Source organism: Hyaena hyaena, unplaced genomic scaffold (assembly GCF_003009895.1).
Source record: "Hyaena hyaena isolate Hyena2069 unplaced genomic scaffold, ASM300989v1 scaffold_754, whole genome shotgun sequence".
NCBI classification, from domain to species: domain Eukaryota; kingdom Metazoa; phylum Chordata; class Mammalia; order Carnivora; family Hyaenidae; genus Hyaena; species Hyaena hyaena.
The window spans coordinates 527,208-805,297 of NW_024081381.1; the positions used below are offsets into that span (position 1 = coordinate 527,208).

A 278,090-nucleotide genomic window follows, 5' to 3' on the forward strand; every position below is an offset into this window, starting at 1 on the left:
AGAAACGCCCAAATGTCTATCAACAAATGAATGGTTAAACAAATCATGATATGTCCATTTCATGGAATACTACTCAGCCATAAAAGGAAATAAACTTATGAGGCCAGCACTAACCTAATACCAAAACCAGACAGAAACATAACAAGAAAACTATAGACCAGTATCTCTTATGAATATAAATGCAAAAATCATCAACAAAATACTAGTAAATAGAATTCAGCAACATATAAGAAGGATTATACACCACAAACAAGTGGGATTTATCCAAGAAATGCAGGATTTGTTCGACATAAGAAGACCAATGTAATATACCATATTAATAAAGGACAAAAACCACATGATCTTCTCAACAGATGCAGAAAAAGCATTTGACAAAATTCAATACCGTTTCATTATAAAAACACTCAACAGGGGCACCTGGGTGGCTCAGTCAGTTAAGCGTCTGACTTCAGCTCAGGTCATGATCTGACAGTTTGTGGGTTCAAGCCCCGCATCGGGCTCTGTGCTGACAGTTAGCTCAGAGCCTGGAGCCTGCTTTAGATTCTGTGTCTCCCTCTCTCTCTGACCCTCCCCTGCTCACGCTGTCTCTATCTCTCTCTCAAAAATAAATAAAACATAAAAAAAAAAAACACTCAACAAACTAGGAACAAATGAGAACTTCTTCAACCTGATAAAGTGAATCTACAAAATGGGGTGCCTGGCTGGCTTCGTAGAGCATGCAACTCTTGATCTCAGGGTCATGAGTTCAAGCCCCACATTGGGTATAGAGATTATATAAAAATAAAATTAAAAAAAAACCCTACAATGAAATTAAAAAAGAAGTGCATCTACAAAAAAACTTATAAGCTAATATCATACTTCATGATGAAAGACTAAAAACTTTGTCCTAAAGATCAGGAACAAGACAAAGATGTCCTCTCTCACCATTTCTATTCAACAATGTACTGAATAGAAGGGCAATTAGGCAATAAAAAGAAATTAAAAGCATCCAGACTGGAAAAAAAAAAAAAAGAAGTAAAACTAACAGTATTTGCAGATGACATGATCTGATCTTATACAGAGAAAAATCTTAAGGAACCCACAATAAAGCCATTACATATATATGAAGACTACATTTTATGTGTATATGAGCCCAGCATGGTTGCAGGGTACTAGATCATACAAGACTTAGTCATATTTCTATATAATAGCAATTAACAGCCCAAAAATGAAGTTAAAGGGAGAGGCAAGATGGCAGAGAAGTAGGGAGCTCCATACATTTTGCTCGCCTGCATCTCTCAGAGAAGGCCTGAAGCCATAGGACACTGAACCGCAGGAGTCTGGGAGGAAAAGAGACAAGAGTCCACTAAGAAGACAACCTTATAGGTGCGTGAGTGCGAACTGGGGAAGACAAAAATGAAGTTAAGAAAACAACTCCAGGGGCACCTGGGTGGCTCAGTCGGTTGGGCATCTAATTTCGGCTCAGGTCATGATCTCACGGTTCGTGGGTTCGAGCCCCGCGTCGGGCTCTGTGCTGACAGCTAGCTCAGAGCCTGGAGCCTGCTTCAGATTCTGTGTCTCTTTCTCTCTCTGACCCTCCCCTGCTCGTGCTGTCTCTCTCTCTCTCTCTCTGGAATAAATAAAAACATTAAAATTAAAAAAAAAAGAAAACAACTCCATTTACAATAGCATAAAAAAGAATAAACTACTTAGTAATAAATTTAACAAAAGATGGGTAAGACTTGTATACTTAAAACCATAAAACACTGTTGAAAGAAATTGAATAAGATCTGGGTGCCAGGGTGGCTCAATCAGTTAAGTGACCAGCTTTGGCTCAGGTCATGATCTCATGGTTCGTGGATTCAAGTCCTATGTCAGACTCTCTGCTGTCAGTGAGGAGCCTGATTCAGATCCTCTGTGCGCCCCTCTCCGCCCCTCCCTTACTTGCTCTCTCTCTCTCTCAAAATAAACATTAACAAAATTAAATAAGACCTGAAATAAATGAAAAGACATCATAAATTCATGGATTGGAGACTTTATAGTATTAAGAAGGCAATACTCACCAAACGGATCTATAGGTTTAATGCCATCCATATCAGAATCCAAGCTTGCTTCTTTGCAAAATTGACAAACTGATCCTAAAATTCATATGAAAATGCTAGGGACCCAGAATGGCTACAACAATCTTGTAAAAGAAAAACACAGTTGGAGGACTCATACTTTGTGATTTTATTTTATTTTTTTTTTTTAATTTTTTTTTAATGTTTTATTTATTTCTAGGAGAGAGAGAGAGACAGCGTGAGCAGGGGAGGGTCAGAGAGAGAGGGAGTCACAGACTGAAACAGGCTTCAGGCTCTGAGCTGGCAGTCAGCACAGAGCCCGACGCGGGGCTCGAACCCACGAACCGCGAGATCATGACCCAAGCGAAAGTCGGACGCTCAACCGACTAAGCCACCCAGGCGCCCCATGTGATTTTAAAATGTACTACATGGCTACAGTAATCAAGATTGTGTGGTACTGGCATAAAAATAGATAAATAAATGGGGCACCTGGGTAGCTCAGTTGGTTGAACATCCAACTCTTGGTTTTGACTCAGGTCATGATCTCATGGTTTTGTGGGTTCGAGCCCCATGTCAGGCTCTGTGCTGGCAGTGTGGATCCTACTTGGAATTTTCTCTCTCCTCTCCATCCCTCCCCTACTCGCACTGTCTCAGTCTCTTTCAAAATAAATAAACTGAAAAAAAAATAGATATATTAGTCCATGGAGTAGAATTGAGAGTCCAGAAATAAATATATACAGTATGGGCAACTGATTTCTGACAAGCATGCCTAGACAATTCAGTGGGGAAAAAGTCTTTTCCACAAATGGTGTTGGGACAACTGGATATCCACATGCAAAAGAATGAAACTGGACCTCTATTTCACACCATATACAAAAATTAACTAAGAAAAAAAAAAAGAAGACATGAATGTAAGAGCTAAACTATAAAACTTTTAGAAGAAAACATGCATAAATCTTTGTGGCCTTGGATTAAGCAATGGTTTCTTTTTTTGATTTTTTTAATGTTTTATTTATTTTTGAGAGAGAGAGAGAGAGAGACAGCATGAGCAGGGAAGGGTCAGAGAGAGAGGGAGACACAGAATCTGAAGACAGGCTCCAGGCTCTGAGCTAGCTGTCAGCACAGGGCCCGACGCAAGGCTCAAACCCACGGACCGCGAGATTATGACCCAAGCCGAAGTCAGACGCTTAACCGACTGAGCCACCCAGGCGCCCCATAGGCAATGGTTTCTTAGATATGACACCTAATGCATAAGCAACCAAAGAAAAACTAGATAAATTGGACTTCATAGAAACTAAAAGCTTTTGCCCTTCAAGGGACAAAAGAAGGTAAAAGAACAACCCAATAATTGGAGAAAATATTTTCGAATCACATATCTAAGAAGGGACTAACATCTAGAATATATAAAGAATTCGTACTACTCAATGATAAAAAGATAACCCATTTAAAAATGGGCAAAGGATCTAAATAGACATTTCTCTATGGAAGACATACAGATGGCCAACAAGTACATGAAAAGATGCTTGAAATCATTAGTCATTAGGGACATCAAACCAAAAACACAATTAGATGTCACATCACACCCACTGGGATGACCACAATCAAAAAGAGGAATAATATATGGGGCACTTGGGTGGCTCAGTTGGTTAAGTGTCAAAGTCTTGATTTTGGCTCAAGTCATGATCTTGCAGTTCTTAAGTTTGAGCCCCACAGCACAGAGCCCACTTGGAATTCTCTCTCTCTCAAAATAAATCAATAAACTTAAAAAAAAAAAAAAGAGGGGCACCTGGTTGGTTAAGCATTTGACTTTGGCTCAGGTCATGATTTCACGGTTCGTGAGTTCAAGTCCTGCACCAGGTGAGCTCGTGCCCCGCTTTGGGTGAGCATGAGCCCTGCTTCAGGTGAACTCAATCCCCGCTTCGGGTGAGCCCCGCTTCTCTTTCTTTCCCTCTTTCTGTCCATAATGAGATTTTCTCTCTCTCTGCTTCTCTTACACCCTCTTTCTCAAAAAAAAATTTTTTTTAATGTAAAAAAAGAGGAACAATGTCAAGTGTTGGAGAAGATGTGGGTAAATTGGAATCCTCATACAACTGCTATGGAGAATACTTCTGTGATTCCTCAAAAAGTTAATGGGGCGCCTGGGTGGCTTAGTCGGTTAAGCGTCCGACTTTCGCTTAGGTCATGATCTCGCGGTTCGTGGGTTCGAGCCCCGCGTCGGGCTCTGTGCTGTCAGCTCAGAGCCTGGAGCCTGTTTCAGAGTCTGTGTCTCCCTCTCTCTCTGACCCTCCCCTGTTCACGCTGTCTCTCTCTATCCTAGAAATAAAAAATAAAAAAAAAAAAAAAGTTAAACACAGATTTGCCATATGGCCCCACAACTCCATTCCTAGATATATACCCAAAAGAAGTGAAAATATATGTCCACATAGAAACTTGAACATGGATGTTCATAGCAGAATTATTCATGATGCCCAAAAACATAAATTTATTGGATGAATGGACAAGCATAATGTAGAATGTTCATACAATGAAATATTATTCAGCCATAAAAAAGAATGAGGTTTTGATCTATGCTACAACATGAACTGAACCTTGGAAATTTTGTACAAAGTGAAAGAACCAGTCACAAAAAGCCACATATGATTCCATTCATATGAAAAGTCCAGAATAGGCAAATCTATGAGACGGAAATTAGATTAGTAGTTTCCAGGGACTGCAGGGAGATAGACAATATTATGGGGAATGCCTGCTAATAGGTACAGGATTCTTTTTCGGGTGATGAAAATGTCCTGGAATTAGACAGTAGTAGTAGTTGTATAACCTTGTGAATATACTAACCACTGAAATGTATCCTTTAAAGGGGTGAATTTTGGGGTACCTGGGTGGCTCAGTTGGTTGAGCGTCCAACTCTTGATTTCAGCTCAGGTCATGATCTCATGGTTTGTGGGATCGAGCCCCACGTAGGGCTGCATGCTGACAGCACCAAGCCTGTTTAGGATTTCTCTCTCTCCTCTCTGCTCCCCACTGCTCACCTCTGCACACGCACATGCACTCTGTCTCTCTCAAATACTTAAAAATAAGTACATAAATAAGTAAAAAGTTGAATTTTGTGGTATGTGAATATATCTCAATAAAAAAGAATTAAGTATTAATTTATATATTAATATTAATGTTATAATACATGTAACAATATGGATGAATGTCACAGATATTATGTCAATCAAAAGAAACATAAACTATATGACTCCATTTATATGAAGTTCAAAAACAAGCCGAAAACCTCAGTATTGTATGCTGTTTGTGGATATATACATATGTAGTAATAGAATAAAAATATTCATGAGGAAGATAAACGCCAAACTCGAGATAGTGGAAGGAGAGAGGAAAATGAAATTTGTGTAAGAACTTTAACTGTATCTGTGATATCATATTTCTTTTCAAAGTATCTAAGACAAATAAAGCAAAATACTAACGTCTGACAAGAGTGAATGGTTGTTAAAATATCCTTTATATTTTTCTCTTAAAGAAATGAAACAGGGGCATCTGGGTGGCTCAGTTGGTTGAGTGCCTGACTTCGGCTCAGGTCACGATCTCGCGAGTTTGTAAGTTCTAGCCCCACATCGGGCTCTCTGCCATCAGCACAGAGCCCGCTTCAGATCCCGTCTGTCTGTCTCCCTCTCTCCCTGTCACTTCCTGGCTTGCATGTGCTCTCTCAAAAATAAACATGTTTAAAATATGAAAAAAAAAAAAAGAAACAGTCCAGTTCTGAGACAAACATTTGACTCCTTAGCCAGGCTTCGATGTTTCCTCTCTGCACTACTGACACCAAGGGGAGTTAGGTTCTGTCCCTGCTCTGGTGGACTCCAGTCTGGAAAAGGCACAAATAGTCCACATGCTATGGGCTTAGAGAAAGCTCTAGAATCTCTGAAGATGCCAGGAAGAAGGGACTCAGTCAAGGAAGCCTTCCAGGAGAGAGGATGTTGGGGCTGAGTCTTAAATGGAGGCCTGACAGAGAGGACACTTGGCCCGGACACCCCACCCCCACCCCCACCCCTGTGGGTCTCTCCCAAAGCCTGGCCTGGCCCTGCCGATTCCCTTATCTGCCCACTCCCAGCTGCCTCCCTGCTGGCTGAACTGTCGCCGCAGACTTCTGGGCCTGCGCCCCCTCCATGAGGATGGGGGAGGGAATGGGGTGAGGCTTGGCCTCAGAGCCTCAGAGTTTCTGGCTCTTGATGGAGGCAGGGCCCCGAGGCCCCCACTTCCCACCCTTTACTTCCCTTCCTAAGCCCTTTCTCTGCTCCAGTTATGAAGAAATAAGCTGAGTCCAGTGGCCGAACCCTGTCTGAGACATGCCTCCAAGCCTGTCCTTCCTGAAGACAGATTTCCCTACCTTGCTCCCAATACTGCAACTGCTAATGAAAATAAAAATGAGAATTACTGTTACAGAGTTTGTCACTTATGGTGTGCCAGGCAGGACCTGTGCTGAGTGGCCCCTCAACAACATTCACTGTGGGTTTTATGATTGTACCCATTATCCAGGCAAAGAAACTGAGGCTCAGAGGGTGGCTTGCCCAGGAATCACGCAGCAAATCAGTGTCAGAGTTGAGACAAGAATAGAGGACCTCGGACATACATCTTCATTCTCTGAGCCTATTACCAATCTGGAAGATGCGGGCAATTATATGCACTTACACCACCGGGGGTAAAATTAGGCATGGAGAGCGCTTAGCACAATGCCTGGGGAGGCTTAGCCAACAATGCTGCTGTTATTACTGCATTAGTGTTAAGAGAAGTATTTGTATCAGAATTAGTATTACTACCACTATTAAGATTAGCATTAGTGCCAACATCAATATTAGAATTAGGATTAGTAAGTAAAATTGGTTGGTGTCGCATATTATCAGCATTATTACTAGACTTAGTAGTGCTAGTAAAAAAGGGTCAAGTACTATCCCTTGTATACAGTAGGTACTCAGTAAATAAATAAGAATACCTAACATTTATTGAGATTTCAGATTCAACTGAGTTAAAATCACTTAACGGATTAAATCTCATGTAGCTGTCCCAATCACCATATGGAGTAGCCACTATTATTACCCCATCTCTACAGATGAGGAACTGAAGTCCAGAGGGACTAGTAACTCGCCCGCAGCCACACGGCCAGTCGGTGATTAGGGCAGTCTATAAATGAGGGCAGGCTAGGGCAGTCTAGCTCCAGAGTGGAAGTCCTGAAAGCATTACCACTTGAGTCACAGGGGTCTTCATCCCCCTTCGTACTCACGAAGCCTCAGCACAGGACGTGGCACACAGTGGGAGCTCAATAAATGCAAAGTCATAGTCCTCCTTTGCTTTCCTCCTCTACCCTCCCATTTTGCTTATCAGGATAATGAAGCCCGCGGAGGCAAGATGAGGATGGCAAGCTCCTTCTGGGATACCAGTGGGTGAGCAGGCCCCGTGGGCCCAGGGCTCCATCACTGCCCTGTGCCCTTGGTAGGTCTGTCTCCGCATCTGTAGAATGGGTAGTCAGGAGAGTGCTCTGTCCTGTGGAGTCCTCGGGCCACGACTGGACCTGGGTAGTCTCACCCCTGCTCTATGGAGTAAGTTGGTTCACAATATACCTAAGTTGGACACCTACTGTGTGTGCATGCCGCCACTGATTTTACACAGAGAAGGTGCTCAGGACAGGCCTGGCCTGGGGTCTATGTCAGCATGAAACACTGGTTGTTGTCACTGTTGTTACTATTTGGGGGAGGGAGGACAGGACAGAAAGGTGGGGACTGAGGTGCAGAAGTTCCGGAGGTCCCTTTCAGCAGGTTGAGGGCAGAGCCATAGATCACAGGGTTCACATCAACCCTGTCACACTCACCCCAGCACCACCTGCCCAGGGCATACCCCAGCCTGACATCTGGGGTCTCATGGACTTCCTCTCAGACTCTGCGCATACCTCTCTGTCTCTCTCCCTTTCTACGTCATCTTTTTCTCCCTTCTCAGTCTCTCCACCTGTGCCCTTGGCCTCTGTTGCTTTCAGGCCATATATTCTGCCTTCCGTCCTTCTCGGTCTCTCCTTCTCTTTGCCTCTCCCTCACTGTTTTGCTCTCCTGGTGTCTCTCTCTCTCCTCTGTCTTGCCTTTCTTTCTGTGCCCCTCTCTGTCTCCTTGCAGCTGTGTCACTTTTTCTGTATCTTCCCATTTTCATCTCTCTCAGTCTCTTTCTGTCTCTTGCTCTCTGCTCCTCTCCCTTCTCTATACCTTCAGTTCTTCCCTTCCCCCACCCTATCCCATTCCTCAAGAACCCGCAGAAAAACCAACCCTGGGTCCCACCTGTTTCCCGCCTCCAAAGCAGCATGGCGGGCAATGAGTTGAGGCCGCTGTCCCTGGGTGGCCCCCCAGCCCCGCCCCCCATCCCAAGACAGCCTGTTACCACGGAGCCAACAGCCACAGTCTCCTCCATCTGATAAGACTTATCTACTGCCCCAGGGCAGGCCGGAGCTGGCGTAAGCCCTAGTGGGGCACTGAGTGAGTGTGCCCCTGCCTCCCGCCAGTCCTGGCCTGGGCTGGCCCTCAGGCTGAGCTTGGGTCGTCAAGATGTCCCATGGCTTCTGGTTCAAATCCCACCGAACCTCTGTGAGTCTCATTCTTCCTGCCTGCAAAATGGGTAGTCACATCCCTCCTCTACCTGTGGCCAGGAAGATTCATGTATATAAGGGCCAAGCCTGAACCTGACCCAGCACACAGTAGGAACTTTGGAACCATTCACTTGAAAGGGCTAGTGGAGTCATAAAACTGTATCTGGTATTTTCACTTTATCTTGTCTTCAGCATACTTTGTTTGACTGGACACTGAAGTCCATGGGAGTCCAAGTTGAACAGGGTCCAAGAATCCATGGGGTGGGCAAATGGGGCACAAGAATGCCTCCACCGCCCAAGAGGTGCCCCACCAGCAAGGAGCCCGCCCTCTCCCCTGGTCCGCTCCACCCACTGGGGCACCAGCCACTCCCTGGGGAGGAGGGAGGAGGGAGAGGGGAGGGAGGGAGGGAAGGAGGAAGGGAGCCTCAAAGGCCAAGGCCAGCCAGGACACCCCCTGGGATCACACTGAACTCGCCACATCCCCAAAGCGGCTGAACCCTCTGCACCAACCAGCCCAGGTCAGTCTCAGCCCCCCGAGGGTCCCCAGCAAGGCAAACCCCAGGCCTGCTGCCCCTCACCTCAAGGCTATTCCTCCAGCCTGCTCCAGGCTCCCCAACCTACCGCTGGTCCCCAAAGTGTCTACCACCCCTGAAACCCTTCACAGCTCCTCAAAACCACCTGTCTTTCTAACCCCCCATCCCCACCCCAAATCTACCCCCAAGCCCCACCTCTTTCTTCCCTGACTCTCATCCTCTTCTTCCAAGATACCTGTTCGCCTGATGCCTTAACTCTGCTCCCCACACCCCATCTCTGCTCCCTACAACTTGCCTTTATCCCCCAAGTCCTATCTCTGCCCTGAATCTGCTTTTCACTCACCTGGAGTTGTTTCTATCTCTGAGTTATCCCCAAAAGCTCCCTTGTGCTCCCCCATACCTGTCTCTGCTTCCCAAGCCCTAGTCTGCTCCCCATCCTGGTTTCTGCTCCAAATTCTCCAGTCCCCTGAACCCTAACTCCATCCTCTTATCCTCATCTGTGCCTCCCAAACCCCGTATTTGCTCCGTGTGACTTCTCTCTGATTCCCCCCAACCACTACTCTCTGCCAACCCCTGCCCTGCACACCAAAATGTCTGTCATTCCAAACACCAAGTCTACTCCTCTAAGTCTTTCCTGCCACATGAATCCTCATGCCTACCTTCCCTAAACCCCCATCTCAACCCCAAAATATGTCTCTGGCCGCCCAGATCTCCTCTGGCCCCAAATCTTTCTCCACTCCAATTCCATCCTGGTTCTCAAATTCCTCCTTTGTTTCCAGAACCCATCTCTATCAGACACATTCTGGCTGTCCAAGCCCATCTCTGACCCCTAAACTCTCTCTGTGCTCCAGCAAAACCCATGAAACTCCCAAACTTGTCCACAACCCTCAGAATCCATCTCTGACCCCCAAACAACATCCCCAACTTAACTTTATCTGACTCTCAAACTTCACCTGAGACCCCCAATCTTGTCTCTGCTTTTCCAACCGGTTTCTGATCCCACAATGTGACCTTTCCAATTTGTCTCTGCTCCTCAAACCCCACATCTGCTTTCCCTAAACTCTACAGCTATACCCCCAACCTCTCCCTGACGCAACTCCCTATCTGACCCTCAAATTCTACCTCAAAGCCTCCCAAGACTCATCTGCTCCCAGACCCCATCTCTGCTCCCTTCAGTCCCAAGAGACCCTCCCTTGAGGGCTCAGATAGGGATGTTACCTGGGGTGAGGGGCTGGGCCGAGGGAGAGTTGAGGGTGCCGGCCTGCTGCCTGCTGCCCGTTGGGGCAGCACTTACTCTAGTGGGGCAGCTGATAAGGAGCTTTCATATCCCCCAGCCTCGAGATAAACTTTATCTCTGTCCGGAGAGTGATAACTGGGGGTGGGAGGGCTGGGCCCCTGCCACAGGAGGGGTGGGCAGCCCTGGACCCGCCAAGGTGCTAGGTGCAGGGATGTGGGGCAGTGGGGCTCGAGGGAGATCATGGGGGTAGGGGGTGAGGATAAGGGGGGATAAAGGAACAGTGGTGACAGAAATGAAAAGAGCAAGAGACAGGCAGACAGAGAAGGAAGGGAGAAACAGAGAGAGAGAGAGATGGAGAGAAAAAGCAATGGAGAAAAAAAGCAAGAGATAGACATAAAGAAAAAAAAGGAAAAACGGAAAGAGAGATACTCAAAGGAAGAGAGATGGGAGGAAAGTGAAGGAGACGCAGGAAAAGAAAAAGAGCAAGACAGGAATGGAGAAGGAGATACTCACAGACAGAAAGAATCATGGAGAGTCAGAGAGAAAAGAGATGGAAACTGAGAAGAGGAGGCAGACACCTTCTTCAGGGACAGTGAGCAGGGACCTTGGCGCCTAGAAGTTGGTGGCAGACAGAGCCATAGGCTCATCTCTTTGCCAGCACAACCCCCAACACTGAACACAATCTTTAGCGTGTTCACACAGCAGGTCACGTAGGCTGGAGGTCTGAAGATGACCTTCCACTCTCTCTCCATCACTCCACACCACGGACAGGGAAACTGCCTTCAAAACCACGGGGCAAGTCAGGGGCAGGGGTAGGTTTTCTGACTCCTCACCTGGGCTGTGTGCAGTGCGGTATGGGCAAGGACGTGGGACAGACATGGAAATAAGGCCCTAGGGCTGAGAGAGCGAGAGCAAGAAAGGGAGAAAGAGAGTAAACAAGCAAGCAGAAAGGGACAGAGTGGGAGAGAAGCAAAGACATTCAGAGATGTGACTGGAGAGGGAAGGAGAAGAGAAACAGAAAGAGATAAAAGACACAGAGATAAAAATGGAGAGAGAGAACCAGAAACAGAGACATGGAAAGGCAGAGAGAGGGAGGGAAAACATCAGCTATTTGTAAAAGCACAGAAAGAGGGAGGGCAAGATACATCATGGTAGCCTAGAAAGATGGGAGAGAAATCTAGGAGGCCAGGCTGGACAAGAGAGAGTGTCACATAGATATACACACAGGGAAGGACAGAAACCAAGCCGCCATCTCACAGGTCTGAGCTGGGCCCCTGTCACCACCTCCTATCTGGCAGATGGGGAAACTGAGGGCTGGGGCTGGTGGGGACTGAAGGAACCCAAAAGCAGAACTATGGCAGACCTCCCCAGGGCAGAGAGTAAGAGTAGGGGGAACACCTCCCACCTGTCCCCCTCCTCAGAGGAAGCCAGTGGCCTTGGGGTGATTTCAAAAGTTGGGCGGGGATGGCAGAGATAAGCAGTGGGGGGTACTGACCCCCCCATGGAGCAGGGAGGAACTGAGGGGGCCCTCTGTCTGCAGACCCAACGGAGGTGGGGGAGGGAGGAGTCAAGCCGGAAACCATGGGTTTCTGAGAAAGTCAGAAGATGCAACAGATAGGGATGAAGTTGGGGAGCACAGAAGGGTGAACCCCAAGGTCCCAGGGGTGACAAGTTGTTCAAGGGACTCTGGTTCCGCACCCCGGTCCACCCCACCCAGAGTCCTCTAGAGGGGGAGGAGAGAGAGAGGATGGCAGCAGGGGGGAAAGAGGAGTAGGAGGGGAGAAGACAAGGCGAGGAGAAAGAGAGGAGCAGAAAGAAAGGAAGAAGAGAAGGATGAAGGAAAAGGAGGGGAGGAGAGAGGAGGAAGGGGACAGGCAGGAGGGAAGGAGAAAATGAGGAGGGGAGGAGAGGTAGAAAGGGGAAGAGGAGGCGGTGGGGGCTGAGGAAGGAGGAGGGAGAGGAGGAGGAGGCGGAAGAAATGGAGGTAGAGAAGAGAAGGGGGACCAGGGAGAGGGGATGAGGGGAAGGGAGAGGAGGGGGAGGCAGGAGCGGGAAGAGGAGGAAGACAGGGAAGAGGAGAAGAAAGGGAAGTTGTGGGAGAAGGGAAAAGAAGAGATGGGCCGAAGGAAAGAGAAGAAAGGGAAGAGGAAGGAGGGAAGAGGGAGGGGAAGAAGGAAGGAGGGGATGATAGAGGGGAGGACAGAGACATGTGGGCCAGGGAGGAAGACAGGAGGGCTGTGAAGACAGAGGGAATGGAGCAGGAGGGGAAGAAAGGAGGGAAGGAGTGGGAAGGGAGGGAGGATTTCAGAGTCTGAAGAGCCCCTCCTGTTCTCACAGATCACACCCGAGGCCCCATGGAGTTCCCTGGCCTAGGGGCCCTGGGGACCTCCGAGTCCCTGCCCCAATTTGTGGACCCTGCCTTGGTATCCTCGCCACCAGAGTCAGGGGTCTTCTTTCCCTCTGGGCCTGAGGGCTTGGATGCAGCGGCCTCCTCCACTGCCCCCAGCACCGCCACCGCTGCGGCCGCAGCACTGGCCTACTACAGGGACGCTGAGGCCTACCGGCACTCCCCAGGTAACTCCTTTGGGTGGCTGTCTTAGCACTGGCTCCATGCTCTCTGGGCTGCCATGGTGACCCTTAGCTGGGGCAGAATCCCACTAGGAGGTCATCTTGAAAATAGCCGGAAACCTTCACATGGCTGAGCTAACCACTTCCCCCAGCTAGGTCCAGACCTGGGAATGCCAATGCTCCCCAACTGCGGTCTTGGGGTAGCCACACTGGAAAGCAGTGCTAGAAGTAGGCGGTGGTGGCCCTCGTTGTCAAGTGATCCATGGGGCTCCAAATCCCAACAGTCACCCTCAAAGCCCATTTAGAAATGGGTGGAGGCTACTATAGCTTCCAAAGTGACCAGGGGGGCTTAGGACCCAGCAGTTACCCGATGGCCAGCAGTTGTTCTGGTTGCCTGTGGGAAGACTGGAAACCTGGCCACTATGTTGGGGTTCTTGGGCACCACTGCATCCTGAAAGCAGGATGGCTTCAGACTGATCCTTCCTTCCTTCCTATACCCACCCTCCACGATAAGTCTTTCAGGTGTACCCACTGCTCAACTGTATGGAGGGAATCCCAGGGGGCTCACCATACGCTGGCTGGACCTACGGCAAGTCGGGGCTCTACCCTGCCTCAACTGTGTGCCCCACCCGCGAGGACTCCCCTCCCCAGGCCACAGAAGACCCAGAAGGCAAAGGTGGCAGCAGCTTCCTGGAGACCTTAAAGACAGAGCGACTAAGTCCAGACCTCTTGACACTGGGGCCTGCACTGCCTTCATCCATCCCTGTCCCCAGCGGTGCCTATGGGGGTCCTGACTTTTCCAGTACCTTCTTCTCTCCCACCGGGAGCCCCCTCAATCCAGCGGCCTATTCCTCCCCCAAGCTTCGCGGAACGCTGCCCTTGCCCCCCTGTGGTGAGGTCCCCAAAAAGGGAGAGGGAGGATGAGGTGGGGGGGCATCCAAGGCAAAGTTGGGCTGAACCTGGGCTCCCCCATTCCCTCTGTTCACCCCATCAGAGGCCAGGGAGTGTGTGAACTGCGGAGCAACAGCTACTCCGCTGTGGCGGCGGGACAGGACGGGCCACTACCTATGCAATGCCTGTGGCCTCTATCACAAGATGAACGGGCAGAACAGGCCCCTCATCCGGCCTAAGAAGCGCCTGGTAAGACCCCAGGCCTCTCTGCCTCCACCCAGGAACTACTGTTCTCACTCTGTGCAGGGATCCCTGTTCTCATGCTCTATGAGAACCCATAGCCCCTATCCCTTCCCCATCCATACAGGAACCCAGCTTTGCACAGGGATGCCTATCCTCAACCAACCTTCATAGGCTACATGCAGGAACCCTGTCCTCTCCCTGCACAGCAGTGTTTTTGTCCTTGGCTTCACACTGGAATCACCTTAGGACGCTCCGAACCACAGGGGCCTGGGCACTCCCTTAGACGTGTTGATTTCATTGGTCTGGAGTATTGCCTAGACATCATGATTGCTTTCAACCCCGAGTGATTCCAATGTATGGCCAAAGTTGGCCATCACTGATGGAGTCTCACCCCCAACACCAAGATCACCCATTCTGGCCAGAAGGCCCTGTCCTGGCCCCATTCAGAACCCAGTCACAGCCCTGCAAGTACCTCTGTTCTTGCCCTGCACAGGAAGCCCGACCTTCAACCTGACCCTTACCTCTTGGATCCTCCACCTCGCAGTGGGCTGATCCTCATATTCTCTCTCCCCCAGATTGTCAGCAAACGGGCAGGTACCCAGTGCACCAACTGCCAGACAACCACCACGACACTGTGGCGAAGAAATGCCAGCGGGGACCCTGTGTGCAATGCTTGTGGCCTCTACTACAAGCTACACCAGGTTCGCCCTGCCCTGACCCTCAGAGCCTCCCCCCTCCCCTGCCCCTGTTCCACCTCCACCTATGCTTCCCCTCATAACCCTCTCTTCTCCTTTTCTCCCCCCTTCTTCCTTCTCTATTCCCCTCCTCCTTGGTCCTCTTCCTCCCTCCTCCATTCCTTCATCTCCTCACTCCTTTCCACTCCCTCCTTTCCCTCCTCCCTCCTCTATCTCCCTCTTCCTCCTCTCCAGCCATCAGCTAACTGCCACTCCTCTGCCCTGCAGCTCCATCAGTCCCAGATGCTTTCCCAAGCCCAGGCCTCACAACCTTGGGGTTTCTTAGGACAACACCTGCACCACACCAGGGTCACGCTCCCCTAGTCCTTGAACCAATTCTCTATCCTTAAAGAAGTGGGGTGGAAGGGTGGAGATGGCCTCCCTTGTCAAGACACAGAGGCAAAGATGTGGATTTGGGAAACATCCATGGTCTCCCTTTTGGCAGGTGAACCGACCACTGACCATGCGGAAGGATGGTATTCAGACTCGAAACCGCAAGGCATCTGGAAAAGGGAAAAAGAAACGAGGGTCAAGTCTGGGAGGTACAGGAGCAGCTGAAGGACCAGCTGGTGGCTTCATGGTCGTGGCTGGGGGCAGCGGTAGTGGGAATTGTGGGGAGGTGGCCTCAGGCTTGACACTGGGCCCATCCAGTACTGCCCATCTCTACCAGGGCCTGGGCCCCATGGTGCTGTCAGGGCCTGTCAGCCACCTCATGCCTTTCCCAGGACCACTGCTGGGTTCACCCACAGGCTCCTTCCCCACAGGCCCTGTCCCTCCCACCACCACCACCACTGTGGTGGCCCCACTCAGCTCGTGAGGGCACAGAGCATGGGCTTGAGGCAGGGGTGGGGTCCCTCTTCCATGTAGCCACCAGTCTGTACAACCCAACCCTCTGGGCCCCAGACATCCCCCGTCCTGGACCTTCAAAGCTTTTGTAAAATAAAACCACCAGAGTCCTGAAACTGGAGGTGTGAGTCTGTGTGAGACTGAATAAAGAGCAATGGTAGATAGGGTGTGTGGCAGTGTCTGGGAGTGATGACAGCACAGGGCTACAACGTACGGCCATGTGAGGCTGAGGCAGCATATGTGACTCTTCACGACTGTGCATTACGATGTGCAGGTGTAAACAGTGTATGTGAAATTGTGTGTGACAGCCTCTGGGTTGTGTGAGATGGCATGTGTGGCCACACACCACGGCGTGAGATGCAGTGTGTGACAGAGGAGGTGAGGCTTTGCAAGATGGTGTGCGTGACACCAGGTGACGGCGAGAGGCAGGGCACAGGTGACTGCATGAGAGGATATGGAAGTGCGTATGTGACGGCGAGTGCAGAAGAAACACGTGGCATTGTGTTGGTGTGACTGTGCACCACCGTGATCTCTGAGACAGAGTGATGGCATACGTAGGGGGCACAGAACTTGATGGAGGGGCGCCTGGGTGGCTCAGTCGGTTAAGCGTTTGACTCTAGATTTTGGCTCAGGTCATGATCTCATGGTTCATGAGTTCCAGCCCAGAATCGGGCTCTGCACTGACAGTGAGGGTTTCTCTCTCTCTCCTTCTCTCTTTGCCCCTCTCAAGCTTGTCCTCTCTTTCTCTCAAAAATAAATAAATAAACTTAAAAAAAAAGGAACTTGATTGATACACGTTTGGAATGCTGAACAAAGACTAGACTGTGGTGGGTGGGTGGTATGTGGCAGCATAACAATGTGACGCTGAAGGTCCGCACACCAGGGGTAGCTCTGTGGGGCTAGTAAGTATTCCTACGCAAGGCTGTGTGTGTATGTGAGCGCGTATCATGTGACATGTGCCATGTCACGGTGTCTCTGAGTGCCTGACGATGTGAGCAGCTCTGTGTATACTTGTTCATGGAAGTATCGACATGTATAGTTTCAGCTGGTCTGAATGACGGACCCCCTTCCAGAGGACAAAAGGCATGTGCAGGACAGGAAAGAGGGGAAGGGTGGGGCTGGAATGGTTGTCGGCAAGAAAGTCAGAAGGCCAGTGAAGGACCATGGGGTTGTCCGTGGGCCTTCCCTGTCATTCATCTCTTATCTCTCTCAGCCCAGCTCGGCCTGCAGCTCTGTGGGAAATGGTAGAGAAGGAGAAGGGAAGATTAGGAGAACAAAATAGCATCTGGGGGTGAATATTTAGACCTCATAGGTGGGGGAGCTCCCCATAGTGCCAACTCCCTCTCCAACACACCTACTCACCTGGGCAAATGGTTCTCCGCAGAGTGGAATCTGTTCTTCCAAAAGGGAGAACTCTTGCATAGGAGCATGCGCTGAGTAGGGTGGCATCCCAAGCCAGAGAGGTTAAGTGGCTCACTTGAGGCCACACAGCTGGTGACACGGGGCCGAGCCAGGCTGTGTGGCTTAGCGTCCATACTTCCCAGCAGCTCCTAACAGCAAGCAGCACCATTTGCTGAGTGTTCATGTGGGTTGGGCAATGGCTGGGAGGCTTCAGTTGCTTTAGTTCACGAACTCCTGCAAAAAAACACTCCAAAGAAAGGAAAGTACACTCATCTTACGTTTTCATTTTACTAATGAAAGAGTAAGGCTCGGAACTGGAGTAACTCCCCTTGACCACACTGAGTTTAAGGAATGGATTTTGGATGGGGTCACTTTCCCCCGATGTGAGTCTTGCTCACACTTAACCGGCCTCTCTCTCCCTCTCACCACTCACTCCTCAATCCACTTAAAGTTGAATTTGCTTTTGGGCTGCTTCTCTTTATGGCTTTCTCCTAGATCCCCAGAGAAGAGGACTGAGGGCCCACATGCCCTAAACACAGTAGGAGGTAAGCAGTTGTCCTTAGCACAGTGCTTATGTAGCTAGTCATCATTTCAGCCCACTGCGGAATCACAGCAGGCTATGCTCATTACAGGGACTGTCCAGAACTGCCCTGACCTTATTAAAGCCTCCTGCCTGCCTGGCTACTCCATAGAACCCCAGCCCTCTCACCTTGTAGGAACCTCTGTCCTTGTCTTGAATGGAAACCCCTCTCAGAACCTGTGCTGGAAACGTGCCTGGCCCCACCTTGTTCAGGGGCCCCAGTCCTCACCTCCTAGAAAAATGGCTGCCCTAGCCTGATACTCTAGGGGAACTCTTTCTCTATTTAGCAATGGGAAACCCTTCTGGGGTACCCTGGATAGGAGTATCAGCCCTCACCTTGCATAAGAGGAAGCCCCATCCTCCCATGGTACAGGAACCCCTGACATACCCTAGTTAGGAATCTGTGAACTCACACTGTAAGGAAGCCCTTTTACCATTTCTTTAGAAACACCTGTCCTGACCCTCTTCGGTAATCTCCATCTTTCTGTAGGAATCCTGCCTTGACCTTACACAGGACATCTCTGTCTTCACATTGTACTGGAGCTCAGCCCTCCAGATAACATTTTAGAAACACTTCAATCACCATAAAATCTAGTTCTAACCATTTTTTAATTTTTATTTTTGAGAGAGAAAGAGCATGAGCAGGGAAGGGGAACAGAGAGACAGGGACAGAGGATCTGAAACAGGATCCATGCTGACAGCAGACAGCCCAACGCCAGTCTCAAACTCAGGAACCATGAGATCATGACCTGAGCCGAAGTTGGACGTTTAACTGACTAAGCCACCCAGGAGCCCCAATAAAATCTAGTTCTGAACCCCTACTTGACTCTCTGCAGAAACTCCATCTTTAACCTCTCCAGGAACTGACTGAATATAGAATCTCTTGCCTTCACTGTTGACAATGCCTCCCCCCCCCCCATCGTCACTCTACACAATTCCTGGTCTCACAAGAACCCATGTTCCCACTCTTAACATGAACTTCAGTTTTGAACTTACATAGAAAGCCTTCCTTAAAAAAAAAAAAAAGAAAGAAAGAAAGAAAAGAAAATCCTTTCCTGACCCTCTACTTTAGGCCCAGACCTCATCTTCTACAGGTACCTATGGCCTCACCTGGCACAGGACCCACACACACTGGAAAGGGCTTCCTATCCTTACCATGTGTTCGCTCCACAACCTTGACCCTCTACAGGAAACCTTGCCCACAACTATACTGGAACCCTCTGACTGGACTCAGTAGAAAACTTTTCCTATCGATAGGAATCCATAACTTGCCTCACAGGAATCTCCAACCTGATCCTTTATAAGAACTTCTAACCCTGCTTTCTGGAAATATTCTCTTGACCCCAAACAGGAAGCCCTGATGTGACTCGGACAGCCCTGGCCCTGGCCTTGCCCTGGAAGCCCCACCCTCACCCAGTACAGGAACCACTATCCTTCTGTGGCTACCACACTGGACATCACAGCTCTTTGGGGTGTATAGAATCTTGTAGCAGGCACTGCTATTGGCTCATCAAACCTGTTTTCCTAAGCTTATTCACTTTTCTGACCTCCTTTACAGTTAGATGTGGACATGTGACAGAGTCCTGACCAATGGCATATGGGCAATGATATACACCTCTTCTGGGCCTGGCTCATAAAAACCTCTCGTGGAATCCTTCACTCTCTCTCCTTCCCCATCTACCAGCTGAATAGTGAGAACCCCAAGGACTCAAAGGAGAGAAAGCCACAAAATGGAAGCTGCCTGAGTCCCTGAACGACCAGTAATAAATATTCATATTGGACGTTGTATGATCAAGAAATAAACATTTGTTAATCCCCTAAAATTCTGGGTTTGTTACAGAAGCTAGCATAATTTAGCCCTATTTATAAGTTTCTTGATTGAATCTAGACATAAACACCTGTTCCTATGGTCTACATTAACATAGCTCTGAACCTGTACAGACACACCTGTGCTGACTCTGATCTGGACCACCTGGTCTCTTTGTAAGACCCTGTCATAATGCAGTCTAAGGAGCACCATTCTGAACTTACAGGGGTCTAGTCTGGAGCTCTCCAGAAACAACTGTCCTGTCCTGTATAGAAACCCCTGCTTGGGGACACCTGGGTGGCTCAGCCGGTGACCATCCTACTTCAGCTCAGGTCATGATCTCATGGTTTGTGACTTTGAGTCCCATGTCGGGCTCTGTCCTGACAGCTCAGAGCCTGGAGCCTGCTTCAGATTCTGTCTCTCCCTCTCTCTCTCTGCCCCTCCTCCACTTGCATACATGTGCGCGCTCTCTCTCAAAAATAGATAAACATTAAAAAATTTTTAGAAAGAAACCTCTGCTTGGTTCAGTAGAGGAACAAAACTATATAAACTACAGGAATCTCTGTCCTCACTCTGCCCAGGAACACAGGCTGACCCAGTAGAACACCAGAAGTGACCTGATCCTGTCCATGAATCCCAGTCTTCACACAAAAGGAATACCTCTCCACAGGATGCATGGAAACTCCTCACTCCTCCTGTAAAAGAATCCCAGCCAGATAAAGGAAATCAAAGACTGACACTCCACAGCAGTATCAGAAAACTATAGCCTTCAAGTCAAAGCCAGACTTCAGCCAATCTCTACATTTTTAAAGGGAAAGAAAGAAAAGGAAAGAAAATATGCCACAGACGCCATTATATGGCCTGAAAAGCCTAAAATATTTACTATGTGGCCCTTTACAAAAAAAGTTTACTGACCTCTACTCTTCAGGAACCTGTCTTCTGACCATACAGAAAAATGAACCATGGGTTTTATAGGGCTCCCTACTCCATTACTCTGCAGGCATCAAACCCCCAGAATGTTCCCCAGTGTATCTCTTTGGGGACATCTCATATGTTCTCTTTGGTGAATGTGGGGGTTTAAAGGTCTTAGGACTTGATCCTCTTCCACTGGGACAAAAAAAAAAAAAAAAAAAAAAACATGTTCTGGTAGGAAAGGAATGGAAAGAGAAGGGTGGGACTGGGGTTTTCAAAATGGTCATAGGGCCAGGCTACTGGGCGGTGGGGCTGTCAATCTGTTTGTTAGTCAGCGATGCTGAACCCCAGACCGCTTATCTCTTCTGCCCCAGCCTACAGCCCGGTAGGAAATGGTGAAGAATGAGAGTGGGAGATTAGGAGGGCAAACCGGCCTCCTGCGGGGTTGATATTTAGACATGTAGACAAGGGGTGTGAGGGAGCTGGAGGGGCACACTACCCCTACTTCCCAGGCACACGCTTTCTATTAGAGTTTGGGGGCAGAGGTTGCCCAGTGGAAGGAGCTGGAGGAAGAACTGCTGTCCAAGAACAACTCCCCTCCTTGAGTCCATTCCATCCCTAGGCACTATTATCACAATTTGCCAGATGAGGAAACTGAAGCACAGAGATGTTCAGTAACTTGCCCAAGGTCACATGGCTAAGTCGCGTAACCTCAGTTTCCTTATCTGCGAAGCAACCTGAATAATAGGAACAACCTCACAAAATTGTGGCTTACGACAACGCCTGTCACATAATACTTGCTATCATCACAATTACTTGCCCCCCACTAAGAATCCTTCCATCCTACACTCCATTTTCGTGGCAGAGTATCAATAGCTAACATTTATTGAGTGCTTCCTGTGGACCGCCTTATTAATATGAACTCAGAAAATCCTCACCACATTTAACATCATCACCACACCTATTTTGGCCGCCACCAGCCCTCGTCCAGTTTCAACTGCGCTCCGGGACCCTGCCGCCAGTCCGCCCGCGCTACGTCATCACAGCGCGCCGCGCGGGAGCCGCCGGGAGGAGAGGGGACGCCCCTTCCTAATTCTCTCGCTTGCTTCCTCACTTGAGTCCTCGTACGGCACAGTAGGCGCGGGTCCGGAGGACTCCTAAGGTGACTGGACAAGGACGGAGGGACAGCAGCCACGGCAGCCAGGACTATGACAGCGGTGGTGGCTGGGGGAGGCGCGAGCTTAAGCCCGAGGACCGCCTCGAACCGGAGGCGCGGGCTTACGCAGGCGCGGTATGCCCAGCGTCGGCGCTGTGACGCGCTGACAGCATTTGTGAGCTCGCGGGAGGTGTGGCCTGCAGGAGAGGCGCAGCCCCGCGCTCGGGGACGCAGTGTGGGAGGGATTGGGCGGGCAGTAGAGAAACCGGCCCAATGGAAAAGCGGGCCTCAAGCACCCGCCGCCCCGCTGGTCGCCAGGCGTTTCGCTGCGTGAGCCATGGGCGGAGTTTGAAAAAAGGGCCGCACCCAGTGAGTGGAGCTGAAGCGATTGGTCGGCGTCGACAACAGGGGGCAGAAAGGGGGAGGGGACTGGCGGGAGGCGGCCCGAAACTGGCTGAAGGGGTTTGGTGGATCTTGAGGGCTAGGGTTTGAGCTTGGGGCGGGATCTGGTGGAAGGAAAGGGGCAGTCCCCTGAGGAGCGGGGCTTGTGGAAACGTTAGGGGCGGGATCTGGCCAAGTGGAAGGTGTGGGTCCGGCCCGATAAGGGGTGGAGCTAAGTGGATCGTTAAGGGTGGAGTCCGGGCCGGAGCTGGGTCCGAGTCTGGCTGAGTGAAAGGGTGGGTGATTATCCTGGGAGATTAGCTGGAAGGGGCAGATTTGTGAAGGGGTGGGGTCTGGGCGGAGGAATGAGAGTCTGGAAATGGGGCTTGGGGGAGCGGAAGGGGTGGTGACTAGCTGAAAAGGGCCGGCCATAGGACAGACTGAGGCTAGCGGTTTATTGCTCGGCGTTGGGGCAAGACTTCTAGAAGGGAAAGAATAGTGTTAAAGGGGTGGAGCCTAGTCGGATGGGCGGGACCAGGAGGAAGGGACACCCCAGTGGAAGGAGAGGGCCTTGAAAGGGGCGGAGTTTAGAAGGCGGTGGGGAATCAGAAGGGATGGAGACTGCATAGGGGGCGGGGCCTGGGAAGGGGCTGGGGTGTGGGGTCCTCCGGGCACTCCAGCTGGTTCATGGTCACCATCATCCCACCGCCCAGAACCGCGTCAGGGGTGAAGTCTCCCCGACCATGACCTCCACGGGCCAAGATTCCACCACAACCAGGCAGCGAAGGAGTAGGCATAACCCTCATTCGCCCCCCCACGACTCCAGCGTCACCTCGGTGAGGCCCCAGACCTGCCCTGATCTGGGGGGAGGAGCAGTGGGCCGCGCACTGGAATCTGACCCTTCTCTCTGTTTGGCAGAAGCGAGGTGCTAAGAAGGGTGCCGTGCTTTCCTCCAGCCCTAGTCTAGCAGAGGTAAAGAAGAAAGGCAGAATGAAGAAGCTCAGCCAAGCAGCGGAGCAAGACCTAATCGTGAACATTCAAGGGCTGGTGAGAGTAGCCTGGCCTCAATGGATTTAGCCTCTTGTGACCATCAAAACCCTGTGGTTCTCCCTCCTGGACAGTATGGTGTGTTCCTTCTGACTCAGGCCCTGAATAGATTGGTGTCTCCCCTTTTTTTTTCCCCCCCTGCAGGATCTGAACCTTGAGGCCAAGACACTGTCTGGCACTGGTTTGGTGTTCGATGAGCAGCTAAATGAATTCCACTGCCTCTGGGATGACAGGTGAGGCGGGCTCCTCCAGGCTGTCCCCTGACCACACAAATAAACACACTTAGAGCCTATTAGCAAGAATGAATCCATTAATACGCTGGCCTAGAGACTGGAAGCCCACGATTTAGAGAGGTGAGGCTTAGGCTTGAAAAGATTCTTTCCATTTAGCCAACACTTACTGAGTATTCACTGTGTTCAGTAGTTGGTAACACAGATGTCAGACAAGACACACAAGGTCCCTTCTCATGGAGCTGAAAGCTGAGTAGGAGAGCCAGTCATCAAACAGCCAACAGCAGTGTGAGGTGTTTGATGAAAGATGACCTAAGACCAGGGGATTCAAGAATGTTTAGGACCCTAAACTAGCATCCAGGGGTCACAGAAGACTCCCTTGAAGAAAGGACACTCATGCTGAAATGGCAGAATTATGCCTCCCATTTGCTCACATGTAAATCCATCAGCGAACTCTCTTGGCTCTATGTTAGAAGGGTATTCAGTATCTGATCTCTCCTCACCGCCTCCCCTGCCACCATCACCATCACTCCCCTAGACTTTCCGAGGCCTCTTCACCGGCCCCCTTCTTCCAGCCTCAGCCCTCAGCCCTGCTGCCTGTTCTTCACAAAGAAGCCAAAAATATATATGTACGAGATGATGTTATCTTTCTTTTTTTTAATTTTTAAAAATGTTTTTATTTGGTTTTGATGGGGTGGGGGGGGTGAGAGAAAGAGGGAGGCAGAGGACCCAAAGCAGGCTCCGTGCTAACAACAGAGACTCTGATGCAGGACTCAAACTCACGAACCATGAGATCATGAATTAAGCCACCCAGGCACCCCCTTTTTCTTTCTTTTTTAATTACATTTTTAAATTGAAGTACAGTTGACATACAGTGTTATGTTAGTTTCAGTGATGTTCTCTTTCTTAAATTCCTTCAGGATTTTGCCGTTGCCCTCAAGGTAAAGTCCAAATTCTTCATTCTGGCCTCTAAGGTTCCACATGATCTGGCTCCACACCACTTTGGTGACCTCATTAGCCAATCTTCCCCCTCACTCGCTTTGCTTCAGTTCACCCACACTGGTCCCCTTGCTGGGCTTCCAAGATGCCAGGCCCTCTCAGCTTGGGTCTTTTCCCTGACCGGTCCCTTTTTTAGAGATTCGTTTCCACCTTCTCTTCTCCCCGTCAACATTCACCTCGCAAGGAGACTTCCTCACAGAGGGCTTTGCCTGGCCACCCACCTGATCATTGGGATAGTCCCAGCTGGTGTCACTGTTCATTCACTGTCATACTTCATGTGTTTAGCAGTTTTATATTGGTCTCTCTTATCCCAACAGAAGACTCATGATGGTAAAAAACTTCACTATTGAATACATACCTACCATCTCCTAAAGAGCTAGGGACACCACAGTAGACAAAACAAACAGAACCCCTGCTTTCATGGGGCTTGCATTCTGGAGGGAGAAGACAGTCAACCAGCCAAAGGAAAATGTTGAGTGTTAGAAAGAGGTGTTGCATAGAAACACTGATGCAGGAAGGAGAGTGGCAGAAAATGTGTTTGAGGGGATTCCGTTGTTTTTTTCTTCTTAATGTATGTTTATTTTTGAGAGAGAGAGCGTGAGCAGGGAGGGCAGAGAGGGAAGGAGACACAGAATCTGAAGCAGGATCCAGGCTCTGACACAGGGCTCAAATCCACAAACCATGAGATCATGACACGAGCCAAAGTCAGATACCCAGCCGACTGAGCCACTCAGGTGCCCCAAGGGGAATCCAGTTTTATTTAATTAATTAATTTATTTATTTAATGTTTTGTTTATTTCTGAGAGAGAGAGACACAGCATGAGCAGGGGAGGGTCAGAGAGAGAGAGACAGAATCCAAAACAGGCTTCAGGCTCTGAGCTAGCTGTCAGCACAGAGCCCGACGCGGGGCTTGAACCCATGAACCGTGAGATCATGACCTGAGCCAAAGTTGGACGTCTAACTGACTGAGCCACCCAGGCACCCCAGGGGAATCCAGTTTTAAATAGGACGGTCAGGGAAGGCCTCTCTGATCTTTGAGCAGGGATCTGAAGGAGGTGAGGGAGCGAGCCATGGAGACATCTGAGAGAAGAGTGGTTTGCTTTTTAGTTTATTTTTTGAGAGAGAGGGAGAGCAGGGGAGGGCAGAGATAGAATCCCAAGCAGGCTCTGAACTGTCAGCACAGAGCCTGATGCGGGCCGCAAACTCACAAACTGCAACATCATGCCCTGAGCAGAGATCAAGAGTTGGATGCTTAACTGACTGAGCCACCCAGATGCCCCTGGGAGGAGAGTGTTTTTAAAAATGCAGGGAGGGGTGCCTGGGTGGCTCAGTCGGTTGAGTGTCTGACTTTGGCTCAGGTCATGATCTCACAGTTTGTGGGTTCGAGCCCCGCGTCAGGCTCTGCTGACTGCCAGCTCAGAGCCTGGAGCCTGCTGGATTCTTTGTCTCGCTCTCTAACCCTCCCCTGTGCACGCTGCCCATCTCTTTCTCAGAAATAAATAAAACATTAAACTTTTTTTTTTTTTTTTTTTTAATTCAGGGATGGGGTGCCTGGATGGCTCAGTCGGTTAAGCATCAGACTTTGGCTCAGGTCATGATCTCATGGTTTGTGAGGCCAGGACCTGTTTTTAAAAACACAGGCATGGAAGAGAGCTGAAAAGTATTTTGGTTTGAGTGAGGAACAGGGAGGAGACCAGTACAGGAGAAGCAGAGTCAGTGAGGGGAGAGCCTAGGAGATGGTATCTAAGAGGCTAAGGGGCAAGTGTTTCCTGGCTTTCTGGGGCATGGAGAGGACTTCGGTTTTGACTCTGAATGAGAGAGGAGCCATGAGAAGGTGTTAAGTACAGGAGGAACATGACCTGATTTGGGTTTTAACCAATGTCTGGTTGCTGTGTGGAGGAAGGACTTTTGGGGGAGCGGGAGCAGAAGCAGGGAGACCAGTGAGGACCTGAGTGTAGCAGCACAGGTGGGAGGTTCTGGTGGCAGCAGTGGGGGCGACAAGGCGAGGGGCAGGTTCTGGATCTATCGCGAGAGCAGAACCATCAGGTGCCAGGGATGACTCCAGAATTCTGGCACGAGCAGCTGTGGAAAGGTGGATGGGAAAGATGTGCAGGAACAGATGTGATGCTCACCAGTGTCCGTGTGCGTGTGCGTGTCTCTTGTCAACCCAGCTTCCCTGAAGGCCCTGAACGGCTCCATGCCATCAAGGAACAGCTGATCCAGGAGGGCCTCCTGGACCGCTGTGTGTCCTTTCAGGTGAGTCGCCCCAGCGGAGACACTGGGTGGTGGGCAGAAGCTGGCGTAGCCTGGGTGTGGCTGGTGCCTCAGCACTTTATTCTCTGTGTCTCCCTAGGCTCGATTTGCTGAAAAGGACGAGCTGATGTTGGTGCACAGGTGAAGGAAGGCTTCGGAACTTTGTAGGGATGGGGAGGAGGCTGCCAGGGCACATTGAATTCCTTGGGAAGGAATGTCATGGGTCCTGTGGCCTTGGGCAAGTGGCTGAGCCTCTCCAAATCTCACAATCGCCTATCACATGGGAGCTAGTAAATAGAAGCTCTTGGGAAGGGCCTGCTAGGTCATCAGCCCATGATAGGCTATTGTTATTATAGTCTAGTGTGTAAACAGATGGTGGATGTGTACACAGGATGATCAGGGGTTTCCCCCATGAGGCTGCAGGAACCCAGAGTAAGGGCCCTGATGTGATGTGATTCAAGGAAAGCTAGCCTGTCAGAGGGGACATCTGAGCTGAGAAAGAGTGAGTCAGGTGAAGAGGGAAGCTGAGGGAAGGGAGGCCACAGTATGGCCAGTGGCCTGGGGGTAGGATTTATTGTGGCTAGAGCAGGGCAAGGGCTATTACTGGAATTAAGCAGTAGGGAAGAAGCAGGGAATGTGTCCCATATCCCAGCTGTTCCCTTTGATTGACATTTGAGGGCGCCTGACTTGACCACGGCTCATATGGGGAAGGGACAGGGCCCTGACTCAGACCCAGGAGGGAGGCAGGCCCTTAAATCTCATCCTGTCTCTGTCCCCAGCCTAGAATACATTGACCTGATGGAGACGACCCAGTACATGAATGAGGGAGAGCTCCGCATCCTAGCAGACACCTATGACTCAGTTTATCTACATCCGGTATGGATGAGAACTGGGAGAACAGAGGGTGGTGGCAGTCCTGGGATTTCCCATCCCCATGCCCATCCCGTCCTGAGGAGGAGCAGCTGAGTGGACAAGGCTGCCATCCCCCTTACTCCCTCTATGGCTCCCACTGTCTCTTCAGAACTCCTATACCTGTGCCTGCCTGGCTTCAGGCTCTGTGCTCAGGCTGGTGGATGCTGTCCTCGGGAAGGAGATACGGAATGGCATGGCCATCATCAGGTAGGACCCACCAGCATTTGGGTTTGTATATTTAAAGTAAATTCCTTCCCTCAAATGTAAAATGTATTGGTATGGGTAGTATATTCATATGGTTCAAGAGTCAAAAGGTACAAGAATAGGTACCAAAAAAGTCCCCAACCCCCATCCCCCAGACACCTGCTTCCTCTGCTGGAGGTAGTCATGGTAACCAGTGACTCATGTGTCCTCCCAGAAACATTCTGTGCCTGTTCATGGAGTAAATGCCATATTCCATCAATGCTAAGATCTAGATTTTATCATCTTAAAAATCCCAATTCATCTTAACAATGGTGTCTCAGAATTCAGTTAGCAGCATCTTGTTTTATCACTAGCATGTGAAATCACTGCATTTCTTGGCATCGTTGGCATCCCAGGATTGATGAAATGCAGAAAATACAGCCTTTCCCCTCCCTCCCCTTTTTTAGCCACAAATGGAGTGCATTTAGCCACAAATGCACTCAACACGCTTCTTCCATACCGTGCATTTTTCACTTCTACACCTTGGAAAGCGTTCCTCTAACAGTAGGTAGCTTACACCTGTGTAGAACTCCACTGTGCAAATGCACAGGAAGTTAACCAGCTCCCTAGAAATAGGCATTTTGGTTCTCTCCAATCACTTGCTGTTTCCAAAACATGTCACAGCAAATACCGTTATCCATTTATAAACATGTTATTTTACTTTTTTTTTTTTTTAATATTTAATATGGGCTACATCCCCAGGAGCAGAATGGGTGTAGAGGGTGTCTGCATTGATAATTTTTACTTTACTTTTTTTGAGGCTTTAATTCCAGTGTAGTTAACATAGAGCATTTTATTAGTTTCAGGTGTACAATATAGTGAAAAAACAAGCAGCACTTCACAAATTTGTGTCATCCTTGTGCAGGGACTGTGCTAATTTTCTCTGTATTGGTCCAATTTTAGTATATGTGCTGCTGACGTGAGCACTACGCATTGATAACTTTAATGAAATGTTATCAAATTTCCTTTGGGGGAGAGCAGTAGAGTGGGGGTGAGAGTCTGGGGGCCAATTACTCAGTTCCTGGCAGATTTGTAGGCATCGGCACTGGGGGAGTTGGTGGTCTAGAACTGGGGAGCAAGGGAAGAGTCCATCTCTGCAGAGGAGGGCCCCCTACCCCCAATCTGTGGCCTTCCCTGTCCTGCCCAGGCCTCCTGGACACCACGCCCAGCACAGTCTTATGGATGGGTATTGCATGTTCAACCACGTGGCCGTGGCTGCCCGCTACGCTCAACAGAAGCATGACATTCAGAGGTCAGCAGCAAGTAGCAGGGAGGGTATGATGGGGGTGGCATGGGGTATCCTGGTCTGGGCACCTCCCCAGATACGTCTTGATCCTCTTACACAGTGTCGTCCTCTGTCCTCCTCACAGGGTCCTTATCGTGGATTGGGATGTTCACCATGGTCAAGGAACCCAGTTCACCTTTGACCAGGATCCCAGGTAGGCCCTAAGTGACATCCTAGATGCTAGACTCCCAGCTAGACTCCCAGCCACCCCCCACCTTTACAGGCCCAGCCAAAAGGGGCCTGGGAAGGGAAGGGAAGGCATTCACATTCATTGGGCCCACCTTGGAATCAGGTTCTGTGCTACTCTCTACGTTGTCTGCTTTCTCTCGTCAGTCTGAGGCAGGATCTATTGGGTCCCCCATTTTACAGATGGGAGAACCGAGGCTTACAGGATACAAGGTCACACAGAGAAGAAGTGGAAGAGATGAGATCTGAGCCCACAGATGTTTGGAGCTCTTGTTCACTAGTTTGCCTTGGGGCTGGAGTAAACTTCAAATTACTACTTTATGTTCCTGATTATGACTACTGCAAAGTGCTTGTATAAAAAACTTAAACAGGGGTGTCTGGGTTGTTCAGTCAGTTAAACATCTGACTTCTTCTCAGGTCATGGTCTCGCAGTTCATGAATTCCAGCCCCACGTCAGGCTCTGTGCTGACAGCTCAGAGCCTGGAGCCCGCTTCAGATTCTGTGTTTCCCTCTCTCTTTGCCCTTACCTGGTCACGCTGTCTCTCTCTCTCTTTCAAAAATAAATAAAACATATTTTAGAAGTTATTAAAAATTAAGTAATACAGGGGTACCTGGGTGGCTCAGTCAGTTGAGCGTCCGACTCTTGGTTTCAGCTCAGGTTATGATCTCTCGGTTCCTGAATTTCAAGTCCTGTGTTGGGCTCCATGCTGGCAACCTCTCCCTCTCTCTCTGTCCCTTCCCCACTCATGCTCGCGCGCGCTCGCTCTCTCTCAAAATAAATAAATAAACTTTAAAAAAATTAAATAATACAGAAATGTCTAAAGCAGTGAGTCTCTTATAATTCCTATCACCTCCAAAATAACTGTTGATAGTTTAGGTTATATTCTGAAACAGAATTTTTCCTTTAGATGTATGAATATTCATTATTATCATTGTTAATGCACTGCCTAATGGCACAATCCTCTGTTCTGTGCAACTTGCTTTTTGCTTTTAACCACATGTCATGGACACCTGTCCATATTAGTGCCTCTTAAAAATACCTCTGTCTTTATAAAGGCTGTTGAGTATCCCATTTTATGGCTGTACCTCTGGTCATTTATCCCTGGGACATTTATGGTGCTTTCCAGTTTTTGCTATTAACAGACAGTTCTATGGTGAAATACATAACTTTATATATATACACGTGTATATATATAATTCTTATAATATGTAATTTAAAAATACATAATTCTATACTTCTCTGAGTGTAAAATTTCCATTAATGGACTGCTGGGTCAGAAGGTCGACGTGCTTTAAAAGTCTAGGTTCGGAGCGCCTGGGTGGCTCAGTCAGTTGAGTGTCCGACTTCCGCTCAGGTCATGATCTCACGGTTCGTGGGTTTGAGCCCCGCGTCGGGCTCTGTGCTAACAGCCAGCTCAGAGCCTGGAACCTGTTTCGGATTCAGTGTTTCCCTCTCTGACCCTCCCCTGCTCATGCTGTCTCTCTCTCAGAAATAAATAAAACATTAAAAAAAGAAAAGTCTAGGTTCTACAGCCATACTTCCCTCCAGAAGGGCAGTACCAACTTACCCTTCCTGCAGAAAGTGATTGAGCAGGTCCTTGTCAGTAGGGACACTGCCAAATAATTGTTTTATCTTCTCTTCTTTAAAACCTACTACATAGAATCCCCCTTTTCCCCATAGATCCTGAGCTCCTGTGGCTCATTACTTAATCTAGGTTGGCTATTCTCTAGTCATTGCTTTATTATTTTTCATCATTCCATGTTGCTGACAGATGTCTGATTTTTATTCCTTTTTGAGTAATCTGTTTCCCTCTCCAAAGGTTATAGATTCTTCTCTCTATTCCTGCTGTTCTGAAGTTTCACCCCCCACTTCATTCTGCTTAGCAGTACGCAGACAGTTTACATCTGAATACATGCCTTTCTTAAATCCTTAGACATTTTCTTCTATTCAGTATTTGGGAGATTTCCTCAACTTTACCTTCAAGCCCTTGACAATTAGGTATTTAGAGATTCTTTAAATTTCCAAAAGCACTTTCTTCCTCTCTTTTTCTATGCCCTCTCATTCCTTAGCGTGCTTTTTTTTTTTAAGAATTTTTATTTAATTTATTTTTTTATTTTTATTTACTTTATTTATTTATTTTTGAGAGAAAGAGCATGAGAGAGTACAGAGCCTGAAGAGGGGCTTGAGCTCACCCGGAGCAGGGCTCAAGCTCTCCTGATACAGGCCTGAACTCACAAACCATGAGATCATGACCTGATGCTTAACTGACTGAGCCACCCAGGCACCCCTCTTAGCATGTTTTTATAGAGTAGTAATTAGAAGTGCTTTGGGGCACCTGAGTGGCTTAGTTGGTTAAATGTCTGACTTGTGATCTCAGCTCCAGTCTTGATCTCAGGATTGTGAGTTCAAGCCCCACACTGGGCTCCATGCTGGATGTGAAGTCTACTTTAAATAAAAATAAATAAAAAATAATAAAACCTAAAGATTCTTTTAAAAAAAGAAAGAGGGGGGCACCTGGGTGGTGCCCATTTGTGAGTTTGAGCTGCATGTAGGGTGCTGTCCTGACAGCTTGGATCCTGGAGCCTGCTTCGGATTCTGTGTCTCCCTCTCTATCCCCGTCCCTCCCTCACTTGTGATTGCTCTCTCACTCTCTCTCTCTCTCTTAAAAATAAATAAATAAACTTTAAAAATTTTTTAAAATAAATAAGAAATAAGAGGGGCAGGGCATCTGGTTGGCTCAGTAGGTTAAACGTCTGACTTCAGCTCAGGTCATGATCTCACCCCTTGTGAGTTCAAGCCCCGCTTCAGGCTCTGTGTGACAGCTCGGAGCCTAGAGCCTGCTTCAGATTCTGTGTCTCCCTCTCTCTACCCTTCCCCTGCTCACATTCTGTCTGTCTCTCTCTCAAAAAAAAAAAAACACACTAAAAGAAAAAAGAAAGGGGGGCCCTGGGTGGCTCCATTGTTTGAGCATCTGACTCTTGATTTTGGCTCGGCTTGTGCCTCACAGCCACGGATCAAGCCCCACATGTGCTGAGCATGGAGCCTGCTTGGGATTCTCCTTCTTTCCCTCTGTCCCTCTCTCCTGATCACTTTCTTTCTCTGTTTCTCTCTGTCTCTCTCCCAAAAATAAAAATTTCAAAAATTTTTTTAAGAACAGAAAGAAGGAAAGGGAAAGATATGCTTTAAGATTTTCTCGGTTTTCCTCAAATGTCTAGCAGTTCTTAACTGGCATTTATACTGAAGAATAAAGCACTGTGGCAGGTGGCTGTTGTGGAGCTGCTCTACTGTGGTGCACGGGAGTCTGTTTCCTGAGAGGTTATTTCCCTAGGATGGGGGCAGGAAGTGTCCACTGACAGGTCTCAACCTTAGGGAGTGTGGGCAGGAAGCCGTGGAGTCCTGCCAAATGCCAGAAAAATGGGGATCTGTTCTTTTTCTCTTAATTTTTAAAAATATCTATTTATTTTTGAGAGAGAGAACGAGAACAAGTGCGGGAGGGGCAGAGAGAGCAGAAGACACAGAATTGGAAGCAGGCTCCAGCCTCCGAGCTGTCAGCGCAGAGCCCAACGCGGGGCTCGGATTCATGAACTATGAGATCATGACCTGAGCTGAAGTTGGATGCTTAACCCACTGAGCCAACCAGGTGCCCCTATAATTGCTTTTTTTTTTTTTCCCCAAGTTTATTTATTTTCTGAGAGAGAGAAAAAGGTCTGGTCTTGAGGTGGCATCTCTGTTTTTTACCCTCTGCCTTACCAAACACTTGTCAATTGTACTTATTTTTCAAATTCAGTTTTGGCTTTTTTGGCCATCTCCACTGTTTTATATTTTTATATTTCATGATGTTTTCTGTTTAATTTTTATTAATTTCTTCCTCCTATGTTCTTTTGTCCATTTCTGCCTTCGTGAATTGAATGCTTCAAGATTTGTCAACTCGGGGTGCCTGGGTGTCTCAGTTGGTTGGGTTTCCAATTCTTTTTTTTTTTAAGTTTTTGGGGCACCTGGGTGGCTCAGTCAATTAAGTGTCCGGCTTCAGTTCAGGTCATGATATCATGGTTCATGGGTTCGAGCCCCACGTCAGGCTCTGTGCTGACAGCTCAGGCTGCAGCCTGCTTCAGATTCTGTCTCTGGCTCTCTCTGCCCCTCCCCCACTTGTGCTCTGTCTTTCTGTCTCTAAAATAAATGAACATTAAACAATTAATTAAAAGAATTTTAAACGTTTATTCATTTTTGAGAGGCAGAGCGCAAGTAGGGGAGGAGCAGAGAGAGAGGGAGACACAGAATCCGAAACAGGCTCCAGGTTCTGAGCTGTCAGCACAGAGCCCGATGCTAGGGCTCAAACTCAAGGACCGTGAGATCACGACCTAAGCTCAAGTCAGACGCTTAACTGACTGAGCCACCCAGTCACCCTAGGCTTCAGATTCTTGATTTCGGCTTAGGTCATGATCTCGAGGTTCCTGAGTTTGAGCCTTGCATCAGGCTCCACTCTTGCAGAGTGCTTAAAAAAAAAAAAAAAACATTTATCAACTCAACTGACCATCTTTACCTGCCCTTACTGCCATCTTCCTGTAATATTTTGAAGTGAATCCCAGATACCATATCATTTTTTCTCTAAATATTCTAGAGTTTATCTCTAAAACATAGAGCATATATTTTTTAATTTTTTAAAAAGCATAGCCATAGTATCATCTCTAAGCAAATTGACAATAATTCTCTGATGTTATTAATCATTCTTTTTGTTTTAGTAAATCCATTGGAGGCTGCAGCTGTGTTCTTTTGTGGATGTATCATTGACGATATCCACAGATATGAAAAATTGTGAATATATTCAATGCATTCTTCTTCCATGAGTAAGAATGTATAAATGAGAAAAACCACTTACCTGTGCCCTTCAGTGTCCTAGCTCTCCATCCCTCAGGCTCTTAACTCCATCAGCAGGGTCCTGGATGGAGACAAATTGATCAGGCCTTAAAATACTATTACAAAGATGACAAAAACAGGTAAACTAAAGTTAGGTAGTTAAAATAAACAAGTAGGGATACCTAAGTGGCTCAGTCGGTTAAGAATCTGACTCTTGACTTGGCTCAAGTCATGATCTCATGGTTCATGAGTTCAAGCCCTGCGTAGGGTTCTGCACTGACAGTGCAAAGCCTGCTTGTAATTCTCTCTCTGCCCTTGCTCTACTCACTCATTCTCTCTCAAAATAAATAGCTAAACTTAAAAAAAGAAGTAAACCTAGTGAATTGGTCATTCAGTGAATTAGCTATTCAGAATTGATTGTGTGTATATTTACCTGGATCTGTACTTGATTTCTCCAGAAAGAAAACCTCAGGTTATCTGGGGTGCCCTCCCTGACCTGCTCAGCACGAGAGAGGGCCCTCTGTGTCCCCTGGGGCCTCAAAGACTATTTTCCAGAGATTTGTCGAAGTCTCTAATTGTCTGACATCCTTTCTTCCATTCTCTGTCTTTCTGGGATGATACCTGTTTAAAGTTCCCTTTACTGTCTTTTGACTGGGATTGTGAAAGAGCAAAGAGGTCAACGTGTGCTATCAGTCCATCATTCTTTCATTGGAAATTAGTGGAACTTATTTTAAAACCTCCTCCTCCTGCTATGTGCTTTATAAACTTAGTTTCCTTGGGTGTTCATTCTTCTGCTGGCTCTGGTGGGTCTCATGGGATTGGCTTTCTTCCAATATTTTCTTTATTCCTTTCTTCCCTAATGATCATCTTTATGTCTTACTGTGTATTTGTCTTCCTCTACTCGTTAACTTACTAAAAAAAAAAAAAAAAAAAAAGTTTAGGGGCCCCTGGGTGGCTTATGGTTAAGTGACAATTCTTGATCTCAGCTCAAGTCATGATCTCACAATTGGTGAGATCGAGCCCCATGTAGTCAGGCTCTGCGCTGACAGCATGGAGCCTGCTTGGGATTCTCTATTTTTACAAAAAGTTTAGAGGGGAACTTGGGTGGCTCTAAATTTTTTTTTTGGTATTTGGGTGTTTTTGTTTTTGTTTTTTTGAGAGAGGGAGGGAGTGGGAGGGGCAAAGGGAGAGAGAATCCAAAACAGGCTCACTGTCACCACAGAGCCCAGTTCAGGGCTTGAAATCACGAACTATGAGATCATGACCTGAGCCAAGACCAAGAGCCCAACACTTAACTGACTGAGCCACACAGGCACCTCGAAATAAACTTTAAAAAAAGTTTAAAACCGATATTTATCAGAGTTAAAAGTAAAAAAGTCATCTGCCACCTACTCAAGACTAGAACATTCACATGGGTTTCATTCCCCACTTCCTAGATATTTTAATTTAATTTCAAGAATCTCTCTATATCAGTTGCATGAAATTTCACAACCTAATTTATTAAAATGTGACTAAGTTGGTCTAGATTCATTGCTTACCACTATTTCTTGTATTCCCTGAAAAAAAAAAGAAAGAAAAAAACTGCTGCCTTAAATTCTTTCTGGAACAAGACAGCAAGTGGATGAATAGATAGATGGATGGATGGATGGATGGGAGATTATTCATTTTGGTCACCCCAGTCAGAATGAAGCTCTCCCGCACACAACCTCCTACTGGACTTTCTATCAGAACATGTACCTATGTGTCTTCAGTGTCTGTTCCATGTATCAGTCCTCACTGCTCAGTTTCTCACCTATAAAATACAAGAAGTAGCAGCACCTGGGTGGCTCAATCGGCTGAGTGACTGACTCCAGCTCAGGTCACGATCTCATAGTTCACAAGTTCAAGGCCCACATCAGGCTCTCTGCTGTCAGTGCAGAGTCAGCTTCAGATCTTGTCTCCCTCTCTCTCTCTGCCTCTCCTCCCCACTCCCCCCCCCCGCCCCATTCTCTCATGGACATGTGCTCTCTCTCTCTCTCTTTCTCTCTTAAAAATAAATAAAAACATTAAAAAATAAATAAAATAAAATACAAGAATTAGTAGAGATGCCCTGTAAGGTATTGGAGAGAAGGAACGGGCCTCCTCACTGGCCTCAGGAAGCCTCAGCCAGCACCCCCACTTCACCTCGGCTACACACAGAACCAAGTCCCATGCCTCCTGGCCCCTAGCCCCAGAGTCCCCACACCTTGCTTCGGGGGCAACACAAAGTTCCCCAGTTGGGCCTGATGTTTTTCTACCTTAGTTGGATCCTGCCTGCTAAGAGCTGTAAGTCCCACCTGGGCTTCCAACATCACAGGACTTGCCTGTGACTTGCTGCCACCATGTTGGTCACAGAAGTAGGGGAGGCTGGTGTGATTTTTGAGTCCCCCACAGCAGGATCCCTGGGGGCTGGGTGAGATCCCAGAGCCGGCAGGGTCTCAGAACTAGAACTGATTGGGCACTGAGGGAGGCAGCAGTGTTTGCCAAAGGGAAGCATTCGGTAGATCAGAATGAATGAGTGGGGTAATGAATAAATGGGAAAATTAATGAATGGGAGGATCAGTAAGTTGGCAACTGAATGGAAGAATGAACCAATGCATAGATTAAGTAGTTAATGGGGAAATTAATGAGAGTGAGCAAGTGACTGAGTGAGTGGTGGGAGTTGTGGGTTGGGGGTGTCTGGGGGAATTGACTCTTAACCGCCGCCCACCTCTTTTTTTTTCTCTCCCTCCAGCGTCCTCTATTTCTCCATCCACCGCTATGAGCAGGGTCGGTTCTGGCCCCACCTTAAGGCCTCTAACTGGTCCACCATAGGTTTTGGCCATGGCCAGGGATATACCATCAATGTGCCTTGGAACCAGGTCAGTGTCTGCCTGCCCTTTGCCCCCAGTATGGGGCCCAGCCCTGCCCTTCAGCCAGTTCGGGGCAGGGGTCAGAACATCCCCCATCATGCCACTCTGTCTGCAGGTGGGGATGCGAGATGCTGACTACATTGCCGCTTTCCTGCACCTCCTTCTGCCAGTCGCCCTTGAGGTCCTGGGAGTCTGGGGGGTGTTGGGACAGGAATGATGTTGAGGGATGGGCCGTGAGGGCACGTGGCCTCATGTAGTCCCTTCCCCCCTCAGTTCCAGCCCCAGCTGGTCCTGGTGGCCGCTGGATTTGATGCCCTCCAAGGGGACCCCAAGGTAAGGCAGTCTCCCTGGGATGATTCGTGGGTGGCAGGGGGCTGCACGGAGCTGGGCTGACCCTCCATGTTCCCCCAGGGCGAGATGGCCGCCACTCCAGCGGGATTCGCTCAGCTAACCCACCTGCTCATGGGTCTGGCAGGAGGCAAGCTGATCCTGTCTCTGGAGGTGAGTGACTCACTTCATCTCTCAGCCCATGGATCCAGGAGGACGTGAGAGCAAAGCTTTCAGGTCAGGCAGGGGTTTCTGTCCCAGCATTTCTACTTAATAGCTGGACAACCTCGCCTAAGCCCCTGAACTTCCTGGTACCTCTGCTTCCCTTATGTAAAATGGGCATCATAATTGTGATCACCTCATAGCACTGTTCGGTGTACAAAATGTAAGTCACCCTTCAGATTCCTCATTGCTGGATGCGTAGTCAGCACCCTAGTATTACTATTACTGTTCTTCCCTGGTAACACCTGGTTCTTTCCTAACACCCGCCCCCACGCTTCTTTCCCAGGGTGGCTACAACCTCCGCTCCTTGGCTGAGGGCGTCAGTGCCTCACTCCACACCCTTCTGGGAGACCCGTGCCCCATACTGGAGTCCCCTGGTGCCCCCTGCCCAAGGTGAGCCCAGGCAGAGGAGAACCGGGACCCTCACTGTCTATCCATTAGCCATTTGGTCACATTTCCCCTCCCCTGCCCTCTAGTGCCCTGGCATCACTCTGCTGCTCTCTGGAAGCCCTGGAGCCCTTCTGGGAGGTCCTTGTAAGATCAGGTAGGAGGCAGGGAAAGGACTGGGTGGGGAGTCAAGCATGGCATGAACTCTTGGGAGAGATCCTCTTCCAGACCCCACTCTGACTTTCCTGAGGCCCCTTGGTGGGGGAGAGTCAGGCCTTCTCTCTCACCAGACCGGTTTCAGGCCTCCCAGCCCTTTTTACATTTGGGTAAACCAAGTTCCAGAGTATCACAGGGATCCAGAGTTGGGGACTGGAGTGAATGTGGCCTCCTGTTACAGCTGAGACCCCAGAGGAGGACATCCTGGAGGAGGAAAGCACGGAGGAGAAGGATGAAGAGGGACTGTGGCAGCCCCCAGCGCTCCCAATCCTGACATGGCCCATGCTACAGGCTCGCACGGGGCTGGTCTATGACCAGCGGATGACAGGCCACCACAACTTGTGGGATAAGTATGTAGTCAGAGGGCCACCCTCGAAGTGGTCGGGGAGATCCCTCACCCCCCCCCCAAGCACTAAGCCCTGCCCCTGGCTCCTGTCTCCCGACCCCAGCCACCACCCAGAGATGCCTCAGCGAGTCTTACGGATCATGCAGCGTTTGGAGGAGCTGGGCCTTGCGGGGCGCTGCCTCACACTGCCTGCGCGTCCTGCCACCGAAGCCGAACTCCTCACCTGCCACAGGTCAGACACCCTTGCCTGGGGTGGGGGTGGATCCTCAGTGCAAACAGGCCACCCTGGGGGCTGGAGCACCATGGGCTCTCCCTCCCCGGTAGGTGGAGCTGCTGTGGGACACGGGAGGGGCCGTGGAGGGACGGCTGTAATCACCTGGCTGTCCCCTGTGCCCTGTCTGTGCCTCCAGTGCCGAGTACGTGGGTCGTCTGCGGGCCACAGAGAAGATGAAAACCCGAGAGCTGCACCGCGAGGGCTCCAACTTTGATTCCATCTACATCTGCCCCAGCACCTTCGCCTGTGCGCAACTGGCCACTGGCGCCGTTTGCCGCCTGGTGGAGGCTGTGCTGGCGGGAGAGGTACCTCCTCCCTGGGGTGGGGCGCCAGCTTTGGAGAGGTGGGGGGCTGGAGAGAGGTGGCTCTGAGAGGTGGGGCTGGGCCTGAGGGGCACGGGGGAAGGGCTCCAGTGGAGAGGAGGACCTCCGCTCACCGGAGGCAGGTACGGTGGGAAGGGGGAAGGGGGCCGCAGGCTGGGGCCCCCTAGCAGTGGGGGGTAGTGGCAGGACGGAAGAAGAGAATAAAGGGGAGAGAAAGCAGTGAGGGCAGGTGGTCTCATCTTTGCTTCCTGCTCCTCCCCCAGGTTTTGAATGGTACCGCTGTGGTGCGACCCCCAGGACACCATGCCGAGCGGGATGCCGCTTGTGGTTTCTGCTTTTTTAATTCTGTGGCTGTGGCTGCTCGCCATGCCCAGGCCCTCAGTGGGCGGGCGCTGCGGTGAGAGCTCCCTGGGACCCCCCCAGCCCAGTGCCTCCTGAGCAGGCCCTACGGTGCAGCCCCCCAGGACTTAACCCAGAAATCCCCAAGAGTACAGATGCCCGGCACTTCTCCAGAGCAGGAGCAAGGATCTAGCCTTGTACTGCTTACCCAGATAGGACCCCCAGATTGTGGTACCCAGGTACCACAGTTCTAAAACAAGATCCAGGGTCCCCCTGCTCCATCATTTCTGGCCCCTGATGGCTATCCTGACAGAATTTGGTGTCCAGGCCCCCAGTGCTTCCTTCAGGAAGCCCAAGATCCCAGCTCTCCATACTTAACCATACTGGTCAGGGTCGGGGAGGGCTCTGGCCCTGAGCACTTGCTTGGGCCCATAGTGAAGACCGCAGGACCCAGGCTCCGGCTTTCATCCTTATCCTTTTTTTTTTTTTTTTAATATTTTTATTTATTTCTAGGAGAGAGAGACAGAGAGACAGCGTGAGCAGGGGAGGGTCAGAGAGAGAGGGAGACACAGACTCCGAAATAGGCTCCAGGCTCTGAGCTGGCAGTCAGCACAGAGCCCAATGCGGGGCTCGAACCCACGAACTGCGAGATCATGACCTAAGCGAAAGTGGGACGCTTAACCGACTAAGCCACCCAGGTGCCCCCATCCTTATTCTGATAGGACTCGCAAGCCCCGCCACCCACTGCTTTCCCCAGGGACCCAAAGTTCGGCCACCAGCAATAAATACTCCTGCAGACAGACCCCAGGGGTTTAGCCCCTGCCCTCTCCCAGGGGGCCAGTGTCCCAGGTTAACTGAGGAGCCATTCCCTCCCCAGGATCCTGATAGTGGACTGGGACGTCCATCATGGTAATGGAACTCAGCATATGTTTGAGGAGGACTCCAGGTGAGGCCTGGGGCAAGGGTTTGGGGTGTGGTCTGGAAGGTGGGTGAGCCATGCCTCAGGCTCCGGCGTGGGGGGAGAGCACTAACCAGCCATGGTCCTCCTTCCCACCCTGGCAGCGTGCTGTACATTTCCCTGCACCGATATGATCACGGCACCTTCTTTCCCATGGGGGAGGAGGGTGCCAGCAGCCAGATAGGCCGGGCCGCGGGCACTGGCTTCACTGTCAACGTGGCCTGGAATGGACCTCGCGTGGGTGACGCCGACTACTTGGCTGCCTGGCATCGCCTGGTGCTTCCTATTGCCTACGAGGTACAATAGAGGATGTGTGTGGCAGCGGCTGTGTGGGTGACAGCGGGTCTGCGCGCGTCTGACTTCTGGGTGACTGATCCCGTGAGACGGCCTGTGGGTGGCCGTCGTGATGGCCACCGGGGAATGTGATTCTGTGATGGCCTTGACATATTTCTGCCACACGTGACTGCATTCTCCGTGCGAAACTGTAAGGGAGTTCTGGGTACATGGGGGTGGTCTTCGTGTGCGTACCTGTATATGAGTCCTAGGCGTACGCCGTCACTAGTGCCTGTCTGTGTGTGATGGTGGCTCCGTGAGACAGCCATCGCTGTGGAACTGAATGTGCAAGGCGGGGAGTATGTGCATGAGGCTGCACAAATGGCTCTTTGTCACCACCGTTTCTCTCCTTGATGGCTGTGATACCGTATGTCACTGCACATTGCTCTCCGTGTGACAGCTGGTGTGTGGCTTTCTGCATGTGGAAGGGTGCATGTGACAGTCAACTCTCTGCCTGTCTGCCACAACTGTTCGTGTATCTCTGACTGGCAGTGGCCTGTATATATTTGCCTGACTCTGCCTGAGTGGCTATAGGTGACCACCTGGTCTGTGTGCAGTGTGTGTGTGGGGGGGGCGGGGGGTAGATGAAGTACCAGCTCTGTGACCTCTGTGCAGATGTGTATGTGTGTCTGAGTGTGCACAGCAGCTGTGACTCGCTTCCGTGCATGTGTGACTGTGTGTGTGCGCAAGCAGCCACCTCCTGTGGGCACAGTCGCATCTGTGGTTGTATATGTGCAGGGACGGCTGTGGCTCACTGTCCCTTCTGCGAGATAATGATGTGTGTGTGTGTGTGTGTGTGTGATTACTACAATGTTAGTTCAGTCTGTATGCTACTGTCTGATTGTATGTGGGTAAGTGACCATTTTCTGTGTGTGGCACTTGTGTTGTCATCTTCCGTGATGGAAGCATGTGTGCAGCTCCCTTTGGCATTGTGTGTATAAATCCCTGTGTTGTGCGCATATGTCCCATTTTACCATCTCTTGACATCTGAGTCTCCAAGTTTCACGTCTCAGTCATATGACTCTGCCTCATGTCCCCAACTGTCCATTTCTGGAAATGTCTCCATGTCTCTGTATGTCGTGCCTCTAAGTCTGTGTTTGGTGTGTCCATGGTAGCTCTGTTGATCTGTCTCCATGTCTCTGTGCCTCTGTGAACCTGAGTCTGTCTGTCTTGTGTCTCCATGCCCTCCCCTTCCTATTTTCGGGGCTCTGGGCTTGTACCTCCCAGTCTTCAGGTCCCATGTCACCATTTCTCTGACTTGCATCTCTGTATGTCTGGGTTGCCCTCACCTGTCTACCCAGGCCTCCACCCTCACGCCCATGTGTCTCTTCTCTCCCTGCTCCAGTTTAACCCAGAGCTGGTGCTAGTCTCAGCAGGCTTTGATGCCGCATGGGGAGACCCGCTGGGGGGCTGCCACGTGTCACCTGAGGGCTATGCCCACCTCACCCACCTGCTGATGGGCCTTGCCAATGGCCGCATTATCCTCATCCTAGAGGTAACTCTCTCGGTCCCTCTTCCCCTGGTGAGAGGGTGGCTTGGATGACTTGAAGTCCTGCCCTTTCTGCTGGCTGGCTGTGATACTCGGGACAGTTTCCTAAAATCTGCTTTGAGTGTCCCCACCTGGAATTGTTGGCACATACTAGGCATTAGTCATACCTCTAGCTGCACAGCGTCGAGTGCTCAGTATGTGCGAAACACTCTTCTCAGCACTTTGTGTGTATTGCTAATTCACTTACTTGACAAAGCAGCCTGCAGAGGTAGTCTGCTCGTCATTTTCCTCTCTCCAGATCAGGGAAACTGAGGCACGGAGAGGCATAGTGCCCAGCCAGAGGTCGTACATTTAATAATGGCAGAGCCAGGGCTTGAACCCAAGCAGCCTGGCCCTGGCGTCGACGCTTTTTATCACTACTTAAACTGCCTCTAGCAAGCTCCAAGAGAAAATAAATTTACTGACCTTTTGTAAGTTACTCAGTGCCCCTGCCCCCCGTGCCTCAGTTTCTTCATCTGTAAGATGGGGCTGGATACTCATGGAAAAGTGCCTGGCATAGGGTGAGCAACGTATAAGTAGTTTCCCATCGGTGTGAGTCATCACACAGTAGCTTAACCCTCCTGGCAGCTTCATGTGCTGCTGTTTTCACTACTTTGCAGATAAGGACAGTCACTCACAGAGATTAATTGGCTGCTATAAAGTCCCGCAGTGTGCCCAGGACTGCTTGTGGCAGGCAAGGGAATGGCTAAGAACATGAACTCTTCCATCAGATAGCCCAGCTCCCACCACCAGTGTTGCCTCTAACCAGCTCTTAGGGCCTCCCCTGCATCATCTAGCCACCCTGAGCGTCAGTTTCTTTATCTGTAGAAAGAGCAGAGACTGGGGTTCCTGTAGAATGTGAGAGAAGGGGTTCCTATACAGATTGAGCACATGTGGTTATAAGGATTAAGTGAGTCGATACACATAAAGTGCTTAGAATAGGGTCTGGCACACAGCAAACACTTAATGAATCTCTGCTGTTACTAATGTTCCCTCAGTATTATTGTGGTAATTATTATCTTGTACTTTACATCATAATTTCTCTCCCTCAACAACCACCTCACGCAGTGGGTGCTGCCCCTCTGACAGTCGTGCAGGGCCCTGAAGGGGTGTTGGGCGACAGAACATCTTGCCTCCCAGATTCCATGAGGGCCCCCCATTATACCTTTTCCTCCCCTTTCTCCTAAAGGGTGGCTATAACCTGACATCCATCTCAGAGTCCATGGCTGCCTGCATCCGCTCCCTCCTTGGGGACCCACCACCACTGCTGACCTTGTCGCGGCCCCCACTATCAGGGGCCCTGGCCTCGATCACTGAGACCATCCGAGTCCATCGCAGATACTGGCGCAGCTTACGGGTCATGAGTGAGCAGGCCTGGGAAATTGGGGGCAGTGGGGGCCCAGGGGAGGGCAGGGATCAGAGACAGGGTAGGGATAGCACTCACACTCAAGGATCTCCCTCCCATTGTTCCAGAGGTGGAAGACAAGGAGGAACCCTCCCTTTCTAAGTCAGTCACCAAGAATGTGACCGAACCAGCCAACCCTGACTCAGCTAAGAGGATGACCACACCAGAAGGGAACATTCTGGATGCAGGCACATGGAAGGCTGTCTCGGCATCATCTGTGGAAGAGTCCACTCTAGGCCAAGCTAAGTCAGAGACTGCTATGGTGGAGCTCAGTCAGGACCAGTCCTCGGAGGCTCCCACACGGGAAGCCACGCTGGACCAGACCACCTCCGAGGCAGACACAGGAGGGGCCACGCTGGACCAGACCACCTCAGAGGAGACTGCTGGGGTAGTTGAGATAACCCAAACCCTTTCAGCCTTATGTACTGACAACCAGACTCTACCAGCCTCACCTGAGCAAGGGGCCGCATCCCAAATATCCCCCAATGAGCTGATTGAGAATCTCAGGACTTTGGAAATAAACTGCAAGGCTGAGGTAAGATGCATCACACCCAGGTAGGGGGAAGAAGGGGTAAGAATCTGGCCTCTCAGATGCATCTCTTGCCTCTGTACACCCAGGAGGCACCAGAATCTCAGATCCCAGAAGAGGAGAAGCTACTGGGAGAGGCAGCTGGAGGTCAGGACATAAATGATTCAGTGCTGATGCAGAGCTTTGAGGTCCGTGCTAACACTGACCAGGTGAGCTCGGACCAGGGAGGAGACTGTGGCATCCTTCTCTTGCCCATTTGCGCCTCCAGATAGGAGGAGTACGTCGTGCGGGAACCTGTAATAGGGAGATGGAGTCCCTAGCTTACTCAGTTTCACCCATTCCAGGCCGTCTTTTATGCCGTGACACCTCTGCCCTGGTGTCCCCATTTGGTGGCAGTATGTCCCATACCCGAATCCGGCCTGGACGTGACCCAACCTTGTCAGGACTGTGGAGCACTCCAGGAGAACTGGGTGTGTCTGTCCTGCTATCAGGTACGCAGTGGAGGAGTAAGGGGATGGGATGGAGGTTGGCCCAGGAACAAACTGAAGGTGGGTGCTGATCCCCGCCCGATACTCACTCCCCAACCCCAGGTCTACTGCGGTCGTTACATCAGTGCCCATATGCTGCAACACCACGAAGGGTCAGGACACCCGCTGGTCCTTAGCTACGTTGATCTGTCTACCTGGTGTTATAACTGTGAGGCCTATGTCCACCACCAGGTGGGTCCTGGGCAGACCCTCTAATGCGTGCACGCGCGCATACCCTCACACACATACCTTCTGTGATTGGGGAAGGGGAGAATGGAGACCCCTCTGCATGTGAGATAGTCTGGAAGGGTGGTTGAGGGCTGGTGCGGGGGCAGCTCCTGGCTGAGGTAGAGGAGGGGTCCTCACTCTCTCTTCCCTACCCTCTCTTGCCTCCTCAGGCTCTCCTAGAAGTGAAGAACATCGCCCACCAGAACAAGTTTGGGGTGGACATGCCCCACTCACACTAAATCCCAGGATGTGCTCTTCTTCTCCACCTTCTGAGGCCCTGGATGAAGAGCAGCCTCACTCCATCCCATCCTGAAGACTCTTTTCAACTCCCCAAGGGTGCTGATTTAAGCGTAAATACTTGTAAGATGATTGTGATGATCAGTTGTAAATCTCCCTCTGCCCACTACCTGTTTGAGGGATTCTATCTACTCTGCCCTGGAAGGAAAGCGGGGCAGCTCACTGGTCCCAGGAGGGGCTGATAACACTAAGCTGATGCTTCAGAGGGAGGGGGATCAACTGGCAGATATAGCAGAGTTGCATATGTAATAAAGTACAAGCTGTTACAAAACCCGGAGAGATCCTTTTAACCTTGAGTTGGTAAAGAACCCCACACCCCTGGCTGACAAATCTGATGAGTAATGAAGGAATGAGGGCATGGGCCTCTGGTCAACTCCCTGCCCACCCAGTGTCCAAAGAACTAACGGGAAATAGGGCAATCGGCTTGACTAGCTGTACCATAGATTAAATGGTGGAATCCCTAAGAAAATATGTGCCTGCCTCAGAAATAGCCTCACAGCCAGTTGCAGCTACACTCTGGGCAAAGCAAGAAAACTATCAGGAAGTGTCCTCACCAGGCCTGTCTCTCCATCTCTCCTTTTGCCCTAATTTGGGGGTGGAGAGTCTAGGTTTAACATACTTAGATTTGGTGGTCATGGGTAACTTCTTGGGGGGGAGGAGTTCCTACCATTGACCAGGGATGAGGAATTGGAGGATAGTTTCGGGGTTTTATTTCTCCCACATAATGAGAATTGCTTTGGCAACTCAGAACGGAGCCTGAGCTGAAGTTTCTTAGACTCTTCTTTGTGGCCATCTTATGACCCCAAGATAACCACCAGTAAAGAAGAAGGGGAAGGGGGCTGAGCCACCATTTCAGTCATACCCCTTTAAATAAGCATTCTGGATGCCCCACCCCAACAACCTCAGCATACATCTGATTGCTCAGAACTGTGTCACAGCGCTGCCATAGCTGCAAGGGAGTCTGGGAAATGTTTTGACACTATCCATTTCAAATCAGGTTCCTAAGACCCTGATAGGATAATCCCAGCCCGGCAACTCTTTCCCTCCAAAAACGGATACAATGCTCTTCCCCAAGCTACTTTCAGAAAGCCCGCCTGAGGCAGCCCAGGCTCTGTGGTCTCAAAGAGATCCTCAATACATGTCCCAAAGTCTGGCCACTCGGGGCACACTGAAAACAAGAGATCACATCCCAGATGGGGGCAAGGTCAGGGAGAGGTGCAGCAGGAGGCAGGGGTACATGAGGAGGTCCTGCAGCTGTACCCCCCCAAAACCGCCGCCTTTGCACACAGTTGGCTGTGGACCCCCGGCACTCACTCCCACCCCAGGCGGGGGCGTGTCCATGAAGGGGCCCTGGAGGCTACTGCGCATGCGATCTCCCTCTCCCCTCTGGCCCCCAACCTCCAACTCCCCGCCCCTGCCCCACAGGGGTGGGGTTGCAGCGTCTCATCTGTCAGTGCTGTCAGAGCTGCTGCGGTTCGGTTCCGAGAGCACCTGGAACGCAACCATCTTTCCCACGACTGAGGTGAGCCAGACCGCTAGGCCTCCAGCCCTGGCCCCGAGCAGGGAGGCCTCTGCACCTTCGGTTGTGGTGGCGCGAAGGACGTGGGCTTTGAGCAGGACCCTTCCCCCACTGCCTCCCATTCTCAGGGGCCAGGAGCCACCTCCAGCCCCTCGCTCAGCCGCCTTTGTGGAGACAGTCCTGGGTGCCGGTGTCCGCGCGGGGCGGGGAGCAGGCTGCGGTCCCGAGATGCAGGAATGGGGAAACTCCAGGCCCCTAGAACGTACTGGAGTGGGGCAGGCCAGAGTCAGGGGACAGTTTTAGGGTAAAACTTGCAGGTCCCCCACCCGTACCTCCCCGGCTGAGTCCAGGGAAAGATGACCTGGCACAGGTGTCAGCTTGTAGGGGCTCAACTTCGGGTGTGCCCCCCCACCGCTCGATACGAATCCACACGCTGCGAGCCAGGCGGCTCCGAGTGGTGGGGCCACAGGGTCTCGAAGACCCTATGGTGACACTCGTAGCTCTTGGCCCACTGCAGGTGGCTTGGTATCACCCGGGGAGGGCAAGACCCGTCTGCCATTAATCTCCGGTGGGGCCCTATGACCTCGGGCCGGTCACCGCCACCGCCAACTCGCTTATTTGAGGGTCGCTGTTCCCCCACTGACAAAGTGGCGGTGGTGTTGATGGCCCAACATCTCCAGGGTGACAGGAGGAGTCGCGTGGGCCGTCATGCGGGTCCCCTGGCGCCTGCCGAGCTCCCAGGAATTAATGCTGCTGCCCCTTATCGCTCCTGGTGCCATTTGCCAAGGGGGCAGAGCCGGTCTCACCGGTCCCCGGACTCATGCGAGGACACCCTCAGATTCCCAGTTGCCCGGACACAATCCTGAGAGTTATCGTTGACACCCCCCCGCCCCCGCCTTTTACTCATGAGCAAATCCTTTCCGTGAGTTCCACGTTCAGAACACAGAATCTGAACTCTGCGCTCAGTCTGTCCTTGCTGCTACATCTTCTCCCTCTTTCTGTCCCCCAAGCCTTCGGGGACCCCAGAGCTCTATCCTCAGTTTACCTCTCTTCATCATGCCCCCCCCCCCTGCTTTCTGAGCCAGCGTATCCAATAACTGTTTCCAGGGATACCCTGGGCCGAGGACCCTACAACTGGATCCCCATCTGGGACCTGCCCCGCCCCCCAACCCTGACCTTCAGAGCTCAAATTCAACAGAAACTGGCCACGGATACCTTGAGCCCACCCTCTGCCCCCAAACTGCCATCATCCCCGGGTTTCCAGAAAGACCCAAGGTAGCAGCCATTATGATGCATTTCCTGAGGCCACACACTGAACCAAGACAAGGATGTGTATTGAAAAAGTTTAATCATAATTTGCTATTAATAACTAACACTAATTGAGCACCTGCTGTGTGCCCACCCTCTCCTTAGCTGCATGATAATTTACTTGCTTATCTTGTTGACCATCTCCTCACTTCCAGAATCTAATCCTCCTAAGGCAGGGATTTTAGTCTATTTTGTTTGCTGCCACTTCCTCACCCCCACACCTCCCACCTTCCTTCCCCACACCCATCACAATGCCTGGCATGCCAGGAAGACTCTAGAAATAATGCATGAAAGTTAACTAATAATAAAAATGCCTAACATTAACCAATCCCCTCTGCATGTTTATCACCTATTGTTGAAATATATTTTGCTGATTTCCCTTTGTTGTTGCCTGTTCTCCTGACTAGAATGACAAGTTCCTGGCGGCCAGGGTTTGGTAACTGTTTTCCCCAGTTGTTTGTCCTTGCCACACAGTAGGTTCTCAATAGTTGTATGCTGAATAGGTAATAAAGGCTAAATTCTAATGTAAATGGCTAGCTGACCCCATAATTTGCTGATTTACTTGGGTATTGTCTCCGCCTTTTAGAATACGAACTCCCTGGGGGCAGGAATGTTGCTCAGCATATCATATGCGACGGGCACTGTGTGGGGCTTGGGGATCAACAGTGATACAAAACCAAATAGAAACTGCCCCAAATCCCTGCCCTCCCTCCTCCGGATCCGGGAGCGACTGCTAATGGGCGGGAGATATCTTTTCCGGGTGATGAAAATATTCTAAAAGTAGATTATGGTGATGGTGGGGGCGCCTGGCTGGCTCAGTCAGTGGCGCATGCGACTCTGGACCTCAGGGTTGTAGGTTCGATTCCCGCACTGGGTGTAGAGATTGCTTAAAAATAGTCTTAAAAAAGAAACAAAGATTGTGGTGATGGTTGTAGAACAGTGTGAATATACTAAAACAGTGAATTGTGCACTTTAACTAGATTAGCTTTATGGTATATAAATTAAATGTAAATAAACCTGTTTTTAAAATCACTGCCTTCACAAAGAGGGAATGAGACAAAGCAATTAAGCGACATAATGTATATAGCATATTAGAGGATGATTCACACACATCTAGACACTTAGGAAAAGTGATGCTATGCCACCTAGCTGTCCCCTTGCCCCCAAATGGTCTTGCCTAACCTACCCCTGCCCCCATTGTCTTTTCTTCTCTTTCCCTCCTAGGGTCTGGTGTTCACATCCCTTCCCTGAGCTGCCCACGGGGGGAATGGCACTGCCAAGAAAGCCTAACATGTTTGATCTGGGCCTGGGCACGTGGAGCCTTAGCTCCCAGGAGGAGAGCCAGAGGGCGCAGGGACCCCCCAACAGTGTCCGCAAGAAGCTGCCTGAGTACAAGGCGGTAGTGGTTGGTGCAAGTGGCGTGGGCAAGAGTGCGCTCACCATCCAGCTGAACCACCAGTGCTTTGTGGAAGACCACGACCCCACGATCCAGGATTCCTACTGGAAGGAGGTGGCCCTGGGTCATGGGGGCTGCATTCTGAATGTCCTGGACACGGCAGGACAGGCCACCCATAGGGCCCTGCGTGACCAGTGTGTGGCCATCGGGGATGGTGTGCTGGGGGTCTTCGCCCTGGATGACCCCTCGTCTTTAGCCCAGCTGCAGCAGATGCGGGCCACCTGGGGCCCTCACCACACCCAGCCCCTCGTCCTTGTGGGCAACAAGTGTGACCTTGTGACCGCCACCGGAGATGCTCATGCCGCTGCTGCGGCCCTTGCGAAGAGCTGGGGGGCCCCCTTCGTGGAGACCTCAGCCAAGACGCGGCAAGGGGTGGAGGAGGCCTTCACCCTTCTCATCCAGGAGATCCAAAAAGTCCGGGAGGCCATGGCAAAGGAGGCCGTGGCTGGGCCAGGTGGGGAGAAGGGCCGGCACGAGAAGACCATGTGCCGCTGCGGCTGTTCCGTGGCCTAAAGATTTTGGTCAAGAAAAGCAGCCCTCCCCCAGGCCAGGGTGGTGGTTCCTAGACAGGTGACCCGGGAGCAGGCAGCTGTGTGGGGACACTATTGGTGTACTGGAGTGAGATGACTTCCTATCTCGGGGAGGTTTTTGTTTGGTGATGGGCATCCGGTAATGTAGGGCATAGTACTGCTTACTGTTGAGCTAAGAGATTTTGTGCAAGAATAAATGGTGTTCTCAGCTTTCAAAGCTGACTCTGTGCCAAGTGTTCTGTGGGTGGGAGTGAAACTGGGGAGACTGTTACTTGAATTGTGAAATTCCTTTCATTCAAGAAATGGTGGCATGGGGAGGGGGTGGAGCCCACTGCGTGCCAGGCCCTGCTTTGGGTGCAAAGGATAGAGAGGCGAACAAGACACTTAAAAATCCCTGCCCTCCTAGATCTAACAGAAGGCAGATGTAGGAAGAAAGAGTGATGGGGGAAGTCAAGGAAAGCCTTGCTGTGGAGGTTTTGAGCAAACATTTGCAGGTACCCTGGGCCAGAGGGAATAGCCAGTACAAAGGCCAGGAGCATAAAACCGCTACCACCACGCCAACTCCCAATAGCTGCACGGCTGGGTAAGCGCACAGAGGGAGCCTCTATACTGTAGAACTCTGTCTCCACATTACCAATCAATCTAACTCAAAATGCATCCTAGCTTTCTGCCCTGACAAAGACCCTTCCTTAATGACCTGGGGACCCAGGTTCTACTTTCTCAGAGTCCAGGCCAGACCAGGACGTGACCATAGGGAAGGCCTGCAATCCGCTCCCTCTCTTCCCACAGGGAGGTACCCCCCCACCCCTGCACAGCCCAAACACTACTCCCGCCTCACAGCCACCCCTTGGTCCTCAGAAGGATGGACCCTAGAAAGATGCTACTTACAGAGGGCCCTTGAAACTGTCCTCAAAGCCTTCCGGAGTGGGGCATGGGATCTGGGTGGTTACTACCATTGTCTTTATGGATGCCTCCTCCAGCGAGAAGGGGCTTAGAGTGGGGGAGGGGGATCTCTACCGCCCCAGGGCTGGGCCCCCTCTGCCTTTGTCTGAGGGCAGCCATCATCAGCCCACCAACCCCCTACAAACTGCCCTCAGACAAGCCAACAGCTGCTTCAGATCACATTTATTGTGGGGGCAAGGGCGGGGATCTTGGGGTTCGAGGGCAGCAACCGCGGCTGACGGGATAAGCCGCTCTCAGTGTGCCGACAGAGAGCAGGTGGGGTGTTGGGGTGGGGTGCTCCTGGGCCAGAGGGCGCGCAGGATTCAGGCGGTGCTCAGGCGGGTAGGAGGCGGCGCACTGGCGCCTGGGGCGAAGGGTTCTCCAGGCGCTTCACCCGCAGCAGGGCCCCCAGCACACCCTCAGGGGGCACTTCCCGGCTCAGATCCTGGTCCGCGGCGCGGCGGAGGCGGCGCGGGGCAGCCACAGCCTCGGGGTCCGCGCTCCCCGCCAGGATCCGCCCCAACAAGTACCTGCAGGAGAGCCGAGTGAAAGGCGGTGAGAATGTGCCCGTGCCTCAACATGGCGGGCCTAGGTCCCAGATGACCCTGCAACCCCATACTACCTGCAGACCTGCCCGTCTCCAGCCTCCTCCCCAGCCCACTGCCTTTCAGTTGTCCCTGCCTCCCAACCCCCTTCACCCCCCCCCCCCGAAACCAGACATCGGAGCCCCCTCCCCGGGACTGAGAGTCCTGTTCCCCCACTATCTCCCCAGCCAGGCATCTCTGACCCTACACCCTGGGTCCAGCTCCTCACTCCCTCTGTGAGGGTCCCAGGGCCTAGGTGTCTCACCACACTGTGAGACGGGGCCCAGCCGTCCCCCCTCGCCCTGCTTCCCCGCCAGGATGCAGACGCCGCCCCCTGCTGGGCAACCTCAGCAGCTCCGGGTCCACATCTGGCGTCTCGTCGCCGGCGTCCTCTGCATCGGGGCCCGTGGGGCCGTCGTCGTAGACTGGGGGCCGGGGTCTGAGCGCAGCGGCAGGGGCAGGGGCGGGGACGAGCTGGGCCGCGAGGGCTGCAGGGTCCAGGCGCGCACGGAGCAGGGCGCGGGCTAGCTGCGCGGCGGGAGCGTCGGGGTCGTCCTCCAGGCCCAGCGCGGGGTCGTTAGTGCGGGGTGCGCTCCAGGCGCGCAGCAGCTGCGCCAGGACGCGCGCCTGCTGATCCTCTGCCTCCTGCGCCTCGGCCCGCGCCCGCTCCTGCCTTTCTGCCTCCAGCAGGTGCGCCAGCGCCCGCGCCAGCTCCTGCATAGCCCCCGCCGCTTCGCCGCGGGGCACTGCTCGCCGGAAGCGGCGGGGAGCGCCAGCCTCGGCCATGGGCGACGAGGCTGCGCCCAGGCCACGGGGTTCCTGCCAGAAGACGAGAGGGGGGCGAGATATCAGCGTCCATCAGCCCAGGGCCCCCCACCCAGGGGAGCTCCGTGGACCTCGAAAATCCCCAGATGCCACCAAAGGCACCGTGGCCCCGCAAATATACCCAGACACCCCTAAAGCCACTGGAGACCCCCAAATATCCCCAGACAAAAGACCCCCATAGATCCTCAACCCCACGATTTCCTAGTGATTCAGAATTTGCCCCAGGGCTGCTGGAGAACAGGTGTTGTTGTTATTGTTGTTGTTAACAGGAGTGGTGATGTCAGACATGACAGCCGTAGATTTTTCTATATCGATGTTATGTACTATAAGAACCATATCTGCATTTTATAGGTACCTATTTATTGTTCACTTGCGTTACCTAAAACGTAGCAGACTGCTCTGCACCTTGCACTTTGGAATCTATATCTAGATCACTACCTTTAAGTGCATCTTTTCCCTATCCCTTTTCTTTCTCTTCATTCCCTCCCTTCCCCCCCTTCCTCCCTCTTCCTCTCTCCTTCCCTCTCCTTTTCTCCCTCTCCTCTCTCCCCTTACACTCTCTTCTTTTCTTTCCACTGCACTGAATCCCTTTCGTGTGGATGGGCATATTTTATTTAACTAGTCTTCAACTAATGGACATTTACGGTGTTTCCAATCTTTTGCTATTCCTTTTTTTTTAAACATTTTATTTTTTAAGTAATCTACACCAAAGTGGGGCTTGAACTCAACTCCATCAAGAGCCTCATGGTCCACCGCCTGAGCCAGCCAGATGCCCTCAATCTTTTGCTGTCCTTATCATGTTGGGATGAATAACCTTGTTCACGTATTATTTGGCTTGTGTGTACATCTTTCTTTAGGATAAATTACCCAGTGACTAATTTTCAATTCGGACAGTTATAAAACAATTTCAAAAAGTTTAAAGAAATTTTTAAAAAGGTATCAAAAGGGTGAGTAAGGGGGAAAAAAAGACCATAAAAATGACCATGAAGAGTTGAAAAAGAAACACATTGAACATCTAGAAATATGTTTTGTTTTTTGTTTGTGTTTTTATTTAAGTAATCTCTACAGCCAACAGGGGGCTCGAACGAATTTACAATCAAGAGTATCAAGAGATCAAGAGTCGCTCGCTCTGCTGACTGGCAAGCCAGGCGCCCCTTGACTGTTTAATTTTTTATTTCATTTAAAACGTATTTCTAGGGCCGTATTTTGTCTAGCTCAGTCAAAAGAACGTGCAACTCTTGATCTCAGGGTTGTAAGTTCGAGCCCCACGTTGGCTATAGAGATTACTTAAAAATGAAATCTTTAAAAAAATTAAAACAGGCCAATTAAACAGCAGATTCAATAGAGCAGAAGGAAGTAATAAGATTGAACAGAGCTTAAGAACAGATCCACAGATCTTGACACGTGCTACACAATAGAAGGGACACTCAGAGCAGACAGCGTCCACTCCTTCAAAAACTCATGCAGGGACAACAAATGATCCCAACGTGGGAGCAATGGAAAGCAAAAGACGAATATGTTTGACTCCATTCAAATTAAGGATTTGTTATCCCAAGACACCATAAAAAGAGTGAATTGGAGAAGATGCCTGCAACCAAATAGTTAATAAACGATTGGCATCCGATCCACAAAGAAGCCTAAAAAACCAAGAGGCAAACAAACTAAGCCTAGGAAAAGCTGATGATCAAGTATTTCACAAAAAAGGATACTCAAACAGTGACTAAATATATGAGAAGTAGGGCACCTCATTAGTAATCAGGAAAATGCAAATTAAAATGCCAATGAGCTACTATGCACAGTGCGTCCAAAAAGATTGCCAAAGATCAAACCGTCTAATAATGTCCAGTGTTGGCATGGCTGTGGAAAAAATGGAAACTCTCATACACTGCTGGTGGGAATTCAATTGCCAAATTGACTTTGAAAAAACAACCTGGCAATGTCTAAAAAGATGCACAAATCCTGTGACCCACTCCTGGGATGGTACGCTGTTTGAAATAGCATAAAAATGGAGAGAGCAGGGGAAAAGCCTGGAAATAACCCACATGTCTACTGACTTATTGAGAATGAATTTATAAAACCATGATGTACTCATACTGGTAATATACTCAGAAAATAAAAATAAAATATGATGCAGCGACTGACTTTTGTAAATGAATTATAGCCACGCACTTCAATGTGAAAATGTGGATGGTGGATGTATCTCTCACAACCGATGCAGAGCCAAAAAAAAAAAAAAAAGCAAAAACAAAAACAACAAAAAAGGTTGGAATTCAACTGCAGGTGGCCTAAGACATCCTGATGACTTCCTAGTGACCCCTAGTGACGACCAGGAGCCAGATGCCTGGCATGATTCCATTTCTATGAGAAAAGGCTAAAACAACATATTGTTTAGACATACAACACTTATGTGAGGATTCCTTACAAAAGTAAGAAACCAATGAACAGAAAATACAGGATAATGTTTGTGGAGGGGAGGGTTACTGTACCCAGGGGCTTCTAACTACTGATCATGCTGTATTTCGTAAACTCAGCGGTGGGGACACATGGGGATTATTTTATCATTATTCCTTACATCATACATGTGTGTTAACTATATTATGCCATATATATAATATTTAATAATTTTTATATCCCCCATCCTTGATGCCGGCAGCCCTGTAGAGTTGGAGGATGATGTGCTCCAAGGGCCCTGAGCACCACCACCCCTCAGTCCCTGGGAACCACACACTCACCAGCAATCACAACATCACACACGCTCAAACGGACGAGCAGGCGTTGAGATGTCACATGTGCAACGCAACGTTGCCACATCCACACACAAGGAACTGCACACATTCACACACACGGCTGCTCATGCAGTTACCATCGCCAAGCTACCCAGATGCGAGGACACGCACCACCCTTAAAGACACAATGCAGCACAGAGACATCATGGCTCCTCTCCCCACAATGACACAGCTCCACAAAGGGACGGAGAAACAGCCTCATGAACACCCATACAAAATCCTAGTCACTTGTTCAACAGAACCAAAATGGGATGTGCACATGGGAAGGCAAAAACCACTCCCTCCCAAAAGACGAAATCTCTCTTTCTCCCCACCCCCACCGCCCACCCCCCGTCACACATACACACACGCGCGCGCGCGCGGGCACACACACACACAAAGACACGCCCAAAGGTCAGTCATCATCATAGGATTCACCAACACACACTGTCACTGAGACAAGTCACACGCAGAAACACCACCGGCATCACACACCCTGCACATTCAGACTCACAACCGCACCTCTGTACGGATGCTCTCGGAAGCGCTGACATCAAAGGACACACACTTACAGGGCCACCACATTCTCACGCCCTTGTCATCGCATCTCATGCACACACACCGGTGCGCGCACTCCCTTCCCGAAAGCGCGCTAGTCCCGTGGACAACGCCACAGACGACGGGCGGGGCGAGGCCCGGCCTGCACCAGGTGCCAAGGATGGGCTGGGCGCGGCTGCCAGGCGAGCCCCGCACACCGCCACCCGCACACCCAGAGGCCGAGTCCGGCATCGCCTGGGCGCGGACTGGCGGCTGGACCCCGGGCCACCCTGACCGATTTCCCCGCATGTCCGGGAGCGAGGATGAAGGGCCAGCAGCCGAGCACAGACCCTTGCCCGCAGCACCCTCCTCCCCACCCCCACCCCGAGCCCGATCGGTATCGCACCTTTCCCGGCCGTGCGCAGAACGCGGGGGGCGGCCGAAGTAAACCCAACAGCAGCAGCACCAAAAGGCCGACGCCCCCGGCCCGCGGCCCGCCGAGCAGTGGCGACCACGCCATGCTGCCCCAGCGAGCCGGGCTCCGGACGGGCGGACTGGCTGGCAAATGCGCAGCACCTGGGCTAGCGGGCACGGCTGCGGCGCTCTGCGGCTGCGCACGCCAGGGAACCCGGCCCTCCCCTGCCCACCCCCTCTCCCACCACTCTACGCAGGCGCGACCTGGGAGCGCCAGCAGCCCCTCCATCCTGCCCATCGCCTTGGAGATGCCCAAGGGGCAAAGTAGAAAGCTGGAGCCTTCGATGGCGGTTGCCATGGCAGTAGGAGGGCAGTTGCCAGGGCAACAGACCTTGCTGTCCCTTAGCAGACAGGCAAGAAAAATTGACTCAGTGGAGTGGAATGGGGAGTCTGGTCCCCACCTCTCTCTCCCTGGAAGGAGATATATGACTTGTTCACTGGATAAACAATTACTCGCTACTGTGGGCGAGGATAGATACATAGATCTTAGATAGATTTATATTTATATTTATAATCTATTTAGATAGATAGATTTTACCCATATGTTGCTCAAGAAAGGATTTCAAGTCACTGAAAATGATATATCAAAGGAAACAAAACTGGTAAAATTTGTGTATCCATTGGGCAAAAAATGTTGGGAAGGGAATGTTAGTAGTTATTTCTGGGAGGGGCAATAAATAATGGTTTGTCAGTTTCTCCTTTACAGTTTTCTCTGCTGTCTGAAAAATGTTGTAATGAATAGGTATTACTATTATAATCAGATAAAAAGATAAAGATTATTTTCATTTTGGAATTAAAACGAAGTATGGTAACACGACATAAATTAAAAGTGAAGAAAAGAAAGATCCATTTGTGTTGCTGTGAGCATATCTAATCCATGGATTCTGTCTCCATCTCTGCAGTGTAACAATTTACAATGAAAATCATCACACACATCCCTTTCTGGACCTGAAGTTGGTATACCCGCGATGGTGTGATGAACACATGTTTAAGGTGGTTCCCATGATCTTGCCTCCTGGTGTCCACAATATTTTTTTTCTTTTTTTAATGTTTATTTATTTTTGAGAGGGGAGGAGGGGCAGAGAGAGAGGGAGACAGATGATCCGAAGCAGGCTCCCCGCTGACAGCAGCGAGCCACATGGGGGGACCTGCCTGAGCTGAAGTCGGATACGCAACTGACTGAGCCACCCAGGCGCCCTCTGGTGTCCACAATGTCATGTAATCACCTTCCCTTTGAAAGTGTGCATGACCAAAGGTGACCAGATATATGTGCTTACGTGTACATAATTATGTTAGAAATGAGATTAACACTGTTACAGGTGGGAAAGTCTGCATTGTGTGAATGGAGGTCAGGGTTCTTGGATTCCCCAGGGAAGACTTGCGTGAGGATCCATGCTCAACGAGAGACAGCCAGAAGGAAGGTGGCAAGCACAAAACAGTTTATTAAGGACAATACACTTGTCAAGAAGGGAGGGTGGCCAAGCCCAGAGGTGACAACTGCTCCAGGGTTAGGGGTGTCTTTTCTTTTTATGTTTGCAGAAGTTATGGGTCATAGCTCAGGTGGTCTCAAACTGAGGTTGTTTCCAATCATCTAAGGGACTCCTCTTACCAGTTGGGAGGGAAAGTTTTTGGCCCTACAAGGTTCTTGATGGAACTGTCATGGCCATCTTTCCCCAGGGAGTGGGGGCCATTGGTGGGGGGAATGAAACCACAATGTAAATATATTATAATGAAGCTATAGTTACCTTGGGGCAGAGGTTGAAGAGCAAAGTACATGGTCTGCACCTGAGGCTCTTCCAGCCCTGGGGTACTGGAAGCTGTAAGGCCAGGATGCTAAAAGCCACAAAGTCAGGGTGTTGTGCCCTCAGGCTTCTTTTAAAGTTTATTTATTTATTTTGAGAAAGAGAGAGAGAGAGAGAGAGCACGCGAGCACAGGTGAGGGAGGGGCAGAGAAAAGGAGAAACAGAATCCCAAGAATCAGCACAGAGCCTGATGCAGGACTTGAATTCACGAATTCATGAACTGTCAGATCATGACCTCAGCTGAGATCGAGAATTGGACACTTGACTGACTGAGCCACACAGGCGCCCCTGCCCTCAGGCTTCTAATGTGTCACCGGTTTATCACCATCTTTGCCTCCAGCTGATGTCCAACTAACTGCCTACTCTATCAAAATAATCATGTTTCGAGGTGACTCCCACTCCTTATTGGCTTTGATGATGCAAGTGGCTGCTTTGGGGAACCTCAGGTGACAAGGAAGAGAGGGTAGCGTCTAGGAACTGAAGGTGACCTCCCGCTGACAGTCAGCAAGAAATCAAAGCTCCTAGTCCTTCAACTGCAAGGAACTGAATTCTGCCAATGACCTGGGTAAGCTTGGATCCTTCCCCAGTCAAGTTTCAGATGAGACTGCAGCCCTTCCATTTCAGCTTTGTGAGACCCTAGGCAGAGATTCCAGTTAAGCCACATCATGACTCCCGATCCACAGGAACTGTGAGCCAGTATCGTTGCAAGTATGCTGTGTTAAGCCGAGAAGTAACATATCAACAAACGAGGAATAGAAGAAAACTTCCTCAGCCTGATAAAGGACAAGACCCTGCAGCTAACATCATACTTAACACTAAAAGACTGAAAGCTTTCCCCACAGGGATCAGGATCAAGACAAGGATGTTCCAGGGGCACCTGGCTGGCTCAGTTGGTAGAGCACATGACTCTTGATCTCAGGGTGGTGAGTTTAAGCCCCACGTTGGGCGTAGAGATTACTTTAAAGAGAAAAAAGGCAAGGATGTTCCTTCACCACTTCTACCACTTCCATTTGACATTGTACTCAAGGTCCTAGTCAGGACACTTAGGCAAGAAAAAAAGGCATCCATATTGGAAAGGCAGAAGTGAAATTATTTCCATTTGCAAATGACATGATCTGATACATGGATAAACTTAAGGAATCCACAACAAAACCCTTAGAGTTAATAAATGAGACCAACAAGGTTGCAGGATATAAGATCAATATTATAAAACTCAATCACATTTCTATACACTAGCAATGAAGAGTCCAAAATGAAATTAAGAAAACAATTCCAGTTGCAATAGCATCAAAAAGAATAAAAACACCTAGAAACAAATTTAACAAAATAAGTGCAAGAGTGTACCCTGAAAACTACAAAAACCTAACATAAGCTCAAATCCCATAATCACTTCCTTCCAACGCCCCTTTTTCAGATACTCCATGGTTCCTCATGGTGTGTGGGCTCCCTCATTGCAGCAAGCCAATCAATAAACCCAATTTGGTTTGGCTGCAGCCGTGTTCCTGATGGTCTTTGATGTGCACTAACACAAATGGAGAAGGTTCAGCAAAAACCCTCACTGCCCTGCTCTGTGACCTTCAACTCAGTAATAGTGCTCATAGGTGAAACCACTTGTGTCTCCAGCTAATTGAGTCACCTCCCCGCCCAAGCTTGGAAGGAAGTTAACAGTGACTTGAATATAGACATTTCAACAAGGTCCTCTGCATTGGGTTTATTTGTTTTATTTATTTTCCTAGGAATAAAGATCCCTGGGACTTTGGTTATCTAATCAAATACGTATTGTTACTTGGGGAAAATTGTCTTGTAGCTTTCTACCACCTGCTCTTATGGTCTGTCTAATTGTATATAGTAAATATATAAGTGTGTTATGTTTAGTTATATAGTTGAGTGTTACTTTGCAACAAAAGGAAAAGTCTATAGGAAGAGAAAGACCATAGCCCTGACACATTTATTTTCAAGCTGGCCCTGGGGGCTAAGGAGCTCAGGTTTCCTCAGACCAGCATCCTTTGGACAAACAAGGCGTGGATCACCATTAGAAAATCTTATGTAGAATCAGTCTCAAATAGGTATTTGTTCACACATGTTCATGGCAGCTTTATTCACAACAGCTAAAACATGGAAGCAACACAAGTGTCCATCAGTGGATGAATGGATAAGCAAAATGTGATATATACCTACAATGGAATATTATTCGGCCTTTAAGAAAGGAAATTCTGACACACTACAACGTGGATAAATACGGAGGACATTATGCTGAGTGAGATAAGCCAGTCCCCAAAAGATGAATACTGTTTGAGTCCATGTCTATGAGGTACTTAGAATCGTCAAAATCACAGAGACAGAAAGTAGAATGATGGGTTGCCAGGGGGAGGGGAGAATAGGGAGTTAGTGTTTAATGAGTCCAGAGTTTCCGTTTTGTAAGATAAAATGAGTTATGGAGATGGATGGTGGCTGGGGCGCCTGGATGGCTTAGTCGGTTAAGCGTCCGACTTTCGCTTAGGTCATGATCTCGCAGTTCGTGGGTTCGAGCCCCGCATCGGGCTCTGTGCTGACTGCCAGCTCAGAGCCTGGAGCCTATTTCAGAGTCTGTATCTCCCTCTCTCTCTGACCCTCCCCTGCTCACGCTGTCCCTCTCTCTCTCTCCTAGAAATAAATAAAAATATTTTTTAAAAAAAGAGATGGATGGTGGCAATAGTTGCACAATCTTATGAATGTATTTAATACTGCTGAAATGTACACTTAATGGTAAAGATGGTAAATTTTATGTTATGTGTATTTCACCACAATAAAACAAACAAAGGTTACATGAATTTCTTCCTCAGTTTTGTCCTTGTGTCCCTGAGAATTGTTTTGTTTAGTTTCATCTGCCCAGAGTCAGGAGAGTTTTTATTCCCGGCCCATGATCAGTGACCATTGGCCTTTGGCCAAAATCTGGAGACACCAGTTACACAAGCAATTCTCGTGAGATCTCCTCGGTCTGAAACGGCCTCATCTGGGGCACGCACCTGCTTCCTTCATGTTTTCTCAGTAAAATGTCAACATGTATGTTTATCCCTCTAACTGGCATAATTTTATCAGGGAGATTTCAGAATTGCAGTAGCCACTTTAGGAAACTTTTGCCATGAGCAAGATTGTTCCTTCGATGGATGCTTTAGAACCAAAAGGACAGAAATCCACATGAAAAAATGGTTTGTTTCATTTATCTAAGAGAGAGATCATTTTGCTTAACAAAGGAGACGTCCTTCTCTTCATTTCTGTATTTGGGGATTACGAAGTGCTGACTTTAGGGCTACCTGGGTGGCTCAGTTGGTTAAACGTCCGACTCTTGATTTTGGCTCAGGTTATGATCTCATGGTTCGTAGGATCGAGCCCCATGAGCCCCACGTCAGGCTCTGTGGGGGCAGTGTGGAGCCTGCTTGGCACTCTCTCCCTTTCTCTCTCTGCCCCCGCCCCCGCTCACGTGCACACTGCCTCTCAAAATAAATAAATATGATTTTTAAAAAATTCCTCTTTTATGTTATTTTTTAAATGTTTATTTTTGAGACATGAGGCTTGAACTCACAAACCATGAGATTATGACCTGAGCCAAACTCGCACGCTTAATTGACTGAACCACCCAGGTGCTCCTAAAAATTCCTCTTTATTCTTTATTTTATTTTTTAAAAATTTTTTTAAATCTTTTTTTTATTATTATTTTTTTTTATAGGAGAGAGAGAGAGACAGCGTGAGCAGGGGAGGGTCAGAGAGAGAGGGAGTCACAGACTGAAATAGGCTCCAGGCTCTGAGCTGGCAGTCAGCACAGAGCCCGACGCGGGGCTCGAACCCACGAACCACGAGATCATGACCTAAGCGAAAGTCGGACGCTTAACCGACTAAGGAACCCAGGCACCCCTAAATCTTTTTTATTTTTTTTATTTTTTTAATGTTTTATTTATTTTTGAGAGAGTGATAGAGACAGCATGAGCAGGGGAGGGTCAGAGAGAGAGGGAGACACAGAATCTGAAGACAGGCTCCAGGCTCTGGGCCAGCTGTCAACACAGAGCCCAATGTGGAGCTCGAACCCACAAACTGTGAGATCATGACCTGAGCCGAAGTCGAATGTTTAACCGACTGAGCCACCCAGGCGCCCCTAAAAATTCCTCCTAAAAAAAAAAGAAAGTGCTGAATTTTAATAGTGTGCCTCGATGACATTGTCAAGGGCCCAATTTATTGTTTAAATCAGCTGTAATAACTCTTTTCAATATGTTTATGTCATATTGTATTTTCTTGCAGCCCAAAGTCTTCCCCTCTGCTTTCTGAGGGAAGATGACTAGCATTTTACAGTGTTCATTTCATGTTCCTCTGAAGCCACTACAGGAACCCTTATCAAAATGGACAAACCAATGAAGGAAATTCTACATAGTTTGCCATTACTTGAGATAACCATAAGAAGAATGGAGGTTAAAAAAATTTTTTTTTTTAAAAAGGGGCGCCTGGGTGGCTCAGTTGGTTGGGCGGCTGACTTCGGCTCAGGTCATGATCCCATGGTTTGTGGGTTCGAGCCCCGTGTCGGGCTCTGTGCTGACAGCTAGATCAGAGCCTGGAGCCTATCTTTGGATTCTGTGTCTCCCTCTCTCTCTGACCCTCCCCTGCTCACACCGTCTCTCTCTCTCAGAAATAAATTAAAATTAAAATTAAAAAAAAAGAAGAATGGAGGTTTAGCAAACACACTTCATGATATTAGCCAGAATAACAGAGAGAAACCAACATTGATGGTGTAACTTTAAGGGTCTTGCTGAGACAGTCCCCTTGAATGTCATACCTCCAATGACACAATCATGGCAAAGACTATAAAGATAGGATGTCGATAGGAACCAAAGACTTGAGGCCCCTTTGAACACCTCCAAAGTGGCTATGAGCACGTTCTGGCTGTGGTTTATTTTCCAGGTCAACTGAGCCTTTCATTGCCAGAGAGTTTTTGTTGTAAGGGCAGGAGAATTATCATCCATAATCTTCAGAAAAAGTAGACATCTAATGGAATTCTAAAAGTAAAGGCAGGGTGCCTGGGTGGCTCAGTTGGTTAAGTATGACTTTGGCTCGGGTCATCATCTCAAGATTCGTGAATTGGAGCCCTCATTGGGCTCTATGCTGTCAGCACACAGCTTGCTTCAAATCTTCTGTCCCCCCCTCCCCCTGCCCCTTCCCCACGGCAGCTGGCTGGCTCAGTCAGTGGAGCATGTGATTCTTCATCTAGGTTGGAGTTGTGAGTTCGAGCCCTTTGTTGGGTGTAGAGATTACTTAAAAATAACAAGGGGCGCCTGGGTGGCTCAGCCAGTTGAGCGTCCGACTTTGGCTCAGGTCATGATCTCGCAGTTTGTGAGTTTGAGCCCTGTGTCAGGCTCTGTACTGACAGCTCAGAGCCTGAAGCCTGCTTTGGATTCTGTGTTTCCCTCTCTCTGTGCTCCTCCCCTGCTCACACCCTGTCTCTCTCTCTCTCAAGAATAAAGATTTAAAAAGTTTTTTTTAATTAAAAATAACAAAAAATCTTTAAAAGTAAAAGCAACATAAAACAAACTGATGGTTGCAAGGTTGCCAGAGGGGAAGAGGATTGGCAGAAAGGGGTGGAGGGGAGTAGAACATACAGGCTTCCAGTTATGGAATAAAAAAGTCATGGGGGGGGGGCGCCTGGGTGGCTTAGTCGGTTAAGCGTCCGACTTTCGCTTAGGTCATGATCTCGCAGTTCGTGGGTTCGAGCCCCGCGTCAGGCTCTGTGCTGACTGCCAGCTCAGAGCCTGGAGCCTGTTTCAGTCTGTGACTCCCTCTCTCTCTGACCCTCCCCTGCTCACGCCGTCTCTCTCTCTCTCTCTCCTAGAAATAAAAAAAATTAAAAAAAAAAAGTCATGGGGACAAAAGGCACAGCATAGGGAATATAGTCAATGGTATGTAATGGCGCTGTATGGTGACAGATGGTAACTACCCTTGCAGTCAGCATAGCATAACATATGGGGATGTTGAATCACCATGAATCACTATGTACACCTGAAACTAATATAACATTGTGTGCCAACTACAATAAAAAAAAAAATCTGGAGTGCCTGGGTGGCCGAGTGGGTTAAGCATCTGACTCTTGATCTCAGCTCAGATCACAATCTCATGGTTCCTGACTTTGAGCCCTGAGTCGGGCTTTGTGCTGATAACGAGGAGCCTGCTTGGGATTCTCTCCTCTCTTTCTGCCCTTCCCCTGCTCACATTCTCTCTCTCTCTCAAAAATAAATAAACATCAAAGAAGAACCTCTGTGTTTCTTTAAAAAAAAAAAAAAAAAAAGTAACAGGGTGAGAGTAGGGAGATCATCCTGAGAGATACTTCAGTTGGTTACTAGAGGGCGTCATGGTACAATAGCAGTCAAGATTCACAGTGGAATAAAAAGAAAAAAAAGAAGTGCTGCAGATCAGAAGTTAACCTTGTTTCGTCATCTTGGGGACAAGCCCTGCACCTCTGCAGTCATCAGCTTCCGGAGAATTCCTAAGAATCCTGATTGATGCCTATTAATATGTCTTTTCCAAGAAGTTTGAGGGCGAGTTTACCTCTGATTCTGCTGGCTTTGTTTTGGTGGATATTTTGAATTTTTTAAAAAGTAATATCTACACTTAACGTGGGGCTCAAACTCACAACCCTAAGATCAAGAGTTGCATGCTCCTCTGGGCGCCCTGGGTGGCTCAGTTGGTTGAGCATCCAACCTCAGCTCAGGTCATGATCTCGCCGCTCATGAGTTCGAGCCCCGCACGAGGCTCTGTGCTGATAGCTCAGAGCCTGGAGCCTGCTTCGGATTCTGTGTCTCCCTCTCTCTGTCCTCCCCCTATCATGTTATGTCTCTCTCTCTCTCCCCCTCTCTTTTAAAAATAAACATTTTTTTAAAAATTGGAAAAAAAAAGAGTTGCATGCTCTTCCAACTGAGCCAGCCACGTACCTCTACATGGATATTTTGTAAATGCAGCTTGAACCTGTTAGGGAGACATCTGGAGGCATCAGATGAATCTCTAGTGGTATGAAGTCACATTGGCCTATAATAGGGTAGAATCTAGGATTCCAGGGGAAATTACAAAACACATGGGGTAGTCTGTTATTAACTCTGAAATAATTAACAAGAGGTGGTCCCCAACGTGGATAGAACGTATTGCCATTAGTTTTGAGGGTTTTTCAGAAGTGTGCTGATTTTTTACAATTTTTAATTATTTTTTAAATTAAAAAAGTTTTGAGAGAGAGAGTGGGGGAGGAGCAGAGAGAGAGAGAGGGAGAGAGAGAATTCCAAGCAGGGATAGTGCAGAGCCTGACTTAGGGCTCTTGCTTGTTTTCTCAGACCATGGCTACTACTCTGAATTTGATTTCACCATCTTTCTCTCTCAGGCAAACACACTCATCCACCTGACAAAAATTTCATAGCTATTTTTTTTTTAATTTTTAATGTATATTTTTGAGAGAGAGAGAGAGAGACAGATAGACTGTGAGCAGGGGAGGGCCAGAGAAAGAGAGAGAGACAGGATCTGAAGTAGGCTCCAGGCTCCGAGCTGTCAGCACAGAGCCTGACCACAGGGCTCAAACTTACGAACTGTGAGATCATGACCTGAGCCGAGGTCGGACACCCAACTGACTGAGCCACCCAGGCGCCTCATTCATAGCTATTGTTTTAAATAGCTTTCAGCTACTCTGAAAGTAGATTTCTTTCTTATCGGTCCCTTCTGGTACTAACATTTCCCTCAAAAAATTAATCCCAGCCCTTTGTCCTGTAAAAATTGGACACTGACCTCTCATAATGACCCAATCAGCAAGACCTAGACCATCAGAAGTGGGAACTAGCTTTGGGGCATTTTGTTCTTTTCAGAGAGACTCCAGACTGTTTTGCTGCTACTGTTTAACTCCAACTCAAGAAATCTTCCCCTTTTGGGGGACACAAATGGTCTTTTCCCTGTTGTAATAAATGATACATATACTCTCAATCCAGTCCTTCTCCACCAGGATACTTAACCTCTACTGAAGCAGACATGCAGCTTACACTGCCTGCTGCAACACTACCTTATCCAGTGTATTCAGGATAATTGTTCCAGACATTCGGATATGTAAAACTCCCACCGTCTCATGGGCCATGTTTCCCTGAGGATATCCAGAGATCTCTAAAGATGAGGCAAGCATAAGCTTCTTGGAACTGCCAGTAGAAATGAGTAGGGAAAGGGTTACATTAGACAGGGAGAGAGAGAGACCTTCAGGGAGGCCGGATGCGGCACAGGTGGGAGGCTGAGGAAGTGGCAGCAGCAGCGGAGTTTGGGGAAGAGGGTGAGACACACGTGGTCCGGACCCGCCGGGGCTAGGTGCCATGAGTGGAGTCTCTCACACTTTCTGACAAGGTCCCCGTAAAAAGCCAGGGACAGAAATCCCCAGCCGCTACCCACTCAGGACCCTTCTCACTCTTGAGAGCTTTGTACTTTCCCTCATTAAACTCTACGGCTTTGCTCACTCTCCGTTGTCATCCATCCACGAGATTCATTCCTCGACTCTGTGACAGACAAGGACCAGCGTCCCTCCCACCCTCCGGTAACAGAAATAGGGGCTCTGTTCTCATGACAGCTGCAATTCCCACAGTGGAGATAACAGAATTGGAAAAGGCAGTCCCAAACTTGTCGCTGACCTTAACAGATGTCACATATGACACAACTCCTACTCTAGAAGCCCAACTAACCAGTTTAAATTTAAACTTGCTAGCCAGAGTTGCCACGAGCAATCTCATAACCTCGGACTTCTTTTTGGCTAGCCAAGGGGAAAGGGGGGCTTATGCTTCAGCAAACACTTCTTGGCTACAGGTCAAGTAGGACAATTTTTTTTTAAGTTTCATTTTTAAAAATTTATTTTGAGAGAGATAGAGAGCGAGCAGGGGAGGGGCAGAGAGAGAGGGAGACAGAATCCCAAGCAAGCTCCTCACTGTCAGCACAGAGCCGACTTTGGGCTTGAACTCACAAAGCATGAGATCATGACTGGAGCCGAAATCAAGAGTTGGGTGCTTAACCGACTGAGCCACCCAGGTGCCCCAAGTACAACAATTTCTCTCTCTCTTTTTTTTAATGTTTATTGATTTTTGAGAGAGACAGAGCATGAGCAGGGGAGGGGCAGAGAGAGAGAGGGAGACACAGAATCTGAAGCAGGCTCCAGGTTCTGAGCTGTGAGCACAAAGCCCGACGAGGGGCTTGAACTCACAAACTGTGAAATCATGACCTGAGTCAAAGTCAGATGCTCAACTGGCTGAGACACCCAGGTGCCCCCAAAGTAAAACAACCTCTAATGAGACTAAAATAAAAGCCTCTGGGGCACCAGGTGGCTCAGTCAGTTAAGCATCTGACATTGGCTCAAGTCATGATCTTAGGGTTTGGCTCAGGTCATGATCTTTTAGAGTTTGTGAGTTCAAGCCCCACATCGGTTGAGACCCGGTTCACTTCCTCTTTCTCTGCCCCTGGTGGGATTCTCTCTGTCTCTCCCTCCCTCCCTCTCTCCCTCTGCCCCTCGCTCACTTGTGCCCTGCCAGGAGAGGAGAGGAGAGGAGGGGAGGGGAGGGGAGGAATGGAGAGGGGAGGAATGGAGAGGGAGAGGGAGAGGGAGAGGGAGAGGGAGAGGAAAGGAAAGGCCTCCCTGCTCTCTAGAGATCAGTTGGACTTTGGGACATGTTTCCATGGCCTGAGTCTGAGTTTGGTCACCGAGGCCCTTGTCTCCAAGGTTTGTTGTGAAGACTAATCATCATCTTGTTTCTGGTAACTGCCTGTGCATTTGGCATAGGTATCCTGTCCAGAGTCTGAAATAGTCACTGTGCAGCCCTCGTCACATCAAGGGATTGGACACAAACATCTAACACAAATCCAAATCCTGTAATGTCTTTCCGAACACCCTTAACTGAGATGCTCCATGCTTCCCCATGGTGTGTGTATTCTCCCTTGCTGCAATGAGCTAATACGCCCAGCTTTGTTTAACCATTGGTGTGTTCCTGGTGGTATTTGGCTGAAGTCTAAGGACATTATTTACCTAAAAAGCCCAAGAGAATCATCTAAAAAGCTTCTAGACCTAATAAAGGCGAGCAAGGTGACCAGAAACAAGACCAAATGTGAAATTGAATAGCCTTCCCTTATAGACATTAAAACATTTTTTTTTAATGTTTTATTTATTTCTAGGAGAGACAGAGAGACAGCGTGAGCAGGGGAGGGTCAGAGAGAGAGGGAGTCACAGACTGAAACAGGCTCCAGGCTCCGAGCTGGCAGTCAGCACAGAGCCCGACGCGGGGCTCCAACCCACGAACCGCGAGATCATGACCTAAGCGAAAGTCGGACGCTCAACCGACTAAGCCACCCAGGCGTCCCGACATTAAAACATTTTTAAATGTAATAGAAAAGGACATTGTTCATCATAAGAAAATCCATCAACTTCCTGTGAATGCCCTGAGCAAGAAAAGTATGAGCTCTACACATTTTTTCAGAAGAAAAAACAAATTGGTTCTGAAGGAATGGAAAGAGATATCGTGTTCCAGGCATGAAGAATCAACACTGAAGAAATGGGTCCCCGAATTAATCTATATATTCAATTTAATACCAGTAGAAGAATCCTTTTTCATCTCCTAAATTATGAAATATTTTCAAATGGACAGTGATCTGCAGAAGATAATGATACAATGGACACCTGTGAACTCTCATCATTTTCTCATTTGCCTCAATTTTTTTGTTTTTTTGTAAGAAACAAAACATTCTGGGCCACGTGGGTGGCTCAGCTGGTTAAGTGTCTGACTCTTGATTTTGGCTCAGGTCATGATCTCACGATTTGTGAGGTCTGCACTGACAGCAAGGAGGCTGCTTGGGATTTGGAATTCTCTCTCTACCCCTCCCCTGCTCGTGCGCTCGCTCTCAAATTAAAGAAAGAAAGAAAAAGAATCAAAATATTTCAGCTCCAGCTGAAACCTATCCCTCCATGCAATTCTCTCTTGCCTTCGTCCGCTGAAGTAAGTGCAATTCTGAGTTTATTATGGATCATTTTCTTGCATCTTTTTATTCTTTTATTATATAATTAGGGATCCATGAACTGCATATATTGTTTGCATGTGTTGAAAACAAATATACTCTACATAGCAGTCTTTGACTTTCCTTCTTCTGTCTCATACTGTAGGCTTGAGAATGATCCATGTTGATACAGACATGTGTCTCTAGTTCAAATTTAACTCTTTAGTGAGATATACATACATAAAAGTCAATGTTGGAAGAGTCCAATCTGATGAATTTTTTTAAGTTTATTTATTTTTGAGAGAAGAGAGGGCGAGTGCATGTGCAAGAGAGAGCAGGGGTGGGGCTCCTGGGTGGCTCAGTCAGTTGAGCATCTGACTTCAGCTCAGGTCATGATCTCACAGTTTGTGGGTTTGAGCCCCACATCGGGCTCTGTGTTAACAGCTTGGAGCCTGGAGCCTGCTTCAAATTCTGTGTCTCCCTCTCTCTCTGTTCCTCCCCCACTCTCCCTTTTTCTTAAAAATAAATAAACATTAAAAAATTAAATAAAAAAGAGAGAGCAGGGGAGGGGCAGAGAGAGAGAGAGGGAGAGAGAGCATCCCAAAGAGTCTCCACACTGTCAGCACACAGCCTGACGCGGGGCTTGAACTCACGAAATCGCAAGATCATGACCTGAGCCGAGATGAAGAGTCGGAGGCTTAACCGACTGAGCCACCCAAGCGTCCCATGAATGTTCTTAAGTTGAATGCACATGATCATCTCAGATGACTGTGTGTATGCCCAAGATTGCTGCCATCTTGCTCTCCATGGAGTCACAGAGATTACTGAGATTATTACTTTAACAAAGGGAGCTCAGGAATTGTTACTATGGCCTGAGACAAACCTTCAAATGACACCTGTTATGACTGATGATCATGTATTGTAAATTAGGGTGCAAAACACATCTCTGAAACTCTAAGTGCTATAAATATGGATATAAATCAATGCCAGCTTTGCCACTTTCAAGGCAGTGTAACCGTGGGTGAGTTCCTTTACCTCTTCGTGGATTCAGTTTCCTCCTATATATAATGAAGGTAACAAAAGGAAGGTTTCTCTGTCCCGTCAGAAGGGATCATTGGCCCACCCTTCTTCTTCTGCATGCTCTCAGGTAATTTGATGACACTGCAGATTCTCTGGAGGTGGCTCCCATTGTCAGCTGCAGAGGTTGGCCCCAAATGGGCTCCTTAACATCACCAGAGAATTGCTTTCTAAAGGTGTATCCACAGGCGAGGCTGCCCTCCCACCCACTTCAATGACTTGAGGTGCTGGGGTCTGGGGCTGGTAGAGCTGCCCTGTCTAGTCAGGCCCTGTTCTCTGATTGCCACTAAGAAAACAAAGGAGGGGTGCCTGGGTGGCTCAGTTGATTAAGTGTCTGACTTCAGCTCAGGTCATGATCTTGAGGTTCGTGGGTTCTAGTCCTGTGTCGGGCTCTGTGCTGGTGGTACGGAACCTGCTTGGGGTTGTCTCCCTTCCTCTCTGCCCCTTCCTCACTTGTACTCTCTCTCTCAAAATAAATAAGTAAGGGGGCGCCTGGGTGGCTTAGTCGGTTAAGCGTCCGACTTTCAGTTAGGTCATGATCTCACGGTTCGTGGGTTCGAGCCCCGCATCGGGCTCTGTGCTGACTGCCAGCTCAGAGCCTGGAGCCTGTTTCAGTCTGTGACTCCCTCTCTCTCTGACCCTCCCCTGCTCACGCTGTCTCTCTCTCTCTCTCTCTCCTAGAAATAAATAAAACATTTAAAAAAATTTTTTTAAAAATAAATAAGTAAGCTTAAAAAGAGAAAAAGGAAATAAGAACACTCAGACCAGCAACCCCCAGACGCAGGATAAGGTGTGTGTCCAGCTTTCTTGTCTCTCTTGCTTTCTCTCTCCCTCTCTTTTTCTCCCACTGCTTTGTTTTGTTGTCTCTCCCTACCCCTATTCAACCACCCCCCAACACACACTGTCTGTCTGACTCTCCCAATCTTTATATCTATCTCCCCACTTACATTCTCTTTTCCCCTCTTCTTCACTTGTCATACTGTTTTTTTTTTTCTCTTTCTTGGTATCTTTCTGCATCTGTCTCTCTCTTGATGTCTCTGTAAACTCTGGCTTCTCTTTGTCTCAGTACGTCTCTGTGTCTGTCCCTATTCTTTCTATTTTCTTTGTGTCTAATTTCCCCATGTCTGTCTCCCCAGCCTCTCCAGGTCTATGCTTTATTATTATTTTTTAAATGTTTTATTTATTTCTAGGAGAGAGACTGAGCGAGCGTGAGCAGGGGAAGGGTCAGAAAGAGGGAGTCACAGACTCCGAAACAGGCTCCAGGCTCCGAACCGGCAGTCAGCACAGAGCCCGACGCGGGGCTCGAACCCACGAACCGCGAGATCATGACCCAAGCGAAAGTCGGATGCTTAACCGACTACGCCACCCAGGCGCCCCTCCAGGTCTATGCTTTAGACAGTGATTCCCTACCCCACTATCATGGCTGGACCTGCTTGTATATCCCTGACTCTGTCCATCTTTCTAACCCTTCTTGTCCACCAAATATTCCCCCCACCCTCTGCCCCATGCACAATCAGGGGATGGCAAACCCAGGGGCCACAGGGAGTGTGAGAGCCACCAGCCAGGGATCGAAGTAGCGAAATGGGGAAGGAGGTCTGAGATACAGATGAAGGCAGATGGAGGGTGACTTGGGGCCAAGGGGCGGGGGTTGGGGAATCGGGATAAGAAGATAGAAAGAGAGAACTTGAGGGAGAGGCATGAAATCCTTATTGGAAGCAGATGGGATTAGAAATGGGAGCGAGACCGCAGCAACTTCTTACTTGACACATCCCCAAAAGCAAGGGAATCAAGAGCAAAAGTAAATGATTGGGACCTCATCAAGATTAAAAGCTTCTGCACAGCCAAGGAAACAACCCAGAAAACTAATAGGCAACCAATGGAATGGGAAAAGATAGTTGCAAATGACATATCAGATAAAGGGTTAATATCCAGAATCTATAAGGAACTCACCAAACTACACGCCCGAAAAACAAACAACCCAGTGAAGAAATGGGCAGAAGATATGAACAGACACTTCTCCAAAGAGGACATCCAGATGGCCAACAGACACATGAAACGATGCTCAGCATCCCTCCTCATCAGGGAAATACAAATCAAAACCACACTGAGATACCACCTCACGCCAGTCAGAGTGGCTAAAATGAGCAAATCAGAGAACTCTAGATGCTGGCGAGGATGTGGAGAAACGGGCACCCTCCTACACTGTTGGTGGGAATGTAAACTGGTACAGCCCCTCTGGAAAACAGTGTGGAGGTTCCTCAGGAAACTAACAATAGAACTCCCCTATGACCCAGCAATAGCACTGCTAGGAATTTACCCAAGGGATACAGAAATGCTGAGGCATAGGAGCACATGTACCCCAATGTTCATAGCAGCACTCTCCACAATAGCTAAAACATGGAAAGAGCCTAAGTGTCCATCAACAGATGAATGGATCAAGAAGATGTGGTTTATCTATACCATGGAATACTACATGGCAATGAGAAACAATGAAATCTGGCCATGTGTAGCAACATGGATGGACCTTGAGGGTGTTATGCTGAGCGAAATAAGTCAGGCAGAGAAGGACAAATATCATATGTTTGCACGTATAGGAGGATTAGGAGGAACTTGACGGAGGAACAAGGGGGAGAAGAAGGGCGGAAATGGTGGGGGAAAGGGAGAGAGGCAAACCATGAGAGACTCTTGAATGCTGACAAAAACTGAGGACTGATGGATGTGGGGGGGAGGGGGGATGGGCATGGAGGAGGACACTTGTGGGGATGAGCACTGAGTGTTATGTGGAAACTAATTTGACAATAAACTATTTGTAAAAAAAAAAAAAAAAGAAAGAAATGGGAGTGAGAGATAGCCACAGGGAGAAAGAAAGGATGTAGGTCAGGGGCACCTTTTCTGCTTCTCTGAGGCCCCTCAGCTAAAGGGTAATGGCGGGGGGCCTGAGAGCCCTTCAGCCCAGCTCACAGCTACAACGCTGCCTCACCTTCTTTCCTGCGGTTTCCTCCACCTGGTGCTGATGGTCTTCCCACATCCCTGCCTGCATCTCTGACCCTCACACAGCTTCTTCTGGTTTCTGTCTCTGTCCTTTCTCCTCTCTTTTCCTTATCTCCCATATGTCCCTTTCTGCCTCCATCTCTTTCTACGTTCCCATTAGTGTTTCTGTCTCCCTACGTGTATATCTCTCGGCTTCTATTTCTCTGTTTATCTCTCTCCATCTGTTTCTGTCTCCCTCTTGCTTATCCATCTATCGCCTTCCCTTGGTCTCTGTAGTCCCTCCTGATAAGAACTGCCCAGGATCCATCCTCGTATTCCCTTCTTTGAGAAAGAGAAACTGCCTGTGGGCCCAGACCCGACCTGGCCGCGGCTCCTTGGCCGGCTCCAGCTCGGGGGGCCTGGGTGACTCTGGGGGCCCCTGGACCAGCTAGGGGCTCCACGGACGCCAGGCCCCCACGGAGGCCCGACACCGCCCAGAGCAGCCCAACACACCCACCGGAAGCCCAGAGCCTCGGTTGCTAAGTCTGGTCCTCCGCTACCAAAGCTGACACTGACCTTGCCCCCACAGCTGGCGGCCAGAGGAGCCAGAGCATAAGGGCTTGGAGGTGGCCATGAACTGTGCCAAGGCCCCGCGAGTCCCACTGCCTTCCAGAACCGGAGGCAGCGATCAGGGACCCCGGGTTGGGAGAGGAGGTCGAGCACCTGGAGTTTTGAGGAACCTGAAGGGGCAGGACCTCAAGGTGGGAAGAGTATGTGTCTATTGGTTGGGGAAACTGCAGGTGTTAAGGCGCCTGTAACAGCCGAGCCCATTTGGAGGGGACCTGAGAGATACAGTAGGGACGGAGCCTCAGAGGACAGGTATGAAAGGCAAGAAGGAGCCAGGGCCTGGAGGTACAGGTCTGTGGATAACACAGCCACATGAGTGGGGTGGACGGGAAAGGCTGGGAGGCGCTGGTGGGGCAGTGTTTGATAGGGGCAGGATGGGGTTCGGTAATACGAGGCGGGGGAGGGACAGGGGAATGGGGCCTGATGGTGAAGGAAGCAGGGTCTTCCACGGAAGTGGCAAGACCAACAAGGCCCAGAAAGGATCCTGGGATACCCTGGGCCTGATGGGCCCCAAAGATTATGTGTGTCACTGCTGCTGCTGTGCCTGCCCATGGAGCTTCGAGTTTGAGGCCAGGGCCCTGCGAGGGCTGCGTGCACAGTGCTGGCGGTCCACCCTCACCTTGCTTCCTCAGGTGGTCTTCAGTCTGGTGACTGCATAATGTCTGCACTGATGCACTCAAGTAGGCAGTGTTGCTACCATTGAGGCCTTGAAGCCACTGGGAGATCAGGGACTCCATAGTTTCACCCCCAGGAAACGATTTTGGATAAGGACATCACCTCTTTTTAATGGCTTGCACAGAAAAGACAGTTCTTAAGTCTCCCATGAGGCCACTCAGTGGTGACAATGGTTGCCCTGTATGTAGGGGCTTGAATGGAAGAGACAGTGTTTTGGGCCAAAGTCCATCCAGAAAAATCTCTTTCTCATAACCCCCCCTTCCCCAATATGAAAACTTCTTTCTGGTTATTTTACGGTTGCCCTTAAAAAAATCACAGGTGTGCCTGGGTGGCTCAGAGAAGTGTCCGACTTCGGCTCAGGTCATGATCTCACAGTTCCGAATTGGAGCCCCGCGCTGGGCTCTGTGCTGACAGCTCAGAGCCTGGAGCCTGCTTTGGATTCTGTCTCCCCCTTTCTTTCTTTGCTCCTCCTCCACTCATGCTCCGTCTCTCTCTCCCTCTCTCAAAAATAAACACTAAAAAATTACAATACTGACCATCACAGAGCACAAGTATCTGTGTAGAGAAGAGACTGACACAGGGCATCTTCCTCAAGAAAGCTGGGTCCCTCGGACCCCTACTTCCATCCCAAGTTCACAGTAAGGCCACACAGAGGGAGATTACCTTCATAAATTGGGTGACTGGTATCCAGAAAGCCAGAATTCATTGTGAGGTCAGATTCCCAGCCTTAGCAATGAGGGGCATGGGAGGGAGGGGCCAGGGTACTGGTGTGCATGTGGGGGTCATGGGCCCAAGGTGCAGAACTGCCCCGCTCCCCCACCCAGCAATCCTTCCATTTACTCACTTCTTTCCCAAGCCTGTTCCCCTGTTTGCTCATGATTCATCAAGGGGCCCCCACATATCCTTATTCATGTACTTATTCACATCTTGATTCATTCCCCCTCCTGCTCATCCATCCCACAAACATTTATTAGAGCCCACTCTCTGTGGGATTCCAAATCTTAAGGCTTCTGAGTCCCTGAAGAGCGCTCTGCCCCTTGTCCTTAAGGAGGGGGCTCCCACGGATGACTCAAGGAATACATACACAGGCATTTCAAAACTGGCTTTAAATACTCATCAGGGCGCCATGAAAAGGGGATGGGGTGAGAACTTGTTACATATGAGTATGGGGTTGGGGTGCCCTGAGAGAGAAGGGGACCCATCCGTCAGGGCAGCTGGGGTGCCCCACCCCCACCCTGGGACAAGGAAGCAGAGTAGAAGCCCTCTCTGGAGGGTCCCAGGGCCAACTGGGAGCCAGCCCTCCCTTCGAGGTAGATCATCGGGGAGGGAACGGAGGAAGAGCTCCCATGGTGGTGATGAGAGGCAGTCACTTCCTCAGTGGTATTGCTGATAGCTGGGATAGCCTGGGGCTGGGGTACCCTCCTTAGGGGGCAGCTGGCTGGGGTCCTCCAGGAACGGGGGTGCTGGAGAGGAAAGAATCAGGTAAGGGTAAGAGGCAGCACACAGGCAGAGCAGAGCATCCTTCCCCTCTCCCTGAGAGCGTCGGCCAGGTACTCACCATTGCGGAACTGTTGGGCAGTGTAGCGAGTGAGGAGGATGCCAACACCCTCTATGAGGGCCAGAAGGATGCCCCCCATCATTGCCGAGCCCACCATGGCCAATGGGCCACCTGGGAGAGTGAAGAGGCAGGGAGAAAGAGGTGAGGGAGGCAGAACAGGGCAGAAGGGGCTGGGGCCGGGGACCGGGGCACTCACTGCGGGCAGCCAGCACAGCCCCAGTCAATGCTCCACTGGTGATGGAGTTCCAGGGATCTTCCTTGCCCCTCAGCCGCACCAGGCCGCAGTCAATGGTGGAGAACAGGCCCCCCCACACCGCGAAGCTACCTGCAGGGAGACCGAGGCCTGATTAGTGTTCCCAAGGAATCCCAAGAATCCACAGCACAGGGTCTGGGGACCTCCAAGGCCTGAACGCGCTGGCAATGAATGGGCAGAAAAACCCAGACACAAAGACAGACTACTGAAGTCCCACGGGATATTCCCCATCTGCCACTGTGACTGCTCCTTCTTCAAGCGCCCGATAATCTCCAGCAACATCCCCTTTACATTCGTAAGGGTCTAGCAAGTGTTTGCAAGCAGATTTATCTTCTCTATGGCTTTTAAGAGAACTACTTTGATCTTCCTAACCATCGCACAGAGTTGGGAATTCCGATCTTGGTTTAAGAGAGAAGAAAGCAGGTTAGGAAAGCCAGTTAACAGGATAGTTAAAGGCCTTACTCAGGACCTGTTCTAGGCACTGCACGTGATCTGACTTCTGAAGTCTTAAATTCGTTCATATTATTCAAGTGCTTAGCAGAACAACCGGCACTTAGCCAAATACGACGTAAATTACGGAAATTACAAAACAACTTAGGTGGTTATTGCTATCATCATCCCCATGTTACAGATGAGGTTTGGAGAGGTTAAGCCACAAGCCCAAAGTCATACATCAGAGAAGATCCGGGGCCTGGATTTAAACTCCAGAATTGGGGCGCCTGGGTGGCTTAGTCGGTTAAGCGTCCGACTTTCACTTAGGTCATGATCTCACGGTTCGTGGGTTCGAGCCCCGCGTCGGGCTCTGTGCTGACTGCCAGCTCAGAGCCTGGAGCCTGTTTCAGTCTGTGACTCCCTCTCTCTCTGACCCTCCCCTGCTCACGCTGTCTCTCTCTCTCTCCTAGAAATAAATAAAAATATTTAAAAAAAAAAATAATAAACTCCAGAATTGAAATACTCGCCCCCTCCGAAACATCAGTGACCCAGAAGTCCCCAGGTGGAGTTGGGGCTGGAATCTGTACTCCCAATTTGCAGTCTATGCCCAAAGGAGCAACCACCCCCAACTGGGCTTCACATCTCCTAGGTCTCTCCAAGCCTCTCACCTCCAATCTGGGGGGCTCGGATCCTCACGGCGTTGACACTACCTCTCAATCGGTGCCGTATTCCCTGGGAAAAGTGAGGAGGTGGGGAGTCAGAACAGGGATGAGGTCCCTGGCATACAGGGTTTCTAGCTCTTAAGAAAGGCAGCGTGATGGATTAGGGGTATCAGGAAGAGAAATGTGGAGAAGTGGCCAAGAACTAGGAGGCTGGGGAGCACTCTAACACGGGTGTCCTCAGACCTGCACTGAGAAGTTGTTATTCGTTCAATGATTACTAGCACCTAAGTGCCAGGCACCATGCTGTAATGCAGGGATAGTGAAGGAAACAGACCTTAGCCCCTGCCCCCTCAGAACTCATGTTATAGTGGGAGAGACAGATTCCCCAGCAGAAGTACAGATAAACAAGATGCTTCAGACAGCAATACATACTCTAGAGGAAATAGGATCAAGAGATATAACACTGAGGGTCAGGAAAGGATTCCAAAGGAGGGGGCATATGTGCTGAGACCTTGAGGATGAGAACAGGAAACCTGGACAAGGATCCAGGAAAGTGTGTCAGGAGTTGAGGGGAGGGACAGGACTAGATATGTAAGTTGCAGGGACCTTGGCAAATGGATGGCATTTAAAGCCATGACATTTGAGAAGATCTTGGGAGAGGGTGGTCAGAGAGAGAGAATTGATTAGGTTAAATTAAAAGCATTTTAATTTTAAAATGCCTGGCTGGCTGGGTCAGTAGACCACATGACGCTCGATCTCAGGGTGGTTCATGAGTTCGAGCTCCACGCTGGGCATTAAGCCTACTTAAAAAAAATAAATAAGGAAGAAATAAAAGCATTTTTCTTAACTTTACGGCGGTGCTTCTCCTGCCAGTTAAACTCCTGTCATGTCTCGGTACAGGTTTGACCCAGAATCCGCCTCTGGGTAAAATCTTTCTGGCTTTACACAAACAGGATTTGGTAATGATCGTTTTGACAGCACAGCATTTCCACAGAGGAGCTCCAGTTGCGTGGTGGGGGAGAGGGGGTGGTGGTGAGGGACATGCGGCCCTGTCTGCAGTTCTCCCCAAACCACATATCCTGGAGCCAGGCAGGGCACACGGTAGGTGAGCAGGCATTGTAATGAGTAAGTGCATACGACTGGCAGCTCCAAGCACTTTTCAGAGCAATATCCCATGTGGGCAAGGAAGGACCCCCTGCACCACCCACGGAAGGCCGCAACTCACGACAGGGGCATTGCGGAAGCCCTTGATGGCCTGGAAAACTCCACCACCGATGACGCCCATAGTGAAGGCTCCACCGCAATCGTCCACAATTCGCCATGGGCTGCAAGCCGGAAAGGGAGGATGGGGTTAAGTGAGCCCCTCGTCCCCCTCTCCCCCCCACCCCCCGCCAGGTCACAGGGACTCTTTCCAACTGGGAGAAACCAAATCACCCGAATGGGAAGCAGCACTTCAGATGAGATTATTTCCCCCCCTCACTTATGCAAGAAATGGTGCAAAAGGGGTAAGGATTAGTCTTTGCCCGGCCCGCACCTCCCCCTGCAGCCAACCAAGGAATCAGCCAACTGCTTCACTACCATCAACAGATTAAGTGAACTCATGCTAGCAGAGTGGGCACGTGTAAATCAGCGTTACCTAAGTGTTAATTTGCTAGTGATGCTATTAAAGCGGTAAACGGCCGCAACCCCCGTCTCCGACGATGAGCACGTCCAGCCAAACCCCTCCCGCCGCCGCTGGTAAAAACCAAAAACGGACCGTGGGGAGGACCCAGCTCGTCCACAATAGGCTCACCCAGGACCCGCCCCCATCAACTAAAGCGACTAGGGAAAAAACACGCGTGGTAACCCTGGGGATTTCCACTCGACACCGCGCCACCCCCCGGCTGGAATGGATTCGGCCAGCGTGTCTCTTTTCGTTAACAAAGAGGGACTGGGGAGATACGGAGTCGAGGGGAACGTGGAGTGGTCGGTCCTGCGCGGCACCTTCTCCAGGCACACGGCCGTTGGCCCCTCTTAACGGAGCCCGCGTGGGAGGAACGGAGCTGAGAGTAGCGGAAGGAGACCACAAATGTCTCAGAGTCTCCCGGGTCTGGGACGTGGCGCGGTGTGGCCGGCGCCTCCCCCGCCCGCCTCCCACAGCTGGCCCTGGCGCCGCAGCAACAGTCCCGAGGCCTGTGCCCATCGCCGTACCAAGGCTCGCGAGCGTACTCCTCCATGGCGCCGGCGTCCGGCCGCGCAGTCTGGCTAAAGCCCGGCCGGGCCACGCCTCCACTGTAAACGCACACAGGCGCCGGAGCTTGCCACCTATTCCAGGACAGCGATTGGGTCGTTTTGCCGCTCGTCACGACAAGTTCACACTATCATTGGCCATCCAGGTTTACGTCACTGCACTGCAGCCCAAACGTCCTCCAGTTACTTCAAGGCTCAGGGAGAGACGACCTCATTCTGGGCTTTGGCAGAAGGCAGTCGTATGGCCCTGGCGATCTCAGCGGCGACAAGAGAGAGGCAGCCCGTCTGACAGCCTTCTGCTACTCGCGTGACTGTATTGGTAGTGTCGGGGTGGGCTCATTGTTTTGGAGCTGGAGGAAGGGCTGCGCTTTGCTCCCCCACCCCAGCGCCTTGGTTCCTCCTACCCAGCAGTCTTTGGGGGAAGTTGGGTGAGCCCATTCCTAGGGCGCGGGGGAACTGAGCTTGGCCCCTTTGGCGGTGGGCGGAGCCTGAGCCTGGGAGAACAACTGGGTCCTGGAACACCCAGCCTGGAGGGGAGGGTTGGTGAGTTTTGGTGGCATTGCCACCTATCTTCCATCTTTTAGCGCATAGGTTCCGTCCACCCAGCTTTTGGTGCAGGTGGGTAAGCGGGGGTCCAGATGAGCACATGGCCGCTTGGTTTTAGGATTGGGGATTTGAATTCTCACTTTAGCTGTTTTTTTGCCTGCCTGTCCGTCCATCCCTAGGTCTGTCGGCTCTCCGCTATGCCGCTGCCTGTTGCGCTGCAGACCCGCTTGGCCAAGAGAGGCATCCTCAAACATCTGGAGCCCGGTGAGCGAACTAAGAGCAGATGGGCCTACCATGTGCCAGGCTTGACAGGCACTTTGTTGTTGATACTGCCATATGATACCTAGCATGGGCCTTACCACGAATCAAGCAGTGGGGTGGTGGGCATTTCACTGATAACAATATGGGTTCCTGATGTCCATTCCTGTTTCATCCTTAATACTGGCAGCTAGTGTCATGTGCAGTCCATCAGAAAATCCGTGGAAGTGATTATAAAGTATATAACACTAAGGTCAGCTGGCAAGGGTAAAAGGAAAATATGATACTGAGACTTTGTTCTTTATCCTACTGGTTGACACCATTATTTCAGACCTATTGTGGTGCGAAGCATTATGCTAGTAGTGATCTATGCCTCATTGTGACCAAACCAGTGGCTGACCCGTATTTGGGGCCTAAGTGCTTGGTGTACACATTATGGTTAACAGTAAAAAATCATGATAGGCTCTATCATTTACATGCCTACTGTGCTGCTGCCAATATTTACACCTCATGGTCAGTTATAGTAAAAGCTGGAGTTTGTTTTGGGCTGCAGTGTGCTAGGCACTGGAAAGTACATCTTATTTTCATCTTCTTGATAAATGACATCTATCGCAAGCTACTGTGTGCCAAGCATAGATCTTGCGGTTAATAATACTGATAATGATCATCGATCATCTATTTTAAAATTGAGTACCAAGCCCTGTGTTGATGGTATATGTATCTTACTAACGGTATTGATGCTTACAGCTGACATCTTCTCGGGCCCATTGTGTGACAGGCAGCATACTGTTGCTGACATATACATTTACTTGTTAGTTAGATCCACAGCTGAAATCTGTGGTAAGGCCTACTGATGGTCATGCACTGAGCTGACAACCTATGCCTTTTTATTCTACTGCTAGTGCCAACTGTTGCAGGCCTACTGTGTGTCAGGCCTAGGAACTGAATGGATTCAGAGCAGTGTTTGGACCAATCCCTTGCTACCCAGACAGAGTCCAAAATCCTATCTTTGTCAAGCTTGGGAACTGAACAGATTTGGACATATTTTCAGCTAAACCCTGTACTGTTCAAACTCATTTTACCCAAATAAATTTGGATAGCATGGTGTCACGTGCTTCCTGAACGCAGGCGCTGGAGGAAACATTTGTTTTGATGAAGCCCTATCTAAATTCTGAAACTAGATAGGTTTGGGTGACAGTATCAAATCTTACCTGAGCCCAGAAATAGAAAGGATTTAGGCTAGGTTTTTGGCAAATCTTCAGACACTTGGATTTGGAATGTGAGTGACGTCTGCCACCACAGGTGAGACCCGGAACGCACGTGTGTGCGCACACACATACACACACGGTCCATGTGAATCTGAGTGTCTCACCAGGCTCTGAGTGTAGGATGAGAATCCCTCGGGTCCTTACTGCTTTCCTCCATCCCGCTGTCCTGCCAGAACCGGAGGAAGAGATCATTGCTGAGGACTATGATGATGACCCTGTGGACTATGAGGCTACCCGCTTGGAGGGCCTGCCTCCAAGCTGGTACAAGGTGTTTGACCCTTCCTGGTGAGCCTGGGGGACTGGAGCGGGGGGCTGACTTCTGACTTCACCCTTCCTGTGCTGTCCCTGGTCTTGGGGTAAATGGGGAACATAGGGAAGAGGGTTGGGGGCCTTCCCTCTGGGGTCCTGACATGGGGCAAGTATAGGCAGAGATCGGGGAAGTCAAGAGTTGAGGCTACGAGGAGAGGACATCTATGCTGACACTCCTTCCCTCCCTCCCTCCTTCCCTCCCACTGCCCCACAGCGGGCTCCCTTACTACTGGAATGTGGACACAGACCTCGTGTCCTGGCTCTCCCCACATGACCCCAACTCGGTCGTTACCAAATCTGCCAAGAAGCTCAGGAGCAATAATGCAGGTGAGTTGACAGATACAAGGGTGCCTCACGTGCTTTGCAGCTCTCAGAGAGGGATCAGGTAAATGGTCGTGGATCAAAGAGGGGCAGGTGAGGCAGCCAGGCCCATCCCCTGGCAAGGGAGGTTGTTGAAGGCAGAGGCTGCTGGGTCCCGAGTCACTTCAAGGATTTTGTGCCCCCAGACGCTGAGGAGAAGTTGGATCGGAGCCACGAGAAGTCGGAACGGGGCCACGAGAAGCCGGAACGGGGCCACGAGAAGTCGGAACGGGGCCATGAAAAATCAGAGCGGGGCCACGAGAAGTCTGACAGAGATCGAGAGCGTGGTTATGACAAGGTGGACAGAGAGAGAGAGAGGGACAGGGATCGGGATCGTGACCGCGGGTACGACAAAGCGGACTGGGAAGAGAACAAAGAACGGCGCCATCATCGCCGAGAGGAGTTGGCTCCCTACCCCAAGAGCAAGAAGGGTAAGTGGAGCAGCAGGGCCAGGACACGGGCAAGGCAAGTGAGGCACCGCGGGTGAGCCGCGTAAGGGAAGTCCTCGCTTTGCACATGCGACTGCCTGAATCTGGGTCCTGGGCCAAGGTGCTGTGGGCCATGGCAGCCACGGGCTCCATTCCTTCCTGGGATGGGGAAGCTTGGTGATCAGGGGCTCCTCGTGCCTCCACTGAAGACCTCACTCTGTCACCTACTTCCACAGTGGCAAACCGGAAGGATGAAGAGTTAGACCCCATGGACCCCAGTGCATACTCGGATGCACCTCGGTAAGTGACGACGCCTCACGAGCCCTTCTTTCTTTCCTCCTGACTGACTTGTGTCAAAGACCATTCCTTTTCTCCTTTCCCCATCTGTCAGTTGTTGGGAGTAGGGGAGAGTGCCTACCACAACCCACATTCCCAACCCCTGACCCATATTCTCTAACCCTTGTCACCCCCAGGGGCACGTGGTCAACAGGACTCCCCAAGCGGAATGAGGCCAAGACGGGTGCAGACACGACAGCAGCTGGGCCCCTCTTCCAGCAGCGCCCCTACCCGTCTCCAGGGGCTGTGCTCCGGGCCAACGCTGAGGCCTCCCGAACCAAGCAGCAGGACTGAGCCTCCCACTCCCCCACTCCCCACCCCCCACCCCCCCAAGGAGTTTTTAATAAAGGATTTTCGATGGATTCTGACCATGAGTGCTTCCTTCCCGTGCACTTTTGAGGCTTCCCAACCCAAACCAGCAAGATGCAAAACACATTTTATTTGCAAAAACTCACCTAAGAATGTGCGAGAGTGGCAGGGCTGGGGGGGGGGGCGAGGCTGGGGCGGGTTCCTTCCATGCCCTCATTCCTAGAGTTTGGCCATGTTAGCCCTGTGTGAGTGTGGGGGGTGGGGGGGGACACGGAGGGGTAGGGCCAGGGAGGGTTCGGTGTCTACCTCCCCCCACCCCTAATACTGATCAGAGTTTGGTCCTGGCTGGGCCGGGACAAGAAGGGAGAACGAGGCCAGGCCAGCATCTTCAATCCCAGCAGCTACGAACCCTTCACCTTGGTGAGCAACCTGTGGTGGGAACGGGGAGGAAAGAAAAACACAGAGAGCTTGGGGTGGGCTGGCCAGGTGGGCGTCCTGAGCAAGCGAGGGCGACAGTTGTGAGGCTGGTAGTCCTGGGGTTAGTAATAGAGCCCCCGCAGACAGAGTAAGTCCCCTGGGTCAGAAAGCTACACGTGGACTAAATAAATACAACATCTTTATTTGGCATTGGGTATCCTGACATTTGTTCATTACAGTTCCTTAGAAAACAAACCAAAAAATCAGAACAAATTAATCAAAAATAAAGATCCAATGAACCTATTTACACATAGCAAAATCAGCCCAGGCATCTCCCATGCGTGCATGTGCGCACACGCACGCAAACACACGCACGCACACACACATCCTGGGAGACAGTTAAGGGGTTAATAAGCTTTGGGGAGTGCGGGGGGGGGGCAGGTTCCACATTTCAGCCATTTTTAAGACACCTTTGCCCTGTCACAAAGTAAGGGTGCCTCATACAGCCGGTGCGTATGAAGAGTGTGGTTGGCAGCTTTATTCTCCCTCTCGGGACGTCTTGGGAAATAACCCTCCATCCAGCAACCGACAGTGTCTTAGGTTCGGTGAGATTCAATCACTCCAGCGACCTCCCCTGCCTGCTTTTCCCATACCCTGGATCATGAATTATCCCTTCACACCACAAGTTCCTAAACCCTAAAAAACAGATAGCCCCAACTGCACCCTCCCCTGGGCCAGGAGAAAAATCTCAGCTCCTGCCTCTTCCTCCCTGGGGTGCTCACAACAGGCCCTTTTTTCAATGGGTCTCCTGTCAGGAAAGCTGCCCCAAGGCCACACACACCAAAAGACCAAGCTGCTAATGATCCATTGTGGGTTGTGAGGGAGGCAAGAAGGCCTCAAGCCACAGGAAGCTGAACCCCACAGACCAGCGGTATCCATCACTAAAGAGCTGTAGGATTTTTGTCCAATTTGTCCTTACAAAGGTGGAAGGATTGCTAGGAGGGGCTCTCCCAGTCATGGAAGACAGGACGCCTCCAGCTAAGGGCAGGCAGACAAAAAAAGGCCTTGAATGACAATACTGCCAACCTGGTCCCCAAAGGGGTTTCACTGGGGCAGAAGGAGGCAGCTCTAAGAACCCCCTCCTCTGGGGAGGTTCAGTCTACAAGGAAGGGTTCGTGTGATGCCCCACCCAGTCCCACGCCCCTCCAGAATTCTCCATGACCCAGGAGAAAAGACTCCGTTCATCCCCAGAGGAGCCAGGCCCAGCAGCAACTCAGGTCCTGCAGTTGCCCAACACCCTCCACCCAGTCCCCCTCCCTGTCTCCCCCACCGCCACCAGCCCTCACTTCACCAGCACTGACTTTGGCAGAAAGGGCTCCGTGCTGAGGTCTCCGCGATGGGAAGATAGCTTCGGTGGCGGCGGCTGCCCTGGAGGCTGCTGGTGAGTGCAGGGCCCGGAGGTGGAGGCAGAGGCAGAGGTGGAAGCTATGGCTTTGGTTGCACCTCGGGGAAGGCTGTAGAGGTAGACGGCACCGATGACCAGCCCGGCGCCAAGGGCAAACAACGGGTCCACGTGGAAGCCAAAAAGGCGGATGGAGGCAACAGTGGACAGCACGATGGACAGGGAGGTGGCAAAGCCCTTGAGGATGTTGTCGGCGTACTTGACGACAACAGCCACCAGCAGCCCGCCAAAGGCCTGGTTGAGCACCACGCCCCAGACGGCAGGTGTGTATCCGAAGAAGAAGCCGCGGCGGGCCACGGCGGTGCCCTCGGCCCACCAGAGCCCCACCAGCCCCAGGGCTGTGCCGAAGAGGCCCAGCTGCAGGTTGCGCAGCCACACGGAGCCTGAGCTGCCCTTGAGGATCTTCTCGAAGTAGACACCTGCGAAGCCCGAGGACAGACACGAAGCCACGACGGCCGCTAGGCCCGCCCCAGGGTTCTGATCCAGCGGCCGAGGGCCCCCACCACCGGCTTGCTGTGCCTGGACAATGGCGACGCCGGTGAAGAGGAGCAGCAGGGAGGCCCACTGCAGCCGGGAAAGGCTGCGGTTCAGCATGAGCACGGAGAACAGTGCCGTGGTCAGGATCTTCAGCTGGTACGTCACCTGTGAGCGGCATGTGGAAGGCACTAAGGGTTGTTCCCAACCCCCGACATGTGCACAGCGGAGGGGCAGGGTGGGGCAGACGACAATAAAAATATCCAACCACTGGCCACTGACTGACATGCAGCTAAAGTGCCTCCCAGAAGGTCCACAGCTATGGAAGTCCCAGGCCACACCCAGGTCCACTTCCTAACCCCATTTTCTGGCTGTGTGACGAGGAACAAACAAACCACTTGCCCTGTCTCGGCCCAGACATTATGATTTGTAAACACAGCTACTGTAATGTGAACCACCTCCTGCGGTAGGTAAAGAACGGGCGACAGGCTCTTTGACGAGGGCGTTCGTGATAAATATGTGCTGAAACAAACAAGTCCGCCACAATGCCGTCAGCAAACGTTTACATAGCGCTGTGTGCCAGTGTGGGTCTACGCACTTCGCATGAATCCATTCACTTAATGCTCACGTATGAACAGAAAGGGGAGAAAAAACTAAGGCAGAGAGAGGTTAAGTGGCTTGCCCAAGATCACACAGCTGGAAAGTAGCAGAGCTGGCATTTGAAGCCAGGTAGCCCAGCCCCAGAATCCAGGCTCTTCAACCATTTCCCAAGGCCGAAAGCTCACCTACTGCCAACCAAGGGCACTTCCTGGGATCATTTCTTTTAGCCGTCCCAGCCTCCTGGTGAGGCAGCATTCCCATTCTCAGTTCTCACGGATGAAGAAACCGAGGTTGAGGGAGAGCCAAGGCCATCTCGAAGGTGACATGGCTCCTGCTCTCTGCAGCCCTCCCTTGCCAGCATCACACCCCCCCTACCCCGGCCAGTTCCTCCAAGGCCATGTTGGGCATGGGGCTCACCTGGAAAGTGGCAGCTGGCAGGTTGGAGATGGCAACGTACTGGAGGTTATTCTGCAAGGTGTAGATGAGAGATGGCACTGCGAGCTTGAGCGTGTCCACATACTGCACCAGGACAGCCTCATAGAGGAAGAGAGCCAGGTGCTTCACGTTACCTGGGTGGGCGGAAGGACAGCCTCTTTTAGCACGACTCCCAAAGAACCAAAGAAGATCCTCTGAGGGCGGGGACCGGGCCTGGGACTGTGTCTCCCAGGCCCCAGCTCTGACTCCCTGAGGGTTATTATGAGGTCTGTGTTCTCAGTTTCCCCGATAGTACAACCACGCATCTAGCAGGCCTCTCAGGTACCAGTTTGATGGACACAGAACTATCATCCTTAACTCTGTGTCTGAGAATCACAGACCATATTCACTCAGCTTATAGCCTACCTCCCTGGCACAGAGTCCCTTCAGGGCAATCACTCAGTAAACATGTGTACAAGGAAATAACCAGCATTAACCAGCTTGTGAAGCAGAAGCCTTAGGAGTATGAAAGCAACACTGTTGACCAGAGGGGAAGTTTTAGACTTGACTTTTACACTTACCCTAGTTCTCTACTGGCTGGCGAGCTGCCTGAGGGCAGGGGCCACCTCCCTGTTGGACACTTCTGTCAGCTCCACACACAGTTGTGTGGTTGCCCTTGCCACATGGAAGAGTGGAAGCTTGACTATTAAGCAGAAAGTCTGTTTGGGACCTGCTCCCACCAATACATGAGAACACCTTCCTGTATAATAAGGCCTTTGCAAACCTCACCCCACTTTTTTTCAGTTCATCTTTAATAAAAAGATTTTAGGGGTGCTTGGGTGGCTCAGTTGGTTAAGTGTCAGACTTTGGCTCAGGTCATGACCTCATTGTGAGTTAGAGCCCCAAGGCAGGCTCTGTGCTGAGAGCTCAGAGCCTAGAGCCTGGCTTCAGAGTCTGTCTCCTTTCTCCTGCTCGCACTCTCTCTCTCTCAAAAATAAACAAACATTAAAAAATTAAAAAAAAAAGATTTTAGGGGTGCCTGGGCGGCTCAGTTGGTTAAACATCTGACTTCAGCTCAGGTCACGATCTCACGGTTCCTGGGTTGGACCCCACGTTGAGCTCTGTGCTGACAGCTCAGAGCCTGGCCTATTTCTGAGTGAGTGAGTGAGTGAGAGTGTGTGTGTGTGTGTGTGTGTCTGCCCCTCCCCTGCTCACACTCTGTCTTTCAAAAATAAACATTAAAGAAAGATTTTATTTTTAAGTAATCTCCAAACCCATGTGGGGCTCAAACTCACAAGTCTGAGATCAAGAGTCGCACAGCTCCACCAACTGAGCCAGCCAGGTGCCCCCGGCAGTTCATCTTTTTTTTTTTAATTTTTTTTTAACATTTATTCATTTTTGAGAGAGAGAGAGGGAGACACAGAATCCGAAGCAGGCTCCAGGCTCTGAGCTGTCAGCACAGAGCCCGAAGTGGGGCCTGAACCCACGAGCAGTGAGATCGTGACCTGAGCCAAAGTTGGACACTCAACCGACTGAGCCACCCAGGCACCCCAGTTCATCTTTTAAGTCTCAGCGGAGTGTTGCTCCTCTAGGAAAACCCCACAACTACTGTACGAGGTTATCACAGGAACTCCTGCTGAGGCTCCTTCACAAGACCCTGCCCTTGCCCTTCACGGCATTAATCCCAGGAGTAATGACCGATCTATAACACTTTACTCAAATTCTCTGGCCCCAGGAGTTTGGGTGATCAACATTTTCCAGGTGTGAGAAAGCTAACATGGTAGATACATATTTCACATAACACAGCCCACACATATGGGGCTACACACCATAACCACACACGTTTGCATTTCTGCAGTGACTTGTGTAAATATTCACACCAAAGAAGAAAAATAAAAAAACACAAATATACAAATAGCCCTACATCAGGGCAGGCCAAGTTTTACAACAAAACTAATTCAGGAAAAAAAAAAAAAACTGGGGAGGGATTGACATTGCAGATGCAAGGTGAAGGCCTGTGAGGAAGTCTGTAGCTTTTTGTTTCTCTCCACCTAAAATACCAGTCCTGGGGCACCTGGGTGGGTCAGCAGGCTAAGTGTCCAATTTCGGCTCAGGTCATGTTCTCACGGTTCATGGGTTCGAGCCCAGTGTCGGGCTCTGTGCTGACAGCTAGCTCAGAGCCTGGAGCCTGCTTTGGATTCTGTGTCTCCCTCTCTTTGCGGCCCCCCACCCCCCACTCACAGTCTGTCTCTCTCTCAAAAGTAAAATTAAAAAAAAAAAAAGTAAAATTAAAAAAATTTTTTTTTTTAAATACCAGCCCGATGAGGGCAAGATGCAGCCTGCATTGCTAACACGTCCACCTTCACAGCCAGAGCAGGGCCTGCCACAGCGAGCGCCTGGAGTGTCTCAGAATCACGCAAGAACAGAGCAGATGGCCCTGCAGGGCATTATGTTAAGGGAAAGAACTTAGACCAAGAAAGACAAATACTGTGTGATTTCACTTACTCGTGGAATCTAAAAAAAAAAAAAACAAACAGATAACAAAAACAGACTCTTAGGGAACTGGTGGCTGTCAGGGGAATGGGGCTGATGGTGGGGATGGGTGAAGGGGAGTAAGAGGTACAATCTCCCAGCTATAAAATAAATAAGTCACAGGGATGAAAATTACAGCATAAGGTCAATAGTCAAAGTCAAAAGTCAATAGTATTGTAGTAACTTTGTATGGTGATAGATGGTAACATTTATCATGGGAACACTGTGTAATATATAGAATTGCTGAATCACTATGTTGTGCACCTAAAAATAACAGAATATTATAGTTGACCCTTGAGCAACCAACAGGAGTTCGAACACCGACCCCCCACACAGTTAAAAATCCACCTATGGGGCACCCGGGTGGTTTAGTCTGTTGGGTGTCCAACTTTGGCTCAGGTCATGATCTTCCAGTTCCTGAGTTCGAGCCCCACGTCAGGCTCTGTGCTGACAGCTCAGAGCCTGGAGCCTGCTTCCGATTCTGTGTCTCCCTCTCTCTCTGCCCCTCCCCTGCTCGCATTGTGTGTGTCTCTCTCAAAAATAAACATTAAAATTTTTTTAGGTCCACGTGTTATTTTTGATTCCCCTAAACATAAAACTCCAATAGCCTACTGTTGACTTACCGATAACATAATTAATATATATTTTGTGTGTTAATATGCATTATATGTTGCATTCTTACAGTAAAGTAAGCTAGAAAACAAAAATCATAAGGAAAATACATTTTCAGTACTGTAGTGTATTTATCAGAAAAAAAACTTGGGGCACCTGGGTGGTTCATGGCTCAGTCCACTAGGCATCTGACGTAGGTACAGGTCATGTTCTCATGGTTAGTGAGTTTGAGCCCTGCATCAGGCTCTCTGCTGTCAGCACAAAGCCTACTTCGCTTCCGATCTTTTGTCCCCCTTTCTTTCTGCCCCTCCCCCGCTTGTCCTTTTTCTCTCTCTCAAAATAGATAAACTTAAAAAAAAGAAAAAACCTGCATCTAAATGGACCCACACAGTTCACACCCATATTGTTCAAGGGTTAATTGTATATGTCAAACTATGCTTCAATTAAAAAAAAAAAAAAAAAAAGAACAGAACAGGTGGATTCCCAAACTGTTGCCTTCCAGGGCCCTGGAGCTAATGAGTGGGCAAGAATGTTTTCTTCAGTGTAAATACGGAGGGCTGAGGGGTGCCCGGGTGGCTCAGCTGGTTAAGTGTCCGGCTCTTGACTTCAGCTCGGGTCATGATCTCACAGTTCCTGGGTTCGAGCTCCATGTACAGCTCTGTGCTGACAGCTCAGAGCCTGGGACCTGCTTTGGATTCGTGTCTCCCTCTCTCTCTGCCCCTCCCCCACTTGTACTCTGTCTCTCTCTCAAAAATAAAAATTAAAAAAATTTTTTTTTTAAATCCACGTATAACTTTTGATTTCCCCCAAATTTAACTCCAACAGCCTACTATTGACTGGAAGCCTTACCAATAACATAGTAAATTAACACATATTTTATATGTTAATATGTATTATATGCTGTATTCCTACAATAAAGTAAGCTAGAGAAAAAAATCATAAGACAACTACATTTTCAGTACTGTAGTGTATCTATCAGAAAAATACTTGGGGCATCTGGGTGGTTCAGTTGGTTAAGCATCTGACTTCGGCTCAGGTCATGTTCTCATGGTTCATGAGTTCGAGCCCCGCATTGGGCTTTGCACTGACAGCATGGAGCCTGCTTGGGATTCTTTCTCTCTCCCTCTTTCTCTGCCCCTCCACGACGCATGTGCTCTGTTTGTCTCTCTCAAAATAAATAAATAAACTTAAAACAACTAAAAAAATACTGAGGGCAGAGCTAGATCATACATTTATATCCTTTACACAGGCAAGGCCTTTATAGAGAAATGATTGGCAACCTTTTAAAGGAGGTCTTGGGGCTGGGTGGTTCAGTTGGTTAAGCGGCCGACTTTGACTCAGGTCATGATTTCGCAGTTTGTGAGTTCGAGCCCCACGTCGGGTTCTGTGCTGACAGCTCAGAGCCTGGAGCCTGCTTTGGTTTCTGTGTCTCCTTCTCTCTTTGCCTTTGCCTGCTCGCACTCTGTCTCTCTGTCTCTCAAAAATAAATAAACATTAAAAAAAAATTTAAAAAAGGAGATCTTTAGGGAGGTGTTTAAATTAGTAGATAAATCCAACTTATAGGGAATACAGAGGATTAAAGAACATGTTAAATGATACAACAGGGAGGCATCCAGCAAAATCCAGCCCACCCAAAGTCTATAAGACCTACGACCTGCTCTCTTTAACAAGTTAACTGCAGATCAAAAAGAGCCGGAGGGGACACCTGAGGTAAAGAGACCTAGAAGCCATCAACCAACTGCAAGACACTGACCTTATTTAAACCTGATTGAAACAAATTCTTAACACCTGTTAGGATATTTGAGAAGCCATTATAAATGCGAATGCTTGACTGGATATGTGATTATTTTATTAACTTTAAAAATTAATTTTCTGGTGTAGGATTTTTAGATATTGCAATATTTAAAAAAATTTGTATGTCTTTACTTTGAGAGACAGAGACAGAAAGCGAGCAGGGGAGGGGCAGAGAGAGAGAGACACAGAATCTGAAGCAGGCTCCAGGCTCTGAGCTGTCAGCACAGAGCCCGACGCGGGACTCGAACCCACAGACTGTGAGCTGAAGTCGGACCTTCATGACCTGAGCTGAAGTCGGACACCTAACCGACTGAGCCACTCAGGTGCCCCAATAATTTTTTTAATGTACCAAAATATCTATTCAAGATTGTTAAGGGGGGATTTACTGCAAAATAATACTTGCTTCATGTGGGATATACTGTAGTATAATAAGGCAGAGGGTGGGTACGTGGGCAGACATGTAGACTGGAAGTGAGTGGATAATCACTGGTGCTGTTTAATGGCAGAGTGGTCATGAGTTGACACTTGATGAATCTGGGTGACGGGCACATGGGCATTTTATTATTATCTCGATTCTGTATATGTTTAAAATTATCCATAATGCAAAGTTAAAGGGAGATAAACGAATCACCATGTAATGGTCACCTGAAACCTTATGGGCACAGATGATCTCACTCCTACAGTCCCCACAGGCCAGCTCCCAGGGGGTTAGGGGCATAAAAGTGTGGGTGCAGCTACTCATACCTGGAGGGAGAAGGTCACTTAGCTACACATACACACTCTCCAGGCAGCTTCACTGACGCAGTGATACTCCTGCAGCAAACCCTCCCTGTGGGGGTGGGTACACACACACAGTCCCACTCGCCAACCCCCGTGTGCAGTGCCCCCCTTCTGGCTCATACCCCTCTTCTGTGCGAAGAGCAGCAGCAGGCAGGTGAGACCTTTGAGCACTTCGGCCATGACCACAGCAGTGGTGGCAAAGAAGCGGTCCCCAGGCAGTGTGCGGGCGTAGCGGATGCTGAGGATGAGGGAGGCATTCTGGACCACCAGCACTGCTAGGGATATGTATTTGAGGCGCCGGTGAGCTGTGGGGAATGGAATGGGCAAGGGGGAAGAAGGGATCAGAAGCTGTTGGGGCACAGCCACACCACCCCCTTCCCCCTCACTCCTTTCTCAACCAGGATCCTGCTAGCCACTTGCCACTTCCTCCCTCTGCCTCCCTCTCCTGACCCAATGAGGGTATGACTCCCATCTACTTCTACTGCCTCAACAGGCAGGAAGAGCCACAAAGGGAGAAACGGGCCTCGCCCTGTCCAGCCCATACCTGGAATCCTTGCTGAGGTGTCAGGAAATGGCTGAGGCAGGTGCTGGACACACTCCGGCCCCCTCTCCCCCTCCTCTGTGAGAAGCAACTCACCCTCAGACAGAATACCAACTCCATTCTCAGCATCTGAGTGCTGACCATCTGCCTACCCCTGGGCTAAAGGATTTTATATGCATTACCTCCACAGACCCATAGAGCGCTGTGATCTCTGAATGAGCTACAAGAATTCCATTCTATGGATGAGCAAACCAAAGACTTATATGAAATGATGCTTCTATTTAATAAGAGGGTGTCCTATGTAAAGTATGATACCTCAGTACAGGGACCACTGTATAAGGCATGTCCACCCCTATACTCCCTATATTCCACATGGTCTTTCTCCCATCTAAAATATTATTTTTATGGGGTCTTTCTCCCATCTAAAATATTCTTCCATCGCCTTACACAAAGAATGGTCTCTCCAACTCCTACCTTCTATGACCACCAGAGTCCACATGACCCAGAATGGTTTCATAAACATAAGAAATAATTCCTCCAAAGTCCTTAGGATTGAATCCCATAATAATAAATGGTTACTGCACCAAGAATGGTCTGGTTCCCTCGAGGACATAGGGAAATATCTCCCTATACTCCACATGGTCCAGTCATCCTCCCACCACCACACCCCTACCTCAAGCCAAGGAATCATTCCTTGTTCTACTCACACTCACAACGAATCTCCCCGCTATAAAGAAGGGCCCTGCACCCTTACAACGTCTTTTCTCTGCCATATGAGGAAGGACCCTCCCATTCCAACTTACAATGAACTCTACCTCCACTAGGAAGGGACCCCCCCCGCCCCCGAACGGTTATCTCCCCTTCTGACAGACATACCAATCCTCAAAATGGACTCTCTAAGTTGTGTAAGGAAAGACTCGCCCCACCCTAACTCACAATAGCCCCTATCCCTTTATAAGGAAGAAACCACCACCCTCAGAATAGCCTCTTCAATAAGAACTTTCCCACCCTCAGAATGCTCTCTCCCTTCTAAAAGGACGGACCCCCACACACAGAATGGTCTTAGCCTCCCCCAAAGGGAATAACCCCCCAGTCTCTGAATGATTTCTGCTCTCCATATGCGGAAGGAACCCCCCATCATCCTCAGAATGGTCTCTTCCCTGTCTTCCAACACACGATACTCCGTTCCGTCCTCCGTCCCCCACCCGGCACCCCCACACACACACATAGGTCGGTCCATATGGGATGCTCCCTCTAGCTTCAGTGAGGAACCTTCCTGACCCCCCAGCAATCTCGACTCTCGCCCCGCCGCCGCCTGTTCAGTCACAATCTGTCTCACCCACACTCGCAGTCCCAGACTCCAACGCCCCCGCGGAGACCGCTCCTGGCCCAGCCGCCGCGGTGGAACAGCCAGATCCAACCGCTGCCATGTTGGCATCTGCCTGGCCTGTCCCCTCGGCAACAGCAGGCCACTTCCGTGTCCCTCACTTCCGTTTCCGGGCTTCTCGGGCGGAGGTGGGGCGAGTGAGGGGCTGGCTAGAGCAAGGGCTTTCCTCGTTCGCTCCCGAACAGTACATCTAAGACCGCGGCCTGGGGGTTTCCAGATTTCTTCGGGACAGGGAGACCCGACAGGCGGCCGGCTCAGCCTCTTGACGTCTCTACAGAGTCTCATTGGCTCATCCCCGTTACTAGACCCGCCCTCATCTTCATTGATCCCGCTTTCCAGATCACCCGCCCATCCAGTGTCCCCCTCTCATTGGTTCAGCTGACCCTCTTCTATGTTGGCTCTTTATTGGCACGTTCTATGAGAAGATACCTCCCTTTCCGCATCAAAACTCCTGGGTCCTTCCTGGTTGGACAGAAGTTCCCCTTTCCCCCGCCTCTCGGCGAGGCCCCGCCTCCCGCAGAGCCCCGGGGGCATCTGGGAGGAAAATGAGACTGAGGGGGCGGGGCAGGCGACAGTCAGGTAGGCTAGCAAACGAAAGCGGAGCAGTTGAGGCCACACAAGTGAGAGGACATAGAATTGAGACTGCGAATCGGGAGGATAAATGAACCCCTACTGAGGGTGTAGAGGACCCGTAAGCCAGTAGGTGAGACACTTTCAGGTTAGCTTTCGAAAGAGGGGAGGGGCGCCTGGGTGGCTCAGTCAGTTAAGCATCCCACTTCAGCCCAGGTCATGATCTCACGGCTCGTGAGTTCGAGCTCCGCGTCAGACTCTGTGCTGATAGCTCAGAGCCTAGAGCCTGCTTCAGATTGTGTCTTCCTCTCTCTCTTAAAAAAGAAAAAAAGGGGCGCCTAGGTGGCTCAGTCGGTTAAGCCTCCGACTTTGGCTCAGGTCATGATCTCACCGCTAACGGGTTCGAGCCCTGCATCGGGTTCTGTGCTGACAGCTCAGAGCCTGGAGCCTGCTTCAAATTGTGTCTCCCTCTCTCCGCCCCTCCCCCACTTGCACTCTCAGAAAATGAGAAAAACGTTAAAAAATTTTTTTTAAAGGAAAAAAAAGGGGGGCCATAGGGTTCAGCTGAGGTCAAGTGAAACCAAGATAGAACAGAGCAGGTATGTCAAGAAGTGAGGAATGAGGGGCGCCTGGGGGCTCAGTCGGTTAAGCGTTGGACTTCGGCTCAGGTCATGATCTCGGGGTTCGTGAGATTATGACCCGCGTCGGGCTCTGTGTTGACAGCTTGGAGCCTGGAGCCTGCTTCAGATTCTGTGTCTCCCTCTCAGACTCTACCCCACTTGCGCGCTCTCTCAAAAATAAACATTTTAAAAAGTTAAAAAAGAAGTGAGGAATGAGAGATGGGAGGGATGAGCAAGTAAGACTGCAAGTGAAAGGTGAGAAGTAGCAGCAAAACATGACTTACACCCTGGATGTAATTAGGAAACAAGAGCTGGGAAGATTTTTGTGCCCAACCCTGGCCCCTCCCTCACCAGCTCCCTGAAAGGCATTTTCTCTCGTGGAAGGGGTTTATTTCCTCCCCTCGGGGTGAGAAAGGCAGTTTTCTGTGCCTGAGCAAGCCCGTTTTTGATTCAGGATGTGTCCGATTCAGGATGTGTCCCAAGCACCTTCAGTGTCTACAGTATCTCCAGCGAAACCCTTCTGCACATCCTGGGAGCTACATTAAGTGCTGAAGAGGGAGAAATCGAGTTTTCCTTTGTGGTCCTGCTTAAACGAACCTATTAAAGAGCTTTAGGATGGTACCATAAGGCTAAGGCTCCCCAAGAGCTGAGGAGAGCTCCCGCCCACCTCCCTCTTGGCTCAGCATACAGTAGATGCTCCATAATTGCCTCACTGCATCTACAAATGGCCAGTCACTTCTGATTCTATAACATTTACTAAATAGTGGGTTTCCACACATGGCTTTTTAAATAATCCAGGCGGGGGGAGGAGGAGGAGGACACAGTTGGAGCTCCCCTCCCACCAATACATAAGTATTTACATTTCAGCAACTGGACAATCCTGGCTCAGAAGGAGGCAGCAAGAATCCGAAAAAGATGGAGGGGGGGGCCCAGGAGAACAAACAACAAGACTTATTTCCCCCACCCCATCCCCCAAAAAACCATCCACCCATCCTAGCAGACTCTGGTGGTGTCCATCTCCCATTCCATCCCAAATCATGGAAGTAGGGTTCTCCTCACCAGAATAAGAGCACTTGGGATAACAGAGTAGGGTCCCCTCACCAAAAAAAAAAAAAAAAGTAATAATAATAATAAAATAAAATAATAAAATAATAATAAAAAAAAGTCCTGGAATAACAATAGGGCATTACCTCCCCCAGAATAAGCAACCCTGGGCTGAGGTAGGCAAGCAGCTTGACTGAATATAGAACCCTGGGCTAGGGGAAAGGGTCCCTTTGCTAAAATAAGAGCTGCTGGGGCATTGGAAGGAAAGCACCCTTGCCCAAGTGAGAGCATTTGAACTAAGTGTGTGTGGTGGTAGCAGGAGGTGCTAGTGTAGGGGTTACAACTCACTAGAATAAGAGTCCTGGGGCTCAGAATGGAAGTAACTTCAAACCAAACAAACACCCTTAGCAAAATGAGAAATATGGAAGTCTCCCCCCCGCCCCCCGCTCCAGAATAAGAAACCATAAGTTCTGGGAGGAAGGCTCCTTAGCAGGATTGGGATAGGGACTGGGCAGACTTGGCTTGTGTCTCCTGACCCGTGATCCCCAATCTCTGACCCTAGTAACACTGGATTTAATTTTAATGACCTGTATAACCAGGTCAACAGATGTCCATCTATCCCTGTGGCATGCCATGGGACGGGTATTTAACTAGTGGGGTCCTGGCCAGGACTAGGGCAGCAGGGACCAGGCCAAAGGGGTGGGACCCCCCTTGGGGGCATTGAGGGATGCATCCTCAGCTGGTGTCTGCATCCAGGGGTCCAGCAGTATCTCCTCCAGTGAGGGTCGGGCAGAGGGCTTGGGGGCCAGGCACCGGCGGATTAGGGCACAGCAGTCTGCAGATCAGAAGCACACAGGAGATTAGCAGTCAGTTGGGGGCACTAGCCTCTGGGAAGGATGGAGTCCACTGGGCTAGGACCAGTGAAGGCCTCACCTGGGGAGACATGGGCAGGGAAGTGGAGCTCAGCCTCTAGAATCTCCTGGTCCCTCTCAAAGGGAATGTCCCCACACACCATGTCATAGAGGAGGATGCCCAGTGACCAGACAGTGGCCGGGAGTGCATGGTACTGGTGACGAGAGATCCACTCTGGGGGGCTGTACACCCTTGTTCCTGCACACAAGCCAGAGATTAGACTACTCTCTAATAATGTCCTTCCCCCACCCACCTCACATTCCCCAGGAAGTGTGGTCCCTTCACCAGAATTGAGAGAACTCAGTACAGGAGCAGGGTCCCCTCACCAGAATAGGAGCTCTTTAAAAATAGCAGCAGAGTCTCATCATTAAAAAAGCAACAGCAGAGTGCCCTCAACAGAATAAAAGCACTTAAAAGTAACAGTAGGATGCCTTTACCAGATAGAAGAGGAACACTCAGGATAATAACACAATCCCCTCACCAGAATAAGAACCCTGAACAAGGTCTAGGCACTGTCAGAAGATGGACTTTACCAGAGGACAAGGCTTGAGAGTCCCCAGGATTAAAGAACAAGAACCTTATAAAGGTACAATACAGATCAAGGATTACAGGACACCCCAGCCCTAGAGGCCAAAGATCAAGAGACCATGAAGATAAAAGGTAAAAAATCCCCCCACTGAGATTCAGGGAAGACTTACCATCAAAATCAGTATAGGGTTCATCATGGAGCAGGGCACCGGAACCAAAATCAATGAGTTTGGCACAGCCGCGGCGGAGGTCCATCAAGATGTTCTCATCCTTGATGTCGCGATGGACAACTCCACGAGCATGGCAGTGCCGAACAGCTGCCACTACCTGGGCAAAGAGGCAGCGGCTTCGGCCTTCACCTAATGGGCCCTGCTCTGTGATGTAGTCAAAGAGATCCTGGGCAGGCAAAGGTCGTTCCAGGACCAGCATGAAGCCTTCTGGTGTCTCAAACCAGTCAAGCAGGCGGATCACACCAGGGTGCCCACCACCTGCACCCACCTTCCACAGCAGTGCCACTTCCAGTGGGCATGTGACCGAGTCTGACTGTGGGGAGAAGGGGAGAGAAGAGAGAACACGAACGTCAGTGCAGCAGCTCTGAGGCGGACTTCTTGCCTGAACTTAATTCATAGCCCCTCAGCCTCCTGACTTCGTGGTCTTCAGCAACTCACTTCCCTCCCTGAGCCTCAGTTTCCTTGCCTTAAGGGCCACTGCAAAGACGGTTTGAGCCAAAAGCCTATGCACATCTGGCTCAGAAAATATTTGAATAATGAAAGTGGTTCTTAAAAAAAAAGCCTTCTGCAGAAGGAGAAACTGATGAACACTATTATGTAATAGTGTATCATTTGTTCACTGGCATCTCAGAAAAGATTACAATAGTACTTTAAACATAGTAGGTGCTCAGTAAATGTTAAATAGCTGAAAGCACTCTATAGCCTAGAGTCTAACACAGAGTTAGCACTCAATAAATACTATTATTGTGTAATAGTTGTAATATTCTGTCCAATGACATAGCTCAAACACTAGAACAGGGCCTGGGAACGGGGCAGGGCTTAATACAATATCTGTTAAACAAGTAAAAGCAATTAGTAGAAAGGACCTGGCACAAAATAAACTCTCAATAAATGTTAATATTTTGCCAAATGCCTAAAATTGTGCCTGGCACATAGTAGGTGCTCAATATACATTTCTTAAATAGCTGAAGGTGATTAACTACAAAAGAACAAAGTAAGAACTCAACATCATGTGGTGTTTTGTCACTGACACCAAACATCTAGAACTGTGTTGCAAGTACTCAGTGGGACTTGGAATACAGTAAGCTTTGATGATGAAGCAAAACCTGAGACATACAGCCGGTGCTCAATAAAAGGTATAAATGCTAAGCCATAAAAGCCACCCCACGCTAGAAGCCCGATGCGGGCACACGGGCTGCCAGAGCAGCCTTCCAGCCTGAGGTGGGGCCCTCTCCCGGCCAGTCCACTGACTTGCACAGCCGCAGACAGGTTTTCTCACGGTGATGAAAATTCCGCTACTGCGCAGGCGCACCTTCTCCCTCCGGGTCCCACAACCTGCGCAGGCGCAGCCTTCCCCAGAGTCCGCCAGGGGGCGCTCGCGCCCCTACAACTAGCCCAGACCCGCCCTGTTGTCCGTTAGCGTTCTAACGGCCAAAGTGAAGCAGCCACCGTCACCATGGCAACCAGTGACCTCTGCTCCTCTTTCCCCACCAGCATGCCCCGCGGGCAGCCCCTGAGGAAGTGTTCGGAGGGAGGAGGTGAAAGGCGGTGTGGAGAGGAGAATCCAGGGCCGTAGAGGGAGCTGGGGTGAGAACCATATGGAGGTGTGAATGTCACCACAGGGGAGTAAACACGGGCTTGTAGGGGTGCTCTCACCGTTACAGGGCCTAGGGAATCATACAAGCCCTAGAAAGGCAAGGGGGTGAGTCCATCGCCAGAGCCCATCATCAGAGATGGCGTCGCCAGGTCAGGCAGGTCTCCAAAGATACTCACCAAGGGGGACCAGCCCAGCACACGATTCCGGGGGATCACTTTGATGGCCACCTGGAGAACGGGGGTGAGGTGAGGGGGCCAGCAGACGACCCCCAGACTCCTCCCAGTCTTGACCCTCATCCGAGTCTTTCTGGTCTCAACCTCGCCACGCCACAACCCAAAATGAGCTGGAGCTTCTCCCCTGCCCTCCAAGTCCCCAGAACCAAGTTCACCTCTCCCATCATCCTTAGCCCTGCGTTCTCCCTTCTCAGGCTTCAGGCCCCTCACTCCAGCTCCTGAGCTCTGAATTTCCTAATACCCCAAGCTCTCAATCTTTCCATCCAGCTCCAGGACACCCCAACTCTCTACCAGGGTCCTGGTCCTCAGGACGCCACGCTGGACATCGGCCCTCAAAATTCTCCAAATCTCAGCTCTGGGTCTCCACCTTCCCACACAGATACATATCCCCTGGAGCCCAGGGTCTAGAGTCCTCACGATCCCCCAGTCCTCAGACTCACTCCCTAGACTTCCAAAATCCCTGCCCTGAAACTCCCCCTCCCCCCACATACCCACCTGGATCGCCACACACACAAACAAGCGCGCGCACGTGCGCGCGCTCGGACATCCCCCACCAACCTGGATCCTGGTCCTCATGACCCTACCACGCACACATTGTTGGCTCATCCCCTGGTCAATCAGCATCCCAGGCCCCGGACCCCGGGACTCCTGCCCCCGCCACACGCGCGCACGCATACCCCTGACCCTCCCAGGACCCTTGTGGTGGATACCTGGAGTCGGTCTGTGACGCGATGTCCTGCGAAGACGGTACCAAAGCCCCCCTTACCAAGGAGGGGGCCGAGTCGGTACTCGGCCTCGAACGCTTCCCGATCTTTGCCTCCTACGCAGGCGGGGGCGAGGAAGTCAGGGTGGCTGCGTGTTGAGCCCGGCTGCGACCCTCTCCTCCCCTCCTCCCGCGCCGCCCTCAATCACATCATCCCGCCCGGCCTAGTCGTGGTAGGGGAGCCTCGCTCACCTGGCGGCGGCGTGGGGGTCACGGGGGCCACGGGGAGCCCTTGCAGAGGCTTAGTCAACATGGAGGAGGTGCTGCGTAGATTGAGCCCACTGAGCCCGCAGGGGGTGGACGCCCGGGGCAGCGAGGCTGGGGAGCCAGGACTTGGGGGCGCCAGGGTGGAAGGCAGAGAAGCTGGTGGCCCAGAAGCGCCCGCAAACAGCGCAATGTTGGGATTCGACGCGCGCGCCAGCTCCAACGCTACTGAGCCGGGGCACGCGCCTCCCGAGAGAGTCGCCCCGGGCGACGGCCCCGCCCACTTGGCTTTGATCAATCCGGACGCGGCACCTGCTGTACCCCAGCCAATCGGAGCCAGTCCTTATTTGCATACCACCCTCAACGTTTCAAGTACCCCCTTATGCAAATACATGCCCGGATCTTCCGCGGGGGCCGGGCCCGCATGCAAATGTGGGGGGCGCGCGCGAAGAGGAAACCGGTTCTGGGAATCCCTTTGCAGCAACCGCATTTGTTTTGGTTGTTGCGCGGGGTTGTTTTTATATATGTATGTGTGTATGTGTATATATAGATATAAACTTAAAAAAATAACTGCACCGCCTCCTTTCCTAGGAAGTTGGTTTGCAGCCGCTGCTTCGAGAATAGCGCGGAGATAATGCCAGGCCCGGCTTCTAAGAATCCGGGCCTGTGGCTACCCAGGACCCGGTCTCCAAAGAGTGCTCAGCACCCAGGACCAGAGCCTTCTAGGCAACCGGCAGCCTCTGTCCTGAAACTGAAGCCGGGGATCCCGGAAGAACCTGTCCAGCTTCCTGGGAGGGGTAACCCCTCTGACCACCACCGCGGGGGACGCACTGGTCAAAGTCAGCGTTCCCAAGCCCGGAGGCTTGTGGGGTGTTTTGAGCGCCCTTAACCTGAACAGACCTGGCTAGGTCTGGCCGCGAGCCCAGTCAGCACGTCTAGAATCTGGATTGGCAGGGAGAAGTGGATCTTGGGCGGGGGTGAGGAGCAAGCCAGAGTGATGGTGGCTTGGGGGTATGCCTCCAAATGGCAGAGACAGGGATGGAGAGAGCTCAGACAGGTGGCAAAATACCCTCAGTCACAAATTTGGGAAAAATAAGACAGTAGAGTGTCACGCCACAAGAAGATAGATATGCACTCAAGACACTCAAAGTACCACGTGATATACACAAAACCCATACTGTCAAGACACATTCATGTAAACTTGTCCTAGACACACGTGCAGACATGTACTGTCACAGAGACTGACATCCACTGTCAGGCCGGCATGCTGCCTGAGTTATGTCCCAGAATGACACCCAAAAAAACACTGTTAAAGACAGGCACTCCAGAGAGACTCACATAGACCTACGTTGCCATGTGACAATGACACAGAAATGTCAGACTCACCACCACCAGAACTTGTCACAAAGATACTGGCACCATCAGACACACTGTCACAGGAAGACTTGTACTGTCCCAAAAATGAGAGACCTCGTGTCTGTCACAGGAAGACACACAGATGCTCCAGAGACACACAAGTACTGCTCCAAAGGCAGACATACTTATGCAACAGAGCCACATAGATAGGCATTGTCACAAAAACAGATGTGGATAGAACCAGACACACAACCAGCAAACATACAGTGTTGTCACTGAAATTGTCCAGAAATATCTACCTAGAATCTGTCACAGGAATACAAACGGACATCCACCCCATCAGAAAGAAACCACAGATGCGCTGTCACAGACAGACCCACGCAGACATGCACTTGTCTCAGAAACAGACATAAACTGTCAGAGATAGAGTCCCACACTCAGTCACCATCTGACACACCTGGAAACAAGCCCTTGTCACACACACTAGAGACACTGTGAGATGCATGTGAAGACTTGGGACTCACCAAAGTCACACACAGACAACACTCAAAAAGCAAATACACACATGTACTCTCCCTTATTCATCCAATATTTATTAGGGGTCTACTGTAAGCCTGCCAGGCCCTGGCAGGGGTGCAGATATTAGAGATACACAGATTAAGTCAGGCATCACAGCCCTTGCACAGTTATTGGGGAAGGAGTAAAGACACATTTGTGGATAGAAGTGAGAATGTGGATGGAGTCACACAGGGCTTCTCATAAGGTGACTTTCTACCCATCTTGAAGGACAAGGTTGGGGGCTCAGGACAGGGGAAGGGCAAATTCCAGGCAGAGGCCAATGAAACTGGACAGAGCAGCAAGAAGAGGTAGGCAGGGGCCAAATGGTGCAGAAAGTTCAACATTAGAATAAATACTCTAACATCTGAGCTCTCAGAATGTGCCAGGCACCGTGCCATCATACCTTATGTTGACCACATGCATTCCCTCTCCATGCTCACAACCAGAGAGAGTGTGAGGTAGTAGACATTAATCACTCCTGTTGTACACGTGGTGGGACCCTTGAAACTCAGGGAGCCTGTGATTTGACCAAGGCCACACAGCTAGAGAAAACCAGGTAGGTTTCAAACCAACTCTCCAACATCTGCATGCATAACCAGTGGATTCCACAGACACCCCACAGGTGGCCACCTGGCCAGCCATGCCCTCACTGGCAGACCTGGACATGCACCCTTCCACAGGGGCCCCATTAGTGAGGCATGGCAAAAAAACAAAAACAAAATCATTCTTGACAAAATGTGGGGGCCAGCCATCCTTCTCTGCCTTGACTTTACCCCAAGGAAAGGCAGGGAAAGGGGTCAGAAGACTGGGGGACATCAGTAAGAAAGGGTTTAATATTCCTTAAACCCAGGAGGCCCCACCAGTCAATTCCACTAAGCTTACATTGATATGAAGCCTCTGTTGTGCCTTTGCAAAGCATTTCCTCATCAAAGATCACAAGGAAAGGGCAAACATATATAGGCAAGGAGGCAGGCAGAGTAATTGAAAGTTCAGTCCCAGCCCTCAAGCTCATAGTCGACTCCCTGCTCCCATCACACCCCAGGACACAAGGTGGGCAGGCTACATGCGCCAGTACTGAGGCAGGGGCAGCAGGCAAAGATGGAACTTTCATGGTGGGAACAGGCCCAGAAGTTGGTTTAGTAAGCAGTGAATCAAATATGAACTCTGGGCCTGCAGAAATACCCTACTGGAGAGCATGCAGCCCTCAGAGGTCAAGCCAAGGCCTATTGCCATCACCGCCTCTGCCCAGAGCCCCACCCACCCCGTGCCCCACACAGAACAGAGGCGCTCAGGGGAAACTGACATTTGGTTTTATTGTGCCAAGGACATTACATATGGTGGATCTTGTCAATACCTGCAGGGCACAGGTGCCTCATCTGCTGAGGCTGCTCCCACTCCCCACACTCAAATCCTGGGCAGGCGGTGGCTGCCATGATCCTCAAAGGTGCCTCCCAGCCCAAGATTCCAAAGAGACTGGTGGTGATAGTGGTGGTGGTGTGGAAGCAATAGGAATGCAGCGAGGTCAGAGTCTCAGTGTCCAAAGCCCATTTTGACACCTGCCCCCCTGCCCCCCACCCTGCCCCGACTCACACTCTAGAACCTGCCCACCTCCACAGAGCTGGAGGCCAGAGACAGCAACCACATCTTTGTGCCCCCTCTGTGGCCCATGGCCTGCCTGCTCCCAAACCAGAGATGCCACCTTCACAGAGCCAATGCTGTTGTCTACATCATTTTGGATTGGTTGATTTTATAAGATAAAAGTACATTTTAATAAAGAAAAAAATTCAACATTGAAGGCTCAGACATTCTTGGGGTACTGGGAAGGGGAACTGCCACTTCTTCCTCGCACCTTCCCAGCATCATTGTGGAGGTGGGGGTAACAAGTTTCTCTGAACTTGGAAGGAATAGGGGGGTGAGGGGGGGCAGGGAGACTTTCCTCTGTCTGAATGTTTCTCCTCGGGGACTGCCTGGCTGCCAGTTGGTTTGTCTCTGTATGCCTCTCGCCTATGTTCGGCACCCTTGCCCAAGTCCCCTGTGGAATGCAGGGATGGTGCTGTGCAGGGGGCAACAGGGCACGTCAGCTGGCGAAGAGACGGGTGATGGTGGTGGTGGCAGCGATGAGAGGGGGCGCAGTGGTGGGTCAGCCAGAGGGAAGTGGGGAAGAGGGAAAAGAAGGGAGAGAGGGAAGAAGGCAAGAGGGAAGAAAGCCAAAGAAGGTGGGTCGGCACCGGAGGGCAGGAGTGGTGGGGGTCGGGAGATGGTCTCCAGTCTCTGGGTCTCCATCAACTCTTGTCTGGGGGTGGATCTCTGTGCACTTTGTTTTTCTTCATACTGTCTAGGTATTCCTGTTGGGACACTGCCAGCACCGATGCTAGGATCTCATCATCATCCCAGTCATTCAGACCTGCTGGGCCAAGAGGAAGGGGAAAAGGATGACGGAGCACTCCCAGCCCGCCTTCTCTTCACCCTTTGCTGATCCCTGGCTCTGGAGAGATCCCATACAGATGCCCTCTGGACACATCCCTTGGGCTTGAAAAATTCCCTTTTCTTGGGGAGGCGGCTAGAGGGTCTGGAAGCTCCCCTCCCGGGACTTGCTGGTTCTTCCATCTCTCCCCAACTCCCAGCTGCCCCTGGCCCCTAGATACAGGAGGCTTACCAAACGCAGAGGGGGACATCTGCTGAATGAGGGCCCGGCACTCCAGAGCAGGGTAGAGGGACACGAGAGGGGGAGTAGCCCGGTCAGCCCCTGCCGAGAACTGGCTGCTTGTACCTAGGGCAGAGGGATAGTCAGAGGCAGGGCCCAAGACCTAGGCAGCACCTCCTAACTCATGCTCCCATCACCACCTCACTGACCTGGTGCACAGGGTGAAGGAGGTTTGGCAAGAGCTAAGACAGTGCCTGGGGAAGGGGGCTTGATGCCCAACTCGGTGTGCAGCTCAGGGTGCTCGGGTGAAGAGGCTGAACTCCGCTGCCGTGGGGACCTATTGGTCCACTCCTCTAGGCCACTGGAGGCTGCTGCTGTGGCAGAACTGCACGTAGCACTGGCTTTCCGGGGCTGCAGTGGGAAGGAGGAGGAGGAGGGAAAGACCAACACCAGTCGTGACCCTCCTCTGCCCCATCCCTGGGGGCTGGCTCCCTCCTGGAATCCTGGCTATGATACAGTTTCTACATAGGCCACCATCATTCCTGGTCACACAGCAGACCACAGGACAAAGGTAAGCTCCTTAATCCTCCCTCACACCCTTATAGCCAATCTAAGAGGAAACCTCTACCTCCACCTTCAAAATCCATTCAGACTCTATCCCCTTTTCTTCTTCATTCCTAGCCAGCTCCGCCATCAGTCACCACTGGGACTATTCTAGTAGCCTCTGCCTCACTGATCCCCTACTTCCACTCACCCCTGCCCTCTAGATTCCACGTTGCACTCAGCAATCGGGAGATCCTGTCCCTCCTCTGCTCACAACCCTCCCGATGGCTTCTGCCTCACTCACAGTAAAAGCCAAAGTCCTCGCCACAGCCCACAAGCCCCTTCTCAATTTGGCCCCACCACCTCTCTGACTTCATTTACTGCTATACCACACTGGCCTCTGGACCGCACCCAAATCATACCAGGTGCGCCCTACCTCAAGGCCTTTGCTCGCCTTCTGCCTTGCCTGGCATATGCACTTAGCTAACTGCCTCACCTTCTGCAAGCTTTTGTTCACATTTCACCTGCTTTGAGGCCTACCCTGACCATGCTATTTAATACCGTGACCTCTCAGCCCTCTCGGCCCTACTCATTCCCTTTACCCTGCTCTACGTGTTTCATCTGCCTTACCTCTCAACTAGTCTGTTCATTATGTTTACTGTTCATTTTGTTCCACTCTGCAAAAATGTAAGCATCACAAGGACAGGGATCTGGGCCTACCTGGCTCACCAATGTACCCCCATACACTGAGAACAGTGCCTGGCACAGACCTGCAATCACTATTTGTTGAAGAAATGACTCAACTCTTGCCAGCATCTACAGTCACTCTGAACTCCTTGTGATTCTGCAAATGCCTGCCGGCTCTGCCTCCTCCCTGCGCTAAACATTCAACCTTCCTGTGTGAAGACTGACCAGAGCCCCCACGTCTACTGGTCTCCCAGACAGGGTCAAGGGCCCCACTGATGTATGTCTTCCTCAGCAGACAGGGGATCTTTGAGAGTGGAGCAGGCCGGACCTGATTTTACATCCTCAGCACAGAGCCTGACACACAAGGACATTCAACAAAAGCTTGTCCCTCTGGAACTATCCATCAATCCCATGTGTCACCACCAATGACTGGCCTCCCTCATTCTTGGAGAGCGAGCTTATTCTGCAAAGGTGTTGAGAGTTCTAAGGCACAATGCCAAGACTAAGGCCAAGATGCAGTACAGAATGGGCTGGGAACTTCCTTCTCTCCCAGATGTCAAAACTGCTGTTTTTTTTCTGTCTGTATGGGGGCAGAAGATGGGAAATAAGGGGTTCTTGGCCAGGTCAGTGACAGAGCCCAGGACACACCTGGCTGGGGCCGCGGACCTGGCGGGCCTGTTTCTCTTGATCCCGTAGCCACTGCAGGTAGGATTCCCGAGCCACTTGTTCCTCAATGGCCTCATTTGTGGCCTCCCAGTCTGTGGCCCGCTTCTTGTCTTCCAGCATCTGCTGTTCAATCCATGACTCCTCTGATGTTTTTATGGCATTCTTCATCAGGGACTGCTCTGCAAACTGCAAGGCAGGGAGGAACAGGGATGTAGGGTGACACTCTGAACTCCAGCCAAGAGACAGAACTGGCTCAGGATTGGGGGCCTGTAGGGCCAGGAGAGAGGGGATAGGAAGGCAGGTACTCCTACTAAACAACCCCTTGAGCAGGCTGCCTATTCATCAGGAATCAGGGGAAGGCAGGCTTGGGTAGTGGGATTTGTCATTCCAAACTCCTACACTCAGAAGCCCTGCTCCCAATCCCTAGACACTTTGAAGTACTATGTCTGGGGCAGCCAGGTGCTAGAATTTAAAGATGCCTCCCTCACCCAGCGATGACTCAGTTTCATGATGCTGAGGCCTTCCTCAACTATGCCCAGATGGGACAAGGAGAAAAGATCACCTGACCTGAGAAGTTAGCTATGTGTGCACAGGGTAAAGGGAGTATTTGGACATTGAATAGGGTGTTATGAGTTGTGGGACACTGCAGGAAGTACTTTTTATCAGGCTATGAGATACATGAGCATTTCAAAAATGAAATAATGAAAACAATACCAGAGCATATTTCAGGCATTAAGTGTAAGTGTTGCTCAGTGAAATTCTAACATTATTTTAATGCAAATATACACACTACACACCAGTGTGTGTGCACTAAGTTAATGATGTAAAATATAATTTTTTACCTATGTATAATATTCCAAAAAGTATGTAAAACTTTATGTTAGAACAAGTCAATTAAAAAATGGGCAAAAAAAAAGTCTACAGACACAATTTCCTCAAAGAAGATATACAGATGGCAAATAAGCACATGAAAAGATACTCAACACCATCTGTCATCAGGGAATTGCAAATTAAAACAATGAGGTCTACCTTATCTGTTGGAGATAATCAGTAAGAACTGCAGCTTCATACAGATACGGATGGTTACATAAAAAAAATTTCTAGATAAGCGTATACGTGTGGGTTAGTATACATAGATATTATTTCCTTGCTCTGTCAGCTGAAGGGGCCTAGAAGCAAGGACACCCCAGTAGCAAGGAGCATACTCGGCACCCAGATCTTTTTCTTTTTCTAATTTTTTTAATGTTTATTTTGAGAGAGAGAGAGCGCGTGAGCACAAGTGGGGGCGGGGGAGAGAGACAGACAGACAGACAGACACAGAATCCCAAGTAGGCTCCAGGCTCCAAGCTCTGAACTGTTAGCACAGAGCCTGTCGCAGGGCTCAAACTCACAAACCACAAGATCATGACCTGAGCCGAAGTCAGATGGTTAACCAACTAAGCCACCCAGGGACCTGCAGATCTTGGTTTCTAATAACATACTCCAGTAAAGGGAACCAGGGCTCCTTGAAGAAATGGCTGGTTCTAGAATTGTGGCAAAAAATATACAAGATGAACTGGGAGCACCTTATAGTGCCAGAAACTAAGAAAGTGCTACAAATGAAATAAAACAAACAAAAGCCAAAATTTAAAACAACCCACCACCACAATGATGGGGGGATATCAAAGAGATTCAGGAACCAACTAAGTGAGCTCCCAATAGCCAAAACTGGAACAACATGAGCATCAAAATCAATAAAAATAGTACTGGATTACAATCCAGTATAAAAGAAATACCCTTGGGGCGCCTGGGTGGCTTAGTCGGTTAAGCGTCCGACTTTCGCTTGGGTCATGATCTCGCGGTTCGTGGGTTCGAGCCCCGCGTCGGGCTCTGTGCTGACTGCCAGCTCAGAGCCTGGAGCCTGTTTCAGTCTGTGACTCCCTCTCTCTCTGACCCTCCCCTGCTCATGCTCTCTCTCTCTCTCCTAGAAATAAATAAAAACATTAAAAAAAAAAAAAAGAATTTTCACCCAAATTAAAAAAAAAAAAAAAAAAAAGAAATACCCTTGAGTCCACAGTGATATAAATAAATGGCAAACAAGATGTAAATCTCCCTTGCATAAGAATTTTACATAGTTTATATAGACACTACGCCCTCAAGAAGCTGGAACATAACCTCCACTTTTTAAGTGTGAGCTATATAGATAATGGCTGCCTTCTGAACAGGACAGTATGAAAAAGGGAATGGGGGGAGGGGAGCGCCTGGGTGGCTTGGTCGGTTAAGCATCCAACTTCGGCTCAGGTCACGATCTCACAGTTCGTGGGTTCGAGTCCTGTGTCAGGCTCTGTGCGGACAGCTAGCTCAGAGCCTGGAGCCTGTTTCGGATTCTGTGTCTCCCTCTCTCTCTGACCCTCCCCTGCTCATGCTCTCAGAAATAAACTTTAAAAAACATTAAAAAAAAAAAGGAAAAGGGAATGGGGGGAGAGTAATTTTACAGTGGAGAAAATCTGACAAATACTACTTCCACTAGCAATCAAGGTCAACATCAACAGTCATAAATTATGCTCACAATATATACTACTGATTAGATGTGATAAGAATGGCACTTTACCACTGTGATCTTCCTCCCTAAAACATAACCCCAGTCTAATGATGAGAAAAACATCAGACCAATTCCAAAAGAGAAACATCCTACAAATACACATGACCAGTACTCAAAACTGTCAAGGTCATCAAAAACACGAAAACATGAGAAAGTGTCACAAATAAGGGAGCCTAAAGAGACATGATGATTTCAGTTAATAACAACGTTTCAACACTGGTTCAAATATTATAACAAATGTCAATTCCAAAAGATAAACATCCTATGATATACATGACCAGTACTCCTCAAAACTGTGAAGGTCATTAGGGGCGCCTGGGTGGCTTAGTCGGTTAAGCGTCCGACTTTCGCTTAGGTCATGATCTCGCGGTTCGTGGGTTCGAGCCCCGTGTCGGGCTCTGTGCTGACTGCTAGCTCAGAGCCTGGAGCCTGTTTCAGAGTCTGTATCTCCCTCTCTCTCTGACCCTCCCCTGTTCATGCTGTCTCTCTCTATCCTAGAAATAAATAAAAATATTAAAAAAAAAAACTGTGAAGGTCATCAAAAACACAAAAACATTAAGAAACTGTCACAAATAAGGGAACCTAAAGAGACATGATGATAATAACAATGTATCAATACTGGTTCAAATATTATAACAAATGAATCACAGTCATCCAAATATTAATAATAGTGAAACTACTGGGCATGGCCAGGAGAAGCATGGAGAATACATGGGAATTCTATACTATCTTCTCAATTTTATGGTAGATCTAAAACTGTTCTAAACAATTAGGTCTAGGTGCGCCTGGGTGGCTCATTTGGTTGGGTGTCCGACTCTTGATTTTGGCTCAGGTCATGATCTCCCAGTTCGTGGGATCAATCCCAGCTTTGGGCTCTGTGCTGGCTGTGGGGAGCCTGCTTAGGATTCTCTCTCTCCCTCTCGCTGTGCCCCGCCCCATGGCATTCATGCATACATGCTCTCTCTCAAAACAAACATTTTTTTAAAAAGTCTACCAAAAAAAAAAAAAACCTTAAGTCATTCCATTTTTTTAAAAAAGGAGAAAGAGATGGGGCGCCTGGGTAGCTCAGTCAGTTAAGCGTCTGACTTCAGCTCAGGTCATGATCCTGCGGTTCGTGAATTCAAGCTCCATGTTGGGCTCTGTGCTGACATCTCGGAGCCTGGAGGCTGCTTCTGATTCTGTGTCTCCCTCTCTCTCTCTGCCCCTCTCATGCTTGTGCTCTATCTCTTTCAAAACATAAACAAACATTAAAAAATAATTGTTAAGATAATAAAAAAGGAAAAAGAAAAATGAGTGATCAGACCACAGAAAGTCATGGATGAATCTTAAATTTAAATATGTAGTATTATGTGCAAGAAGCCACTCTGAAATACTGTAGGATTCTAATTCCTAGAAATTCTAGAAAAGGCAAAACTAGAGTCTGTAAACAGATCAAAGACAAAAACAAGGAAACTCAGAGAAATGGTCAGAGCCAAAAGGAGCCAAGACAACTAAATGTAGTAAGGTATCCTGGACCAGATAAGATCATCAGAGAAAGACTGAGGTCATTTAAATCAAATAGTCTTTAGTTAATATATCAATATTGCTTTTCAATTGTGACAAATGTTCTATGCTGACATGCTAATCAGAGTGGGAATATGGAAATTCTCTAATCTCAGTAATTCTGTCAATCTAAAATTGTTCTAAAATTAAAAGTTTTCTTAAAAAAAAATTAAAAAACCCTACGTTAGAGGGTGTGTTGGTGTTAGGGTGTGTGTTTCCTAAAATGAGGCAGGGGCACTTTCTGTTTATAGGAAGTGAAATCTAAATAGAAGATAGCAAAATCCTCAAAAGATGACTGTTTATGAGAGAGAATGAAAATCTGTCAGCATGTGTTGGAAAACATCCTGCCACCTTGAGTACCTACTCGGCACCAGGCTCAATGTCAGGCACTTACCGTATAGGCTGAGCTGCCAGCCCAGATGACTTGTGTAATCTGTCATAGGTCCCACAGCCAGTAAATAGTACAGCCAGGCCCGCACTTCAAGTCTCTGAACACAGCTGTCTATGACTGCTGAGTTTCAGAAGAGGATCCGTGTGGATGCTAAGATCCCAATACCAAGCCCTGGTTCCCAGATGTGCCTCCATTTCCCGAAACGCCAACCATCAACAGGCATGAAAGATGGGTAAGCCAGCTCTGACAGGCAAATGGAGACCACAGACTGAGCCCTGAGATCCCCTTGAATTAACTCCCTAATTTTATAGAGGTGAGACCTCAGGGGCAACCCAGAGAGGGGACAGGACTTTTTTGTGGACTAGGGCAGAACTGAAACTCCAACAAAGGTTTCTGGCCTCTGTATCTAGCAGTCACCCTGAGCAGGGGGACCCACTTACCCCCGGTTTGAATGATGGCAGGCCTAGCCCCACACCAATGGTAGCCTTGTTGGGATTCACCACTGAATTGTAGTGGATATTCCGATGGTAGCTGACGCGAATGGGTTCATCCTCATTTTGATGGATCCCATGGAATGTGTTAATGGGTTCTGCAGAGAAAGAGAAGGAAGGAGCATCCACAATGGGCCAGGCAGGGCAGGCTCGGACCAGGTGCAGTCAGTCGCTCACCTACCCACCACAGAAGTACCTGTGCTGTACTGGTACACCTCCACGGGCCGGTTGTACATCTCTGCCATGGCCTGCATCTCAATGTGGTTGCCATGGCAATTGTTTTTCCGCTTCCTGTTGATGTAGGTGGTGAAGTCCTCTGTGACATAGTTGGAGAAGTAGTCAGCATTCTTCATCTGCAGAACAGATTGGAAGGTCAAGGTCTGTAGGGGGAGGAGATGCACCCACACAGCCCCCACCCCAAGGCCTCTGCAGGGTCTCACCAGATAGTCCATGCAATGCTTTCGCACAACCTCATGCATGTCCTGGTCTCCATATACCTGGTCAGCTGTGGGGACAGGAGAAAGGAGAGGCTGGGGTTAAGAGTTACCACCAGAGAAGAGTTTGGAGTCATGGAACATCCTTGGTGGTGGAGGGCTGGGGGCCAGAGAAACGCCTTTTCCTACACTAAAGGCCTGGAGAGTGCTTGGCTTTGTGGGTTGGAATCGGGTCATGGAAAAAGAGGCAGGCAGGGACAGTCTTTAGGAACAAGAGTACAGGCGAGAGGAACACAACCACAGTCCTTTCAGGCAGATGAATTTGTCCAGGGCTTGCCCGGCCACTCAGACAAGTCAACAACCATTTTAAGTCCCCTAAGTGGCCTTGAGCACCAGCAATTCCACACTCCCCCTTCACTCTTCACACGAGGAAGCCAAGGTTCAGGGAGAGTTTATGGCTCCACCAGGGTCACACAGCAAGTGAGTCTGATGGATTCAACTCTAGAATCCAGTTTTCCTGACTCCTGGGAGCCAGCACGGCCTTTGTAGGATTAAAAAATAAAAAAGAAGAGACAAGAAAAACAACTGGGCTCCAAGCCCAGTTCTGCCAGGTACTAGTGAGCTAAATGACTAGAGGCAAGCAACCCAAGTGTCCCAAGCCTCATGTGCCTCACACATAAAACGGGAACAAGGGGGATGACTTCCTGGCAGGCCTCTTGTGGGATCAATGAGATAATGGGTGTAAGGTGACTAGCACAGGGCTTGGGACAGACCAGCCACTCAACATATTAGAGTCCCCTACCCATAGTGGGGCCTGAATATGGGGTACTGTGAAGGTGACAGAGGTGAGTAAAATCCTGCCCTTACCTGCAAAAAGCCAGTAATCTAGCAAGAGAAGTAAGACACATATGAACATCACTTAAGCTTAATTCAGGAAAGGCAGACTATGGCCCAAATGGTCTAGGCATTATGGGTTTTGGTCAAAATAAGAACCAGGCTCCTTCCGCCTCACTCTAGGATCTTCACACATGCCATTTCCTCTTTTCAAGGCTTTCTTTCCATCCTCCTCGGCTGCCTACTTGTCAAACACTCATGTGCTCTTTTTACAATTCCCCATCCTTCCCACCCTCTAGAGCACTTCTATCACCAGATTTATCAAAGATGTGTGCAGACTTCCTCTGCCTAAGCACTCTGACTTCCACTGAGGGCTGAGGACAGTTCACATCCAAGTCCACCCCAGCTCAGAGCCCGATACAGTACAGGAAATTGGGAAAAGCTTGCTGAGTGGATGGATAGGCTGGGGGGAGGCAGGGAGTCTTCTCCCTGGGAAACTAAAGTGGGCTTGAAAACGAGACCTGGCTGGTGTCCACTGGCTAAGACGAAGAGGGAATTTCCCTTTGTCTCCCCGAAGGACTGCTGCTCTGATGGGATCACCCTGGGGCACCGGGGCAGGGTCACATCCTGCACGGAACACCAGAGTTCTTCCATGACAGCCAGTCTGCCTCGGAAGAATTGCCAGAAGAACACCTTCGCCGCCCTCCCCCTTCCCTCCCTGAAGAATTCTGTGAGATAAGGAGAAAAATGCTACTTCTGAGATAGAAAACGGGGCCAATTCCTGTCTTAAGTCCTCTTCGGAGGTGCAGAGGCCTGAGGGGGTGGGTTGCTGTGAAGGCAGGAAGGGGTAGCCCCTTCACCGATGTAAACAAGGATGTGGGTTCTGTGGCCACACTCTCCCCCACCCCCCCAGCAGCACTTCCAGCAAGTCACGTGCCCTGCACACAGGCTGGGGGGCCCCTGCTACCGCCTTTCTTAGAAGCCAGGACCACAGAGCCCTCTGTGGCTGCAGAGAGCTATTTATGTAGAATGAGCTTGGGGTGCTGAGGAGGCAGTGCTGCACGCAGCTGCAGTAAACAGGAACTGAGATGGGGGCAAAAGGGTTAAATAGGAGCCGGCCTACCAAGATCAAGGAGGTGGCTGAGATGTTCTTAGGGAAGGATCAACAGGCATTTGCAGGCCTGAGAGATGTATCTACCTGAGCTAGATGCGAGATGCAAGAAAATGGAGCAAACGGGAGGCTGTGGGACAGGGAAAGGAGCTGAGGGAAACTCATGAAGGTCCCCATGCTCCATTCCCCTGCCACTGTCTCCTCTGCTTTAGCAGAAAGGCTCTGCTGCCTCCTAGCTGTGTGGCACTGGACAAGGCCATCAAGCTTTCTGGGCCACAATGTCTTCTTCCACAAAGTGGGGAGAGTAACTCCTCTTCCTTTCACAGGGAGTTGTCAAGACTAGGGGTAGGGTTTGCTGAATGCCTAAGGTGTACTCATGTTCAAAAACTGGGGCTCCGTTTGTTATGAGTAAACGATGACTCTTTCTGATGGCCAACCAACCACAAGTCAGTCAGAATGTCACCGGAACCACTTATTAAGGCCTTCCTCATTTCTGTCACTTCCTCAGCCAGAGGAATGCCCCAAACTTGGGAGTCTAGGCTGTCCCTCCTCACACAGGCAGGACTGGCTTCTCTACCTTTACTGAATTCAAAGGTCCACTGGTCCACCTTCTGTATCTATAGTTCAAATCTTTAGTAACCAAATTAACATCAAATCAATAATACAGGCTTCACAAAACAGAGCCCTTAAGTGTGACTTTACTTTCCTACCTACCTCCCTGTAAGATATCCCCTTCTCTCCTCAATTCTAAGATGGACTGATAGGTGGTACCGTTCATGCATTTAAATCACAGCTTTGGTTAGGGGTGGTGGTGGCATGGCATGACCCACCTATCTGATTATAAGATATACCCCAGTTTGGGGATCATCCACGTGGAAGAAAACATGTGTATCTGAACCAGTGAAACAGAGCAATAATACCTCCCCAAAAAGGGAGAGGAGAAGGGTCTTTACAGTGATCTAAGGCAGGGAAAAGCATCCAGGGCAGGGTGAAAACACAGGCAGCCCTCACCGAGGCGGTGCTTGCCTGACTTTGCTAGCCCCACCTCTGTCCTCCAGAAAGCCTTCCTCCTCCCAGAGGGTAGGCATATGGGACCAGGGGCTGGGCTAAACTGGACTTCCCTATGGGGGCCAAGGTGGGAGAAACGGCCAATGGACCTGCAGAGGTAGGGGAATTCAGAGAACTTGTTTTGATAGAAACTGAAACTCCTCTTCTTGCTGACGCTGCACTTGTGGGCAATGTGCACCTGCTCTCCCTTCCCAGAGTCCAGCTGAAGGGGGTCCCCCACTACCTCACCTCTGTCACCAACCCAAAGAGGGCTCGGAAATCTAGACAGTACTACAATTGATTCCACTAAGGCCTTTTCACGTTCCAACTTCTTCCATCTTCACTCCAAAAAAGCTCTACTTTACATAGGAGGGATACTGAGGTACAGAAATGCAACACAGCTGGCCCAAGGCCACACATCTGGGAAGGTGAAGCCAGGTTCTCAAGGAATAATGGGTGACTTCAAACACTGATGCTCTGGGTGATGCTACCACCACTCCCAATCCACCTATCACCTTAGCCACCTGACTGCCTAGGGCAAGGCCTGATTCTATCTGCCTCAGTTTCACCACCAGCACAAACAGGAATCAGCTGGAACCCAAGAAAGGCCTGGGAATGGGCAGAGATTACAGAGGTCAGGACCCTGCACCTGTCCTTTCTCTGATCACGCTGAAACACCACACAGAAATGCATATGTGCGTGTGTGTGCGCGCGCGCACGCGCACACACACACACACACACACACACACAGGCAGCAGATCCTGCCAAAGACATTCCATGAGGCCAAATACCCATACCACCCTGACAACTACAGAGACCTATTGCATTCAACAAGTAGTTGCCCTTGCCGCTAACCAAGAAAGACTAAAGGCTGGACAGAGGCAAGGCTGTACAAACTGAGGACCCCCACCTCCTTCCTACCCTTTGCCAGGGGCTTACTAGGAAGGAGGAATAGCCAATAGCTCTAACAGACTTGCCTCAACCTCCTTCCCCTCCTGCCTGGGGGTAGGTCCCCCAAACCTCAGTAATCCTTCCTCCTTAGGCTCCCTAAAATAAAGTCACTATTTGCCAAAGAGTTATGTGCAGAAGCAAGACAGCAGAGCCTGGATAATCTAAAGTTTAATTAAGCACAGGGCTCTACCATTTGTTTTAGAGGCACCTGGGACCTGCCTCCCCGCCAGGCTGCTGCCTGCCTGCCTGCTAGAAGAGCCACAGCAAGTTCTGCTGAGGACAGAAAAGGAAGCTTGGTGTCTGCAGGGAATCTAAAAACAAACCACACAAATGTGTGTACACACAGCAGCAGGGGGAGACAAGAACCTGATCTGTTTCTCACTTGCCTCCTGGCCCAGTGTGAACTCCAGTCCCACCAAAGAGATGAGCCACAAAAAAAGGACTCACCTGCCTATCAAGCAGCTGTGGTGTGCACCTGGCCCGTGGCCCCAAATGGCACACCTTCAGTGGGGGAGACGTCCTCAATTATGGGGAGACAGAACTCAGTCCTCTTGACAGCCTGTCTCTGAGGCAAAATTAATCAAAGATCCATCCCTCCAATGCCGATGGTCCAGGCTAATGTTTCTGGGGCTCCACTGTTGTTAACACATACAGCTCCAGCTCTTTCCTCATGGCCCATGAAGACAGACACACGTGTGGCCTCCACTTTGCCCACAGAGGCCAGGGCCAGGGCCAGAGGTTTTTGCTGAGTCAAAGCCATGTGGGGAGAGGGCAGAAGGAGAGAGGCAGACTCATGTTTCCAGGAGGAGGTTATCTGAACACAGCAGGAGCAGGGTGGGCCACCAGATACCTCAGGAACTTAGGCTTCTACTTCCACTCCACCCAAGCCTTCACTGATGCTCACAAGTCCCCAACAAGGGGTAGTGGGAGAGAGCAGTGAATACTGGTTCACACTACGGACGCCTGGACCACAGAGATTAAAACAGAGGGTAGAAAGCCACCTGCCTCAGGATTCCCAAGACTAGAGGACTACAGGCTCCTAGTTGGTGGAAGTAAGGCCCCAGAGAGCTCAAGGAATATAGCTGAGGTAACCCAGCCAGCCGACTGCAAAGCTGAGAAGGTAGAACTTTCCGAGGGTCACAGAAAGAATGCGCCCTTGGGACAACTCTGGGTCCTCATGCCAGCTCTACCACTAATGACCCTGAGCATGTTACTTCCCTTTCCTGAGCCTCAACCTTCTCACCTGTCTCGTGTGATAATGATCCCAATTTTGCAGGTGAATCTGAAGCACCAAGCTGAATGCCAGCAAACAAAACAGGGTCAACAAACAAGAGAGTGGTCTCTGTGTGTGCATCAATCCCCCCTCCAACTCCAACCTTCATTGATGTGCTCCTTCCACTATTCAATGCATAGCAGGAAGTCAGAACCTGTAGGCCTTCTCACCAGAGCTCAGGGCAACTACCACCTGTCCCTGTACAAGCTAGGTTAAAAAGCAGAGGGGCAGCAGAAAGCCTGAAGACAAAGTCTCCCTCTTGGGCACATGTCCTATGCACTTTGCTGCATGGAAACCTCCAGATGAGGCCTGGAGACCCACGAGCCATGTACTTCTAGAGAGAGGCCATGGGGCTTCTGAGGTTTTACAGAGAAAAGCCAAGGGCAGCCCAATGGGGGGAAATGGGTAGCCATAGTGCTGATAGGGAAAGGCCTTCAACCTGCCGTGGTCATCTCTTCCTATAAGCTCAGGCCCTTTACTGGAAGGCCTAGGACGGTGGGGGGAGGGGGTGTCAGAGGGTGCTTGGGGAGGTCAGCTAGATGGACACACATGAAAATATTGCTGTTGATATGGGTTACTGCCTAAGCCACGTCTTTACTAGCCCCAAGATCTGCCGCAAAGACTGCCCAAGACCAAGATACCCAGGTACCTTCTCTTACATTCACTCCACCAGTAGCCCTGTTTATCCCACATCTTGCCTGAGGTTTCAGCACAGGGCCTAGCACCTAAAAGGCCCCTACCTATTCTTTCTTTGGTCCAAGATGCCCCCAAACCCAGCACTTTCTCTAGGAAACATTCAAGGAGAACACAAACTTGAACCACAGGGGGAGGAGGATTGGGATTTTTCCCAGGCCAGCAGAGACCACTGCCTGAACCTCTTCCCCTTGGTAGAACTAGGAGGCAAGCACTCACCACCCCACATAAACTTCTTCCACCCATTTAACAAACATTTGTGGCTCTGAGACACCACTGAAAACAGCATTCAGGCTTTACTGGTTCTGGAGGGCCTACTGGCTGTCAGGCGCTAAAGGGATTTATTAAAGTAATCTCGTTTATTCATTACAACACTGGGTCTCTCAGTCTCCTGTTACAGCCTTGGAAATAGACTCAAGAAAAAAAGAGCTGGTTGCCCAAGTTCACACTAAGAAAACAGTAGCACAGCCAAAAGTGGAGCCTGAGTCAGTCCAGCCCACCAGTAGTCACTGGGGGCTAGCCACAGAGAGGACGGCAGACCTTGTAGGGATTCAAGGAGTCCTTCAGAATCAATGCCATTTAACAGATGAGGAAACAGAAGTTTTTGAATCAGGGCCAGAACTAGAAGATAGTGCTTCTGACTCCTAGCTCAAAGCTGCTATCAGAGGACCCTTCTTCTTAGAAGATTATCAGAGCCCCAATGGAAGGGTCAGATCACATTCCCCAATTTCCCTGGACACTAGCATGAGGCCTTACAACTGCCTACTGGGTCACAGGTTCAGAGCCAGAGGGAGCTCAAAAACATTCCTCAGACTGGATAATTGATGGTATTAAGGAATTATGAATGTTGTTAGGTAAGATAATAACACTTTGGTTAAGAAAAAAGAGAAAGAGGGGCGCCTGGGTGGGTTAGTCGGTTAAGCGTCCGACTTTCGCTTAGGTCATGATCTCGCGGTTCGTGGGTTCATGCCCCGCGTCGGGCTCCGTGCTGACTGCCAGCTCAGGGCCTGGAGCCTGTTTCAGACTCTGTGGCTCCCTCTCTCTCTCTCTGACCCTCCTCTGCTTGCACTGTCTCTCTCCCTCTCTCTGTAATAAATAAAACATTAAAAAATTTAAAAAAAAGAAAAAAGAGAAAGAAAGAATCCTTATCTGTCAGAGAAACATACATAAATATTTACATATGAAATGACCCAATGTTGGGGTTTTGCTTTAAAAATACTCTTGCTTCAGGAGAGTGAAAAAAAGCAGACAAAGCAGTGATAAAACAAGGCTGGCCAAGTGTTGATGACTATTTTGAAGATGAATGATGGGTACATAAGGATTCACTAGTCTACTTCTGTGCAGGTTTTAAAAAAAATTCCATGGCCCCAGGATGACAGAAGTGTGTTGGGGTTAAGAGCACGGGCCTCAGACTAACCTAACCCAGAGACTCCCAACTCTTCTATGTACTACCTGTCCTGGGCAAGTCATTTCCCCACTCTAAACTGCTTTTCTCATCTGACAAATGGAAACTACAATAGTCCCTACACTTACCTAGCTTGGGGAAGAATTTAAAAGGGTTTCCTTTAGTGTCTGACAATGCAATCTTTCCCCAAGTATTGTTATTTTCGTTATTACTGTTATTATTACTTCTGTGCCACCACACTGCCTCGTGACCAAAGACTAGAGGCCAGATACTAACCTGAAGCTGGGACCTGGAGTTCCTGAAAGACCTGTAAACTGTACCCTCAACCCTGTCCCAGGGATTACTCCTAAAAATTAGAAATAGCTCAGGGGCATCCCTAGGCCCTTGAAGGCTGAGGCAGAGACTCACCTACAGCCCGGAAGAGACAGGCGCCGTCCTCCTTCATCTGCTTGATGATGAAGCCCTTCTTGTCCCTCAGGGCCTTTTCAAACCAGTGCTCCTGCTGGAGGAAAGAGGTGGGGGTCAGCAACAGGAAAGACCTGTACCCCCTCCCCATGGCCCTGCCCTCCAGTTCCTGAAGGGCCTAGCTAACTGGCAGGGTCAAGTTCCCAGCCCTGATCGACACTCCATGCCTGGAGATGAAGAGGAAACCCTTTCTTTTAGGGAATTAGTCATTGTGTGAGCAGAAGACTTGCTCCCAGAAGGGCCTCTGACTGACCCCTGCTATGTTGGGAATCAAATGACTGACCTTTCCATAGGTAGCTAGAGGCCCAGACCCAGCAAGTACCTGGGGGGTGGGGCGCGACAGTGGAGAACCTGGTTCTACCTGCAGGAGTTTCACCTGGGAACCCTCTAGCCACTTAGGGTAGGGAAGATGTTGAGGAAGGAGTAACTGAAAAGAGCCTAGATCCCAAGCCCTACATACAGCTAGGGAATGCCAAGATATATAACGCAAAATGCATGCAAGATCTGATCTCACAAATGAACAAGTTTAACATATGTACTTATTAAGTATATGAACATGTAACATGTTGTATGGAAGACCACACAACAAAATATCCCCTAAAAGTTGGCATTACAGGTGATTTTATTTGACCATCTTCATGAGAGGTAATGCAATCCCTTGTCCAAAATTCCAAAACCCAAAAAGGTTTGAAAACCAAGTCTTCCTCTAATTCATCTGCCATCATAACCTGACCTGAGCTGGTGAGAACCTATTTATCCCACTTGGAGGTGAACATTCAAACATTTCCATGCATAGATATTCAGGTGTTCATGAGATTCTGCCACAGACTCCACCAGAGGTGTTGCCTGACACACAGTATATACATCAGGTAATTTTTCGAAATTCTGAAATTTTTCTAAATTCCAAAGCACAGCTGACTGCAAAAGTTCAGGTTTAGTGAGCCTGGACAAATATGCATTTTCAGACTTAAAATTATGTAGGGGCGCCTGGGTGGCTCAGTTGGTTAAGCGACTAACTCTTGGTTTGGGCTCAAGTCATGATCTCACAGTTTGTAGCATCGAGCCCTGTGCTTACAGCATGGAGCCTGCTTGGGATTCTCTCTCTCTGCATCTCAAGAAATAAACAAACTTAAAAAAAATCTCTCTGGGTGCCTGGGTGGCTCAGTCGGTTAAGCGTCTACCTTCAGCTCAGGTCATGATCTTACAGTTTGTGAGTTCGAGCCCCACACTGGGCTCTGTGCTATCGGCACAGAGCCTGCTTCAGATCCTCTGTCCCCCCCTCTTTTGCCCCTGCCTCACTCTCTCTCTTAAAAATAAACTTAAGAAAAATCTCTCTCTCCTTCTGCCCCTCTCCCTTATTCAAACAAGCATTCCCTCTCTAAAAAAAAAAAAAAATAATAGATGAATAGGCAGAAAAAAAAGATATCTAGAGCACTGAAACTACTGTGAATGGTACTTTGTAAGTGGGTATGTGTCAGGGCACCTGGGTGGCTCAGTTGGTTAAGCATCTGACTTTGGCCCAGGTCATAATCTCATGGTTCATGGGTTCAAGCCCTGCATCAGGCTCCATGCCAACAGTGTGGACCCTGCTTGTGATTCTTTCTCTCTCCCTCTCTCTCTGCCCCTCCCGGACTCATGCGTTCTCTCTCAAATAAAACTTAAAAAATAAAAAAATAAAAGTGGCTACGTGTCATTATTCATTTGTCCAAACCCATAGAATGTACAACACCAAGGGTGAAACCTAATGTGAATCATGGACTCTGGGTGTTTGCAATGTATCCTACATGGACATCGATTGTAACAAATGCACCATTCTGGTGGGGGATGTTAATAAGGGGGGAGGATATGCATGTGTGATGGCAAGGGATATATGGGAACTGCCAGTTCAATATGAGAACTCTTCTGTTCAGTTTTTAATATTTTTCCCCAATGTTTGTTTATTTTGAGAGAGAGAGAGAGCGCGCGCGCATGAGCATGAAAGGGGGAGGGGCAGAGAGAGAGGGAGACAGAATGCAGAGTAGTCTCCAGGCTCTGAGCTGTCAGCACAGAGCCCAACAAGGGGCTCGAACTCACGAACCGTGAAATCATTACCTAAGCCCAAGTCAGACATTTAACCAACTGAGCCACCCACATGCCCCTCTTTTGTTCACTTTTGCTGTGAACCTAGAAGTGCTCTAAGATATTAAATTAAGTCTACTAAAAAATAATGTCCACGTGTCACTTAAAACATATTTTCCATTTCAAAACAAAACTAGAGGCAACAGACCTTTCTCGGGTTCCTCACGCCCTCTGCTGGCCACCAGAAGAAGCCAGCCTTAACCTAGCATCCAGGCTAGGGACCAGAAGGCCCAAGCCTGCTCCTTTGGGACACCACCCCACCCAGGGATTTACAAGATATGACTAGATTACTAGACATAGATCACCTCTCTACAGGCCACTTTTCCCCAGCTAAGGTGAGCAAGGGGAAACAAGGTGTACAAGGTCTGGAGGCCAAAAGCTCTGCATTCCAACCCCAGCTCTGTCACTCAACTCGCTGCATGATGTCAGGTACACTACCTGAACTCTCCAAGCCTCAGTTTCCTATCAAACGTGATATGTGATCTACCTGATGGAGCCATCAAGAAGCTCAGAGGATCTCTGGGGCGCCTGGGTGGCTTAGTCGGTTAAGCGTCCGACTTTCGCTTAGGTCATGATCTCGCGGTTCGTGGGTTCGAGCCCCGCATCGGGCTCTGTGCTGACTGCCGGCTCAGAGCCTGGAGCCTGNTCGGGCTCTGTGCTGACTGCCGGCTCAGAGCCTGGAGCCTGTTTCAGTCTGTGACTCCCTCTTTCTCTGACCCTCCCCTGCTCATGCTGTCTCTCTCTCTCCTAGAAATAAATAAAACTTTAAAAAAAAAAAAAAAAAAAAGCTCAGAGGATCTTCAAGACCTGAAAAGGCTTAGTAAATAACCTAAGTCACCAGCCACAGAAGGGTCAAGATTGGCACAGAGGCCATGCACAACTGAGAGGCCCTCAGAGAGTCCCAGGCTGAGTGGCTGGACACTTAAGGGATGAAGAGGGGGTGACCAGCGAATGCCCAACAGCCCCACCATTAGGGTCCACACCCCAGGAAGGTGTTGCCGGTGTTCCAGAGATGACAAAGGTACCCAGAAGCCCTTAATGGGCTCCCAAAGACAGCACAGACACTCCTGTTTGTGCACAACAGTCCAGCATCCAGATGCCTCTCTACAACCAAAAGATCGTAGACTAGCACACTCCAGCAAGTCCATCCCTGCCCTGCAGGGACAGCCATATCCCAACTCTATGGTGCGTGCTCTAGCCAGGGGTCACCTACTGGGAAGCTACAACTATGACTAAAGGTGCAGACTAGACAGAAAGAGAAGTTCTAAAAAATAAGGGCACACAGGAACCTCCCGCCCTCAAGTGTGTGTGTTGGGGGGGGGGGAGACAAGGTTGAGGTGATCAAAGAGGATGAGAAGGGCCCCTACATATGTATCCAACAAAAGTTTACCAGGCAGCTGGTAAGTTAGACCCTGTCTATACTAAGGCTGGCAATGAGGACAGAGAAATGAATCAAACTTGGTCTCTACTCGATAAGCTCACAAACTGCCAGGGGTGGAGAAACAGGGAATGACCACACACAGTGTGAGCAGGGCAGTGAAAGAATTGAACACACGGTGCTACGAAACACAGAGGAAGGGACCTGGCCAGTCATTAAGGCTGGCACCTGAGCAGAGGTGCCAGCTGACCAAAGGATTAAAACATGTTTGTTAACTGGGTAAGAAATCACTTCTAGGGACACCTGGCTGGCTTGTTTGGAGGAGCATGTGACTCTTGGTCTTGGGGTTGTGAGTTTGAGCCCCATGTTGGGTGTAAAGATTACTTAAATTAACTAATTAAAAAAAATCATTTCTGCCACAAAGCACCAGGGACGCCAAAGGACCAGCAATGACTCCAGCACAGCTGAAGTCGGGGGGGTAGGACTCTGCAGGTAAGCAGGGTGGGGCCAGGAAGAAAGATGAACTCATATTAGCCAAATGCCTGCACCATGCCAGGTACCTGATGCAAAAGGTGACTTTATTTAATTGTTCTCACCACAGCCCAGCTGCCAGTGAGTATTATCCTCATTTGACAAAGGCAAAAGAGCTGGGGTTTGGGCACCAGCAAAGCCTAGTATAGAGGTCATAGGAGAGGCCTCATGAGCCACAGCATGGAGACATACCTGGCAGCCCATCCTAGGAAAATCCTGGTTTGTCCCTAAAAATGAAGTCAGCCTGAATCTGGAGGCCAGACCACAACCTACCCACTGGCTTTGGCACCAGCAACCTTAAGGGCTTGGACTCTGACTGAAACCGTGCCTTTCCCTTTGGGGAGAGAAAACAGGAGGTCATGGTCCTGAGCTCCAGGAGCCTCTAGCATAGTCTCCTCCTTCCCTCATTTGGACAGGAGCCTCTGAGAAAGATGCCAACTTGGGAACGGTTTAGGAAAGTGGCTCAGGAAGGAAGGCTGGTGGGAGAGGGGGCGGGGGCTAGCCCTGCCATTGCTAGGTCTAAGTTACAATGTTCTAGCCCGATAAAGTCAAGTCCAGATCCTGAATCTTACAAGGCCACTGCTGAGCCTGTCAGCGAGTCCCTCCCATATCTCTGAGCCTCCATAAGGGGGCTGGACAAAGTTCTCTGACATCAGGAGGTTCCAGGAGCAAGACTTTGCAACCTACTGATCCAAAGGCCCAAGAGAAGTTGAAGCAGATTGTGGGACCCAACTGATTTAGGTTAAAACCCAGCTCCACCAATTATTAGCCATGTGATGAACCACTCTGAAAACTCCACAGTATTCCAATCTGTGAAATAGGATAGCAAGCTTCCCAGTAATAGGGTCACTGGACAGACTCCAATATTACATGACTTTAGCCAGTAGATTAGCACTTAATGGATTCCCTTCTTCTCCCTGGAAAGGAAACAAGAATACCTCTACAGTACACTGAATGATAACCACCCACAGGTATCAAAGGCCCTAAACCTGGAAACTGTAAATGGTACTCTGTAAGGAAAAAGGCTCTTTGGGTGTGATTAAGTTAATGGTCTTGAGATGGGGAGATTATCTTGAAGTATTCAGGTAGGACCTAAATGCAATTCCAAGTGTGAGGAAGACCTGACACAGAAGAGGAGACCACACATAAACAGAGAGAATGGTACGAAACCAGGCAGAGGTTGGAGTGATGTGATCACAAACCAAGGAACACTGGCAGCCACCAGAAGCTGGAAGAATACTGGATTCTCCTTAGAGCCTCTGCGGCAAGTGCAGCCCTGCCAACACTTAGATTTTGGCCCAGTGAAACTGGTTTTGGACTTCTGGCTTCCAGAACTGTGAGAGAATACATTTCTGTTGTTCTGAACCACTCAGTTTGTGGTAATTTGTCACAACAGCCACAGGAAACTAATACAACCCGCTTGTAGCACTCCCTGGTGTGAGCCATGAGGCAATATGGCATGGTTCCCTTCCTGTAGCATCTACCTCTCTAGCATCCCCCCAAGGAGAGGATTAGAATGAAGGCAGCAGGGGCCTGGAACTCCCTCTCCCAGTCTGGGAAGCTGCTGACCCTGCCTATCAGTGAATGAGCTGCCACTGAAGACAGAGGAGGCAGGGGAAGACGGCAGCAGCAGTGGCAGCTCATGGGCAGATGTCGTCCAGAGCCCGTGGCCAAGAAGTGTTTAGTATTCTGGCCTTCACAGCTCTGTCCCAGGAAGTCTGATGCCAAGACCACCCGTCTCTCCCCCCAAATCACCCAGGAACACTGGCTCAGCTCCATGGGCAAAACACAGGCAACCCATCCAATGAAAAACAGAAGCACACCGCTCTCTAAGGAGCAACACAAGCTCTCCAGGGTGAAGGAATGGGAAAAGAGCAAGGCCCCAAACCTACTGTCGGGCCACTGAGGGGGCAAGTGGAGGGGCTGCATTAAAAAACAAAGATTCTGGGGCGCCTGGGTGGCTTAGTCGGTTAAGCGTCCGACTTTCGCTTAGGTCATGATCTCACATTCGTGGGTTCGAGCCCCGCATCGGGCTCTGTGCTGACTGCCAGCTCGGAGCCTGGAGCCTGTTTCAGTCTGTGACTCNTGGGTTCGAGCCCCGCATCGGGCTCTGTGCTGACTGCCAGCTCGGAGCCTGGAGCCTGTTTCAGTCTGTGACTCCCTCTCTCTCTGACCCTCCCCTGCTCACGCTGTCTCTCTCTCTCTCTCCTAGAAATAATAAATTAAAAAAAAAATTAAAAAAAAAACAAAAAACAAAGATTCTATCATTCTTCAACAAAAAGAAATGAAAAACTGCTGCATGCTACAACATGGATGAGCCTTGAAAAGAATATGCTAAGAGGAAAAAAAACCCAGATACAAAGAACTGCATGCTGTAGGATTCCATTTCTATGAACCGTTCAGAATTGACAAATCAATCAAGAAGAAAAGTAGATTAGTAGTTGCTGGGGCTGGGAGGGGATGGGGGATGGGGATGGTGATGGTGCAGGGTTTCTTTTGCAAGTGATGAAAATGTTCTAAAATTGATCGTGGTGATGGGTGCACAACTCTGAATACACTAAAAGCTACTGAATTGTACATTTTTTTTAATTAAAAAAATAATGTTTTTATTTATTTCTGAGAGAGAGAGAGAGAGCGCACGAGCGAGCATGAGCAGGGGAGGATCAGAGAGAGAGGGAGACACAGAATCCGAAATAAGCTCCAGGCTCTGAGCTGTCAGCACAGAGCCTGACACAGGGCTCAAATTCATGAACCGTGAGATCATAACCTGAGCCGAAGTCAGATACTTAACCAACTGAGCCACCCAGGCACCCGAGAACTGTACACTTTAAATTGGTGAATTCTATGGTGTGTGAATTATATCTCAATAAAGCTGTTAAAATTAAACAAACCCAAGGGCTTACAGCACTGGCAGAGGAGAAGCCAATCACTGCTTGAGACCTCGTAACACACCCCCATAAGCCAACGGGCCTTCCCTAAAACTTTCAAAATGGGTAGGGGGAGTGGTGAGCAGGGAATTAAGAGATTACAACCAGCTTCTGAGAAATGAGTCCAATCTCCCTCCTCATTATTACCCATTTCAAGGCTGGAGAAACTAAGGCCCAGAAAAGAGAACTGCCTGAAACATACAGAACTCAAACCCAGAAGGCCCAGGCAGGGACCACTTCCTGCTATAAGACTCTGTCTCCTCACGAAACGAACTGGAAGGTTCTTAGATGCCAAACAAAGGGTCTTTGCTAACAACGCTTGATTGTTACAAAGCCTCCTAGGAAGAACCTAGACTGTCCTGGGGAAATTGCAAGAGAAGAAATCGGCCAAGCTCTGAGGTGGGCCAGGCACTCATACACTCCATAACCCCAAGCATGGGTGGACTTTTTGGGGAAAAAGAAGGAAACTGAGACTTTGCCTGAAGCCATAAAACAGCTAAGCAGGAGACCCTAGGGTTTTAAGTCAGGCGTGCCCAGCTCCAAAGCCCCAATTTTTCCACATAGCCATACCTCCACACCACCCAATAGGTCCCCTGACGGGGAACTCCCACGCTTATTCACCATAACACAGCTGGGCATAAATCACTGCCTGCCAACTCTGAACCTCACACTCAACAGGCACTTGTCCTGCCCACCAAGCCTGGGTGGCTGGGAGGGAAGAGACGGGCAAGGGAGAGAGAGAGAGAGGAACTCCGTTTTTCCTCAAAAGACACCCATCATTCTCTGTCACCTCCAAGTCCCAAGGGCTTTGGTATGAGTTCCCTAAAATCCCAAAGCTAAACGACACTTCACCAGCTCCTGACCTGACCAATGAGGAAACCAAGACCCAGAGAACGCAGACCTAACTATTCTGGTTCATCCAGCAAAGCTCCAGCAGAGCCAGAGTGGGAACCCAGGTACTCTGGCTACAGTGCCAGGCCCAGCATCTCTGACCACTTCAGCACCGCACAGCCCATTCTTAAAATGCTCTGTGGGGTCCTCAAGCTCAGAAGACTTTACAAGACATTCTTTTTATAGGGTAGATGTGGTAAGGCAGCCATGCCTGGAAAAGAAACCCGACATCACCACCTCCCCAGCACCAGGACCCCAGGGTGGCAAAAGGGCTCCTAAAATCAGTAATGGTAGTCGCAGCATTCAAACAGACAGGAAGTATGAGTAGTCAGAACAAGGATTCACCATCTGGGTTTCCTCTCACCAACTTATCTCTTTCCCATGGGATCTAACGGGCCTCCAAGGCTACAAATGCCCTAGGTGACAGTTCAGGATGAAGACTGGAACAGCAGGAAGAATCTCCCCTCTACTCATCCCCAGAAAGCCCAAGTTGGACCAGCTGAGGCAGGGAGAAGCATCTTATTCTCCTTTTGTCCCAAGAAGTGTGAAGACAGGAAAAGTCTTCCCCCTGTCACTGGGAAGGCACCATGCAACCACAGACTTTTACTTCCACGAATGTTCTTATGGGAACAAGTATGGGGGAGGGACTCCCAGCCTAGAAGATGCAAAGGGGGTGTAAGGAGACGTCTTTCTAGTCACCTTAGCAGCACACAATTTTCTTCCTTCATATCCCTGGGATAAGGGATGTAGCACTCCATAGTACCACAATCGGAGAGGAACAATTCCTGACCTTGACCCTGCAAGCCCAGACAATTTATTCTACCTGTAGTAGTAAAAGGTAGAGAGAGCAAGGACAGGGGGCTCAAGACAAGGCCCTGGTCCCTGTGAAGTGCAGAAAGATTTATCTAAATCAAGGGGAAGAGGAATATGGGTAAAGAATTTCCCTCGAGTAGGGATGTCTCCAGGAAGAAGCAAGCTTATTGGAAGCAATTCAGGAGGCTCAGAATATTTCCGATCCTGGAAATGAGAAGCAAACAGAGTTGGGTCAGGGAGAGACTCAAGAGTATCTCTTAGTTCTTGAGGGGAGTCCTCAGCCCTCAAGTCCCCAGTGCCTGGCAACCTTCTCATAGAAAGTAGGAAGATCTTCCCGGCCTGTGGGGGCTCAGATAAGGGGTTCTTATAACTATATAGCACCTGGGTCTTTCTGTTCAAGCCACACTGGAGAGTCCCTCTCCCTGATAAGAAAGGATTGTCTGGTTGTGGGGAGGGGGAGAGGGCCTCATACCCAAGGGGGACTCGGGTCCCTCCTCAAGATAAATGATTTCTGGTCCCTGAGGAGTAGCTTGGGCCCCTGAGTAAAGGCTCAGATTCTTCCCTCAGAATCCTGTCCTATCCAGGTCCCCAAGGGGAGTGGGAAGTTCTCAGAATTTAGTTCACAAACGGTCTGAAGCCCAAGTCCCCAAAGCAAGAAAAATCTTAGGTCCCTCAAAGGGGCCTATAACTGGGGTATACCAATGCTATCTAAAGTGAGGTGACAATCAGTACTTTCAGGACAGATTCAGGTCTCAGGTCCTAAGGTGGGTGAGGTGTCTCATGTACCTGAAAGAAAGTTTAAACTGTTAGGGTGAGACTCAGGACCCTATTCTCCAGGAAGTCTGTGTCCATGCCCCCAAGGGTCTTGGGGTTCAATTCTGAGTCTTAAGGTGGAACGAGACCTCCTGTCCCTGTAGAGAACCTTAAAGTCCTTGAGGGGAAAAGCTCAGACCCCATCTCTAGAGACACACCAGTCACTGGGGGGCACTGACGGATCTCTTGTCCTTGAGGGCAAGCTCAAGTGTCCTTGGCACAATGGGTCTCAGGCCCTTGATCCATGGAAAGACCTCAGGCTCCATCTCTGGGACTCCATGCTGCCCATGTCCCCTGAGGAGTGGTATCAGGCTACGGTTCCCAAAGCAGGGATCTTACATCCCTGACAAAAAGCTAAAGCTCTTGGGGCAGAGGGTACTCAGATCCCCCATGTTTCAGGGGGAGAAGGGGTTTTTTTGCACCCAAGGTATGTTTCAGTTCTTCATAATTAGGGTAGAGGAATTTCATACCCCTATGTTTGTGTGTGTGTGGGGGGGGGTGTCTCAGACCCCCAAGGAGAACACTCAGATACCAATCCCTGAGGAGAAAGGACCTCTAAGACCTCACCTTGCCTGGGACCTCCGTGGAGAGGGGGTATCCATGTCCTGAAGAGGCTTCAGACCCAGTCTCTGCAAGCCCCAGTTCATAAGCAAGAGGCTCTTAGGCTCAAGTACCCAAAACAGTGAGGCTTATTTTCTTGAAGAAAGGCTCAGGCTGGGGAGGTGGGGGAAGAGCTGAAGGTCTATCACTTAAAAGAAGCTTAAGCTCCGAGAAAAATTCAGACTCTTGTCCCCAAGGAGGTCTCAGACCACTGAGAGGAAGCACAGACCCCTGTCACCTGGAAAAGAGATGAATCTCATGTACCCTAGTAGTTTCTGGTCCCTGAGTGTTAGTTTTGGCCCTTGTCCTCAAGGGGAAGGGAATCTTACCTCCCTGAAAACAGTCTTATTTCCCTGAAGAAAAGCTAGAAGATTCCCTTCTCTAAAGGGAATGTGTTTACGTGTGTGTCAGGTGTTTTATTCTAAATGACAGAATCTTAGGCCCTTGAAAGAAGGCTTAGTACCTTTAAGGCACTCTCTGGAATCTAAAGGATTCCACTGGAATCCATGGAATAATCTTGTGTTTACTCTCCCCTGAAAAGGAAGTGGGGGGGGGAGGGTTGTCCTGTATATACTGTCTCAAACTCCTGAAAAAGGTTTAGATATCTTGGGGACACTCAAAAATGCATAAGCTTTCCATTCCACGTTGTGTTCCCTTGAGAAGGTATCTTAGATCCTTGTCCCAGAGGAAAGAAAATCTCAAAACACTGAACGTAAACCAAGGTCCCCCGGAGTCACGAGACTCCCCTCCCCTCTCAGGTGGCATTCCCACTACTGGCCCTACACGAGGACTTCTCAGGGCCCGAAATAATGGCTATGGGTCCCAGAAAAGACCACGGACTCCATCGTTAAGTCGGCCATCTTATCTGGGACTTCTAACCCCCAAGCCCTTGGTGAGAGGCGTGGAAGAGAGTGTCTTAGGGCCCTCGCACCAGAGAAGAATGAATGCATCGGCCCTGAGAGAAGACGTAGGTCCCATGGGGCGACCTCATACAGCCTTCCTTGGGTCCCTACCCAGTCTGGGGATCCCACCCCCCACATTCACTCACCTATCACTCCCAGCCCATACCTGCTCAACGGTTGCAGGGTCCATAGCCTCGATGCGAGCTGCAGCAGCTTCATACTCGTCCTCACTGTTGTAACCCGCGCCGACCTCCTCACGCTCCGGGCTGCCCCCGCCAACCGCTCCGACCCCGGGCGCTTGACGCCGCCGCTTGCTGTGGCCCGGCCCCGAGCAGCAACCGCCCACGCCTACGGTTCCGCCCACGCCCACCACCACGCCCGCCGCGCCCACGCCCGCCGCTGGTGAGCCCAGCGCGTCACCGGGACCACCGCCGGGACCAACAGGGCCCCCGCAAGGAGGAGGAGAGGCCTGCTGTGGTCGCGGACCCGCCACAGCGCCAGGCGGCACGGCCAGCGCCCAGCGGTGAAGCGCTCCCGGCGGCCCCGGTAGCGGGCCCTGCGGCGGTGGAGAGGCCCTGGAACGGGGCCCCACGACGCCCGAGTCACGGTCGCGGTCGCCACCGCCCACACCCGTGCCGCCGCCGCCCACGCCCACACCCCCGCCGCGACGCGGCGCCGGGGGCAGCGGCCCGGGCGGCGGCGGTTCGTTGGCGGGGTCGGCGTCGGGAGGCGGCGGCTTCTTTTTGGGGAGAATAGTCATGGCGGCACCGCCAAGTACCCCCCAGCAAACCCGGCGCGTGGCACGCTGGGAGAAGACCCGGATGAGGGGGCTACTGTGGTGCGCGAAGCACGACGGGATCAGCGGGACCCGGATAAAGAGATTGAGGCACCGGTTCGAGAATCGTCGGTGGCGCGCAGATCACGGGGCAGGAAAACCCGGATGTGAAGTCCTAGATGAAGACACCGCAGCGAGTTTGTCGTAGCCTTCTCTCCAAGTCCAACAGGTTTACTGCTATGCTCGCTCGTTCCGGCCTGCCGCTTCAAAGGAAACAGAACCAAAACAAGCACCTCTTCGCCCCGCCCCCTCGCAGGTTCTTGAACTACCGGGTGGGGCCCCGGGGCGCTGCGCACGCGCGCCGGGGCACAGCCCCGCCTCTCCTTCGGAAGTACGTGGGCAAAATCTTCACTGCCGCCAAAACAATTGCGGGCACCAACCAATCGAAGCAGCTGCGTGGGTCTACGATAACACCCACGGGCCAATCAGAAGCGAGTGATCGCCCTCCAGTGCCCTCCGTCTAAGATTTCAGTCAAAGTCTGCACTCTCGTTCCTTGCCTTTCTTCTGTCGTCCGCCCTGTAGCGCTCTTCTCTTCCCGAGGCTCTGACTTGCAGGCGGAAGTACTGCCACAGGACAGCGTGGCCGACCCCACGCACAACAACTTGAAAGCGCCTCCCTGCCAGGCTTCCAGCCTGGCCGCAGTCAGCCGGACTGACTGGAAAATATCAACACTCCCAGAGCATAGCAATCCCCTGAAGCGTCAGTTCCGGTCCCACCCACCTGCAAGTCCCTGTCCTGCGGAGAGGCGGGCTCCGCTTCACCCTGGCAACAGGCCGAGTTCTGTGGTAATTGGTTAAGAGAAGCCGTCACTAACGTCAGACCGGCCAACCCTGGGACAGACCTGCACCGTGGGGACCTTGGGTGTTTGGAAAGCAGACACGCCCTCTTTGGCACCTATGCGCTCTCGCCCTCGCGTTGACCTCCCCGCCTCGGTAGCAAGTGCGCAAGCGCAGCACAACCTTCCCACTGCACCGTCGTCCCCCCCCCCCGCCCCCGAACTGAGTTTACCTGCCTTGAGCAAAAGTTTATGAACCAGCACTGTCACCAGCCAGCGTCTCTCAATGGGGTGGGTAAAATCCCTGGTAAAGAGCGGCTGGAGAGCTACAAGCTAATCGTAGCTCTGCCCCTCCTGAATGGTCTCTGACAAGTCATTTAACATCCACCCCATCCGCAATTTAAAAAATTTTTATATTTTTAGCAGTAGTCTCTGTACCTAAGGTGGAACTCAAACTCACAACCCTCGAGATCAAGAGTTGCATGCTCTTCCCGCTGAGCCAGCCAGGGCCCCCCATCTGCAATTTCTACTTCTGTAACATGGCAATGATAATTCCAATTTAGAGAATCAAAGAGTAATGCTTGTGAAGGGCATAGTGCTGTGCTTGGCAAATAGTAAGTGCTCAGTAAATTAGGTCTGAATGGCAGTGCAACGAAAAGGATCCCAGGCTGTGGAGTCAGGAACATCTCAGTTCCAGACTCCGATGGACTGTTCCAACTGTATGACTTTGAGCAAGTCATTGTCTCAAATTTGAGATTACCCATGCAAAACGGGAATGATAATGCCTGCCCGGACTACCTCAGGAAGTAGTTACAGGGTTCAGATAAACTTATGAGCCAAGAAGTTGTTGCCAGAGGTGATGGCTTGCTGCCAGTCTCAGGAGTACAACGTGTTGACTGAGAGAGAGATGATCAGAAAGCTCTTCTGAGCGCCACCTGACTTTCTTCCTTTAGATGCCGACCTCGGTTGAGGTCTTCCTTCAGGGGTAATATTCAGGAATATTCTTGAAGGAATAACTACGTAAAGAGTGTTGTGTTTTCTGCTCTGGAGACTTAATGGGAGAGGACTCACGTTTACTAGGCTTATTGTATTCAGGGCACTGTGCCAAATGCCTGTGCATGTTATCACATTGAATCTTCTCCTGAACCTCTCACTTGACATATATATCCCATTTCCTACTGGAGATTTGTCCAGCACTATACACCTAAATGTGAACTTAGGATAATCATGGTAGCTAATCTTCACCAAGTACTTACTATGTGTCTGGCACTGTGTGTGAACAGTTTTGATCTTCCTTTTGACAGTGAATGACACCTCCATTCAGCCTTTGCCCAAGCTAGAACCTGCGAGTCAACCCTGCCTGCTCCCTCTTTAACTCCCACATGCCTGTCAATCCCAAGTCTTGCCAACTCTACCTCTCAAATCTCTTGACTCCTCAACTCTTACCAGCACTACGTAGTCCAAGCCACCATCACCTACCAATTGGACTACTGCAAAAGGCTCTTCACTGCTCTTCCTGCCACCAGGATTATTTCCTTAGAATCCACTCTCCATAGCCAGAACCATCCTTCTGAAACGCAAACCTCATCACGACTTTCCTATTTATAATCCTGCAGAGGTCCCCGTTATCCTTAGGTTGAAGTCCACAATCTGTATCATAACTTCAAAGGCTTTTTGTGAGCCGGCCTGATCTCTACATCCTTGCTCTCATCACAGCCTCACTCTCTCCTCCCCAGCTGTACTGAACTTGTTTAAGTTCCCCCAAGGGCCCTGGGCTTGCTCTATAACCTCTAGGTCATTATACATGCTGTTCCCTCTGCCTGAAACGTTTTTAGCCTTTTGCCTGGACAACTCCACCTCATTCTTTGGGTGTTGGCTGGCGTAGGCCCCCCGCCATCTCCTTGCATGCTTTTGCAATCCCATCGATTTTAGTTCTACAACACTATATTGTGATTGCTTAACTGTCTGCCTTCCATGCTCACCTCTGGAGATCAGAGACAATGTCTTCTTTACCCATCTTTGTATCCCTAGGGCTACCCTGTGATATGCAGTTAATAAATATTTGGTGAGGGCACCCAGGTGGCTCAGTCGGTTAAGCATCCGACTTCAGCTCAGATCATGATGTTGCGGTTCATGAGTTCGAGACCCCGTTGGGCTCTGTGCTGACGGCTCAGAGCCCGGAGCCTGCTACGGATTCTGTGTCTCCCTCTCTCTCTGCCCTTCCCCCAGTGGTACTCTGTCTTTCTCTCAAAAATAAATAAAACATGAAAAGAATGTTAAATAAATATTTGGTGAATTATTATGTATGTTTTGTATTATATTTGGTAATTGTTATTTCATAGATTAGCAACCTGAGGCAAGAGAAGTTTTAAAGTGACTCTCTCACCCAGGGATTGGAACCCAGCTTAACCCAGATCCAAGGTCTGTCTTCTCAGTGGTCCACAGAGCTCAGTGACACACTAGTCTGGTGTAGCCAGTAGCCCAGAATGTAGGGGATGTCCACAAGGAAGGGAAACTTGCCAAAGTAAGAGATACGTTTTTTTTTTCCTTTTCTTTTTTACTCTTGAGTTCTTTTTGTTTTTTTAAAGTAAGGTCTAGGCCCAATGTGGGGCTTGAACTCACGACCCCAAGATCAAGAGCCTCATGTCCTACTGACTGAGCCATCCAGGCGCTCCTAAGAGATGCTCTTAATTAGGGTCCAATTCAGAGCTGTTTGCTGTCAGGAAACTCGGGTTTAAGTCTCCTCTAACCTAGCATGTGCTGCTCTGGGTCTCGGTTTCCCCATCTATGAGTGAGAAAGCTGGAGCAGAAGATGTCCTAGGGGCATGTCTCAAGATTTCCAAGCCTGCCTCACTGGCTGTAGATTCAACTCTTCAAGCCACCGTCTTTAATTTCTCCTAGATCCCCTAGATCCCCATTATCCGGAACACGTCATCAACCATTGATCTCCCATACCTGTACCCACACCAGCCCTTCTCCTAGTTGAAAGGAACTGAAACCAGAGTACTTTCAACCCACCCCCCCACCCCCCAGCCCAATCCAGCCTCCAAACCCACAGAGCCAGGAGGTGCTCATCCTCATCTCTCCTCTCAGGTTTTATTGACTGATGGAAACTACATCTTTGTCAGCCACCAGTTCCATGGGGACAGTGCTGGGGACAGGGAACCTGAGATGATGCCAGATTTCAGCCCAAGAGCAGATACAGAGTTCCGGAAGGTGACCCAAGAGGGAAAAGAGAGAGGAATATGTGAAAAGGCATTGTGGGGGAGGAGGAGGAGGAGATCAAGAAGTCCCTTCTGCTTCCTACAACTCCCAGAGTTCAGGAACAACCCAGGCCTCAGCCCCTGATGCTTCTGGACTCCTGCCCAAGAACATGGAATCAGCCTATGATCTCCAAATACAGCCCAGCTCTCGCTGGCTGCTAGGCTCTTATCTCAGTCAGTCCAGGCTCCAGCCCAACCCAGGAAGGAAGCAAACCAGAGAAGAGAGGAGTAGTACTTAGAGGTGGCCCCTCTGATTAGGGCAGATGTAAATGCTGCAGCAAACTGGGCAGAGGCTTTGCATAATGTCACGGCAGCAGCTGCTATTGCTAGAGTTTGCTGGAGGCCCAGTGGAGGACGGGGTTGCAGGGACCCATTTCCAGCAGCCAGGAAAGGGGAATGGAACTTGTGCTATCTGTGTGTATTGGAAGAGGCAGCCTGACCCCTGAGTCAAGGCGAGGAGTGGGGGGTGGCGGGTCACTGCTGAGGCCACAGCCCATGAAGCCTGTGGTTGCATTCCGAGCTTCAGAATCGGGGAGTTGTCGGGCTTGGTGGAGGGTGGGGACCTCCCCTAGAGGCCAGAACAGAGGTGAAGGTTCTCTTCTCTGAACCCCCAAACCTCCACAGCCCAGCCAGAGAGAAGAGGGAGTCTCACCTCTCCTCCTCAGGCCAGAGCTCAGATGTCAGGTGGGAGCCTGGGACACAGAAGAGGAGCATGCAGGAGGCCTGCTAGGAGAGAGAGGCCAGCCCCAGTGTGCTGGGGCAAGGAGGGCAGGGGGGCTGAGGAAGCCCAGCACCTCAGCGCCCACTGGAACAGCCGTCTGTGGTGGGAAAAGTTGCCCCCTTCCCTGGCCACTTCCCCACCAGGTGAGCCATTCCATGAAACTCCATTGCATAGTTCTCAGTGGGGGGCAGAAGGGGTCCCCAGGCCTGCCCCTCCCCACCTCCCCAAAATATGGCTTTGGAAAGGAGTCCCCAAGAATCGAGAGGGCCCTCTGGATGGGTGGGCCCACTGCTCACAGGGAAGAGATCTTGACAGTCTCCGGGAGGAGGCAGGGGGTACCCACGCTGGAGTTCCTGAGGGTGCTGCTGGCCCCACCGCCATCACCAGGGGAGGAAGGCTGACTTTCATCTGGGGTGTTGGCAGGAGGGGTGGGGATACTGATGATGGCAGCCACGAAGTCCCGGCTGTCGCAGTTCAGGTCAAGGCAGTCATGGGGCTTGGCATTGAGGCTTGAACGACTGTGGATAAGGGTGGGGAGGCAGAAGGTTCTTAAAAGGTCATCTTAATACGTGCTACAGTGATCATGACATTTACTGAGTGCCAACTGAATCGCTGGCCCTGTGCTAAATGCTTTGCCTGCACCCTCACTTATGGTGGTGCCCAGTGAGGGCTCTGGGGTCAGACGGTCCTGGGTTCAAATCCTGATCTCATTTTAGCATCTCTAAACCTCTCTCCTCTCTTTCATCTGTAGCATGGTAACAACACCATTTTCTACCTCATAAGGTCATTGTGGAGATTAAATGAGATGGTAAGTGATCCAAAGTGCTCAGAGTAGTGCCCGGAACAGAATGAGCACACATTCAAAAACATTCTGTTTCAGTTACTCCTTCCGATGCCAAATCCTCACCACAATCTGTAGCAACATCTACACAATCTTGTCCCTGTTCCTTTCTGCTTTTACTTCCTACCACTTTCCCTCTCATTCACTCCACTCCACTCACAGTAGCTTCCTGGCTGCATCTCTAACATGCAGGCCCATTTCTGCCTCCGGGCCTTTGCACAGGCTGTTTGCTCTGTCTAGACAGCTCTTCCTCTAGACATCCACATGGCTCCCTCCCTCGCCTCCTTCAGTTGTTACCTCAGCAAAGCCTTCCCTGACCACATTATTTAAATTGCATCACACCCTCTTCTTTTTTTTTTTACAACTAGTTTATTGTCAAATTAGTTTCCACATAACACTCAGTGCTCATCCCCACAAGTGTCCTCCTCCATGACCATCCCTCCTCCCCCCCACATCCATCAGTCCTCAGTTTTTGTCAGCATTCAAGAGTCTCTCATGGTTTGCCTCTCTCCCTTTCCCCCACCATTTCCCCCCTTCTTCTCCCCCTTGTTCCTCCATCAAGTTCCTCCTAATCCTCCTATACGTGCAAACATATGATATTTGTCCTTCTCTGCCTGACTTATTTCGCTCAGCATAACACCCTCAAGGTCCATCCATGTGGCTACACATGGCCAGATTTCATTGTTTCTCATTGCCATGTAGTATTCCATGGTATAGATAAACCACATCTTCTTGATCCATTCATCTGTTGATGGACACTTAGGCTCTTTCCATGTTTTAGCTATTGTGGAGAGTGCTGCTATGAACATTGGGGTACATGTGCTCCTATGCCTCAGCATTTCTGTATCCCTTGGGTAAATTCCTAGCAGTGCTATTGCTGGGTCATAAGGGAGTTCTATTGTTAGTTTCCTGAGGAACCTCCACACTGTTTTCCAGAGGGGCTGTACCAGTTTACATTCCCACCAACAGTGTAGGAGGGTGCCCGTTTCTCCACATCCTCGCCAGCATCTAGAGTTCTCTGATTTGCTCATTTTAGCCACTCTGACTGGCGTGAGGTGGTATCTCAGTGTGGTTTTGCTTTGTATTTCCCTGATGAGGAGGGATGCTGAGCATCGTTTCATGTGTCCGTTGGCCATCTGGATGTCCTCTTTGGAGAAGTGTCTGTTCCTATCTTCTGCCCATTTCTTCACTGGGTTGTTTGTTTTTCGTATCACACCCTCTTCTATGCTCTCTGTCCCTGATCCTCGATTTATTTTTCTTCTTGGCACTTAACACACTGTATCATCTGTGTGTTTCTTTCTTTATTAACTGTCTCATCCTACTAGAATATAAACTCCAGAAGGTGAAGGATTTCTGTCTGCTCTCTGGTGGCCTAAAGTGAATTCAACTCCTAAACTCCCAAAGTGAACTCCAAAGTGGCTAAAATTATGCCTGGTATGTAATAGGTGCTCAATAAATGTTTGTTAAAAAGAACCAATGAGGAGCAAGTTCCAGACAAGATAGGCCAAAGCTCCCGGCATAGAGGAGTTTGGGTTCGGGCTTGGCTTGCTAGGCCCCACGTCATGAAATCTCAGACCCCCTGGTCCAAGCTCTGAGCTTCCCCAGGGGTAGCTAGCAGGTGACGGTGCTTACCTCTGAGGGGCAGGACTCCTCCGCAGCCCTGCCAGTGTGTCCAGCTCCTGCATGCTGCCACGACTGACTGAGGCAGTGGAGTTGGCAAGGCGAATGGCACGGCGCTTGGCCCTGCGGGGGCAGCAGGAGGACAGCAGGCTGCCGGGTCCCGCCGGCTGGGAGGACACAGAGGTGCTGCGGCTGGTGCAGCCCCCCAGTGAGTCGGCGCCCACAGCCTCACTGAAGGTCAGCTCATCTGTGAACTCGTGGCACTATAAGCAGAAGGAAGGCACGGTCACAAAGCACCACGCAGGACCTGACCCCACCCTCAGGCCTTTGCTTAGGCTGTTCCTTCTTTTCCAGAAGTCACTCTCGATTCCCTTCCCTTGCCCATCCTTCAAGGCTCAGCTGTACCAGGGTCTCTTTCGGGAAGCCCTTTGTGATTTCCACAATTAGTAGTGAGGCTCCCATCCCAGGGAGGGAACGGGCTTGCCCGCAGAGGGACTCCCCTCATTCCACCATGCCCCCTCTCATGAGGTCTCACCGTTGTCTTCTCCAGACAGTGCAGGAGGTGGTGATGTTGTTGCTCGAAAGCAGAACGGTTCCTGACACACAGCGCCTGTTCATCCACACTGCTACTGTCCTGGAGTGGATGGAGCAGGGGGCTGAGGTCAGGACCCTCTCCTCCTCCCATCACTGCTCACCCCCAACCCCAGTTCAGGCGCCGCCCCACCTCAAGGCACCCGTTCTGCTTGTACTGCAGGAAGGCATTGGTGGTACCACTCTTTGCCAACCGGATCCTTGCCAAACGCACCTTCTACAGAGAGAGGAGGAGACAGAGGGTCAGGTGGGTAAACACAAGAGTAGACTGGCTTGGGGTGTGGGGAACAGTAGGTACGCAGATGGAAGGGGCAGTTACCTGCTGTGCTCGGCGCTTGTCAGCACGCTGGTTCTGGTGGTAGATGCGGCTAAAGTTGGACACAATGACTGGCACAGGCAGTGCAATAACCAGGACGCCACTGAGGGAGCAGATGGATCCAAAAATCTTGCCAGCAATGGTGCTGGGCACCATGTCTCCGTAGCTGGGGCCAGGAGAGGTAAGCCAAGGTCAAGAAAAGTGCTCACCCACCCCTCAGGCTCCCACTCCATCCCATCCAGCCCGACGTACTCTGCAACCCTGGCCAGGCACTGAAAGTTTCTGAGCCTCAGTTTCCTGTTCTGCAAAATATGGGGAAAGTCCTCACTGGCTAACAATGGGGGGGTGTCAAATGAGAAACTGGCCCTCGGCCCCTACCATCTGCTGCCCCCATCTGAGCTGCACACCGAGCATCTGAGTCAGCTGGAAATCTATTAATACCAAGTAGAGGGGAGAAGGAGGAAGTCACAGGCAGTAAATATAGTCTCCTGGGGAGAGAGTCCCAGCACCACAAGCCAGCTGAGGGGCTCTGAGTCGTGGGAGAAGTGCTCTGTTGGTTTTGCTTACATCTGTCTTACCTTCTCTAAGTAGGACCCCTTCTTATTCTCCCAGAAAAAAAGCCTTGAAACTGTTCTTATATGAAAACATGGGGGGGAGCCTTGAAACTCTGTCCTTCTTGTCTCCATGCCACCTCCTCTCCCATGGAGATGGAACAGTGCCAGTCTAACCAACTTGTTTCACGGGATGAGGGCGGAGGGACCAAAGCCCAGGGAGATTCTGTAAGTGACTGGCTCAGGATCACACAGCATACTTTTTTTCTGAGCATGGGACCAATTAGATCCCCTCCCCTCTGCGGTCCCAGCTTCTAGGCCTTAGGTCAGTCCGTGTTCCCCTTCCCCCAAGGATGGCTGTTCCTTATTTCTTTGTTTTGACTCATTTAAAAGTCTCTCCAACTTGGCCATTTCTGGTCTGTGATGTGTCATCTCAGACTGTGTCCTCAATTATGAGACACAGGCAGCTGTCCACCCTCCCGGGTGTTGCTGTGAGGACTCAGTAGGGTAAAAGGCACCCAAATACCCAGTTCCAACCCGCTCTCAGGTCTCGGCATTTGTTTGTCGATCCAATTTTGAACCTCCAACCAGCATTACTTTCTAGTCCATACAAACCTCAAATCATTTTTTTTTCTATACCTCTGTTAAAGCACTGATCAAGCCCAATCCATCTGTTCAACAGCTACTGAGTAGCAACTGTATACCTAATCCCAGTGATGGAAATTGAGAGGAACATGGTATCTGTCCTAGACAATGTCTTTAAGAACAACACGAGTTTGGTGATTCTGTTTGATGCTTTTATCCCAAATGTTTCCTCTCAAGGATTGGCACTTAAAAATAATGTCGAAAACACGTTGTCCTGGAGAACATCAAAGAATCACAAAGCCACAGGGGTAGTACCCTCATAACAGCAGATGATTCTAGAGGTTTGGGAGACATGGGTCCTCAAGATGGGAAAAGGAGGTGATAGAAAGCCAGTACCTATGTATCCTACACCAGAAACTTTCGGAGAACTTTCACAACTTTCACAACAAACTTTCAGTGATGTCACTGAATCCCCTCTAGATAATGAAGGGATCGTCATGTCTCATTTGACACAGGGGATAACAGGCCCAGAAAAAGCAAGGTCAACAGAAAGAGTGCAGCTAAGACAATCCTTGAACCCAAGACTCCTGACCTGGAAAGTGAAGGCATTGTCAGAGCTGCGAGGGATTTGGGGATTAGTCCAACTCCCTCCGTTTTGACAGATGAGCAAACTGAAGTGCACATTAAGGAAAAAACCTTCCCAATCTTTTTTTTTTTTTTTTTTTTTGAGAATGAGAGAGAGAGAGAGGTAGCTTCCGCTGGTGCGTGCAGAAGGGGGGAGGGGCAGAGAGAGAAAGAGAGAATCCCAGCGAGGAGCTCCATGTGGGGCTTGAACCCATGAACCATGGGATCGTGACCTCAGACGCTTAACCGACTGAGCCACCCAGGCACCCCTCTAACCTTAAGCTTACAGAAAAGGGTGAGTGTAATTGATCAGGCAGCTCCCAACGCAGGGTCTGCACTCACCCAAGCGTAGTCATGGTGACAATGGTATACCAGAATGCCGCAGGGATGCTAGTAAAGTTGGTCTTGTTTGTGCCTTTCTCGGCATAAAACATGACAGTGGCGAAGATGATGATGGCCATGGTAAGGGAAAAGAGGAGAAAGCCCAGCTCAGAGGCACAGCTCTTGAGTGTGTAGCCCAGAATCCGCAAGCCCTGTGAGTGCCTGGAAAACTTGAAGATGCGGAACACCCGGAACACACGCAGGGTAACAAAGGCGCCTGAGACATCCTCGTTCTTGGGCACGAAAAGCCCGATGTAGTAGGGCAGGATGGCCACGACATCGATAAGGCTCATTACGCTCCGCAGGAAGCGGCAGCGGCTGGGGGCGGCAAACAGCCGCAGGAGGTATTCACCCGTGAATATGAGCACACAGGCCGTGTCCATGCAGAAAAAGGCCAGTGGGAAGCGGTCGCCACAGGGCTGCTCCCTCGGGGGCCGCCGCGCGGGGCCGCGGCACGGGATGGTCTCGACCACATTGGCGATGACCGACACGGCAATGAAAAAGCCGGTCACATAGTAGAAAACGAGCGCCGCTGTGCTCGTGTGTGGGTTCTCGAAGGCCCGCCAGAGCCGCTGCCGCAAGGAGCTGCCGGCAGGCAGGGCTGGGCCTTCCCCGGCCTGCTCGGCTTCCTCGTCCTCCGCCAGGCGCTCGGCGTTCTCTTTCTTGCGGTCCCGGTACTCTTCGAGGCAACAGTCACCCACGAGCTCAGGCACCAAACCGTAGAAAGCCAGCTCCTCATCGAAGGCCTGGATACACTCCTGCCGCGGGCAGTGCAGCCTACCCGTGCGGTAGAAGTTCAGAACATGACGGAACATGTCTGGATCGCGATCGAAGAAGTACTCGCCGGAATCAGCGTCATAGAAGAATTCCTTTTCAGAACTACCCAGCAGGGTGTCTGGGTAACGGTCCAGAGTGTTCTTCCAGGTCTCAAAGCGCCGTCCGCTCACGTTCACCACCAGAACCTCATCCCCTCGAGATGCCTTCACCCCAGGCGCAGGGGGCAGGGGCTGCTGGGCCAAGGGCAACCAGCCCACCGCGGCCGCCCTCGCAAACGGCAGCCACGTGGCCACACCTGCTGCCATCCTGCCGTGCCCCAGGCCCACGGAGACTGGGGGGGGGTGGCCTTTAGGAGAGTGTGGCTGTCTCCAGGATGGTGGGAACTTGGAGAGGCCTTGGGCCACTCGCACAAGCAAACTGGGGGTGTCTACAGAGGCCAAGAGGAACCGGGAGGAGGAACTAGAGAGATGGGCAGGGGGTTGGGGGGCATTTAGAGGGTCTGGGAGGGACCTGAGGGATGTCTTGAGGGAACTACGGAGAAGGGGCTAGGGGGGACATGGAAAGGAGCAGTAAAGGGAAGCCTAGAGGGGTCAAGAAGGATCTGAGATGGTTCTAGAGGGGTCAGCAGGTGCCTGTGAGATGTCTGGGGTGTCTAGGAGGGACAAGAAACGCTGGGGACCTGTCCACACTCTCAAGAGTTCTGAGGGAAGATGGGGCTGGGACCACTTAGTGGGCTTGGAGAGAGGATTGGCGCATCCAGAGGGCTAGAAATGGGACCAGAGGTGTTTGAAAGAGGCTGAGAGTGGCTGGGTGGGGGGCGGGGGGCGGATCTGGAGGGACTAAGAAAAGTGAGGCGTGTTGTCCACACCCTCAAGACTTCTGGGGAAAAGATTAGGGGATTGGAGCTCCCTTGTGGATCCAGGAAAGGGGTTGGTAAACGTAAGAGGTGGCTGTAGAACCAGGAGGTTGTAAAGAGGCTGAGAGGTGTCTTGGGAGCGCCTAGAGCTGCCAAGAATAGCCTGGGGGGTGTCTACACTGTATAGGAGTTCTGGGGAAGGAAGACGAGGTGGGGCCCCCTAGACGGGCTAGAGAAGGCAGTAGGGTATCTAAAGGGGTAGATAGGAGGCTAGGTTATCTTTCAGAGACTGAGAGGTGTCTGGGAGAGAGACGTATGAGGGGATGCTGAGAAAGTGGTCCGTCCTCTTGAGAGTTCCAGGGGGAGGAAAGGGGCCCGAGAAAGCCCCCTGGGGCTCAGTTGGAAGTTGGGAACAGCCCCAGCGCACCCAGAGGATGGAAAAAGACTAAGAGGAGGGGGTCCCCCGAAATGGCTTGGAGAGTGGGGTGGGGTGTTGAAAGGGTGTTTGGTGTGTCTCCAGGGAGGGGGCTGGTGGGCCTCGCAGGAGGTGGATGGGGGAGGCCGGGATAAAGCTGCGTCCCACCGTTGGGGGCTGGTCTGGGGAAACCACACCCCGAGGGGCTGGCGGTGTGTGCCGGGCAGCAGCAATAGCAGCAGCGGCAGCAGGAGGAGGAAGAGGAGAAGCAGCCACAGCCAGGCCTGGGAGAGGAGAAGGCAGCACAGGCAGGGGGAGGGGGCTGGGTCCCTGGAAGGACAAGGTCCAGCAGAACCCCTGGGGACTATCCCAGGATGGGCTAGGGTGTGGGGGCTGGACCAGGGAAGGACAAGGACAGCGCTGTTGGTGGCCCCCTCCCCCTCCCAAAGGGCCGTCCTCACCTGTGTCCCCGCTGCAGCAGCGGCAACAGCGGTGGGGCTGGGGGTACCAAACACCGGAGCTCCTGCCCCCCTCTGCAGAGCTGCCCGAGTTCTCCTTCTCCTCTGGCTCTCTCTCCCCGCCCCTCTGAGCTTGCCGGGAGATGGAGAGAGAGGCAGGGAGGGGCCTCGTGGCTCCCAGAGCCCCCTCCCCTAGGACAGCCTGAGAGGGACCCTGGGGAGACTCCGCCTCCTACAAAGCTGGTTGGGCCTCAGTCGCGTCATCTGGAAAATGGGGGTGGCAGGGACCTTTGCCAGTTCTCCCCACCTCCTTCCTGGACTTCCCCCTCTTCCTGCCCAGCTCCTACCCCCTCTGCCCCCAGGGGCCCCCGCCCCCACCCGTCTGAATCAGCAGCACTTAGCAGATCCGATCGATGGGGAGGCGTCTGTTAATGGCCCCAGAGCGGAGTGCCATGGGGAATGATGCAGCGCTGTGTCCCCTCCCTGCCCCCATGCTGTAGAAGGGCTGGAGAAGGGGGTGGATGGAGGGACTGGCGAGGGGCATTTCTCTAGATGGTCAGGCCCCCAAAGCTGCTCCCTGGGGGGGGGTTAGATCCCAGCTCTGACCAAGACTATTGCTGTGGGATTGGAGCACCATCCTGTTTTCGGATGTGAAGTGGGGGTAAGGGGAGTCCAGACAGCACAAGCCAGGTTGCACCCCCATACCAGGTTCTCTCTCAGGCAGGCCCCACTCTGAGGGGCAGTCTCCCTCATCCGTCTGCGTCCAGGAGCCTTCTGAATTCATGCCTCTTCCCCTAGAGGACTCTGCTCCTGGATGGCATAGAGCACTGGGTACCAAAGGCACCAGGCATGGATGGGTTCAAAGCCCAGCTTTGCTACTGACTTGTGTCCCTGAGCAAGTGACTTGCAATGTATCTTCAGTTGTCAGATGGAGAGTTACCCCAACTTTATAGTGTCGTTAGGAACATTAGGAGTGATGTGAAAGGGAATGGCACAGAACAAGGCACAAAGGTGAGGCCTCGTTTTTAGTAATTAAAGATGTGGGGGGGGGCACCTGGGTGGCTCAGTCAGTTGAGCACCTGACTCTTGGTTTTGGCTCAGGTCATGATCTCAGGGTTTGTGGGCTCCACGTTGGCAGTGTGGAGCTTGCTTGGGATTTTCTCTCTCCCTCTCAGCCCCTCCCCAGCTCACACACTTGTGTGCTCTCTCTCTCTAAATAAACATTAAAAAAATAAAGGTGTGGTGAGTTGGGGAGCAAAAGGCCGGGCCAATTTTTCACTTTTCAGTCTAACCCTCACACATAACCCTCAGTTTGCCCACTCATCACACTCCCAATCTGTCCATTTCTCCATCCCTGCACCCATTCACCACACACCTGTCCATTCATTATCCCACCCACACAACCAAATGCTTTACCTATCCCTCCACTCACCCACTCACTCACCCATTTGTATATTCACCCCATCCACCCATTTGCCAACCTATCCTTATGTACCCTCTGCACCTGTCTATCTGTCCATCCATAGCCCTGCCCCTCATTTATTTACCTACTCTTTACTCTTCCTCATCCATCCATCCATTCCCCTAGCCATCCATCTCTCCACTTATATCCCCGACCTATCCATCTAGTCATCCAGTCGCCTATCCATCCGTCCATTTATTTCTCAACCTATCCATCACCGATCCATGCAACCTTCCACTTATTTATCCATCAGTCCATCCAACCACTTATCTATCCTCTCATCTGCCCACTCATCCACACCCACACCCCATACACATCCACCCACATACATATCTGCCCAAGTTTCCATTCCACTCAGTTTGAGGGGCGGGCCCACAGTGATTGGAGACAGCTGGGTGAAAGTGGGGAAAGGGGTGTAAAATTGTAGCCAGAGACCACCCTCGTCATGCCAGAGACCTCCCTTTCCATTCCAATGGTGTGACCTCCCTATCCCCAGCACATCCCTCCTGGTTGGAAAGAATGAGAGTAGACAGTCAGTGGGTGGGCCCATCTGGCCAGATGGTATTTTGGCTGCAGCCTTTACACACACACACACACGTTGCTAGAATGCTGAACATGGACCGCGCCCCACCCAACATCCCCAATCCCAAATGCAGAGTAGCCAGGCTTCCAGACATAAATTTAAAAAAATAAATAAAATAAAAAAGAGTTGGTCTCTGGGGAGGGAGAGCTCATGCAGAGATGAAGGCAAAGGCCCCTGGGAGCCAGGGCCAAGAAAGAGGAGAAATCCCTGCCCCTCCCCTCAGGATCCCTACTCCCCAGGGGCTTCTGCCCTAAAACAGGGTCATCAACACCAGCCATCAGGCCTCCAACCCCTTTATTTTTATTTTTTTAAATTTTTTTAATGCTTTTTTATTTATTTCTGAGAGAGAGAGACAGCATGAGCAGGGGAGGGTCAGAGAGAGAGGGAGACACAGAATCCGAAACAGGCTCCAGGCTCTGAGCTGGCTGTCAGCACAGAGCCCGATGCGGGGCTCGAACCCAGGAACCGTGAGATCATGACCTGAGCCGAAGTCGGACGCTTAACTTACTGAGCCACCCAGGCGCCCCTCCAATCCCTTTAATGTCCAGTCTTCCAACCTATTTGATTTTGGCGGTCCCATTTTCCCACCGAAGCCCAAGGGAATGGTTTCCTGGGGGGTGGGGAGGGGAGGGAGTAGGTGCAGCTCGCAGGTCTTTAGCTGGTTTCTCGTGGTTCTAGGTCTGGGTCAGGTGACCCCACGCACTCCTTGCTGAGCCGCACAATTTCCTGGGAGAGAACTTCGATGTCCTATGAAACAAACGAGCCATCAGGGACCAGAGGAAGCAGCAAGGGAAGCTCCCTCACGAAGCCTGGGGTGTCATCCTTCTCATCGCATTAATCAATCCCCAGCTATGTCTAGCCTGGCACAGGCAGGTATTTGGAGAGGTTCACAGAACCCCAGCAGTGGGCTGGGCTTGGAAAAGATAAGTGTCAGGGGGAGGGAGGAAGGAGCCTCCTAGGTGAGGGGACCCAGGGATATGAATATAAGCACGGCTCACCAGCTGTGCACAGTGCAGCTGGAGAATACAACCCTCACCTTGCCACCATCTTTTCTACTAAATGGTGAACTCACTTCTCAGAGGGAGGGGGGCTGGGTCTGTATCCTTTCTGACTCCCCCAGAAATGGGGGAAATATGTAGGGGGCAGGATGGGCAAGTAGGCGTGTGGGTGGATGCATGGGGGGATCCATGGTAGGCAAACAGGTGGACAAATGGACTGTCAGGAGGACAGATGGAAGACAACAGGTGGGCAGGCAGGTCGCTGGGCAGGCGGGTAAAAGGTAAGACCAGGGGCGACTGATGAGTAGGTTAAGAGGGAGAGAGGGGTATATTAGGAAATGGGTGAAAGACATAGGGAAGATCATTAGATTGGTAGGGGGCAGGTGGCCAAATGGGGCGCACTGATGGGTGAGTTGGGTGAATGTGTGTATGGACAGATGGAAGAGTGAAAGAAAAGGTGAGAGAAAGTAAGTTGACTGACTGACTTACTTTCAGTAAGCTGACTGAGGATGGAGGTGTGATCAGTGAATGGGGTGGGGGGATTTGGGTGCTGGCAGATGACCTGGAGGCTGTATGGTGGGGCGGGGGCAGGGCAGATGGCTAGATGGACAGATGGGTAGGCTGGTAGGCCACACTCGCCTTGTGCAAGTGCATATTCTTGGTGAGCTGCTCCTCCAGCATGTTCTGTAGCTTCTTGTTCATCTCCCGAAGGTTCTCATCGCCGGGCTTCACTAGGTCTCTCAGAACGCTGCCCAGCCCACTGCGGTCTGTGTGGCCTGCTGCCACAGACACATCTGCAAGGGCCCAGGCTGAGAACTACCCCTTCGGCAGAGCCGGAGGAGAGACGACAAAGATGGGACAGAAAAGAAGGAAACAGAGAGTGGGGGCAAAAAGTGGGGGACGAAGCCGCATGATGCAGGGGGCAGAGGCCTTGCCATGTAAAACCTGGCTGTCGCTTACCACCTGCGAGGCTCTGAGAAATGGGGCTAATAAGCAACTCGTGGAGCTGGAAAAGTGTCTCTGGCTTCATGCAAAGCACAGAGCACACAGTCAGCTCTCAGCACGTATCAGTCTGGGTTACTCTGATCAATAAGGGGAAAACAGGGATCGGAGAAGGTTTGAAAGAAAGGAGCAAAAGAAACAAAGATGGGAGAGGGCGGCAAAAGAGGAGAGGAAGTGGGAGAGGGGAGAAGAACTGATAAGGAGCCCCAAAGGGGTACATATGCGGAGGATGAAAACTTCCAGAGGAGGCACAGTACAGACAGGCAGCAGGAGCAGTGAGACAAGATGAGGAGGCAGGGCAGATAGAAGGGATGGGGAGAAGAGAGAAGGGAGAGAGAGAGAGAGAGGACAGAATGACACAATGGGGAAAGGAGAGCAGAGTGATGACAGAGGGAGACCCGGGCAGAAGGGAAGAGCTGAGGTGAGAGACAGACACACAGTGACGAGGCTGGCTCGCTTTCCCCTCCGGCAGCTGTGGTCCTTGTCAGTAACTGCTGAGTTGCAAGAGGAGACGAGACAGTGGGGCAGAAGGGGGCAGGTCAGAGGCTGGATGGTGGGTGAGGCTAGGGACGGAGCACTGACCGATCCGGCTGTCCATGACGTAGGTCTCAATGATGGCGCTCTTCCGACAAAGGTCCTCTGCCATGGAGGCGCTGCTCACCTCCAGGTGCTTCACCTGCAGGGTGGCCCAGCATGTTCACGCACAACAAGAGGCCCGGCCAGACACCCACCCCCCTTCTCACATACACCTAACGCCCCAGCCTCCTCTCCAAGGGTGTGCCAAGTGGGGACGGGCGGGCAGGCAGCACCTTCTCCTCCAGCATCCATTTCTCCTGCTGTGTCTCTGCCAGACGCTGAAAGAGCTCGGCCACTTCCTCGTCTGACAGCTCTGCTGGCCGCGGAGGCTGGGCCTGAGGGCTGCTGGATAAGGACTACAGGAAGAGAAGGGGAGAGGCTAGCCCCTGCTCAGTGATGCCACCTGCCCCAGATAGGATCAGGGGCTGGGAGGGAGTCAGGGTGTGATGGGGATGGGGTCTGTGACAGGGGCTATAGGCAAGTCTCAGCACCCACAGAGGCTCTGGGTCTCTCTTTGCTCACAGGGGGACAGAGGAGCCACCATGTAATTTTCTTCCTGAGAGGATCAAGGGAGGACCTATAACAAATAAGATCTCATTTCCAGTTGACAGGAAAAACTAGGGAACAGAGGAGCAAGCTATATGATACCACTAGAAAGCCAGCACGGAAACCAAAAAGGTGGGATGCTTTCTGCAGGTTAACTGGTTGGTTTCCTCTGTGGGTTGGTGCCATGAAAAAAAAAGGAACCACACTAGACTCACAGACATAACATAGTCAGATGTGACACATGCTCTGAAACTGTATGCTAGTTTTCACAATACCAGCAATCAAGGGCATTTTGGGGCCAACCAGAGAGATCTGATTACGGCCAAAGTACCAGATGAGATGAAAATTTACAAAACTGGGAGGGTAAAGATCAGCTGAACAAAAACGGGTTACTTATGATCTCATTTAGGTTTAAGAAAGAGCAAGATCCAGAAGGGTGTGAACCAAGGCTTTATAATGGTGATCTCTGGATCTCTGGATGGTGAACATGTGGTGTCTCTAGATTTAAAAAACAAAATCTTTGCTTGTGGGTGTTTTTAAAATCTTTCTATACAGCATACATACTACTTATGGATTAATAACAAATCATTTCCCAAGAAAAGTGGCCAGCCCAGGAAGCTGACATTATAGACAACAGTCACGAGTGATAATTATGAGTTGGAAAAAAGAACCTCCTATAGAGATGATGCACCTGCTATGAGCTACATATTTTATGACACCAGGAAAGGTGGAATTAGTTCACCGATGAGGTAACAGAGGAACAGAGAGAATAACTTGCCCATCCCCCACTTGGCAATCTGAATCCAAGTTGGTGAGCTTGGAGAACAGTTGACAGGAAAATGTGTGTGGTGGGCCCAGAGCAGTAGATGGCTGCAGGGGAGGGGAAAAGGTGGACCCTCAGAATCTGGGTAGGAGAAGCTGGGCTGTCAGCTCTTCCTGGCCCCTTACCCTGGCTGGAACAGTAGAGCTTTCCTTCTCCCGCAAGATCTCTCGGTAGCTGAAGGAGGAGACGCTACTGCTGTCTCCAGTTTGGGTCCGGCTTGGTGAGTTCATCTCTGAGAGAACCAGCTCCTCGAGGCCTGGGCAGAGAGAACAGAGAAACCTGAGCCCCAATCCCCCAGGGTCCCAGGGCAGCGACTGGCAGGAAGAGGCAGAAATAGATTTGACGGAGATGGAAGGAGGCAATGTGACACTCTTGCACAGGCAAGGTGGAAGCAGACAGTAAGACAGGGAGATGCAGAAACAGAGAAAGCAGCTGCCTCTCCAGGCAAACACACACGCCGGAAGAGAAACAAAGGTGAAGCGGCTGGGATTCAGTTGGCAATGTGGATCCATACGGGCATAAAGGGCCATATGCACTCAGACTTGGGGTATGCAGAAAGGAAGGCCGACAGCTGGAGAGAGCACAGGGGCACCCCCACCCGCAGAGGGGAAACCCCAGAGAGACAGCAAGCTACAGCAGATGAGAGAGGCAGAGACCGGGCATAGAGACGTGGGTCAGAGCAGAGACCAGAGGGAAAAAAAGATGGAGACGGACATGTAGCCATGAACCTGAATCCGGATTTCATCTAATGGACAAGGATGATGTATGGCAAGCCACTGGAATCTGCTTGATGATTCGTATACTAATCAGCAGCAAACCAGAAACAAAACTTCTTTATAAAGAGAGGTTACTTCAGGAGACCAAGTGCCTCTGAGAAACACAGATTGGGTGAGCGATACATCCATTTTTGCCATGTCACTTAAAACAGGGCCACGGAGCTCAGGCATATACTCTTGCAGCTGCTTCTGGGTATCAGGGAGGGGGGCTGTCATCCCACCCCGAGGGTCTCCAGCAGGAGCCGATGGCTGCAGGGGGACAAGGGAGCAAGTTTCCTCTGAGCCAGTGATGTGGGAGATGCACCAGAACCATCATCATGACATCATCTTATCTATTTATTTAAATGTATTTATAGGCCATTTCCTTCTTAAAAGTCCAAAGCAACTCAAAGGTTTTTGTTGCATCTTCTGCCCTAAGTGGCAGAAATAACATGGATTTTAGCTGCATGGTGATAATGCCACAAGGCTGCTGTTGTTAAGTCTGTCTCCCTAGCTCAACTGGGAGCTCCCGGAGCACAGAGCTTCGGGGGGGTTTCCTATCAAGGACCCTGGACGTGAGCATGGGGGCTCAGTCCATATTTATAGAATGAGAGAATGGATGCAAGAGATTTAGAGATACCAGGTGAGGTGTTGGAATATGTATGAGAGAGTTGTGGGGATCCAGGGACAGAGACAAAGACAGAGAAGAGAGAGAGAGAGAGAAAGAGATAAAAGGACAGAGAAGGAAAAAGCTGCAAGGGGAAAAGAGAGAAGAAAGACAGCAGGGAGAGAGAGAAAGGGAGAGACAGAGAGATGGCACAAGGTGGCACAGAGAGACCTAAACAGAGGAGAGACACAGAAAGAGGTAACGCAGAGGGGCACCCGGGTGGCTCAGTCGGTTAAGCATCCAACTCTCGGTTTTGGCTCAGGTCGTGATCTCATGGTTTCGTGAGTTCCAGCCCCTTGTCGGGCTCTGCACTGATGGTGTGGAGCCTGCTTGGGATTCTTTCTCTCTCCCTCTAATTCTGCCCCTCCCCTGCTCATGCTGTCTCTATCCATCTCAAAATAAATAAATACGCTTAAATTAAAAAAAAAAAAAGGAAAGGAAAAGAAAGAGGTAATGTAGAGAGCAGGAGAAACAGAGGAGAGACAGACAGATAGACCAAGTTCAAAGGGTACAGAAAGCACAGGACAGCCCGGTGGAATGAGCTACAGAAAACAGCTCTGGCCTTCGGGCCCGAGCCCAGCCCCCTCCCTTGCACCTCAGCCACCCCCGCCGGCCGGCCCCTCACCAGAGCGGCTCTTGCTGTTGGTAAGGATGTCCTGCAGTCGTTCCTGCAGCTTATCAGCGCGTTTCCGCTCCAGGTGCAGCTGCCGCTTGAGGTCCTTGAGCTGTGGGGAACAGGGGGGAAAGGGGAGGGCTGAGGCCCAGTGGTCCCAGAGTTGGGGGGCCGGGCTTGGACACCTCCCCATCATACCGCAGCACTGCCCTTCTTCTCCAGGATTCGCTGCCCATCCACAGTGTCCTTCACCTCCTGTGGGATAGAGAAAGCGTGGCTGGTGGCTGCCAAAACAGCCGCGTGCAGCGCAGTCCCTCCCTGCCCTGTTACGATGCACTGAGGCCCAGGCCATATCTGGGCCGGTGGAGGGACAAGTGACCTGTTTCAGGTTGCTGATGGTCTTCAGGTGGCAGTCCCGCTCCTCCTGGGCCTGCTGGAGCTGATCCCGCACACCCTGCAGCTCCTCGTCCTTGCTCTGCAAATCAGAGGGCAGCTCAGGCCTCTGCTTGGGCAACTTCCGTCCTCCCTCTAGGGCCTGGCCCTCCCGGGAGAGAGGGATGCCATCATGCAGTGGGCACCTTCAGCTCATCAGCGTGCTGCTCCCGACACTGCTTGAGGGCTTCCTCCTGCTCTTGCTGCTGCTGCTGCAGAGATTCCTATGAGACAAGTGGCAGGTCTGGCCACGGCCCCCCAATCGTCACGCCCAGCGAGGGATGTGATGGCGGCAGGGGCCCGCGGGCATGCAGGAGACACCGTGTGCCCATAGGCAGTACACAGAAGTGTCACATCTAGGGCTGTGCCATTTGCATCATAGACTGACCTCTGCATGTTATTCCACTTAACAAAATATAACACAGCACTTACTGCATGCCAGGAATGTTGTAGGGATTTTACATATGTTAACTCATTTTATATAATCCTCTCATAATACCTAGACGGCAGGTATTATTATTATCCCTTTTTTATGAGTGAAGAGAACAGGCCACAATTCAGATAACTTGCCCCCAGTTAACAAGTGGCCCAGCCAGGACACAAACCCATACAAATGACTGCTTCTAGTATCTGTGCTCTTCACTACTATGTGACACTTCCTCTTAGGTATTATTATGAGTTTTCAAAAAAAAAAAAAAAAATGGCCGGAGCGCCTGGGTGGCTCAGTCAGTTAAGCGTCCAACTTCGGCTCAGGTCATGATCTCGCGGTTTGTGGGTTCGAGCCCCGCGTCAGGCTCTGTGCTGATTGCTAGCTCAGAGCCTGGAGCTTGTCTTCGGATTCTGTGTCTCCCTCTCTTTCTGTCCCTCTCCCGCTCACACTGTCTCTCTCTCTCTCTCAAAAATAAATTAAAAAAAACAAAACAAAAACAAAAACAAAAAAAATGGCCTTGTTTGGACAAAACCAGTATATTACAGGGGCGTCTGGGTGGCTCAGTCAGTTAAGCATCTGACTTTGGCTCAGATCACAGTCTCACGGCTCATGAGTTCAGGCCCCACATTGGGTGAGCTCGAGTCCCGCTTCAAGATTCTCTCTCTCCCCCCCTCTCTCTGCCCGTTGCTCACTCACGCTCTCCCCTCTCAAAAATAAAAATAATTTAAAAAATAAAAGAAAAATAAAAGAATAAACAGACGTTATAAAAACAAACAGTATACTACAATAGTTTCCTGACAGGAGCAGTTTCAGAAGGAAGAGATGCCTTTTCAAATTTGCACATCTGACATTCTGCCTTACTGATGGCCATCCCCTGGCTCCCCTCTGGAGGGCTGCTGTGGAGCTGATGGGGCTGCGGGGACATCCAAGTCCAGAGTATCTCAGGAAGTTCCCGGGCCTGACCACTCCCAGCCCTCTGGTTTGGCATGGATGTCCCCCAGCAGCCTCTGTGCCTCCTCAGGCACCAACTCACCTCAGCCTCCTTCAAGCGCCGTTCAAACCAGCCTTTGGCTCCATCCATAGAGTGTACCTGAGCTTGAAGTTCTTCCACCGTCTGCTGGAGATTCTCCAGTTCCCGTGTTCGGGCCTGGAAGAGGGGTGACCGGCATGGGCGGGGCAGTCAGAGGAGCGGGCACCTCACACACGCCGTCCCCTGGCCCACCAGCGATGCTGTGCTCCCCCAGTTTTAGAGACAGGAAGACATCGCCATTCACCCACCCACCTTTTCCTCGCGGATCTGCCCACGGAGCTCCTCTTCCTGCCGCTTCTTGTCTTCATGCAGCTCTCGGAGCTCCCGCTCATAGCGGGCACGCACCCCCAGCACCTCCTTCTCATGCCGCAGTCGGACTGCTCCCAGCTCTTCCTTATGCTGGGACTTCTCCTGCAGGGTCTCCATTGCCAGCTCATCCAGCATGGCCTTCCGTTTTTCAGCACTCTGCGGGGGGGGCAGGAACATGCCAGTCAATCTCCCTCAATCTGAGATGGGGCCTACCACCTTCTCCCCAAGGAACAAGCCCAATTCTGCCTCCTCCCCGTTTCCACAGAACCAGTGAAGTCACTCACCTATCCTCAAGGAACTGGTCCCCTACTCCCTTCCCACAGACCTGGGCCAATCGCTCCCCTTGCAGGCTCCCCAGCCATGCTGTCCACCTTCCAGAGCCACCCACCTTCCGAGCCTCCTGTAGTTCCTGGGTCAATTGCTCCTTCTCCTGCCCGATTTCTTGAAGCTGTTCCAGGAGCCGACTATTGGCACGTAATGACTCCTAATGAGAGGACAAAGGAGATGAGTTTTATAAAGAGCCTCCGGGAAGCGATGATCACCCAGGACACTTCTGGTAGACTGGTCTCCCTTAACCCCAGTAAAGCTGGTGCTGTTCTCTCCATTTCTAGATAAGAACCATGGCAGAGACTGGCAGCAGCTCCCCAGTGTTTTATTCGTCCTCTCCTCTGTCCCAGCGATAGATTTCGTAGCTGAATGCATGGTTGCCGAGCTAACTTTTCCCTGCCTCCCTCACAGTGAGGTGTGGCCCCACGATTAATTTCTGTATGCAGAAGTAGGGACTGTAACGTAGGTTATACTCATAAAGGAAAGGGGCATGGCCCTTCCCTCTTTCCTCCTTCCTTCCAGATGGAATACGAACGTGATGGTAGGGGAGCCTGAGCAAGCATCTTGGCTGCCAAGATAGAAGTCTTATGCTGAAGGTGGCAGAACAGCAATGTGGAAGGAATCTGGGTCACTGGTAATTGCAAAGCCATTGTTTCATCCGTAGACAGCCTACCTGGATTCTTACATGAGAGAGAATGAAGCTTCTATCTTATTTAATCCACTATGGTTCTGGTTTCGACTATGGGCTCAGAATGGCTCTCCTGTCTAACTGAAGAGGTTCAGTCTCAGTGAAGAAAGACAACATGCTCTAGGACACAAGGTGCTGGTAAGTCAGGAAACCAGACTGGAACCTGAGTCTTCCTGACTCCATAGTCTTCCCCCTGCATCTCATGGAGGACTCCACGGAGCCAGCGCTAGGGAACCGGGAGAAGACAGGTCAGAGCAATTGATGTCACCTGCAGCTGGGAGTTGAGGTCATCTTTCTGTCCCATGAGGTCTTCATACTCAGCCTGCCGCTGCCGCAACTCAGCTGCCAGCCCGGTATTCTCTTCTCGGAGCATATTGAGTTCTTGGGTCTTTGCTGTTTGGATCTGGAATGAATGGAGGTGATGGGAATTGGAGGGAAAAGGGCTCAGGGGTCAGCCACAGGATGTGAGCTTCCCAGTTCAGGGGAGACAAGGAGAGAGGTGGAAAGAGCCAGGAGGATAAGAGAATTTCAAAGGGAAAAACGAATGAGGGAAAGAGATGAACAGGGGAGTGGATAAATGTAGTACAGTCATACAGTGGAATAGTAAACAGAGACAAAAGAACAGACCAATGCTACGTATGGATGAGCCTCACAGGAAAGAAGCCAGGCACAAAAATGGGTGTCTGCTTCCACTACAGGAAGCTAAAGAACAAGTAAAACTAATCTATGTCACTAGAGGTTGGAGGAGTGGTTATTTCTGGGGAAGCACAGATTGGGAAGGAGTAAAAGGGACCTTCCAGGGTGCTGAAAATCCTCCACATCTTGACCTGGGTGGTGGCCCCGTGGAGACAGACAGACATACCTGATTCACTGAGTGTACATGAAGATTGGTACACTTCTTGTACTTCACTAGAGAGAAACTAGAAAATGCAGGAGAAGCAGGGAGGGATGGCCAGAGAGAAGGGTGGAAGCCATCAGAAAGGAGAGGCTGAGAATCAAACATAAGCAGAGGCAGGACAACAGCAGAAGGTCCAGACTGCTCTGCCTTGATGTGGATCAGAAGCAGAAGGAGATGGGAAACTGGGGAGGGATGAGCGAGGGCTCCTGGGTATCCTATACCTGCTCCAGGGCGGCCAGGCTAGTCCTCAAGGCATTGTTCTCAGCCAAAAGTCCTTCCACTTGTTCCTGTGCGTCTGCACTCTGGATGGACACCTGACCCCACCCCCACAATAGGTGAGAGTGGGTCCAGAACAGGGGGACAGGACCTACCCACAGCCAAGAAAGAAAACACACGGGTGCGCACACCACGACTAGGGGAAACAGGACCCCTGGGGCCTTGCCTGCCTGTATGATACCTGCTAAGGCTGCCCCTACTCATCCCCTTACCTCCCAGAAGCTTCTCATTACCACATACCTGATCTTGTAGGGCTCGCAGAGCTGCTGCGTGCTCCAGACGCTCCCCTTGCCGTTGATCTCTTAGTTCTGCCAAGCTCTGTAGGGACCAGGTCAGGGGAGCCCATCTGAGACCTCAGTCTCCCTTGGGGTACATATAACCACACAGGCTCCCTCTCTGACCCCCTAACAGAATGTCTCCAGTACTTGAGGGCCTCAGACTACCCAACCATCAGACTCGGGCTCACCCAAATTCTAGGTCATTAGCCCCAGGGGCCTCAGACACCATATGCTAACTCTAAGAATTTCAGAAAAAACTTAGGCTCCTAGAGATTTCAAACTCACTCCATCCCCATCTGAAAGAGGTCTCACACTCACCCAGATTCTAGCTCCGAGGCCTCAAGATTCTCAGACACACTTAGCCCCCAGGGACTACAGCCTCACCCAGACTCCTGACCCCATTCCCCATGGGTTTCAGACACACTCAGTCCATGTCTCTAGCTCCAGAGAGTCTTAGGATCCACCCAAACTCATAGCCCCAAACCTTAGAGGTCTCAAACTCCTATAGTCTCCTAGATTCCAGCTCCTGGTGAGGTTTGATTGACCACCTCCCCACCCCACCTGCCACTCCTGTCCTCAGTCTCTGGGGATCTTCAGACCTAGGTAACTGAAGATCCAGCCTTACCCAGACTCTTCTGTTCCCAGTTCTTAGGAGCCTTAGACCCCCAAACCACCATATCTCTAATCCAAGGGATCTCGGACTCACCTGCTCTAGGGGGAAGACTGGAGGCTTTAAAGTCCCCTAGCTTCTAACTCTCAGACTTTTACTCCAGTTTCTGGATGTCTTCAACTAACCTGTGTTTTGTTTTTTATTTTTTATTCACAGTCTCCAGAGGTCTCAGGATCACTCAGCCCAAGTGATCCAACTTACTAGTTGTCTCAGCTCCCCAAACCAGCCCCTATACTCTGAGGGCCTCAAACACACTCCGCCTCCAGGCACACCTGTCTTATCCTTGAAAGTCTTGTATCTAGAGGGTGCCTGGGTGATTCAGTTGGTTAAGTGACCGACTCTTGATTTCGGCTCAGGTCATGATCTCACAGTTCGTGAGTTCAAGCCCCACATCGGGCTCTTGTGTACTGACAATGTAGAGCCTGCTTGGGATTCTCTCTCCTTCTCTGCCCCTCTCCCCCTCAAAATAAATTAATTAAAAAAAGAAAGTCTTGAATCTATCCAGCCCCCACAGGTCTCAAAATCACCAAACCTCCAGGGAATTCAGGCTCACTCCAGCTCCTGCTTCCAGCCCCCAATGACCACAGATTTCTCTAGACTCCTATCTCTAAACCCCCAGGGTTTCAGATTCTTCTGAACTTGTGACACACAGCTCCCAAGTCCTCAGCCACCCTGAGATCCCTGATTTATGCATACTCAGGCCAACTCCTAAGGCTCTCGGGGTTCCCTAATTCCCATTTTCTTAGCTCCAGAGGGATCTAGTACCCATCCAGTCCCTATATATCCAACACAAGAATTATTAGACTCCCCAGCCAGTCTCCGTAGACTTCAGGGTTCCCTGGACTCCCGGTCCTGGTCTCTACCTCAACAATCCCAATATCCAGGCCCTCACCTGATTGGCAGCCTCAAGTTCCTGCTGCAACTTCTGAGTGCGAGCCAACTGGGCTTTGAGATCCGCTTCCTTCCGCTGCTGTAACTCCTCAATCTTATTCCTGGGGGTGATGGGGGGCATGTTGACCATGGTCTGAGGCCCCGTCTCCCAGCTCTGCCCCTATAGTCTTCAGGCAATTCTGCTGGGCACTGTCCCTATTGTCCACCAGTACACCCACCCCTGGTAGTTACCGGCTATCATTGAATAGTGTTTCCTTTTCCGTCTGCAGACGGCAAAAACTGGGCACAGAAAGACAGACATAGATGGGTCAGTTCCACAAGTCAGTCTCCTCTCAAGTTTCCCCCCCAAATACCTTTTCCCACCTTAGGAAAAAAGAAATTTACCTTTCTTGCTTTTTTTTCAGTTTCTCAGAGAGCTGGGATGGGGTGAGGGAGGGGGTGCAGACAAATAATATCATATTAATAAAGACAAAACAATAAATTTAATATTTATAGACACTTCTTATTACGTCCTTTTTGGGAGCTGGAATTTATTTATGTTATCTCATGGGATCCTCAGAACAGTCCTGAGAAGTGAGTACTACTGGTTTTACAGATGGGGAAACTGAGTCTCAGATGAGTTAAGTAATTTGGTTGCCCAGGTAGTCAGGAGCAATGACATGACCTCCACCCAACTCTCTCAGGCTCCAAAAGCCAGCATTTATGCCCCCAACATACTGCCTGACAGCCACATCATAGAATGGCTAGGGGAGGAGGCCTAGAAGGCAAGATCATGATCGTCCACCTCATCCCTGGGTCTCCAGCTCCCAAGGTAAGAGCCAGCAGTCTACAAAATGGATGGATGGATGGATGGATGGATGAATAAGCAGAGCTGAGAGGACACAGAAGAGAAAGATGCGGCCTGCCATCCACAAGACAGAGGAAGCACATTAGCCTATTCCAGATAGAACTCAACTCTGAAATATATATGTGAGTCTCTCATTTCACAGATGATAACACTGAGGCTTTGAGGGGGGCACTCCACTCCTCCTGCCCTGCCAGGGAAAGCATGGCAGGTGGGGAGTGGGGTGGGACAAAGTCCAGGGAAAGCTCAGCAGCCCCACCTTAGCAAGTTCCTCCTGCAGCCTGGATGTTTCAGCTTGCTTCGAGCTCTGCAGGGAAGGATGAGGGAGGGAGCTATCATCAGCAAAGGGAGAGGTAAGGCCTGTGCCTTTCCCCCACTTTCCTGCCTTCCTAATCCATTAGCTGAGATGGTGATGTCACAGACATTTCCGTGAGACCACAGACTGAGCTAGGGCACCTGCCTGCCTCCTGACACTCCAGCCCCAACAAACCCAGATTCACCTCCAAGCCTTGCAGTTGCTCCCAGAGTAATCTCTTTTCTTCTTTCTCCATTTCCCATTTCAGCTCCACTTCTGCCAATGGCATGGGGGCTGGGACAGCAGGGGCTGGGCCCCCTGGGGGGTCCCCTTGGCCCTCACTGGCAGCTTGGGATCTCCCAGCCTCTTTCCCATAGCGCTCTTGCAGGGCTGGTGGGTAGAACAGAAATATATGATGGATGAGGTGGTCTCTGAAGACCCTTGCCATGCCTCAAACAGATGGGAAAATCGGCCTTGGATCCTTCAGGTAGAAGAGACTTTGTCCAAAATGACCAAAAGCTTACAAAACAAAGGCTCAGCCCCATCCACACCTCACAAATCTTGCTTTTTAAAGTTTGTTTATTTAGGGGCACCTGGGTGGCTCAGTCTGTTAAGCGTTCAACTTCAGCTCAGGTCATGATCTCACGGTTCGTGGGTTCGAGCCCGGCATTGGGCTCTGTGCTGACAGCCAGCTCAGAGCCTGAAGCCTGCTTCAGATTCTGTGTCTCCCTCTCTCTCTCACCCTCCCCTGCTCACACTGTCTCTCTCTCTCTCTCTCTCTCTCAGAAATAAATAAAACATTTTTTTTAAAGTTTATTTATTTTGAGAGAGAGAGAGAGAGAGAGAGAATCCCAAGCAGGCTCCGTGCTGTTAGCGCAGAGCTCCACTTGGGACTCAAACTCACAAACCATGAAATCATGACCTGAGCTGGAACCAAGCATCAGACACTTAACCAGCTGAGCCACCTGGGTGCCTCCCCTCATGAATCTTTTAAGCCCTACCATCCACTGAAATCTTGTCTACAATCAAATCAGTCCAAGCTGGTTTCCCTGAGACCCACTCCCCCAGATCTCACCATCCTTTACCCACTACTTATGATTGAACCCTCCTATAACCTAATCTTCAACCAAATTCTACAAAGTCTCCCTCCAGATTACCAAACTACCACCCACCACGCCCAGCTACTCTCCGAACATCCCCACATTGGGACCCACAGTCTACCAAGCCTTCTTTCACCCTTTATCCCAGACCCCACGGACAATCTGGGCTCAGAATCTTCCCCAAGCTCCTTTATTCACTTTCTCTGGTTAGCAAACAGCTCCTTTCTGATGTTCAATCTGCTAATCTAACATTTGCTAGGTACCAGGCACTGCACTAAACTCAGAAAGATACCACCTCCTAGCTCAGCTCTACCGCAATCTTCCGGGGAATGTACATGCCTACAAGCTCTTGGTAGATGAGGAAGCTTTGACTCAGAGAGGTGAAATGTCTTGTCCAAAGTTCCTCACTGGTTCATGGGAGGGCCAAGCCTAATTCTGACGCCTTTCCCTTGCCCCCAGGGGGAAAACACCCTACTCAATCCCCAAGGTCCCCACATCCTCAAGGAGGACCTCCTTGTACCTGCCACATTCTTCTGCAAGGCTGTGTTCTCTGCCTGCAGCCTCAGCAGCTCGCCATCCACAAGACTCCCGGCTTGGGCAGTGCCTGCCCTGGCAGCCCCATCCTTAAGTTGCTGGTTCTCCCGCTCCAGCTGCTCCATCTGGCTGCAGAGCTGAACAGAAGAGGAGGGAGGGAGCAGAAAAGCAGAGAATCAGAATAATTGCTGAAATATACATGGCACTTGGCTGATGCACTTTACAGTTCACTGAATTCTCATAATGCCCCTGTATTGTAGGTGCTTTCATTTCTCATTATCCCCACTTCATAGATAAGGACACTGAGGCACAAATGTTAAATGACTTCAAGTTCCACATCTGGTAAGTGGCAGAGTCACAGAGGATTGAGGATACCGAGAACAATTTTCTGCTTGTTCAATCCCAACCTCATAGTTGTAATCCAAGACCTCAGGCTCCTCTGGAAGTTGCTGGTCCCAGATGTCAGCATCATAAATAGCCTTGCTGCCATACCTTGTCTGTGAAGGGTCTGTGTCTGGAAGCCTAGGCATCACAGCTTTTGGGGCATTTCCAAAGCCAGTGCTACCCACAGCTCCCCAACCCCCATCATCAGCCCTCAGCCTTGGAGAGAGGTACAATGCAAATAAAACTAGGCCAGCTTCTTGCTCGACTCTTGGCCAAAACACAGTTCTCAGAGCACTCCTGACAAGTGACACTAAAATCCCATTTCCAGGGGCGCCTGGGTGGCTTAGTCGGTTAAGCGTCCGACTTTCGCTTAGGTCATGATCTCGCGGTTCGTGGGTTCGAGCCCCGCGTCGGGCTCTGTGCTGACTGCCACCTCAGAGCCTGGAACCTATTTCAGAGTCTGTGTTTCCCTCTCTCTGACCCTCTCCTGCTCACGTTCTCTCTCTCTCTCTCCTAGAAATAAATAAAAATATTAAAAAAATAAAATAAAATAAAAAATAAAATCCCATTTCCAGATGAGAATACTGAGGCTCACAGAGAATCTTTATTTTGTTGCCTGGAATTACTTTCTACCCAGAACAACGATTCCTTTCATCCAGTTCTTCACATGACTGGCTCCTTTGCATCCTACAGTGCTCTGTTCAAATGTAACCGTTGAAGTATTAATCCCCCAACAGAGAAATCCCAATACTCTCTGTCACAGCACTCTGTTAATTTCTTTCTTACCTAGTACTAACCACGGTTAAATTCACCTAGTATGTTAATTTCTTAAAGTTCTGCACATTTTTGGATTGAAAACTGTGACTGACAATTAAACGTTATTTTGTAACACAGGGTCACAAGCACAGATTCTGAAACTGGACCACTGGGATGTGAACTTCTACTCTGCCATGTATTAGCCATGTGACCTTGAGACAAATTACTTCACCTCTCTGGGGCTCAGTTTTCCTCATGTGCTTAGTATGGACACTACTATTATCTCATTGGCCTGTTGTAAGAATGAGTGAATAACATAAAACACATCAAACAGGACCTGGCACACAGTAAACACTATGTAACTGTCAGCTATCTGTACTATTATTATTTTTTGATGTTATCTTTCTCCCCATCCCACAAGCAGAATATAAAGCTACCAAGAGTGGGGGCTGTTTTACGCTGCTCACAACTATTTCCAGAACACAAAGCATGCAGGGGGTGCTCAATAACTATTTGCTGAAGGAAAATTTGAGCTGAAATATCTTGGCAAATAAGTGGTAGAGGTGGGCCTTGAATCCAGGTCTCTCTGTGAGCACTTCCAGTTCCCAGGAGGAGGAGGTAGTGTGAAGGAAGTTCTATACCTAGTCCAGTGCCTAGCCCAGGGCAGGTGCTGGAAAACGCAAGCTGGATTTATGGAGGAATTCCTGTCCCTGCCTCATCCTAAAAGAACTATGATAGCATTGAGGCTGGAGGCAGGACGCAGTGAGAAGTGAGCTGATGAGGTCAGCTATTACCTGAGCATCAGGGGGTCTGAACAGTCAGGGTCAAGGACCCACTCAGAGCTGTTGCTTAAAGAAGTGATGTGGTAAGGCTTGCAGGTCAGGACAACCTCTAGGGCACATAGTGGTAGGATAAACTAGAAGAAGACCAGCCAGAAGGCTGTGGGAATAGAGCAGGTAAGAGGAAGTAAGGGCTGAGGCAGAGCAGGGCCACAACATAGATGGATATAAAACTTTTAAATAGTTAAAAGTATTTTAGAGGGAAAATGAATCAGTAATAATAAAAAGATACTATTAGTGGCTAACACCTATATAGCTGATACTATTTGCAAAGCTCTGTTGTAAGTGGTTTACAGACATAAATCCATTCAATCCTCACAAAATCCTTGCAAAGCAGGTACTGTCATTATCATTTCCAATTTAAACATCTGGGAACCAAGGACCAGGCAGATCAGGTGACTTGCTCAAGATTACAGTTAGTAAAAGGCAGAGCCAAGAGTTTAATCTAGGCCTTCTTAACTTTTAGTTGTTAAATCTCCTCTCCTGATATTGTAACTTTTTAAAGGTTGTTTTTGTATTCTGTCTTTTTAAGGTCTTAAGTACTACATTCTCATATGCAGTCCTGGAAATACCATTTTTGTTGCTGTGATGACTTTTTCCTCACAACACATTAAAACCTTAGAGACTTATTGATCATGGATACAGAAGACAGATAAGGAAACAAAAGATAATTTCTCTAATTCCCTAGTAGATTTAGAAACAGCCATGACGCTAAAACCAGTGAGGAGATAGAACGATCCAATCCGGAATGAATTATCTAGAAGAACTAGAACTCCAGGCTCATGTCAGATGAAGGGAAGGAAGAGAAAAGGGAAAAGGGAAGCAGCTAGAACATCTTTCCATCTCAGGCTAAGCATAAGAACTTTACCTAAGACCCTCCAATACCCTGGAGCTTCATAGCATCAGCTCCCAAATATACACAAGGGGGCTTGAAGCTTAAAGAAAAGGAGTGCCTTGGTCTGGAACCAGCTCTCCTCAGGGCTTGCAGCCGTAATCACAGCACAGTCAGCGGCCCCATTTGTCAAATCACTGCCCCCCAACACATAGCAAGGATCTGTTTCAGCACCATGGACAGTGATCCAGGGCCGGTCTCTGTCCAACCACTTTCAGCTGCCCTCAGGCTTTAGCCCAGGTGGCCCCTCCCCTCCCCTCAGATTCCCCCTTCCCCCCTTGGATTCCCCCTCAACAATCCCAGGCACCAGCACCTTGCTGAACTCTGCCATAAGCGTGCTGTTCTGTAAGCGGAAATCCTCCTCTTGGCTATGCAGCTTTGCCTGCAGCATCTCATTTTCACTTAGCAGTCCTTCGACTTCCTGCAATGGCAGACATGGCAGGGTCTCCAACAAGGGCAGAAAGGATGCAGAGGTAGGACAAAGAAACAGGGAGAAAATTATGGGGGGGAGTATAGGGTACAGAGAATGAGATGGGTGAAATCAGGAGACACAAGGAAGGAAAAAGACAGACATGGGAGGGTAGAAAGAAGGGAAGATGGACACGGAGGGGGGAGTGGGAAGAAAGAGAGGGGTAGATAGAAACAGGTGAGAGAAGAAGTAGCGAGAGATGAGGGAAGGGGGATACATAGGGAAGGAGAGAGGGATGGAGAGGGAGAGAGAAAAAAAAAAGGCAGGAAGAAAGATAGGAACAGAGAGGCCAAAAAGAAGGGAGAACACAACAGAGGGGAGAGAGAGGGGGTCAGGGGAAAAAATGAGTCAGGAAGAGATAGAGGAACAGGGGGAGAGAAACAAGGAGCCAGAGAGAGAGAGAGAGAGAGAGAGAGAGAGAGAGAGAGATAAAGAAAGGGAAAGAAGAGAAATGATGGCAGACAGGAACAGGTGGGGGAGAGAAAAAGGGAACGTTGGATGAGGAGAGAAGCAAGAGTCAGAGAGGAACAGGAAGAGAGGCATAGAGAGAGTCAGAGAGAAGGACAGGGAGAAAGGGAGAAGGGAAGGCACACAGTGAGAGGCACAGAGTGAGAGAAACATTGGAAAATAAAGACAGACACAGAAACATGGCAGTGAGGTAATCACAGATGTGAGTGCACACACAGAGAAAGAAAGGCCAGTACTAGGAGATCCCAGCATACAGAAATATCACCCCTCAGTCTTGCAGACACATTCACCCATCATGGGTCCCCTTACCTGAGCTTTCTTGCTCTTGCTCAGTGCCTATAGGTGAGGGGGTGGGAAGAGAGATAAGGTGAACAGAGATGAACTCCCTCACTAGGGTATGGAGACATTGCGGCAAGTGTCGGGGGGGGGGGACAATGATGATGGGTTGGGGGATGGGAGTGTCTTTAAACACAGAGCTTGCATGAAATTTGTAGACCACGTGAATGATGGAGTTAAGTGAGTGAGTGAAGGACATCCTGCTTACAAGTTTTCCTCTAAGCTCTGGAGACTGTTCATGAATTTTAGTATTTAACCCTTCATGGGCTAGGTCTGTGGGATCAGAAATTGTGGCTTCATTTCTACATCAGTCTAAAAACATCTATGTGGATCCCTCCCATGCACTGTGAAAACTGCTGCTCCTTTGTTGGGCAGCTGAGGGCACTGTCAGGTTGGACAATCAGCACCCTACCAAAGAGAAGCCAAGCTTCAGGACTAGCAGACTTTCTGCATTCTGTATTCCTTCATCTAACAAAAATTTATGGAGCACATAACATTGAGCTATACATGGGGACAGAGCAGTGAAGAGACAAAGGACGGCCTTGAATGCCTTGAGCGGCCATAATAGGTTACATGTGATTTATCTTCAGATGATCTGAGACTTAGGTTTAGTCCCAATTTACCAACAGGACCAGGACAGGGATGGGAAGTGAGAGCACAAGGCAGGAGTGTGAGTGGAGGCTAGAAGGCAGATTCAAGGGGAGAGTCTGGATGGCTCAGTTGGTTAAGTGTCTGATTCTTGATTTAGGCTCCAGTCATGATCCCAGGGATCAAGTCCTGTATTGGGCTCTGCACTGAGCATGGAACCTGCTTAAGATTCTCTCTCTCTCTCTCTCTCTCTCTCTCCCCCCCCAACCCCGCCCCTCTCCCTTGCTTGCATGCTCTTTTCTTTCCTCTCTCTCTAAAAAAATTTTTTAATACAATTTAAAAAGGCAGATTCAAGGCAAATTCACGTATGGATGTGACTGTTTCTTTTTTATTTTTTTATTTTTTTTTTTACAAATAGTTTATTGTCAAATTAGTTTCCACATAACACTCAGTGCTCATCCCCACAAGTGTCCTCCTCCATGCCCATCCCCCCCTCCCCCACACATCCATCAGTCCTCAGTTTTTTGGATGTGACTGTTTCTTAAAATATTTTTAAAAGTTTATTTATTTTGAAAGAGAGAGGGAGAGAGGGAGCGTGAGCAGGGGAGCGGCAGAGAGAGAATACCAAGTGCAAAGCCTCACAAACCACAAGATCATGACCTGAGCCGAAATCAAGAGTCGGACGCTTAATTGACTGAGCCACCCAGGCAGCCCAAGATTTTTTTGTTTTTAATCTCTACACCCAATGTGGGGCTTGAACTCACAATCCGGAGATCAAGAGTCACATACTCCACCAACTGAGCTAGCCAGGTGCCCCTGGATGTAACTAGTTTGAAGGTAGCGAATGAGAATGAGTAATTGAAATTGAAAATGAATTAAGAGTAAACTAAAAGTAATCAATAATTAAGCAGGATTAGATAAAATTAGCAAACTAAAGAGACTTCCATGAGAGTTTTTTTGAATCACTGCTGACAGCATGTAACATTAGGTCTGGTTCCCTGTAGGTGCTCACTGGATAGATGAATGAGTCAGACGGCTACAGGGAAGCATGGGTGGGTGAATGGGTGGAGGGAAGTACCTTCTGAGCTTTGTTGAACTCCTTATCCAGGTAGGCGACCTTCTGTCGAAGACTGGTGAGTTCTGGTGTGGGGAAAGCAGGGAATCTCAGCCTCAGTCAGTGGCAGTAAGCTGAAAGGTCTTCCTGCCAGGACTCTGAGGTTTTTTCCCTTGGCCTTTGTCTCCCCAACCCCTCCCCCATCTAATGAGACCCTCTTGGCTCACCAACACCATTCTTGCGTAGTTCATCTGAAAGCTGGTAGTTATTTGTCCGGAGTTCCAGGAGCTGAGCCTTGGGGGAGGTAGGGAAGGGAAATGACTTGGTCAGGAATGTGTCCCTACTCTCAGTGAGGGTACCAATCCTGAGCCCCATAGACCCTGCTGCCTTCCATGTGCCTCTTTAGCCACTTCTAAAGACCTATGCATCCTGCATCCTAAATGAGCCTTCAGGCCCTCAGCCCATCTTCTACCTTCTCTAGCTCTACTCAACCATAGCCAGCCTCACTCTTCCCTCCCTCCTCTTCTAATTTCCCTCCTCTTCTAATTCACTCTGCACTCAGGCCATGACAGAGCACTGCTCCAGCAAGTTCTTGCTCATATGCATGTTCCATGGTTCTCCATGCCCACAAGATAAAGTTCCTCCTCATCCTCACTGGCCTCATCAGACACTAAACACTGTTCTATCTTTGGCATAGGAGAGTATTGTCTGTACTCTTGTTCAGATTTGGAGGCCCTTGAGTATAGGGGGCAAGGGCCTGCATTCCTCCTTCTTTTCAAGGGAAGAGAGCCTAGTATACTCTTGTCCAACTTACACTAAGTTGGGGGCTCCCTGGGTCCTCCTCACCCCCAAAGCTCTCAAAACACATCCAAACTACTTTCAAGAATTAAGGTAGAGTGAAGTATTGGCCACTCCAAATAGTGTATCCTTCCTAACAGCCCTGTAGGGCACTGGGGCCAGTTCTTCCCAGACCTACAGTCCCTTACCCCACACCAAGATCTTTCCCTCCTCCCATGGCACCAGCCTCCAACCCCTGGTGGTCCGCTTAAGGTCAGAGGGCTTGGCCTCAACAGAATCTTTCTTGCCCCTGTTTCTCTACCAGACCCTGTGATCTGTCTCCCTGTCTTGACCCAAGTTGTACACCCTTGCCATACATGTAGAAACCCTATCCATCAGAGCCAAATGTTCTTTCTTTCACTCATGGCCCAGTGAAGTCAATCTTTCTCACCCAAGGGTCCTCCACATCCCTCAAGAACTCTCCAGTCATGATCCAATGTGATGACCCTACATCCTTCAGGGTCTCTCCTCCACAAACCCTTGGGTGGGCCAGTTGGATTACTCTTACTCATTTGGAATCTCCCCACACAAGCTACAAGTTTTAACTTCCCCTTTCAGGGTCCAGTGATCTTAACCTTTCACTCTAAGCCTCCATCACACAGGGACAACTGGTTTCTCTCATTCAAGGATCAATGGATTACCTATACTCATTTGGAGTTCTTCCTCTTCTCCCAAAGGATCCTACTCAGGGCTTCCCCCTTTCAGAGTCTCCCCCCCATACAAAATCCAATGGTCTTTCCCAGTAAGGAACTCTCTCAACAAGGGCCTACTCTGGCCTTTCATTCCATCTCAGGGTCATCCCCAAAAGAACCAAGTGGTCAGGGTACCCAATTAAGGTACCTCCATAAAGCCCCGTAATTTCCCCTCCATGTGGTCCGAGGTATCACTCTTTAACTTCTTCTAGTCTTCTCTCTAACAGGAATTAACGGTATTACCCAGTCAGGGTCCTCTTCAGCCCAGACCTAATGGGATCACCTGTAATCACCTAATGGTACCGCCCCCTCTCAGGATCCACTACCAGCACTCACACAGGATCTTCACCTCTCAAGAACAATGACAACATGTGGGGTCTTTCCCCAATTCCCTGGCATAGTGGTATCTCCCACAAACATTTCCACCTTCCACCGGGTAATGGTATTGCCCTCTCAAGGGCTCCCCCACTATGACGCAAATGGTCCAACGCCTGCTTCCTTCCTTTCCAGACAAAATGGTTTCGCCCTCTCAGGATTTCCTTCCCTCAAAACCCAATGTTATCATCACCGCCCCATGGTGTCCCTCGCTCGGGCCCAAAAGTCTCATCCCCTCAAGGTCTGAGTAAGGTATCACCCACTCTAAGCCTCTCTCCTCCGCCCACAAAGCTAATAGAATCCAACCCCTCAGAGCCCAATAGTCTCTCAGAATCCAACAGTCTCACCACTCAGAGCCTCAGTTTCCCTTCTCCAGACCAACCCCTTAGACTCAAGGTCCATCCCAACCAACCCCTTCTCAGAGCCGGTGGCACGATCTCTCTCTACCCCGCCCCCCGTTGGTTAACGCGGTGGTCTTTTCCCCGGCGAGCGGCACCTGCATCCGCTGAAACTCCTCCTCAGACAGAGCTTGCGCCATGTTCCTCCCCCCATCCCCCCAACAGCCTTCTGCGCAGACGCAGTTCGTCCCTCCTGTCAGTATTCGAGTCGGATCAAACCACTGGCCAAGAATGGAGGGGGAAGAGTCTACCCCTGAAGTTCAATATTTTAGAGACAGATGTAAGGGAATGAAACTGACAGGTCAAGTGTATTGAAATTTAATGTTTTACCACAAACTAGGTCATCTAATCCGGCGTTTGAGCTCTCACAGAGTACCTATTGTGATCTGACACTGTGGCATCCCTATGTCATGGTTGGACTCGTCACCAGGGAAGTGTTTGCCGACAGAAAATCACCCTTCCGCCTTACTCCTTTAACCAGAACGGTTGACTTATAATGTTAGAAATGAAAGCGGAAGCTTTGCGCTGGTCTTATTCCCGCCCTCCTCCGTGTGAACCGAGAGGGGAATCCCGCCTCCTGTGAAGCCCTTGGCGTTTTTTGTTTTTTTTTTTGTAAGTTTTGACGCTGTTTTTCTTAATGTGATGCTGTGTATCATGTTAGGTAAAGGGCCTAGCCACAAATAAATTTAAAATATCTGAGAGGAAAGAATGGCAGTGAATCAAACGAAAAAGCTTCGTTTAGAAAACAAAACAAATACAGGATGGCGAAACACCAGGAACGTCCAAATAAATAGTAAAATGCTTTATAAGCCTCTCTTGTGCTTTCTGGCCCTCTTCGCAACACCCGCCACCCTAGCAGTAGTTTTTATCTGGGAAAGAAAAGCATTAGAAAGCATGTTTAGAGATATATCAGTACTAGCATGCTCCATATTTTCTTTACATTTATTTGGGGGGGGTGGTAACTTCATTTCGATATTTTAAATGTACACAGAAACAAGATTGGTACAAGGAAATTCTATGTAGCCGTTACCCGGATTCATCAATTGTTTACGTTTTACCACCTTTTCATTATCATTCTTCCTATATAAAATTTCTGAACCATTGGCTTCAGTGTTTATTGATGATTTTCTAACACCAACATCCCTTTGATATTTATTAGTTGCTGTTCTACTGTAAGAAAAACCTTTCTCTTCTCCATTTATGAATATATATCTGTACAGACTTATTTTATTCAACGAATTATAATCACTTATTATTTCCTTTGCTGCTCAAACTGTTCTAGATTTGGCCAGTGGGAGTTTCTTCAAGTTGACTTCTGTGTCCCTTTGGTATGCCGCCATCACAGGTTTGTTTTTTGTTTTTATTTTTAGCACTTTCTTGTTGGCACTACAAGATGCTACGGACTCACTTTATTCTTTTTCAGCCGCAGTTGACGAAGTGTTCATTGCTGCTAGGGTGTAATTATTTCTAGGCCTTCTTAGTGTACACAGCTAGGAAACATATGTATGTATTCTAATCTATCTAGTTATACCTATTTATATATTTTACTATAGGTATCTATATTTTGAAAACATAAGTTCATTACTAATACCTTACATTGAACAACACAAGGTTTATTTTAGTTTTCTCACTTTCCATATTTGTAAATCCCTTCTCCAACAGAAAGAAACCTGGCTCTCATTACCCACAATAAATCTACTTATTTGTGTAATCATAAAATACACATTAAATAACCAGAATTGTTAAACCATAAGACTCCAAAAAACAAACCTATCAACTAGAGTTCAGTAGTTGTTTTACAGTCTTTTGTCCTTAGGCTCATGACCGTCTATAGTCAAAATACTGGGTTTTACAGTCTTCAATATTTGATGCAGTTCCTTTTGTCTTTAATCTTATAGGAGTCAAAATACTGTGTTTTAAAAACTACTTGGGTTAGTTCTCCTCCTCCTCCTCCTCCTCCAACCCCTTCAGTTAGGCTGTGTGATTCATTTGAAATAAGGTCAGATTCCTTTGTTTCTGTTTGAATTCCATTTTGCCCCTCCCACCTTTGTTGAGGTAACCACTCTACTTTCTGGTTTATCCCTTCTGTGTTTCTTTTCGCTCAGATAAACAGATATATGTACATTGTCTTATTTATCCTACACGAAGGATAGCATGCTTTGCATTTTTCATTTGATAATACCTCCTTTCTCTCTCACAGCCACACAGTCCCCCATTATTAGACATAATTTAACCACTCTCCTATGTTTGCCCATGTAGGTTGTTTCCAATATTTTGCAATTATAAACAATCCCAAAAAGAATGCCCTTGTACATATATGTATTTTTGTATTATCTGAGGTGTATCTTTAGGGTAAATACATAGGACCAGGATTACTGCATCAAAAAATGCATATATAGTTTGTTAGGTATGTCCAAATTTCCTCCCAAAAGGGCCCTTCCAATTTTATTCCCACTAGCAACATATTTGACAGCCTGTTTCCCTACAGCTTTTCCAACAGACTAAGTTGTCGTATTTTAAAATTTCCCCTGATCTGAGAGATAAGAAATGGTATCTCATGGAAGGCTTATTTTGCCCTCATTTTCATAGGGGTAAATAATTTGCCTGCTGTGGGAAAATGTTTTCAGCCAAGGGTCTTTTTTCTGTTTTGTAATTTCATGAACCTTATTGAAATCCTCTCCCTCATCCTCCCCCACCCATAAAAGATAAAGTGAAGCTTATTTAAAATTTTAAGAGTTTATCTGAGCAAAAATCTATTTGAATTAGGCAGTGTGGTAGGGTCCCCTCCCTAAGAAAAGGAAAAAAAAAGCCTCAAGGCATCCTGGCTATACGCATACATGACAACATCCCTGTCGACCTTGGACATGAGACCACTTAATCATACAACAGGTTTCTGTGTTACCATATATGGGAAATTTAAAAAAATATATATTTAAAAAAACTACGCCATGTGGTGTTCAGGGCTCAGTTCTTCGGGTACAAACCCAACTGAGCTGTGCTGGCACAAATAAAGTTGCTTCCTAACAAACAAAACAAAACAAAAACAAACAAAAAAAACCCCATCTCGGTGTCACGACTCTATGCGAGAATCCTGCTACAACAGCATCTAATCTAGTAGATGGAAAGGAGCCTCAAGAAGCTGTACAAAATAAAAGACTTTTATGGCCAGAAGGGAGTGGGAATAAGGAAATTTTCTAAGCAAAAAACCCAAATGGGTTATTACAAGGTTACTTTCCTTTAGGGATAGCAGGAGCCTGTCAGGCAAACTACCAAACTAGTGCTCTGATCAGAGTGGTTCCTGATTGATTGTGTACGATTCCATTTCTGGGAGAGCCAAAAAATAGTAATTAAGTCTTGGTTTGGTGAAGTGGGGCTTAGCATAAGCAGCTCCATTTTGTTCCTGTTGTCTTGTTTGTTTGTTTTAACAATACATATACCTAAGGGTCCAGTTCAGTGAACTTTGACAAATGTAGACAACCTTGTACCACTGCCACAATCAATATATAGGACACTTTCATTGTGCCCCAAAAGTTTCCTTTGTACCCCATCCTGACACCCCCCCAACCTCAGGCAACTACTGATGTACTTTCTGTCACTGTATTTGTCTTTTTTAGAGTTTCACACAAATAGAATCAGACAGTTTACATTCTTCTATGTCTTGCTTCTTTTGCTCAGCATAATGCTTTTGAGATTTATCCAACTTGTTGTGTATATCAGAATTCCCCCCCTTACTATTGATGAATAGAATTCCATGGTGTAGATATTTCACCATCCATTTATACATTCTCTCAGTGTAGTTTTGTGTTGTTTTTTTTTAAAGTGGGCTCCATGCCCAGTGTGTAGCCTCACAAGGGGCTTGAACTCACGACCCTGAGATCAAGACCTGAGCTGAGATCCAGAGTCTGATGTTTAACCAACTTAACCACCCAGGTGCTCCTCTCTCAGTGTAGTTTTCATTTCTGTTTCTCTAATTATGAGAAAGATTACATTTTTCATATGTTTAAGGGTTATTTTAATATCCCTTTTTAATGTGTAAATTGTTCACATATTTTGCCCATTTTTCTATTGGCTCTTTTGACCTTTTTCCCTTAAAAATTTTTAAATGTTTATTTTTGAGATAGAGTGAGCAGGGGAGGAACAGAGAGAGAGAAAGAGAGAGAGAGAGAGAGAGAGAATTCAAAGCAGGCTCCAGGCTCTGAGCTGTCAGCACAGAGCCTGATGTGGGGCTCAAACCCACAAACCAGGAGATCATGACCCAAGCTGAAGTCTGATGCTCAACCGACTGAGCCACCCAGGTGCCCCATTTTCCCCTTAAGTTTTAAGAGTTCTTTGTATATTGAGGATATGAACACTTACTGCAATAGATGTTACATGTATTTTCTCCCAGATTGTCAGTTGTCTTTTGGTCATGTTTATGATCATAGTATCTTAGAAATAAAGATATGTATACTGATCCATGTATACACACATATCTATATTTCTGTATCTATCCATCTGTATGTATTTTAAAGCAAATATGAATTCATACTGATATTCCAGTACAGCATGGTTCATTCCATCTTTTTGTGCTTATCTGTGTCCTCCCATTCCAGCCATGAGAAATCTGGCTCCAACCATCCACCACCCATTTACTTAATTATTCAATCGCAGTACACATATGTAACAATGTCAGAATTGTTAACTTGTAGCTCTATGGGAAATAAATATTGCCAACATTGAATTAAATGCTCTTCTATGGTTCCTTTTGTCTTTACCATTGGAGTTGACAGTCAAAATACCACTTTCTGGGGGCACCTGGGTGGCTCAGCCGGTTGAGCGTCCAACTTCGGCTCAGGTCATGATCTCACGGTTCGTGGGTTCGAGCCCCGCGTTGGGCTCTGTGCTGACAGCTGGCTCAGAGCCTGGAGCCTGTTTCAGATTCTGTCCCTCTCCTGCTCATGCTGTCTCTCTCTCTCTCTCAGAAATAAATTAAACGCTAAAATTTTTTTTTAAAATATACCATTTTCTGGGGCACCTGGGTGGTTTAGTCTGTCAAATATCTGACTCTTATCAGCTCAGGTCATGATCTCATAGTTGTGATATCGAGCCCTGTGTCCGGCTCTGCACTGACAACATGGAGCCTGCTTGGGACTCTCTCACTCTCTCTCTCTCTCTCTATCCCTCCCTCCTCAAAATAAATAAATCAACATTTCTTAAAAATACCTTTTCAAAGGTTACTTAGTTCAGCATGTCTCCTCCCTCCCCCTTCTGTGAGTTCATGTTATTATTATTATTATTATTTTTGATTTAGAACAAAGTTTTAAATGTGGTGGGTCCTATTTCTTTTTTCTTTTTTTTTTTTTTTACAAATAGTTTATTGTCAAATTAGTTTCCACATAACACCCAGTGCTCTTCCCCACAAGTGCCCTCCTCCATGCCCCTCCCCCTCCCCCCCACATCCATCAATCCTCAGTTTTTGTCAGCATTCAAGAGTCTCTCATGGTTTGCCTGAGTTCATGTTATTTATTTGTAATACAGTTTGATTATGTTCTCATAGTCATAGTCTGCATTCCATCCTGGGATTACCTGATCTCCTGGTTGACTTTTTTAAATTTTTCATACATTAAGATTCATTTTTTGTGCTGTAATGATCTATGGGTTTTAACAAAAGCATTTTTTAAATATTTATTGATTTTGAGAGAGAGAGAGGGGGGGAGAAGGGCAGTGAGAGAGAGAGACAGAGAATCCCACGGCTCTCCCCGGGCCGCAGGCAGAGCAGTAAAAGCAGCTCCAGGTGAGGCTCCAACTCACAACCTCGACATAGCCCACCGGCTACTGTCTTATAAGTACCGAGCGCTAACCGATTGTGCCACTGGAGCCATGCATGGAGACAGAGAATCTCAAGCAGGCCTGACAAAGAACTCAGTCTCATGAACTATGAGATCATGACCTGAGTTTAAATCAAGAGTTGGACGCTTAACCGACTGAGCCACCCAGGCGCCCCTGACAAACACATTTTAAAGTTTTCCTCACATAGATTTTTTTCACATTTCATCTTAGGTTCCTTCTTAAGGTATATTATCTTCTTTGTTGCTAATTTAAGTGGAGTTTTCACATTATGTCCTCTAATCTAACTGGTTATTATTTGCATATATGAAGGCCACTGATGACTTTTTTAAAAGATTTTATTTTTAAGTAATCTCTACACCCATTGTGGGGCTCAAACTCACAACCCTGAGATCAAGAGTCACTTGCTCTACAAACTGATCCAGCCAGGCACCCCATGAAGGCCATTCACTTCTTTATGTTAATTTTACATCCTTCCACTTTGCTGAACACTTTTATTGATTTCATTGATTTTATCGTTGATTCTCTAGTTTGCCAGGTACAAAATCATCTGCAATGATGATTTATATCTGAAAATAAAGGTATCTTTATTTCTTCTTTTCCAATTCATGTACCTCTAATTGATTTCTTTGATCTAATTATCACTTTCTACTAACAGGAACCAGGGCTCCTTGTTGAAATGGTTGATTCTAGGGCTGGGTCAAGGAAAGTACGAGATGAACCTGGGGCATCTTGTTTTACCTTCTATTGAATAAATTTGAACTTAAAAAGAATCTCTGGGGGGCAGCTGGCTTGCTCAGTCTGTAGAGCTTGCGACTCTTGATCCCTGGGTTGTGAGTTTGAGCCCCATGTTGGGTGTAGAGATTACTTAAAATTAAATCCTTGGGGCACCCAGGTGGCTCAGTTGGTTAAGTGTCTGACTTTGGCTCAGGTCATGATCTCACAGTTTGTGGATTTTAGGCCCACATCAGACTCTGCACTGACAGTGCAGAGCCTGCTTGGGATTTTCTCTCTCCCTCTCTCTCTTCCCCTCCCCCACTCACGCTTTCTCTCTCTCTCTCTCTCTCTCTCTCAAAATAAACAAAACTTAAAAAAAATAAAAATCATTGGGGTGCCTGAGTGGCTCAGTCAGTTAAACGTCCAATCTCAGCTCAGGTCACAATCTCAAGGTTTGTGGGTTTGAGCCCCACATTGAGCTCTGTGCTGACAGCTCAGAGCCTGGATCCTGCTTCGGATTCTGTGTCTCCCTCTCTCTCTGCCCCTCCCCTGCTCATGTTCTGTCTCTCTCTGTCTCTCAAAAATAAATAAGCATTGAAAAACAAACCCTTAAAGATAAAAATTAAAACATTAAAAGAATCCTTGAGTGCAAACGGATCTAAATAAATGAATGGAAGACAAGGGAAAACTTCCTTACAGAGAATTGCCAACTATTAAATGTAGAAGAGGCGTCTGGATGGTGTAGTCGATTGGCCGTCTGACTTCCACTCAGGTCATGATCTCAAGGTTTGTGAGTTTGAGTCCAGTGTTAGGCTTGCTGCTGTCAGCATGGAGCCCGCTTCGGATCCTCTGTCCCCCTCTCTCTGCTACTCCTCTGCTCGTGCTCACTCTCTCTCTCTTAAAAATAAACATTTTTATTTTTTAATTATTTATTTAAATTTTTAAAAAATTTTAATGTTTTATTTATTTCTGAGAGAGAGATAGCATGAGTAGGGGAAGGTCAGAGAGAGAGGGAGACACAGAATCTGAAACAGGCTCCAGGCTCTGAGGCTCTGAGCTGTCAGCACAGAGCCTGACGTGGGGCTCAAACCCACGAACCGTGAGATCATGACCTGAGCCAAAGTCAGACGCTCAACCGACTGAGCCACCCAGGTGCCCCTATTTTTAAAAATTTTATAAATGTTTGTTTATTCCCTAGAGAGAGAGACAGAGTGCAAGCATGAGAAAGCCAGAGAGAGAGGGAGACACAGAATCCAAAGCAGGCTCCAGGCTCTGAGCTGTCAGCACAGAGCTGGACACAGGGCTCAAACTCACAGACCGTGAGATCATGACTTGAGCTGAAGTTGCACACTTAACCAACTGAGCCACCCAGGTGCACCCCCTCACCCCGCCTGCTGCAAATTACTTTTTAATTATAATGAAGAAAATGGTAACTTTACAGTGGAGAAAAACAGTGGACACCACCTCAACCAAGTGGATGACATTAATCACAGATATGGGGACAAAGTGGTATTTCCTACCCAGTGATGAGATGTACCAAGAAAGATACTTCATTTCTGTGGTGTTTCTGCCAAAAATCCAAACCTGAATCTGATGGTGAGAAAATACCAAGCAAACCCCAATTGAGGGACATTCTATGAAATAACAGTTTGTACTCTTTCTTTTTTTTTTTTTTTTTTACAAATAGTTTATTGTCAAATTAGTTTCTACATAACACTCAGTGCTCATCCCCAAAGTGCCCTCCTTCATGCCCATCCCCCCTCCCCCCCACATCCATCAGTCCTCAGTTTTTGTCAGCATTCAAGAGTCTCTCATGGTTTGCCTCTCTCCCTTTCCCCCACCATTTCCCCCCTTCTTCTCCCCCTTGGTCCTCCGTCAAGTTCCTCCTAATCCTCCTATACGTGCAAACATATGGTATTTGTCCTTCTCTGCCTGACTTATTTCGCTCAGCATAACACCCTCAAGGTCCATCCATGTTGCTACACATGGCCAGATTTCATTGTTTCTCATTGCCATGTAGTATTCCATGGTATAGATAAACCACATCTTCTTGATCCATTCATCTGTTGATGGACACTTAGGCTCTTTCCATGTTTTAGCTATTGTGGAGAGTGCTGCTATGAACATTGGGGTACATGTGCTCCTATGCCTCAGCATTTCTGTATCCCTTGGGTAAATTCCTAGCAGTGCTATTGCTGGGTCATAAGGGAGTTCTATTGTTAGTTTCCTGAGGAACCTCCACACTGTTTTCCAGAGGGGCTGTACCAGTTTACATTCCCACCAACAGTGCAGGAGGGTGCCCGTTTCTCCACATCCTCGCCAGCATCTAGAGTTCTCTGATTTGCTCATTTTAGCCACTCTGACTGGCGTGAGGTGGTATCTCAGTGTGGTTTTGATTTGTATTTCCCTGATGAGGAGGGATGCTGAGCATCGTTTCATGTGTCTGTTGGCCATCTGGATGTCCTCTTTGGAGAAGTGTCTGTTCATGTCTTCTGCCCATTTCTTCACTGGGTTGTTTGTTTTTCGGGCGTGGAGTTTGGTGAGTTCCTTATAGATTCTGGATATTAACCCTTTATCTGATATGTCATTTGCAACTATCTTTTCCCATTCCGTTGGTTGCCTATTAATTTTCTGGGTTGTTTCCTTGGCTGTGCAGAAGCTTTTAATCTTGATGAGGTCCCAACAGTTTATTTTTGCTCTCGATTCCCTTGCTTTTGGGGATGTGTCAAGTAAGAAGTTGCTGCGGTGGAGGTCAAGGAGGTTGTTTCCTGCTTTCTCCTCTAGGGTGTTGATAGTTTCCTGTCTCACGTTCAGGTCCTTTATCCATTTTGAGTTGATTTTTGTGCATGGTGTGAGAAAATGATCTAGTTTCATTCTTCTGCATGTTGCTGTCCAGTTCTCCCAACACCATCTGTTAAAAAGGCTGTCTTTTTTCCATTGGATATTCTTTCCTGCTTTGTCAAAGATCAGTTGGCTGTATACTTTTGGGTCCACTTCTGAGTTCTCAATTCTGTTCCATTGGTCTATGGGTCTGTTTTTGTGCCAATACCATACTGTCTTGAGGATGACAGCTTTGTAGTAGAGGCTGAAGTCTGGGATGGTGATACCTCCCGTTTTGGTTTTATTTTTCAGTATTACTTTGGCTATTCGGGGTCTTTTGTGGTTCCATACAAATTTTTGGATAGTTTGTTCTAGTTTTGAGAAGTATGCTGGTGCAATTTTGATTGGAATTGCATTGAATGTGTAGAGTGCTTTAGGTAGTAATGACATCTTAACTATATTTATTCTTCCTATCCATGAGCATGGAATGTTTTTCCATTTCTTTGTGTCTTCTTCAATTTCCTTCATAAGTTTTCTATAGTTTTCATCATACAGATCTCTTGTATCCTTGGTTAGGTTTATTCCGAGGTATTTTATGGTTTTTTGTGCAATTGTGAAGGGGATCAGTTTCTTGATTTCTCTTTCTGTTGCTTCATTGTTGGTGTATAAAAATGCAACCGATTTCTGTACGTTGATTTTGTCAGTTTGTACTCTTTCAAAAACATCAAGGTCATAAAAAAAAGAAAAACTGAGGAAATGATCCACATCTAAAGAGATTAAAGGAACATGACAACTCTGTGCAACATGTGATTCTGGATTGAATCCCCATACCAGGAAAAAAAAAAAAAAAAAGGTTTTTATTTTACTATTAATGATGTCAGTGGGACAGTGGGCAAACTTTGAATAATGTCTGTAAAACAGATATCAGGATTATATCAGTACTGACTTCCTGATTTCAATAATCATACTGTGGTTATATAGGGGAATAGCTTTCTCTTAGAGATCTTTGTACAGGAAAGCATTAACACAGTAGGCCTGAGACTGGTTATCTTCACAAAGACTTGATTGCAAGGTTAGCTCCCTGACTGACATCTGGAAACTTGGCTGGTAAACTGTTCCCTACATGATGTAAAACTTTTTCTAAATGATAAGGATGTTCACTGTGCCAAACTGTTTGTACAAACAATGTGATTTATGCTGAGCCCCTGCATTCCTTTAGGAAGTCTGGAATTTTGCTCCACGACAGTTAGAGGGTGACTAGTAACCATCCCCCAGTGAAAACCTTAGGCACTGAGTCTCTAATGAGCTTCCCTGGTAGACAACATGTCACCTGTGTTGTCACAATTCATTGCTGGAGAGATTAAATGCATCCTGTGCAACTCCACTGGTAGAGGACTCTTAGAGGCTTGTGCCTGGTTTCCTCTGGACTTCGGCCCATGTCCCTTTTCCCTCTGCTCAGGGGAGGTGGGCAGCCTAAGGAGGTCTGTGCATGGATTTCTCAAGATTCCATCTGGGTCCTTTGTTCTGAGTGAGCCTACCATGGCTCTATCCTTTCACTGTAATAAACCTTAGCTAGGAGTACCACTATATACTAAATCTCGTAAGTCCTCCTACTGAATCACCTGACTGGGGGATGGTCTTGAGGACCCCTGACACAAATACACACACACACACACATACACGCATGCACATAGAGAGAGAGAGAGAGAGAGAGAGAGGGAGAGAAATGATAAAGGAAAGTGGCAAAAATGTTAACATAGGAACATCCCAATAAAGGGTATAAAACTTCTCTGTAAATCTGAAATTATTTCACAATAAAAATTTTGTCATGGGAAATGAAACCAAATCTGTATCCTAAGTGGATACATTGCTTACGGCTAAAGGTGTATCTACTTCCACGTTCCCTCTGAGAACATACATGGGAAATACACACACATAGTTCTCTTTCTCTGACTGTCTTATCTAAAATCGTGAGATCATCTTGTTACCTCCAATTCCAAATCAGGTCTTCAGGGTACATTCTTGTCTCCATCCATATTTATTTATTTATTTCTTAACTTTTTAAAATGTTTGTTTATTTCTGAGAGAGAGAGAGAGACAGAGTGCAAGCAGGGGGAGGGCAGAGAGCAATGGAGACACAGAATCTGAAGCAGGCTCCAGGCTCTGAGTTGTCAGCACAGAGCCCAATGCGGGACTTGAACCCACCAACCATGAGATCATGACCTGAGCCGAAGTCCGATGTTTAATCGATTAAGCCACCCAGGCACCTCCCTCCATCCATATTTATACCTTCCTTCTTAGATCTGTAATTCTGTTTGCAAGTAACCTAGCTGCCATTATACTAATATATTTGTTTCCTGAAGCCTAGATCACACAAAGAGATGTAGGGAATTGTTAAGCCACACCTCTACAAGAGAAAATCTATTTACTAGAGTCCAATATTTATTTATAGGCATTTTATTATTTTTTAAAAATGTTTTATTTATTTCTAGGAGAGAGAGAGAGACAGTGTGAGCAGGGGAGGGCCAGAGAGAGAGGGAGTCACAGACTGAAACAGGCTCCAGGCTCTGAGCTGGCAGTCAACACAGAGCCCGACGCGGGGCTCAAACCCACGAACCGCGAGATCATGACCTAAGCGAAAGTCGGTCACTTAACCAACTAAGGCACCCAGGCGCCCCTATTTATAGGCATTTTAAAGGTAAAATTTCCAGACAGCAAGATTCACAAGTCAAAATTTATAGCATCCTGACAAATGATGAATATACCCCTATCAAGATATGGACTGTTTACCAGAAATTTCCCTCCTCCCTCTTTTAGTCAATCCCTTGCTCCATGGGGCAATTACTGTTCTGAGTTGTTTTGGGGGGGCACGTGGATATTCAATTGGTCCGTCATTTGTTGAAAATATTGCTCATTCTGCATTGCCTTTGCATCTTTTTCAAAAGTCAATTGCCCATATGTGTGTAGGTCTATTTCTGGAGTTTCTGTTCTCTTTCATTGATATATGGTGCTGTCTTGACCCCAATACCACAATGTCTTGATTAATATAACTTTACAATAAATCTTGAAGTCAGGAAGTCCTCCAAATTTGTTGTTGCTTTTCTAAGTTGCTGGGTTTTTTTTCTAGAAATAGCTACAATTTTATTTGTTTTTGAGGGTGAGAGAGTACAAGTGAGCGAGGGGCAGAGAGAGAGAGGAGAGAGAGTGTGGAACCTAAAGCAGGGCTCAAGATCACCCCATGCAGGGATGGAGCTCACTGACCAGACCCGGGAGATCATGACCTGAGTGGAAGTTGGATGCTTAACCAACTTGTGGCAGGGTCCCCTCCCTAAGGAAAGAAAAACAAAAACAAAAACAAAAACAACAACCTCAAGGCAACCTGGCTATATGCATATAGGACAACATACCTCACGACCTTGTAACATGAGACCACTTAATCAGACCACTTAATCAGTTTGTGTGTTACCGTACAGGGGAGACAAAGAAGTAAAAATATATAAAATACTACACCACATGGCATTCAGGGCTCAGTTCTTTGAATATGAACTCAACTGAGCTGTGCTGGCAGGAATAAAGTTGCTTCCTGGAGAGAAGAGCCTCGGTGTCACGACTCTCTATGCCAGAATCCTGCTACATTACTTGGGGGCTCTCATCAGGGATTCGTAGACAGTGTGTTTCCACCTCCTTTGCCACCAGAGTTGCGAACCTCAGGGCGTTGGGAGAGGTGGCTCACCTGGCACTAGTGGACCGCTTGATCTGCAGGAAACTAGCCCTCCTGGCATGCTGGGGCAAGGACCCTGTGTGTACTAACAGAACCCATGAGACCCAGGGAGCGCCCGTCAGACTGGTAAGAACCAGGGTTGGTTTTGGTAGACCTGCCCGTAATAGGCAGAAGGAGAGCCTGATCACCTCCCAGAGTGGCACTAGTAAGTCCACAAGGGAAGAGGAACGAAGCTGCAAGTCTGAGGTGCTAGGCGACAGGTTGGAGTCGCCGTGTGACTGTGTATGGGAACTTGTCTCTTGTTCATTTCCTGGGTCAACGACTGTGATAATTAGAGCCAACTATCTCTGGTTAGTCTACCCCAGAACAGGGACTTTATGGAATATTCCCAAGCAGCTGCTGAAACTCCTTGTGTTTTCAGGGAAATTCCCTATCTTCTCTGGACTGACATGAACTGCCTAATTCTACTGGTTGAAAACAAAACAAATAAAACCAGAAATTCTCTTTCTCTGCCTTCTGCAGGACCTCGTCTCTTCTGCCTTTCCTTCCCTCCCTCCCGCTTCTGTACCACCTGGGGTACAGCCTACATAACTGGCTCCTCAATGCTTCAGGCACCATCAGCTCTTCCTCCCACCCTAGATGTTGAGGAACGAAGACCACCAACATCAGATTTCCCCACCAACGTTCCAGGTAAAAATGAACCATGGGGAACAAATTGTCTTATGTGGACACAAGTAAAACGTATTCAATGTTTAAGCTAATTTAAGTTTGTTGGTTTGAGATAGACAATGTTTATCAACATTAAAAAAATCTTTTATTCTACCTAGATTTGCTGATGGTCAATTAGACTCATGTTATCTCTGTTCCAATTTGTTAACAAAAGGATGACTTAAAGTGATGATTAATTTTGTCTGTCTCAAAGTTTTCATGGGTAATTATTAAGATAACTTTCAAAGTCTTTGGTAACCTAAAAGTTAAAGTTTGCTTCCATGATAAATTGAGATTGAATTCATTGGATATCTAACAAGATAAGAGGCTAAAGCACTGATTACTAGATGTAGGTTTGTGTTTCTGACTTGTTGCAGAAAAAAAAATAAGGATATTTGGAACTGTTGAAAAACATGCTTTGTGCTTAATGGATTCATAAGTTTGTGTCTAAAAAATTCTGATGTAACACAGAGTTCACAATTGGTTACTACTTAGTTTTCACTGGAGACTAAAGTTTCCAAGAGTTAAAATTCTGCTACATGTAGTTAAAACTGATAAAAATAAGAAAAGCAACCCTGGGGGCCCCTGGGTAGCCCAGTAGGTTAAGCGTCTGACTTCAGCTCAAGTCATGATCTCGTGGTTCGTGGGTTCGAGCCCCACATCGGGCTCTGTGCTGACATCTAGTTCAGAGCTTGGAGCCTGTCTTCAGATTCTGTGTCTCCCTCTCTCTCTGGCCCTCCCCTGCTCATGCTGTCTCTCTCTTTCTCTCTCTCTCAAAAATAAATAAAACATTAAAAAAAAAAAGCAACCCTGTATGTAGAAAAGTAGGAGATATAAAAGAAAGATATAAGAAATGGAAATATATTTTTGTCGAAGGTAAAAGAAAGTAATTTTGTCCTAAATGAGATTGGTTATTTGGGGGAAAAATGGCTTGGGACAAAATCTAAATGCAAAGAAAAGTTGTAGAAGGTTCGTGAAGGAAAATCTTTAAAAAGAAATTTTTTGTGTGGTCAGGATGGACTAAAGTTAAAATAAATGGATTTTTTTAAATTTTTTTTAATGTTTTATTTATTTGTAGGAGAGAGAGAGACAGCATGAGCAGGGGAGGGTCAGAGAGAGAGGGAGTCACAGACTGAAACAGGCTCCAGGCTCTGAGCTGGCAGTCAGCACAGAGCCCGACGCGGGGCTCGAACCCACGAACCGTGAGATCATGACCTAAGCGAAAGCCGGACGCTCAACTGACTAAGCCACCCAGGCGCCCCTAAAATAAATGGATTTTTAAAAGTACACAAGGTTAAGATTAAAATTCCTCCTCCTTTGATCCAAAGGCTGAGAAAATTATGGCAATACCCTTGGTGTTGGCCTCAAAATCCTCCACATTTGTGTTGTTCTTGTTTAGCAGAGAAATGGATGCCTCTGCCATATGAGGGATGGATGACATATAAAGGGCTTTTACTAAGATACATGGGAGGCATTTTACTAAATTTAGCCCATCGTATGCCAAAAATGTACGTCCACAGGGCTGAAACACATTTATGTGGGCATTGTTGAAAAAGGCACGGGAATAGACCTTCTTGACCTTGGCTCTTTAATCCCTTTCCTCACTGACCAATGATCAACATGTACGTTACTGTTAGACCAAAATAAAATTAGTGCAGCTTACGACAACCAAGAAAAATCTTGCTTGGTCACAGTCCGTACCCCAAGGTCCTACAGGTGAAGTGGAGCTGTTAAAAACAAACAAACAAACCAAAGAAGACAATATCTATTTGTATGGATTAATACTTCTACTAATTGGGTAGAGGTCTTCCCCTACAAGACAGACAAGGCACAAAAAGTAATAAGAATTCTGCTTTATAAAATAATACCCAGGTTTGGCTTACCTAAAACTTTACAAATTAATAATGGTAAATGGCTGCCTTGACTCTTTCTCTAGTAGAACTCTTGGCTCTTGAAAAAGTTTTAACACCTCAAAAAAAAGTAGACTGTCTGCTTAGACTCAGCAAAACTCTAAATCACACCTCACAAGCATTAGATGCTCAAAAAAATTTTTTTTAATTAAGTTTGGGCCAAACTCGCGGAAATAGAGCCACCATTGATTACTTACTGCTCCTGCTTCTCCATCACCTGGGTTATGAGAGATTCCCTGACATATGTTGTTTACAAAGCCAGGGTCTCCCCTAGATTATTTGACAGATTTGGAAACTGTAGACATTATCTTAAGATGCCATCTTCTTGGTCAGTAAAATCTTTGTGTTTTTCTCTTTGTGCCTGCTAATGTTTATGCTGCCTCATGCCTGCCAGCCTTCCTGTAAAACCATACTGTGGGCCACTCGACCGACCCTTGGGTAGACTCTAACTGCTGTATGCCCACACTGTCCCTTATCAGCTTGAAGAAGCCAGAACGGTCATCGTTTGTTCCCTAATAGCAGTTACAGGCCCTATTCCGGGGGAGAAATAAGTAAGGAAAGGGTTAACATTAGGCGGGGAGAGATAAAGGACCTTCAGGGAGGCAGACTGCAGCTACAAGTGGGAGACTAAAGAAGCAGATGGGGTTCTCCCCTTATAAAATCCTTTATGGGCACCCTCCCCCCATTATCAGGGGCGTAAGGAGGGAATCTAAATGAGATAGACAATCTAACCCTAAAACAACAGATGCAGACCCTTGGCTTTACCCTAACCACCTTTCACCACTGGGTCAGGGAGCGATTACTTGTAAATCTGACCACAGACCCTCGCCCCTTTAAACTCAGAGATGTAATATGGATACAGGAATGAAAGTCCGACCCATAAAACCCTTCTGGAGGGGCCGGTTCACTCTCATTTTGTCCACCCCTACTGCAGTAAAGGTAGCTGAAGTGGGTCCCTGGGTTCACTACTGCAGAGTGAAGCTGGCATCTCAAAACTGAGAGTGCATTCCTGATCCATCAACGCCATGCAAGCTGACCATACGGAAGAAGCAATCCTCACCTCCAGAGGCTCCGGGAGACTGAAGCCCTGCTTTAGTCACTCTGGAAGCTGACTAATCTACCCACGGCAGACAGTCCAATGAAACCAAAGACTGTCCTCATTTTGTCTGTTTCTCTACTGTGATGCACTGTCACGTCTAATTTCTCACTATTATTGTGATTCTTGCTCTACTCTTTGCCATGGGATTGGCCGAGGCTGCCCTGGCAGCCTGGAAATGTGGTGAGAGGTTTCTGTTAACACTCACCTTCCTTTTGTGGTTAGGATACTTTGTTGGTACCAACATGGGAAAACAATGGCCATAAGAGACTAAAAAAATTAGATCCCCACAAACCTTATAGAAAAACAAAATACCCCAGTCCTACTATGGGGGTTTGGCTTCTCAAAGGTTCAATTATTGGGAAAATCTGTCTTGCCTAGTGGGAAAAAAGTTCATCATTGTCTCTGTTAAAAACTTAACATGCCACAGTGCCTGAGTGGCTCAGTTGGTTGAGTGTCCGACTTTGGCTCAGGTCATGATCTCGCTGTTTGTGAGTTTGAGTCCCGCGTGGGGCTCTGTGCTGACAGCTCAGAGCCTGGAGCCTACTTCAGATTCTGTGTCTCCCTCTCTCAGATCCTCCTCCACTCGCACTCTGTCTCTGTCTCTCTCTCTCAAAAATAAACATTAAAAAAAAACTTAAAAAAAACTTAGGGGCACCTGGGTGGCTCAGTCGATTGAGCGTCCGACTTTGGCTCAGGTCATGATCTCACGGTTCATGGATTCGAGCCCTGAGTCAGGCTCTGTGCTGACAGCTAGCTCAGAGCCTGGAGCCTGCTTCAGATTCTGTGTCTCCCTAGTTCTCTGACCCTCCCCCTGCTTACGCTATCTCTCTCTCTCTCTCAGAAATAAATAAAACATTAAAAAATTAAAAAACAACTTAACATGCCTAAGCCAAAGATTTTATAACTCAACTGCCCGCAATGGTTTTCAACTCTCAGGGGATTCAAAACCCTCATGGGAATTATCCTCCTAATTTTAGGAGAGTGCTTAGTCTTACCCTGCTTAGCTCCCCCTGCTTGTATGGTCTGCCTCCGGTCTCACTGAGGCCATAATTTAAAAAAAAGACAGCCACTCATGCAATGATCTTATAAAATATAAACCTCTAAACCAAGATGGTGCTCTTTGACCCTAAATAGGGGGGTCCGAGCATCAAAGAGGGAATGGGGTAGGGTCCCCTCCCTAAGGAAAGAAAAAGAAAAACCTCAAGGCAACCTGGCTATATGCATACATGACAATATCCCTCATGACCTTGTAACACGAGACCACTTAATCAGACTGCATGTTTGTGTGTTAACACATGGAGAGACAAAGAAGTAAAAATTATATTAAAAACTACGCCACGTGGTGTTCGGGGCTCAGTTCTTTGGGTATGAACCCAACTGTCAGTGCTGGCAGAAATAAAGTTGCTTCCTAGAAAGAAAAGCCTCCGTGTCACGACTCTCTGTGCCAGAATCCTGCTACACACTGAGCCACCCAGGCGCCCTTAATTTTTTTCAAGTTTATTATTATTCTTTTTACTAATTCCTGCATCCAACGTAGGGCTTGAGCTCATTGACCCTGAGATTGAGTTGCACGCTTTTCCAACTGAGCCAGCCAGGTCCCCCTCTAAGCCATTTTGGTCCTTTTTATTTCCATATGAATTTGAGAATCTGCTTGTCATTTATACAAAACAAAACATGCTAGGATTTTGACTGACATTGCATTGAATCTATAAATTAACCTTGAGAGAATTGACATCTTATTATAATGAGTTTTCTGATCCATGAACCTGGTGTATCTCTCTATTTAAATTCTTAATTTCTCTCAGCAAAGCTTTGTACTCAGTGTTCAGTTCTCGTACGTGTACTTCCATATTTTTGATGCCATAATGAATGTCACTTTATTTTTATTTTTTTGAGAGAAAGAGGGCACAAGTGAGCGAAGTGCAGAGAGAGAGGGGATTCCCATGAGGGGCAGAGAGAGAGAGAGAGAGAGAGAGAGAGAGAGAGAGACAGAGCTTGACCGAAGCAGAACTCACCCGAAGCGGGGCTCATGCTCACCTGACTTGGGGCTCAAACTCACAAAACATGAGATCATGACCTGAGCCAAAGTCGGAGGCTTAACCGACTGAGCCACCCAGGCACCCTATGAAAGGCGTTTTAAAATTTCAATTCCCGGGGCACCTGGGTGGCTCAGTCAGTTAAGCGTCCGACTTCGGCTCAGGTCATGATCTCCCGGTTTGTGGGTTCGAGCCCCTCATCAGGCTCTATGCTGACAGCTCAAAGCCTGGAGCCTGTTTCAGATTCTGTGTCTCCCTCTCTCTCTGTCCCTCTCCTGCTCACGCTGTCTCTCTGTCTCTCTGTCTCAAAAAGAAATAAAATAAATTTTAAAAAAATTTAAAAAAGAAAAAAATTTCAATTCCTTAAGGGTCATTGCTGGTATTTAGAAATACAGTTAAGTGTGGTATACTGATCTTGTATCCTGCAATCTTGCTAAAGTCCTAGTGGTTTTTTGGAGATTCCACATGATTTTCTACATAAATGAATACATACATACATGTCATCTTCAAATAAAGACAGCTTTGTTCTTCCTTTCCAATCTGTATACCTTTTCTTTCCTTCTTGCCTTATTGCACTGGCTAGAACCTCCGTTACAATGTTGAATTGAAGTGATGAGAATGGAGATCCTTGCTTTGTTCCTTATCTTAGGGGGAAAGACATTCAGTCTTATACTATTGAGTTTGATGTTACTACCATTTGCAATGATATGGATGGAGCTAGAGAGTACAATGCTAGGTGAAATAAGTTAGTCAGAGAAAGACAAATGCCATATGATTTCACTCCTATATAGAATTTAAGAAACAAAACAAACAAGCAAAGGGGGAAAAGGGAGAGAGAGAAAGAAGCCAAACCAAGAAACAGACTTAACTATAGAGAACAAACTGATGGTTGCTGAAAGTGGGTGGAAGATGGGTGAAATAGGTGATGAGGATTAAGGAGTTCATTTGTCGTGATGAGTACTGGATGGTGTATAGAAGTGTTGAATGAGACTATATTGTACACCTAAAATTAATAAGACATTGTGTTAACTAACTGGAATCAAAATTAAAACTTAAAGGGGCGCCTGGGTGACTCAGTTGGTTGAGCGACCGACTTCGGCTCAGGTCATGATCTCGTGGTTAGTGGGTTCGAGCCCCGCATCAGGCTCTGTGCTGACTGCTGAAAGCCTGGAGCCTGCTTCAGATGGATTCGGTGTCCCCATCTCTCTCTGCCCCTTCCCCATTTGCTCTCTCTCTCTCTGTCTCTCAAAAATAAATAAACATTTAAAAAAAAACCAAAATTACAACTTTAAAGAAGTTTAAGGTTACTATAGGTTTTTCGTAAATGCTCTATATCATGTCGAGAAGATAATTATCTTTTATTTCTAGTTTTCTAAGAGTTTTATTTTTAAATCAGGAATGGTTGGTGGAGTTTGTCAAATGCTTTTTCTGCATTTGTCCATATGATCATATGGTTTTTCTTGCATTCTTGGAGTGAATTCAACTTTGTCCTGATGTATTTACTTTTGTATATATTGTTGGATTTGATTTACTAAAATGTTGCTAAAAACTTTTGCATCTCTGTTTGTGAAGGATAGCTGTGTATACAGTTGACTCTTTTATTTTTAAACATTTTACTTATTTTTTAAGTAAGCTCTATGCTCAACATGGGCTTGAACTCAAGACCCAGAGGTCAAGAGTCACAGTCTCCACACACTGAGCGAACCAGGTGCCCCTACAATTGACTCTTAAACAACACGGGGGTTGGGGCACTGACCCCCTGCACAGTTGCAACTCTGCATATAAATTTTGACTCCTCAAAACCTTAACTACTGATAGTCTACTGTTGACCATAAGCCTTACTGATAATATAAACTGTCGATTAACACATATTATGGATGTTATATTTATTATATACTATATTCTTATAATAAAGTAAGCTAGAGAAAAGAAAATGTTGGGAAATTCATAAGGAAGAGGAAATACATATACAGTACTGTACTATATTTATTTTTAAAACTCCACATATAGGTGTGCCTGGTGGCTCAGTTTGTTGAGCTTCCAACTCTTGATATCAGTTAAGGTCATGATCGCACTCCTGAAATTGAGCCATGAGTTGGGCTCTGAGCTGAGCATGGACCCTGCTTGGGATTCTTTCTCTCCCCATCTCTCTTTGCCCCTCCCTTATTCTCTCTCTCTCTCTCTCTCCCTCAAAATGAAGAACAAACTTTAAAAAAAATCCACAGCGCTGTGTCGGGCTCTGTGCTGTCAGCTCAGAGCCTGGAGCCTGCTTCTAATTCTGTGTCTCCCTCTGTCTCTCTGCCCCTCCCGCACTCGTGCTCTGTGTCGCATAAATAAATAAACACTTTTTAAAAATTAAAAAAATCCACATATAGGGGTGCCTGGGTGGCTCAGTTGATTAATTGTCTGACTTTTGGTTTCAGCTCAGGTCATAATCCCATGGTTCATCAGTTTGAGCCCCGAGTTGGGCTCTGCGCTGACAGCTCAGAGCCTGCTTGGGATTCTCTTTCTCCTTTTCTCTCTGCTCCTCCCAGGCTTGCTTGCGCGCGCTCTCTCTCTTGCAAAATAAAAAAAAAAAATCCACTTATAAATGGACCCACACAGTTCAAACCCATGTTGTTCAAGGGTCTACTGCAGTTTTCTTATGATGACATTCTCTGGTTTAGTATCAGAGTAATGCTAGTCTCATAGAACGAGATGGGGGCGTATTCCTTCCTCTTAAATCTTCTGGAAGAATTTGTGTAGAATTGACATCATTTTTTCCTTAACTATTTGGCAGAATTACCCAAAAAAGCCATCTGGGTCTGGAATTTCCTTTGTGGGAAGATGTCTTATTACAAATTCAATTTCCTTAATAGATACAGGGCTATTCAAGTTATCTATTTCTTCCTGATTGAGCCTTGGTATTTTGTGTCTTTCAAGGAACTTGTTGCCAGTTATTGCGATAAAGATGTTCATAATATTCCTTTATTATTCTTTTTTAAAATTGTGGTAAAATATGCATAACAAAACCTACCATTTGAACTATTTTTAAGTGTAGAATTCAGTAGCACTAAATAAACTTACAATGTTGTGTAATCATCACAACTGTGTATTTCCCGAATTTTTTCATCATTCCAAACAGAAACTCTGTACCCATTAAGCAATAACTCCCCATTCTCCCTCAATCCCCAACCCCTGGTAACCTCTATTCTATTTTCTGTCTCTGCGAATTTGCCTACCCTAGATACCTCATAAAAGTAGAATTATACAATACATATGATGCTTTTGTGTCTGGCTTGTTTTACTTAGCATAGTGTCCTCAAGTTTCATCCATGTTGGATCATGTGTCAGAATTTTATTTCTTTTTATGGGCAAATAATATTTCACTATATGTATCTACCATATTTTGCTTATCCATGCATCTGTTGTTGGACACTGGGTTATTTTCACCTTTTGGCTGTTGTGAATAATGCTGCTAAGAATGTTGGTGTACAAGCATCTCCTATTATCCTTTTAATATCTGTAAAAACGGTGAGGATGTTACCTCTCATATTCTTTTTTTTAATACTTTAAAAAATTTTTTCAACCAAGTTAGTTAGCATATAGTACAACAATGATTTCAGAAGTAGATTCCTTAATGCCCCTCACCCATTTAGCCCATCCCCCTCCCACAACCCCTCCAGCAACCCACTTCTTGTTCTCTATATTCAAGAGTCTCTTATATTTTGTTCCCCCTCCTTGTTTTCATATTATTTTTGTTTCCCTTTCCTTATGTTCATCTATTTTGATTCTTTTTTTTATAATTTTTTTAATGTTATTTATTTCTAGGAGAGAGAGAGAGAGACAGCGTGAGCACGGGAGGGTCAGAGAGAGAGGGAGTCACAGACTCTGAAACAGGCTCCGGGCTCTGAGCTGGCAGTCAGCACAGAGCCAGACGAGGGGCTCGAACCCACGAACCACGAGATCATGACCTAAGCGAAAGTCGGACGCTTAACCAACTAAGCCACCCAGGCGCCCCACATCTATTTTGATTCTTAAAGTCCTCATGAGATACCACCTCACGCCAGTCAGAGTGGCTAAAATGAGCAAATCAGAGAACTCTGGATGCTGGCGAGGATGTGGAGAAATGGGCACCCTCCTACACTGTTGGTGGGAATGTAAACTGGTACAGCCCCTCTGGAAAACAGTGTGGAGGTTCCTCAGGAAACTAACAATAGAACTCCCCTATGACCCAGCAATAGCACTGCTAGGAATTTACCCAAGGGATAGAGAAATGCTGAGGCATAGGAGCACATGTACCCCAATGTTCATAGCAGCACTCTCCACAATAGCTAAAACATGGAAAGAGCCTAAGTGTCCATCAACAGATGAATGGATGAAGAAGATGTGGTTTATCTATACCATGGAATACTACATGGCAATGAGAAACAATGAAATCTGGCCATGTGTAGCAACACGGATGGACCTTGAGGGTGTTATGCGGAGCGAAATAAGTCAGGCAGAGAAGGACAAATATCACATGTGTGCACGTATAGGAGAATTAGGAGGAACTTAACAGAGGACCAACCGGGAGAAGAAGGGGGGAAATGGTGGGGGAAAGGTAGAGAGGCAGACCATGAGAGACTCTTGAATGCTGACAAAAACTGAGGACTGATGGATGTAGGGGGGAGGAGGGATGGGCATGGAGGAGGGCACTTGTGGGGATGAGCACTGGGTGTTATGTGGAAACTAATTTGACAATAAACTATTTGTAAAAAAATAAAAATTAAAAAAAATAAAGTCCTCATGAGTGAAGTCATATGATATTTGTCATTCTCTGACTAATTTCACTTAGCATAATACCCTCCAGCTCCACCCACATAGTTGCAAATGGCAAGACTTCAATCTTTTTGATTACCGAGTAATACCCCAATATATATATTGTGTTATATATACTCCAATATATATAGAGTATTATATATTGTATTATATACATATATATGGTATTATAGTATTATAATATATATTATAGTATTACATATATAGATATATTATATATATAGATATATATAATACTACATCTTCATCAGTCGATGTACATTTGGTCTCTTTCCATACTTTGGATATTGTAGATAGTGCTGCTATAAACATTGGGGTGCATGTGACCCTTTGAAACAGCACTCCTGTATCCCTTGGATAAATACCTAGCAGTGCAATTGCTGGGTTGTGGGGTAGTTCTGTTTTTAATTTTTTTTAAGAGTCCTTTTTTACAAAACTTTTTTGGTTTTATTTAAGTTTGAGACAGAGAGAGAGCACGATTTGAGGGGGGGGCAGAGAGAGAGGGAGACACTGAATCTGAAACAGGCTCCAGGCTCTGAGCTGTCAGCACAGAACCCGATGCAGGGCTTGAACCCATGAACCGTGAGATCATGACCTGAGCCAAAGTCGGACACCTAACCGACTGAGCCACCCAGGTACCCAAATGTTTTTAATTTTTTGAGGAAACTCCATACTGTTTTCCAGAGTGGCTGTACCAGGTTGCATTCCCAAACTCTCTCATTCTTGATATTGGTCATTTGTTTCTTCTCTTTCTTTTTCCTGATTGGTCTAGCTAGAGGTTTGTCACCTTTATCAATATTCTCAGTAATATTGGTTTCATTGATTTCCTTTATTGTTTTTCTGTCTTCCATATCACTGATTTCCACTCTGAGCTTTATTATTTTGTTTATTTTGCTTATTTTTCTCTTATTTTTCTAGTTCCTTAAGGTGAAAGCTGGGGTAGTTCATTTAAAAATTTTTTAATAGTTTTTATTTATTTTTGAGACAGAGGGAGACAGAGCATGAGCAGGGGAGGGGCAGAGAGAGAGGGAGACACAGAATCTGAAGCAGTCTCCGGGCTCTGAGCTGCCAGCACAGAAACCGATGCGGGGCTCAAACCCACAAACTGCGAGATCATGACCTGAGCCGAAGTCAGACGCACAACCAACTGAGCCACCCAGGTGCCCCTTAAACTTTCTTTTAGTACAGGCATTTTTGTACTATATACTTCTAAGTATTGCTTTCACTGCATCCCATTAATTCTGATATGCTGTTTTCATATATTCAGTTCATTTTATAATTTCCCACTACAGTTCACTTTATAATTTGCCTGTTGATTTCCTCTTTGACCCATAGGCTATTTAAAGATGTATTATTTAGTTTCCAAGTATTTAGGGGACTTTCCAGATCTACTTCTGTTACTGGTTTCCAATTTAAATCAATTTTGGTTAAAGAACATAGTATGACCTGAATCCTTTTAAATTTTTTCAAACTTGTCTTATGGTCCAGAAAATGGTTTACCTCTGTAGATATTTTATATACAGCTGAAGGAAATGTGTGTTCTGCGTTTGCTAGGTAAAATCTTCCATAAATGTCAGTCAGGTCAAGTTGATTGATAGTTCTGGTCTAGTCTCCATTCTTACTGATTTTGTTTACTCGATTTTCTGTCTGATTATTCTATTAATTATTGAGAGTGGAGTGCTGACATCTCTGATTTTATTCATGGATTTATCTATTTCTCATTGCAATCCAACCAACTTTTGTTTCATTTATTTTGAAGCTCTGCTATTATCCACATAGTTGTGTTTAAATCTACTGTCTATTTGTTTTCTATTGGTCTTATTTGTTCTTTGCTTCCTCTCTCTTTCTCTCTCTCGTCTTCTTCCGGATTTTCGATTTTTTTTTAACATTTATTTATTTAAGTAATCTCTTACCCAATGTGGGGCTCAAACTCACTACCCCAAAATCAAGAATTGCATGCCCTTCTGACTGAGCCAGCCAGGCACCCCTTACTGAGTATTTTCTCATGATACTCTCTTATCTCCCTTGTTGATTCATTATAACTCTTTGTCTTATTTTAGTAGTTGCTTTAGCATTTATCTTTAACTTTTTATTAACTTTTATTATATAATGTTTACCATCCAATGATAATGTATTACTTCATGTATAATATAAGAAATTAAAACTGTATATTACCATTTCTCCCTTCCCAACATTTGTGCCATTGTTCGCCATATATTTTATTTATACATGTCTATTTCATCTGTTTCTCACAATACTGGGTTCTTCCCCTGCCTCTCTCTCTTGCCTTAAACAAGCATTTTGCTGGGGTGCCTGGGTGGCTCAGTTGGTTAAGCGTCTAATTCTTGATTTCAGCTCAGGTCATGATCTCACAGTTCGTTAGATTGAGCCCCACATCTCTCTGCGCTGAGAGTGGGTAGCCTGTTTGGGATTCTCTCTCTCTCTTTCTCTCTCTGCTCCTCTCCCACTCATGTCCTTTCTCTCTCTCTCTCTCTCAAAATAAATAAGTAAATAAATAAATAAATAAACATTAAAAAATATGTTGCCTTTTAAAAGTATTTAAAATTTTTTAATGTTTTATTTATTTTTGAGAGAGAGATAGAGACACCATGAGCAGGGGAGGGCCAGAGAGAGAGGGAGACACAGACTCTGAAACAGGCTCCAGGCTCTGAGCTACCTGTCAGCACAGAGCCCGACACGGGACTCGAACCCACGAACCATGAGATCATGACCTGAGCCAAAGTCAGACGCTTAACCGACTGAGCCACCCAGGTGCCCCAAAAGTATTTAAATTGTAAGAAAAAAAGCCTCTATGTTTACCCATGTAGTTGTCAGTTCTCGTGCTCCTCATTCCTTTGTGTAGATATAGGTTTCCACATGGTATCTTTTTGTTTCTGTCTGCAAGACTTCCTTTAACATCTTACTGCAGATCTTCTGGTGGTGAATTCCTTCAAATTTTCCTTTTTCTCACTTCCATATTTAGGTAGCTCTTATTTTGAACTCTTTATCATCAGAATTATACGCTAACGACTTTTCAAGTTTTGTTTTAATCCTTTTTTAGTTTATTTATTTTTAGGTGATCTCCATAGCCATTATGGAGGTCCAACTCATGACCTCGAGATCAAGAGTCACACCCTCCTCTGATGGGGCTGGCCAGGTGCCCCTTTTTGTTTTCATGTTTGAAGTCCCCTGCTATTAGCACGTTCTTATCGATAAGAGTGTTTCTGTTTGTGATTAATTGTTTTATGTACTTAGGTGCTCCCATATTTGGTGCATAGACATTTATAATTTTAGCTCTTCCTGATGGATAGACCCTGTAATTATTATATAATGCCCTCCTTCATCCCTTGTTACTGTCTTTACTTTGAAGTCCAGTTTGTCTGATATAAGCATAGCTCCTCCAGCTTTTTTTTTTTTTACTTCCAGAAGCATGATAGATATTTCTCCAACCCCTTACTTTCAATCTGAAGGTATCTTCCAGTCTAAAATGAGTTTCTTATAGACAGCAAATAGATGGATTTTTTTTTCATTCTGCTACCCTATGTCTCTTGATTGGGGCACTTAGTCCTTTTACATTCAGTGTGATTATTGAAAAATATGGGTTTAGAGTCATCATGCCCTTTGTGGGATTCATGCTTGTGGTGGTGTCTCTGGTACCTTGCGTTCCTTCCAACGTTTCCCTCATAGAATCCCCCTCAGATTTCTTGTAGGGCTAGTTTAGTGGTGACAAATTCTTTCAATTTTTGTTTCTTTGGGAAGATTTTTATCTCTCCTTCTATTCTGAATGACAGGCTTGCTGGATAGAGGATTCTTGGCTGCCTATTTTTTCTGTTCATCACATTGAAGATCTCCTGCCATTCCTTTCTGGCCTGCCAAGTTTCAGTAGATAGGTCTGTCACCACTCTGATAGGTTTCCCTTTGTATGTTAGGGCCCTTTTCTCCCTAGCTGCTTTCAAAATTCTCTCTTTGTCCTTATATTTTTCCAGTTTCACTATGATAGTCGTGCAGAAGATCTATTCAAGTTATGTCTGAAGGGAGTTCTCTGTGCCTCTTGAATTTCAACATCTACTTCCCTCCCCACGTTGGGTAAGTTCTCTGCTATAATTTGTTCCAGGACTCCTTCAGCACCTTTCCCTCTCTCTGCCTCTTCTGGGATTCCTATGATACGGATATTGTTCAGTTTGATTGTATCGCTGAGCTCTCGAACTCTTCTTTAAATGTTATTCTTTTTTAACCACTTTATTGAGATGTAATTCACATCCCAGACAATTCGCCTATTTAAAGTATATGATTCATTGATTTTTTTAAGGATACTCATAAAGTTGTTCAATCATCAGCACAATTTTAGAACATTTTCATCACCTCAGAAAGAAATTCTTTACCCATTAGCAACTGCTCACCATTCCCCTCCAATTCTAGGCAAAGACTAATCTACTTTCTATTTCTATAGATTTGCTATGTCAGATAAATGGACTCACACAACATGTAGTCTTTTGTGACTGCCTTCATTCACTAGACATAATGTTTCAAGATTTATCTATTATAGCATGTATCAGGACTTCATTCCTTTTTATTGCTGAATAATATCCCATTGTATGGGCATACCATATTTTGTTTATCCATTCATCAGCTGATAGACATTTGGATTAATTTTAGTTTTCCAGGTATTATAAATAGTCTTTTTCAAATTACTTATTTATTTATTTTGAGAGAAAGAGAGAGCATGAGGGAGGGGCAGAAAGAGAGACAGAGAGAATCTCAAGCAGGCTCCGCTGTCACCACAGAACCTGATTTGGAGCTTGAACTCAAAAACTGTTAGATCATGACCTTAGTTAAAACCAAGAAGCAGGTATGCAATCAACTGAGCCACCCAGGCACTGCCGCCATCCAGTGTACTTTATTTATTTATTTTTAATTTGTTTTTAATGTGTTTTTTTTTATTTATTTTTGAGAGAGAGAGAGACATCGTGAGCAGGAGAGGGTCAGAGAGAGAGGGAGACACAGAATCCGAAGCAGGCTCCAGGCTCTGAGCTAGCTGTCAGCACAGAGCCCAACGCGGGGCTCAAACCCACAAACCGTGAGATCATGACCTGAGCCAAAGTCAGACACTCAACTGACTGAGCAACTGTGGTGCCCCCAGTGTACTTTTAAAATCATATATTGTTTTCAGTTCTAGAAATTCAACTTGGGTCTTTTATATATATTCCACATTTCATTGTGATTTTTTTTAAGAATTTATTTTTAAGTACTCTCTACACCCAACATGGGGCTTGAACTCACAACGCTGAGATCAAGAGTTGCTTGCTTCACTGGCTGAGCTAGCCAAGTGCCCCTCTACATTTCTACTTAACATGTCTAATCTTTCCTCTAGCTTCTTGAAGGTATGAAATATAGTCACAATAACTCATTTAATGTCCTTGTCTACTAATTCTCTCGTCTGTGTCACTTCTGGGTCTGTTTCTACTGAGTTTTCTCTTCATTATGTATTGTATATTCCTTTTTTTTTTTTTTTTTTTTGGCATACCTGGTAATTTTGTATTCAATGCCAGATGTTGTGACTTTTATCTTGTTGAGTACTGGATATTTCTGTCTTCCTCTAACTATTCTTGAGTTTTACCTGGGGATGTGATTATGTTACTTGGAAACATTTTGTTACTTTTAGGTACAGCTTTTAAACTTTGTTAGACCAGAGCAGTGTTCAGACTTGGGTTGATTGTCCCCATTGCCAAGGCCAGACCCTTCTTAGTATTCTACCCAAGAATCCATCAAGTATGAGGTTTTCCTCTCTGGCTTTTGGGAAAAGGTATTATTTCCTGCTCTGTGTGAATTCCAGGTATTGTTCTTTTTAATCTTTTCGTGTATTTTTCCCTGGCTTTGTGTAGTTTCCTCACAAGCCTGTGCTGATTAACACTCAATACCAGTGGAAACCCCCTGGCAGTCTTTGGAATTGCTTCTGGGTGATTCCCTCTCATACTCTGATACTCTGACCTGCTAACTCTGCCTTGGTTTCCACCAGACTCTCAGATTTGTCTCCTCAAAACAGGCAGACATATAGGGTTTCTTTCTTTCTTTTTTTGTTTTTAACAAAACGTTTTCTTATTAAGTAAACTCTAGGGATGCCTGGGTGGTTATGTCCATTGACCAATCTGACTCTTGATATCAGCTCAGGTCATGATCCCAGGGTCATGGGATAGAGCCCCACATCGGACTCTGTGCTGAGCACGGAGCCTGCCTGAGATTCTTTCTCTCTCCCTCTGCCCCTCCCCAGCTCGTGCTCTCTGTCTTTAAAAATATTATATAGATATAGAATATTTAACAAAATAAGTAAACTCTACCTCTACTCCATTGTGAGGCTCAAACTCACGACTCTGAAATCAAGAGTTGCATGCTCTACCAACTGAGCCAGCCAGGTGCCCATAGATTTCCAGGTTTTGCCTGAGTTGGCCTCTCTTTGTTTCAGGCAAAGTAAGCTGAGTCATCATAAGTCTCGCCTTGTTTATTCCCCATCTCTCAGAGATCACTTTCCTTTGTTGCTTGATGTCCAATATCTTGAGATTTGCTTGTTGTTTCATATATTTTCTCTAGATTTTTGTTTTAGGCAGGAAGGTGAATTTGGTCTGCATTAGTCTGTCTTGGTTGGAAGTGGAAATCTCCTTCCTGTTTTCCTAATGTAATCCTATCTACTACTAAACAGGGATGTTAAAATCTCTGATCATGATTGTAGATTTGTGTATTTCTCTCTTTCTGTTTGTGTTGTGCAATGCATTTTGAGATTCTGTTAGTAGGTTTCTTACATATTTATGATATTAACATAATATAATGTCTTCCTAATGAATTCACACGTCTATCATTATGAAATGTCTCCATCTCTGGTAATACTCATAGTCTTACAATGTATTTTGTCTGTTATTAATACAGCAGTTCCAGCTTGCTCAAGTTTAATGTTTCTGTGGTATACATTTTTCTGTGTATTAAATGTCAAACTATCTGTGTCTTTTTATGTAATGGGTTTCTCCTGTAGACAGCATATAGTTGGGTGGAGTGCCGTGCCAAACCATATTGGAGCCTGAGGCAGAAGGAAAACTGTGTGCTCCTATACATTTTTAATGTAATTTTTAAAGGTTAATTTATTTAAAATTGTTATATATTTTTGAGAGAGAGAGAGACAGAGCATAATCAGTGGAGGAGCCGAGAGAGAGAAAGAGAGATACAGAATCAGAAGCAAGATCCAGGCTCTGAGGTGTCAGCACAGAGCCCGACACGGGACTCGAAATCACGGACCATGAGATCATGATCTGAGCCAAAATAATACCCTCAACTGACCTAGCCACCCAGGTGCTCTTTTAATGTCATTTTTTAAAACTTTTTAAAATGTTTGCTTATGTTGTGCCTGCAAGAGAGATATCAGTGTAGAGTGTGACCCAAGGCTCGATCTCATGAACCGTGAAATCATGACCTGAGCTGAAACCAAGAGAAGGACGCTCGACCGCCTGAGCCACCCAGGCGCCCCATAATGTAATTTTTAATTGTTAAATTTGCTCTAGAACATTAAAGTTGTGAGAAAAAATGACAAATGGAGAGTAGATATATTAAAATGCACATTATTTTAAGTGTGAATACTTTATTTATACCAAAAATAGAATTATTATAATTTTGATTTCCTTGCTTTCATAGAAGCAAGTTCACCAGTAATATTTTTAAAATGTACTTCTTTGCTTATCCTGTTTTCAGTTGAGAGAATTGCCATGTTTTACAATTTCTTTTGACCACATAACAATCTGAAATATATCAACTTCAGCTTCCAGAAACTTACTTTGCACAACACCGCTGTGATGACTATTGTTAAAATATTCTCAATCCCATATAGGAAATCACTAAAGATCCCGAATAGACAAAGCAATCTTGAGAAAGAATAACAAAACTGGAGGTATCATAATCTCAGATTACTAAAAACCTGTAGTAATCAAAACAGTAAAAATAGACACATAGATCAATAGGACAGAATAGAGAGCCCAGAAAGAAACCCATACTTATATGGTCAATTAATCTACAACAAAAGAGGCAAGAATATATAATGGGGATGGGGCGCCTGAGTGGCTCAGTCATTTGAGTGTACAATTTTGTCTCAGGTCATGAGCTCAAGGTTCGTGGGTTTGAGCCCTGCGTTGGGTTCTGTGCTGACAGCTCAAAGCCTGGAGTCTGCTTCGGATTCTGTGTCTCCCTCTCTCTTCCCCTCCTCAGCTCAATTCTGTCTTTCTCTCTAAAAAAATCAATAAACATTAAGAAATATTTTTAAAAAAAAGAATACACAAAATGAGAAAAGATAGTCTCTTTAAGAAATTGTGTTGGTTGGGGTTCTTGACTGGTTTGCTCAGTGGAGCATGTGACTCTTTATCTTAGGGTTATAAATTTGAACCTCATGTTGTGTGTAGAGATTATTTAAAAATGAAATCTTTAGGGGCGCCTGGGTGGCTTAGTCGGTTAAGCGTCCGACTTTCGCTTAGGTCATGATCTCGCGGTTCGTGGGTTTGAGCCCCGCGTCGGGCTCTGTGCTGACTGCCAGCTCAGAGCCTGGAGCCTGTTTCAGTCTGTGACTCCCTCTCTCTCTGACCCTCCCCTGCTCACACTGTCTCTCTCTCTCTCTCCCTCTCTCTCTCTCCTAGAAATAAATTTTAAAAAAAACATTTAAAGAAATGAAATCTTTAAAAAATGGGGAGGGGAGGAAATGGTGTTGGGAAAACCAGACAGCTACATGCAAAAGAATTAAACTGGACCACTTTCTTACACCATACAAAAAATAATGTCAAAGTAGATTAAAGACCTAAATATAAGACCTGAAACTTTAAAAATTCTAGCAGAAAACATAGGCAGTAATTTCTTTGACAGTAGCCATAGAAATATTTTTCTAGATATGGCTCTTTTGGCAAGGGAAAAAAGAAAGCAAACTATTGGGACCACACCAAAATAAAAAGCTTTTGAACAGCAAAGGAAACCATCAGCAAAACAAAAAGACAACCAATTGAATGAGAGAAGGTGTTTTGAAAATGATATATACAATAAGGGGTTAATCTTCAAACTATAGAAAAAACTTCTACAACTCAACACCTAAAAAACAAATAATCCAATTAAAAATGGGCAGAGAAAGGGAATCAAGAGCAAAAATGAACTACTGGGACCTCATCAAGATAAAAAGCTTCTGCAAAACAAAGGAAACAATCAATAAAACTAATAGGCAACCAAAGAAATGGGAAAAGATAGTTGCAAATGACATGTCAGATAAAGGGCTAGTATCCAAAATCTATAAGGAACTCAGCAAACTCCACACCCAAAAAACAATTCAGTGAAGAAATGGGTGGAAGACATGAACAGACACTTCTCCAAAGAGGACATCCAGATGGCCAACAGACACATGAAACGATGCTCAGCGTCCCTCCTCATCAGGGAAATACAAATCAAAACCACACTGAGATACCATCTCACGCTGGACAGAGTGGCTAAAATGAACAAATCAGGAGACTCTAGATGCTGGAGAGGATGTGGAGAAAAGGGAACCCTCCTACACTGTTGGTGGGAATGTAAGCTGGTGCAGCCCCTTTGGAAAACAGTATGGAAGTTCCTCAAAAAATTAACACTGGAACTCCCTGGGGCACCTGGGTGGCTCAGTCGGTTAAGTGTCCAACTTCAGCTCAGGTCATGATCTCGTGGTTCGTGGGTTTGAGTCCCACGTCAGGGTCTGTGCTGACAGCTAGCTCAGAGCCTGGAGCCTGTTTCAGATTCTGTATCTCTCTCTCTCTCTCTCTCTCTCTCTGACCCTCCCCTGCTCACACTGTTTCTCTCTCTCGGAAATAAATAAAACTTAAAAAAAAAATAGAACTCCCCTATGACCCAGCAGTAGCACTGCTAGGAATTTACCCAAGGGATACACGAGTGCTGATGCATAGGGGCACATGGACCCCAATGTTCATAGCAGCACTCTCAACCATAGCCAAAACATGGAAAGAACCTAAATGTCCATCAACTGATGAATGGATCAAGGAGATGTGGTGTATTTATACAATGGAATCCTACATGGCAATGAGAAAGAATGAAATCTGGCCATTTGTAGCAACATGGATGGAACTAGAGGGTGTTATGCCGAGTGAAATAAGTCAGGCAGAGGACAGATACCATATGTTTGCACGTATAGGAGGATTAAGAGGAAGCTAACCGAGGACCATGAGGGAGAAGAAGGGGAAAAATAGTTGGGGAGAGGGAGGGAGGCAAACCATGAGAGACTCTTGAATGCTGAGAACAAAGTGAGGGCTGATGGGGGTGGGGGAGAGGGGAAGGGGGGTGATGGGCGTGGGAGAGGGCACTTGTGGGGATGAGCACTGGGTGTCATATGGAAACCACTTGACAATAAACTATTTAAAAAAATAAATTTAGACCTTACGTTAAAAAAATGGGCAGAGGACTTGAATAGACATTTTTCCAATGAAGACACACAGATAGATGCCCAACAGAAACATAAAAAGATGCTCAACATCACTAATAATCAGGGAAATGCAAGTAAAAACCACAATGAGATGTCAACTCCCACCAATCAGAAAAGCTAGAACCAAAAAACAAGAACTAACAATTGCAATAGCAAGAATGTGGAGAATTGTGCACTGTAAGTGGAATGTAAACTGTGGAAAACAGTATGGAAGTTCCTCAAAAAATTAAAAATAGAGTTACCATATGATTCATTAATTCCACTACTGTGTATTTACCCAAAGAAAATTTAAACACTAATTCGAAAAGATACATGCACCCCTACGTTTATTGCAGCATTATTTACAATAGCCAAGATATGGAAGCAACCCAAGTGTCCATCGATAGATGAATGGATAAAGAAGAAGTGGTATATGGGTGCCTGGCTGACTCAGTTGGTAGAGCATGTGGTTCTTGATATCAGGGTTGTGAGTTGTGGGGTTATGCCCCACATTGGGCATAGAGATTACTTAATTTAAAAAATGTTTTTAAACTTTTTTTTAAAGATTATTTATTTTGAGAGTGGGATATGGGCAGAGAGAGAGGGAGAGAGAGAATCCCAAGCAGGCTTTGTGCTGTCAGCGCTGAGCCAGATGCAGGCTTAATCTCATAAACTGTGAGACCATGACTGAAGCTGAAATCAAGAGTCAGACACTTGACTGACCAAGCCATGCAGATGCCTCCAATTAAAAAAAAAAATTTAATGTTTATTTATTTTTGAGAGAGAGAGAGCATGGGGGAAGGGCAGAGAGAGGGAGACAGAGGATCCGAAGTAGGCTCTGTGCTGACAGCAGAAAGCCTGATGAAGGGCTTGAACCCATAAACCATAAGATCATGACCTGAGACAAACTCAGATGCTTAACCAACAGAGCCACCCAAGTGCCCCCCAAATTTTTAGAAATAAAAAGTAAAAAAGAACAGGTGATATAATGGAATATTACTCAGCCATAAATAATATTTAGATTTTGCCATTTGCAACAACATGGATAGACCTAGAGCGTATAGTGCTAAGTGAAATTATTCAGTCAGAGAAAGACAAGTACCATATGCTCACTCATATGTGGAATTTACAAAACAAACAAAGAAACAAACAAAGACAAAAAATCCCCCAGACTCTTAAAGAGAAAAAATTGGTGGTTGCTGGAAAGGAGGTGAGTGGGGGCATGGGTGAAATAGATAGAAGAGATTAAGAGTACAACTCTCATCAGGAGTGCTGAGTAATGTATAGAAGTGTAGAATCATTATATTGTACACCTGAAACAAATAATATAGCACTGTATGTTAATTATACTTCAATAAAAAAAAATAATTGATCATTAGACCTTAGGCACCTGAATGGCTCAGCTGGTTAAGGGCCCAACTGTTGATTTCAGCTCATGTCATGATCTCACAGTTCGTGAGATCAAACCCCTGTCAGGCTCTGTGGAGCCTGCTTGGGATTTTCTCTCTTCCTCTCTCTCTGCCCCTCGCTCAGTCATGCGCTCTCTCTCTCTTGCTCTCTCTCACTCTCAAAATAAATAAATAAACTTAAAAAATCATGTGACCTGAAAAAAATTATCAAAGCCGTTTCCAAATTTGGATAAGATTCCAGATTTGTATAAGCAAAATTAGTAAATCAGTTCTAGAAGATCTGAATGTAATGCTGAATTTATAGCACACATTACTGATACTGCATGCTGCTTCAAACTATTTTGGATAAATTTCTGCAGGACTTGGATCAAAATATTTTTTTTAATTTTGTATTTATTTCTGAGAGAGACAGCGTGAGCAGGGGAGGGTAAGAGAGAGAGGGAGATAGAGAATCTGAAGCAGGCTCCAGGCTCTGAGATGTCAAGACAGAGCCGACGCAGGGCTCGAACCCACGAACCGTGAGATCATGACCTGAGCCAAAGTCGGAAGCTCAACTGACTGAGCCACCCAGGTGCCCCTAGATCAAAATATTTAAGAGCTGCAGCACCTGAGTGGCTGGGTTGGTTGAGCATTCAACTTTGGCTCAGGTCATGATCTTGCGGTTCTTGAGTTCAAGCCTGAGTCAGGCTCTGTGCTGACAGCTCAGAGGCCAGAGCCTGCTCCCCATTCTGTCTCCTTCTCTCTGCCCCTCTCCTGCTCATGCTCTGTCTCTCTCTCTCTCTCAAAACTAAATAAACATTTAAAAAATATTTAAGATCTAGTCAATGGCTGACTTTTGTGAATCAGATGTATTTGAAGAAAATAACTTAATCTCTGGATAAAATAAAAAATCTGAAGACACTAATTTTTCCAATTACCATTTAAAATGTGAAATCAGAGCATCTATGATCTTGTTAATTTCTGTTTGATACGCACTCTTCCCAAAATAAGTGATATTCTCAAACAGTGATTCATACATTTGCAATTTCTTTTTTTTCACACTTGCAATTTCTGTACTATCCTTTTTAGTTTATTTTGAAATTTGATAAGTATATTCATATCTTTTTTAATGTTTATTTATTTATTCTGAAGGAGAGAGAGAGTGAGGGAGAGAAAGAAAGCATGGGGGAGGGGCATAGAGAGAGGGAGAGAGAGAATCCCAAGCAGGCTCTGTGTTTTCAGTACAGAGCCTGACTCAGGGCTTAATCCCACAAACCATGAGATCATGACCTCAGCCAAAATCAAAAGTTGGGTGCTCAACCGAATGAGCTAGCCAGGCGCCCCCCATACTTTTTTAAAAAGATTTTTAAGGGGCGCCTGGATGGCTTAGTCGGTTAAGCGTCCGACTTTCGCTTAGGTCATGATCTCGCGGTTCGTGGGTTCGAGCCCCGCGTCGGGCTGTGTGTTGACTGCAAGCTCAGAGCCTTGGAGCCTGTTTCAGTCTGTGACTCTCTCTCTGACCCTCCCCTGCTCACGCTGTCTCTCTCTCTCCTAGAAATAAATTAAAAAAAATATTTAAAAAGATTTTTAAAAATGTTTTATTTATTTCTGAGAGAGAGAGACAGTGTGAGCAGGGGAGGGTCAGAGAGAGAGGGAGACACAGAATCTGAAGCAGGTTCCAGGCTCTGAGCTAGCTGTCAGCACAGAGCCCAACGTGGGGCTTGAACCGATGAACCGTGAGATCATGACCTGAGCCAAAGTCAGACGCTTAACCAACTGAACCACCCAAGCACCCCTTAAAAAGATTTTTAAAGTAATCTCTACACTCAACATGGGGCTCAAACTGAACCAGCCAGGCGCCCCAAGTGTATTCGTATCTTGTACTAATGTTGTACATTCAGCAAAATCTCAAAGTTACGTTCTCTTATTTGTTGAAAGCAGAGGAATGAGCCTTCTATTAAGCTTGTAGCTTTTTCCATAGTCAGGTTTTTTTTTTGACTGCAGAGTTTTACAGACTTTTACCACTTGGCTCAAAGTATCACCCTGCACAAATAAGTCCCAGACACATTTGTCATCTGTTTTTACCAAGATGCTTTTGATTTCAAAACAATGTATTTTATCATTTCATAGTATATATTTTTATAATGAACATTTTTTATTTGTGAGCAAAATGCCTTGATTACATTTAATCTTGGTGCCCATCAAATATCTATACATGTTTTTAATGTTTTTAAGGCAGACATAATATCCCATCTGTGGGCACCTGGCTGGCATAGTCGGAAGAGTGTATGATTCTTCATCTTGGGGTCTTGAGTTTGAGCCCCATGTTGGGTGTAGAGATTCCTTAAATAAATACATATTTTTTAAAAAAGAATATCCCATCTGCTAGTTCAATTCACAAATCATTTCACAATATATACATACATGAAATAATCATGTTGTATGCCTTAAAAACACAGTATAATAAGTTAATTATACCTAAATAAAGCCGGAAAAATTTAAAATTAAAACGTCATTTTCTAAATAAATAAATAAATAAATAAATAGTCATTTTCAGTATCTGAAATATTCAGTTTTATAGCAAAAATTATAACTACTTTTTGTAATTTTAATTCATTTTATTTTTCTCTTTTCCTGAACATTGTACCACTTGGATTTTTACATACTATATTTGTGTTTGAACATTTTTAGTGTTGATTTAAAATATATTCTTACTAACACAATATTTACAGTAAGTATGTGTATTAATTGCTTAATATATATTAAGATCCTATAAATTATAATATTTACTATAGGATTGGTGTGCATAAAAATTTATACCAAAAACACAAAAATCAACCATTATAAACAGCAGAAAACTATGTACCAGATTTTCAGAAAAATCTGGTGAGAAACAAGTATTGAACAGTAATTTTTTATAAAAGAATTTAATGAAAACAAAGCAAACTGTCACTGTTTTTTTAACGTTTATTTATTTTTGAGAGAGAGAGTGAATGGGGGTGCAAAGAAGAGGGATTGAGGATCCAAAGTGAGCTCTGTGCTCACAGCAGAGAACCCAAAGCGGAGCTCGAACTCAGAACCCTGAGATCAAGAGTCAGATGCTCCACAGACTGAACCAGCCAGGCACCCCCACCACATGTTATTATAATATTATTGATCATATTACCTATGCTATGCTTTTCATCCCTGTGACTTATTTTATAAGAAGTTTCTACTCTTAATATCCTTTGGCTATTTTGTCCATTCCTCACAACCCTTCCCCTCTGGCAACCACCAGTTTTTCAGAGATTTTTTTTTGTATGTCATTAAGCCTGATCCCACCCATGTTACATGATTCTTGAGGTAGTGCAAGTGCAGGGTGAAATCCTGTCCCTTTTTTAAGTTTATTTATTTATTTTGAGAGAGGAGAGGGAGGGGCAGAGAGAGAATCCCAAGCAAGTCCCTCACTGCCAGAAGGAAACCCAGTGGTGGGGTGGGGGGAGGCATGAACTCACAAATTGTGAGATCATAACCTGAGCCAAAATCAAGAGTTGGATGCTTAACCGACTGAGCCACCCAGGTGCCCCCTGAAATCCTATCTTGATGTAAAATTTTGATATTGTGTACATCATGGATTGCTTTGAATTTTTACCTTTTTTCAATATTGCAGTAAAATGTTAGTTATCCCTATGTTACCTATACTGGAATTAAAATTTTAAAAACAAAACGTTTTTTATCTTGATTGCTGAGGTTTTTGACATCCCTTTAAATTTTGCACCCAAGGCAAGTGCCTCACTTGCCTTATCTTTTTTTTTTTTTATGTTTTATTTTTTTGAGAGAAAGAGCGACAGACAGCGTGAGCAGGGGAGGGTCAGAGAGAGAGGGAGACACAGAATCAGAAGCAGGCTCCAGGTTCTGAGCCCGACGCAGGGCTCAAACCTACAAACCATGAGATCATGACCTGAGTGGAAGTTGGACGCTAAACCGACTGAGCCACCCAGGCGCCACTCACTTGCCTTATCTTAATCCTAGCTATAGTTGGGTCTGTTTTGTATTTTTCTGGTCTTGAAATCCTTGCCTTTAAAGTGGGTTTTTAGTCCATTTACACTCTATGGAGTTATTGATATGGTCAGATTAAGCTCTATCATATGTTTTCTATCTGTTCCTTCTGGGTTTTGATCCTCTGTCCCTCCTTTCCTACCCTCTTTTGAGTTAACAAAATGTATTTTAATATTCAAGTGTTATTCTTTTATTTTTCTAATTTTAGAAAGAGAGTGTGTGGAAGCAGGGGAGAGGGGCACAGGGAGAGAGAGGGAGAATCTCAAGCAGTCTCCACACTCAGCATGAGCCTGACACAGAGCTCCATCCTACGACCCTGGGATCATGACCAGAGCCAAAATTAAGAGCTGGATGCTCAACCGACTGAGCCACCCAGGCACCCCTCAATTGTTATTCTTTTACTGGCTTTTCACCTGTGCCTGTTTTCATTATTTTCTTTAGAGGTGACCTTGGTGATAACAAAATGCATCCTTATGATGCAAATGAAAGTTAACAGTGTACCATTTCACATAAGATGCAAAAACCTTGCAACAGAATAGTTTCATTTCCCAAATCCTGTCCTTCGTGGTGTTGTGTGTTATATCTGCTTACACTGTAAAGTCTACAATTTAGCTTGATCCTCCTTTCTTTCTAAGTAAACTCTGTGCCCAATGTGGGGCTCAAACTTGGGACCCTGAGATCAAGAGTTGCGTGCTCGGGGCGCCTGGCTGTCTCAGTCGGTTAAGCGTCCGACTTCGGCTCAGGTCATGATCTCGCAGTTCGTGGGTTCGAGCTCCGCATTGGGCTCTGTGCTGACAGCTCAGACCCTGGAGCCTGCTTCAGATTCTGTGTCTCTCTCTCTGCCCCTCCCCTGCTCATGCTCTGTCTCTCTCTCTGTCTCAAAAATAAATAAACATTAAAAAAAAAAGTTGCGTGCTCTACTGACTGATTCAGTCGGGAGATCCAGTTTGATCCTCTTGAGACAGGTTTTAAGGATATTTTATTTTATTTTTATTTTATTTTACAAATAGTTTATTGTCAAATTAGTTTCCACATAACACTCAGTGCTCATCCCCATAAGTGTCCTCCTCCATGCCCATCCCTCCTCCCCCCCACATCCATCAGTCCTCAGTGTTTGTCAGCATTCAAGAGTCTCTCATGGTTTGCCTCTCTCCCTTTCCCCCACCATTTCCGCCCTTCTTCTCCCCCTTGGTCCTCTGTCAAGTTCCTCCTAATCCTCCTATACGTGCAAACATATGATATTTGTCCTTCTCTACCTGACTTATTTCGCTCAGCATAACACTCTCAAGGTCCATCCATGTGGCTACACATGGCCAGATTTCATTCCTTCTCATTGCCATGTAGTATTCCATGGTATAGATAAACCACATCTTCTTGATACATTCATCTGTTGATGGACACTTAGGCTCTTTCCATGTTTTAGCTATTGTGGAGAGTGCTGCTATGAACATTGGGGTCCATGTGCCCCTATGCATCAGCATTTCTGTAAAGGATATTTTAGAGAGGGTCTAATGTAACTCTTACTCTTCTTGCTGGGGCTGGCTGAAATGGCCTACTCTTAAGGCATGGCCTTTCCGGGGTGTTTGTTTCTCATTGAGGTATTGGATGAAGACTCTCCACTCAGGCTGGTCAAAAGTCCTGTATCTCCCAGAACTGTGCAAGCATCCATTCAGCTCATGGAATACGAGGACTAATCTCTGCTTGGCCTCCCAGTTTCTCAACAGAAGCCTGCACAGCCTAGCATTTGGCCACAAACCTACAGCAACGCCTCTGGTGATTTCTGGAAGTCCGCCTCTAAAACCTCCTTTCTCTCTAGTAGAGTGAAATCCCAGCAGCTCTGCTATCTCGTCTGTTCCTCCCCAGCTCAGCTATATTGCTATTCTCTCTCTAGGCTCTACTTCCCTTCAGACAAGTCCTGAAAATGACCCAGGTGGAAAGAATACAGTCCAAGCTCACTGCAAGCTTCACTTCTCTTGGCCATCACCTTCCATCCAGTGGAGCAGAGGACACCAGAGAGCCTTGATAAGCCTATCTGTAGGATGATACCAACTTTGGTCTCGGGGCTCCCCCCCAAAAAGAAAGAAAACCAGGACTGACAGATGGAGACAAAAATGGCTGTTTGCTCAAATAGACAACCAGTCTTTCCTTGTCTTATGTGATCTTGACACTTGAAGACTATGGGTAAAATATTGTACAGAATCGCCCCCGATTTGGATTTCTCTGCTCTTTTCTCATGATTACACAGAGGTTATGGTGTTTTGAGGAAGAATACAAAGAAAGTGAAATGTCCTTCTCACTGCATCATATCAGGGGGTACATGACAGCAATGTGTCACATAACTGATGATGTTAACTCATCTCTTGGTTAAGGTGGCGTCTGCCAGGTTTTTCCTTGGTTAAGTTACTTTTTTTCACTTTCCATACTCTTGTCATTAGGTGCAAGTGACTGAGTCCAGCTCGTATGCAAGAGGAAAGGAATTAAGGTCCAACTCCTGGCAGTGGGGGATCAAATATTGAATAAGTGTTTTGGAGGTGATACTTTAAGGCTGTGCAACTATGGTGTTCACCTTAAAGTTTTCTTTTTAAGTTTTACTTAACAGAAAATGTTTTAAATGTTTTTTATGAGAGAGACAGAGACAGAGACAGAGAAAGGAGACACAGAATCTGAAGCAGGCTTCGGGTTCTGAGCTGTCAGCACAGAGCCCAATGCAGGGCTCAAACACACGAACTGCGAGATCGTGACCTGAGCCATAGTGGGATGCTTAACTGACTGAGCCACCCAGGCTCCCCATAATTTTTAAATTCAATTATACTTGACACATTTCTTTTTGTTCACCTTCAAGTTTTGTCCACTAATTTTAGCATTTAGGGGATCATGTCTGCAGCAATTATGACTGGTATTTTAATGGTAATTTTCTATTTTCCTTATTCCTTCTCTATTATTTGGAATTCTTTTTTTAAATGTTTATTTATTTTGAGAGACAGAGTTGGGGGGGTGCAGAGAGAGAGAGGGAGAGAAATAATCCCAAGCATGCTCCACACTGTCAGCACAGAGCCCGATGTAGGGCTCAATCCCATGAACTATGAGATCACAACCTAAGCCAAAATCAAGAGTTGGTTGGCTTAACCAACTGCACCACCCAGGCACTCCTATAATTTGGAATTCTTATGTATGTAAGAGTTGTCCAGTCTCCAGAATTTATTCATTCAACCATATCACTTATTTATATAACTACGGAATCACTGACATTTAATTTGGGCGCACTATAAACCAATACTATCATTATTTTTTTGGTGCTCAAGTTGTTCCAGCTTTGGCCATTGTAAGCTTTCAGGTCAGTTCTTCTATTCTTATGACATGTTCCCATTTGCGGGGGGGGGCGACCTCCTTACTTTTTGGGACTGTATGATGCTCCAGGATCACCTTGTATTTCCCTACCCTGGCCTTTAAAACCAGCCATTTCTCCAACGATCCTGGTTCCTTTTACTGGAGAACGACATTTAGAAACCAAGATCTGGGTAAGAAAGACGCTCATGTGTAGCGTCTAGGCCTTCTCAGTGGACAGACTGAGAAACTGCCGGAGGAAACCAAGACCAAGACGTGATGGCTAAATGCAGCATGGTATCTGTGGTAGGGACCTGCTAAGGTGGTTCTTTAGGGATCCCTGCCTACAGATATTCCTGGTCTTTTGTAATTCCCTCCCTTTGAGTAACTTGATTCAAATCAACAGAATGCCTCGCCTTTGAGGTGTCACTTCCTGTGATTAGATGACAAGACACTGTAACTTCCATGTTGCTAGTTGGCTCTCTTGCTGGCTTTGAAAAAGCAAACTGCCACGCTGTGAGCTGCCTCATGGAAGGAAAGGAAGGAGCACAGGGCTTGCTGACAGCTGGCAAGGAACTGAGGCCCTCGGTTCAACGGGCTACAGAGAACCGGATCATGCCCAACACTTTCCTCGACTGTACCCTTGCAGGAGCCACTGGAGTAGAGGACCCAGCTAACAGCCTGGAGATAAAGAAGGTGCATTGTTTTTAGCCACCCAGATCCTGGTAACTTGCTACACAGGAAGCGATAACAAATGGAGTTTCCTTACTTGGATCCTAGAACAGAAAAAAAAAAAATCATGGAAAAACATCAAATCCAAATAAAGTCTGTGGAGTTCCTGGTGCTGTGCCAATGTTATTTTCTTAGCATTGATAAATATGCCATGGTTATGTAAGATATTTACATGAGGGGGAGCTGGGTGATGGGTATGGGAACGTTAATATCTCTGCAACTCTTCTGTAAACCTGAAATTGTATCAGAATACAAATTTGGAGGAAAAAAAACCACCTCTGGGTGTTACAGGTTATATTTACCAAATTCAAAAGAGAATCTGGCAGATTCAAGGAGAAAAAAAGTAAAGAAAAGGTATCAGAGAGCCTCCAGGCTGGAGAAAGAGACTCAGCAACCAGGCCTCAGGGTCAGTGTGACTGGCTAAAAGGAGTAGCCAGTGTGGTGGTTATTAGCCGCTAGGGGAGACGCAGGGCAGGCCTGATGCCTGCCCTGGGAATCAGAGTCTGGTGGAGGAATTCCAAAACTAATATTTTTCTCAGTCTTCAACAAGATACTTGTATTTGTTTACCTCCATTTAACGCCCTTCCCCCCCCAAATGTCAACATTTGTTCCAAAATTGAATTGCTTGCCTGTTCCTCTACCTTTGTGGTTTTTGTTTTTTGCCCTTTCAACCATCTGGCATACCTCTACGGTCTGCCAGCAGATAGCCTCCTACACTTCTTGTTGGTTTCAAAAGTGAATGTGCAAAACAATCTTTGCCTCCTCTGCCCTCAATGACCTTCTTCAAGCCAGATCTCTCACTCACTTAACTTTACCATTTAGCTCTTCATCCATTTATGGGTATTATCTTCAGATAGTTAAATTCTGGCCCTCAGTTTCTTCAAATGGGAAATGGGAACAAGAATTAGCACTTTCTTGATAAATATTCCTTAGATTAAAAAATTAGGTGGGGGTACCTGGGTAGCTCAGTTGGTTAAGCCTCTGGTTTCAGCTTAGGTCATGAGAACACGGTTCATCGGGCTCTCTGCTGTCAGCACAGAGCCTGCTTTGGATCCTCTCTCCTTCTCTCTCTGCCCCTCCTCTGATTGTGTTGTCTCTGTCTGTCCCTCAAAAATAAACGTTAAAAAAAAATAGGTGAAACACTTCTAATAGGAGGGTACCTGGCAGGTAGTTAAGGACTCACTGCTTTTGCTTACAGGGTTTTCCTCCAGTCCCTCTATCTAAATTCTTGTACGCATCCCACTTAAATTGGTTTCTTCTAAGAACCTTTCTTTCTCCCAGCCAGCATGGACCATGCTCACTGTACAGTCAAAAGCAAGACAGGAGACTCTTTGCCAAAGTTAAAAGCGCATCAAACACGCCTAGCATTTATTATTTTAGTCACAAACCTACAGACCCTTTAGTACACCCTACTTGGGGCTTGACCCCAAGGATCCAAAGCTGATAACCTTGGGTGTATGTGGTAGGAAGGATGGGGATGGGCAGGGAGTGTCTCTTAATGACTCTGAAATGGGGAGGACTCCTCCAAACGAAGAACTGGGTGGAGGCTGGGGGTTGGAGGTGACCTAGCTTCTGAGTGGGTGGGGGGAGGTCAATAAAAAAAAAACAGATAAAAGAGGGGAACATGTTTTTGCAACCCTCACTCCAAGCCTCTGCTTTGGTGGGGCAGGTTTCCACTTTTTCCTGGGCTCAACAACTCCCCAAAAAGGCCCCTTCCTTCCTCCTTTTCCTATACAAAATGTCAGAGTGCTGGGGTGCTGGTTCGGGGAACCTGACCTCAGTACCCCCTAATTCCTATTACTTCCCCAAACTGCCCTTCAAGGAAGGAGGCAGGACTCTACCCAAAGCTGAGGGTCTAACTCTCACTCCAGACATAGGCCTGGAATGTCGGCCCACAAGATTTGAAGATGTGCCCCTTTCTCCAAGGGCAAGATTGGCTCAGAGCCCTCCTAGGTTAGGTTCCATTGGTCCCAGGTTAAGGCTGGGGAGCTTAAGTAGCACTCCCCCCTGTAGCATGGAATGCTTGGATGGGGTGTCGCTAAGGGACAAGGTCTGTGATCTCCACATGGTGGCCTGATCTTATGGCCTCCTCCATGCCTGAAATACCTGCGCTGGGCTGATCCTATAGGGAAGGGGTGGGGCCTGGCTCCTATGTTGCTAGAAGGCCAGGACTGAGCTCCCAGGTGAAGGGGATCTCATCCTCACTTCTGTTCCTTGTCTGGACAGGGTAGGGATCATGGGAAAGGGGCAAGGCCTAAACCCTCAGGGTGGGACCTCTGTTATTTTGACCCTCTTCCTTGCCATGGTGGACTAGACTAGTGGTTCCAAGAGAGGGGATGGACCAGTACCTTGATACCTCCTTATCCCTGGAGATCTGGCTAGGAAAGTCCCCAAGTCTCAGGGGCCCAGCTCATCTGCCTCCTTCCCTCACCTGGGCAAGGGCAGGTCCCATGGGGTGCGGGTAAGGCTGTGACTTCCAGGGGACAGGCCTTGATGTTACCACCTTCTCCATGGCTTAAATACCTTGCTGGCTGGTATTGTGGGGAAGGGGCGGGGCCACACCTGACTCCTCCTCCTTGCCTTGTTACAGGGGTGGGGCCTTGTCACATCTCCTCTTCCCCCAGAACACCTGGGCAGGGCAGTCTCATGGGAGGGTGGGGGAAAAGGCGGGGCCTCATCCTGATACACTCCTCCTTTCCTGGGTGGGGAAGTCCCAGGGGAGGGGTGAGGCCTGATCAGGACTCCTCCTCCATGCTGAAGCTGCTGCGGCGACTGCTGGCCTTGGAGACAGCGGGGGATACCGATGAGAGCAGGGGGTCAGAGGCAGCCCGCAGAGGGGACAGGGCGCCCGAAAGTCCCCCCACCCCCCCTTCCTCCTCCTCCATCAGAATGTCCTCCAGCCCCAGGTGGAAGGGGTCCCCCAGGTCCCCCAGGTGGTCGCTGGGAAAGTGCAGGTCCAGAAGGGCATCCGAGGGTGGCGCTGGGGGCTGCTGATGGGGAGCACTCTGGGCAGAACCCCCCGCTGCATGAAATGTTGCTGTGCCTGGCCTGCCCTCCTCCTCAACGTCCAGCTGCTCTGGCTTGAGGCTGTCAGAGGCAGAAGTTGTGGCCAGGGAGAGCAGCCCTGGGGTGGGAGGTACTGGCAAACCATGGATCTGTGCCTGTAATTCTAGCTCCTGCAAAATGTAGGGGGTGGGAGTGGGGTAAGATGGAGTTCACAGTTCCTCAGAGGCAGAGGAGTTTAAAGGTGAAAAGAGCAGGCTGCCTGCATTTGAAATCAGCCTCTGCCACTCACTAGCTGTATAACTTTAGGCACGTTGCTTAACCTCTCTGAGTCTCAGAGTCCCAATCTGTAAAATGAGTACAACGGTCCCTGCCTCATAGGACTGTAGGGAGGACTAACTCAGTAAATGGAGATAAGGCTCCCCTCACAGTGCACGGCTGGAGATAAACACTATAGACGTTAGCCAATGTCCGTCACCATTCTTGTTCATGTTACGATTCCTACTTATCGTCACCATCATGTGAACCGGGAAGCCCGGGGATCCCCCAAGCATGCCAGGAAAATCCTGGCCTGTTCTTCCTCTGCCTCTGCCTGCAGGAAGCCCCCCTCCGCCGCCCAACCTCTGTCACTGCCTTGTCCTCCCAAACCTGAATTCGGAGCTGCAGGTTGCGGTTGGTTTGCTCCAGGGATCGCTGTCGGCTCTCCAGGTCTTTAGAGCGTTGCTGTTCCTTCTGCAACTTGCGGATATAATCCACAGAGGCTTTTAGGATGGTGCCCTTGTTCCAGCGCATCTCCCTGCAGGGCCCAAGGGGGAGGAAAGAAGGGGCGGTTGCAGATGGGGGTCTCTCAGGAGCCGAGGGGGGATTGCACTAGGCAGAACACCCCGCTGTAGCCCTAGATCTGGAAGGGGGGTTGTACATCAAGGGTATAGAATGCTCACATGGAAACTCCCTGCCTGGAACATTCCAATGGTACCCCATCACACCACGAACCCAAGAGGCCCTCTCTGACATGATCCCTTACTGCTTCTCTTGTCTACACCCCTCGGCTTCCTGTCACTACAGCCACACAGGCTTCTTAATGCTCCTAGAACATGGAAAACCACTCCCACTTCAGGGCCTCCAGCCTGGCTCTGCCCTGCGCCTCGAACACTCTTCCCCAGATCCCCAGATGGCTCCTGCCTCACCTCCTCAGGCTCTTTATTCAAATGTTTCCTTGTCAGTCCAGGCCTGCCCTGTGGCCCCCCTCCTCACCCTGAGTTGTAACCCTCACCAACATTCCGCCCTCATCTATGATTTTTTAGCTTATTTATTTATTTTGAGACAGAGAGAAAGCATGGGTTCGGGAGGGGCAGAGAGAGAGAGAGAGAGAGAGAGAGCGAGCGCACGAGCAAGAATCCCAAGCAGGCTCCAAACTGTGAGTGTGGAGTCTGATGTGGGGTTCAAGCCCACGAACGGTGAGATCATGACCTGAGCCAAAGTTGGACATTTAAGCAACTGAGCCACGCAGGAGCCCCTATTCTTTTTTTTTTTTTTTTTTTAAAGTAAACTCTATACCCAATGTGGGGCTTGAACTCATGACCCTGAGATCAAGAGTTGCATGCTCTACCAACTGAGCCAGCCAGGCGCCCTCCCCTCATCTTCTATTCTTGATTTTTCTCCACCACACTCCCCATAATCACCCAGACTTCACTTATTTATCTTGTTTATGATCTGTCTGCCTCCACTAAAATATCAGATCCAGGAGATCAGTGATTTTTGTCTGTTTTGTGCCTCTGGTATCCTCAGGGCCTAGCACAGTCCCTGATACAAAGAAGCTCAATGCAGTTTTTGAATGAATACAGGCAGTACTAAGTGAACAAGAAACTAAGTGCCTAAGGGCACTTGGGTGGCTCAGTCAGTTAAGCATTGGACTTTGGCTCAGGTCATGACCTCATGGGTTCATGAGTTTGAGCCCTGCAATGGGGTGAATTCGAGCCCCACTTTGGCTGAGTTCCATTTCTCTCTCTGGCCCTCGTAGGATTCTCTCTCTCTCCCACTCTCTCTGCCCCTTGCTCACTTGTGCACTCGTGCTTGCTCTCTCTCAACATAATAATAACTAATAAATTAAAATTTTAAAAAAATAAAAAGAAACTAAGTGCCTCTGGCCCATGGGGATCAGAGGAAGCACACAGACTACAATGTCGTGCATCTAAAATATTAGGTTGGTGACAATGAGGGGTATCAACCCTTTTCAGGGTGATGAAAGTTAGGTGGGAGAGAGCCAGGAGCAGACATGCTGGGAGGTTATCCCACAGGAAGAACTTCGGGGGAATGGGGCCCTTGTCCCACTTCCCTCCAGCCTCAGGCTCCCCTATGGCCCAGACTCACGGGTCACTGGACTTGGGGATAAGGGTGCCCAGCTCCTTGATCCTGTCGTTAATGTTGAATCGCCGGCGACGCTCAACTTTGGGGGTGAGAGGGGAGAAGAGTAGGAAAGTTGTCAATGGGCTGAGGGGGGAAGAGGAGGACCTAGGGGGTTGGGAGAGACTGTTACAGGGAGAGGCGTCCCCCAAGGAAGGCCAGGGTATGGATCAAGGCAGGGTGGCACAGCATGCTGGCAGGGGCATGTACGCGCACTCACTTAGATTGTGATTGTCCTTTTTCTGTCGTTCCTTCAAAAGGGCCTTGGCCTCTGTCTCTGGAAGAGAATGGGGGTAGTCAGGGCCTCTGCACACAAGAGAGAAAGAGGGGAGCGAGTGCAGCTGCTGGGGGTAGGATTTGGTGGACGCAGGCAAGGAAGTGACTTTTTAAAAAAGTGCCACTTTTATGATTTTTTAAAGAAGCCCGGGTGACAGGTCATTTGTTAAAACCCAAAACGAGAAGAATTGGGGTAAAAGCAAGCCCATGGGCCATGTGGAAAAAGACGGCAAACAGCCGGCTTCTGTCTGCTTAGAGACCTTCCCCCAGCATCACGCCCACCTGGCTGATATGGGGCTCACCCCCGGGGTGCGGCATGGGTGCACGGGGCCAAGACCCTGGCCCTTACCAGAAATCTCTCGTTTGATGTTGGGCAGCTCAGCCGGGCAGGAGTTGCTGACGGTGATGGCTGGCGTGGCCACGCCCTGACTACTGTACACATCAAGCAGATTCCCGGACACAGGCAGCTGGGGGCAGGGAGGGCAGAGGAACGATGGCTGGCACCAGCTCCCAGGCTTGGGCCCTTCTCAGAACCAGGATCCCAACCCTCTGCACACTCCAGAGACGATCTAATGCAAGGACTGGCTGACTCAGCACGAGGAACCTTTCCTTCTCTTTCAAGGGGATTTCACAGGGCAACTCAACAGGGAAGACAGGATCCAGGAGAACTATCTTGCTTTGCCAGAAGACCTGAGCCGGCTGGGCCCGTTCATCATGACCCTGCAGGCCCTCAAATACCTCAGAGAGACGTCTGAAGCCCCTATCCCAAACTCTGGGATTGGCTCTGTGAAGAAATGCTGGAAAACCACCCTTCTCAGGTCTTTGGTGGCTCCAACGCAACTTTCCAGTCCATTAGCCCCTCCTAGCAGAACATTCCAACTCCTGCATTCTTGGATCACTCCAACCCCATCTCCTCAGACCTTGGGAAATTGTCATGGTAATGTTCCATCCAAACTCTGGCCTTCTGGAGAGTTCCAGCCCTATCTCTAGTCTTTTGCCATGATTATCACACGCCACCTTATGTACATGGTCAAGCACCAAGCTCCTGACACTAGTATCTTCCTGCACATTCTGATCTCTCAGGAGTTCTTGTCTAACTACTCAATGAGCACTCCCTGCTTTTATGTAAGCCGCAATGTTTCCTCTCTCCTTCCCACTCTCCTGGATATACTCTAGGGCGACACACTAATCCCTAAATAATTAGTCCCACCTCTTGATGAATTGGTTCCATCTCTTGAAACCCTGCTGGTCTGCTGGACCCATGTAACATAAGGTCCCATTCTCTAGCTGTTCCAAATCAATGAAAAATTCTGAGAAACTGATGCCATTTTTATACATGCTTCTGTCCTTCAGGTAAGTTAGAACAAAGTTACAGCCACTTGGTATGTCCCAAAGCAAGTTATGGGACTTCTGGAATGTTCCAGAACCAGAATGTTACAACTTATTGGTACATCCTTTGCTCTAGAGAGTTTTATTCCCTCTCTAAAAGGACCCAGCTCTTGGCATGGTTCAATGAAAGAGATGTTGTACATTCCGATAACAAGGTTCAACCACCTCATGTTTTAAGACTTTTGATATGTTCCAATCACTGCGTGGTCTGGGTATGTCCCAATAACCTGAATCTCTTGGTACATTCAAATTGCTGCAAGAGTTCCATTTCTTGGTCCCTCCCACACTGAAGCTTGAGTGCTTGGGCATGCACTGATATTTCCATGAAGTCTCCACACTGTATATACCAAAATCTACAAGGTCTACCTCTCCATGCAATACAACACAAAGTACCAGGGCACTGGTATGCTCTATCCTCAGCACACGGCCTCCTTCTCGATCTCAGCACAATCCAAAGCGAAGGTCTTATATACACAGGCAACATGGGTGTAGTCTCAGTGATACAGGGATGCACTGATGTTCAGACCAGACTCCCATCCCTGGTCCTCACCGTGCTGGGGAGCTGCAGCCCTGCAGTGCCTCCAGGCAGATAGCTGAGCATCTCATCGTTGTAACTGGATTCCAGGCTGATGATCTCATCAATAACATCATCAATCTAGGAGAAAAAGTAAATAAGGAAGAGGGTTAGAAGGAGCTAGAGCAGGGAGAACAGGGGAAGGTTGTCTGCAGCCACTTACCTCCTTCTCTGAGCTGGACCCAATGGTGAGTAGCGCCATGGGGCTGTTGGGAGCACTGCCGGTGGGGCCAGTAGCGTGGGCAGCCTCAGGGGCAGGGAGTGGCTGGGCACTAGCAGCCCCCGGTGGTGGGGTGAGGGCCTGGGAAGCCAGCTTGGGGCCAAGTGTGGTAGACAGGTACTGTTTCACCTGCTGCCGGCGCGCCTGCTGCAGGTGGTAGCGCGTTGGGTTCTCTAGATGGGTCTGCACCTGTGGGATAAGGGTGAGGAGGGATGGGGGGGCAAGGTAGGACAGGGGTGACCCTAAGCCCCAGCCTGACCCTCAATCTGTTTCTAGGCTCAGACCAGCAAACCAGGCCCAGAATCTGAGGACCCCTTCCTCCCCAAATACTGGTTAAGTCTCCTCCAGGACCCAAATTCTCTTTCTCAGAAATCCCTCATAGCCCCCAAGATCTACCCATGGATGGCAGAATCCCTCAGTTTCTGGAACAATATGTCACAGCCCCCCAAGCCCGCCCCCCACCAGGCTCTGGTACCACCTAAGAGACGTGAAAACCATACATAGCTTCCCAAGACACCTCAATGGCAAAACTCCTAATGCATCACACATACATGAAGGCCTTCCTACAAAGTTCTTCCTGGGGTTACTTCATAGTCCCCAGGGCCCATGTAAGGCACTCATGACCTTCCATGGTGCACCAAGACATCCCCTGGCTCCTAAGAACCCCTCACAACTCCACAGGAACGCCTTGGAAAACCCTAAACACAATGCAATGCTAACACAGCCTATTTTAACAGTAACTGGGACCTTCCTTAGAGCCCCTAGGACTGTGCCTGAAAGCTACCAGGACCATTCCTCAGTCATAAGAGACCCCTCCGAGGCCCTCTGGATGTCACCTTACCTTGAGTACCTCCCTTGGCACCTGAGCAGGGGGAGGACGGCCCAATGTGTGGCCCCCAGCGGAGACACCGACCACAGAGATGGCAGGAGAGGCAGGTGCAGGACTGGGGAAGGAAGAGGCTGCAGCCTGTTCCCGACGCTCACGCCTCTCCTGCTCCTGGGCCTGGGCCCGCATTAGCTGCTGCCGCAGCAAGACCCGCGATGAAGAAGATGACGACATGGCAGGGGTCCTGGAGCCCCCTGCAGAAGATGATGCAGAGAGTGTAGCTGGGGTGGCTTGCAGTGATATTGGGAGGCTGTGGAATGGGAAATATGGGGCCACAAGTAAGCTAAAAGTCTCATCCCAAGCTAAGGAGTCATAGCGGAATGGAGTAGACACTGGAATTAGGCCCATTTTCTGCCTTCGGAGGCCATGATGTGGAGGGGGAGACCTAGGAACCAAGCCTGGTCACAGCTTTCAGGGCTCACAGTCTGTTAGGGGAGATACTTGGAACTCAGCCCAGTCCCAGCCCTGAGGGGTTACAGTCTGGTGGGGGAATTTGAGCCCTCAGTCCTTATGGTGAAGGCTGGATTTGGGCCTTTTCAAACACTGAGCAGGGATGCCATTGCTAGGCTCCAGGAGAGGGGTTCATCCTATTTAAAGGAGAGCAGGATGCCAAACTGAGGCTGTGGCAGTAGATTTGGATACAGAGCGCTCTTAAGCTTAACTGGGGGCTGAAGATGCTCCCTGAGCTCCTGGCTACAAGGGCAACTGCAGGCCCCCCGTCCTCCCCTGCCTAGGCCTCTAGTCCCAGGAGCTAGTCTTGAAAATCTCAGAGATTTCACAATCCTCTCTTCCTGCCCCTCTTCCAGGTCCCCTCCCCTCTCTTAGAGCCCAGGCCAATGACTCAGCACATTTAGACGTCCAAGCTTGGAGAAAGAAGAGACCAGCAGGGGTTCCTCAAGGGCTGAGAGTGGGCGCGTTAGTCTAATGGAGGAAGGGGTGAGCAGGAGTTGTGGGTCTGGCTCCGCCCACCTGGGGGCTGCAGGGAAAGCAGGCCAGCCCAGGACTCTGGGCCTCCTAGGTGGGCTGCAATATTTGTGTATCAATGGGTATGCAAGTGGGCTGGAGGGGAGGCAGGCGAGGTCTTGTCCAGGATGCTGGAATCCTAGCTTAGCCACCTGCTTTCCTGTGTGACACACTGTTTCTTGCCCCCAATTTTACTGTCTGGAAAATGCAGGCTGGTGAAAGGCTTGGGCTGGCACTAAAGGCCTCTGCCTACCAAGAGGGGATGGGGTGGGGGTGGGGGGCAGACATTGCGAAGGGAGTCAGCGGAGACATACCTTGAGCGTGGTGGTAGGGGTTGGCTTTTGAGCTCGTAGAAGCTGTCAGGATCGAGGACGCTTTCTAACTCGATGTCAGCAACAATCCCAGATTCCGGAAGCAATGAGTTGAGGCTGAGGGTGGAAGGGAGGTAAGGGTGATGGTCAGTGGTTGTATAGGGACCTCATTCCCCTCGGAGAAAGAGTGGGGGGTGGGAGGAGAGTGTCACATGCCAGGGAGAGGGGAACAGAGTGTCCCTCTCACAGGAGGCCACTCTGCTGGGTACCACCACCAGGAACTTCCGGGTCTTCTACCTCCCCATGCTCCTCTCCCCTCCCCACTCTCTTTTGCTCTGTTACCCATAGTCCCTTAGGATTCAAAATAGTAAGAGTGCCTGGATCCCAACTCCTCACTCTAACACAATCCTGGGTTTGAGGAAAATAGAAATGGAGAATTTAGGAATGACAATTCACTTTGCAGGAGTCCTGACTGTGCATTCAGAGCTCCTCCAGCCCCCACACCCCCTACTGTTGTCCTGACAGCTGAATGTGAGCCCACGTTTGTCTACACACTTACAGCACGGTAGGGGCATCCTTCGGCATAACAGTCCATTGTAACACAAACTGAATGCATCACAAAGAACTGGGGTCGATGATTCACTTGACGGAAGGATCCGAGACTTTGCAGACTTTGCAAACGAGTGCCCCCCTTCCTGCCCCAGCCAGAGTTCAGGGGATGCCAACGCACCCCCAAATGCAAAATGGAAATATCAAAGGCTCCCCTCATGCCAGCAATTTAGATTTAAAAGAGTAAGGGGGCGCCTGGGTGGCTTAGTCGGTTAAGCGTCCGACTTTCGCTTAGGTCATGATCTCGCGGTTCGTGGGTTCGTGCCCCGCGTCGGGCTCTGTGCTGGCTGCCAGCTCAGAGCCTGGAGCCTGTTTCAGTCTGTGACTCCCTCTCTCTCTGACCCTCCCCTGCTCATGCTGTCTCTCTCTCTCCACTAGAAATAAATAAAACATAAAAAAAGTTTAAAAAAAAAATAAAAATAAAAGAGTAAGAATTTGGGTGGATGATCCATTTATACAAGCATTCTTTTCTTGGCCTGTCCGGCGCTCTCCTGTTTTTTTGGATAGAACAAAACACACACACACACACACACACACACACACACACCTCTAATACCAACACCCACTGATACAAAATAAGCCACGTACACCCCTCCCTTTCAACTATTCCCACCACTGGGATGGTCCAGGTGGTTATGAAGGCATCAGAAGATGGGGAATCCTATCAGATGCAAACGCTCCTGGTCAGCCCTCCATGCTGGGTGCAAGACCCTGGTGTGTAGGAGGCATTGACATGCACGTGGATGGATATGCATCCTGAATTGAGTCAAAGATTTAGAATCCTGAGATTGTGTGTGACTTCACTTGACAAGAATCCTCTCCCTTCTCCAAGGATCTGTCTTCCTTCCTTTCCTCACCCTCAGATGGGGACCTAAAACCACCCAGGAAGTCAGGAAGAGGAAGCTCGGGGAGCCGCTGAGTTCAGCACAATGCCAGGAAGAAAGCAGGCAAAGCCCCATCTCATGCTCACACACCCATTGCACAGAAGTTGGAAGAGATGGGACACTGGGGTGGGCAGGGTGTGGACAGAGAGGGCTGGGGCTTACAAGCCTGCTGATGGAGGTGAGGGTGGGAAGAGGCCACGGAGGACCCAACCAGGCAGGGATGGTGCAATTGGTGCTCATTCCAGCTCTAGGGGCAGTTTCGAGATTATTTCCAGGGTCTGAGAGACAGACTGGGAGGGGAAGAGAAAAAGAATGTACGTGTGCGCACACAAGCACGGGCGCGCACACATGTGCGTGCAGGGGGTGATCGAAGCTGGCTAAGAGGCTGGGGTGGGTGGCAGCAGGAACGAGACCCTCCTCTGGGCTCCCAAATAAGGTCCGAGGCCCTTTTCTCTGAGCTAAGAGGTAGCACCATCTCTGTTGCCTCTATAAGCCTCACTATCCCCCATTCAAGCCCCTATGGGAATGTGGGAAGAGGACTTTTCCACTATCCCTGGGATCTGACCCAGCTGGGTGGGTGGGCAGGGGTGAAATGATTATTCCGGTCAAGTCTTGGTGAATGTTCCTTCTCTTGCTCACTCACATACACTCACAAAGCCGGTCCCACATAGCATATCTGAGATACCCCCAAACCCCTCCAGATTCATGTTATCCCTAAACATAGCCTCCAGCAATGAGCCACTGGGAATCATCCAGCAACAAGCGACCCAGACGGCACTTCTGTCTCCCAGGACCCTTACTCTGCCACTGAGGGGAAATGTCCCTTAAAATCAGTGCCTCACCTACAGAGGCAAACCCATGCCTGTCTGAAGGACCCCAAATTCAGCCTCAGTCCCCCAAGCTGTTACCCTAGACCAGGCTGTGGACACAACACAACCTTCCCCAAATCGGAAACAGGCCTCCCTTCATGCACTTCCATGACTTCTTTAAGCCTCAGTCCAAGCCGGATTCCTGAGGTGCCCCCCCAACCAAGAGCGGCGCCCCGACGTCCTCCAAACCCTGGCCGAGGGCCTCCAATCCCAGTCCTGGGCTCCAGCTATCCCCCCAGATCAGGCCCCCAGGAACCCCAGTCAGCACTACCGGCCCCAGGCGGCCCCGCACCTGAGCAGCTGGGCCGAGTCAGCTGGCCTGCGCTCCTCCAACAGCACGAACACGGCTCGAGGACCTTCCGCGCTGGCCTCTACGCCGTCCCGAGCTGGCTCGGCCGCATGAGACATGACGCCCGGCCCCGGGCGAGCCCTGCCAGGCCGGTCGGGCCTCGGCCCGGTCCCCCTAACAAAATAAGAGTCCCCCTCCCCCCGCTCGCCACCGCCTCCTCCGCTAAGCCATGGAGCCAGCTCTGCGCGGGCGGGCGGCGTCGGGGCGATGGGATGGGCCGTGAGTCATCCCCCGCCCTGAACGGACCAACACCCCCCCCCCCAACCTAACCCCGGACGACCGCCCTCCTCCCCCTCGTCCTCTTCTCCCTCCTCCCAGAGCTGGGGAAACTCCACAGGAAGTGACCGCACGGAGGAGGGACGGCTCACCAGGCCACGCCCCCTGGGCAAGGCGACCAATCATCAAGAAGTGGCTCGAGGGCCCGCCCTAAGCTACGCCTCCGATGCCGAGGAAAAACCAGGCTCGACTGGCCCTCATTCGGAGAAGGGCGCATTAGGCCACGCCCTCAGAGACAGAGGCAAATCAGCGAGAGGTAATTTTATTAAGCCACGCCCCTCCAATCAAAAGAACCCTCCGCAAGATTTGTTTTTAAAGCCGCTCCTTGAGTCCTGTGCGCCTGCGCATCGATGGCCTGTCGGCGTGTAGAGGGTCTCCAGGCCAAGCTTCTAGCGGCAGAACTGCGCCCCCTCGTGGTCAATGTTCGTAATATCGGCTCCGTAGACCGGCTGCAACCTCCATCTGGCCGTAGCCTCCTCAACCAAAACCAAAACCATGAGGCCTAGGCAGCTACATTCCCTGGAGGTGCGCACCAGAACCCTCGCCCTTTTCGGCACCCACAAACTAGCCGCCTAGCTGGTCCTCCCGGGAGCGCTCGGCCTGCTCTATATCATCTAGAGCAGTTGTACTAGGTCGTTGTGCTACACAGTACATACTTAATAAATCTTTGGCAGATAGATGAATGAGTAGAAGGATGGAAATGCGACCTGGTCCCTTCGGTGAATGACTTCTAGAATCATAAAAACCAGGGTTTGGATTTGAGCAAGGGATTGCCCCTTGTCAACCCTCAGCTTTCCAGGCCTGTCAATTGGGGGTCATAATACTTGTCTGGCAGGGTTGTTATGAGGATTAGAGATAATTTATGAAAAGTGCTAGCAGTTGTTTGGCATACAATAAGCTCTCCAAAACTTAATTGATTCACTCATTTGTGCACTAATTCACCAAATCTTGATTGAGCTCTTCTGTGTTCCAGATACATGCAAATTGGCTTGCACACAGTGGAGGGTCCCCAGCCCATACCTTCAGGTGCACAGTCAGCTCATAAAACACCTGGAATTACAACCTTCCCTTCCTCCTTCCCAACATCCCAAGACCTTGCCCAACCATTGTACCTCAGGAAACTTCACTGAGCTTTGCACATTCCTGTGTTTGGCACACTTATTTCCACACAACCCCATTAGCTACATAATAAACATGACAATTCTTCCCCAAATGAATCTTTTTTAAAAGATTTTATTTTGGGGGGCGCCTGGGTGGCTCAGTCGGTTAAACGACCGACTTCAGCTTGGGTCGTGATCTCGCTGTGCGTGAGTTTGAGCCCCGCGTCGGGCTCTGTGCTGACAGCTCAGAGCCTGGAGCCTGCTTCAGATTCTGTGTCCCCCTCTCTCATTCTGCCCCTCCTCCGCTCATGCTCACGCGCGCGCTCTCTCTCTCAAAAATAAATCAACATTTAAATTTTTTAAAAAGATTTTATTTTTATGTAATCTCCACACCCAGCCTGGGGCTTGAACTTAAAACCCTGAAATTGAATTGCATGCTCTACCAACTGAGCCAGCCAGGCACCCTCCCCCCATTAATTTTTTTTTTAAAGTCAACACATTACCAATAACATTTCCAAAATGGAATTTATAAACCTGATGTTAAAATTCCTGTGGTGGCTTGAATATGTAAGAAGATCTAATTTTATAAAAGAGGAAGAAAGGAGGAAGCATTGTATTACCAGATTGAAATTATACCATAAAGCATTAGTAATTAAAACGTTGTGATATGGGAGTAGGAATAGAAAATTAGATCAATGGTACAGGAGAAGTCCAAAAATCGACCTAGATACTTGTGAGAATTAGTAAATGATGTTCCAAGAATGATATTTCAAGTAACTGGGAGGGAGACGGACTGATTTACTAAATGATTTGAAGACAAATGACTGTCTTTTGGGGGGAGGGATTAGACTCCTAATTTACACAATTCAGAAAAAATAATTCCATGGGGTACCAGGCTGGCTCAGTCCATGGAGCGTGTGACTCTTGATCTCAGCATCGTGAGTTTGAGCCCCACATTGGGTGTAGAGATTACTTAAAACTAAATTTAAAAAAAAATTCCAGGGGTGCCTGGGTGGCTTACTCGGTTAAGCGTCTGACTTTCGCCTAGGTCATGATCTCGCGGTTCGTGGGTTCGAGACCCGCATCGGGCTCTGTGCTGACTGCCAGCTCAGAGCCTGGAGCCTATTTCAGAGTCTGTATCTCCCTCCCTCTCTGACCCTCCTCTGCTCACGCTGTCTCTCTCTCTCCTAGAAATAAATAAAAATATTTTAAAAAAATAAAAATAGAGGCGCCCGGGTGGCTTAGTCGGTTAAGCGTCCGACTTTCGCTCAGGTCATGATCTCGCAGTTCGTGGGTTCGAGCCCCGCGTCGGGCTCTGTGCTGACTGCCAGCTCAGAGCCTGGAGCCTGTTTCAGAGTCTGTCACTCCCTCTCTCTCTGACCCTCCCCTGTTCATGCTGTCTCTCTCTCTCCTAGAAATAAATAAGTAAAACATTTAAAAATAAATAAATAAATAAAAATAAAAATAAAAAAATTTAAAAAATTCCAGATTAGCTAAAGACCTAAACATTAAAAAAGTAACTTTAAAAACATCAGAGCAAAATATTTTTGGAGAATATGTTCAAAAATTTGGCAAAAAAGCCTGCTTTGTATCCTCCCTCTTGCTCTCTCTCTGCCCCCCCCACTCATACTCTCTTTCTTTCTCTCTCTCAAAAATAAATAAACATTCGAAAAATGTTTTTAAAAAATGGCTCGTGAGTTTGGGTCCCATGTCAGGTTCATTGCTGTCAGTGCAGAGTCTGCTTTGGATCCTACGTCTCCCTCTCTCTCTGCTCCTCCCCCACTAGCGCTGTCTCTCTTAAAAATAAATAAATATTTAAAAAATGTTAAAGAGGTGCCTGGGTGACTCAGTTGTTTAAGCATTAGCTCTTGATTTCAGCTCAGGTCATGATCTCACAGTTTGTGGGATTGAGCCCCATGTTGGGCTCTGCACTGACAGCCTGGAGCCTGCTCGGGCTTCTTTCTCTCCCTCTCTCTCTGCCCCTCCCCCCTCAAAATAGGTAAATAAACTTTAAAAAAGTAACAATAAGCAACACTGGTTGGTCATTCTTGGTACTTCGTCTGCATTAATTTGTTTTAATTCTCACAACAGACCTCTGAGTAGGGTTCCATTTATTATCCCAAATTCTAGATCAGGAAACCAGGGTACAGCTAGGTTAAGTCACTTGCTCTAGGTCACTCCAGTTTATAAAACCTGGAATGGGAACCCAAGCATTCCTTACCTCCCTGCTGCACTCTCTCTCTGGTTTGATGACATCAAAATATAAAACTGTAGGGGCACCTGGGTGGCTCAATTGGTTAAGCATTTGATTCTTGATTTAGCCTCAGGTCATGATCTCTTGAGCCCCAAGTCGAGCCTGCTTGGGATTCTCTCTCTCCCTCTCTCCCAGCCTCTCCCCTGATGACACTCTCTCTCCCTCTCTCAAAACAAATAAACCTTAAAAAATTATATAAGGGGTGCCTGGGTGACTTAGTCGGTTAAGTGTCCGACTTTCTCTTAGGTCATGATATCGCGGTTCGTTGGTTCGAGCCCTGTGTCGGGCTCTGTGCTGACTGCCAGCTCAGAGCCTGGAGCCTGTTTCAGTCTGTGACTCCCTCTCTCTCTGACCCTCCCTTGCTCACGCTGTCTCTCTCTCTCTCTCCTAGAAATAAATAAAACATTTTAAAAAATTATATAAAACTGTAATCTGTTGCAAGATGCTACAAAGTTAAAAGACTTGCAGCAGATTGGGAGAAAAAAATCTCCGGCATTAGACCCACAGGTTAATCACCCTGTCACACATCTCAGTTCTACAAACACGAGCTTCATATACATAACTCAAATATCTCCATGACAAGTGCTCCCCATCACATACCCTCCACAGTAAGCCCATTCTCCATCCCTCTCAGTCTCTCTCTTAATCTCTTGCTCACCACTTCACAACTTTTCAACACTGCTCTCCCCTCCCCTCTCTCTCTCTCTCTTTCTCACGTGTGGGGTCTCATTGGAAAGCAACTGTGGGGTGGGAAAAACAGGAGATGCGTAGGACGGCACCTGGGTGACTCAGTTGGTTAAGCATGCAACTTCTGCTCAGATCACGATTTCATGGTTCTTTTTTTTTTAATTTTTTTAAATGCTTTATTTATTTTTGAGAGAGAGAGAGAGACAGCATGAGCAGGGGAGGGTCAGAGAGAGAGGGAGACACAGAGTCTGAAACAGGCTCCAGGCTCTGAGCGAGCTGTCAGCACAGAGCCTGATGCGGGGCTCGAACCCAGGAACCGTGAGATCATGACCTGAGCCGAAGTCGGGCGCTTAACCGACTGAGCCACCCAGGCGCCCCTCGATTTCATGGTTCTTGAGTTCAAGCCCCACATTGGGCTCACTGCTGTCCCCGTGGATCCTGCTTTGGATCCTCTGTTCCCCTCTCTCTCTGCCCCTCCCCTGTTCGCGCATGTGCGAAAGCACTCCCCCCTCTCAAAAATAAACATTTAAGAATTTTTTTTAATTAAAAAAAACCCAGGATATATGGAGGGAGAAGAGAGGGCACTTGGATGGTGAAGTTGGGAATGTTTAGGGCTAGATGTGAGTGGTGATCAAGGGTGACTTGGGGTGAAGTTAGGATCTATTACAGAACAGTTTGCATGCAACTGATCAATTGCATGGTCTTCAGGAGGAATGGGGCTGCCAGAAGACAGTTTAAGAATGCAGGTGGAAGCTATTGGAGGCTAAATTGGGAATGCCATTAGGGGGATGGAAGATGGTTTGGGGTGCAGTTGGAGGGACTATGGGAAGATAGTGATTTGAGAGAGAATTTGGTCTTCTGTAAGGTTGTTAAAGTAGAGCTTTTAACTCTCATAGGATGGTGTGGTCGGCTGACTAATGATCCCCCCAAAAAGATGTCCATGTCCTAATCCCTGGAACCTGTGAAGGTTACCTTATATGGCAAAATATAGTTTGCATATGTGATTTAATTAAGGATTTTGAGACAGGGGAGCAGCGCCTGGGTAGCTCAGTCAGTTGAGCAATTGAGCGTCAGACTTTAGTTTGGGTCATGATCTTGCAGTTCACAAGTTTGGGCCCCGCATCAGGCTCTGCACTGACAGCTCAGGGTCTGGAACCTGCTTTGGATTCTGTGTCTTTCCCTCTCTCTCTCGCCCCGTCCCCTCCATCCTGCTTGCACTCTGTCTTCTTCTCAAAAATAAATAAATATTTTTAAAAAGGATTTTGAGGGGCACCTGGGTGGCTCAGTCGGTTAAGCGTCCAACTTCGGCTCAGGTCATGATCTCACGGTTTGTGGGTTTGAGCCCCGCATCGGGCTCTGTGCTGACAGCCAGCTCAGAGCCTGGAGCCTGTTTCAGATTCTGTGTCTCCCTCTCTCTCTGACCCTCCCCTGCTCACACTGTTTCTCTCTCTCTCAGAAAAAAAAAATTAAAATAAAAAGGATTTTGAGACGGGGAGATTATCTTGGATTATCTGAATGGAACCTGATTGTAATCACAAGTGTTCTTATGCATGGAAGGCAGAGGCAGATTTGACAGAAAAAGAAAAGGTGATGCAATGTGACATGGCCACAAGCAAAAGAATGCAGGCAGCCACCAGAAGCTGGAAGAGACAACAAAAAGATTCTCTTCTAAGGTCTGCAGAGAGAGTCCAGCTTTTCAGACACCTTGATTTTGGCTGTGTGAAATTGACTTTGAACTTTCGGCCCCCAGAACTGTGAAAGAATAGATTTCTTATACTTTTAAACATTTTTAAAATATTTTTTGAGAGAAAGAGAGAGAGTACGCAGGGTAGGGCCAGAGAGAGAGAGGAAGAAACAGAATCTGAAGCAGGCTCCAGGCTCTGAGCTGTCATCACGGAGCCTGACACGGGGCTCAAGCTCAGGAACCAAATCGTGAGATCATGACCTGAGCCCAAATCGGATGCTTAACTGACTGAGCCACCCCAGGCGCCCCCTAGATTTCTTATATTTTAAGCCATCAGGTTTGTTGTAATTAGTTAAAGTAGCCACAGGAATCTAACACAGATTTTGGTACTTGGATGTAGGATGCTGCTTTGTCTTAGTCTCCTTGGGCCACTATAACAGAATACCACAGACTGGTTGCATTAAACAACAGAAATGTATTTTTCCACAGATCAGGAGGCTAGAAGTCCAAGATCAAGGTGCCATATGGATTGGTTCCTGATGAGGACTGTCTGCCTCACTTGCAGATCTAGGTGCTTCTTGTGTCCTCACATGGCCTGTCCTTTATGCATGCCCTCCTGGTGTCTCTTCCTCTTCTCATAAGGACACCAACCCTATTGGATTAAGGCCCCCTTTATGACCTCATTTAACCTTACGTCTGTAAAGGTCCTATTTCCAAATATAGTCACGTTGGGGGTTATGGCTTCAACATATGAATGGGGAGCGTGCCAATTCAGTCCATAACATGTTGTAACAAATACCTAAAAAATGTTGAAGTGGCTTTGGAATTGGGTCATGTGTAGAGGCTGGAACTGGATCAAGTTTGAGGTATATGATAGAAAAATCCTGGACTGCCTCAGAGATTGTTGGTAGAAATATGAACATTCAAAGCACTGCTGGTGAAGGTTCAGAAGGAATTGAGGAGCACAGTAGAGAAAGCTTACACTGTATTTTTTTTTAAGTTTATTTATTTATTTTGAGAGAGAGAGCACAAGCAGGGGAGGGGCAGAGAGAGAAGGGAGAGAGAAAGAATCCCAAGCAGACTCCACACTGTCAGCGTGGAACCTGACACAGGTTTTGAACCCAGGAATCATGAGATTGTGACCCGAGGTGAAACCAAGAGTCAGACGCTTAACCAACTGAGCTACCCAGGTGTCCCGAAACTTACATTGTCTTAAGAATACATATATGATGGGGCACCTGGGCGGCTCAGTCAGTTAGGCGTCTGACTCTTGATCTCAGTTCAGGTCTTGGTATCAGGGTCATGAGTTCAAGCCCTGTGTTGGGCTCCATGCTGGGCATAAAGCTTACCTAAAAAGAGAGAATATATATATAATCGTAAACATAATATTGGTAGAAATATGAATGTTAAAGATGCTACTGGTGAGGGCTCAGAGGGAAATCAACATATTATTGGAAATTGGGGAAAAGGAGATCCTTATTATATAGAAGCAGAAAGCAGAGTTGAATTGTGTCCTACTGCTGTGTGAAAAACAGAGCTTGTAAGTGATGGACTTGGATATTTGTTTATTTAAAAAATGTTTTTAATGTTTTATTTATTTCTGAGAGAGAGAGAGTGAGCAGGTGAGGGTCGGAGAGAGAGGGAGATACAGAATCTGAAGCAGGCTCCAGGCTCTGAGCTGTCAGCACAGAGCCCAACGAGGGGCTCGAACCCACGAACCATGAGATCATGACCTGAGCTGAAGTCGGACGCTTAACCGCCTGAGCCATCCAGGCGCCCCGGACTTGGATATTTAGCTGAGGAGATATTCAAGGGAAGAGATCGAGGTACACCTGGAGGTACTGCAGTTTCTTCCTGCTGCTTTTAGTAAGATGTGAAAGAGATAAATTGAGAGAAGAACTGCTAAGCAAAATGAATCCAGGATTTGGAAAATTCTCAGGCTGTCCAGATTGCAGAAGACACAAAATTTAGATTTGCTGTCAGGAAAGTATGCTATGGAGAGAGCCAAAGGTGTGTGGCTGGACAGCCTTTTGCTAGTACTAAAGAGATTAGGTGTGTGCCTCATGGACCCTCTCAACCATTTCAGCAGAAGTCAGGAATTGAGATGGGATTATCCAGGAAAGATCTGTAGAGGACCCTCTTGTCTAATGGTGTGAATCCCTATGACTTCCATGGAAAACCCACAGTTTTGAAAATGAATGTTATACTGCCAGAAACACTACCTGATGGGCTTGAAGAAACAGAAATAGGATGAAATGAAAGAAGGACGTTGGGCTCCCAAAATTCTGCTAGAAAGATCCAGCATAAAACTACTCAGCACAAACATGTGCTACCCTTCAAAAGAAAGGAAGAATGACTTTGTGAGCAGAGCTGTGGGCCCAGAGGTGAAATCTCAAGCCATAGAGAATTATTCCCAGGCCTTGAAACCTAATGGAACTTGCCTTGCTGCATTTCAAAATTACTTGGGTCCAGTGACCCCTTTTTTCCTTTCATTTTTCCCCTTTTAGAATAGGAATGTCTGTAACTCTTATTCCCACCATTGTGTTTTGGGAACAGACAACTTGTTTTCTAGTTTCACAGTTCCAGAGATGGAGAGGAATGTTGCCTCAGGTTGGATCCTACCCAGAGTCTCACTTATACCTGATTTAGATGATGAAATTTGGAACCTTTGAGCTGATTAAATTAAGGTGAATTTTTGAAGTTGAGTTGACGCTGTACTGGTTGAAACTTTGGGGGGTATTGGGATGAAGTACATGTGTTTTGCATGTGGGGTAGATGTATAACTTTGGGGAGCAAAGGGTGAATTATGCCCCCCAAAAGATATGCACATCCTAATTCCTGGAACATGAGTGTAACTTAGATGGCAAAAAAGATAAAGAAAAATGATTTTGCAGTTATGATTAAGGTAAGGATTTTGAGATGGGGAAATTTTCCTGCATTATTAAGGGGACCCTAACTGTAATAACAAGTGATCTTATTTAATTTTTTTAAAGTCTATTTATTTATTTTGAGAGAGAGCGAGCAGGGGAGGGAGAGAGAGAATCCCAAGCAGGCTCCAGGCTGTCAGCACAGACCCCGATGTAGGGCTTGAACCCATGAACCTGAACTGAAACCGAGAGTTGGACGCTTAACTGACTGAGCTACCCAGGAGCCCCAACAAATGTCCTTATAAGAGGGAAGCAGAAGGTGATTTCACAGACAGAATGGAAAGCAATGCGACCAAGGAAGCAAAGATTGTAGTGATGTGGTTACAGGCCAAGGAATGCTGACAGCCGCTAATGTAGTAAGGTGACAGATTCTCCCCTAGAGAGGAGCATGGCCTTACTGGCACATTGATTTTGGCCTTCTGGCCCGCACAACTGTGAGAGGATATTCTTGGGTTGTAAGCCACCAGGTTTGTGGAAATTCATCACAGCGGCCACAGGAAGCTAATGCAGATGGCTTGGGGGTAGATTTGGTGGCGTTGGAAGGATTATCCTTGGAGGTTTTCAAAGACAGTTTGAGGGTATAATTAGGATCCATTGGAAAGACAAGGTTTGATATAGTGGTCATTCAAGAGTGAGTGGTTTGGAGGTATGTATAGTTTTGGGCTGCAGAGTATGCTTCGGGAGGTACATAGAGAGTGCTTTGGGGTCAATAGGAGGTGTTTGGGGTGCATATTGGGGGTAGATGGGAGGGTGATTTGAACGTGCTATTTGGAGGTTAATGGTTTCAGGGCTGATTGCAGATGGTTTAGGGGAACAAAGTTGGGGGTAGTGACAGGTAGTTTATTCATACAGTTTGGGAGTCCATGGAGGACTCCCCATAGGCCAGGAGGGTGGATTGGGGGTACTGCTTGGGATCAATGGACAATAGTTTGGGGACACATTTTGAGGGATGATGGAGGGTGGTTTGGGGACACAGAAGTTTAGACGTGTTTAGACGTGTGGTGATGGCCGATAAGAAGGCAATTTGGGGTCCTGCTTGGGGGTCCATTCGGGGGTTACTGGGGCTCCAGTCTGATTCCCGCGGGGGCGTGGCCTCGGCAGAGAGGAGCTCCACCGCCCTCGAGAAAGCGTATGCGCACGCGCTCCCAGCTGGTTCACTCCTGGCGCTCCCAGGGAAGGAAAATCGAAGACCCAAACTGGCGCCTGCGCACTTGGTCGCCGCCGCTGCTGTGGTCTCGCGCCCCGCCCCCCATCCCCCTACCTCCCCCAAGGCTCGCGCTCAGCGGCGGCGGTGTCGGTGCCGCCGGGAGCGGGCGGACCCGAGGTGAAGCTGGGGGGCCGGGGTCCACTGCCCGCGGCCGAACCGGCGCACCTCTCCCACCCTCCCCGCGCCCCCCGTGTGGCCCCCACGGCAAACAGTCGCGCGGCCAAACGCGGCCCACGGGCAGGGCGCGGAAGGGGAGTAGACGCGAGGCCGGGAACGAGCTGGGGGGCGGTGAGGGAGGGGGCGCGCCCACCACCCCTCCTGGCCTACGGCGACCCCGCCTACATCGCGGGACTGGGACCCTCGGTGAGTAACGCCCGCCTGGAGAGGAAGGGAGGAGACAGGGCGGGGTGAGGGCCCGGAAACGCCGACAGGGGCTGTACCTGCGCGCGCACCCGCGACCTCTGACCCTGTGGTCTCACTCCCGACCCCTACCTGACCTAACTACATCTTTTCTTAACCTCAAGCTCTGGCCAGTCTTGGCCCCAGAACCTCCGATCTGACCCCTGACCTAACCATACTCAGGCCTGGCGTGATCCTCAATCCCCTATTTTGTTCCCCCAAACCCAGTCCTGACCCCAAACCCCACCCATTTCTTTTCTCAGGATCCTTGGCTTGACCCTGTTCCATCCCTGAAGCTCATCTTGCCTTGTCTTATCATCTCGATTTCTTTCCTGATGCTTGATGCGTCTGTTCCTTAAACTCTTGTCCAGTCTCTGAACCTCTTGCATTCATGTCCTGTCTCCCTCACCCCAGTCTAATCCAGGTCTGTCCAGATTCCTGACGCCTGATTTCTAAACTTTCTCCCCACCTGTATTATCCTCCTGGTCCCCTCCTGACGCCCCATCTCCATCCTGGCCCACCCCCTTTAGACCATACCCTTGTTTCCTGCCCTGTCCCCTGTCTTCTCTTGTCCCATCACTGTCCTCATTCCTATCCTTCTTCGGTCCCAGTCTTTTCCTGCTCCTTACCTCCATCCTGAACCTGCCCTTTGCGTCTCCCCTCCCTTGACTGCTGCCTTGGCCTGTCCCTCATCATGTGCTCTGAATACTATTCTATACTGACCCTGCCACACTCTTTTGTTCCTTGCCGCCCCCCTACTTTTTCTCCAACCCTTGTCCTGAACCTCACTTCATCTCATCCCCTGGCCAGTGTCTTGGCTCCTTCTCTGTTCTGCCTCCTGACCTCCATCCTACAATGACTCTGATTCTGTCTTGTCCCCTACACCCCTTCCTGCCCCTCTCGCTTTCCATCCCAACCCCAGGTCCCTGTTCTACCCCTTATCGTGCCCCTCCACCCTGTTGAGAGCTCTCTTTTCCTAACACCCACTTTCCATCTCCTCTGAGCCCAGAAGAGCTGGGGTCCCGTTATACCCTGCTCCTGAACTTGGAGGTTCTGCTGTTCCCATGATCTCAAGTTCATCCCAAATGCTTGTCTCAGCAGGAGCAAGAGCAAGCAGCCTTGTGGGCCCTGTGTGGCTAAGAGGGTTTTCATGTGTGATGTCCCTCACTCCCACCCATTGATCTCACGCAAAGCTTGCATTTGTCTCCCTGTGCCGGGAGGGCATGGAACTGTTCCTATGCCCCCCACCCTCCCCGAGTGTGAAAGAACACCCTAAATTATTCAGTGACTCTGGGAGTCTGTGTGGTCTGGATCATGTTTCCAGCCTTGCTAGGTTGGGGGCTGCCCCATGTCGATCTGGGGCGGGTGGTGAACAAACATACGGGGGGGGCGGGACTCAGGAGGAGTGCGTGTGAATCTTCTGTGTCATGTTACCCCCACTTCCTAGTCTTGATCCTGTGTATGCATGATCTGGAAAAAGTCCATTCCAGGCCAGAGGCTTCAGGGCTCGGTGGGGAGGATGTTGGAAGTAGGGGTGGGAGTTTATCCCCTTCTCTCAGGTGTATGCCTCCAAATTTTGGTCCTAGGTTCATCCCACCTCTGTGGGGCAGGTGTGTGTGTGTGTGTGTGTGTGTGTGTGTGCGCGCGCTCATGTGGAGGATGTGGAGGGGGTGGTCACTGGGTGTTACAATCAGGCCTGTCCAGTAGTGACAATAACAACCACAAGAACAATATGAGGTTCTCTCTCTGAATCTCCTTGATTCTAAGGACAGGCAGGGAAAATGTGGAGAGTGAGAAGGTAACGTGTTAATTCAGTTATCTTTTGTTTCCTGCATTTGTCATATAGTAGTGAGATTTTGAATAACAAGATACTAGACCCAGCTCACGCATCTAAAACACTTATCCGGGGCACCTGGGTGGCTCAGTTGGTTAAGCATCCGACTTCGGCTCAGGTCATGATCTCATGGTTTGTGAGTTTGAGCCCCGCATTGGGCTCTGTGCTGACAGCTAGTTTGAAGCCTGCTTCGGATTCTGTGTCTCCCTCTCTCTCTGACCCTCCCCTGCTCTCGCTGTCTCTTTCTCTCAGAAATAAATAAAAACATTAAAAAAAAAGTTAACTGTTAAAAATAAATAAATAAAAGATTTTAAAAAATAAAACATTTATCCAAACCTATTAATAACAACACCAGCATCCTTCATTGTCCCGGTGTCTGTCTGGCACCTGACTTCTGAGAGGGAGGGCTCTCGGATGGTTCAGACAGTGAAAGATACCAAGTTATCTGGAGGTTTTTTGGTTTTGCATTTTATGTAGTGAATAGGGAGGTGAGGGACAAGGGCTCCAACTTAAAAATATATTCAAATCGATTCATTTCCCTGAGCTCCAGTGGCAAGAGTTGGGATAGTAAGAGTACCGTGTTGTGTGAATATATATCATTCCTGCATCTTGCCTTGTAAGGAAAGCTCACAGAGTAGTGGGTACCAGCTTTATTTCAAAGGTGCATCCAGACCCATTCAGCTACTGTATATGGATAGTGAGTGTTCAGAGAATTTATCTGAAGATGTTTGGTTCCTGCATGTTTGATCTTGAGTAGGGAGAGGTCAGATAATGAGGGGAAACAACTCTGTTTCAAATAAGCCTGGTTTGATAGGGAAGGTTCCAAGTCTGGATAGCAGGTAGGGAGGGTTTGGAGGCTGAGGGATACCACCTCTGTCTCACCAAAGGCATCTGAATACATTTAGTTCCTGATTTTGGATCATGAGAGTTTGGACAAGTTTATTTGAGGGACAACATCTCTGTTTCAAATTTATCAGATATAGTTCAAGGATACCAGCTTGGTCTCAAAAAAATATGCACACCTGCACGCGCACACACACATTTGATTGCTGAGTTTGAATTGGGAAGAATAATTGTAATTATGACAGTTGGGGCGCCTGGCTGGCTGAGTTGGTATGGTATCCGATGTTGGCTCAGGTCATGATCTAGCAGTTTGTGGGTTCAAGCCCCACATCAGGCTCTGTGCTGACAGCTCAGAGCCTGGAGCCTGCTTCGGATTCTGTCTCTCTCTGCCTCTCTCCCACTCGCACTCTGTCGTTCTCTTTCTCAAGAATAAATAAACATTTAAAAAATTTAATTATGACAGCAAACACACATCAAGCACTTCCCAAGGGCCAGTTAACTGTCCTAAGCAAGTTTTAAGTGTATTCATTCAAGTCATGGTCACAACAATCCTGTGAAGTACATACTGTTGTTCTGATCCCCATTTTACAGATGAGGACATTGAGGCACAGAGAGGATAAGTGACTTGTCCAAGCAGTTACATAGCCATAAGTGGCAGAGCAGGGTTGAATCCAAGAGCCACCACTTGCTGCCCTTACTTGAGGCCACATGAGATTCAGGTCCCGGCTAGGGTGGGGCCTAGAGGTTGGCCATCTTCCAGGCTGTTAAAAGTCGTGGACCAGAGCAACGGTGTGTGTGGATGATTCTTCCCTGACTGTCTGCCTGGCCCAAGAGGCCCAGTTACCTGCTTTCCCCTCCTTACTCCTGCACCACGCCACCTCTGCATGAGTTTATTCTTGTTGTTATCAGCGGTCATTAATGACGTGGCATGAGTTTCCTTGTACTTTGAAATGCCTTCCAGAGTGACTCTGGCCTCTGTTGGCTCTATAACCATTGTTTACCCATTTTACAGATGAGGACACCTAAGGCTTGCTATTCAGTCTGCGTTGCCAGCCAGATACCCCTGTCCCTCTCAGCTCTGGTTTTAGAACTGTGCTTTTTCCCAACATTCTTGGTGTCCCCTAAGAGGTGGGAGAAGCCACTGCTGAGAGGACACTCCCCGTCAAAACCCAGCCACCTACCTTATGGCTGCTGCCTCCACCAGCCCTAGGCAGTGAAGGAGGGAGACAAGGGGGTGGATGAAAGGGGCCTTTGTGTCCCTTGCCGGAAATCTCACCCCCAGGAAGAAAGGTGGGCAGGGTGGCAGGAGGCCTCAGTAGCCTGTGTAAGGGGCAGGGGCAGGGCGGTGCTGATACAGAGCTCCCCTCCAGGCTTGGCCCACCTGCCAAGTGGGGAGGGAGGTTTCCTCACTCTGTTCTTTCACATCACAGCATGGGCTGCTGCAGGGGCCCGGGTTGGGGTTGGGCTTGGGCCCTGAGGTCACAGAGCAGATGGTCGCAAATGGAGCACAGGATGTGTGGTATGTGCCGGGGCAGGCCAGAGCCCTCAATTTCCTTTACTCCTGGCCAGAAATGCCCAAAGGGGAGGAGTGGGGGAGAGCCAGCCTGGATGTGAAGAAGCATGAGCCCCCTCCCCACTCCTCCTCCCTTGCAGGAGTAGCCTCTGTCTGCCTCCAACCCAGGATCCGACCCCCCGAGTTCTGAGTCCACCCACTCTTATGCCTCTGTGATCAGACTCAGGCTTCTTCACCGGTCCAAGCCCCAGCTTCCCCATCGACAAGCTGGCTATGAAGAGCTGGGTCTGCGCCATCCTCCCAGGTTTGTGGAGACCAGGACGGGTGAAAACGTGTGTTTTGTTAGTTTCCTGGGATGATTTCTTCCGGAGATGCAGAAGGTGGTCGGGTCGTGAGACCCGGTCTTTCCTGGGAAAAGTTGACTTCCTCTGTCCCCAGCTTGGGAAACTGTTACCTCAGTGAGGGTAGCAGTTGTCCCAAGACCTTCTCCCACCCCAGCCTTGCCCTGGGAGGAAGGGGTAGGGGGCTCAGGCATGTGGTGCTTGCTGCCAAGAGACACACACCCGATTTACATACACCTGAGGCCTCCCATGTGCTTAACCACACCCCAGAACTCCATCCCCCAGCTCCGTCCTTGGGTGGGCAGGGTCTGACGCAGGAACCTGGGTAGTAGCACCAGCCCCACTCCCATGACCCTTAGCCCTTCTTCCTTGGTTCTCTGCTAGGTGATTGGGTAGAGCAGGGCTGTCTGGGCTTTCTTCTTGGCCATGCTGAACACCCTAAAGGGCCCTGGCCCTGAGACTGCCCCTACGGGTGTCCTGAGCCCTGGTGACAGGCAGGCAAGGGTTAAGAGGTATGGGCTGGCCCAGTCCCTGGCCAGGTAGGCTGGGCTATTGCCTAGTGGGAGGCGGCCTAGGCATCTGCCACTGGCTCACTGCTCACTGCCACTACCAGCTGGAAAAGGGCCTGGTTGAGACAACTATTTTTTCGAGGTACCTGAGGCCACCCCACAGCACCTTTCTGGCATTGGTGAGCACCTGGGAACAGCGGGCCCAGGGGCAGGGTATGGGGAGAAGGGTCTAGGGTATACTGAGGCTCCCTGCGGGAGAAAGCCAAGTCTGTGCAAGAGGTACAGCAAAGAAGGAGGGCCTGAGTGGAAGAGTGAAGCCCAAAATGTCCAATTCCCTTTGCTGGCACAAAGCTGATTCCTTGCCGGAAATGAACAAGGGGAAGGGATGGGGGAGAAGAAAAGCCAGAGTTCCCCTCTTCTCCACTGTCCCCTCTATTTCCTCTCCCCCTAACCCCATACCCCTTGGGCAGGAGCGTCTGCCCTCCTGCAACCTGGGGCCTGGCCCCCCAGGAAAGCCCAGACGGGACTGTTGAGAAACTACTTCCTGGCACCTGCCTGGCCCCAGTCTGTTCACCCAGAGTGAGGACAGAGGGGCCTGCAGGGCAGTGTGGGAAACAGTCCCAGACACTGGAGTTTGTATATGCTCCGACTGGGACAAGATATGGAAATGGGGGTCCCACTGAGGGTGTTGGGGTGCCACCCAGGTGAGGTGTCTTGGTTGTAAACAGTCATTACGGCCAGGAATTTCTTTCTCGGCTGTGGTGTCAGAAGGGCAGACCTGAAAAACCTGCTGGGCCCGCCTCTGGGTGTGTGTGTGGGGGTATCCTCTGCAGCTCTTCCGCTGCAGCCCTACCTGGGACTGGACTCAGGAGCCCGTGGCAGGGGGAGACGTTAGGAAATGAGACTGCTGGGATACCCCTTCTCACCATCTCCAGATGGGGCTAGGGGTTTTCCAGACCCCTTGGCAAAGGCGCAGAGGGCAGGCGAGTGGAGGCAGAGGTTTGGGAGCCGGGTGTGAGGGTGTGGGGTGTTGACCCTGTGTCTAGCCTACCCAGTGACCCTGTGACTCAGGCCTGAGCTATGTCCCCGAGGTCAGGCTGACAGGGTGGAGTCGGGGTTCCTGTCTGGACCCCATGTTGACTTCCAGGATGCCGTGAGCTCCCAGGGAAGGAAGGCTCAAGGCAGCCCAGCGTGGGATGTGGGGGAGGGATTAGGGGAGCCCTGGGAGAGTTCCTCAGACTCAAATGGGGGCTGGGGAAGAAGGAGCCCCAGGAGCTTAGGGGCAGGGGAGGCTGAGCTGGGACCTCAAAGAAACCCCATTGTGCTGAGCAATGTTGGACCTTGGATGCCAGGCATTTGAGTACTCTCTCCAAAGTACGTGTTGCTGCCTGGGTGTGCAAAAAGGCTTGAGAGACTGATCCCTGCCCCCGAGACTGAGGACCAAGGACCACTGTTTTGTTGAGGGTGTACAGACTCTATAGAGCCGGTAGGAGGACTGCCGAGAAACTGGTGGCACCGTATTAGCTGGTCGGCCACATCCCCCAGCATATAGATGGGGAAGGAGCTTGAAACCATACCTCCTTGGTTGCCTGGGTCTTCTCCACACCCGGCTGCCATGTCATGACAAGCTGGGGATTAGGTGGGGATGGGACATTTGTGGCTTCATGAGGCCCTCCCAGTTGCCTGCCGCTGAGGTCAGGCCAGGTGGTGGGAGGTGATGTCACCTGGCTACCCAGCTGGGGACCAAGCAGGATGTGGGAGGGAAGGAGCAAACTCCAGAGGAGGGGATGAGGGCAGGGCTGGCAGCCAGCCAAGGCAGGTTCTCCGGTCAGCCGGGGTGTCTGGGGGCAGAGAAGGAAGCAGGAGGCTTGTTATCTGCAGCTGTGGACTTTGCTGGTCACAGTCCTGACAGCGTGACTTCTCTGTTCTAGGTACAGGGCAGGTTGGGGTGGGGAGAGGGGCTGGAGGGGTCCTGGGCCTAAGGGAACACTCCCCTTCCTGCACCAGGGCTGCAAGATGGAGTTGGGACAAGTAGAGACTCACAAATCTGGGCTAGATCCTAGCTTGGCTACCTTAGCATTCTTTCGTTTATGCAACAGACATTCATTGAGCACTTGCTGCATGTTCAGAAGTGTTCCGAGTGCCAGAGATACCGATGAAAACAGGACAGATATGTTTCTTTTCTTTGCAGATATGTAAGGGAGGCTCAGGCTCTTGCTGGACAGCAGTTGTGAGGGGACATAGTATAGGGATCCACTTCTGGAATTGACATTTAAGCCCCAGAATGTGAGAACCAGGGTCCGGAGAGGCGAGACATGAAAAGAGCACTCTGGACAGCCACAGCCTGGGCAAAGGCCCTAAGGCTCGCCAGGCTGGGAGCTTGTGAGTAATTGTTGGGGTTAAAGCAGCTCCAGTGAGGGAGAGTCAGGCTGGAGGGGTGGGCCTAGGCTGCTACATCCTTAGCCATGGACGTTTTTTCTCCCCTCTGGGCCCTACTGTCTTCATCTCTAAAATGGGAGCAATAATCACAGAACTGCTATCACAGGGTGGTTGTAAAGAGTTAATGTGGCATGGAAGGTAACTGTTCCAGGCACCCAGGTGCTTAATAAATGCCCGCTGTTGTTATAGTTGGCTGAATCTGTACCCTTAACTCTTCCTCCCCAGGCAAGACTCCCGACTGTGGGCCATGGACCTCTGAGGAGGCGTCGTAAGTCCGCCCAGCTCCCCACTTGCTGTGCTCCCACTCAATGGGAAGGGAACCAAGGTACCAGGGCCAAGTGGGTTCAGACACTGACACAGATTCTGAGAGGGCAGGTCAATTAGGTGGGTGGGGTCAGGGTCCCCCTTCTTCCCGCCTGGGGTGTGGGAAGTTGGGTAGGGGCAGGAGTTGGGGGAACACAGAATATGCTTCCTTAATGGCCCCTGTGCGTCACTGCCAGGCCTTGTCCAGCCATCAGCCACGGCCTCTCGACAGCACCAGGATGGAAGTCAAAGGTCAGCTGATCAGCTCTCCCACCTTCAATGCCTCGGGTAGGTGGCTGGTTCCCCTTTTCTGCCTCTTCCCCCTGCTCTGAGTCACCAGCTGCCTACTTGGAAAGGGTTGGTCCCTGGCCCCACAGCTGTGCCAGGGTGCCCCGGCTGATCTTTGCTCTGAACTTTGCTCCTTCTGTGTCCAGCTGCCCTGTTTGGAGAGGCTGTCCCCCAGGCGAAGTCAGAGCGTCTGCGGGGGCTCGTCGACCGTCAGCGGGCCCTGCAGGAGGCCCTGAGCTTGAAGCTTCAGGAGCTCCGCAAAGTGTGTCTCCAGGAGGCGGTGAGAGCCTGGCCCTAAGAGTGTCTGGTTGGCGCAAGGGGAGGGGGGGCATGGTAAGGAGATGGGGCCACTAGGTAGGCGTTTGCTGAGCCACCTATCTGAGCTGTAGATGCCCTGTCACCCTGTAGCTTCTCAAAGCTCAGCTTAGACATCTTCGAATCAGTAAAATATGGCAGTGCACACGGCCCGCAGTTCCCTGTCGGCAATTTGAAATCCCAAACGCCTCAAAACCAATAGCTATTTCCAAAATCTGGCAGTAAAACCTGACCTGAATTGACAAGGGGTGAGTTATAGTTTTGAGTTACCCCTCTTGGTGTGAACGTCTACAAGATTTGCCAGAAATGATCGTGCGGTTCAGAGCATGCAGCTCCAGGCCCTGTGGGGGGGTGTTATGTATCATGCAGTATGTAGACTATGTTGTCTTTACAAAAAATAAGAAATCCTGGATTCCAAAGCAGGTCCCCATACCTCCCATGCCCACTGCCCCAGGGATTTGGGCCACTGAGGGGCTGAGAGTACACAGCACACGTGTCTGGTGGAGAACTGGGAAGAGGGAGAGAAGTAACAGGCATGGGGTGCTGGCCATCACTGCGCTCTTAGTAGGACTTCTGCAGCTTCAGGAGTCGTTACCGCCTCACCCCATTCCCCCAGCTAACCCTTGGTAGTCTCTGACCCCTGCCCCCACCAGGAACTGACTGGACAGCTGCCCCCTGAGTGCCCGCTGGAGCCTGGTGAACGGCCCCAGTTGGTCCGCCGGCGGCCCCCTGCAGCCCGAGCCTACCCTCCGCCGCACCCCAACCCAGGACACCACTCCTTGTGCCCTGCTGAGGTGAACAGATGGGCTTGGAGAGCAAGATGGGGGTGGGACAGGTACAGAGGAGGAGGAGCCTAGAGGAAGAAGGGCAGGGCCGGGATTGCATCCAGGGGAGGGAGAGGCTGAGGTGAGAAGGGAATGACTCGGAGGGAGGTGGGTTCTGGCTCTGAGGGAGGATGCTGGTCCCCGTCTGTGATAAGCCCCTCACCCTCAGGAAGATAAATATGTCTAGTCCCTTAATTGAGACACGCCCAGCCTGCAGAAGAAATGAGCTCCACCCCAGAATAGCTCCCCCCTCAAGTGGAGACAGGCTGTACCCACAGAGGTTTCTGTGCTCAGCCATTTCCAATGATCGGTCCTGTCCCACCCTCTCGGGTGGGCCCCACAGGAGCTGGCTCTTGAGGCCCTGGAGCGTGAGGTGTCCGTGCAGCAGCAGATTGCAGCCGCCGCCCGCCGCCTGGCCTTGGCCCCTGAGCTGAGCATCGAGCAGCGCCGGCGCCGGCGCCAGGTCCAGGCAGATGCGCTGCGGAGGCTGCATGAGCTGGAGGAACAGCTTGGGGACCTCCGTGCCCGACTTGGCCTCCCGGTGCTCCCACCACCGCAGCCCCTACCCCTGTCCACAGGGGCAGTTATCACAGCCCAAGGAGTCTGCCTGGGCACGCGCCTCGCTCAGCTCAGCCAAGGTGAGCCGGGCCCCATCACCCCCAGCCCCTGCAGTGAAAGCGGAGCGTGGGCATCGGCTGATGGACACGGTAGGGGTGGGGTGGGTAAACAGCCAGTGAAAGGTGGGAGAGATGCAGATCTTAAGGGACCTGACTTGTAAGAGGAGTTGTGTTGAACTGGCTCCGCAGCAGGGGTGGGGCTGCTGGGAACTAGACCACATGGCACCAGGAGAATGAGGAGTTGAGCCTCAGGTGGTCTTGGACTCAGGTGAAGGTGGGTTCTTGGGAAGGAACAGGGCAGGGAGGAGGTCATTGATAGGCCTGGGTCTCCCCCTTCTCACCTGCAGAGGACGTAGTTCTGCACTCCGAGAGCAGCTCCCTGTCAGAGTCTGGGGCCAGCCATGATAATGGTGAGGACCCCTGTCCCCCCCAAACCCATCCATCCTTTGACGCTCAGCCCCTCTCCTCCCTCTTCAACTCCTTCTCAGCCATGCCCCATCTTTGCATGGGGCCGCTGTCTTTCTTGCATCACCTTGTCCAGCTCGTCAGCCCCAGTTCCAGCCTCATGCCTTAGCCCCTGCCCAGGCTGCTGCCACTGCCTGTCTGTCTCCCTGGCCTGCAACCCATCTGAACCCTCTCATTGACTTCTCCTCCACTTTCTGCCTTCCTCTCAGAGGAGCCCCGTAGCTGCTTCCCTCTGGCCGAGCGCCCCTCGCCGCCCAAAGCCTGGGACCAGCTGCGGGCAGTGTCGGGGGGCAGCCCTGAGCGGCGAACCCCGTGGAAACCACCACCATCAGATCTTTATGGGGATCTGAAGAGCCGGCGGAACTCTGTGGCCAGCCCCACTAGGTGAGGGTGAGCCTCTTCCCTCCCCCAGGAGCCAGGAGCCTGGGGCTGGCAGGAGGGCCTGCTGGTGGGTATGGTCTCTAACCTGGCCCTGGCCCTGGGCCTGCCTGTCTCTCTAGCCCCACACGCTCGCTGCCCAGGAGTGCCTCCAGTTTTGAAGGGCGAAGTGTGCCTGCCACTCCTGTCCTCACCCGGGGTGCTGGCCCCCAGCTCTGCAAGTAAGGGCACTGTGATGGTGGGTTCGAGGACTAGAGGAAGGAACTGTTAGTTCTAACTAGGAGAGCATTATCAAAGGGCATGAGACGTGAGAGTCTGGGACTTTGAAAGGTACATTTTGAACAAGTCATTTCTCTGAATTTTCGCTCCTCATCTGTGAAATGGGCATAATAGCTGCCTCTGAAAGACACTGTAGGCACATTAAGTTCTGGTTAACGTGTACGGAGCACCTACTGTCTGCTGGGAATTCTTGCCTTCCAATAGGTGCTATTGCTGTTCCCATTTTATAGATGAGGAAACTGAGGCACAGAGAGGTTAAATGACTTGTTAGTAAATCGAAGACCTGGTGTTTGAACCCAGGCAAGTCTGACTGTATAGTCCGTGCTTTTAACCACTGTACCTTTCTGCTTCTTAAATACTTGCCAAGTGCCTGCTTTTCCTAGGCCATGAAGGAAACAAAGTCCCTGTCCTTATGGCACTTGCATCCTGTTAACGGTGGCTGTTGGGATGTTAGTTTTGGGTGGTTCATTTACATGGGCGGGGGACAGAGTTCAAGAAGTTGAATTCCGGACCCAAGGATCCAGACCCCATCGTGGAGGTGGTTGGGGGGCTGTGAGACACACAGTATCTGGGGTGAGGGTCACGTGTTGGGAAGAGCCCTCTGCTGGCCCTCCTTTGCTAGTACTTCCTCTTTAGCACTACTCACCCCCCAGCCACAGACATCTCCCTTGACGCTGATAGCCCCCCCATATATCTTCAGTCCCTCTGCCCCCAGCATGAGACAGAACCTTGGGTCTCTTTTGTGCAAGTTGGAGGCTCAGGAAGGGTTGGGATACTGCGCACCCTGGGCCCCATTTCTGACCCTACTTTTGTCACCCCCCACCTCTGCCTTCCCAGACCCGAAGGCCTCCATTCTCGCCAGTGGTCCGGCAGCCAGGACTCCCAGATGGGCTTCCCCCGGGCGGACCCGGCCTCCGACCGTGCCTCCCTTTTCGCAGCTCGCACCCGCCGCAGCAACAGCTCTGAGGCCCTGCTTGTGGACCGGGCGGCTGGCGGGGGAGCTGGCTCTCCGCCGGCACCTCTGGCTCCCCCTGCTGCTGGCCCCCCGGTGTGCAAGAGCAGCGAGGTGCTGTATGAGCGCCCCCAACCAACCCCTGCCTTCTCCTCCCGCACAGCCGGCCCCCCAGACCCTCCCCGGGCTGCCCGGCCTAGCTCAGCTGCCCCTGCCTCCCGAGGGGCCCCCCGGCTCCCGCCTGTGTGTGGGGACTTCCTTTTGGACTATTCCCTGGACCGGGGCCTGCCCCGCAGTGGTGGTGGGGTAGGCTGGGGGGAGCTGCTGCCTGCGGCTGAGGTCCCAGGACCCCTCTCCCGCCGGGATGGGCTCCTCACCATGCTCCCAGGTCCACCACCTGCGTATGCAGCTGACGGCAGCAGCCCCCTCCTCCGCAGCAAGGACCCCCACACCCGTGCCGCCCGCACCAAGCCCTGTGGCCTGCCCCTGGAGGCCACCGAGGGGCCAGAGGTGCATCCCAATCCTCTGCTGTGGATGCCCCCACCCACCCGTATCCCCCCAGCTGGTGAGCGCAGTGGCCATAAGAACCTTGCCCTGGAGGGGCTGCGGGACTGGTACATCCGCAACTCGGGACTGGCCGCCGGGCCCCAGCGCCGGCCTGTGCTGCCCCACATGGGCCCACAACACCCGCCCTTCCTCCATGCCCGCTGCTATGAGGTGGGCCAGGCGCTGTATGGGGCCCCCAGCCAGGCGCCGCTCCCGCACTCGAGGAGTTTCACGGCACCCCCTGTCTCCGGCAGGTATGGGGGGTGCTTTTACTGATGGGTAGGGGTCTCTGGAGGCAGATGGCAAAGGTGTCCAGGCTGGGGAGCAGCCAGTCATGGTAGCTAATGACTCGGACCACAAGAGAACTAGTTGCGGCCTCAGCACAGGACCATCGGGCTCTGCCTGACCTGCATGAGTCTGCGGGGGCTTGGTGGAGAGGGGTATCTTGGGCCCTGGCGGCAGCAGTTTTCCAGCAAGCCATAGAAGAATTCTAATATTGGAACAAAACAGTGCATGTCAGCTGAAAATGAGCCTTGAAAGCAGGGTGCTGGGAGGAAGAGCCTCCTGGGCCCCTCGTCTTTCTCTTCTTCCTTTTTGCCGTGCTCCCCCATGCTTGCGAGCCCGAACGTGCTCTCCTGTGCCTGCCTCCGCCTCTTTAACGAGCTTCTTTTCCTCTCTTTCTGTGTCTTGTTTGTCTTTTCCTCTCTCCTCTGTCTTGCCACCCTGTCTGGATTCCTGCTACCCCTTCTAAAGATACTACGCGGACTTCCTGTACGCCCCGGAGCTGAGCGCTCGTTTAAGTGACCTGACGCTAGAGGGGGAGCAGTCCTCCAATTCTGACCCCCAGACCCCGGGGACACTGGTCTGACTCCTGATATGCTCCTTGTTGGCCTGAGCACGGCTTTAGTCTGGGGAGCACACAGCTGACCTCGCTGAACCCTGGGGTGTGGTTGCTCTCAGTCCTGGGGGGTGCCGAACCTGATCTTCCAAGGTCCCTGGCTCCTTGTGGACCCACGAAGGTGTCTGACACCCTGCTTCCCCTCTCACACTGTGCTGGGAACTGGGGCCCTCAGCCAGCTTAAAAGAGGGGGGATGGTGTCACGGGGACTCCAAGCCCCTTCCTCCATTTCTGTTTACAGTTGTGACTTAGATATTCGCTGTCTTCCCCCAACACTAGACGTTTTATAAAAGGGAAACTGTGATCTCGTCCTGGTTGGGCTCATTCCTGTCCCCATGCTCAGCCTGTTCCATTCAGGAACCCCCTTCAACAAAACGGACCATAGAGGGTCTCGGGGCCCTGTTTGGGTCAGCCAGGAGACTCTGGTGTGACCAGACCCCCTGCCACCCCTCACCAGGGCAGTTCTCGGGGAGGTGGGCTCTCTGCCTGCATTTGGAAAGACTGAAGTCTGGGTAGGGGGCTTGGGTTCATTTCCTACCCCCAGGGCTGCCCGAAGGAGCCCCAGTCCCTGTCTGCCTGTCTGTGCCCGCTGCCTCTGCCCACAAGATGAGATGGCCCAGCCTCTGTTGGCAGTCTCTGCCCTGTCTATCCCTGGTCAGGAAGCCCTGCAGGAGGGGCCAGAGGGCAGAGCCATCAGGTGTGTTGTGTCCTGGGATGCTGCGGTGGTGGAACCCGGCATCTGGTAGATGCCAGTAAAATCCTCAGGTGACGTCTGGCCAGAGGCTACGTCACGTCTTCCTTGGCTTTCTTTCCATCCACCACTTTTTAAATCTATACAAGCTGTGTTTTCTATGATACCTATCTATGACTTTCTGGAGCTGGGGGTCCCCCTACCTCCTTTACCTGGTGTTAAACTTTTCTTTTTCTACCAATGGATCTGGGCCCAAGACACTATCCACACTGGAAGGGGATTTCTATAATAAATGTGTAAACTGAACCTATGTCTTACTCCTCTGTCTGCCTTGCCTTGGGGGCCCACACCTATAGTTAAGACCAGATAATATATTTTTATGACTCCATGTGATAAGAAGTAGAACACTGGAAACAGCCCGTGATAATACCACCCACTTTGGCTTTTCTTGCAGTGATGTGGGGCCACATCTCTGCCCACTCAGATTGCTGGCCAGCCCTGAACAAGAGCCCTCAGTAATACAAATGATAGGAAACACCCCGCCCTTAAGTACCTTGTGTGTTAATGCCACTCCAGAGGTAACAGGTTCAAGGAAGGAACTGAGAGCTAACCCCTTCAGTCCAGTATTTGACACAAAGAGACCTAGTCAGAAAGGGTCTAGCAGTATCAAAAAGCAGAAGGCCACTTCTGGCCATTGAAATGCAGACTTTACCCAGGAGGCCCAAATTGACTTGAGAGATGCAACAGCCTTTATTGTTGCCGTAACACTGATAGAGATGCCCCATTCCGGATCGGGGCTACCCCCACCCCACCCCATCCCTTGGTCCTCATCACTGTGGGACTTTGGAGAGGGGCAGAATCACCAAGCAGATCTGGAGAGCGGCAAATGGGACTGGAGAGGGTTCAGGTGACCTGGAAGTAAGGGTTCAACATTCAACTGGGTCAAGATGCCTGAATCCTCTGTCCTGATGGGGGCTGGGAACACTTGGTCCTGGGTTCAAGATTTGACAATGCCCTGATCTGGGTTCAAAGCTGGGTGGGGTCTGGAAAAGTCTTAGTCCAGGGTTCAAGAAAATGCCTTGGGCCCAGATCCCAGCTTTGGGGCTGAGCGTGGGAGACGGGTGGGTCCCAGACTGGAGGTGGGGGAGTATCTCTGGGTCCAGAGTTTGAGGGTGGCAGTGGATGCTCTGCTATCCAAGCCCCAAGTTCTGGGCTGAGAAAGAGTCTGGTCCCCTAGGTCATGGGGGCTGGGTAGGGGGAGGGTGGCAGATGTCCTGCTTTCTGAACTGGACTGAGCCCTCTATTTCAAGGGCTTGGAAAGGGCTCTGGGTCCCGGTACAGGGCCAGGGTGGGGGTGGCATTCTCCAGGTCTTGGGTACAGACCCCAGACCCCTAGGATCCAGCTTCCTGCTCTTGTCCCAGCGCCTCCAGTAGCAGCCCCATTGGCGTCCGCTTGAGACCAATACTCTCAATCTTGTTCTCAATCTTGTTCTTGAGGTTCCGCAGGCGCAGTGAGGCGTGCACCAGAATCACTGTGGGCAGTGCCGAGAGGAGTGGGGTCAGTGGGGTGAGACATCAGCTTTTAGCCAATGGGGGCACCACGGAGGGGAATTGGAGCACAGGCAGGCCAACAGAGTGGTCAGCGGCCAGAATGCCTCTGATCAGAAAGTGTGGCCAAATAGAGTTTTGCAGCAGGGCCGTGGCCAGGGAGCGCGCACGATAACTGGGACGTGGCTGGTGGAAGACACTTAATACCAACAGGGAGGCCAGAAAAGGCGGTAGTTAAGAAGGGCGTTCCCAGAAGAGGGAAGGCAACGCCTGGGAAGGCTCTTTGTAAAGGGGGTGTGGCCACGAGCCCGCCTGGTTTCCCAGCCCCTTCTCAGGGCAGGGCAGGGTTGTAGTGTGCGCAAGCGCTGGCCATTTTCTCGGCGGTCTCAGGGTAGTGAATACTCACGAAGCACAGGCCCGGCGACGCCTAGCAGGAAGGTGCAAGCGCTGCCCGCGGCCCAGAGAACAAGGAGGCCGAAGGCAAGCACTGCGGCCAGACAGGCGGCGGGGTGGCTGCGGCGGCAGCGGCGCACAGCTGCTTGGGTCTCCGCCGCCCACACCAGCACGCCAAGGGCCACCGTCACTACTAGCGCGCTTAGGAGGGTGTGCAGCGGGCGCACATACCTGTGAGGACAATGGAACTAAGCTAGTCCAGCAGACGGGGAGAGGGCTGCCCAACCTCCAAGCCTCCTGGACCACTGTCCATCCAATCCCGGATTCCAGGAGCTTTGGTTCCGCCCTCTCCGGCTCCTCCAGCCCGGCACCTCCCCCCCCCCGCCCCCCAGCCCCAGCCCTGTCTCCCAAAAGGTCCACCCTCCAGGACTGCGGACTCTTAAGAGCCCTGTGGACCCTCATTTCTTTGGTGTCAACCCTACAGTCCCATCTTCTTAGCTCTCCTGTTTCTGGCTCTCCCATCCTGCTAGGCCTCTGGGTTCCAACCCTGCCCCCCGTAGGGCCCGTGCCCCACCCCAACCCACCCCCAAATCCACCCTTGGAGCCTAGGCCTGTAGATTCTTCTCTCGGCCTTACGTCTCTATACATGTCCCTCTCCCCAGGCCCAGAGTCCTTACAAGACCCCCTTCCAGACTTCTTCTCCTTCAAATTCCCCATCCAGTCCCCACTTCTTACAGATCCCTCCCTCCCTCATTGCAAGAACCCTTCCAGGCTTTCCGTACCACTCTTAACTTCCAACCCTGACCAAGTTCCCCTCCGTTCTCCATCCTTCTCTGCTCTCAAGCCTTCCACCCCCGGGACCCTCCTCTTGGTTCAAGTTCCCCAAGAGGTTCCTGCTCCTGGAGCGTTCCAATCATAACCTGGCTCCCCTCCAAGCCCAGAGCCTCAAAAATTCCACTCTCCCAACCCTTCAATTTGACCACGTCCGTGTCCCTCTATCTGCCCGAAGTCCTCCAGGGCCGCCTTAATCTGGCCCCATCACTCACATCCGTCTCCCCTACCCCCACTTCCAGGTCCTCTTTTATCTTCAGATCCACCGCGATACCCAGTTTTCCCTTCAGTCCCACATTTCTCCATCCTCTCAACCCTCTATCCCCCTCAGGCCCTATCTCACCCAAGGCACTCCTTATAACCAGGTTCGACTTCCTTCAAGTCCCCCCTCCCATGCCCCGTAGGCTTTCCATTTCTAATGAACTCGCCCTTCCAGCCTGGCATCCCCCTCCCGTTCCTCAAAATCCCGCCGGTCCACCCTCCCTGCCCTGCAGGCACCCCTGGCCAACCGGCGTCTCCCTCCCTCCCTCACCCGGCTAGAGCGAGTGCGAAGCCGATGCACAGAAGGTAGTTGGTTTGGTAGTAGAGAAGGTTGTTGATGACGCGGTGGCACCATCGCTGCCGGTCGTAAGGATCCGGAGCCGCCAGACGCGCCGACCCCAGAACGAAGTCGTCCAGGGCGCGTAGCGGTGGCAGCCTCACCTCCGACATCCTGCCGGTCAAAGTAGCTGGTCCAGCCCGAAGAGCGGCCGGACTACAACCCCCGTAACACCCCGCTACACCGCGAGGGACATCGGGAAATGAAGTCTGGACTCAGCGGCCGCTACGTTTACCACCTAGGTGGATTACGCAGCGGCAGCAATGCACGTGACCGGAAATCCCAGCAACACCTCAGCTGTGAGGCAGCAAGGGCTGCCGGGAAACCAAGTCGCCGCCGCCGCCGCCGCCGGGCGGGGCGTTCCCATTCGCCCCCGGGTGGGGGCGCCCAAGCGGGGACTGTTCTGGGCTGTGCAGACGGCTCAAGTACACAGCAGTCAGACAGACATTCGAGGACACGCAGAGAGAAAAACAGGGACCATCAGAAGGACTTGGGCAGGGTGCCACGTCTTTCTGGTGGCACAAGGTCACACCTACTTGGAAACCCCTGCAGGGCCTTTCCCTGCTCCATCTCCTCCAGGCCCCACCCATTCCCCCCAGGTCCAGCCATAAATACTTCAAGGGCCTTTTATTCATATGCACATCAGAGATGTCTCTTTCTGGAAAGGTTTTTTAAATCCCCACAGGTAGAATCAGGGTACTCCCTCAGGGTCCCTAGCAGTCTTCTCCAGGCTGGGAGCCTCAGGGGGTCTGCTCCCTCCCTGGATCCCTAGTCTGGCCCTGCCGCACAGTCACCAAGAAGTGCTTGGGGGAAGTGAGCTGTTCAGGCCTTACACGGCTGAGTGGAAGGTGGGCACCAGCCCCACTAATGCTTGCTGGCTGGTAGCTTTCGCAGCACTCCTGACCCCCTGAGGGCTTTGCAATCTGCCACTGCAGGTCCCTCGCACAACCCACAGGGTCCTTAAAAGTCATCGTCATCACAGATGTCAAGGTACACATCGAAAGCCTCTCTGTTGCAGTTTCCATCAGGAGTGAAGACATATTTGTGGAAGGTCCCATCTACGCAGATAGCTGGAAGTGGGGGAGGATGGGCAAAAGGTTAGAAGCTGCAGAAGCCACACACTCCAATCCTCTCAGGTGTCCTGGGGCCTAAGGTCTACCTCGAGACCTTCGTCCTTATGCCATCCCTCTGATGGTGGAGCCGAGCCACCCGCTCTAGCTTCCATGCCTTAAAATTCCTTCAGATCCAAATTGCAGGACTTTGCCCATGCAGTGCCCCCAGTCAAGGGCTATTCCCACTCACCTATGACAGAGTTGACGTTCTTGGAAGTATTGCGACCGAAGGCGCAGATGCAGGCTGACTCGGCAGGCACGGTGAAGCTCGCCAGGCTCCACTGAGAGTCCACGTACTGCCCAATCATAGGCCCCACCTTGCCCACACGAGCCAGCCTGCAGGCAGTACTGGCTAAGCCCGGGTGTGGTACATGGGCAGGGGGACTGGGGACAGGGCAGGGCAGGGCAGGGAGTACTTACGCTGAGCGACGGTTGAGGCGGGTATCTTTGAGAGCAAAGATGTGGACCGTGCCCTTATCACTGGAAGCGCAGAGGAAGGAGGAGTCATGGCTGAAGTTGATGCTGGAAGACAGACCATCAGTGATGCCCATGTGTCATGTGACATGGGGTCACCAGCGCGCCACACATACCCCGTGCTCACCAGTAGAGAGTGGCAGGGTCAGTGCCTCGGCGCAATTCCACCAGTTTCTCCTTGGATTGCGTGTCAAAGAGGCGAATGAGAGTGCCTTTCTGAGAGGCCGAGGCCACTACAGTGCCTGGCTGGTTCAGGGACACACAGGCCACGTCACTCTGATGTGCATTGATCGTAAACGGAGCAGATGAAGTGCCAGGTTTTGTGCTTGCCAGATCCTGCAATGGAAGGAGCCGTTTGAGCTTGGGGTGCTATGGGAGGCAGGGGCCAAGCATCCACAGGGGGAGAGAGGCCACCCTCCTACCCACCTACCCTTGCCCACTGGATGGCTCACCACAAGTTGCAGACTCCCACACTTGTGCCCTGGGAACACTAGCAGTTGCTTCTCCAGGCTGGGGCAGAGGTCACAGAGCCCTAGGGTGTGAGGACAAAGTGTCGGGGTTGGGGGGAGGCAGGGACCAGGCAGGGTCTCAGAATGGACAGAAGCAGGATAAGGGCCAAGACTTTGACCTTCCATGATATGTTACCCACAGAACCCCCGGGGGGCTTGCCCTCCGCTGTGCTCCCGAGCAGCGAGGCGGATTCTCCACCTCCCGATGCAGCCGCGGCAGCCCCAGGAGCCCCACGGATCCCTGGTACAGCCAGCCATGTCCTTACTGGGTGTTTCTGCTCTGCTATCTGGGGCACCCGGGGGTGGGGCAGGGCTTCAGGTAGAGACAGAGAACTGGTTAAGGGTTGGAAAGACGGGCTGACTGGGAATATGAGCATCTGTCAGCCCATCTGAACATCTCTGCATAAAGACTCGCCCTGCCCCTCTTTCCCAGTTTCCCAGTGTGCCCCTTCCATCTTCTCGTTTCTGCCCCTCTGCCCCATCCACTGCCTCCTGCCCTCACACCTGCACATCTGGGTCCTCTCACCCTTGGGGTTGTCCCGGGTGTCAAACTCGAACAGCTTTCGGGGGTTGTCGGGGAAGGAGTACACGTAGATACGGTTCCTCAGCACGATCACGATTCTGTGGGCAACACACAACACAGGATGGCCATGAGGGGGGATGGTGGGGAGCCCATGGAGGACTAACCCTCTCGCCTACTGTGGGGACCTCCTACCTCCCCCACCCCGTCCTCCTCAGGCTCACTTGTCATGGCGCATGCGCACAGCCAGCACTGGCTTGGTGAAGGTGAACTCCAGCACCAGCTTGTCCTTGGAGTCCTTGCCCTCCCGGGCATCGTCCCAGATCAGCACTGCTGGGCAGGTGGGTGCGTTGTCGGGGCCAAGGTTTAGGGTGAGGGGCAGCCCTGGTGACACAAGACCCACCCCTACTCCCCATGGGACCTCAACCCACTTGCCTAATCTTTTGTTAACACCCAGTGTGGGCCTCATATGGCATGGGCACTTGTGGATGTGATTTCTGAGAGAATATGTTTCTAAAACTGTTATGTACTCATTTACAGGATGAAGAAACTGAGGCTTGAAGGGCTTGGGTTGAGTTTCTGGCCCAGAACCTCACTGCCCATCAGCAAACAAGCAGGGACTCACACCCAGGACTGTAACTCTCATTAGTAACTATTTCTGCCTCCAGGGTCCCAGTCTGTACCCCTAGAAGATTTCTGTGATGAATCCTAGGGCTCTGTGACTTGCGTAGGGCATCTCTTGCCATGTCCCAGTGGGATCAACAAAACCTTTACAACAAGATGGCTCCTGAGGCTCAAAGCAAGAGGGTACTGGGGAGACAGCGCCAAGATTTTATGACCTATTGGCTGTGTGACCTTGGAAAAGCCACTTAACCTCCCTGGGCCTCAGTTTCTTCATCTGTAAAAATGGGGATAACAATACTTCCTACCACATAGAGTTACTGTGAGGATTAAATGAGTTAATACATATAAAGTGCTTAGAACAGTACCAGGCTCATAGCAAGCGCTCCATAGGTAAAGACATGGCATACAGGAGGCATTCAATTAAGTGTTAAGCGAAGGCAAAACACCAAGCTTCTCAAGCGATAAGATCCATGACTTCCAAGCTGTAGGCCTCACTGTGGGGCTCTGAGGTGCTCTGACATCTTCATCTGCCAGTGCCTCGGGGTGCCTGAAGGAGGCCAGGATTCCAGGGAATCTGGGCCAAGGGCGGGATGGGATGAGGGCACTTACCTGAGATCTCTGAGAACTTGGGGCTGCTACCACCACCCACCAGGGCCAGCAGGTTGGAGCGGTGCAGCATTTCCACCAGGCCCATGCTGCCCACCTGCTCATGGTCTGGACAAGGACCAGGGTGTCAGTAGGGGACCAGGGTGTCAATGCCCAGCCCAGCCTTCTGCCCATTGCCCCTCCCCCACCAATGGCTCACCCAGATGCCCCTTCTCCATCAATGGCTCCACATTGTAGATGCGCACACCTGTCTCCATGGCGCAGCAAAAGCAGCCTGGGGTGGGGGTGGAATTTGGGCTGCCTCAAAGGATGCCAAGGTGGAAGCTATGGCCCACCTCCGACCATTCTTTCCCTCCCTCCCACCCACAAGGGTGCAGGCACAAGCCTCTCTCACTTTGGTCTTGGTTGAAACGCAGACTGGTCACTCCTCGAAGTGGCTGCTGAGTCATGGTCCAGGACTGCTTCCCTGGACACAGACGGGGGTAGGGTTGGGAAGAGTCCAGGGGTTTGCCCTCCAAGTCCTAGAACTCCTGTTCTCAGCTGATTTCTTCTTCCTCCTCCTCCTCCACCACTTACTGCCCCCAGCAGGACTGCAAAGAAAACAAAAAAAGAAAACACAGGGATAGTTCTGGAGTCTCCACTCTTATCTCCCAAGATCCCAAAGAGCATGGCCAGGAACTCCCCCATTTTCTAACACTCGGATGAGGCCAGCTCCAGCCCTACCCTGACCTGGATTCCCCATTTCCTTCTTACTCAGTGGCCCTCACTGCTTGTCAGGAAGTAATGGGGTAGAGGGTTAATGATATCTCTTCCCCACCCTCAGCCAATTCTGGCCCTAATGCCCCACATGGCCTAGAACCGCTTCTCATCTTCACACCTGGACCTAGCATCCAACTTCACCTGTTAGTAAATAGGGAAAGGGGCTAGGACATCCACTTCTGCCCGCACCTCCCTGACCTGGCCCTGAGACCTGCTATAGTTGGCCCACCATCTAAAAGTCCTCCTCTCGGCACATGTGGGGATGAGCACTGGGTGTCATATGGAAACCAACTTGACAATAAACTATTTGTGGAAAAAAAAGGGAAAAAAATACATAAAGGACCTCCTCTCCTCATGCCCTCTGAGGCTCCCAGCCTATTCCATCTCAGAGCCCTCTCACACCTCCCCTCCTCAAAGGCTTCTCAAAACCCCTTCAGGACCCCATGCCTAGCTCCAGATGACCCCTTCTCGTGCCATGCTAACTTCTGCCCAACCAGGGCCAGCCTGGATGTTCCCCGAGACCTCCTCATGCCCTAAAGACCCTGCATCAGATTCCCCTATCATTCCAAATCGCCCACCCTGGGACATTCCCTTCCATGTGCTTTGCTGTCATTTAATCCAACATAGACTGGCTCGAACCTACCCCCAGGAATCTCATCCCCCTACATTCCTCCTCCAGATTCTCTATCCTCTCCCCCAAACACCCTGCCCCAGGGCACTCCTACCCCATCAAGACTCTTTCCCTGGGCATATTTCCCAAAACCCTACCTGGAACTCAACCCCAACAAGACGCCTGTCCCGGACCCCTCTAATAGTCCTGTCCTAGAGTCCCCATGCTCCCTTAAGTCCCCACCTCCCTAAGACCTTCGCCCAAGCACATCCCTTCCCCATGCTCCAGAAGTGCAAACCTGCTTTCCCCCCTTGTACCACCTCCACTGGACCGCCTCCCTCCCCAAAGACTCATTCTTTGGACAGCCCCACCTTTTAAGATCCCTTTTTTGGACCCCCATTGCAAAGACCCGTGCCACCCAAGAACCCTTCTCTGGGATGCCTTACCTCCCTCCACTTCCTCATGTCCAAGACCGCCCTCATACTCCTCCCAACACCAACACTCACTTAAACTCCCTGTCCTAAGCACCCCCCCCACCATCCACCAAAACCTCTGCTCAAGGAGCCCTCCACCTGGACACTCCCCCAGACTCGGAGCAACTCGGGAATCATGCCCCAGTTTCCCACTGGCTGCACTGACCTGATCTCCGCGCGTCCCCGATTCCAACCCCAGCCGTCGGTGCCGCCCGCAGCCCGGTTTTCTGACCTCCCGGGCCCTGACGCCCGGCTCCGGTGTTTACATCAGGTCTCACTTCCGGGGGAGGGAGTCTGTGACCGGAAATGACTCATTCTGGGCGGAAAAGGCGGCCACAACCCTCCTCGCCCAGGTTCCAGGTTTTTGGAGCGATGCGAGCGATAGCGGCGTCCTCCGGGGAGGATGCACAAGGGCCTGTCTGAGGGAGCAGAGGAGGGTGGGCCAGAGGGAGCCTTTCCTTCGCTGAGAGGAAGAGGGCCGAGCATTTCCCAGCTCTGTCCTGCTTGGAGGGCAAGAGGCGTTAACTTTCTGGGCGAGCAAGATTTGGACCTCCGAAATGGGCTAGAGTGGCCTTCCTTGTTGGAAATACTAGTCCTCCCCGATTTCTAGAGAAGCGAGTGGGGAGGCCCGAGGCGGGGGCGGACCTGGAGACCCTGAAAGGAGAAACTCACCTTGCCTAGGGGAAGCCCGGGATGAGATTTCCTTCCATCCCCTTGCTTGGTTTTGTTTACAAAATGAAAAGTGGGTTTTTAATGGTAAGAGGTTTAAATGCTTACTGTGGAAAAAGAAACCAATTATATACATACTGGAAATATATTTTAATTCAGCTTTTAACTTTTAAGGTAGTTGTGGATTCACGTGTGGTTTTGAAAAATGATACAGAGAAACCAGATGTACTTATAATAGTTTCCTCCAAAGGTAACATATAACATAGTAAAATATTACAATCAGGTTGTTGACATTGATACAATGTACCCATCCTTTACTTTTTCTCAAGTATTGTTTTGACGCTTCTTAAATTTTTGACTAATATATAATGGATATGTTTAATTCCAACTTTAAAATTTTATTTAGTTTCTAAAAAATGTTTATTTTTGAGGGAGGCAGAGGTCGAGTCGGGGAGGGGCGGGGAGAGAGGGACACATAATCTGAAGCAGCTCTGGGTTCTCAGCACAGAGGCCAGTGCAGGGCTGGAACCCACAAATCACGAGATCATGACCTGAGCTGAGGTCAGTCGCTTACCGAATGAGCCACCCAGGCCCCCCACTCCAATTTTTTTAAATTCTGCCTTTTTAACTGATTCATGGCATTCAATGGAGTAAAGGTAGCATTGTTCAATTGTTATCTTACTGATGGCCTCTAGATTGTTTCATGTATGGTGTTCTCAACATACTGTGAATCTGGCCTCCATATACTGCCCTAGGTGTGACTCCAGCACTTAGCAAAGCTAATCTTCTGGCTTTCTTCAGCCTCCACTTCCTCATATCCCAGACCATATTTAATTTAATTTAGTTTGGGTTCTGCCACACCCATATCTCAGAGACTGCTCTTAACCAGATCGCCCATGAATAATCATCCTGTCTAACCAACAATCACTTCCCTACCCTCTCCTGTGACTGCCCAATGCAATGCATTCCACAGTTTCTTACTCTCACTCTCTTGGTTTTCTCTTACATTTCTGGCTACTCTTCCACCTTTATCCAATTTCCAAATATTAATGCATCCTGGCTCCCTTACTTTTGTAGCCAATATACTCTCCCTAGGTGACTTCATCTTGTTTCATAGCTTTAATAATTGCGAATGTTTTGGGGGTCCACTAATTTAGGCCTATAGCCTAGACCTGTTTCCTGAACACCAAACTCACATATGCTATGGCCTGTTTGACCTCTTCCTGTGGATGTCTCATAAAGTATCTCAGATTTAACCCATCCAAACAGATCAAATGTTCTTGGTTCAAACACCCTCTTGTCTCCCTCATCTCAACCAATGGGACCACAACACTCAGTTTGTCACTCAAATAACAGACATATCATGCTTGATTCTTCTCCATTGTCATTGGCAAGTTCTGTTGGTCTCCCTGTCAAAAGGTGTCAGAAATAAACCCCTCAGTCATTTACTTGCAGTCAAGATAGAGTAACAGGGACTAAATTTGCCCTCTCACAGGAAACAACTCCACCCCTCCGCCAAAAAAAGACCCAGACAAAATACATCAAACAGTGGTTTTCAAGACAGAGACATCGGGCAATGAAGGATAGTGATCCCTGAGAAATGAGAAATGAGATGAGCCACACAATTGGCCCAGCATACTGCTTGGAGAGTTTCCATACTATGGCACATGGGCACGGGAAGGGGAGACTGAGGCAGAGCCTGCTGGCATCCCTAAGTTGAAATAGGCCAGGGAGACAAGGACACTTAGAGTTCAAAGGACAGATTATCATGAGAGAGCTGCACAGGGAGAGAAGCACAGAAATCTGCAGAGGGTCCCTGTGAGTGTTCAGCAGAGTAGTAATCAGTGCATGCATATGAGAAAACTACCTAAGGCTAAGGAAAGGCCCATCCAAATGAATTAGAGGGGACAGGGCCTGGCACATAGTTAGAGAATAGTTCTTGCTCCTACAAGCTAGACTGGGAAAACTCCTAATTTGGAGGGCATAGAACACACAGGAAGGTCTTGCCTCAATGGTGATAAATAATTAGCTGTAGACTTAGTACTGCTCTGCTCGAGACCCACTTAAGTCATGAGGTAAACCCTGAAAGAGAAAACTGTTTCCAAGTAACTATATCAGCACAAAGATCAGGAAATTTTAGAGGAATAATAATAATAATAACCCAGCACCTAAAAAAGTAAAATTTACAATGTCTGTTATCCAAACAAACATGACCAGGCATAAAAGAAGCAGGAGGTACATACTGCAATATGGAAGAACCTTGAAACTAGTATGCTAGTTTCATATTGGGACCACATATTGGGTTTTTAAAAAAAGTGTTTTTATTTATTTTGAGAGAGACAGAGACACTGTGAGTTGCCATGTACCATGTTGCCAGCACAGAGCCTGATGCAGGGCTCGAACCCATGAAACTGTGAGGTCATGACCTGAGCTGAAACCAAGAGTCCAACGCTTAACTGACTGAGCCACTCAGGTGCCCTGAGGATTGCATATTGTATGATTCCATTTATGAGATATCCAGAATAGGCAAGTCCGTAGAGACAGAAAGTGGATTAGTGGTTGCTTAGGGCTGATGGCAGCAGTGTCAGGGCATAGAGGGACTTTGATTAGCAAGGAAAGGGAAATGACTGCTAGGGGGTGTGGGGTTTCCTTTGGGGGTGATGAAAATGTTCTAAAACTGATTGTGGTGATGGTTGCATAACAGTATACTAAACAAATTGTACACTTTAAATGATGAATTATGTGGTATGTGAATTATAGAAAAATACACAAAATTGGATTAATGACATCACAGAATAAACACATTTATGACTTGAAGTCATAGCAATAGAAACTAACAAAATGAAAGAGAGAAGTAAAGAACTGAAAGGAAGGAAGGAAGGAAAGAAGGAAGGAAGGAAGGAAGGAAGGAAGGAAGGAAGGAAGGAAAGAAAGAAAGAAAGAAAGAAAGAAAGAAAGAAAGAAAGAAAGAAAGAAAGAAAGAAAGAAAGAAAGAAAGAAAGAAAGAAAAAGAGAATAAATGAGCTATGTAATAATTTCAAATGGCCTAATACTCAGGGAAATAAAATCTCCAAAGGAGAGGAAGGGGGACAGAAAATGTATGTGAAGAAATAATGTCCTAAAAGTTTCCAAAATTAATGAAAATGAAAAATATAAACCCACAGATCCAAAGAATTCAATGGACTCCAGTAGAAGAAACATGGAAAATACTACACAAAGGCACATTGTAATAAAATTACTCCAAACCAACGATAACAAGTGAAATCCTTCCAGCAGCCAGAGAAAAAAGATGTATTACGTAAAGGAGAAAAAGAGAATGACATCAAATTTCTTGTCAGCAAACAAGAAGACAGTAGGGCAACATCTTTAAAAGAGGATAGCACGTTCTGAATGACAGAGTAAGGACCCCAAAATCCATTCCTCCATAAAAGTAATAAAAACACTGGCCAACAACAATAACCAAAAAAGGTCCAAATTAACTTTCTGAGAATTTTATACATCAGCCAAATACTTGAAACAATCTGAGGAGCATCCATTCAAGAAAAATGCCCGAGTCTTGGTAAGAATGAGCTTTGTGGCATTTTTTTTTTTTGCCTTATTCCTGCCCCTCTCTACCCAGCTCCATCATACCAATGAAAACCAGCAGCCTATCAGGAATAAAGGAGGAAAATGGGCTTGGAGCTCTCCTAAAAGCCACATTTCTAAAGAATTGTCATCCTTAAAAAAAATCACATGCTAGATAGGATTTTTCCAAAACAAAACATATATATTTAGTGAGAAGAGGGGCATCATTGTACATTTCTGCAAATCTCTTTAAATGTTTGGTTTAATAGAAAACAGCTAGATTCTCATATCTGCTCCTGAATTCAGTCTCTTGTTATACCACATATTTGGTGTCATCTGAAAAACTCTACTATGTACTTATGAGAGAATGAGTGTGAAAAAGGCAAATAATGTCTTAGTGTCATGAACATACTTCTGACCTCCAGACCCCTTTAAAGAGTCTCAAGGACCCCCAAGGATCCCAGACCACACTTAGAACTATTAATCAGTGCTGTTAAAACATCTGGTTATAAGGTACCAACCCATTCTCACCTCCACAATGAATGTTTTCCTCATCTTTATACTGGAGTAAATAGAGCTTGACATCATATTTGAATGAAGATGGGTTCCTAAGTGTTTAAGTCCTCTTAGTTTGCTTTTCAAACCAGTGGTGTGGTTATTTATTTAATGTTATATGTTAATAGGACACTCACCAGAGGATGAAGAATGATTCACATTCCTGTTACATAAAATTGTTATGAGGAAGGGTTTCAGGGTCCAAAGGACCAAGTTTAAATGCCCAAGTAATCTGTTAAAGAAATGCAAAGTCGGATGAATATTTAGGCATTCCAGATTCGTGGGAATGACTTAGAAGTATTTACATCTCAGTAAAAAATTTTCTCAATGCATGAATCTTGAAGCTAAATATGATTCTGCTCAGACACAGTGGGGCCAACTAAAGTAAAGAGTCCCTCCTCAGAATGTTTCACCTTCTTTTGTGAGTGTGACTCACTGAATTAATCTTCCTCTTTAATGCATCCTGGAAAATGGATTGTTTTTGCTGGAAGAACCATTTAAGTTTTACTCTGATGTTTTGAAAAGTAGCATCTTGATTTCCACAGGCCTTCATTTAACAATGAGTCATTGAACATCCATTCATTCATTTATTAAATCCCTAAAACACATCAGGCACACTGTGTGAAATGTTGGGAATAGAAAAGTAAGCAGATCAATATCCTTGTCCTCTAAAGAGAAAGGTGATGAACATATATATAAATTCTATGGAGGGAAAAAAGATTAGAAGATAGAAAGAGCTGAAGTAGAGGTAAGGGTTGCTATTTTTATTTGGGGTATTCAGAGAAGCTTTTGTGATAAGGTGACATTTGAGCAGAGACCTGAAGGAAGAGAGGAAACGAGTCTTGTGGAAATTTGGGGGAAGACCATGACAGGCAAAAAGAACAAGGATATCAATAGAGCTTGAGAGATGAGGTCACAGAGGTTTGGGGTCGGGAATAGATAATGCAGGGCCTTGTAGGCCATTTTATTTTTATGTATGTATGTATGTATTTATTTATTTATTACAAATAGTTTATTGTCAAGTTGGTTTCCATATAACACCCAGTGCTCACCCCCACAAGTGCCCTCCTCCATGCCCATCACCCCCCCACCCCCTCCCCCCCCCCCCATCAGCCCTCAGTGTGTTCTCAGCATTCAAGGGTCTCTCATGGTTTGCCTCCCTCCCTCTCCCCCACTATTTCCCCCGTTCTTCTCCCCCATGGTCCTCCGTTAAGTTCCTCCTAATCCTCCTATACGTGCAAACATATGATATTTGTCCGTCTCTACCTGACTTATTTCGCTCAGCATAACACCCTCAAGGTCCATCCATGTTGCTACACGTGGCCAGATTTCATTGTTTCTCATTGCCACATATTATTCCATCGTATAGATAAACCGCATCTTCTTGATCCATTCGTCCGTTGATGGACCCTTAGGCTCTTTCCATGTTTTGGCTATTGTTGAGAGTGCTGCTATGAACATTGGGGTACATGTGCTCCTATGCATCAGCACTCCTGTATCCCTTGGGTAAATTCCTAGCAGTGCTATTGCTGGGTCATAGGGGAGTTCTAGTGTTAGTTTTTTGAGGAACCTCCGCACTGTTTTCCAGAGGGGCTGCCTCTACTACTGTCTCGTAGGCCATTTTAAAGGTGTTGGTTAAAAAAATTTTTTTAAGGCTTTGACTCCTGGAGCGCCTGGGTGGCTCAGTCGGTTAAGCGTCCGACTTCGGCTCAGGTCATGATCTCACGGTTCGTGGGTTCAAGCCCTGCGTTAGGCTCTGTGCTGACAGCCAGCTCAGAGCCTGGAGCCTGTTTCAGATTCTGTCTCTCTCTCTCTCTCAGAAATAAATAAAACGTTAAAAAAATAAATAAAGGCTTTGACTCCTGAGTGAGATAGGGAGCCACTGGGGAGTTTGGAGGAGAGGACAGAGATGTGACCAGACTTGCCTTTCCAAGAGTACTTACTGGCCGCTATGTAAAGACCAAGGTGGGAACAGGGAAACGGGGAGCAAGGAAGGCAGCTAGGAGGCTATTGCAAAAAATCAGACAATGGTTTTTGGTGGCTTGGACACCAGGCAATGGAAGAAATTAGATGCATTCTGGAATCATTTTGAAGGTGGAGCTGAAGGGATATGTTGATGGATTGGATATAGGGTGTGAGAAAGACAGGAGTTAAGAATGAGTGAAAAGGTTTTGATTCATCTGGGAGTCAGCTGGAGGAGCAGATGTGAGAGGATCAATTGGGAGTTTGGTTTTGTTTTTCTGCTGCTTATGTGATATCATGTAGAGATGTTGAGTAGGTGGTTGGAGATCAGGAGACAGGTATAGGCTGGAGATACACATTTAAGAGCCGTCAGAATATCAGTGTTACTTAAAGCCACAAGATTAGGAAGTTAGTGTAGATGAGTTCAGAGGCCTAAACCCTGGGGCATTACCAAGGTACAAAGGTCTGGGGAATGAGGAGCCCACAAAAGGCTGAGTAGGAGCAGCCAGTGAGGCAGGAACAGAACCAAGAAGGGATTCCTGGAAGTCAAGTGAAAAAGCATTTTAAGAAGGACATCATCAGCTGCCAAATGTTGGTGAGAGGGGAAGAGGAGGAGCACCTACTACCTGCAGGCACTGGGTATATGATGATGAACCAGAATGCCAGGCACATAGTAGGTATTCATGTGCTTTTAATTGTAAACTACACATAATATAAAACTTACCCTCTTAAGTATTTTAAGTGTACAGTCCAGTAGTGTTAAGTATATTCTCATTGCTGTGAAACAGATATCCAAAACTTTTTTACTTTGCAAAACTGAAACTCTACACCCATTAAGCAACTCCTGTTCCCCCTCCTCCCAGCCCTTAGAAACCACCATTTGACTTTATGTTTCTATGAATTTGACTACTCTCATATAAGTGGAATCATACAATGTTTGTCTTTTTGTGATTGGCTTATTTCACTTAGCACCATGTCTTCAAGATTCATCCAAGTTGTAGAAGGTACTAAAATTCCCTTCCTTTTAAAGTCTGAATAATATTACATTGTGTATATATTCTTTTGGATATATATATCCAGAAGTGGAATAGCTGGATCATATGGTAATTCTGTTTTTCATTATTTGGGGAGCTATCATACTGTTTTCCATAGCAACATACCACTTAATATTCCTACCAATAGTGCTCAAGTGTTCCAATGTATCCATATCTGCACCAACACTTGTTATTTTTCCCTTTTTTAAAATAGCAGCCATTCTTTTTTTTTTTTCTTTTTTAATGTGTTTGTGTGTGTGAGAGAGAGAGACTGCATGAGCAGGGGCAGGTCAGAGAGAGAGGGAGACACAGAATCTGAAGCAGTCTCCAGGTTCTGAGCTAGCTGTCAGCATAGAGCCTGACATGGGGCTCGAACCCACAAACTATGATATCATGACCTGAGCCGAAGTCAGATGCTCAACCGACCGAGCCACCCAGGCACCCCAAATAGCAGCTGTTCTAATGGACATGAACCCCAGAGAATTGTCATTTTTTTTTTTTACCTGTATGACAGTTCCCTGGAAACTCCCACTTATAGGGCTTGTCTTTATTTGATCTGACTCGGAACTTTCTCAGTTCTAATTGGTTTATCAAAAATGATTGGTGGCAATTGCTTAATATCACAGTTGCTTGAGGTGGTGATAACAGTTGGAGCAAAAACAAAGTTTACCAAAAAAGAAAGAAAGGAAGGAAGGAAGGAAGGAAGGAAGGAAGGAAAGGAAAGGAAAGGAAAGGAAAGGAAAGGAAAAACTGTGGAATTAGATGTCCATAAGGGCTTTGAAAAGCTCTGGGAATCTGGGAAAGCCACATACATGTGCATACACAGGGCTGTGTATGCCCAGAAAAGAACTGAGAAGGCTCTAAGCTCTCAGCTCTAGGTGACCTCTATCTTCTGTGCAAGCAAAAGTGAAGGCTAAATTAGAGATGAAACTACTTGCTGGGGTGTTCAAGCCATGCTCCAACACACACACACACACACACACACACACACACACACACAGAAATCCTAGGCAAAGGCTGAAGACTTGTTGGTTCAAGGCATTTAAGGAAACTTCTGTCTAACCAGGCACTAAGCTAATGAAGCAGAGACTGGTGACACACACAACAAAGAATACAGACTTGATATAATTCCCTCATAAAATTCACTAAACAAACAGCAGAAACAAAATCGATAAGTGGCAGACACAACAAAGCCTGGGGAGGAGAGAATCTGATTTCCAGAGTTGCCACATTATTTACAATGTCCAGATGAAAGGGGCACCTTGGGTGGCTCAGTCGGTTGAACGTCTGACTTTGGCTCAGGTCCTGATCTCGCGGTTCGTAAGTTTGAGCCCCACATTGGGCTTGATGCTATCAGCCTGCTATCCGCCTGAAGAGTCCACTTCAGATCCCCTGTCCCCTTCTCTCCCCGCCCTTCCCCCATTCATGAGCTCTCTTGCTCTCTCTCTCAAAAATTCATAAACATTTTTAAAAAGGTATTAAAATGTCCAGATTAAAAAATTGCAAAGAAACTAGAAAGTATGGACCATACAAAGGGAGGAAAGGCAGTAAATAGAAAGTATCCCTTAGAAAGTCCAGTTATTGGAATGTACTAGACAAAGGTTTTTAATCACTATGTTCTATCACTATATGCTCAAGGAACTAAAAGAAACCAGGTACAAAGAACCAAAGGAAAGTTTAATAATAGTGTCTTACCAAATAGAGGATATTGACAAAGGGTATAAATTATAAAAAAGATTCAAACAGAAATTCAGGAGTTAAAATAACTGAATATGAAAATAATATACATGAAAAAGAAAATACAAAGTAACTGAAATGAAAAGTCACTAGAGTGGCTCAACAGAAGACTTCAGCTGGCAGAAAAAAAGAATAATTGAACTTGAGATTGATCAACTGCGACTGTAGCATCTGAAACACAGAAAGAAAAGAATGAAGAAAAATTAATACAGCCTCAGAGGCCTGTGAGACACCATCAAATGTACCTATGAATGCATAATGGGAGTCCCAGAAGGAGAGAAGAGAGAAAGAAGCAGAAAAAAATAATGGCCAAAATATTTCCAAATTGATGAAAAACAATCTATACATCCAAGAAACTAAAGAACTCCAAGTAGGATACATTTAAAGAGATACATACCCAGACACATCATAATCAAACTTTCAAAACATAAAGAAAAAGGATTTTTTTTTTAATGTTTTTATTTATTTCTAGGAGAGAGAGAGAGACAGCGTGAGCAGGGGAGGGTCAGAGAGAGAGGGAGACACAGACTCCGAAATAGGCTCCAGGCTCTGAGCTGGCAGTCAGCACAGAGCCCGACGCGGGGCTCGAACCCAGGAACCGTGAGATCATGACCTAAGCGAAAGTCGGACGCTTAACCGACTAAGCCACCCGGGCACCCCAAGAAAAAGGATCTTAAAAGCATCAAGGGAGAGAATCATAAAAGCAGAACACACAAGTGATCTTCAATAAATAAATGTAAAAGAGCATCTTTCAGGTAGAAGGAAAATGATACCTGGAGAAATCTGGATCTACACAATGAAATGAAGAGCACCGGACACGGTAACTACACAGATAAATATAGAAGATATTTTTCTTATTATTTACATCTCTTTAAAAGATAATTGACGAGGTACCTGCGTGGCTCAGTCAGTTGAGCAACCAACTCTTGGTTTCAGTTCAGGTCATGATCTCATGGTTTGTTGGTTCTACAGTGATGTGTGGAGCCTGATTAGGATTCTCCCTCTCTCTCTCTCTCTCTCTCTCTCTCTCTGTCTGTCTCTCTCTGCTGCTCCTCTGCTCATGCTCTCCTCTCTCTCTCTCAAAATAAATAATTTTTAAAAATTTTTTAAATAAAAGAGGGGCGCCTGGGTGGCTCAGTCGGTTGACCGTCCGAGTTCAGCTCAGGTCATGATCTCACGGTTCGTGGGTTCGAGCCCCGCGTCGGGCTCTGTGCTGACTGCCAGCTCAGAGCCTGGAGCCTGTTTCAGGTTCTGTGCCTCCCTCTCTCTCTGATCCTCCCCTGCTCATGCTGTCTCTCTCTCTCTCTCAAAAATAAATAATTAAAATAACATTAAAAAATTAAATAAAAGATAATTGACCATTTAATCAAAAAACAATATTTTGTGGTGTTTATAACATATGTAAAAATAAAGTGCATGAAAACAATAGCATAAAGGTCGGGAAGGAACAACCTGAAACTTACTGCTATAAGGTCCTTATATGATCCATGAAGTAGTATAATATCAATTAAAGAGGTATACTGTAAGTTAAAGATGTATACTATAAATGCTAAGCCAACCAATAAAATAACAAATCCAAGAGTTACAGATAACAAACTAACATAGAAGATAAAAAGAAATAGTTAAAATTTTCTGGTTAATCCAAAAGAAGGCAGAGGAGTGAGAAAAGGGAACAAAGAAGAGAGAACAAATAGAAAATAAATAGTAAGATGATGATACACTCACAGATTATCATATCACTTTATCACAGTAATCACATTAAGATAAATGACTTGAATATCCCATTTAAAAGACAAAGATTGCCACATTGGATAAAAAGCAAGAACCAATTAAATGCTGCCTGTAAGAAACACACTTTAAATACAAAGGCACGAAAAGATTAAAAATAGGATGGAAAAAGATAAACCATGCTAACACTATTGTTAAAAAAAAGATAGAATTGCTATACTGATATCAGACGAAGTAAGTTTCAGAGCAAAGGTTATTACTAAGGATAAACATTCATCTTAAACATTTATTCACATAATAACAGAGCTTCGAAATACATGAAGCAATAACTGATAGAACTGCAAAGAGAAATGGACAAATTCACAATTACAGTTGCAGATTTCCTTATTCCTATTTACATTATTCATAGAAAAAGTAGGCAGGAAATCAGCAAGAATATAAGGTATTCTTAAGAATAAGGTAGACTTAACACAGTAGCAACCAAGTTGACCTGACTGATGTTTATAAAACATTCTATCCAACAACAGCAGAATAATACTCATCTCAAATGCACACAAAAAATTTACCTGTCAAGGAAGGCTGACATATTTGGCTAGTAAATAAATAAATATTTGCTAGATCCAGTTTGTTACTTACATAGACAGCAAAAACAAGAGTAGCAAAGGTATCAGCTACATGTATCTTTTGCCCCACAGGATAACACCAAAACAAAAGGGCCCAGATGATTGCAACACCAGTATTGCACCACCCTGTCCCTAAGCACTTTTCTAGCCTGCAGCTGTACACTAAGGGGTCAAGGTGAGACAGAAAACCTTATACCTCATCAGAACTTGTAAGGCAATGAAAAACTCCCATGATACCTTCCTTCAAAGATAAGGAAATGAGAGGGTGGTACTACAAAAACATTACTAAATTGGTTAGTTCTTCTGTCTACAACTAATGTTTTAATTTTTTTTAATGTTTTATTTATTTCTAGGAGAGAGAGAGAGACAGCGTGAGCAGGGGAAGGTCAGAGAGAGAGGGATTCACAGACCGAAACAGGCTCCAGGCTCTGAGCTGGCAGTCAGCACAGAGCCCGACGCGGGGGCTCGAACCCACGAACCGTGAGATCATGACCTAAGCGAAAGTCGTACGCTTAACCGACTAAGCCACCCAGGCACCCCACAACTAATGTTTTAAAAGAATCCTTTCAAGCTTAAATGGATGACATTGATGTGGTCATTGATGTAATGGGATGTATGCTATTAAGAAGAAATATTAACTTGCAACAATTACTTTACAAAAATACAATCATGGAGAGACCTGTGTGCCTATAATTGGTGTTTGTTGCATTTCCGAGCCCACTTTGTATTCATGAGAAATAAAAATATAATGGGAGAAATATTTTAAATTACCAGTATTTTAATTTTAACTTTTTCTATAGTTTGGGACTTTAATGTATCAAAAAAGGATATTGAAAATATATGTACTTTTTGAAACGATGCTCAGCATCCCTCCTCATCAGGGAAATACAAATCAAAACCACACTGAGATACCACCTCACACCAGTCAGAGTGGCTAAAATGAGCAAATCAGAGAACTCTAGATGCTGGCGAGGATGTGGAGAAACGGGCACCCTCCCACACTGTTGGTGGGAATGTAAACTGGTACAGCCCCTCTGGAAAACAGTGTGGAGGTTCCTCAGGAAACTAACAATAGAACTCCCCTATGACCCAGCAATAGCACTGCTAGGAATTTACCCAAGGGATACAGAAATGCTGAGGCATAGGAGCACATGTACCCCAATGTTCATAGCAGCACTCTCCACAATAGCTAAAACATGGAAAGAGCCTAAGTGTCCATCAACAGACGAATGGATCAAGAAGATGTGGTTTATCTATACCATGGAATACTACATGGCAATGAGAAACAATGAAATCTGGCCATGTGTAGCACCATGGATGGACCTTGAGGGTGTTATGCTGAGCGAAATAAGTCAGGCAGAGAAGGACAAATATCATATGTTTGCACGTATAGGAGGATTAGGAGGAACTTGACGGAGGACCAAGGGGGAGAAGAAGGGCGGAAATGGTGGGGGAAAGGGAGAGAGGCAAACCATGAGAGACTCTTGAATGCTGACAAAAACTGAGGACTAATGGATGTGGGGGGAGGGGGGATGGGCATGGAGGAGGACACTTGTGGGGATGAGCACTGAGTGTTATGTGGAAACTAATTTGACAATAAACTATTTGTAAAAAAAAAAAAAAAAAGAAAATATATGTACTTTTACTTTAGTCAAATTACTTTTCATTATCTGATTTCTTAATTTTATGTATTTGAAATCTTGTGAATTAGGAATATCTATATAAATATATAGACATTTAAAACTTAATGATAACAATACATGTAATTCAGTAACATGATTCAACAATTAAATTTTCTTTTCAGAACAAGATATAGTTAAGTGCATCAAATTTATATATTAGTTTATATAAAAAATATTTATGCTACTTCAATTCTATACCTCCTTTTTTACTGATAGGACACACAAGAGAGTGTAATGTTATATTAACCCTCCGTGTGAATTTTGCCTTATTAAACATTGTGCCTTAGAGCTGCCTGGGTGGCTTAGTCGTTTAAGCGTCCGACTTCGGCTCCAATCATGATCTCACAATTCAGTTCGTGGGTTCGAGCCCTGCGTCAGGCTCTGTGCTGACAGCTAGCTCAGAGCCTAGAGCCTGTTTCGGATTCTGTATCTCCCTCTCTCTCTGGCCCTCCCCTACTCGCCCTGTCTCTCTCTGACTCTCAAAAATAAATAAAAAACATTAAAAAATTTTTAAACATTGTGCCTTATTAAAAGGCTTTCTTGGGGAAAAAATACTTTCTTGGAATTTGGGGGCGCGACGTGGAAAAGTGAGAGGCACCCGGCTGGCTCAGTCGGTGGAGCGGTGGAGAGTGGAAACTCTTGATTTTGAGGTTGTAGCTTCCAGCCCCGCACTGGGTGTAGAGATTACTTAAACAACAACAACAACAACAACAACACAAAAAACTTTTTAAAAAAGATAGGAAAGTGAGTGGGAAATAATTACCTTGTAGCAGCCTCTCACAAGCTTCTCATGTTCTAATGTTCTGGGAAATCACTTCTGCTAAAACTTAGATTAGCTGTGGTTAAGCCTTGCCTGCATGAACTGTGCAGATATATGCAAAGTTGTCAGGGCACCAGCATGAAGCAGCTCCCCTCTATTACCAAGAGAGGCTTTATTCTGGGTCATGAAATTGGTCTCAATAGATGCAAAAGGATTCACGTTATACAAAGTATTTTATCTGAGCATAATGGAACTGAATTGGAAATCGATAACAGTAAGATGGCTGGAAAATCACTAAATATTTGGAAATTAAATAACACACTTCAAAATAACTCATGGATCAAAAAAGAAAGAAAAGTTGGTATCAGAAAACATTCTGAACTGAATGAAACTGAAAATTCAACATATCAGTATTTGTGGGATGCCACTAAAGCAGTACTTGTGGGTGAATTTATAGCATTGAATGCCAATTTAGAAAAGAAGAACGGACTAAGTAAGAAAGATCTAAAATCAATTACTTTGGCTTCCACAGTAAGAAACTAGAAAAAGAAGGGGTGCCTGGGTGGCTCAGTTGGTTAAGTGTCCGACTTTGGCTCAAGTCACGATCTCACTGTTCATGAGTTTGGGCCCATGTTGGGCTCTGTGCTGACAGCTCAGAGCTTGGACCCTGCTTCAGATTCTGTGTCTCCCTCTCTGCTCCTCCCCTGCTAGTGCTCTGTCTCTCTCTCAAAAATAAATGAATTTTTAAAAAATTAAAAAAGAAAAGAAACTAGAAAAAGAAGAGCAAAGTCAACGTAAGATCTGGGGCACCAGGATGGCTCCATTGATTGAGTGTCCAACTCTGATTTTGGTTCAGGTCATGATCCCAGGGTCATGGGATTCAGCCCTGCATTGGGTTCCACACTGAGCATGGAACCTGCTTAAGATTCTTTCTCTCCCTCTGCCCCATTTCCCCATGCCTTGCACTTTGCTCTCTCTCTTTCTAAAATTAAACATTAAAAAATATTTAAATGTAAGGTAAGCAGAAAAAAGGAAATATTAAAGATCAAAGTGGAAATCAATGGAAATAGAAAACAGGGAAACCATGGAGAAAATTAATGACACTGAGATCAATAAAACTGATAAACATGAAGATTTCTAAAAACATAAGAGAAGGCACAGCTTACCAATATCAGGACTGAAAGATGACATCACTACAGATTCTACAGAATAAAAGAATATTTTTTTAAAAAGTATGCCAATAAATTCCACAACTTAATAAAAATGTAGAAATTCCTTGAAAGATACAAATTACCAAAGCTGGGGTGCCTGGGTGGCTCAGTCGGTTGAGCGTCCAACTTCGGCTCAGGTCATGATCTCATGGTTCGTGGGTTCGAGCCCCGTGTCGGGCTCTGTGCTGACTGCCAGCTCAGAGCCTGGAGCCTATTTCGGAGTCTGTCACTCCCTCTCTCTCTGACCCTCCCTTGCTCACGCTGTCTCTCTCTCTCTCAGAAATAAATAAAACATCAAAAAATCAATGTACCTTCCCATACTAACAAGCAACAAAAGAAAACAAAACCCATATGATCATCTCAATAAATACAGAAAAAGAAGTACATAAAATTAAACATGATTTCCTGATAAAACGCTAAGGAAAGTAGAAATAGAAAATATTTTCCTCAACCCAATAGAGGGCACCTATGCAATAGGTATATGAAAAGATGTTCAACCTCATTCATCAGCAGGGAAGTGTAAACCAAAATCACAATGAGATACTACCTCACATCTGTCAGAATGGATAAAATCAACAATACAAAAAGCAATAGGATGCCTAGGTGGCTTAGTCAGTTAAGCATCCAACTCTTGATTTCTGCTCAGGTCATATTCTCACAGTTCGTGAGATTGAACCCTGAGTCAGGCTCTGTAATGACAGCAAGGATCCTGATTGGGATTTTCATTCTCCCTTTCTCTCTGCTTCTCCCTTGCGCTCTCTCTCTCAAAATAAACTCTTTAAAAAAAGAAACAGCAAGTTTTGGTGAGGATGTGGAGAAAAAGGAACACTCATGCACTGTTGGTGCAGACTCGGTGGAAGACAATATGGAAGTTCCCTAAAAATTTAATAATAGAACTACCCTGTGACCCAGCAATCCCACTTCTGGGTATTTATCCAAAAAAAAATTGAAATCAGGATCTTGTAGAGATATTACCACTCTGTGTTCCTTGCAATATTATTCACAATAGATAATATGTGGAAACAACCTAAATATGAGTCAACGTATGAGTGGACAAAGAAAATGAAACATATACATACAATGGAATACTATTTAGCCTTACAAAAAAGAAGGAAATACTCCAATATGCAACAGCGTAGATGGAAATGAAGACATTTTGCTAAGTGAAATAAGCCAGACCCAGAAAGATGCATGATTCCAGTTATATGAGGTATGTAAAATAGTCAAATTCATAAAATCAAAGACTAGAATGGTGGTTTCCAGGGGTTGGGGGGAGAAGGAAATGGGGAGTTGCTAATCAACAGGCATAGAGTTTCAGTTAGATTAAGATGAATAAGTTCTAGGGGCACCTGGGTGGCTCAGTCAGTTGTCTGACTCTTGATTTCGGCTCAGGTCATGATCCCAGGGTCATGGAATGAATCTCCATTTTGGGCTCCACACTGAGCATGGAACCTGCTTAAGACTGTCTCTCTCTCCCTCTGCCTCTCTCCCCAACTTGTGTTTCTCTAAAATAAAAATACATAGTACATACATACAACACAATATAAGATGGGTAAGTTCCAGAAATCTGCTGTGCGGCATTGTGCCTATTGTCAACAATTATATATTGCACACTTAAAGAGGATAGACCTTGGGGCGCCTCGGTGGCTCAGTCAGTTGATCAGCTGGGCAGCCAATTTTGGCTTAGGTCATGATCTCCCAGTCATGAGAATGTTGGGCTCAATGCTGAGCATGGAGTCTGCTTGGGATTCTCTCTCTCTCTTCCTATGCTCCTCCACTGCTTATGCTTGCTTGACCTCTCATTCTCTCTCTCTCTCTCTCTCAAAAAATAAATAAGTTAATCTCATGTTGTGCTCTTACCATACTAAAACGTAAAAAGGAAAAGCTCCTAGGGACACCTGAGTGGCTCATTCGGTTAAGTGTCAGATTCTTGATTTCAGCTCAGGTCATGATGATCTCACGGTTTGTGAGATGGAGCCCTGAGTCTGGCTCTGTGCGGGTAGTTCAGAGCCTGCTTGGGATTCTCCCTCCCTCTCTCTCTGCCTCTTCCCTGCTCCCTGCTCCCGCTATCTCAGTCTACCTCAAAATAAATAAACTTAAAAAAAAAAGTAAAAGCACAGGGCGCCTGGGTGGATCAGTCGGTTAAGTGTCCAACTTCAGCTCAGGTCATGATCTCACGGTTTGTGGGTTTGAGCCCCACATCGTGTTCTGTGCAGGCAGCTCAGAGCCTGGAGCCTGTTTCAGAGTCTGTGTCTTCCTCTCTCTCTGCCCTTCCCCCACTCATGCTCTGTCTCTCTCTGTTTCAAAAATAAATAAAAACTATATTAAAAAAAAGTAGAAGCTTTTTCAAAGGAAAAAAAAGATATATCGATTGACTAAAGTATTTTTGAAGACCTCTGTATCTTGCCTTAATAGGCATGAGAATCTAGTTGTGGCTG

At 48.6% G+C, this 278,090-nt stretch overlaps 15 protein-coding genes, 1 long non-coding RNA gene and 1 other non-coding gene across 41 annotated transcripts; 6 read left to right on the forward strand and 11 right to left on the reverse strand.

Moving 5' to 3' along the window:
- The first annotated feature begins 9,101 nt into the window (after window positions 1-9,101).
- On the forward strand, window positions 9,102-15,786 carry GATA1 (GATA binding protein 1). The gene is made up of 6 exons (XM_039218269.1): window positions 9,102-9,179; window positions 12,769-13,005; window positions 13,514-13,891; window positions 13,994-14,139; window positions 14,709-14,834; window positions 15,313-15,786. The coding sequence occupies exons 2-6, from the start codon at window positions 12,786-12,788 to the stop codon at window positions 15,682-15,684; spliced, it is 1,242 nt and encodes a 413-aa protein (XP_039074200.1). The 5' UTR covers window positions 9,102-9,179; window positions 12,769-12,785; the 3' UTR covers window positions 15,685-15,786.
- A 5,708-nt stretch (window positions 15,787-21,494) lies between these two features.
- HDAC6 (histone deacetylase 6) lies at window positions 21,495-45,339 on the forward strand. Of its 7 annotated transcripts, none has more exons than XM_039218277.1 (29): window positions 21,495-21,575; window positions 22,664-22,786; window positions 22,869-22,997; window positions 23,142-23,230; window positions 26,398-26,482; window positions 26,580-26,620; window positions 27,259-27,355; window positions 27,501-27,598; window positions 28,782-28,886; window positions 29,005-29,073; window positions 36,713-36,839; window positions 36,946-37,011; window positions 37,104-37,163; window positions 37,242-37,331; window positions 37,666-37,772; window positions 37,856-37,923; window positions 38,164-38,332; window positions 38,432-38,560; window positions 38,739-38,907; window positions 39,189-39,322; window positions 40,142-40,210; window positions 40,327-40,519; window positions 41,901-42,050; window positions 43,273-43,447; window positions 43,557-44,023; window positions 44,107-44,226; window positions 44,362-44,508; window positions 44,608-44,736; window positions 44,943-45,339. In XM_039218277.1, the coding sequence occupies exons 2-29, from the start codon at window positions 22,694-22,696 to the stop codon at window positions 45,009-45,011; spliced, it is 3,444 nt and encodes a 1,147-aa protein (XP_039074208.1). In that variant the 5' UTR covers window positions 21,495-21,575; window positions 22,664-22,693; the 3' UTR covers window positions 45,012-45,339. The 7 variants fall into 7 exon arrangements, with proteins under 7 accessions (XP_039074208.1, XP_039074211.1, XP_039074212.1 ...); XM_039218280.1 differs by having other exon boundaries at window positions 22,872-22,997; XM_039218276.1 differs by lacking the exon at window positions 21,495-21,575 and adding an exon at window positions 21,864-21,938.
- On the reverse strand, window positions 28,457-28,561 carry LOC120221045. The gene has a single exon (XR_005525714.1). It is a non-coding gene; the product is annotated as a U6 spliceosomal RNA (small nuclear RNA).
- Window positions 45,340-46,543: 1,204 nt separating the features above from the next.
- Window positions 46,544-49,865, forward strand: ERAS (ES cell expressed Ras). Its single transcript, XM_039218253.1, has 2 exons — window positions 46,544-46,591; window positions 49,121-49,865. The coding sequence occupies exon 2, from the start codon at window positions 49,164-49,166 to the stop codon at window positions 49,863-49,865; it is 702 nt and encodes a 233-aa protein (XP_039074184.1). The 5' UTR covers window positions 46,544-46,591; window positions 49,121-49,163.
- A 1,125-nt stretch (window positions 49,866-50,990) lies between these two features.
- On the reverse strand, window positions 50,991-56,140 carry PCSK1N (proprotein convertase subtilisin/kexin type 1 inhibitor). The gene is made up of 3 exons (XM_039218265.1): window positions 55,942-56,140; window positions 51,755-52,227; window positions 50,991-51,354 (listed from the first exon to the last, which is right to left on the reverse strand). The coding sequence occupies exons 1-3, from the start codon at window positions 56,053-56,055 to the stop codon at window positions 51,159-51,161; spliced, it is 783 nt and encodes a 260-aa protein (XP_039074196.1). The 5' UTR covers window positions 56,056-56,140; the 3' UTR covers window positions 50,991-51,158.
- A 19,108-nt stretch (window positions 56,141-75,248) lies between these two features.
- On the reverse strand, window positions 75,249-79,356 carry TIMM17B (translocase of inner mitochondrial membrane 17B). The gene is made up of 6 exons (XM_039218275.1): window positions 79,257-79,356; window positions 78,292-78,391; window positions 77,073-77,136; window positions 75,916-76,044; window positions 75,720-75,830; window positions 75,249-75,624 (listed from the first exon to the last, which is right to left on the reverse strand). Exons 1-6 carry the CDS (start codon window positions 79,280-79,282, stop codon window positions 75,536-75,538), a joined length of 519 nt encoding a protein of 172 aa, XP_039074206.1. The 5' UTR covers window positions 79,283-79,356; the 3' UTR covers window positions 75,249-75,535.
- Window positions 79,357-79,468: 112 nt separating this feature from the next.
- PQBP1 (polyglutamine binding protein 1) lies at window positions 79,469-83,168 on the forward strand. 2 transcript variants are annotated; one of them, XM_039218273.1, is made up of 7 exons: window positions 79,469-79,614; window positions 80,021-80,105; window positions 81,541-81,652; window positions 81,891-82,003; window positions 82,183-82,467; window positions 82,701-82,764; window positions 82,938-83,168. In XM_039218273.1, exons 2-7 carry the CDS (start codon window positions 80,039-80,041, stop codon window positions 83,092-83,094), a joined length of 798 nt encoding a protein of 265 aa, XP_039074204.1. In that variant the 5' UTR covers window positions 79,469-79,614; window positions 80,021-80,038; the 3' UTR covers window positions 83,095-83,168. The 2 variants fall into 2 exon arrangements, with proteins under 2 accessions (XP_039074204.1, XP_039074205.1); XM_039218274.1 differs by lacking the exon at window positions 79,469-79,614 and adding an exon at window positions 79,624-79,838.
- Window positions 83,169-83,219: 51 nt separating this feature from the next.
- On the reverse strand, window positions 83,220-94,392 carry SLC35A2 (solute carrier family 35 member A2). Of its 2 annotated transcripts, XM_039218299.1 has the most exons (5): window positions 94,075-94,388; window positions 92,317-92,499; window positions 86,480-86,631; window positions 84,888-85,630; window positions 83,220-83,538 (listed from the first exon to the last, which is right to left on the reverse strand). In XM_039218299.1, exons 1-5 carry the CDS (start codon window positions 94,163-94,165, stop codon window positions 83,511-83,513), a joined length of 1,197 nt encoding a protein of 398 aa, XP_039074230.1. In that variant the 5' UTR covers window positions 94,166-94,388; the 3' UTR covers window positions 83,220-83,510. The 2 variants fall into 2 exon arrangements, with proteins under 2 accessions (XP_039074230.1, XP_039074231.1); XM_039218300.1 differs by lacking the exon at window positions 83,220-83,538 and having other exon boundaries at window positions 83,709-85,040; window positions 94,075-94,392.
- A 1,656-nt stretch (window positions 94,393-96,048) lies between these two features.
- PIM2 (Pim-2 proto-oncogene, serine/threonine kinase) lies at window positions 96,049-101,046 on the reverse strand. The gene is made up of 6 exons (XM_039218234.1): window positions 100,812-101,046; window positions 100,567-100,676; window positions 99,800-99,850; window positions 97,967-98,339; window positions 97,290-97,466; window positions 96,049-97,191 (listed from the first exon to the last, which is right to left on the reverse strand). The coding sequence occupies exons 1-6, from the start codon at window positions 100,870-100,872 to the stop codon at window positions 97,028-97,030; spliced, it is 936 nt and encodes a 311-aa protein (XP_039074165.1). The 5' UTR covers window positions 100,873-101,046; the 3' UTR covers window positions 96,049-97,027.
- A 1,710-nt stretch (window positions 101,047-102,756) lies between these two features.
- On the reverse strand, window positions 102,757-132,973 carry OTUD5 (OTU deubiquitinase 5). 3 transcript variants are annotated; one of them, XM_039218264.1, is made up of 9 exons: window positions 131,635-132,973; window positions 120,439-120,529; window positions 112,723-112,787; window positions 112,479-112,635; window positions 112,232-112,380; window positions 107,260-107,463; window positions 105,591-105,792; window positions 105,394-105,507; window positions 102,757-105,144 (listed from the first exon to the last, which is right to left on the reverse strand). In XM_039218264.1, exons 1-9 carry the CDS (start codon window positions 132,226-132,228, stop codon window positions 105,020-105,022), a joined length of 1,701 nt encoding a protein of 566 aa, XP_039074195.1. In that variant the 5' UTR covers window positions 132,229-132,973; the 3' UTR covers window positions 102,757-105,019. The 3 variants fall into 3 exon arrangements, with proteins under 3 accessions (XP_039074195.1, XP_039074193.1, XP_039074194.1); XM_039218262.1 differs by having other exon boundaries at window positions 120,439-120,532; window positions 131,635-132,972; XM_039218263.1 differs by having other exon boundaries at window positions 102,757-105,141; window positions 120,439-120,532; window positions 131,635-132,970.
- A 3,183-nt stretch (window positions 132,974-136,156) lies between these two features.
- Window positions 136,157-143,654, reverse strand: KCND1 (potassium voltage-gated channel subfamily D member 1). Of its 6 annotated transcripts, none has more exons than XM_039218243.1 (8): window positions 142,534-143,654; window positions 140,435-140,597; window positions 140,249-140,332; window positions 140,060-140,158; window positions 139,537-139,787; window positions 137,407-137,581; window positions 136,995-137,065; window positions 136,157-136,245 (listed from the first exon to the last, which is right to left on the reverse strand). In XM_039218243.1, exons 1-8 carry the CDS (start codon window positions 143,652-143,654, stop codon window positions 136,176-136,178), a joined length of 2,034 nt encoding a protein of 677 aa, XP_039074174.1. In that variant the 3' UTR covers window positions 136,157-136,175. The 6 variants fall into 6 exon arrangements, with proteins under 6 accessions (XP_039074174.1, XP_039074178.1, XP_039074176.1 ...); XM_039218247.1 differs by having other exon boundaries at window positions 136,188-136,245; window positions 136,995-137,034; window positions 137,360-137,581; XM_039218245.1 differs by having other exon boundaries at window positions 136,188-136,245; window positions 137,360-137,581.
- A 3,926-nt stretch (window positions 143,655-147,580) lies between these two features.
- Window positions 147,581-170,372, reverse strand: GRIPAP1 (GRIP1 associated protein 1). Its single transcript, XM_039218268.1, has 26 exons — window positions 170,292-170,372; window positions 168,119-168,185; window positions 167,916-167,977; window positions 166,223-166,249; window positions 165,290-165,397; window positions 162,092-162,242; window positions 160,677-160,861; window positions 160,436-160,483; window positions 159,717-159,748; window positions 159,564-159,611; window positions 159,334-159,433; window positions 157,734-157,811; window positions 157,439-157,531; window positions 156,588-156,722; window positions 155,693-155,788; window positions 155,248-155,460; window positions 154,999-155,112; window positions 153,682-153,759; window positions 153,483-153,578; window positions 153,302-153,358; window positions 153,116-153,215; window positions 151,194-151,324; window positions 149,933-150,055; window positions 149,706-149,799; window positions 148,761-148,915; window positions 147,581-147,870 (listed from the first exon to the last, which is right to left on the reverse strand). The coding sequence occupies exons 1-26, from the start codon at window positions 170,331-170,333 to the stop codon at window positions 147,778-147,780; spliced, it is 2,526 nt and encodes an 841-aa protein (XP_039074199.1). The 5' UTR covers window positions 170,334-170,372; the 3' UTR covers window positions 147,581-147,777.
- Window positions 170,373-170,678: 306 nt separating this feature from the next.
- LOC120221007 lies at window positions 170,679-213,830 on the forward strand. Of its 2 annotated transcripts, none has more exons than XR_005525708.1 (4): window positions 170,679-170,805; window positions 171,476-171,538; window positions 183,800-183,967; window positions 213,683-213,830. It is a non-coding gene; the product is annotated as an uncharacterized LOC120221007 (long non-coding RNA). The 2 variants fall into 2 exon arrangements; XR_005525709.1 differs by lacking the exon at window positions 213,683-213,830 and adding an exon at window positions 211,601-212,134.
- Window positions 213,831-215,095: 1,265 nt separating this feature from the next.
- Window positions 215,096-226,699, reverse strand: TFE3 (transcription factor binding to IGHM enhancer 3). Of its 3 annotated transcripts, none has more exons than XM_039218270.1 (10): window positions 226,445-226,699; window positions 223,794-223,907; window positions 222,472-222,766; window positions 221,574-221,819; window positions 221,387-221,491; window positions 219,797-219,914; window positions 219,392-219,448; window positions 219,139-219,214; window positions 217,417-217,564; window positions 215,096-216,941 (listed from the first exon to the last, which is right to left on the reverse strand). In XM_039218270.1, exons 1-10 carry the CDS (start codon window positions 226,558-226,560, stop codon window positions 216,501-216,503), a joined length of 1,716 nt encoding a protein of 571 aa, XP_039074201.1. In that variant the 5' UTR covers window positions 226,561-226,699; the 3' UTR covers window positions 215,096-216,500. The 3 variants fall into 3 exon arrangements, with proteins under 3 accessions (XP_039074201.1, XP_039074202.1, XP_039074203.1); XM_039218271.1 differs by lacking the exon at window positions 226,445-226,699 and adding an exon at window positions 224,350-224,579; XM_039218272.1 differs by lacking the exon at window positions 226,445-226,699 and having other exon boundaries at window positions 222,472-222,710; window positions 223,794-223,882.
- A 10,015-nt stretch (window positions 226,700-236,714) lies between these two features.
- On the forward strand, window positions 236,715-251,373 carry CCDC120 (coiled-coil domain containing 120). 4 transcript variants are annotated; one of them, XM_039218230.1, is made up of 12 exons: window positions 236,715-236,999; window positions 241,366-241,529; window positions 244,740-244,839; window positions 245,015-245,105; window positions 245,252-245,385; window positions 246,074-246,214; window positions 246,588-246,882; window positions 247,209-247,271; window positions 247,536-247,710; window positions 247,827-247,925; window positions 248,821-249,735; window positions 250,235-251,373. In XM_039218230.1, the coding sequence occupies exons 4-12, from the start codon at window positions 245,057-245,059 to the stop codon at window positions 250,347-250,349; spliced, it is 1,986 nt and encodes a 661-aa protein (XP_039074161.1). In that variant the 5' UTR covers window positions 236,715-236,999; window positions 241,366-241,529; window positions 244,740-244,839; window positions 245,015-245,056; the 3' UTR covers window positions 250,350-251,373. The 4 variants fall into 4 exon arrangements, with proteins under 4 accessions (XP_039074161.1, XP_039074163.1, XP_039074162.1 ...); XM_039218232.1 differs by lacking the exon at window positions 241,366-241,529; XM_039218231.1 differs by lacking the exons at window positions 236,715-236,999; window positions 241,366-241,529 and adding an exon at window positions 242,180-242,254.
- A 423-nt stretch (window positions 251,374-251,796) lies between these two features.
- Window positions 251,797-254,660, reverse strand: PRAF2 (PRA1 domain family member 2). The gene is made up of 3 exons (XM_039218252.1): window positions 254,375-254,660; window positions 253,025-253,242; window positions 251,797-252,602 (listed from the first exon to the last, which is right to left on the reverse strand). The coding sequence occupies exons 1-3, from the start codon at window positions 254,551-254,553 to the stop codon at window positions 252,463-252,465; spliced, it is 537 nt and encodes a 178-aa protein (XP_039074183.1). The 5' UTR covers window positions 254,554-254,660; the 3' UTR covers window positions 251,797-252,462.
- Window positions 254,661-255,052: 392 nt separating this feature from the next.
- Window positions 255,053-260,399, reverse strand: WDR45 (WD repeat domain 45). Of its 4 annotated transcripts, none has more exons than XM_039218311.1 (11): window positions 260,294-260,399; window positions 258,680-258,875; window positions 258,485-258,559; window positions 258,289-258,393; window positions 257,280-257,385; window positions 257,062-257,156; window positions 256,479-256,558; window positions 256,154-256,362; window positions 255,973-256,074; window positions 255,743-255,888; window positions 255,053-255,510 (listed from the first exon to the last, which is right to left on the reverse strand). In XM_039218311.1, the coding sequence occupies exons 2-11, from the start codon at window positions 258,732-258,734 to the stop codon at window positions 255,401-255,403; spliced, it is 1,083 nt and encodes a 360-aa protein (XP_039074242.1). In that variant the 5' UTR covers window positions 258,735-258,875; window positions 260,294-260,399; the 3' UTR covers window positions 255,053-255,400. The 4 variants fall into 4 exon arrangements, with proteins under 4 accessions (XP_039074242.1, XP_039074241.1, XP_039074244.1 ...); XM_039218310.1 differs by having other exon boundaries at window positions 257,280-257,388; XM_039218313.1 differs by lacking the exons at window positions 258,289-258,393; window positions 258,485-258,559; window positions 258,680-258,875; window positions 260,294-260,399 and adding an exon at window positions 258,045-258,278.
- Between the last annotated feature and the right edge of the window lie 17,691 nt (window positions 260,400-278,090).

Bases quoted from the DNA above. Each gene is read 5' to 3' on its own strand.
- GATA1 (XM_039218269.1), top strand. From the start codon at position 12,786: ATGGAGTTCCCTGGCCTAGGGGCCCTGGGGACCTCCGAGTCCCTGCCC. The intron at 13,006-13,513 runs GTAACTCCTTTG...CTCCACGATAAG, and splicing joins GGCCTACCGGCACTCCCCAG to TCTTTCAGGTGTACCCACTG. The intron at 13,892-13,993 runs GTGAGGTCCCCA...TCACCCCATCAG, and splicing joins GCTGCCCTTGCCCCCCTGTG to AGGCCAGGGAGTGTGTGAAC.
- HDAC6 (XM_039218277.1), top strand. From the start codon at position 22,694: ATGACCTCCACGGGCCAAGATTCCACCACAACCAGGCAGCGAAGGAGT. The intron at 40,520-41,900 runs GTACAATAGAGG...TCCCTGCTCCAG, and splicing joins TGCTTCCTATTGCCTACGAG to TTTAACCCAGAGCTGGTGCT. The intron at 44,509-44,607 runs GTACGCAGTGGA...CCCCAACCCCAG, and splicing joins TGTGTCTGTCCTGCTATCAG to GTCTACTGCGGTCGTTACAT.
- ERAS (XM_039218253.1), top strand. From the start codon at position 49,164: ATGGCACTGCCAAGAAAGCCTAACATGTTTGATCTGGGCCTGGGCACG.
- PCSK1N (XM_039218265.1), bottom strand. From the start codon at position 56,055: ATGGCGTGGTCGCCACTGCTCGGCGGGCCGCGGGCCGGGGGCGTCGGC. The intron at 52,228-55,941 runs GTGCGATACCGA...GTCTTCTGGCAG, and splicing joins TCTGCGCACGGCCGGGAAAG to GAACCCCGTGGCCTGGGCGC. The intron at 51,355-51,754 runs GTTGCCCAGCAG...GCTCTCCTGCAG, and splicing joins GTGGACCCGGAGCTGCTGAG to GTACTTGTTGGGGCGGATCC.
- TIMM17B (XM_039218275.1), bottom strand. From the start codon at position 79,282: ATGGAGGAGTACGCTCGCGAGCCTTG. The intron at 78,392-79,256 runs GTACGGCGATGG...TCCGGCTTGCAG, and splicing joins GAGTACGCTCGCGAGCCTTG to CCCATGGCGAATTGTGGACG. The intron at 75,625-75,719 runs GTGAGTACCTGG...TTTCCTCTCCAG, and splicing joins TGCCCAACAGTTCCGCAATG to CACCCCCGTTCCTGGAGGAC.
- PQBP1 (XM_039218273.1), top strand. From the start codon at position 80,039: ATGCCGCTGCCTGTTGCGCTGCAGACCCGCTTGGCCAAGAGAGGCATC. The intron at 82,004-82,182 runs GTGAGTTGACAG...TTGTGCCCCCAG, and splicing joins GCTCAGGAGCAATAATGCAG to ACGCTGAGGAGAAGTTGGAT. The intron at 82,468-82,700 runs GTAAGTGGAGCA...CTACTTCCACAG, and splicing joins CTACCCCAAGAGCAAGAAGG to TGGCAAACCGGAAGGATGAA.
- SLC35A2 (XM_039218299.1), bottom strand. From the start codon at position 94,165: ATGGCAGCGGTTGGATCTGGCTGTTCCACCGCGGCGGCTGGGCCAGGA. The intron at 86,632-92,316 runs GTATGAGCCAGA...CCGCCCACCCAG, and splicing joins GCTCTTCGCACAGAAGAGGG to GTAACGTGAAGCACCTGGCT. The intron at 85,631-86,479 runs GTGAGCCCCATG...TGCCGCTCACAG, and splicing joins TGCCAGCTGCCACTTTCCAG to GTGACGTACCAGCTGAAGAT.
- PIM2 (XM_039218234.1), bottom strand. From the start codon at position 100,872: ATGTTGACTAAGCCTCTGCAAGGGCTCCCCGTGGCCCCCGTGACCCCC. The intron at 99,851-100,566 runs GTATCCACCACA...CCCGTTCTCCAG, and splicing joins GCGTCACAGACCGACTCCAG to GTGGCCATCAAAGTGATCCC. The intron at 98,340-99,799 runs GTGAGTATCTTT...TTCTCCCCACAG, and splicing joins TGCTGGGCTGGTCCCCCTTG to TCAGACTCGGTCACATGCCC.
- OTUD5 (XM_039218262.1), bottom strand. From the start codon at position 132,228: ATGACTATTCTCCCCAAAAAGAAGCCGCCGCCTCCCGACGCCGACCCC. The intron at 107,464-112,231 runs GTAAGTGGGTCC...CCTGCCTTGCAG, and splicing joins TGCCATCATTCAAACCGGGG to TTTGCAGAGCAGTCCCTGAT. The intron at 105,145-105,393 runs GTAAGCCTCCTG...CTCTTGGCCCAG, and splicing joins GATGTCCCCCTCTGCGTTTG to CAGGTCTGAATGACTGGGAT.
- KCND1 (XM_039218243.1), bottom strand. From the start codon at position 143,654: ATGGCAGCAGGTGTGGCCACGTGGCTGCCGTTTGCGAGGGCGGCCGCG. The intron at 140,598-142,533 runs GTGAGTGCAGAC...TCCTGGCCCCAG, and splicing joins GTCACCATGACTACGCTTGG to CTACGGAGACATGGTGCCCA. The intron at 139,788-140,059 runs GTGAGACCTCAT...TTCTGCTTATAG, and splicing joins ACTGTCTGGAGAAGACAACG to TGCCACGAGTTCACAGATGA.
- GRIPAP1 (XM_039218268.1), bottom strand. From the start codon at position 170,333: ATGGCGCAAGCTCTGTCTGAGGAGGAGTTTCAGCGGATGCAG. The intron at 162,243-165,289 runs GTGCTGGTGCCT...TCTTCTGTTCAG, and splicing joins TTATGGCAGAGTTCAGCAAG to CTCTGCAGCCAGATGGAGCA. The intron at 147,871-148,760 runs GCGAGTGTGGCC...TTTGTTTCATAG, and splicing joins AGAATATGCACTTGCACAAG to GACATCGAAGTTCTCTCCCA.
- TFE3 (XM_039218270.1), bottom strand. From the start codon at position 226,560: ATGTCTCATGCGGCCGAGCCAGCTCGGGACGGCGTAGAGGCCAGCGCG. The intron at 222,767-223,793 runs GTATGTCTCCGC...CCCATTCCACAG, and splicing joins CCCCTACCACCACGCTCAAG to CCTCCCAATATCACTGCAAG. The intron at 219,915-221,386 runs GTGAGGACCAGG...CCCTGCCCCCAG, and splicing joins GGCTGCAGCTCCCCAGCACG to CTGCCTGTGTCCGGGAATCT.
- CCDC120 (XM_039218230.1), top strand. From the start codon at position 245,057: ATGGAAGTCAAAGGTCAGCTGATCAGCTCTCCCACCTTCAATGCCTCG. The intron at 247,272-247,535 runs GTGAGGACCCCT...CCTTCCTCTCAG, and splicing joins TGGGGCCAGCCATGATAATG to AGGAGCCCCGTAGCTGCTTC. The intron at 249,736-250,234 runs GTATGGGGGGTG...CCCCTTCTAAAG, and splicing joins GCACCCCCTGTCTCCGGCAG to ATACTACGCGGACTTCCTGT.
- PRAF2 (XM_039218252.1), bottom strand. From the start codon at position 254,553: ATGTCGGAGGTGAGGCTGCCACCGCTACGCGCCCTGGACGACTTCGTT. The intron at 253,243-254,374 runs GTGAGGGAGGGA...TTGTCCTCACAG, and splicing joins TTCGCACTCGCTCTAGCCGG to GTATGTGCGCCCGCTGCACA. The intron at 252,603-253,024 runs GTGAGTATTCAC...CACTGCCCACAG, and splicing joins CGTCGCCGGGCCTGTGCTTC to TGATTCTGGTGCACGCCTCA.
- WDR45 (XM_039218310.1), bottom strand. From the start codon at position 258,734: ATGACTCAGCAGCCACTTCGAGGAGTGACCAGTCTGCGTTTCAACCAA. The intron at 258,394-258,484 runs GTGAGCCATTGG...GTCCTTGTCCAG, and splicing joins GATGGAGAAGGGGCATCTGG to ACCATGAGCAGGTGGGCAGC. The intron at 256,075-256,153 runs GTGAGCACGGGG...TCTGTCTTCCAG, and splicing joins GACCCTGCCACTCTCTACTG to CATCAACTTCAGCCATGACT.